General features: G+C 34.1%; 2 pseudogenes; both read left to right on the top strand.

Moving 5' to 3' along the window:
- Window positions 1-27,526: 27,526 nt before the first annotated feature.
- On the top strand, window positions 27,527-28,612 carry LOC132518278 (T-box transcription factor T-like; annotated as a pseudogene).
- Window positions 28,613-31,648: 3,036 nt separating this feature from the next.
- On the top strand, window positions 31,649-39,410 carry LOC132518277 (casein kinase II subunit beta-like; annotated as a pseudogene).
- Window positions 39,411-288,358: the final 248,948 nt, after the last annotated feature.

The following is a 288,358-nucleotide window of genomic DNA, read 5'->3' as shown; positions in this document are numbered from 1 at the left end:
TTTCTGTTGAACAGGAAGAAATAGCCTTTTCTATGGTGATGACCAGAAGTTTTCCTCAGCACGCCTCTCAGCTTCTCTTTCCAGGTTCAACACTCTGGGAACCTGCCATACTTGATCTCTTTGGAGGGGTATTCTGGGACAAATCCTCTAGGTACAGAAAATGTTAAGAGGTAACTGGCACAGAATTAACAGCTTTCATACTTGGCTACAAGACAGTCTTCTCTAGTTTCCCAGATATTTCTTGACCTGATGCATTTAAGGACGTTTGAAATCACACTATTTTGAAGTGTCTTAATTTTGCTTATATTGGGTTGTAGAAGTTGCAGATTAGGTTTATCCTCTCAAGACAATCTGATCTTATTGGCTCTGTATCCTTCAGAAATAACTGAATAATTTATTCTTACTAGGGACTTCTCTTAGTTTTTCAGGACCTCCAAGTCTTTAACTGTTTATTTACTATATTTTGTGATTATTCTATAATCTCAATGGGATTTTTGAAGGAAAAAGAGATTAAAACATGCCCTTAGTCAGCCATTTTGAACCCCAAGTCTCTCTTTTTTTTTAGGTAATATTATCACAGTGAGGGAACAGAAAAAACAGTTAATAACAATCAGAGTTTAATACAGAGTACGGTTCTGTGAGTTATACATGGACTTATAGAAACAGCAGTTGAAATCTAATCCCTATTAGAAGGAAATGCACATTCTTAAATGTGATTATTTTAACTTCATTATGATTAATTTTAATAAAATTACATACAGTTTTCTGGAATCCAGTTTATCATTAATTAAAATGAAAGGTATGATTAATACATCCACATTAAAAGTGTTTTTAAAAATTAAGCAAGAAAAAAATACACTAATAAAGTAAATGTGAATTTTATTAGTAAATAAGGAAAGTTAATTGGTTTGAAATAATTAGAAATAGACATATCCTAGATTTAAATTGGGTGAAGAATAGAAATCCCACAGAGAATGTAACTTTAATTCAAAAGGTAATACGGTGAGTTTTACAAATCATAACTTGAGTGTGGGTGGAAAATCGCTTCGGTTTCTTTTTAAAGTGTGCATTCCTGGTCCTCATTTCCAAATATCCTAATGAGATTCACAAGAAACTAAATTCCTAACAAGAATCTCCAGGTAATTCTAATGAGAGACACTGTTCCAAGAGAGTATGTACTCATTTCACCACTCAATAGAAGAGCTCAACAGAAATAGTTAATCAGATTTGATAATGCTGCAGCAATGCTAACTATAAGAGTAATAGTAATAATAACAATTACAAGAGCAAACAAATTAATAGCTTTATAGTTGTCAGTCTGCTATGAACTTTCTTTTAATGGTTTCTACTAATCCTTATAAAAATCTGAGTTCCTACAAATTAAGTTTATACTTCTGATAAAGAATTTAGTCTAAGAAAAGAGAAGCTATTTGTCTATGTCCTGTAAGTAGCAAGCATCAGCACTCTCTGACAGCAGAGACTTCTCCCATAATCCTCCCTGCTAGACACTTCTATTTAAAATCATAATTTTAATAGTGCAAGTTGAAAACAACATATATTTATATAATTACTATGTACCATGTTAATGTATCACATGACTAATAGAAAGACACCTTTCTGATGTTGATTCTTCCCATACAAGAACAAGGTATTTACTTCCATTACTCATATCTTTTTTTAAGACTCTCCATAATGCTTCACTATTTTATCTATTGAATTTCTAAAATGTATTGAATGAGTTATTTCTAAATATGTAAATTTTTGTTCTATTGCAACAGAGTTTTTTTTTTTCTTTCTATGATGTTTCTTATCAATTTTTATTAGGAGAAGTAATTTTGGTATATGATTAGATCACCAATTTAACACATTGCTTATTTTAATTTTTTGTTACATTACTAAAATTTTCTAGGTAATGTATCTATAAATTGTTAAAATTTTATACCACTTATGCCTCTCACATAATCATATGATAGTTGAAAAAATGCATATTAATCAAGAACTGTGTCAAGCACTGCATTGAGTGTTGGAGTGAAAAAAACAAAAAGCAAAACCTTGCCTCATTAAACTTACAATTTACTGGTAATCTCAGGCATTTGCCAAATAACCATACGGAAATATAATTCCAAATTGGATAGGTTCCATTAAGAAAATACAGAAAGTTTTTTTTTTCAATAAATTTATTATTTTATTTATTTATTTTTGGCTGCGTTGAGTCTTTGTTGCTGCACGCAGGCTTTCTCTAGTTGCACACAGGCTTTCTGTAGTTGTGGCGAGCGGGGACTACTCTTTGTTGCGGTGTGAGGGCTTCTCATTGCAGTGGCTTCTCTTGTTGTGGAGCACAGGCTCTAGGAACGCAGGCTTCAGTAGTTGTGGCTTGTGGGCTCTAGAACGCAGGCTCAGTAGTTGTGGTCCACAGGTTTATTTGCTCCTCATGTGGGATCTTCCTGAACCAGGGCTCGAACCCGTGTCCCTTGCATTGGCAGGCAGACTCTTAACCACTGCACCACCAGGGAAGCCCAAGAAAATACAGGAAGCTTTTAATGTATGCCACGGGACATGTGATTAGCAGTTCAGATTTTAGAGAAATGCTGCAGTTAACTAGACGTGTTACGGAATATTATTTTACATGGGTGGCACTATTTGAAAGCTCCAGGCATGAGGGAAAACAGGGCACAATGGAGAGCCTAGGGCCTGGTGACTGAGGCAGAGACCACAAAGGGGGATGAGATAGGAGAGTGTATTATCTACTGCTGTGTAAGAAATTACCCCCTAATTTAATGGTTTCTAACAATAAAAATGTATTTTCTAACAGTTTTTGGGAGTCAGGGATCAGAGTGTGACTTAGTTAAGTGCCTCTGTCTAACATCAATACTGAAATTATAGTCTGTAGGCCACTTGGGGCTCTGATCACACCTATAGACTCAAAGTGAGGGGGGATAAATCCAGTTACAAGTCCATTCATGTGGTTGTTGGCAAGTCTCTCTCCCTCAACACATGAGCCTCCTACAGAGCTGCTTGACAAGGTGACCTAACATGGTGATCAAATCCAAGAAAGCATGAGAGAAAGCAGCCAAGATGGAAGCCAGTCTCTTTACAGCCTAATCTTGGAAATGACAAGTCACTCCTTCTGCTATTCTATGTTAAAAAGGACTCCATAAGTCCAGCCTCCACCACCCACAGCCCCTCCCTCCCCAACCCACACCACCACACACACACATGCACACTCCATCCTTCCGATCTTCTCCATCTCACTGTCTATTGTTTCTGTTCCCAGGGTGACCATAAGCTGTGGCTGAACCATAAAACTCTTCACGAACGCATAACCTGACAGTGCTTTGCAAAACGCCCATACTGTGCCCCTCTTACTCCCTGTCTGACGGCTTCTTTGTTTGAGCCATTACAGGACCTCTTTTGGCACGTTCCTTTACACAACCTGAAAGTGTGTGGGAGTTAATGTCCCAAGGGATAAACTTTGAACAGTAGGATTCAGTAATTTGTGAGTAAATTCATTCGTATTTATCCCTTCCAATAGAAGGACCCAAAATGAAGCTAGTATGGATTTTTGAGAGTAATCATGGTATTCTGCAATTTGTCTTGCTTAGTGGTAGGCAGTTCAATAATCTATACTTGTATCGTCTCTCCCTTCCTCCTTGCCACTTTGTCTTTCACTTCTGCTCCCTAGAAATGAACATAACTCCTCTGCCTCAGGCTCAGCTTTCTGGAAAGACTAAGCTACCAGTTTGTACTTAGAATGCTAATTTTCAAGGTGGAATTTCGGAACTGAATTTTACCCTCAACTGAAAGCAGTAAGAACACCATGTAACAGCACAATCACTAAAGATTTTATGTGTCATTTGGATGAGGTATAGGTGGAAGGTGAAGAGTTCAGATTTATAATGGCTAAGGCACTTGAGCAGTATGACAGCAAAAAATAATTATACGGACTGTGAAGTGGGTTGGCTTTTTATAAACTGCTAACCATAAGAATGTACTGTAAACCGTTGTTATTTTTAACCCAAATTTTAGTCTAAAAATATGTGACCTTCAAAAATTAGAAGTTTGCATTCCTATATCCCTTACCTAGAGTTTCCAGGTTTCATTATTTGCTATATATCCTTGATCTCTCACCCTCAGCCTACCTAAACATACACTCACAACAATACACATTTTGATTACATATTTATCCATTATTTAAAATTAAGTTTCTGACACTTCACACAAGTATTTTAGCTTGTATTTCATTTTTTAAAAAAGATATTTTAACTAATTGTAATGTAATTATCACACCCAGAAAATTTAAGCCTGATATACAAAATGTTCTTTAATATGTATGTCATGTGTTCAATATAACAATTTCCCCCAAATATGCCACTGAATAGTTTTCTAGTTGTTTTTATTCCTTAGTTCTGATCCAAGATCTAATAAAAGATCACATATTGAATTTTTTGGTCATCTAGAACAACCCATATTCCTTTTATTTTTATAACATGGCCGTTTTCACAGTTGTGACTGTGAGAATTTTCTTCACTTACTTCCAAATACCAGGAGTGAACTTGACTAAGAGCTACAAATCTACCACTCTGAAATCCAACTCTGTGATAACACTGAGGTCACAGGCTATCCCTAAGGCAGATTCATGGAATAAACGGGACTCCTCTTGGAGCTGATGTTGCCAGTAACAGTGTCCCTTTACTTTCCATTCTTGATATTGAAATTTTTCATTCTTATGGGAAGCTCTTCTCCCTTTTTTCTTGGTCACTGTAACTAGAAGTTTGTCAATTTTATTGAACTTTTCAAAGAATATGCTTTTATTTGCATTGATTTTTTTATTTTTCTATTTTCAATTTCATTAATTTCTTCTCCATTCTTTATTACTTCTTTCTACTTGCTTTGGGTTTTAATTTGCTCTATTTTTCTTTAAAAATTTCTTAAGATGAAAAATTAGATTATTGATCTGAGTCATTTCTTCTTTCCTAATATAAGTATTCAATAGTATAAATGACCCTGAAAGCACTGCTATAGCTGTATCCCTCATATTTTGATGTGTTGTATTTTTATCTGTATTTCATACAGACTATTTTTTCATTGGTTTTAGACTTCCCCTTTAACCCTGGGTTATTTAGAAATGGGATGTTTAATATCTAAATATTTGAGAATTTTTTAGATTTATTCCTGTTTGACTTATAGCTAAATTCTATTATGCTATTAAAATGTAGCTATGATTTCTACTCTTTTAAATTGTTTGAGATGTTTTTATTGGCTTATTATATGGTCTATCTTGTTGAATATTCATATGTCTTTGAAAATAATGTGTATTCTACTGTTGTTGGGTGAATTGTTCTATAAATGTCAATTAGGACTATTTGGTTGATAGTGTTCAAATCTTCTATACTCTTACTGTCTTTCTGCCTATTTGTTCTATCAATTACTGGGAAAGGATTTTTGATGTCTTAATTATAATTTTAGAACTGCCAACTTGTTTTACTAACGTCCATTTTTGTCTCATTTATTTTGATGCTCTGTTATCAGTAATATATATATATATACATATATATATTTATGGTTATTATGTCTTATTGGAGAATTGACCCTTAATGATGATATACTGTCCCATTTTATTCTGGATAGTATTCCTTGTTCCAAAGCTGGCTTTTTCTGATATTAACATAGCTATTCAAGGTTTGGGGGGATATTTTCATGGCATATCTTTCTCCATCTTTTTACTTTTAACTTATCTTTATCAGTATATATTAACTGCATTTCTAGTAGACACAGTAGAATCGGATCTTGCTGTCTGATCCAATCTGACAATTGCAGTCTTAAGAAAGTTATATTTAAGCCATTCATAAGTAACGTGATTATGAATGTCGTTGGATAAAAACTTTACTAAATTGCTAGCTGTTTTGTATTCATTTAATTTATTATATACTCTTGCTCTGCCTTCTTTTGCATTAAATAAACATTATATAGTATATCATTTTACCTCCACTATTGACTTATTATACATCTCTTATAAAGTTTGTAGTAATTTCCTGCTAATTAAAAATATACATTGTTATCTTTTTAATGAATATACTTTAATTAATCAGGTTCTACCCTCAAATGATTGTTTCACCTATCATATAAGGTCATTAAAACTGGCCTTAATATACCCTAAGGCCAGTAGTGTCACTGTTCTTTCTGATTAAAGCTTTTGTCTTGTGGTGGAAATAAAGAGGAAGCATCAGGATGCATATACTTGTCCCACCCACATGACTGTGTTCCCCTCTCACCGTAGGCGCTTCTTAGTTGATTTTTCAGACGCTTTGCTGTGAGAGGCCAATGGGGCTCATGAAGAAAGAGTCCTTCAAGAGTCTATGCAGACTCCTCCAGTTTCTTCAGTGCAGTGTTGTTTCACATGGCATTGCCAGCCTGCAATCATCCTTCTTCAAGTATCTGCTCTTCTAGCACCCTACCAATTTTGTTTTGTTTTGTGTTGTTTTAAGAACGTGTTTTTTTCTGTATATAGCAGTACTATTGTATTATTTGGAACATTATTCTTCTCTTAGATGTCACTTTCTAAGAAAGACAACTTCACATCTGACTCTGACAAATTGTAAATTCTTAAGTATGTATTACCTGCTTGAATTGTCACATAATAGTAAATGTTACACTGAAAATATTTCATGATGAAAGACCTTTGGAATAAAATACCCTTGGAATGTGTAAACAAAGTTTTAACATATTAAACAGGGAACTTTTTAAACAGAAGTACTTAGTAAGTTTCTCACAACTTGACATAACCTTAAATATATACCTCACTTAGAATGATTGCTTCTATCATAGAACAGTCCTATGCTGAGATCTATTCCATTATTGAAATAGCTGAAAATCAATGTGTTATTGGGAGATATATAGCCAGGTGTATATTCACATTGTCAGTATGCTTTATAATAAATGCTCAAGGACTTAAAATTATTATAGCTAAGTGATTTGCCCTTGAAATTCAGGGATTACTGTTATGTATTTTGATTCTTGCATTTTATATAATAGTAAGTTTATTTGGTTCAGAGCCCTAAATGTTTCCAAATGACTACAAGTTTTTCAATGCCAGCAGTTTGGAAAATAATTGCTTTGAATCTCATTTTTTTTTTTTATTACCCATCATCTACACTATGCCATCCAGACAAGAGAACAGTGAAGTAAAAAAAATTGTTGATTTTTTGGTTACATTACAAAGTCTTCCCATTAACGTATATTGATATGGAGGTTTTTTAAGTGCAAGGACTAAGATCACTGAAAGTATAAAATAACATGTCTTAAATTTTGTTGTTGCTGGTAGATAGGCTCTGCTATAGAAATGCTGATTTGAAGGATAGTCACAAAAAGTCACAAAATCAGATATGTAAATTTTACATGGATTAGAATATATTAACTCAAATTTAACTAAATCCTAATTTTAGAAAAGCTACAGAACTTAACAGATAGTCAAGTAAAAAGCTTATTATAATTTGTAATAAGACAAAAGATCATATATTCGTACCATTCCACACTTCACAATATATAGGGCATGGAATTTCTAACACTCTTGATATCTTTTGCTTAATCCCATAAAGTTAACATTAAGAACTTCAATATTTTTTGAGAAAGATTAACAATTTAAACAAATATTACATATGGTTTAGGATTTACTAAATGAAAATTGAAATTCCGTTCTGAAATTTGGTGATTGTTGATTTCTTCAATCCACATAAAATTAATTTCAGGACACCAAGGCATAGTTCAGTCGGATGAGCACAAATTTCTTTATTTTCTCTGTTCAGTGTTAGACAAGAAATATTCAAATATAAACCATACTATCTTCTGTCTGATGATAGTGTGTCAGATACAGTGATGTTCATCAACCCAATCTATTCAGCCTCACTGTTTTCCTAGTCTTTTTTTATCTAAGGAAAGCAAAGTAGCATGGTTCCAACAATGAGTTGGAAACAAGTCACTGAGTTGAGCTTTTGGGAATGTTTTGAAGAATGGTGAGGCTCCATAGGCAGGCAGTTATGCTTTTGCCCTTAGGCACTTTATGTTTTTTCCACCCTTTCTTCTTCTTTATGCTTGGAATAATGGCAGGTTGTTAGAAGATTATCAACCATACTATGAACGGGAGAATGGAATCCACACGCTAAAAATGGCAAAGCAGGAAGACAGAATGTACCTGGGCCTTCAATGACATTGGTCAGAAGCTGCATGTTTAAGAAAAACTTATAACAGCAACAAAACAACTAAGAAGAGGAGGATGAGAGAGGATGAGAGAGAATGAGAGAGAGAGAGAGAGAGACTTAGAATGAAGAATGTTCTTTTATATTTTTCTCCCTTGTTTGTACTCTTTCTTTGAAAAAGAAAACCATCATAGGATAAAGTGCTAAAAAAATGCTCAATATTTAGTTAGTTAACTTATTCAATATGCTTTCAGGAAGAAAAAAAACATCATTACATGATGTGGTTGACAGAATTGTAAAAATATCTCCCCAAGATTTTTTGTTTCCTAGCTGTTCAGTAAAGCACTGATACAGGTATTGCTGAGAAGAGTCTTTCACATGGAATTAAGGTTACTAATCAATTGCTGTATATTAGGAAGGTTAACCTGGATTGCCTGAGTGGACCTAATGTAACCATATGAGCCCTTAAAAGCTAAAGAGGAAGACAGAATCGTCAGTCAAAGAGATGAAGCTTGAGTGACTTGAGGCATGAAAGGGACTTGACCCACTCTTGTTGGTTTGAAGATGGAGGAATGGGGCCAGGAGCCAAGGAAGGCTAGCAGCCTCTAGAAGCTGAGAAAGATCCCTGATGTCTAGCCAACCAGCAATACCAGCAAAAAAACCGGCAACTTAGCCCTACAACCACAAGGAAGTGAATCCTACCAATCACTCACACAAGTCAGGATGTGGATTCTCCCTTAAAGCATCAAGAAAGGAACACAGCCATGTAGACACCTTGATTTTAGCCTTCTGAGACCCAAGGAAGCTAGACTTCAGACTGTGAAGGCACTGTGAGATGATGCCTGTGTTAAGTCTCTGAATTTGTGGCAATTTGTTATGGCAACATTATGAAACTAATAATCATAGTAATACAAGAGAACTTGTTTAGGACATTTGCAAAAAATGTCCTGACATATTAACCTTTCAAAGATTACTTTCATCAAATTATAAGGCACAGATCAGAGATCAAAACCCTGAAAAATTACTACTAAGAACTCAGTGTTTTAGTGGAGGCAGGGAAGTAAGGATCATGAGATGCAATCAGGGTAGATAGTGTGTGGCTCTGTGGATGGTCCTTTGTGATTGAGTTTCCAATTGGAAGTTTGAAAAATAAATGCCAAAAAACTACACTACTTCAGAGTTTTCACTAGTGTCAGCTTCTAAAAAATCTCACATGAATTACTATAATTTCAACAAAACATTGATTTTACTAACATTTTATATTGTTGTAACTCTAAGATTTGAACAATAATGATATGGTTTACTGTGTAATACAGGAAATTTATAATTATGTGTTTTTAAATTTTTTGCATGTAAAAAGTAGGTTGATTGAGACTATGCAATCCCATCTATTCACTCTTTGTGATTATACTGAAGTGCCATTCTCTTCAAAAAAGAAGAAAACATAGAGAGCTCAACTGAAACGAAAGGATTATAGTAGTATGAATTACTCATTCATATTAGTGACATATTCAACCAATCCAAAATATTAATTGAATAACCATTATATCCGATGATTTTTATACATAAATTTACCTATATTGCCACAACACAATGCATATTTTGAAATGCATTTAAATTATTTTACACACATACACAAAATAAGACTGCTGATGATTAAATTTCACCTCGAAGTATCTTATTAGGTGATTAAATAGTAGGTGGCACAGAGTACAGTGAATAGTACCAACTATTATTTCATCACTCACTTATAATAAGAAAACATTGAATAAAGAGTCAGTGTTGTATTTATCTGAGTTTCCCAAGCAAACAACAAAATACCTAATACGTAGGAACATAAAAATGCTGTTGGAGTGAACTGTACGTTAACAGTTACACGATTTAAGCAAGAACATGACCAAGGATAAATGTATAACTGAATAGTTATGTTCTGTCATTTTGATAAAAAATTTCAAAATAACACTAAAAAATCAAGTTTTATTCTTAATTATTTGCTATCTTTCATTCTCTAAACAAATATTACATGAGTACTTGCTATGTAGCAAGTATCCAAGACATTTAGGGAATGGAAACAAACAAAGAGAGTCTCTGGCTTTAAGAATTTCCTGGACATGTTAGAATGTTTGCCACATGCAATACCTGAAGATGTTTATTAGAGCTTTATTCAGCATGCAGCAAAGGGCAGAGAAGGAAGTGTTTAACTCAAAGTAAGTTGTTTATCTGCTGGGGGAAAATCAGTGAAATCAGCTGAGAAAAACTGTCATGTGATATTATGGTTTAGTTATTCTGAAGTGGGAAACAAAAGAACATTTTATACAGAAATATTAAATTATTTTATGGTGTGCAAATTAAATTTTTTGCATTGAGGTTTTTTAAAATGGCAATGTTAATCATGAACTTAAGAAAATATATAGGTGAAAAAAGAGAAATGAGTTATCTTTTTCAGGATTGAGCTGAGGGGAATATATTCCAGGCAGTGGCAATGGAAGATGCAACTTGCAGGGCTGTGAAAACTCATGGAACTGTTGAATGATGACAGGGAGTTCAGAGCCAGAGCAGAGAGGTTTTGTAGGCAGACAGGGATGAGTCTGAGAAGCAAGCAGGAGTAAGATCACAAAAGTTCTCAAATATATTGCCAACAAGTATTTGACTTCAAGCTAGGCTCTGGGAACTCAATGACAGATGTGAATTGCAGAGGAATGACCATATTTCCATTTCAGAACAATCACACTGGCAACAATGTGGAGAGTCAGAAGGGAGGCCAGAATGTCAGCACTCAAATGAAGAAAAAATGAGCATGAGCCCAATGCCAGCAGAAATAGGGTGGAGGAGAGGGCTTCAAGAAAGGTTTAGGACGTAGAGTCTGTAAGACTTTCTGATTGATTTGAAATGAAGGGGAGGAACTGCCAAAGGAAGATTCAAGGACCACCCCAATTTACTGGTTAGCAAAACTTAACTTATCACACATACTTGTGGTAACTATAAACTGAGATTTTAAAAAATCCTATTTATACTTGAATTTGAGTTAACCTAAACATTTCCTAATAAAACTTGCCTATAATTATGATTCCTTCTATTTTTTTCCTAATACTCAAAAGCAGTGATTTTACATTTCATGTAATCATGGTATAAGTGGCAGGAGAAATACTAATTGCAGAATATTTACTTCAATAAACCTTTTTCTCATGTGTTTGAATATTTCAAAACATAGTTCATGACATTAAAGAAAAAATAAAGATATAGTTAATTCTAAAAGGTGCCATGAAATGCAAAAGTGCAACCTATACTTAAAAAAACATTAAAACATTGAGTATTTGTCCACATACATTGCCCACTGATTTGCAGCCGCAGTAATTCATGTAAAAGCTATCATGTAATATACATGAGATTGCTTTTCTACAATCTTGCAGAAAGGATACTTGGAAGTATCCTTTTGTACCAAAACTGGAATCATTTTTCTGATGATAGGGTAAAGTAAGATGAAGCTTTGCATTTCATGAGTAGTCAGTAAATGTAGGTGGGTGAAATCATTTATTCCTTTAAAACAGATCACAAGATGTGTTATTCTTGATGATTTCCAACAATATTATAAGTTCTTGAAGTAGCACATGTATTTGCAGAAAAAAAATAATATGCACATAAGCAAAGCAGGGTGAAAGAAACAAAAATTTACCCATGATCCCAATAGCGATTATATATATATTTGAAAGAGAGAGAGAGAGGATGCTAGCTAACTGACTAGGTAATCAGACTCCCTAAGCAAAGTCTACCATTACAGGGATTCTAGGAATCTAGGGGTGGGCAGGAGTATAGTGATTCTAGTACGTCAAAGTGCATAGTCACTGGGGAAGCAGTCTGGCAAGAGCACATTGGCCAGTCTTGGGGCAGCTGGAGGCTGTCAACCAGCTATCCTTCCTGCAGAAGTCTTCCTTGAATAGAGATGTAAGCAAGACACCTCCCATCCATCCCTTGCTTCATACAGATTCTCTTCTCTGTGCATGAGGTTTGGAAAACAGCTCCTCCATCATTTTTTTTTTTAAGCTTTGTATATGCATTTTATCTTTTGAACCAGAATCTTTTTTTTTAAATTATTTTTATTTTTTATTTTTGGCCATGTCCATTCTTTGTTGCTGTGTGCAGGCTTTCTCTAGATGCGGCGAGTGGGGGCTGCTCTTCATTGTGATGCGCGGGCTTCTCATTGCAGTGGCTTCTCTTGTTGTGGAGCACAAGGCTCTAGGCACACGGGCTTCAGTAGTTGAGGCATGCGGGCTCAGTAGCTGTCGCTCACGGGCTCTAGAGTGCAGGCTCAGTAGTTGTGGCACACGGGCTTAGTTGCTCCACGGCATGTGGGATCTTTCCGGACCAGGGCTCAAACCCGTGTACCCTGCATTGGCCGGCGGATTCTTAAACACTGTGCCACCAGGGAAGTCCCTCCTCCGTAGTTCTTGTCCGTGTTTCTGAGGAGAAACCTATGAGAGGCTAGTGGGAAGAGGCACAGACACCATTGCTGCAGGTAGGTTCAGGGTATCATTAATACTCATCCTCTCCCTCCTCAAACACCTATACTAATTTCCTCCTACCCTTAATTATTACCACAGGATTTGGTAGCTTACCTGGCTTTATGACCCAGGATTAGTTATATAATTTTCTGTGTTCAGTGCAAAATGAAATGTAGGACTCCTTGTTCAAAAATTACTAAGAATTTCAAAACAGTGACAGCAGAGCAATAGACCAAGCATGAGGTTCTTTTAAGTATGGGGCCCTTCATTTGACCTGTGGGACTGCCCAGGTCAAGTGCCCATGAATCTGGCCCTGTTGTGGCCCAAACTTAAATTTCTAAAGGGACCGAGACCTTGGTAATCACCCCTCTGTCTGGCTGGGGTTGCTGCATCCATCCACTCACAGGTACAACTGGGTAAGTTCCAAATTTCATAATGAGAATGCGTAATCATTACTGAACTGAGCATGAGGAATTGGATTAATATCAAGATTTTAGGTGTGGAAATGGTAAATAGGAGCTTAGAATTCACTAAATTATAAAACTGAAGAATTCTTTCTTAAAGAATGTTTCAATGTTTATGCCAGTTGAATGGTATTCTTTTAACAATGTTACTTTGTTTTCATATGTGATGGGAACCTCCTAATTCCTGAAAAGACCTGTGACTTCTGAAAAAAATAGACAATATCTTGAAGTTTTGTGATTTCACACCTACTTTATAAACTAATTGAGCTGAAGATTGGTGTTTAAAATTCTTGTGTTCTCGAGTGGACAGCTTGTGAAAAAAATTGAGGAAAAAATAATACTTACTGGAAAATAAGAAATTTATTTGGTAAAGTATAAAAATATTCTATTGGAGAAGTGAATATAGCCTGTGCATTACTTATTAATAATAATAAATATTTACAAAGCACTTCTAGGCACTAGGAAATATTCTAATTGCTTTACATGTTTTTTTATTATATGATAAATGCCCCCATTTTATGGATAAGGAAACAGAATGAGTAAATCTAGGTAAAAATTTAAGAGTTACAGTCTTAATCAGTTTTTAAAATTAATTACAAATTAATAAAATTCATGTTCTGGTATAAATTAAATTGTGTTTTGAATCATTTACTTTTAAAAATTTTGTTTTAATTGTACTCAAAGAGAAAAAATATACTCCTGAGTTTGATTAGAGAAAAAAGTGGTCACATTTCAGGAACTAGGTAATATATGATCTTTATATACAATGCCAGCACCCAGGAAGAGACTGCCTATCATAAGTTGTTTTTCTCAAAATAACAGCTTTATGGCAATATAGTTTACTTACCATACATTTTACCACTTTAAAGCGTGCAATGTCTAGCATTAGTGGTTAAGTGTTCATTGTTTGGTGTATTCACAGAGTTCTGCAAGCATCACCACTATCTCATTTTGGAATATTTGCATCACCCCAGGAAGAAATCCTTTAGCAATCTCTCCCCTGTCCTTCCTCTTCTTAACTCCTATTAAACTCATGAGTTTTTCAAAATTGAAAAAAGTCACATTGAATCCTAACCTGAGGCCCCATTTTTTGCTTGTTTGTTTGTTTTTAAGCTGTGAAAGACTTATTTGTTTGAAGTTTATGATAATTTTGTTTTTAAGAGATTTACAATGTCAAATTACTGAGTGTTTGATAGTAATGTTAATTTAAATGTGTTACACTAGATATAACAAAATTCAGATTTTTCCTTATGTAGTGTGTTTAAGATGGGTTGCTTGTATATTTTAACCCCTTAACATGACTCTGCATTGAATTTCTATGGTAACTGCATTTCTGAAAAAACATAAAAACATTCAGAGGCTGTGCCCTCTCTCTCCTTTTCCTGTTGCCTTTCAGATCAGGAGAACATGTCTCTCCAGAAGTCACTGGAATGCCCTATGTACATTTATTATTATTGCTATTTCCATCCCCCAAATTAATATCAAAACTACCATGATAGATTTGTAAGGAAACAATTTAGGACTACTCATGAGAAAGAAAATTATCTTGGATAATGACAGAAAAGAAAAAAAAATACAGTTAGAAGATAGGAAGTCAAATTCAAACTGTTTGGCCTAATCCTGAATGTAACATTTTCATTATATAGTCAACTTCTGCTGTGCCCACTTGACTTTATGGCTTAATGATATGATTTTGCCCAGTTGATGATGAGTAGCTCTGGTCATAGGATCACCTGAAATCCTAGTCATGTTTAAATAGAACATAGTGATATGTGAGAAGCTCTTACTCAAACTAAGAGTAATTTACTGTCATAGCAACCAAGACTTTGTCCTCCAACTTCAATTAGGCTATGATGTTTTATCATAATATTTCATTCCTCTCAGATTTCCTATCTTTGGTTAAAATTACACAGTGTTATATGTCAATAGTATCTCAATTAAAAAAAGAAAAAAAAGTAATTGGTTGAATAATCTAGTTATCAGAATTAATGTATGTGTAACTTTACCACCTCAATGTGAAGCCCTGATTTCTTTCTAGTCTAAGCTTCAGAATTCAGTTTTACAGTTGTAAATTAGAAACGAGGATTTTGAAAAGTCCTACACATAAATCCATGTAGATACATATAGCACGTGCACACACACACACACATCATACTTTGTATATTTATTTTGAATAGAAAATGGAATAAGTAGTTTCAAAGTTGAAGATTTATTCATTTTTGGAAATTTTTAGGTAATTTTAGTCAGTTTGATATAAATATCAATATACTATATGTTGGCTGCCATTGGTCTAAAAATCTACCAGATCTTCCAGCTCTATGCTACTAATAATATCTAGTACTGTTGTGAGCTGAATTGTGTCCCCACAAAAGATATATTGAAGTCCTGAACCCAGACACCTGTGAATGTGACCTTATTTGGAAACGGGGTCTCTGCGATTTAACCAACTTAAGGTAAGGTCATATTGGATTGAGGTGGGCCCTAAGTCCAATGACTAGTGTCCTTATAAGGAGAAAGAGACACAGAGAGGTAGTCACGCAGGGTAAACAGCCATGTGATGGTGGAGACAGAGGTTGGAGGGATGAAACTTCGAGTCAAGGCACGCCAAGTGTTTGCCAGTGATCATCAGAAGTTAGGGAGAGGCAATGAAGTATTCTTCCCGAGAGTCTCCAGAGGGAGCCTGGCACTGCTGACACATCAATTCCAGACTTCTAGGCACCAGAACTGTGAGAAAATAAATTTCTGTTGCTTTAAGTCATATACTTGTAGTATTTTGCTATAGCAGCCCTAGGATATTAATACACATACTATATACAGTAGTAGATAGTAGATTGGCCAGTGATATTACAACTGGGTAAACATTTCTTTGACATGTTCTTACACAGATGGGCATTCACCATACCTTAATGACTTGCAATTTATAATTTTGCTTTGACAGACCCATGATATGAACTTTGGAACAACAACAAACAAAAAGTACTGAGTGAAGGAGCAGTATTGTTTCTCCTGAGAGACAATTAGAAACTTGTTTCAGACAGACTGGAAGTAGAGAATGCAAATTTTCTGTTAAAAATCAGTGGAATAAAAGCATCTTATTTCAATCTCATCTTTTCAACCCCTGGCAAATGCCCCAAAGAACAAAAGAATAGTAGAAAATTCAAGATTTAATATAATAGAAAAAAAACACTTCAATATACAAATAGAATTATACTAGCCAAAAAATGTGAAATATTAACCTAAACAAGAGTGCATGATATTTATTTTCACAAACTTCATCAGTCTCCAAGATATTTTTACATTTCCAAAAACTTAAGTATCTTATTCTGCATAATCTCTACAAAATGACAGTTAAGACATCAAGAGTTATAGGAAGGCTCTGGGTACTGTGGAATATATCCTGTTGGGACCCAGATATTTGTGACAGAAAAGCAGATACCTGGCAAATAAAAATAATAATAAAAATAAATAAAACCATCTGTACACTTTCTTTCCTAGCCTGAAAGTTGCTTCACTGAGAGCTGAATAGAGGAGAGAAGGAAAAGCATTGCCATAGACAAAATGTTAGTGTCCCCATTCATATGTTAAAACTTAATTTACAATGGGATATCATTTGGAGGTGGGGCCTTTGGTTGGTGATCAGGTCATAAGGGCAGATCCCTCATGAATGAATGACACCAAACCTGCTGGCACCTGATCTTGAATTTCCCAGCCTCCAGAAGTGTGAGAAATAAGTTTCTGTTGTTTATAAGTCACCAGTCTACGGTAGTCTGTTATAGCATCCTGAATGGGCTAAGACAGGAATAGAGGAGGCAATCCATGATTTTATAAGTTGAGGACTGCTCTGGATACTCTAGCTTTCAATACGATGGGCTCTCAATATTACACTTTCCTTTCTGCACTTTCTTCTCTACTTTTGAGGGATAAACCTGCAAGCCACATATTTCAGACAACGTAGCTTTCTGAATTTCTCTTGGTTTCTGCCAGTTAGCGGCACTAGATGGAATTTAGAAGGACGAAAGAAGAAACAGAATATTACTTTGCTATTTCAGTTTCTTTCAGCACCTAAGGGCTGTGACAGTAGCAGTACCATAATGACAAAAGAAGGCATCTTGCTCATGGTCTTCTTGGCATGGAACCTCCATTCTAGGAGAAGAGTATGCAGGGGTGGAGGCAAAGAAAGGCAGACCAGCTCTGCAATATACAAAAATTTATTGAATTAAATGCTCGTGAAATGGGTGAATTTTATAATATTTAACCTATATTTTATAAAGCTGTTTTTTTAAAGGTGATTTTAGGCAGCAGTGAATGACAGCAACTTTGAGAGTAATTTAGCAGCAGTGGTAGAGTGGGCTTCTGGTTTTTGCTTAATAGCAGAATACATTTCTAACAGTAACAGACACAGACAGAGAGCTTACCCCTCATACTGTCAGCAGCTCTGGGGCAAAAATGGTCACATGAGCTGTAGTCTAAGGCAGTGACAGTTTCTTGATCTGTGAAGAACAACCCTCCTCTTCCCTTAACACCTTTAGCCATTCCATCACTCTAGTCACCCGTGATCAGCTATAAATTTCCCCATCCTTAAATATTGAATGGTTTTCACATCTGCCGAAGGTACGCTGACTACCAAAGAAGATTTTTCTGTCACCCAAGCAATTTGTTGAGGAAAAGTTTGGAGTCAACACCTCTGAATCCACGCCCCAGATAGTCCCAGTTACCACAGTTGTCAACATCTCTGGCAAGCAGCAAAAATAATTCAAAGATGGATCATACTTAGAAAGAAAATGATATGTGCTCTATGCGCAAAACATTTTTCTTTAAATCAGTAAATGGTCATTTCCGATAAAAAGATGGTTACACTAAAACAAAGGAATGAAAGAAATACTTCTCATTATTCTCACAAAATTTATAGATAATATCATCTTTATAAGTAATAAGTGAAATTTGAACAATGAGAAAGAAGTATTCCAAAGAGACTTTATAGGATGTCCAAAGAATATAGAATTGAGTTGCAAAATGTCACAATATGACAAAAAAATGAAAAGCCAGTGTAGAGAGTAATGCCCGTTATAGGTGGAAAAAGTTAGATGTTTATAAGTAGTTATGAGGGTGACTCAGAGAGAAAGAAAGAGAGGGAGGGAGGGAGGTGGAGCAGGGAGAGAGAAAGGGGAATGTAAACATGATCACAGAAGGAACGCTAGACTTTAAAAAGGTATATCTAACATGCATTATTGATATTTTTAAGAAGAACTAAGCAAATGAAAATATAGAAAGAGTCTAAAGTATAATTTTTTCAACATTTTTCTGAAATAAAGACAAGTTGAATGTGTAGACTGAAGGGGCTCATAGATTTCCAAGAAATAATGAAACCTAACATTCATACTTACCATTCCAAATCAAGGCATATTCTGGTAAGGATGTTAAAATTCAGGTACAAAGAAAGAATCCTAAGAGGAGGAGGGGAAAAAATCATGCCCCTTACTAGTGTGAAATATCAAGATGGATTCGACATCTTCACAGTAATATTCATGCAAGGAGACAGTTTGATCAGTAATATTCATGCAAGGAGACAGTTTGATAAAATATACTGAGAAGAAGAATATGTGATGCAAGAATTTTATAATCAGCCAAGTAATCCTTTGATTTTAAAGAAAACTTTTGAGTAAAAAGGAAAAGGGTGCACGAAGTTATGCCATTTATGAATAACAAGGTCTGAAACTCCTAGGGGACAAGGTTAGGCAGTGATAAAGAAAGAAAAGGGAGAAAATGGAGATGAAATCAACTGATTAGGTGATGAGAACTAAAGGATATTTTTTAAATTGACAGAGTAGACACCCATGCCAACCCACCCCCACTCCTGCCCAAATATGTTAAGATTAATTTTTATTTAATGAAAGTGACAGAAGCGTGAGATGGTCACATGATCAGAGCAAAGGTAGCAGGAATATTCAGCCAGCCTCCTTTGGGTTGCAGAGTCTGTTAATTTTGACTCTGTTCCCATGTGAGGACTCTTGTCAATATGCAAAGCTCATTTTTTCTAAGCTCAAAGCTTTTTCAGAATCAAGTCACCTAACACCATTCAGAAAGAACTTTAAGCAGCATCTATGTCCTTCCTGTGAAATATTTATGAGCAACTTGGATTCTGACTTTCCTGTCAAACCCACCAAAGCTTAGTCTACATTCTCTTTTAAGGACATGATGGATGTTGGAAATGGAAATCCTGTTTATCCCCAGCCCACATCCATCTTTCTTTTTTTTTCTATTTCTATAGAGAATAGAGATATAGTTAATTTCTCACCGAGCTTATTAAAAAATCTATGTTCTTACAAGATGTTACTTATATTATTTCATTTGATTTCCCCAATACTGTTAATAGTTGGCATCATAATTCCCATTTTACAGCATAGAAATTTCAATTCCATTAGGTTAAATCAATTTGTTCTAAATTACACAGAAATTCAGTTTTGTGTCTGGTATTAGAAGAACCTCTTTGTACTTCCCCACCACCCCTTACTGTAGTTGTAAAATTCACCTATTGGCAATCACATATGATAAATGATCATATGATTCCGGAGAATAAATTACAAGTGTTAAACTTAAAAATAATGGCTTGTTAGTTCCCTATCCCCACATCTTTAATGACAGAAATCACAGATCTTGTCCATGAGGATCACAGTTTTTGAAGTAAAATACTGGATTTTTATTTCTATTGCTATGATGGTATTATTATAGTAATACCAAAACAAGAAAAAGACAATACACAAAAAGAAAACTACACACCAATTTCCATCATAAAATAAATGTAGAAATCCTTAACAAAATATTAATAAATAGAATTAGCAATATATAAAAATAATTATACACCGTTACCAATTGATATTCATTCTCAGCATGTAAAGCCAGTTCAATATTCAAGAATTATCAATGTAATTTACCCAATCCTAAAGAAAAAAAAATTGCATGGTCATATAATTCAATGTAGAAAAAGGGTTTGTCAAATTTCACAACCATTCATGTTGTAAAAACAACAAACAAACAAAAAGCTCTCAGAAAAATAGGACTAGAGAATAACTTCTTCCACTTGATAAACAGCATCTATGGAAATCAAACACAAAAAGAAAACCCCAAATCCCAAAGTTAACATTATACTTGATGAAAGACTGAATTATTTCCCTCCTCAAGATCAGGAACATGGCAAGGACATTCACTCTCACCACACTCATTTAACATAATATGAGGTGTTCTAGCAAGTTTAGTAAGGCAAGAAAAATAATTAAAAGACAGATATGTAGGTAAGAAAGAAATAAAATTGTCTCTATTCGCAGATGATATGATTATATACAAACTGAAGTCTAGGAATACATATATACTCAAAAAAATACCCTTTTAGAATTAATAAGTTAAGCAAGGATACAGGATATAAAACAAACATAAAATATTAATTGTAAACCTATTTGCTAGGAATTAACTATGGGCAGTGAGATTATAGAAATATATCCAAATAATCAAATATTTACAAGACTTGTCATCAAAAAACTATAAAATGCTCATGAAAAAAATCAAAGAGGTTCTAAATAAATGGAAGACATTCAATGTTTATAGATTGGAAGCTTCAGCTTGGTAACTGTTAGTTTTGCAAGGGCCATCATAACAAAATATCAAAGACTGGGTAGCATAAATAAAATAAATATATTTTCTCACAATCCTGGAGGCTTATTAAAGTCCATGATCAAGATGTCATCAGGGTTTTATTTTGCCTAAGGCTTCTCTTCTTTGCTCGTAAATGGCCATCTCTTCTCTGTACCTTCAGAGTCTTCCTCTATGTGTGTCTGTGTCCTAACTGCAAATCAGGTTGGATTAGAGCCCATCCTAATTACCTCATTTTAATTTAAATACCTCTTTAAAGACCATATCTCAAATATAGTCACATTCTCATATTGTTAAGTCTGGGGGGTTAAAACTTCTACACATAAATTTTGGGGAGAGTCAATTTAGCTCATAACAGTAAGGATTTCAATTATGCCAAAATTGATATATAATTTTAAAACAATTCTCATCAAGACATCGGCAAGAATTTTTGTATAGACCAGATTATTTAAAAATATATATGGAAAAGAACAAGGGAACTAGAAGAACAAAAACAATTTGGAAAATGAAGAATATAGTACAAGAAGCCAGTCTACCCAATTTTAAGCCTTATTTTTTTTTCTTTATCTTTTTTTATTACTGCTTTATTTATTTATTTTGGAGTACAGTCACTTTACAATATTTTGTTAGTTTCTACTGTACAGCAAAGTGAATCAGCTATACGTATACATATATCCTCTCTTTTTTGGATTTCCTTCCCATTTAGGTCACCACAGAGCACTGAGTAGAGTTCCCTGTGCTATACAGTAGGTTCTCATTAGTTATCTATTTTATACATAGTATCAATAGTGTATATATGTCAATCCCAATCTCCCAATTCATCCTTATACTATCTTTAGTAATCAAGACTGTGTGGTGTGAGTGGAGGAATAGACACATAGGTCAATAGAAGAGAACAGATAATTCAGAAATAAACTCACAAATATGCCCAAATGATTTTTGACAAAAGTGAAAGGAACAATTCAATGGAGAAAAGATAGCCTTTTAAACCAATGGTACTAGAGCAATCTGATAGGTTAAAAAAAATTGAGCCTTGACTTGTCACACATCTTACATAAAAATTAATATTCTGGTTGTGATATTATATTATAATCTAAGATGTCACCATTGAGAGAAACTGGGAAATGAGTACATGAGACCCCTCTGCATTATTTCTTATTACTGCTAATGAACTTACAGTTACTTCAACATGAAACTTTAAAAAAAATTTAAATACAACATTTAAATCCTAAATAAGATCAATAGTCTGAATGTTGATTCACAGTAAAGCCTTTGTCAGCTTGGTGCTTGTGCTATCAACAGCAAGGCAGACTGCTACGATCAGGTGAAAAAGAGAGATTACTGTGTGTAGCCTCTCATCCTATAATACCCCACTTGAGTACAGACCTAAACAGAAGACAGTTCTATTTACCAATCAGCTGGTAGAACACATACTGTCTATATATATGTATATATTTCATTTTTAGGAGATTAAAGAAATTCCTAAGCTATAAAATCAACACTATAGTGCTTAGGACTCAGAAATGTTATTTGCTAACTTCATAGTTTATGAAGATCTTTCATTATGAGCTTAAGGGAAGAAAAGAAACTAATATGTAAATTAAGCAAAAGAAAGTTATAATAAAAGAAAAACAAAGAGAAAACCCAACAGAGAAAGTAATAAAATTCCAGTGGAGATCATTACAGACACTTTTAAGAAATGAAGGTAGTAGAACATAATGATAAGCATGATTTAGAACTGAAAAATGTTGAGAATAAAAGCAGTACATGCAATTTTTAAATGGCCAATATAACCTCCAAAAATGACAGAAACTGAGGATGGAAATTATTTTCCAAATATAATTTTAAATGATTTTTTACCAACTGAGGAAATTCTTTCAGCCTAACATTCTCCCTCAAGGAGCATTTGGATTTGAACTCCTAAAGATGGGAAGATAATTGGTATTTTATTGCTCAATATGTTTGCAACCATAATGATGAAAATATTGTTTATTTACTTTCAATTTTGAGTCAATCTTCAGGCCACGGAAAGAAGATGCTATGTTTAAGGATGGAATGAAAATCCAAGAGCTATGATAAAAATGTAACTTACACAAAGCAGATTGTGAAGAAAATTGGGTAGAGAAGCAAGGGCATTAAAATTGTCATATAAAGTATGAAAACTGAATTAAAGGACTATAGGAAAATGATTGAGTTTAATTACATTGTTTATACTAAAGATAATTGACAGAAAAACCAAAACAATAACATAATTGACTAAAACAGTTGGAGAAGAGGACCTGAGTGAGTTAAATATTTATATTTGGTATTGGGGGAATAATAAATGTTATCTGATAATAATAAATTCAGAAAATATATATTGTTTGAGAATGGAAATAACCAAAATATAAACAATTGTGAAGAACTTGTCTGGAGAGTAGACTTAGAAGTGCTCTGACTATGTTGATATTTAATATAAAACATTCTTTAACATGTGATTTTTTTAATGAGCATATATTACTTGATAAAACCAAATACTTTAAAACTACAACCCTACTTACTTATAAGTGATAGTGATTTATATGATAGGAAGGTGTTTATTGTTGAATTGATATGAAAAAATTTAGAATAGAAGCAATTACCAAACTAGAATCATGCATGTAAACATTTTTTCTAGCATTTTTTATGTGTTAAAATATGTTATTTTGCTTTGCTTTATACTGTTGAATTTGAAACATCACCCACCCAAGGCTCTTTGTTTCTCCCTAGTTAGTTGGCTAGCGGCTGCTTCTATTTGCAAGGACATATCATGTGAATTACAAGGAAGTAAAATAATTGGCCTTCAACTAGACTAAATTTTCACCAAGTTGATTATTGTGCCCTGATAATACCCACAGTCTAAATGACAACACTCAAAACTCAAATGTGTTCTTAATTTAATTAATTATAATTTCCAAGTTAGGAAAATTGTGTTTTGTATAAAATATTATTTCATTAAATTAGCCATAATAAAAAATAAGAATCACCTTTCATTGGGAATATACAAGAGTAAGTTTCAAATAATTTTATCATGGAAAGTATTATAATAATCATTTCTAATATTTACATTTAAGAATCTTAAAATCCTTCTGGCTTTACTTTCAAGAAAAGTCATCAGCAACATTTAAAAATGTATGTTTATGAAATAAATCATCCAATTACTCTATTTCTATGTTTAAATTCCCCAGTTCTTCTGGCAATAGAATATAAGTCACTGAAGCTTTGTTTCCAGTGGAAAGTGGCTGGTACCTCCAATCCTACCCCAGAAACCCACAATTATATAATCTGCAATAATTATCCAGGTATTTTTAGATTACTTCTATGGCTTTAATATTTACTTGTCATGTTACTTATTTTCACAGCTAGGCATCACATCATCCATCTTTACAAATAAATTTATTACAAATTAAAGGATATAATCCTTCTTCTCTGACTAGTTTTCTACAATTTATTTTTCCCAACAACAAATATAATTAAAAATAATAATTGATCATTTGTTTTAACTTGTCAGTAGAACTTACCATTTCCTGGTAAGGACATCTTTGTTAAAATTGGATAATTTTTAAATGTGTCAAAATGATCAAGATAATAAAGGTCTTGAAATATTTGCCTTTTTGAATTTAGGAATGTAAGCTATGACAGAATACAATTTGTTTCTGTAAAACACATACAAAAATGAGCAGCACGTTTCAAATAGTTAACTGTTATTTCACAAGGATCATAAAAATTAAATAATTAGATGAGGAGCTCTGTTCCATTTTTCAACAGGACAATTAGTTCTATCAACATTTACAAGTTTTAAATATAGATTTATAATGCAAATATATTTATAATGTACTTTTATTTTTTATAGTGTATTTTTAAAATCTTCAATTAAAATCAGTAATCAAAAGAATTTAACATTAATGATAATAAAGCATTTATTATAATGTTTCTTTTATTCTTCAGTTATACCATTTCAATACTTTAAATTCATGTTCAATTTTATTACCATATTTATGAATTAAAAATCTTAGTTTTGCTTAATGTCCTCCACTAGCAAGAAAACAAAAATTGAATGATACATTTCCATTTACTTATAACTTGAATTCTTTATAAATAATTTTATTTATCAAATATGAATAACTATGATTATAAATATAAGGTTTCAAAAAATGAGAAAAGCGAAGATACTGTTCATGAATTTGTGCTAATGACAGTTAATTATGCTTAAAATTTATTGTCAATTTGAACAAAAAACTATCACAAAAACAAAGTAGGACATTATATAATGATAAAAGGTCAAATCACCAGGAAGATATAACAATTACAAATATATGTTCATGCAACATCAGAGCACCTAAATATATAAAACAAACACTGACAGAATTGACTAGAAAAATAGACAGAAGTGCAATAATAGTAGACGATTTCAATGTCCCACTTTTAAGAATGGAGAGACAGTTACCTTATAGGGAACAATTTTTATGAGTATTTCTTCTCTCCTTCCCTTATTTATTTTTGCAAATATATATATAAAAAAGCATAAACTGTGAAACAATAAAGAAAGAAAAGAAACAGAGATGAAAGAGAGAGAAAGGGGTGGAAGGAAGGATGGAAAGAAGGAAGGAAGGGAGGGTTTCTTACACAAAAGGTGACATACTATACACAGTTTTCTGCAACTTCCTTTTATCACTTAACAATTTATACTCCAAAATATACAATATATAATCCATTTAATCCATTTTGTAGAGATCTTCCTAACTGCTTTGCACAAGTACATAGTAATCCACTGTGTAGATATATTGCAGTTTATATAACTGTTGGATTTTGGTGTTAGAATTTTCGATTTTGGGGGTGATTTCAATTTGTTACTAGTACCAATAATGTTACATTGAAGAACATTTGATACATGTCATTTCAAACTAATGTCAGTGTACTTTTGGAACTTTGGAACAGATTCCTGGAAGAGGGATTGATAGGTCAAAGGCCAAATACAGCTATGATTTTGTTAGATATTGATAAAATCTTCTCCATGGATGTTGTCCCATTTTACATTTTGAAAAACAAAATATTAGACTGCTGTTTCCTCCTTAGCCTCACCAACAGAGTGTTACCAAACTTTTCATATATTTCAAATCTTACAGGTGACTAATGGTTTTGGTTTTAATTAGCATTTTTCTCATTATAAAGATTATAATACAATATGAAATATATTTTCTAACAAACATTGTTCCATTGAAAATATGAAATCTACATTTGGATCTGAGTAGCCCAGGGAAGTATCCTGAGTTAATGACATAAGTGGCTATTTAGTTGTAATTAATTAGATTAATCTGAAACCATCTGTTTTACTTAGGACTGCAGTTTAAAGAGATAGGAGAAAGAAAGGCAGAACAGAAGAAAGGGAAGGAAAGACGGAAAGAAGGAAGGAAGGAAGGAAGGAAGAAAAGAAGGAAGGGAGAGAGGGAGGAAAGGAGGGAGGGAGGAAAGGAGGGAGAGAGGGAGGGAGGGAGGGAGGGGTGAATTAAGCTAGGTCTGAATTAAGACAAAAAAATATATGAATAAATGGGAAAGAACTGCTTAAATCAATGTAATTACCCTTGTTTGCTTGAAATCTGTGTTATAGTTTGAAGTCTGTGCCATACCTACCTTGTTAAAAAAAAAACACTAAATTTACCTATTTTGCTCATATTCATGTTTCTCATAAACTCTGACCAGAAATTACAAATTTTAAAGTTTTACTGCATTTCAACAGTAAACTATGTGCATAACCTCAGAAATGGATTGATGTCTCTTGTTAATACATATTTTGTTCATCATATGCTGGGTAGGAGCTACATATTAGTATATATCCTCAAAATTTTATTGCATTTAACACACCAGAAGGGACATTATACAACTAATAAGAAGTGAAGTCCATGTTAAGTTATTTGATCAAATATGTTTCATGAAAACTGCCTAAGAACATCAAAGCAATTAGTCAAACCCAAAATTCAATCTTAGTTAACATTCATATTCAAAGATTTGAATTCAAAAGTAAGTTCAGAGACCAAATATTATATTTTGATTTGTTCTGAAGTGGCCATCTGCCCATATGAAAAAGCTACTGCAACAGTTTGGCAGGAGTTTAAAGAACCGAAATAACTACTCTGTGCAGGTCAGGTTCACAGGCATCTGGGTGTTGACTTGGAAAGCACAAAAAGTAATAATCACAGCATGTGGTACTTTACCGAGTAGCCAGCCAAAAGTGTCTGTCTAAATAGTCAAAAATTTTAGCTGTCATAAGAATCCTTTGAGGAAACTTTATAAATACCTATCAAATTTCAAATATCAGAGGCCAACATTTTTAAAAACACCATAAAGATCTAATAAAATGTTATAGAAAAGTTATAATAATCCTGAGGTACCCATAATTTATATCCTGGCACATTTAAAAATGTTCCTTTTGTTTAAAAATGGCCTTCAAAGTTATCAATAGTTTTATTTGTATATTTTATAAATATTTGTGTGCTAGTCAATAGTTTGATTTTTAATTGTTTAAAGCAAATCCAATGCCACAAAGAACTACTTTAGTCATGCCTTGCAGAAGTTCAAGGGGAATATCCTCTATCTTCACCCCTCTGCCCCTCCCCTACCTTCAAGTCTTCTCCTCACAGGTCTCTGCCTGGGAACTGAGGACTTTTGCTGCTCCTTTTCTTGGAAGAGTGGCTGTTGAAAGGAATTAAATATGGCTCTTGGGTAAGTAAGTCTTGGTTGGAGGGCCATGAAGAAGGGTCAGCAAGAGGACAATCTCCCTTGGTGTCCAGAACTTGTAGAATAGCCTGCAATAGAGTGGACCACCAGCCGAGCTCCTTGAAGTGAGAGCTACAGGCTGGCAGGGAGAAGGGTGACCCAGTGTCAACCAAGAAAAGTTAGATATGGCTGCACTTCAGAGAGCTCACCAACCAGGTGATGGTCACCAATAACAGCAGGAGGATGTTCCCAGGGTTGAAGTTGAGTATGTCTGGCCGGGACCCGAACACCATGTGTTGTTTCATCTTGGATTTTGTGACGGAGAGCAACCACTTCTGGAAGTGTGTGAACAGAGAGTGGGTGCCTGGGGGGTCAGTCCAAGCCATATCTGCATATTGAACTCCTTACATAAATAAAAACTCTAAATTCATATAGTATGAGTTGAGGGTCTACAGGAGATGACTACCAGCCACGGCATTCTCAAGACTCAATGCATATCTGTCAAGGCTTACCAGAAAGAGATTACAGCTCTTAAAACTAAATACAACTAATTTGCAAGGGCTTGCTATGATGCAAAAAGAAGCAGGGATCACAAAGATAAGATGGAAGAACCCAGAGACAAACAGCAACCTGTGTATTACTAATGGAAGTAGCTTATCCCTGGACTCAGTTCCTTCTATCTGCTGTCAACCCCCATCTTCAGTTTGGAGGTCCTGTCTCACTTTTCTCCACCCATGGCTGTGAAAAATGCTCTATGCTGAGGAACCACAGTTCACTCATCCCTGTCCCTGTCCTCAAAGCTGTGCCTAGGACCCCTCCCGACTTGGACAAGGTCATACTTAGCCCATACACTCATTGGAAAAATTCTCCAACCTATTCTGACAATTCATTTGCAAGTTGTCCATGATCTGATCCCATGAACTTAGCCCAGCCTCAGCATGTGTGTACATACTATCATGTTACTCCTGAGCATAACAGGACTGCATCAGTACCCCAACCTGTGGTCAGCTAGCAGAGAACCTTCACACCAGGGTCTCAGACAGCATAGCTACCTAATGGGCTGGGAGTCCATTCCCAGTGAACACTATCTTACCCAAGTAATCTCAGATCCCTTCTCCTCAGGATTCTCACTCTATAAGAACCATGTCATGGCCACAGATATTCCTGACAGCCAATATCACACCTTGGCCTCATAACCTCATGGATATCTCTGTCACCACCTTCCATGTAAACCAAAGCCTTTCCTTAAAATATACACTATTTTTTTTTATGTCTACCAGTTTTACTCAGGATTTGATCTAGGTACAAAATGACAGTCTCATAGGTCAAGAAAGAAAAAAAAATCTTATTAACTTCACTTTAAAATATGAAAAGGAATATATGTTCTGTTGTTCATCAAAAAAATAAACCCACCCATCATCTGCAACACAAGTGTAGTCCTATGTTGTGTTTATATGCTACAGATGAATTTAAGCATGGAAACAAAACTCAGTTGGACTATTAAATCACCATTTCTTGATCATAATAAAATTTTGTTTGCTAAGATCCAGAAACTTATTTTTTTGTGTCTCTTACAGAATATAGAAGATTTGACACACTAGAATTAATAAACTCAACTCGTCTTATTTAGTGAAATAAAAAGCATACTTTCAATTGCATTCCTTGTTGCTTCAGAGTAGTTTTCAGGTCCCTTTTGTGACAGCTATCATACTTATAGTTAAGCTGTTAGGGACAAAATAATAAATTCATAGTTGAGGACAACAGACTTTAATTGAAATGGAAATTTCACTGTTCTGCCCAATAGAATGTGTTTATTTTGAGCATATGTAATTGCCTCTTGTATTGTTAAACCTACAATGGCAATATTTTTCTTCTGAAAAAAATAGCCAAAGACAATCAGCAAAACATTTTCTGCAAAATAAAGGCAATATGCAAAAAAAAAAAAAAAAGAAACAACAACAACAAAAAACTAAATACAGTTCTAAAAAGATCTACCGAGAGGATTCAGTACTAGAAATTAGTGACAAACATAATCCACTAAAATTTTCAAAATTTGCATAGCTCAAATTCTCATCTTTTGCTAACTTACTGTGCATCTAGAAATATTTATTTTGGAAAATATTGAGCAAACTTCTTTTGCCCAGAATGAAAAACTTTAAAGTTTAAGATGGATTACACAAAAGAACACATGCTTTTCTTTTCAAAGGAGAGTGATTTTTTTTTTTTTTTTTTTTTTTTTTTTTTGGTGGTACACAGGCCTCTCAATGTTGCGGCTTCTCCCGTTGTGGAGCAGAGGCAGGACATGCAGGCTCAGCAGCCATGGCTCACGGGCCTAGCCACTCCACGGCATGTGGGATCTTCCCAGACCATGGCACGAACCCATGTCCCCTGCATCGGCAGGTGGACTCTCAACCACTGTGCCACCAGGGAAGCCCTAAAGGAAAGTGATTTTAAGAGCTTATAATTACTTAGTAAAGGTTTTCTGAAGATCAAATTCTTTTTAAGTGCCCCTTTTTTGGTAATCTCTACATTAATTGGAAGCATGTAAAATTGTTCTAAATTAATGATAAAAAAATCAACTTCATGTTTTTTTAACTGGCTCTTTAAGTTTTATATTAACAAATTGTAGTTCAGGATATACCTTAAAATATTCTGATAAAGTATCCAGATTAAATTCATCCAAAGAAGAGATAATGCATTTCTACATTTGTTTGTGATAATTGGAGCAAAGACTGTATTAAACTAAATAATGATACTTTGACAGTGTAAAGATGCAAATGTACATGAAAGTAATATTTTTTCAATGGTGAGAAGATGTATTTTATACTAGACCTGACTTAAGGCTTTTGCACAGGATATTTCTTTGTCTGGAAATGGCTTTCCCCACATAATCACCTGGCTTACTCCTTCAATTTCATTCCTCACAGAGGCCACACCTGACCACTCCACATCAACTGCCCCAATGTACTATGAAAACTCTTGGTCTGTTAGATATTTTTCATAACATGAATTTTTATGTCCTTTGTTTATTCTTTTATTTTCCAAATTTTTTATTGATTGACTCCCTTGCCCCTGCCAGAATTCAAGTTCCTCAAGTGCAAGAACTCAAGTTTTTCTTGCTAGTTGATCAGTCCCCAAGACCTAGAATCATTTTTGGAAAATAGGAGCCCAGTACATATGTGTCAAAAAAACACTCAATGACCTAGGAGGAATTTCAGGAAAACTTTTGTTGTCATAATCACATAAAAATACATAATGTCTATAAAACAGCAACAACTAATTAGATGGGAAGAACAGGCTGGAATGAAAAAGGAATAATGAGTCAAAAATGGGTTTAGGTGAGATTAAAAAATACTGCTAAGAAAGTAAAAAACAAAATCTAAAAGTTACAGCCACACTAGAGGCCCTAAGACAACAAGAAACATTAATATGATTATAAATGTCACAGCAATAATCCTTTTTTTGGTTAAATTCCTGAATCAAAAGCAAAGTATAAAGTCTGAGTTTTAAAGATGAGATAACTACATGTACACAGAGAGACATAAATTACCCAAATATTTGACAAAAATGTTACAAAAAAATTATATACAAAAAATATTTAAAAAGTGATGAAGAATGAAAGAAATGTCAATTGATATTTACAAATATACCAGTGTAAATTAGGGATATGAGTAGTCTGAAACCATTGAGTGCCAGAAGGTAAAAGAGAAGTTAATAAGAAATCAATGATAGTATGAAAAAGGAAAAAAATTCAACAAAACAAGAAGATAATAGAAAAAGGAAATTGAGGTCATTTAACTACTAAACTGTAAGCTGTTCTTTCTATGTAACTATGTTCTCACTCTATCCACTTTCTGTCTCCTATTTTTCCAACATACTTTGGACATTTTAAAATAAATTGCAACACACTTGAAAACAGATAAATTATAAGGGTTTACATCACATTTTCTTACCACAATGTTATAAAACTAGTAACTATAACAAAATATTTTGAAGTTAAAACACACATTTCTGAAAGTTTGTGTAAATAGGAAAATAAAAGCTGATTTTTTAGATTTCTTATAAATATCAAAGTAAATTATGTACCTCAAAACTCAAGCTCAGGGGAGGAGTCAAGATGACGGTGTGGGAACATGCAGAGTTAGCTTCTCCCCACAACTAGGGTACCTGCCAGCCACTGGTAGGGGACTCTGACCCCCAAGGAGACAGGAGGAAACCCAGAGTGAACCAGTAGGATGTAGGCAGACCAATAGGGGAGAAGTGGAGCCCAGACAGGATTGGCATCCCTTGGGCCAGGGAGCTTGCTGAGTTCCCAAGCCAATTCCCCCTCCCCCCAAAGCCCCATCCAGGCCACATGGGTCCTGGGGACATAGGAGGGAGGCTGGGGAGATCAGGAGTGACAGGCAGGAGGGGTCATCCAGGAGGATCAGGAGAAGAGCAGAGGGTGATCACCCTACTCACTCGGGCACAGGGAGCCTGCTGAGCTCCCAGGCTGCTCCCCTGCCCTCCAAGGCCCCCTTTTCCCCCTACCGTATTGGTCCTGGGGACATAGGAGAGAGGCCTGGGAGATCAGAGAGGCAGGCAGGAGGGGCCCTCCCAGACCCCAGACCAGAGGAGCAGGAGAAGAGAGGAGGGCATTTGCTCTGCCCCTGCTGGGCTCCCAGGTGAGGTCTCCTACCCTCTGAGACCAGGGGTGGGTGGCACGCCTGGGTCCCTACTGTTCCTTGAGTATAAGCCCCACCCCCCACAGCCCTCAGGACCTTTTCCAGCCTTGTGGGTCCTGAGCATTGGCCCCATGCACCACCCAAACCTCACCCTTGCTTAGACCTCGCTCTCCACAGCTAAGGCCTTCCCTCCCCCACTTTTTTTTTCCTTTTCCCTCCTCCTCTTTTTTACTGTAGGGTACTGATGTACATTCCAGTTGTTGATTCATATATATTTTTATTTTTACATTCTTTCTAATAAATCTGTTAGTTTCCTAGTCTAATTTTATTTTTACTTTGTTACTGTTCTTTTTTCTTCTTCTTCTTCTTTTTGCTGCCCCACATGGCTTGCGGGATCTTGATTCATGACCTCGGAGTCAGGCGGAAACTCTTGCAATGGGAGCTCCGAGTCTGAACCACTGGACTAACAGAGAACCTCAGACTCCAGGGAATATTCTTCAGAGTGAGGTCTCCCAGAGGTCCTCATCTCAGCACAAAGACCATCTCTACTCAATAGCCTACAAACTCTAGTGTTGGAAGCCTCAGGCCAAACAACCAGTAAAACAGGAACACAATCTACTCATTAAAAAAAATAAAGAAAAAGTGAGATGGCAAAAAAATATGTCACAGTTGAAGGAGCAAGGTAAAAACCTACAAGACCAAGTAAATGAAAAAGAAATAGGCAATCTACCTGAAAAAGAATTCAGAGTAATGATAGCAAAGATGATTGAGAATCTCAGAAATAGAATGGAAGCATGGATTGAGAAAATACAAGAAATGTTTAACAAAGACCTAGAAGAACTAAAGAACAAACAAACAGAGATGAACAACCCAATAACTGAAATGAAAAATACACTAGAAGGAATCAGTAAAAGAATAGTGGAAACAGAAGAACGAAAAAGTGAGCTGGAAGGCAAAATGGTGGAAATAACTGCTGAGGAGAAAAAAAGAATGAAAAGAATTGAAGACAATATCAGAGACCACTGGGACAATACTAAATGCACCAACATTCAAATTATAGGCGTCCCAGAAGAAGAAGAGAAAAACAAATGGTCTGAGAAAATATTTGAAGAGATTATAGTGGAAAATTTCCTTAACATGGGAAAGGAAAGAATCACCCAAATCCGGGAAGCACAGAGAGTCCCAATACAGCATAAAACCTAGGAAAAATACACCAGTACACATATTCATCAAATTAACAAAAATTAAATGCAAAGAAAAATATTAAAAACAGCAAGAGAAAAACAAAAAAAAAATATACAAAGGAATCCCCGTAAGGTTATCAGCTGATTTTTCAGTGGAAACTCTGCAAGCCAGAAGGGAGTGGCAGGATATACTTAAAGTGATGAAAGAAAAAAACCTACAATCAAGATTACTGTACCCAGCAAGGATCTAATTCAGGTTTGATGGAGAAGTCAAAAGCTTTTCAGACAAACCAAAGCTAAGAGAATTCAGCAGCATGAAACCAGTTTACAACAAATACTAAAGAAACTTCCCTAAGCAGGAAACACAAAGAGAAGAAAAAGACCCACAAAACCAAACCAAAAACAATTAAGAAAATGGTAATAGGAACATACATATCGATAATAACCTTGAAAGTAAATAAACTAAATGCCGCAACCAAAGGACACAGACTGGCTGAATGGATACAAAAAAAGACCCATATATAAGCTGCCTACAAGAGACCCAATTCAGTCCTAGGGACACATACAGACTGAAAGTGAAGGGATGGAAATAGATATTCAATGCAAATGGAAATCAAAAGAAAGCTGGAGTAGCAATACTTGTATCAGATAAAATAGACTTTAAAATAAAGACTGTTACAAGAGGTAAGGAGGGACATTACATAGTAATCAAAGGATCAGTTCAAAAAGAAGATATAACAATTATAAATGTTTATGCACCCAACATACGAGCACTTCAATACATAAGGCAAATCCTAACAACCATGAAAGGAAAAATCAACAGTAACAAAATAATATTAGGGGACTTTAACACCTCACTTACACCAATGGATAGATTATCCAGACAGAAAATTAATAAGGAAACACAAACTTTAAATGACATAATAGACCAGATAGATCTAATTGATATTTATAGAACATTCCACCCAAAAGTGATGGAATACACTTTATTCTCAAGTGCTGATGGAACATTCTCCAGGATAGATCACATCTTGGGTCACAAATCAAGCCTCGGTAAATTTAAGAAAATTGAAACCTATTAAGCATTTTTTCTGACCATAACACTATGAGATTGGAAATCAATTACAGAAAAAACCTGTAAAAATCACAAAAAAACATGGAAGTTAAAGAGTCACTCCTAAATAACCAAGAGATCACTGAAGAAATCAAAGAAGAAATAGAAAATACATAGAAATAAATGACAATGAAAACACAATGACCCAAAACATATGCGGCACAGCAAAAGCACTTCTAAGAGGGAAGTTTACAGCAATTCAATCTCACCTCAAGAAACAAGAAAAATCCCACATAAACAATCTAATATTACTTTTAAGACAACTAAAGAAAGAAGAGCAAAGAAAACCCAAAGTCAGAGGAAGGAAAGAAATCATAAAGATCAGAGCAGAAATAAATGAAATAGAAATGAAGAAAACAATAGCAAAGATCAATAAAACTAAAAGCTGATTCTTTGAGAAGATAAACAAAATTGATAAACCCTTAGCCAAAATCATCAAGAAAAAGAGGAAGAGGACACAAATCAATAAAATTAGAAATGAAAAAGGAGAAATCATAACTGACACTGCAGAAATACAAAGGATTATAAGAGACTACTACAAACAACCATATGCCAATAAAATGGACAACCATGAAGAAATGGACAAATTCTTTGAAAGGTACAATTTTCCAAGACTGAACCAGGAAGAATTAGAAAATATGAACAGACCTATCACAAGTAATGAAATTGAAACCATAATTAAAAATCTTCCAACAAAAAAATGTCCAGGACCAGATGGCTTCTCAGGCAAATTCTATCAAACATTTAGAGAAGAGCAAACACCGATCCTTCTCAAACTCTTCCAAAAAATTGCCGAGGGAGAAACACTCCCAAATTCATTATACGAAGCCACCAACACCCTGATACCAAAACCAGCAAAAGGTATCACAAAAAATGAAAACTACAGGCCAATATCACTGATGAACAGAGATGTAAAAATCCTGAACAAAACACTAGCAAACAGAATCCAACAGCACATTAAAAGGATCACACACCATGATCAAGTGGGATTTATCCCAGGGATGCAAGGATTCTTCAATATATGTAAATCAATCAATGTGATACACCACATTAACAATTTAAGGAATAAAAACAATATGATCATTCAGTAGATGCAGAAAAAGCTTCTGACAAAATTCAATACCAATTTATTATAAAAACCCTCCAGAAAGTGGGCATAGAGGGAACCTACCTCAACATAATAAAGTCCATATATGAAAAACCCACAGCAAGCATCATACTCAATGGTGAAAAACTGAAAGCATTTCCACTAGGATCAAGAACAAGAGAAGGATGTCCACTCTCGCCACTCTTATTCAACATAGTTTTGGAAGTCCTAGCCATGGCAATCAGAGAAAAAGAAGAAATAAAAGGAATACAAATTGGAAAAATAAGGATTAAAACCATCACTATTTGCTGATGACATGATGCTATACATAGAAAATCCTAAAGATACCACCAGAAAACTCCTAGAACTAATCAAAGAGTTTGATAAAGTTGCAGGATACAAAATTAATGCACAGAAATCTCTGGCATTCCTACACACCAACAACAAAAAATCAGAAAGAGAAATTAAGGAAACACTCCCATTTACCATTGCAGCAAAAAGAATAAAATACCTAGGAATAAACCTGCCTAAGGAGGCAAAAGACTTGTTCTCAGAAAACTATAAAACACTGATGAAAGAAACCAAAGATGACGTAAAACAGATGGAGAAATATACCATGTTCTTGGATTGGAAGAATCAATATTGTGAAAATGACTATATAGCCTAAAGCAATCTACAGATTCAGTGTAATCCCTATCAAACTACCAATGGCATTCTTCACAGAATTGGAATAAAAAATCTTACAATTCATATGGAAACACAAAAGACCCCGAATAGCCAAAGCAATCTTGAAAAAGAAAAATGGAGTTGGAGGAATTAGGTTCCCCGACTTCAAACTATACCACAAAGATACAGTAATCAAGACAGTAAGGTACTGGCACAAAAACATATATAGATCAATGGTACAGGACAGAATGACCAGAGATAAATCCATACACATATGGACACCTGTTTTATGACAAAGGAGGCAAGAACATACAATGGAGAAAAGACAGCCTCTTCAATAAGTGGTGCTGGGAAAACTGGAGAACTACATGTAAAAGAATGAAATTAGAACACTACCTAACACCATACACAAAAATAAACTCCAAATGGATTAATGACTTAAATGTAAGACAAGACACTATAAAACTTTTGGAGGAAAACATAGGAAAAACACTCTTTGACATAAACCACAGGAAGAACTTTTTTGACCCACCTCCTAGAGTAACAGAAATAAAAACAAAAATAAACAAATGGGGCTTAATTAAACTTAAAAGCTTTTGCACGCAAAGGAAACCATAAACAAGACAAAAAGACAACCCTCCAAATGGGAGAAAATATTTGTAAATAAAACAACAGACAAAGGATTAATCTCCAAAATATACAGATAGCTCATGCAGCTCAATATCAAACAAACAATCCAGTTAAAAAATGGGCAGAAGACCTAAATAGACATTTCACCAAGGAAGATATACAGTTGGCCAAAAGGCACATGAAAAGATGCTCAACATCACTAATTATTAGAGAAATGCAAATCAAAAAATTTGCAGTCAGAATGGCCAGTCAGAATGGCCATTATCAAAAAATCTAGAAACAATAAATGCTGGAAAGGGTGTGGTGAAAAGGGAGCCCTCCTGCACTGTTGGTGGGAATGTAAATTGATCCAACCACTATGGAAAACAGTATGGAGGTTCCTTAAAAAACTAAAAAAAGAACTACCATATGACCTAGCAATCCCACTACTGGGCATATACCCTGAGAGAACCATAATTCAAAAAGAGACATGCACCCCAATGTTCATTGCAGCACTATTTACAATAGCCAGGACATGGAACCAACCTAAGTGTCCATCGACAGAGGAATGGATAAAGAAGATGTGACACATATATACAATGGAATATTACTCAGCCATAAAAAGAAACGAAATTGAGTTATTTGTAGTGAGGTGGGTGGACCTAGAGTCTGTCATACAGAGTGAAGTATGTCACCATATGTTAATGCATATATATGGAATCTAAAAAAAAAAAAGGTACTGATGAACCTAGTTGCAGGGCAGGAATAAAGAGGTAGACATAGAAAATGGACTTGATGACATGGGGTGGGAGGGGGAAGCTGGGGCAAAGTGAGAGTAGCATTGATGTACATACACTACCGAATGTAAAATAGTTGGCTGGTGGGAAGAAGCAGCATAGCACAGGGAGATCAGCTCGGTGCTTTGAGGTGACCTAGAGGGATGGGATAGGGAGGATGGGAGGGAGGCTTAAGAGGGAGGGGGTATGGGGACATGTGTATGCATACGGCTGATTTGCTTTGTTGTGCAACAGAAACTAACATGGTATTGTGAAGCAATTATACTCCAATAAAGATGTACTAAAAAAAATGGTATCAATAAAAGAAAAAGAACCTCAAGCATAAGGGCAGTTCGAAAAACTGCAGTATTTACAAAAGCTGAAGATACACAGTTCCAAAGATAATCAGCTCCACTCCTATATATATACCTAAACCCAACAGGAGTGCATTCATAAGTTCACTGAAAGGCATGCACTAGAATATTCATTATAGCATTATTTGTAAGCCCAAACTGGATGCTACCCACATAAGTATCCACTCATAGGAGAAGCCATAAAAATTATGGAATACTCACACAATGGGAATTGATCGTCTATAATGTGCATAATGCATAATTTATCAATACTAAGTACAAAAAAATACAGGACGAATCTCTGGTTTTAGAAGTCATGAGAACAGTTAACTGGAACAGTGTATACTGAGATGAGAATGTACTAGGTTATTGGTATTCTGTTTTTGATCTGAGTCTGACTAAGCAGGTATCTTCTGACATGTGAAATCAATCCATTGAGCTGAACTCTTTTGATGTGGTCACTAGTCTTACCGATACTATGTTAAATAAACACTTAAAAGTACATAGAAATTAAAAATATCATTCCCATGATATCTTTATTTATTAATTCATTAAAATAAGTAGAAACACATTTTAATCATGACATGCTTTGCAAAACAAAAGAAAAAAAAGACCCCTAACTTTCAAAGCCTTTTATGATCACTCAAGAAAGCAAAATTACAGAGACAAAGAAGCATCAGGAAATCAGTAAGGAAAAATAAATGACAAATTAAAAAAAAATGATTTAAACATCAGGAAGTGTTATTTATACTGGTTCTGTGGGCTCCATGACTATGAATTCTTCTGTGAAGTGGATGAAGACTCCATCCAGGACAAATTTAATCTCAGTCAACTCAATGAGCAGGTGCCTCACTGTAGACAAGCTCTAGACCTGATCTTGGACCTGGAGCCTGATGAAGAGCTGGAAGACAACCCCAACCAGAGAACCCTGATTAAGCAGTCAGCCAAGATGTTGTATGGGTTCACCCAGACCACCTATATCCTCACAAACCATGGCACCACCCAGATGTTGGAAAAGTACCAGCAGGGAGAGTTCGGCTACTGCCCCATGTGCATTGTGAGAACAAGCCAATGCTTTCCAATAGCCTTTCTGACACCCCAAGTGAGGCCCTGGTGAAGCTCTACTGCCCCAAGTGCATGGACAATTCCACACCTAAGACACCATCAAGACAGCACCACACAAAAGGCCCCTACTTGGGTACCAGTTTCCCTCACATTGCTCTTCATGGTGCACGCTGAATGCCAGCCCAAGCAGCCCACTAACCAGTTTATGTCCAAAGTGTACAGTTGCAAGATCCATCCACTGTCCTACCAGGTGCAGTTCCAAGCTGCCAGCAACTTTGAGTCTGTCAAGACCGTTCACTTATTCCCAACCCCACCTGTCACTCTGTCTTTGACAGTTCCAGTCCTCCCCTGCCACCTTTAAGGAAACCTCTATGGTTTATATTTTAAATTAGAAGAGTCATTATTTTGGTGTGAATATGAAATAAAGTAGAAAAAAGGCAAAAATAAGCATTTACTCAAAATTTATATAAACTCTTGCCGGATCTCTTCAGGAAAAATATTTTAGGGCTTGATGGCTCCTAATATAAATGTTGTTAAATCATAAGGTATTTTTAAAATAATTCTATGGTAATTTATTTAATTACTAAATAAAATTGATTATTTATATTAAGATACATTAGCATCATTGATTAATGTATGAGAAGAATACTGAATAGTACCATAATAATGAAGAAATTTTTTAAAAGATCTACAAAAACTACCATGTTGAAAGGTACAAGAATCACAGGTCTTTAGAGAGGAAATTTTCATATACCTAAAATCAACTAATTCTCATATTATTTAAATAGTTCTGGGCTATAAGTTGAAATAGACTTTGCTGTGTCAAACCACAGACTGACTCGCATTATTTTAAAAAAAGCAAATCTCAAATATCACTAGTAAATAGCAATTAAATCTTAAGAGAGAATATATTTTTATACTTGATAAAATCAATTCAATGTTTAATAAAATTCAAAGAAAGCATAAGTACCAACAGATATATCTAAACATGACAAGAATGTGTATCTCAATCCACCTATATTTCAAAATGTTCTGGAAATTAATTTAATAGATTTATGATTATAAATGTGAAAAGAAGCTAAAATTTATGTATTTGATCTAGCAACTACTATAATGTACTATAAAACCTTTTATTTTTCCCTTGGAATAGAGAGTCAAGTCAAAAATAATGAATAATCCAATGAAATCAGAGTGTATACAAAATTTATGAACATCAGTGGGGTGAGATTGGATGACACATTAAATTGAGAATTGGCTAATTATGTCAAGTTGGGTTGATATAAAACATCTCTTAGTTGGAGAACTGAAATTCCAATCCCATCTCAGTGGAAAAAATCAAGATGCCTATTTGGAGAGTGTTCTTAGCCATCAAAATCTAGCTAGGCTAATTCAATGACTAATGATAACACCATACTTCTATGTGAGTGACAACAAATATAGACATTGTAATATTCATATTCTTCTCAGTATATTGTTTGCTAAGCACTGCATGTTGTTCTAGTTTTTTTTTTGTTTGTTTTTCATATTATAAGTGTTAGTTTTTGTTAACTTGATCTTTCTACACCTATCTATCCTTGAGGTGCTTGGATTTATCCTGTAGATACTATGTTGGAATCATGTTAGCCACCTCAGGGTCAGATATTATGAAACATTTTTGTAATCCACAATGGAGACTTTGTAACAAGCTACAGCAGTGGGGAGTAGCAATTTATTTAAATATAAGGTATAAATGGGGCGGCAAAATAATAACACTAAAATTCAAACAAGGCCCTTTCAAATAAGCATATTTGTTGAAAATATTTAATCTAAGAGGCAAGTAGACAGATGAGTAAGGACAAGGAGCAGAAAACTATGGTGTCTTGGAAAACCATATCCATGTGAAAATTGAATACTGTCAGCATCAAATTCTTTCATGTAGTCTTGAATTCAACTGTAATTGAAGCACAGATCATAAATCAGAAAGGTTTTTCAATCTGACACCCTTAGAGGAAAAAAGTGACAAATGTAATTTTCAGATTGCAAAACATTAGTTTATCATTGCACTTTGTTGTGAAGATATAGAGCAAAGTTGGAGAACATTTATATACCACCTCCTAATGACACATGGAATAAGAAAGTTGAGCTCATCATTCTGAAACTTAATATCTCCTTTGTTTACTAAAAAAAGCAAAAAGCAAAACTGTGATAATCAGATATTTTTCACTTATATCTAGGGATAGTTATATTAAGCATGGTGTTTGTAATAAGAAGCTGCTGTTGCTCAAATGGATATTGCAACATATTTTTCTTGTCCACTCAAATTTATAATCTATGTTAGACAGAATATATAGCTTACCAACTTACTCTAATTATCCATATGTATACCCCAGTTACCATGTTTTAATTAATGTGAACATTATATAAATTATAAAAATCATCTTGAATTATGAAAAACTTTTTAAACTATCTTTCTAGCATATTGTTGAGGTAAAATTAAAATTTTATTTATAGTCAATTCACTTAAAAACATTTTATCTGAAGCTTTTGGGTGGAAACAAAAAGCGTTTACCGTTACCTGTACCCTCAGAAGGATTGACTGAGTCCCTTAGTATCAAATAACATATACATAAAGTATGAGATAACTTGTTTCTTAATCATATGCATTAGGAAGTATATACTGCCTTGTTAAATAAGGGTTTGAAAACTCTTATTCTGATGCTTTCTATTTTCATAATCTTGAGAAAAGATACCTAATCTGTATTAAACTCAATTTATTAATCTGTGATGTTGACAAATATTGAATGACTCCTCATAGATTAACTGAAGAGATTAAATAACATAAGCCACATTAAGTATACTACTATACATAGAAAATGATCAAAGTGTATTGACTACTATTGATATTAATTTAATGTAAGTAAGTGTATTTGGTAATTCCACCCAAACAATCTCTCTATAGTGCTCCTGGCTTCTGGGATATTATGGAGTTATTTTCACTAAAGATGAGAGATGATTCTACTTCAAATACAGCATATTTCTTTCAAATATATCTTCAATCCTGTTTCTATTTAGCATCCTTTGAAGTACAAATAAATTTCCAAAGGGAGCCAACCCTCTTTTGTTGAATGTTGTAAACTGATTTTTTTTCTTATTTATTTACTTTTTGTAAACAGATTTTAATCTCAGTACCTGACAGGACAACACAGCTCTTCTCTTCAGCACACCATGTATTTGTCACTCTACTCAGTGTATCCAGTTTTCTGTGCACTGTAGATCAGTAGCTGTATCTCCATCTCCAGGCATATTTATTTCTGCACTTTTTGTATCAGCAAATAATCCTAAGTATGCATTGATTGTTTCCTGAATTTTATATTTCAAAGGCACTAGTTATTGACTGGACAGCTCCAGAAACCTAGATTTGTGCCCTTGTCTCCAGTCCCCATTCAGGGACAGGTAGAGCAGTGGCCCATATGCCATTCTTCTCAAAAGCCTAATTGCTTCAAGTGACTATCCCTACTATTTTCTGAAACCTCTGAGACTGAATTCAGAGAGTTGAATTCCGTTCTTTTTTGACATGTTCTAACTACATTCATGGAAGGAAACTTGTACACATATTCAATTTTAAAAATTACCTAAAATAGTAAGACTTTAACTCCCCCTGGATGTCATGCCTCACAATCATGGTTGTTTCTTTGGGACATCAGTCTGGGCAGGAATCTCCTCCTCCTTCTTTGTCAGGAGGTGAAGTCATATCTTTGTGCTTGCGTTTGTTCAGTTTCTCCACACTAAGTTTGGAAAGGCTGTTTTGATTATTTTACAATCCTGACATTCAATTGTGATCATGACTAACTTATTGCAACCAAAACTATTAAGAATCCAGGAATAAATCATCATCTTTCTGTTCTCAGAAGGACAAAGAGTGCCACACTTGAAAGGAAAATTGTTTTTAGTAGACCTATTCAATTTTTCTGAAAGGATGAAATTAAAACGTAGACTACAAACACACATTGTACATATTTTACTGCATTGTGTAAGGAAACAAAAACACAGGTAAATAAAAGTAAAATTTCCTTCAGAGTTTGGCAGTTCACTAAAATAGCACTATAAAATTTCTTTGTAAAAGAAGATAATAGGTCTGTTGGGTAAAAGTATCTTGAACTGTCAACAAATGTGGCATCCATCTTATCTATTAATGGTCTTGGGAAGACCGTTTTCAGAATGCAAAAGTTTAAAACTGAAATTCACTTCATGGGATTAGAGCTTTTAATGGACTGTCACTGATAAGGAAATGATGGAGAGCACAATGTTTCTGCAATCTCATTAGCTGGATGTGTTGTGTGAAGTTGAATTTCCCAATCTCCAGAATACGAACATATACTACTAGTGAGGAGAGAAGAAAAGCAATTCAAAGTTCTATATTTAACTTTTATTCTTTTGAATACAGCATTAAAATAACAATTTCCATGGCATTGTATTTTCCTTATTTCTTTAGTGGGCAATAAAAATAAATCTCATATTATTTTAGCATAATATCATCCTTCCAAAGGAAATCTATTTTGAAATGACATCTCATGTGGTCAGAGAACTTCCCTTAGTTCATATAAAGTTGGCAACTACACTGTTTTCTTCATTAGAAAGAGACAAGATAATATATTCAATCATCAGTGTCACAGGGGCATGTTTCACAAGTATTTGCTTAAAACTTTTAATGCTGTGCAAATGTGACATTTAAGAAATATTTATTTAGAGTAAGCCAAATAAATTTGTTGACTCATTCATGATGCCCATGGAATATGATTTTCTATTGTTCATTTATATTAAAATGTCAATGTGTAAAACTAGATCTCAAAATGCAGGAATATCTGTATATGAATGCAAACTATGTCAATCATGTAGAATTGGTTGACAGGTACACAGATGTTTGGCATACTGCAGCTTAACTGACAAAATTTCCCTATAAAAATAATGGTTTTCTCTTGTTAATGTAGCCTTTTCTTTCCAATTTAATGGAGAACGTCTATGAATTAAGGCATTCAAATTTTTTTAATATTTATAATTTCAACTTAAATATATTTAGATAGAAATATATAATGAAAACAAAAGAAAGAAACAAAATTTTAGTCCCAGTTCTGCCACTTTCTTATTTATTTATTTATTTATCCCAGGCAAATCACTCAGTCTCTCTGAGTTCCCATGTATTGATACTTTTGTGTCTAGTAGCTAGATAATTGTCAAAGACACTTATAATTTTATGATAACTTTATAAAGACCAGAAACGGGGTAGAGTGATCTCAAAAATACATTAAATATGTGCAGCAGTGAATAAGAATTCTGTTTTCCTCTATGAAGATGGTTGCTACAAATGTGCAATGTTTCAGGTGGGAGAAAAATGTGTCTTCTGACATCTGCAGCAGTATTTCCATGTTAACCAGGAAGAAAGAATGACTTCAAAGGACATAATGTTAACTAAGATGTATGGAACACTTTCTATCACTGATAGCTTTAAAGATCTCCTTACAAAATCCTCATAGTAAGCCTCTGAAGTTGATCCCAAAATGACCATTATTTTCTAGATGAGGAACCTGAGACTCAAGAAATTTGGGTAAAACACACAAGGTGAAGTAGCTAGTAACATCAGAATTGGATTCAGAATATGAGAGTCTGGCTATAGAGGTGATATAATTTAACCATGCTTAACAGCAACAATTTTGAAAAAATGTGAGAATTTGTTCAGAGATTTGGAAGAGATATAGAAAGAGACCATCTATTTTTGGCAAAAAATGTATTGAAAGCAATATCCCTTTGTTTCAAAAAATACCTGTATTGCTGTAATTTAAAAAAAAACTTTTAAATACACTTCCCCTTTATCAACTGAAAACAATTATTTGATTATTGGGAAATATATAAACAATCATATTAGCCAAATATTTAGAGTTGCTTGGTCTTCAACCAATGGCTTTTGGAAGGAAATAAATTTTTCCCTTGATGCTCCTCAAGGAAAAATTGGCATAAGAAATAATTGTCACTTAAATATTTTCTAAATGCTTTTAAGGACTTTGATTAAAATTGGGGAGGGGCAAGACCAAGGTCAAGTACATAATGCTTTTTCATTTAACAAGGAGGAACTTCCTGACTTATTTGATTCCGCTCACAAGGACTTTTTTTTGTTAACATCAACACTCAAAAATTTAGAGAGCTCACATTAAAATATGAATTTCTTTCTTTTCCACAAACACCGGAATATCTGCCAAACCTGGTTCTGATTTCCAATGTGGCAATGATCCATGGTTGCTGGGTAGCAGCTGCCACCTTTAGGCGGGCCATGCACTTTGCAATGCTTCCAACCACCCGGGGCCTGCTTCACTCAATTACATTTCCAATCTGGCATTAAAAAAAAAGAATGTTCAGTGCTTTACAGTTTCCTCCTTAATGCAACCATTTAATACTTTTTTTTTTCCTTCCCAATACTCATTAGGGTCTTGTGAAATGCCCTGAGTACAAAGCAGTGAATAATTTTTGTTACCAGTGGAAAGAAGGATGGATTAATTTGATTAATTTCCTCTGAATGCTTTGAAGTAAGCCATCAAAGAATCGCTGTTTACCTCTTGAAATGCTCAGATTTGATTCTATAGTAAAGAAAATGTGATTCAACTTTCATCCAAAGGATAATTGGAGAGCTTTGGAACTTTGTGCTTAAACAAAGACATATCATAGTCCATTTTATTCTTTTCTTAAAAGGTATGCATTTAGCATTAATATTATTTACCCCCTGGCATGTATCAGTAAAAATAGTTTCCCTTTAATATGATTTTTAAGTGTAGATTTATAATTAAAATACATTTGCGCTGTAAAAGAAGCTTTTGTCCAAGGAAAATAAAATTTGAAACTATTTTAACATACTCAAATTTGTGCTTTCAGAAAACTTCCCGAATTATTGCATTACAATTAGTTGCTATGAAATCATCTAGTGGTTGCTGTTCTGAAAAGAACCTTGCATAGTAGCCCTATAATTATATATGCATTATCTGAGTGAATTGAGAACAATAAAAATAATAAATTATATTAAGTTTATGAAATTATAATTTGTATCATTTAGGGCATAATTTTGATTTTTCAGAATATAATTAGTACTTTGATTCTTTGTATAGCTAAAAACTGAAAATGAGATAGAGTTGTGCCGCCTTTACAATCCTTAGTATCTCTCTGTCTTTTTCTCTGTCTCTCTTGCTCTCACAAGCAAACAAAACACACACACACACACACACACACACAACTGCAATATCTTTTCTACTCAAAGTCTGAAAGATTATACTTACATGATGTTTTGAAACAACAAAAAAGAAAAATTAATGCTAAGGCATACTCTCTTAGAGATAGTCTGTGGTATACTCACACATACTGATGGTTAAAATGGAAAATATTTTTAAATGATACACAAGACAGCAATTTTCTATGAGCTTTGATAATGCATGACTTTTGCCTCTCAGTTCAACTTTATAGACACTATATTGAAGAATCTTAAAAACAGTTCAGATCACCTTTATGCATAGAACTGTTCATCATAGTTCTACAAAATGAAAACCTCGAAACAGAATTTTCAAAACTAGGAATTAGTAATTTTTTATTTCACAAAGTATATTATTCTAATGCTATTAAAGTAATATATAAGGAGTGTGTAAAAAAACAAAGTCCATCAAATGTATTTCCTTTAATGTTAAATGACCAAAAAGTGCCAGACATTTCAAAATCCAGTTGTGTGTGTGTGTTGGTATGTGTGAAAACTGACAAGTAGAATATAATATTTATATTAAAAATCAAGTAGCTGAACATAGTCAAGACTACCTTATTAAATAGAAAAAAATGGAATGACTTACATTATTGAATATAAACACGTATCGTGTTACCATCCTCTAAAATACAATTTTTGGACAATCTATACAATCTACATGTAGGATATATATACTCTGTAAAAGTTACTTTTAAATGCTTTTGAGAGCTGTGGTTTTCCCTATTTTATCCTATTCTGATTCCATATTTTTCCAATATTGACCTCATATTGTATTTGTAATCAGAAATAAATTTTTAAATAATAAAGTTGGAGTGAGCCTTACTGCATCCTGCAGGCAGTTTCCCAGCAAGTACTGTGGGACCTCAGTTAAGCAACATCCCAATGGGTGTTCCAGCCACTTCCCTGTGAGTTCAGGACCCACCCCACCTACCCCAAATGTAGTTCTCCATGAGTTTCCTCTACATATAGGAGGCAGTTCTCTGCTTGCTGGAATCCTCCTGTGGAACTTCAGTGAACTTCTCCAGTATCTGCTGGGCTACAGCCATGTGCCACCAGGGGGTTCTGAGCCTCAGTTTGGGGTGGGGGGTGGTGTTTTGGGGGTGGGAGTGAGGGAGGAACTTTTGCACTGGTTTCACCCCTAAGAGTAGTGACTGCTTTCTCTATTAGGTATTACTGCATTCTTTACTCCATTCACCTGTTACTAGGTATGAATTCTTTTGATAAACTGCACCCATTCCACGTACCACATGGTTTATCTCCTGACTGAACCGCGACTGAAAAATCAGCAATATTTACAGAAGAAGACAGATTGAAAGAATCCAACTGGTAAAATGTAAGGGTAATATTTAGGTCAAATGTGAGACACAGGGTAACATGAAAAAACTGTAAATGAAACCTTCCTCATTTGAGAAGAAGAGAGTGAAAAAAATGTGACTTTGGATCTAATGACTAAGCTTTTAAAGAGGAAGAAAAAAATTATCTTACTGAACTAATTATACAAATCATTGCAACAGTTAGGAATAAAGGTAGTTTTTTCTTTTATTTTGGAATATAGTTGATTTACAATATTGTGTCAGTTTAGTTTCAGGTATACAGCAAAGTGATTCAGTTATACATATACACATATCTACTAATTTTCATATTCTTTTCCCATATAGCCTATTAGAGAATATTGAGTAGAGTTCCCTGTGCAATACAGTAGGTCCTTGTTGATTATCCATTTTATATATAGTAGTGTGTATATGTTAATCCCTACCTTAAAGGCAGTTTTTGAATCTACTTTCTTTTTTTAATGTTTTTCTTTTTTAACATCTTTACTGGAGTATAATTGTTTACAGTGTTGTGTTAGTTTCTGCTGTATAACAAAGTGAATCAGCTATATACATACATATATCCCCATATCCCCTCCCTCTTGCATCTCCCTCCCAACCTCCTTATTCCACTCCTCTAGGTGGTCGCAAAGCACCAAGCTGATCTGCCTGTGCCATGCAGCTGCTTCCCACTAGCTATCTATTTTACATTTGGTAGTGTATATATGTCAGTGCTACTCTCTCACTTCGTCCCAGTTTACCCTTCCCCCACACCATGTCCTCAAGACCATACTCTACGTTTGTGTCTTGATTCCTGGCCTGCCCCTAGGTTCATCAGAACCTTTTTTTTTTTTTTTTAGATTCCATATATATGTGTTAGCATATGGTCCTTGTTTTTCTCTTTCTGACTTACTTTGCTCTGTATGACAGACTCTAGGTCCATCCACCTCACTACAAATAACTCAATTTTGTTTCTTTTTATGGCTGAGTAATATTCCATTGTAAATATGTGTCACATCTTTTTTATCCATTCATCTGTCTATGGACACTTAGGTTGCTTCCACGTCCTGGCTATTGTAAATAGTGCTGCAATGAACATTGTGGTACATGACTCTTTTTGAATTATGGTTTTCTCAGGGTATATGCCCAGTAGTGGGATTGCTGGGTCATATGATAGTTCTATTTTTAGCTTTTTAAGGAACCTCCACAGTGTTCTCCATAGTGGCTGTATCAATTCACATTCCCACCAACAGTGCAAGAGGGTTCCTTTTTCTCCACACCCTCTCCAGCATTTATTTGTCAGTTTCTTTGTCAGTTTCTTCATTGGCATATATTTTCTCCCATTCTGAAGGTTGTCTTTTCATCTTGTTTATGGTTTCCTTTGCTGTTCAAAAGCTTTGAAGTTTCATTAGGTCCCATTTGTTTAGTTTTTGTTTTTTCTTTTTTTTTTTTTGCAGTACGCGGGCCTCCTACTGTTGTGGCCTCTGCTGTTGTGGAGCACAGGCTTCAGACCTGCAGGCCCAGCGGCCACGGCTCATGGGCTCAACTGCTCCGTGGCATGTGGGATCTTCCCGGACCGGGGCACAAACCCGCGTCCCCTGCATCGGCAGGCGGACTCTCAGCCACTGCGCCACCAGGGAAGCCCCCATTTGTTTAGTTTTGTTTTTATTTCCATTTCTCTAGAGGGTGGATCAAAAAGGATCTTGCTGTGATTTATGTCATAGAGTGTTCTTCCTATGTTTTCCTTTAAGAGTTTTATAGTGTCTGGCCTTACATTTATGTCTTTAATCCATTTAGAGTTTATTTTTTTTGTTTGTTTGTTTGTTTGTTTTTTTTGCTGTTTGCGGGCCTCTCACTGTTGTGGCCTCTCCCGTTGTGGAGCACAGGCTCCGGACGCGCAGGCTCAGCGGCCATGGCTCACGGGTCCAGCCGCTCCGCGGCATGTGGGATCTTCCCGGACCGGGGCATGAACCCGTGTCCCCTGCATCGGCAGGTAGACTCTCAACCACTGCACCACCAGGGAAGCCCCTAGAGTTTATTTTTGTGTATGGTGTTTGGGAGGGTTCTAATTTCATTCTTTTACATGTAGCTGTCCAGTTTTCCCAGCACCACTTATTGAAGAGGCATTCTTTTCCCCATTGCCTATTCTTGCCTCATTTATCAAAGATAAGGTGACCATAGGTGCATGGGTTTGTCTCAGGGCTTTCTATCTTGTTCCATTGATCTATATTTCTGTTTTTGTGCCAGTACCATACTGTCTTGATTACTGCAGCTTTGTAGTATAGTCTGAAGTCAGGAAACCTGATTCCTCCAGCTCCATTTATCTTTCTCAAGATTGCTTTTGCTATTCGGGGTCTTTTGTGTTGCCATACAAATTGTGAATTTTTTGTTCTAGTTCTGTGAAGAATACCATTGGTAGTTTCATAGGGATTGCATTGAATCTGTAGATTGCTTTGGATAGTATAGTCATTTTCATAATGTTGATCTTCCAATCCAAGAACATGGTATATCTCTCCATCTGTTTGTATCATCTTTCTTTCATTGGTGTCTTATAGTTTTCTGCATACAGGTCCTTTGTCTCCTTAGGTAGCTTTATTCCTAGGTAATTTTTTCTTTTTGTTGCAGTGGTAAATGGGAGTGTTTCCTTAATTTATCTCTCGATTTTTCATCATTAGTGTATAGGAATGCAAGAGATTTCTGTGCATTAATTTTGTATCCTACTACTCTACCAAATTCATTGATTAGCTCTAGTAGTTTTCTGGTAGCGTCTTTAGGATTCTCTATGCATAGTATCATGTCATCTGCAAATAGTGACAGCTTTACTTCTTTTACAATTTGTATTCCTTTTATTTCTTTTTTTTTCTCTGATTTCTGTGGCTAAAACTTCTAAAACTATGTTGAATAATAGTGGTGAGAGCAGGAAACCTTGTCTTGTTCCTGATCTTAGTGCAAATGGTTTCAGTTTTCACCATTGAGAATGATGTTGGCTGTGGGTTTTTCATATTTGGCCTTTATTATTTTGAGGTAGGTTCCCTCTATGCCCACTTTAGGGAGAGTTTTTATCATAAATAGGTGTTGAATTTTGTCAAAAGCTTTGTCTGCATCTACTGAGGTGATCATATGGTTTTTATTATTCAATTTGGTAACATGGTTTATCACGTTGATTGATTTGCATATATTGAAGAATCCTTGAATTCCTGGGATAAATCCCACGTGATCATGGTGTATGATACTTGTAATGTGCTGTTGGATTCTGTTTGCTAGTATTTTGTTGAAGATTTTTGCATCTATGTTCATCCGTGATATTGGCCTGTAGTTTTCTTTTTTTGTAACATCTTTGTCTGGTTTTGGTATCAAGGTGATGGTGGCCTCATAGAATCAGTTTGGGAGTGTTATTCCCTCTGGTATATTTTGGAAGAGTTTGAGAAGGATAGGTGTTAACTCTTCTCTAATTGTTTGATAGAATTCATCTCTGCAGCCATCTGGTCCTGGGATTTTGTTTGTTGGAAGATTTTAAATCACAGTTTCAATTTCAGTGCTTGTGATTTGTCTGTTTATATTTTCTATTTCTTCCTGGTTCAGTCTCAGAAGGTTGTGCTTTTTTAAGAATTTGTCCACTTCTTCTAGGTTGTCCATTTTATTGGTATATCGTTGCTTGTAGTAATCTCTCATGATCCTTTGTATTTCTGCAGTGTCATTTGTTATTTCTTCTTTTTCATTTCTAATTCTGTTGATTTGAGTCCTCTCCCTTTTTTCTTGATGAGTCTGGCTAATGGTTTATCAATTTGTTTATCTTCTCAAACAACAAACTTTTAGTTTTATTGATCTTTGCTATTGTTTCCTTTATTTCTTTTTCATTTATTTCTGATCTGATCTGTATGATTTCTTTCTTTCTGCTAACTTTGGGACTTTTTGTGTGTTTGTTCTTCTTTCTCTAATTGCTTTAGGTGTAAGATTTGGTTGTTTACTTGAGATTTTTCTTGTTTCCTGAGGTAGGACTCTATTGCTATAAACTTTCCTCTTAGAACTGCTTTTGCTGCATCCCATAGGTTTTGGGTCATTGTGTTTCCATTGTCATTTGTTTTTAGGTATTTTTTGATTTCCTCTTTGATATCTTCAGTGATCCTTTGGTTATTTAGTAGTGTATTGTTTAGCCTCTGTGTGCTTGTATTTTTTACAGTTTTTCTACTGTAATTGATATATTGTCTTATAGGGTTGTGGTAGGAAAAGATACTTGATATGATTTCAATTTTCTTAAATTTAGCAACACTTGATTTGTCACTCTCTATATGGTCTATCCTGGAGAATGTTCCATGAGCACTTGAGAAGAAAGTGTGTTCTGTTGTTTTGGGATGGAATGTCCTATAAATATCAACTAAATCCATCTTGTCTAATGTGTCATTTAAAGCTTGTGTTTCCTTATTTATTTTCATTTTGGATGACCTGTTCACTGGTGAAAGTGGGGTGTTAAAGTCCCCAACTATTTTTGTGTTACTGTCAATTTCCCGTTTTATGGCTGTTAGCATGTGCCTTATGTATTGGATTGATCCCTTGATCATTATGTAGTGTCCTTCTTTGTCTCTTGTAATAGTCTTTATTTTAAAGTCTATTTTGTGTGATATGAGAATTGCTACTCCAGCTTTCTTTTGAATTCCATTTGCATGGAATATCTTTTTCCATCCCCTCACTTTCTGTCTGTATGTTTCCCTAAGTCTGAGGTGGGTCTCTTGTAGATAGCATATGTACAGGCCTTGTTTTTTTATCCCTTCAGCCAGTATAAGTCTTTAGGTTGGAGCATGTAATCAATTTATTTAAGGTAATTTTCAATGTGTACGTTCCTATTACCCTTTTCTTAATTGTTTTGTTTTTGTTTTTGTGGGTCTTTACTTTTTCTAGTGTTTCCTGCCTAGAGAAGTTCCTTTAGCATTTGTTGTAAAGCTGGTTTGGTGTTGCTGAATTCTATTAACTTTTGCTTATCTGTAAAGATTTTTATTTCTCCATAGAATCTGAATGAGATCCTTGCTGCGTAGAGTAATCTTGGTTGTAGGTTTTTCCCTTTCATCACTTTAAATATGTCCTGCCACTTCCTTCTGGTTTGCAGAGTTTCTGCTGAAAAATTTGTTGTTTCTGTTGAAAAATTTCTTTGTTTCTGCTGAAAATTTGTTGCTTTTCCCTTGCTGCTTTTAATATTTTTTCTTTGTATTTAATTTTTGATAGTTTGATTAATATATGTCTCGGTGAGTTTCTCTTTGGGTTTATCCTGTATGGTACTCTATGCGCTTCCTCGATTTAATTGACTATTTCCTTTCCCATGTTAGGGAAGTTTTGACTACAATCTCTTCAAAGTTTTTCTCAGACCCTTTCCTTTTTTCTCTTCTTCTTCTGGGACCCATATAATTCGGTCTGTTTAATGTTGTCCCAGAGGTCTCTGAGACTGTCCTCAATTCTTTTCATTCTTTTTTCTTTATTCTGCTCTGTAGCAGTTATTTCCACCATTTTATCTTCCAGCTCACTTTTCCATCTTCTGCCTCAGTTATTCTGTTATTGATTCCTTCTAGAGTATTTGTAATTTCAGTAACTGTGTTGATCATCAGTGTTTGTTTGCTCTTTAGTTCTTCTAGGTCCTCATTATATGTTTCTTGTATTTTCTCCCTTCTGTTTCCTAGATTTTGGATCACCTTTACTATCATTAATCTGAATTCTTTTCAGGTAGGTTGCCTATTTCATCTTCATTTATTTGGTCTTGTAGGTTTTTACCTTGCTCCTTCATCTGTAACATATTTTTTTGTTGTTTCTTTTTTTTGGGGGGTGGGGGTTTGTATTCCTGTCTTACAGGTTGTTTGTCATGAGTCGTCCAGCACTGGAGTTTGTAGGCACTTGGATAGAGCTGGGTCTTGGTGCTGAGATGAGGACTTCCAGGAGGCCTCACTCTGATTGATATTCCCTGGGCTCTGAGGTTCTCTGTTAGTCCAGAGGTTTTGACTCAGAGCTCCCACCACTGGAGCTCGGGCCTGACATCCAGCCGGGGAACCAAGATCCTGCAAGCTTCATGGCATAGTAAAAAAAAAAAAAAAAAAGGAAGAAAGAAAGAAAATAAGGAGCAGTACAATATCAAAGAATAAAAAACAAAATTAAATTAGAAAGATAAAAAATCTATTAGGATAAATAAAACTATAATTGAAACAATTGCAGCAAGGTAAAATAAGTACACAACAGAAAAAAGAAAAAAATATTGGAGGGGAGAACAAGCCAAAAGGAAAGATCACTAACAAAGTATAAAGAATAGAATAAAATTAGAAAAATAAAAGATTTATTATGAAAAATAAAAATATAAAAGAATCAACAATAATGAATCAACAAGGTAAAACATAACCCCAATCTGACGGAGCAAAAAGGAATAGAAGAAAATAAAAGAAAAACAGCCTTGGTTATGTGGGCGGAGTTTGGGGGGGAACTTAGGCTGGGGCGGTGTTTAGGGTAGGGGGGTGACTTTTGAGCGTGGGGCGGGACCTACATAGGGCGATGTCCAAGTGTGGGACGGGGCCTAGGTGCGTGGGTGGGGGATGACTTTCAAGTGTGGGGCAGGACCTCTGCTTAGGACCTGAGCAGAAGGGGAGAGGCAGCACGTGGAAAGGAGGGCCTCTGGACTGTGGGCTTCCGGAGTTTGGAGGTAGGACCCTGAGTGAGGGTGTGTGGGTGGGGTTTAGGCCAAGCTCATTGGAGGGGGTCTCTGAGTGTAGAGGTATGGCCCTGGGTGGGGGCTTGGGCTCTGCGCCACAGGAGGGAGGCTCCGAATGCAGAGGATTAGGCCTGGGAGCCCAAAAGGCTTCCTGGTGCTTAAGTGTACAGGGAAAGCACCGTGTTCCCTTCCCTTCCTTCGCACCCCTCCCACATGGTCTCCCCCAGGGTCTCCCCCCATCACTGCTGGACCCCTAACTGTGAGTGGGTCTCGCTGGGTGTAGGAACTCCTCCCCTCCACCAGCCGCCCCTCAGGGGTGCCAGTCCCAGAGGTCTGGCCTTTACTTTTTTTTTTTTTTTTTTTTTACGGTACACGGGCATCTCACTGCTGTAGCCTGTCCTGCCGCGTAGCACAGGCTCCGGACCCGCAGGCCCAGCGGCCATGGCCCACGGGCCCAGCTGCTCTGTGGCATGTGGGATCCTCCAGGACCGGGGCACGAACCTGTGTCCCCTGCATCGGCAGGCGGACTCTCAACCACTGCGCCACCAGGGAAGCCCTGGCCTTTACTTTTGATCGCCCTTCCCTCCCTCCCATTCCCTCAGGACCTGTGTGGCTGGAGGGGCCCAGGTGGTGGGCAGGGGAACCTAGCCATGCTCCCTTTTGATCTTCTTCCCTCCCAATGGTCCTCCAATTTCCCCCTTCTGGCATGGGATCCCTTCCCCTCCCCCAGCCACCCCTCAGGGGGGCCAGTCCTGACTCGCCTCCACTTCTCCTCCTCCCTCACTCCCCCCATGCCCCACATCCTACCCAGTCACTGGGGGTTCCTCCCATCCCCTTAGGTGTCTGTGCCCCCCCCATTGCCTGGTAGGTGCCCTAGTTGTGAGGAGATGCAAATTTTGTGCCCTCCTAGTACACCATCTTGACTCCGCCCTTCTCTCATATCTACTTGATCAATCTGTCCTGCATGAAAAAAAATCACAACTCCATAAAAATCAAACTAACAGAAGAAGAAATTTATTAATATTGAATTAGAATAAAATGGTTGAAACACCAGCTCCAGTTCCAGGGGTCAGGGATCACCAAGGTACGTGATGCTCTGGTGTTGAGACCACATGTGCATTTACTTGACAACCAACAGCTTTCAAGATCTTTCTGAACATCCCTTCCGCACCGTTCATCCCTAAGTCTACCAAACAACCAATTCCACTGCCCTACATGGGGCCAAAACTGTCTCTTCACACATTACATTTTAAAGCACAAATTATTCATTATAAACTGGAAGCCACTTTAAGAAATCTATCAAAAGATGGATTTTATGGTTGAAAATATGTCTGTGAATTTATATCAGGTCTCCAAAGTAATCAAAAAGAAAGAGGATGTCAAGTGAGTTCTCAAAGAAACAATTTTTCTTGTCATTCAAATTTTTAAAATTCATGTGTGTGTTCTTCTGAGCCAGTAAAATAAGTAAAATGAATTCGCCTGTTTCATTTATGAAATCTCTTCCTCAAATTTTGACATAATGAATTAATTTAATTCATCCTCAAGGCAATTTCAAGGTTTTCACTGTAAATTCCTTAAAGCAGAACTCAAATGTAAAAATTTCATGGATTTCTATAAAACAAGGACATTTTTGGATCAAAATACTCCTAGAGCTATATACTAGTACAAAGCATTACACGTTATTTGTTTATATACACCTTCCATACAGTGTCACTAAAGAACTTTGAAATCATGGTTTCCATATTTCCCATTTTATTTAATTTTTCCACACAGTTTCACTGTTTGTTTTTTTCCTGAGTGTGAATTTTACATAAATTTTATTGAAAAATTATTTAAAAAGGAATTTAGAAAGAATTCATTCATGCATCTCCCACTCCCAACTGTACAAAGAAAACATTTTTTTCTCTTGATTTGATTCTAAGAAATGGAATGATAATCTTAAACTTTTCCTTTCAAATCCAGTCCTTGTGCAAATTCAAGCTCAATATATTTACAACATGAAGCAAGATATGAACTAACTTCACATTTTCAAAACAGATAATCTTTTCTGCATGGTTTTTTTCTCTGTAAGGATTTAGAGTTAGTACCCATGATAATTAAAAATATATATATATATATTTGTATATATATATACAAATTTTGTATATATATATATGCAAAAAAAATATATATGTATATATATATATTTGTATGTGTATATATATATATATATATATATATATATATATATATGAAACTCAGCATTCTTATTCAAAAAAAGTGTTCATACAAAAACCTGCCACTCAACTAGATGACAGTTTTATAAGTCGCTTCTTTTTTTTTTGACAACCTATTTATCCTACTATATAAAATCCTTGAAGGAAGGCTTGCCATAAATGATAGTGTATTTCAAAGGTCATGTAATTTGCAATTTGTCATTCTTCATTTTGCAGGAAATGGTTCATGATGTAAACAACACATGAGCAATATATTAACATGTTTTGCTGTCTTTCAGTGTGAATAGATTTTTCTCTTAATTTTCATGACAGTCAAGGCAAACTATACATTGTTCTGGTCAACTATGGGTTGTAAAGAAGAAGATATGTATTAAATTGTATATGTTGTTATTCTGTGGTATCTCTAATTGTTGTGCCTTGTTTGTTTGGTAGAGGTAGATTCTAAACTTCTAGAAAGAAACATACTTTTGATTATTCATTTATTCATTCATTCATTCTTTTAAATACTCATCAATTCTGTCAAAGTGCTTATATTAAATGCCTAATAAATTCAAGAAAGAAATGATTTAGGTAACAGATGATGAAAACTGTGGAATAGTTTCCACTTTTGTGAAACTCATGGAAAAGCAAGAGAAGCAAACAAGCAATCATGTGAATGTGAGCTTTATTTTGTATGTGTGCTGTCAGGGTGGCCTGCTTGCAAGACACTCCTCTATTACCCTGTTTGTGGTGCTGACAGAGGAGGATTCCCATGCCCATTATATATTTCTCACCTTAGTGCCTCATATGAAGTAGAGAGGGCAGATCCTTCTTTGCGGGCTATGGTCAGACATGTGACTCAAGCTTAACCAATTGCACATTCACCCTTTCTATGTGGCTTTTCAAAGTGGGACATTTGGCTCAAGAATTGGGAGAGTTTTGTTTTGTTGTGTCATTACTATCATGACAGCAGTAATTGCCCTGGTAACTCTAGCATGGCACCTGTGATCTTGGCAGAGGGACTGCTGGTGACATCTTGAATAGTATAAAGCTGTTGCATGTCCTTACCCTTAATTTCTGCCTTCCAGCATCCATGGACGTGTGCCTTGTTATAATTTCAGTATTGCTGTCTCTCATTGATTCTATGAGGCTTTAATTTATATCTACTCCTAATGTATTGCCCTCTCCCACCTGCCAAAACACAAACAAACAAACAAACAAACACAGCTAGGGTCAGAAAGAACAGCTCAAATGTCCTTCACAGCTTAAAATAAAACTTATTGAACAATAGTTTATGCCCCCAAAGAGTGAAATTAAGATAAAAAGAACAGAATTTCTGTCCATGTGGGTACAGCATAACAGTCAAATGCACTTTGATTTCATATTTTTTTGACCTATTTTGTCTTTCATTAAAACATGTAAAACACTCAGAGTAGGGCTTGGTGAGTAGTAATCATATGTCAGTATGAGCTATTTTATTATACAAAGGGGTGGAGCATAGAGGTTAAGAGCCCAGGTTATGGTTCTACACTGACTTTATTCATAAACTAGCTCTTCCATTTACACATCTGTGTGACCTTGGGCAAGTTACTTGGGCAAGTTACTTAACATCTCTGTGCCTGAGTTTCTTCATAGGTGAAATGAGGCTCATAATAGTATCATTCAAGACTGAGATTGATAATTCCAGCAATATTTATAGAAAAGTCTTGTCATATATTAAGCTCTCATGAAGTGTTATCTATTTCTAGCTTCATCTAATTTCATGTCCATTTTTCCAATAAATGCACTGAAATTTAATAATTATGTTTTATATATATATATATATATATATATATACTCTCTCTTCTTAATAATGAAAGGATTTATAGCTTTTCATGTTCTCTTTGAGTAAAGGTTTAGTATATTTTATATACTTTGTTATGTTTGGTTCTGTAAGTACTTAATTTCTAAATAGGCATTGTAATTTTGCTTTCTTTCAGAGTAATTAGAGCTATTTAAATGAGTTCTATGTTATAATTTCCTACTTGTTATTGTGTTATTAAGCTTATTAATTTTTCAAGTTATTGCACTGAGGCCAGAAACTGGTTTTTTTCTATTTTTAATAACTGATTAAAGTTTATTGCTTTGAGAACATAAATTTTGAACGTTTTTCAGATATTTGGGAGCTCTTTGCATGTCTATTTAGTCTAATTTTAAATTTCAGTATAAACCTATTAATTCAGACTTGTACTTATACTCTTCAAAATTGATATCATTTTTTTTTTTTTTTTTTGTGGTATGCGGGCCTCTCACTGTTGTGGCCTCTCCCGTTGTGGAGCACAGGCTCCAGATGAGCAGGCTCAGCGGCCATGGCTCACGGGCCCAGCCGCTCCGTGGCATGTGGAATCTTCCCGGACCGGGGCATAAGCCCGTGTCCCCTGCATCGCCAGGCAGATTCTCAACCACTGCGCCACCAGGGAAGCCCAAAATCGATATCATTTTTAAAATTTTCTATGGACTTGCTTAAAATCATTTTGAGAGATGAGTCAAAATTTTCCACTTACATTATAAGACCAATATTAATCATCTTCTCATTATTCTAAAAGTGTTTGCTATTCATATTATTATATATTCTTTGTGGATCATGAATTTGTCCATTTTAATATTGCCCATCCTCCTTTTTTTTTGGTTATTGTTGGTATTTATTTGTTTGCTTTTATCAAGTAAAGAAGGGTCTCTTCACTATTTGCCAGTCAAAATCTCTTCAGCACAGACAAGCTGTACTGGAAAGGAATAAAACCCAGGGTCATAGGCTTATTCCAAGTTTCAGAGAATAGTCATGTTCTCTCCAAGTATTCTTTTCTTTAATTGAAGTATATTTGATTTACAATATTGTGTTAGTTTCAGGTGTACAGCAAAGTGATTCAGTTATACATTTGTATGAATAAATTAATATATATTCTTTTTTCTCAGTTCTTTTTCATTATAGGTTACTATATGATACTGAATATATTTCCCTATGCTAGACAGTAAATCCTTGTTGTTTATCTATTTTATATATGGTCTCTCCAAGTATTCATTTAAGCACATGCCTGGCAGCCATGCCCAGTCAGTCTCTCCTTGACCCAGATAGGAGTTTTCCAGATTGACATCACCAACAGGTTTGACTTTATTTATGGCTATGCATACTCAGTGCAAAATGAAAATGCAGTGCTCCTTATTCAAAATTTCTTCAGAATTTCAAGATGGCAACACTGGAGCATTAAACCAAGTGTGTAGTCCTTCTGTCTGGGTCTGAGTGGATGTACTAGGTACATGCCCATAAATCTGGCTCTTCTTGTACCTTCTTTTTCAATGGTAATGTTTCCATCTCCTACTTCAGCCACTTTGGGAGAAACATGGGGGAAAAAACGGGAATTAATTTTTTTTTCTTGTAATCACTGATTTTCAATTTTAACATACAATGGAATAAAATCCATGGAGCTAAAGACACAGTTGAAGTTGAACAGTCATAATAAACCACTAAGGCATTGTATACTTCTAATTTTATAGTGTATACAGGATTATTTTTTGTAATGTATCTCCAGATTAAGGAATTTAAATAATTTAATAGTCAAAATTATGTTTGGGATTTAAAGAATATATTTAAGAATGCATAAAATTTGCCTTTTATCCTTATCTATAATTTTATTCTATTTTTACTCTCAATATTAACTTACAAGGTTTTTTCTTAGTTATATAATTTTTTACATTTTAGTAATGTGATATTCCTTATTGTTATTCATTTGAGTTTTATTCCAAAAACTCTGTTGTATCGATGACAATGATGATGATTGATGATGGGGGAATAAAATGTACATTATCCATGAATTATTTGTCTTAAGATTATAACTCTAAGAGTTAGTTATGAAGTTCATAAATTAATCATTTACTGTTTACTCATTATGTTATTTTTGTTGATATAATTCTATTGATAAATGAATCTGTTGCAATTTCAAAGCTAGAAAAAATGTATTGCCACTTCTTCTCAATGTAGGTGTATTACTTAATTTTTAAATCCAAATGCATCATAATTCAAAGTTAATTGCAGAGACTTTTTGTTAAATTATCCCAACTTATCTTGCTCTTTGTATTTATAAGCTCTTTAACATTGCATGTATTCAAGATATCAAAGTAGCCTTAAAAGCTTATTACAAATGATAGCTTTTTTACTTAGATTAATCTGCTACTATGATACAAAGGGTGTTTTATTAAATATTCATTTTCTTCTATCAGCACTGATACTAGTAATTTAAGTTTGGCCATAGAGTAATCAATTAAAGTAAAGCATGCTGTGTGAACACTAAACCTAACACATTAATTTAGTCTATTTTGACTACTCCTGCTGTCTTGCAAATCATTCCTATGGTTACAACACATTTATCAAAGTTTCTAATAGAAAAACATTCCATGATGGCCTATACTAAATAAATATAAGATTTATGGATAATAAAAATATTTAGATTTAATTTCATAAATGAAGTGACATTTTCCTGGTATCACAGAACACATACAATAAAAATGAGCTAAATACACTAAAATTTTGTTTAAATTATTGTGGAAAAATGACTGTGTAAGGTTAATCATAGAAGGTGTACAAATGATTATACAAGAAGAGCATAAAATTTAATTAACTCTGTGATAAATTAAGGGTAGTGAACAGGCAAGTGACATCTTAGAGCTGGCATATAAGTGAAATTGTGTCCAAGTGTCACCTTGGTTGGAGCTTTTTCATATTCCTAGTAAGCAGGTGTCATTATTTCAACAGAATAAAAGGACAAGAAACTTTACAATGTTGTCTGAACTTTGGAATCACTATTTCAAATCCTTAAAATGATAGCATAAATGTGACTTTGATAAATGTACTTGTAGGGAATTTAACTTTACCCTAAAGAGGTCTGGCCTTTGCCTTTGCTCTCAGGGAGATACATCCTTTGGAAGGTCATGCCTGACAGGAGCATCTTTGTGTAGGGGTCTGACCACACCAGATTAAGGTAGGGGTTGACCAGGAAAGAAAGACCAACAATGTGATACAGAGTAGGGCTTTGGGTCATACAATATCACTTGAAATGGAGACTGAGATCAACCAGGGGGCAAGTGGAACCCCAGTAGTGACTGAATACTGAAGCTGAATACTGGGGTGAGCTTCCCTGGTTCATAGTGCTGAAACCTTAGGGTACTGTCGCACAAGGATACCAGGAAAGCAACACCTCCTGATTCCTCAGAGAGAGGATTTTGGAAGCTCTGCATTTAGTACTTCTCCAGACGCAGCCCTATGTGATTTTTCCCTTGGCTGATTTTAATCTGTATCCATTCTTTGTGATGAACCATAAGCAGCCTCTAGTGAGTTCTGAGTCCTTCTAGGAAATCCTGAACTTGCAATTAGTGTCAGAAGGAAGGATAGTCTTCTTTTATTTAGGACTGTGTTTCCTCTAACTTAGTAGTTTTCCTAAATACAAGAATTAATTGAAAAAGTTGGTTAAAAAAAGGTATAGTATGTTATTTTTCTGACCCTTGACAAAAAAGAAACTTAAATATATTAATATAAAATGGTCCATGAAAAATTGGACAAAGAATCATATTCATAAAACTAAGTGGTATATTAAACGTGACAGATATTTCAAGTGGTTTTAATCATGTCATCTAAACCTATTTAAACCTGAATATTCACCGCTGGAAAACTAGGAGGTTGGGTTTTAAAACTCTTGTTGTCGTATTAAAGAATTTAATGTCTTTATGTATAACAATTGTAATGCTCTCAGTTCCTAGTTCTTGGTTTCCTTTATATCTATTTCATTAAAATTTTGTAACTTTAGCTGAACTCTCCATGGCCAAGTCATAAATCAGAATTTCTATTAATATTTCACTTTCAACTGTAGCCAAAGTCTTTCAATTGTACTGTCCTCTCACTAGATTTTGAAAAAACTTAGTGTCTTTGAGCAGCTGACAGCAAGTTTTGTTTCCTGCCATGATTACCTTGTATATATAGAAAATAATTTAGTACACCTTTTCATTAACATTCTTAATTCTGTCTCCCCTTCATCCTTTGCCCCAGCATAAAAATCTCTTATAACTAAATGTATATTTCCAGAAATCTCCTTCTGCTTTTTTAAATTCAAGCCTATTGTTCTTTAAACTATAAAGCATAATTGTTCATGTCCTTTGGTTTGAGTGTTTTGGTGGGCACAATGCTAACCACAATGGACATAAACTCTGTCTTCTGCAGAAATCTTTTTGGGGGAAAAATCAGCAGAAAATTACAGAGGTTTGTAATAATTTCTATGATGGGTTAAATAGAGAGAACATGTATGCATGATCTAGCCAAATCAAGGACAGTGGAAAGGTCAGTAACTACTTCCCAGAAAAAAATGCCATATAAGCAACATTCGTTGGCAGCCTGTAAAACAAGTTGTAAGACACAGCCCTAGTCAATTAGGTGAGCTTTGAGTAACATTTGCCTTTGATTTTACACCTATGGTTCCCTTATTCCATGTTTCATATTCCATATTTCACATTCATATGAGATATTCCATATCTCATATTCTAAGAGTTTCCATAATAAACTATATTCTTTTCTAACCCCCATTCACTTCCCAAACAATTACATCCTTTATTTCCCTTTCTAGGTCACCACTAAAACTATTTTGATAAAGATAATTTTCTATTTTCAATATTCTGACTATATTAATTCTTGGAAATATTTTAGGTATGCATTTATTCTTTCATGGTTTGCATATCTAGAGATAAATATATAGTCTTTCAATAAAAAGAATTTGAAGTTGACCCCTGAGTCCTACTATTCTTAAAACATATTCATTATTAACTTTTTGTTAAATTGGGGTGTAGTTGTTTTACAATGTTGTGTTAGTTTCTACTGTACAGCAAAGTTAACTTCTTAATAACACATTTAATATTGATTTCCACAATATCACTTTCCTAATTCTTCTATTTCTGTTGAAGAGTTCTTATTTTTAATAATGGTAAAATACAAATAAAATTTACCATTTTAACCATTAAATGTCCAGTTCAGTAGTGTTATGTATATTCACATACATCACCAATCTTCAGAATTCTTTCCATTTCAAAAAATTGAAACTCTATAACCATTAAGCAACGACTCCCCATTCCAACCTCTCCCAGACCCTGGCAACCACCATTCTTCCTTCTGTCTGTATGAACTTGATTAGTCTAATTACTTCATGTAAGTGGAATAACACAGTATTTGTCTTTTAGGGACTGGCTTATTTCACTTATCATAATGTTCTCAGTGATCATCCAAGCTGTACCATGAGTCAGAATTCCCTTCCATTCTAAGGCTGAATAATATTCCATTATATGTACAACGTTTAGTTTATCCACTCATGAATTGTTGGACAGTTGGGTTGTTTCTACTTTTTAGCTATTGTGAAGAATGCTGCGCTGAACATGGGTATACATGTCTGAGTCCCTGCTTTCAATTACTTTGGATATATATCCAGAGTGGGATTGCTGGATTATATGGTAAAGCTATTTTCATTTCGTTGGGAAACCCCCATACTACTTTCGATACCGGCTGCACCACTTTATATTCCCATCAGCAGCATAAAGGGGTTCCAGTTTCTACACATTCTCAGTAACACTTGTTATTTTTTGTTTTTATGATAGTAGCAATCCTAATGGGTATGAGGTAACATCTCATTGTGTGTTTAGTTTGCATTTCCTTAATGATTAGTGATGTTGAGCACCTTTTCACCTGCTTCATGGACACTTGTACATCTTCTTTGGAGAAATATTTATTAAAGTCCTTTTTTCATTTTTTAACTGGATTTTTGTTTTCATCCTTTAGTTTTAGTCTCAACTTTTCAGGAGTTCTTTACATATTCTGGATATTAACCTCTTATTATATATGATTTGAAAATATTTTCTCCCAGTCCATTGGCAGCCTTTTCATTCTGCTGATTGTATCCTTTGATGTGCAGTTTTAAATTTTGATATAGTTCAATTTATCTGTTATTATTTTTATTGCCAGTGCTTTTGGTGTCCAGTACATGAAATCACTGCCAAATCCAATATCAAGAAACTTTTATCCATGTTTTCTTCTAAGGTTTTTGTAGTTTTAGCTTTTACATTTAGACATTTGATCCATTTTGAATTAGTATTTTTTATGTGGTTTAAAGTAAGGTTCCAACTTTTTTTTTTCTTGTGGTTATATAGTTTTCCCAACACTATTTGTTGAAAAGACTGTCCTTTTCCCTGTAATGTTCTTGGTCAAAATTCACTTGGCCACGCATGTGAGGGTTTACTTCTGGGTTCTTTATTCTATTTAATTGGTCTATATGCTTGTCTTTATGCCAATACCACATTGTTTTGATTACTGTAGCTTTGTAATTACTTGAAATTAGGAAGTGTAAAACTTCCAACTTTGTTCTTCTTTTTCAAAGTTCTGATTCTTTGGGGTCCATTGAGATTTTATATAAATTTTAGGATTTTTTTCTATTTCTACAAAAAATATCATTGGAATTTTGAGAAGGATTGTATTGGATCTGTAGATTGATCACTTTGGGTGATATTGATATCTAATAATATTAAGTTTTGCAATCCATAAACATGGAATAGTTTTCTATTAATTTGTCTTCTTTAATTTATTTCAGCAAGGTTCTGTAGTTTTCAGTGCACAATTCTTTTGCCACCTTGGTTAAGTTTATTCCTAAGTATTTTATTCTCTTTTATGCTATTGTAAATGGTATTATTTTCTTTATTCCTTTTATAGATTGTTCATTCTTATTGTATAGAAACACAACTATTCTAGTGTTAATTTTTTATCCTGCAACTTTGCTGAATTCACTTATTAGTTCTGACAGACATTTTTGTGGAATTTTTAATGCTTTCTACAAATAAGACCATGCCATCTGTGAAGAGTTATAATTTTACTTCTTTCCTTTCAATTTGGATGCCTCCCTTAATTCTTTTAATTCACTGATCCATTTAGCTTCTTTCCCTTTTCTTTTTTCAAGTATTGCTCTCCCTTACTTCTGACTTTAGTCTTCCATTGTTTTTATTCTAAATAAGCAGTGCTTTCAATTACTTATTTATGATATTGAATCCCTTATCAATGCCTTTAACCCTGACTTTGTTCCAGCAATACATTTCCAACTGACTGCTAGATCTCTCCAAATTGATGTTTACTAGAAACCACATATTTAGCATGATAAAATATATATATATATATATATATATATATATATATATAGACCATAGCAGCCCTAAGCTCACCACTGGACAGTTAGCTATGGTTCTAGAAATGTGGTAGCTCTACAGTTGTGATGTATTTCTATAGGTTTTCCCTCAACCTTCCCTTCATCTCCCCACTTCAGCAGGGGGATGGACATGGTTTCCCAGATTCCCCTTCAATTTCTGACTTATCTACCTATACTTCTATTTCAGGAGTCTTCTTACTGATTTTTTCCCTGATTCTCCACATTTCCCAGATTCTGAAACAGTTATATAAGGTTTTATATTAAATTCCATATCCCATAACACTCATATATGTTCTGCTTCCCTGAATGAACTTTATCTAATACAAAAATCTAAGAAATTAAAAAAAAAACAAAAACAAAAATACAGGGCTTCCGTGGTGGCGCAGTGGTTGAGAGTCCGCCTGCCGATGCAGGGGACACGGGTTCGTGTCCCGGTCCGGGAAGATCCCACATGCCGCGGAGCAGCTGGGCCCGTGAGCCATGGCCGTTGATCCTGCTCGTCCGGAGCCTGTGCTCCTCAACGGGAGAGGCCACAACAGTGAGAGGCCCGCGTACCGCAAAAAAAACAAAAACAAAAACAAAAACAAAAATCTAAGAAATTTTACATTGCATTGCCTGTGAAGAAACAAAGGATGTTGGAAAGGCAATAAGAATATTGTTTTGGGAGGCTGAAAATAAGGTGGTTTATGTTACGTATGCAGGAATGTTGGCAAGACTATGTCTATTTATTGTGAATGATAGAAAATTCAGTGCTTGTGATGTTGCAAAATAAAGCTATTTCTCACACTCAGCTTTGCTAGCAGGATAGGAAAATAATTTTCAAAGTAAAGCAAGGCCTTAGGGGAAAAAAAAGACCTAATCCAGGGCACTGCCAGCAAAATATCAAGGTAAAGTTAAGGGTGTTTTAATAAAGCATTTTATTAAAAAATAAAATTAAAGTCTTGCATTATAGACCCACTCAGCTATTTAAAAAGACTGCAAAGATTATAAACAAAAATAACACAGTGCCCTGACCCATAGCCCAAAGTGGCCTGTCTCAGAAGGATTTGTTGGTCTCGTTTTTGTCTAATGTAGAGAATGCCATTAAGATATTCCAGAGTTCTATTTTTAGTTTTTTAAGGAACCTCCATACTGTTCTCCATAGTGGCTGTATCAATTTACACTCCCACCAACAGTGCATGAGGGTTCCCTTTTCTCCACATCTTCTCTAGCATTTATTGTTTGTAGATTTTTTTGATGATGGCCATTCTGACTTAATGTGAGGTGATACCTCATTGTAGTTTTGACTTGCATTTCTCTAATAATTAGTGATGTTGAGCAGCTTTTCATGTGCTTCTTGGCCATCTGTATGTCATCTTTGGAGCAATGTCTATTTAGGACTTCCATCCATTTTTTGATTGAGTTGTTTGTTTTTTTGATATTGAGCTGCATGAGCTGCTTGTATATTTTAGAGATTAATCCTTTGTCAGTTGCTTCATTTGCAAATATTTTCTCCCATTCGGAGGGCTGTCTTTTCTACCATATGACCCAGTAATCCCACTACTGGACATATACCCAGAGAAAACCATAATTCAAAAAGATACATGCACTCCAATGTTCATAGCATCACTATTTACAATAGCCAGGACATGGAAGCAATCTAAATGTCCATTAACAGAGGAATGGATAAAGAAGATGTGGTACATATATAAAATGGAATATTACTCAACGATAAAAAGGAATGAAATTGGGTCATTTGTAGAGACATGGATGGACCTAGAGACTGTCATACAGAGTGAAGTAAGTCAGAAAAAGAAAAACAAATATTGTATATTAATGCATACCTGTGAAATCTAGAAAAATGGTATAGATGATCCTATTTGCAAAGCAGAAATAGAGACACAGACATAGAGGACAAATGTATGGATATCAAGGAGGAAAGAGGGGAATGGGAGGAATTGGGAGATTGGGATTGAAACATATACACTACTGATACTATGTATAAAATTGGTAACTAATGAGAACATACTGTATAGCACAGGGAACACTACTTAATGCACTGTGGTTACCTGAATGGGAAAGAAGTCCAAAAGGGAGGTGATATATATATATATATATATATATATATATATATATATATATATATGTATGGCTGATTCATTTTGCTGTACAGTAGAGACTAACACAACATTGTAAAGTAACTATACTCCAATAAATATTAATTTTAAAAATTATGAAACATGCTGAACATATTTTTGAAATAAAATATATTTATTATAACTACAAAAAGAAAAAATAAGATATCCACAGAGTTTTTAGGAGAATTGTGTAGACAGAAGTACCATCAGTTTATACTAAAAGAGATAGAGGCAATTTAAAATGAAAAGGAGCATCAGGGTTTCCAAAGGATGAGAAAACTAATCAGCCCAAAGTATAGGACTTTCTTTGTGGAAAAAATAATAATAAAAGCAAACAAGAATAGATAATAAAACAGAAGTAAGAGTCCAAGGTTAGTGCAAAGTACCTACAACAACTATTCTGAAGGATCAGAACAGCACCCTAAGCAATATTCACTACCTTCCTTCAGAGCAGGGGTTATTGTTAGCATGTGCCAGGCTCAATTTCAAAGTTACTATGAAACAATGCCAGTTATATGCCTTCTGTTCCAATTTTTTTTAATGAGTATTTACTGCAGCTCTCCTTTTCCTATATGTAGTGGGATGAATGGTCTCCCCCACCCCAAAGATATATCCACATCTTAATCCCCAGATTGTGAACATCATCTTATACGGCCAAAGGTAATATTTGTCTTTTTGGGCAAAGGTTTTGAATAAGTTAGGGATGTTGAGAGGGGAAGCTTGTCCTGTGTTATCTGGGTATGCTGTAAATGTCATCACAGGTATTCCCATAAGACAGAGACAGAGGGGGATGAGAGAGAGAGACACGTGGAAGGGGGAGGTGATGAAAAGTTAGGCAGAAAGAGATATAGACCGAGGCAAGGAATGTCAGCAGCCACAAAAAGCTGGGAGAGAGAAAGAGACCATGGAAGGACCACAGCCCTGCCAAAATTCAGATTTCCAACATCCACAACTATGAAAGAAAAAAATCCCCATTGTTTTAAGCCCCCAAGTTTGTGGAATTGGGGGGTTTTTTGGTTTGATTTTTTTTTAATTTTTTAATTTTAATTTTACTTATTTTTTATATAGCAGGTTCTTATTAGTTATTTATTTTATACATATTAGTGTATACATGTCAATCTCAAGTGGAACTTGTTACAGCAGCCACAGGATACTAATTTACTATCTCACCTTGTATATTGTGTGGGGATGGTTTCAAGATCACTTGGTTTTTCAGGTCACAGATCTCTGTTTTTGAAGATTTGTATCAAAAGACCTGTTCACGAAGTCTTAATTAGATGATTTGACTTTGTACCTAAATCCTGAGCTTGTGCCATGGCTGGATGAGATTTTTGAGGTTTAGGTTATAATTTGCACTTGGATTATGTAAGCTTTAGGCAGAGGCCATTCCACAGTGAAATACAGAGAGCCCCAAATCTTTGCCACTCCTCCAATCTAGAGTCAGAGTCCATTTCCTCTTGACATACATCGTTGTCATAATTGCTGGTCTCCTATAAAATTATTCCATTCTGTGCTACCCAATTTCATGCATTTTAAGATTATTTTCTTTGTCACTGTCCCTCCTATTCAACTTCTCTGTTGGGGAAACCACATTAAGGAAAATAAAGATCCTGAATTTGCAGTTCAGTTAGGGGACAGTAAGTACGTGATCACACTCACACACACACAAACACACACACAGTGAAATGACATATGTGATACTTGAAAGAAGGTACCTGATATTAAACCATGAGGAAGATTAAACCTGGTTATGGAGATCAGAAAGGTTTTGTTTGTTTGTTTGTTTGTTTGTTTTTTAACTAATAATATGACCCTTTGGCTAATGATTCAATTTTATCTTGGTAGAAATAAGAGTAAAGAATTGTCTGAAGAGGGAGCATTATGTAGAAAGGCCAAGGGGTGAATGGATCTAAGAATCTGAAAGAGGACCCCTGGAGCTACAATTAAGAAAGCAAGAGATAACTTGTTAGAGGAGGAGAAAGAAGTAAGTAGGGTCCAGACACAGGGGTCTTCGGAGAACATGTTAAGATTTTTTTTAAAGCCTAAGAGCAATGAGAAACCGTGAAAGGATTTTAAATTAAAAGTGAAGCACAGGGAGATCAGCTCCGTGCTTTGTGACCAGCTAGAAGGGTGGGGTAGGGAGGGAGGAGGGAGGGAGACACCAGAGGGAAGAGATATGGGGATATATGTATATGTATAATGGATTCACTGCGTTATAAAGTAGACACTAACACACCATTGTAAAGCAATTTTACTCCAATAAAAATGTTAAAACAAAAAGTGAAGCACATAATATGATTTGTTTTATGGAATGATTTTATTTTTAATTTTGGTAAAATATTATGTTTAAAACCAACCAAAGTCTGTTGGTTTAGAGAGTTCCTTCTATTAGCTTAGATGAAAGCTGAAGGTAGTTTAGGCTAAAGTGTTGGATACAGGGAGAAGTCCATATTGTAGAAACATTTAAATATTAAGAGGGAATGCTCTATCCATATAATTTTAATAGTTTCAGGAAGATTAAGATCACAAGAATAGTTCTCTCAGTTGGCATGGTTACTATTGTGACAAAATCAATCCCCCTTAATTAAAATGGCCAGAATATATTGCCACAAGTTATGATTTGAATTCTCTTTTAACTTAGTCAACTCTTAAAGGTATATCTCCCAAAACACAAGTGCATGCACACACACACACACACACACACACACACACACACACACACACACCCCTAAAATGTAATATTTTAAAAAGAGAAATAATCTAATGATTTGAAAATACACATTAAAAATTAAACATTTATTCCAGGGGTAAACAGAAAAATATAATATATTAAACTGAAAATATTCTTGAATTTGACTAATAAATATAATGTTATTCCACCAGTAATCAGAATGATTTTAAATAACAAATTTTAGAAAATTTTACTGCCTATCTTAACATGAGTATTTGAAAAATGAATGCATTCATGATTACACTATAAAGTCTAGTGATATTTTAAGCATTTTTATGATAATAAGTGATTCAGTCTCAATTTTCTCTTATTTTAGAGAGGATGTAATTTTAGTCTCCTAGGTTTTCTAAGGACAAAATTATTAAAAACACAGAGACACTATTTATATGCCATGTTTACAAATTCTAACCTTTGTAAATTTTGCATATAAAAGACAATTTTCTCTAGTTTTTCAGACATTGAGCTCAAACACTACACATTTTAAAGTTTTTGAAATCTTTCAAAATGACTGAATAGTGATGCCCACATGGAATTGTGTAAATATTCCTAGAGGTTAAGTTCTGTCTCCATATTGTTGTTTTAGACAAATTACTGAAGAAAAGATTGTGTAACTAAACTTTTTATATTATTAAAAATTGGAAAGCTTAAAAAAAAACAAGTAATTTGCGCTCTTTTTTAAAGTTTCAACAAATGAGCACACATAATTGTTGAACTTTAAATAGGACTTTCCTTGAGACTGTTTTCAGGCACACCATTTGTGAATCTCATATGAGTGAAAAAGTAATGCCATTTTTTACCAGATGAAGAATAAGAGCAAGATTTCGCAAAGATTCATTTATGCCTTTCTTAATGTTTAAAAATCAGTAAATGTTTCTACTAAACACTAACCATTTGCTTTATTAGCAGAGACACAGTCACCACAACACATGGACACACATCCAAAACAAACTACTTTTAGGTGGAAGATTTACTTTTCACATTAAAATATCAATTATTTGACCTGCTTACACACAAGAAAATAGATAATTATGAATTGAGGCATGGAAAATATTAAACATATTAAGTTTAATATGTCTTAAAGGATCATTTATATATAACATATAATTTATAATATTAATATAAATTATACAATGTATAAAAATTTATTTCATCCAGTTATAATATTAATATAAATTAGATATACAATATTTATTTTGTATATAATTTGGTTGATCAAAATTGTTTTAAATAAAAATGTTGGGATATAATTATGAGATCAATTTGACAGCAAAAATAATTCAAATATTATTTCTTCTCAAGTTATTTTGTATAATAATGTTTTTAGATTACTAGGTTATGTTTATCAACTATGAGTGAAGAGTTTGAGAAGTTCTTCATAGTATTTTTGTTTCTGCAACATTAAAAATTAAAAAAAAACTGATACTATACCATGTTTTAAAATTTAGCCATTGTCATAATAACAAATTCAAAATGTACTGTCACATTTTCTGTAAAAATCAAGTAACTTAAATTTTATGTTAAACAAAATGAAATATTTATATAATGGGCATGTGGCTGTAGCACATTCATGAAAAAATAAACAATAATTATTAAAACATTTATATATAAATACTATATTTTTAGATTGCATTTGTAGAACATTTTAACACGTTTGGTTTTTAATTTCATAAGGTATTTCACCATTTTTTAATGAAGGAAATGCAACTCCCTTGGCTTTCCCTTATTTGTGTGTATTAGCATCAATATAAGTCAGATCATTGCAATCAACCTAATTTACCCACAGAAACAAGCTTCCCACTGGTAGTTGTTTCTTCATTGGACATGTAGCCAGGCATACAGATTGGGTGGCCTATACTTGTCCCCAGTTATGTCCTCTCACTTACTTATCCCACTATTGGAAATTTGGGAGAAAAAAAGCAAGTCTTGATAATCTCTTTACTTTCCTGGGAAAATATATATACACTTTATTTAGTCTCAAATAATGCTTTTGCCCTCTTTTCTTGAAATTATGAGTTAATTCTAATTCAGAACAAAAGGAAAGGACTCTCTGGAAGAATTTTAATTATTTCCAAATGCCTCTAGCATATAAATGCTAAACTGTGTGACTTTTCCATTTATGGGCTGTGAGAAATAAACAGCTGGGATAAACAGCAGGCATTTCAAGATATTTTATTTATTTCTCAGCAGAAGTTTAAGCATATGTCATAATGATGGCATTTACATCATAATATATGTTGCTTCATACAGCTCTGCAAACCCATTAAAATCTGCACAAATGACTGTGGAGTGGTAGAATAAGAAGAGTCTATCAAACAAACTTCCATCTGCTTCAATTCCAAAAGTTCAACTTTTATTATAAACTAAGCAACCAAAAATCAAAGTTCTGAAAACTTAATTGTTTTCCTTAAATCTTAGTTTTAGTTTAACTTTTAGAATGATCTAATATGCCATGACATAGGCATTTACATTTTCTGTGTATTTTTCCTTTCCTCAAAATCCTGTTACATTGGCTTCCTAATAGTTAATCAATGACATATATCAGTTTATGGGAAAAAAATACTTATGTTTAAGATCAGTCAATATCCTGTTAACTCCATAATAGCATTGTCCTTTTGAGATTTATTAAGAAAAGGAAGAAGAGAGATTTTTGAATAAATGTAGCTCTTGTTAGCATATGAAGGACAGGTCATATGGATAATTGATCATGTAAAAATATTTTATTAGATCATAAGCCAGGGACAACTTAGTGTAGAATGTGACTGTAATCATACTTTGCCACAGAGGAAGAGAAAATGGAAAGTCGGTTCCTTCCAGTTCAGAGAATTGTAGGAAGGAAGAAATTGATAATGATTTTTACAGATATTTGGGTTCTGTGTGACCTGAATGCCTCATTCCTGAAAAATATTTAGTAAGGGTTAAGGTAAGATGCTAGGTATATATGGCTCTAAAAGTAGAGGGCCTTTGCCATGTTCTGTTTGGACCCCTAGAATACTGCCATTTGGGATAGGATGGTCCTGAAACATCATTCAGCCTGCCATGTTAACATTATTTCCATGAATTCTCATGAGAATATTTTCATAGACTAAACATTTCCCTTTGTCCACAAAGTGGCTACAAGATACAAATGTCAGTTCCAATGCTATAACACAGGTGATCCTGGAGTAGAGGCGGGTTTGCTACTTGTATACCTTAAATAATCCATAATGTTTCAATATTTTTTAGGTAAACTTATCTGCTCAACACTTAAGGGAATTACCTCAGTAGGGCATATTTTTTGCAATTTGTTTTTTATATCATAATGTTCACTGTATGATAGAACAGAGCTTCTCAACTGTGCTGGGCTTAGGAATTCCTTGTTAAAATGAAGATTCTGATTAAGTTTATCTGCCTGGTTGGAAGCTGAGATTCTGCATTTTTAATAAGATACTGGTGATGCTGAGACTGTTCTGAAGACCACACTTTAAGTGGCAAGGTGTAAAACATTATACTAAATACTGAGAAGCTACCATACTTGATAAGACCTGTTGTCCAATTTCAGAAAATTCATAAGCTAGAAGTAAATTAGACATAGTCATGGTAGTTTCTCTGAAATAAAAGTCACCTGTATATTAAATGTAAAACAATCTCAATGATGAGAAGTACAATCAGAGGCTACCAAAATTAATTCAATTTCTTCACAGCTTAAGAACATGTGCCTTTTCAAATCTCAAAATAATTGTTTAAATAATCTATCTCTATCTCTTTAAATAAAATACCTGCTTATACATCTAACAAGAAACAACAACAAGGACAAAACCCATTCCCTCTTATGGTAGGTGATGGGGAGTGGTGGTGGTTTCATTCATGCAGACGAGGGTCTGCAATCTAGGATCTGCTGGCCAAATCCAGGCAACCACAGTTTTTGTAAGCACTTCAAACTAAGAATAGTTTTTACATTTTTTAATGATTGAATGCACTTAAATTTTCCTGATGAGTTGAAATTATATGAAATTCAAAATTAAGTGTCATAAATGTATTATTAGCACACAGCCACACTCATTCATATAAGCACTGTCCCTGGCTACCTTCATGCTCCTGAGACAGAATTGAATAGTAAAGACAGAAACTATGTGGTCCACAAGACATAAAAGTCGTATCATCTGTAAATTTCATAAAAGTATGGAGAACAACCGGTGAAAAAATTTCTGCCTGCATTTATCTTTTTCTAGTGTATTGTCATGTAAATGTACATCTTCTGTTTCCTAAATGAAGGTACCTTTGAGTTAGGAAAAGCCAACCGGACTTGGAGCTAGAAGTCATGTCTTTAAGGTCCAGAAGACTCCATCCAGCTTCTCTAGACCAGTGGCTCCAACTCTGTTAAATGAGAAGTTTATATCACATGCTGCTGTGCTCTTTTCCTGGCCAAACATACATTTACATATTAAGCTTTTATTTATCTCTTTCTGCTAATTTGCCAACTCTGTGGTGTTTCCATAAAAAAAGAATACTAGTACTATTTAAACTGCTTTACACATAACTTTCCTTTCTACCAACCTTGAATTTTTTTCCTGTTTAAAAGTGTTTCATTATCTTGGCACTGTAAGCTTGCTTCTTTTGCATACTTTGGAAGTTTCAGATAGGTTATTTGTGTAGTTATCTGATCAAAGCTAATGAAGTTTTATTGCTATAATAAAATAACATTTAACACAAACTCCAAATTTTAATAAAAACCCCATCTATACACAGATATAAAATGCAGTGTGCAGCTGAGTTATAATATTTCCCTAAAATATGTGCTAAAGATTCATGAAGGGAACCTAAATAAATGAAGTATTTAAATAGCCACATTAGAGAGAGAATTACTTATGCTTAAGGACATTCTCTAGGAAAAGTAAAATAAATGAAAATGTTTAGCAGTTTTGAAAACTGCATTTGGCATTTAATATGAAGAAAGCAAAACAATATGAATCCAAAGAACAGTAAAAAGGATCCATGTGTTATTGGAAAATTTGTTATATAGAAAGGAATCCATAGTGTATTTCATAATGTATTAAATAAATAATACAATGAAAAAGGTTCTCCAACAATTCCTAGTCTTTAGGCAAGTGTTGTATGCATTTTCTTAACTTATAATTCCCAGCACTTACTTGCTGGAAGATTTAGCCTGAAGAATTTATGTCTTTAAGCTTCAGTCTCCATATATATATATTTTTGGTTAATTATCAAAATAATTTTGTGTGTATTTAATGAAATAATTTATAAAATGTAGTTATGTTTATATAATCAACAATAAATATTTGATAAACATTAACTATTATTATCAATTTTGCAAGCAGGTACTTTCCAGGGAAGGAAGGGATCAGATTTAGGAAAGGTTTTCTAACGTATATTTTTAATGAAATTTATAAACATATTTTAGCCATTATAATGTTTGATATTATTTGATATTTTATGAAAAGTACCCAAGCATACAGAAATTAACCACCCTGAAAAGAAATAGTCCTGCAAAGGATGTTTCCTATTTTTTATACTTTATTGATATATAATTGTATACCAAAAAATGCACATGTTTAATGTATAAAATATTAGTAAGATTTCTAGAAGATATGGTCACTGAGTTACCATTTCTGAGAAGTGGAGAAAGATTTCAAAGGCATGAAAGTTCTGGAAATTTTGTATATGGCAGTTTGAGCAAAGAGGTGGAGTCAGAATCTGAATGTTTTGAGAAGAGAATTAGAAACGAGGGTATGAGACAACAAACCTAAAGAACTCTCAAGAATTTTTACTGTGAAAAGGATAAAGAAATGGGCATTGCTGTGAAGAAATGTAGTTTAAGGAGGATAGCTTACGATAAAGAAGAAATACCATATTCATCCATATTAATATATTAATGAGTTGTTGACTAACAATTGATGATCCAGTAAAAAGACATACTTCCAGTAACAAAGTTCCTGAGAAACTACAAAGAATGGGGTTTTGAATACAAGTTGAGAGATTGACTTTTGGTACAATGTAATAAGACAGAAAATGAGTATGGATTGATATATACTTGGATATATTTGTTCAAGAAAATAATTCCTGTCTAAATGCACCTATTTATTTTTATTACTTAAAATATTTTCAGACTTATGAGGCAAGAGAAGGTAAGAGCAAACACTAGGGTATATTGAAGTATGTGAAGAACACCTGATGACAATACCAGAAAAATGAGAAAACATTTTTAGGACTGTTGTGAGTATGCATTTGAGATTTTTCATCATGAATTTAATGTTAACCCACCACTGTGCACAGTTGTACGCTTCTCTAGTAAGATTCAGGCAAATGAAGTCGGTGAGGATCATATAGCAAAAATTATATAAAGGTTTTAACTGACACTTTCTGGCACTTCTCTTGTGTTTAAACAGGAGTTAACTCCTGAGTGTAACAATGTTCACATCTTAAAGATTTTCACAGTGTGTGCTTAACTGCTTCTTCTAAAATAAGGGAAAAGTGAAAAACACAATACCAAGTATAATTCTTGACCTCTCGTGAGAAAGTTGAGCACTTATTCCAGGACCTCTTTCACCTTCAAATGAACCAACCCTTCAGGAGGATGTTCATAGCAGAGACTGGGCTTCCTGACCTACAATTGTGTCGATTCAGTAGCGACAATAATGCAACTTAAGTCAATATGGACACTTTCCTCACCATGACAAAGAAGGATATTATCCTGGAAATAATTTTCTGCCTTTATCCTTCATCGTCATATTGTCTGTGCTTGAAATGTCCTCATGTTGATCCAGTAGCGATTATAATTTGATGAAAAAAAAAAAAGGTTTGTAGAAAGATTCCAATAAAACTGAGAGAAAACTTGTAGGAATAAATGATTCCACACATATTCTTAAGGAAATTATGCAGTTAGATGTTCTATAATATATTCTTTATTGGAAGTTAAAATGACCTATTATTAATTGTATAAACATATATTCATATATTTGGCTTAAAAAAAGCATATTGATGTGGGAGATTATGACATTTCTGGTTATGTAAAAACAAAACAAAATGAAATATATTTTCCAGAGATGATGGAATAAAAAGCAATTGCTGGGACTTCCCTGGTGGCACAAGGGTTAAGAATCCGCCTGCCAATGCAGGGAACATGCGTTCGAGCCTTTGTCCAGGAAGATCCCACATGCCGCAGAGCAACTAAGCCAGTGCGCCACAACTACTGAGCCTGCACTCTAGAGCCCATGAGCCACAACTACTGAGCCCATGCGCCACAACTACTGAAGCCCTCGTGCCTAGAGCCTGTGCTCTGCAGCAAGAGAAGCCACGCAATGAGACACCTGTGCACCACAACAAAGAGTAGCCCCCGCTCTCTGCATCTAGAGAAAGCCCGCGTGCAGCAGCGAAGACCCAATGCAGCCAAAAATAAATAAATAAATAAATAAATTTTAAAAAATCAAAAAAAAAAAAAGCAATTGCTAGGGAACAAATATGCATTAACCAAAATGATAAAAAGACAGGTCATGGATTTATAACACCTAACCAGGAAGAGGTTTAAAAAACAAAACTTTGAATTTTCTATTTGCTCCAGTCATATAATAATATTAGAATGATAAACCAATTTTGTTTCCTCAGATGGTTAGACACTAAGTTAGAATAAGCCCTCTAAAAGAGCTGAAAATATGTAAAATTTATTGCAACATTTTATTAACCTGAATTCATTATCTTGTCATCTGTTTTCCCAATTTCTTTTACTTGGGTGTCCTAGAATTTATGAATTACACCACTTTGTAAACTAATTCAAACTCAAGTTAAACAGTATTTAAACAGGTTCAGATTAGTACTCAGTCAGGATTGTATCATCCTATTTTTTATTTTAAATGCTTTGGAAATAAACAGTTCTAGTAAGTAAACACTAATTTATTCCACTTCTTAATGCAATAATTGCGTTGCATCATTGCATAACGTATGTTATGCTTGGTACCCCAATCCAAAGAATGGGATAGATCATTTAATCTGCATTTGGAATCTCAAGACCAACAAATCCTCAGGCAGTTATCCAAGTTACTTTTCCACTTATTGAACTCCCAAATATGACAATTTTTAATTACCTGCTTCCTTATTCTACATATCTGCTGACAGAATCCTCTCCTGTTTTGGGTTCCACTACTTAATTTTTATTAAAACATGTATTTTACTTGTCAGATGAAACTTTCTTTTCTTCCTTGCTGGGTGGCTTATGCGAGGTCCTGAACCCCTTCCCCTTAATTACTGTATGTCATTATGAGTAGATGACAAGCCTTAGATATATAATGCAGCATTCAGTAATTTCAACAGGTAAGTCCTCTGAACTATCACTCAGGAGAAATGTGCCTTCTTTTAACAATATGCTCTGCATTCTAGAGTTATATTAAAATTAGCGAATCATTTTTTTTCTAGAAAAGATTAAGTTCATTCTAAGTTGCATATCATTCCAAACTATAAGAGCTTCCCATACTGTCATCGGCAAAATTGAAATTTGAACGATGATGTGCTTTGACATATTAAAAGCAGAAGTTTGGAAGAAATAAGGTTAAAACAAAACATCATGATGACAATGACATTCTTTCAAAACAAAGATAACAACTTGATTTTTATTCAGCCTCTCACCTGGTCAAGGTCTTATGGGACAGGTACCCACAAGTTGGCATTATCTTGGTGAAATTACCTTTAAGGCTGAAAATCCAAGCCTTCAGCTAAAACTTTGATCTCATCAGGGGCCCAGGATTGAGCAGATTCAGGGTATGCACTTATGTTATTTGGAGAAAATAATTTATAAAATTGCAAAAAACAAAACAGTTTGCAATAAAAATATGTGTCCGGCACAGTCAGCATATTGGTATCTGTCACTGCCAGCAGTTGGTGAATGGGCAATCAAAATACTGACAGTTGCTTCAAGCAAGTGTGCAATGGCATCAAGTTGCCATGGCATTTGTTATCTACCACAAGTTAAGCAACATACCTACCAGGTGGGCCAGCACTGCCCTATCTACTTTGGGTGGTGCTCGGGTAGATCCTGCCAAACAGCCATCGCTCCCCACTTTTTTTCATACTGATTTGAACCTCTCTCTGGCTATTCACCACTATCCCTCGTGTTTAAACCACAAACTCTTTGTAGTGATATTAACTATTTTTCCTCTGACAAAGGATCTTCTGCCCTGCCTCATTTTTTTCTCAGATTTATTCATATTTATATTTCCAGTTTTTCATGGGCAATTCTCTACATTTGTGTCCCCAAAGCAATGCTTGGATTAGAAACTGATACAGTTCTGTGACTTGTACATAGCTCAACACGTGGCTTCCAGCTAACTTTTAGAATTTCTCAGTATATATTTTTATCACATTTAAAGTGTGTTTAAATTTATTTTGCTTTCTCGACTTTGATGCATTGTTTTCACTTTCAAATAGCACCCCTTTTTTTTCTTCTTTTAAAGTTTTTATAATTTCTCCATTGGCTACTTACAAAATAAAACTTCAATTATTCTAAACTCTACATCTAAGAATTTTCTAACTCTAAATACTAGCTATTATTAATGTATTATGTACAGTCCAATTTTTTTAATGTATGCTATACTCAGCTTTAAATATGTAGATATAATGCTTTATTCAGATATATCATGAGTGTTTTGGTTGAATCGTTTGTTTGTTAACTGTGAAATAATTAATACCTATCATTTCATGAACTTCTATATCATTGATATTTTACATATTCAACACAATCATTTGTGATATAAAAATATAAACCTCCAATAATTTTATATTCAACATGCAGAGTTTTAGAAAAGTTTACTTTGGGTTTTTAAAATTCTTTTCAATCCTTCTCTTTTTTATATTTTAAATACTCAAGAGATTAAATCTGTTAAAATGAAGTTCATCTTCAATTAGCAAGAAGAACATATGTATGCTCTTCATTAAAATCTCCAGGTATCACAAGTAACAGTTCATTTCAGGTTTTCAGATAATTAAAACCTCATACACATTTTCTGATATTCCATCTGGCTTTAGAGTATATTCAACTACAGACCACTTGAGTTACCAGATAGCTGAAAAGCTTAATAACAAACATTAATATTGAGAATATCTCCTTTTTGATCTTGTACAGATAAGTGCATTATTATAACCTCAAATATCCTCAAACAAGAAAAAAATAAAAGATGGTGGATCTTATCTTCTTTGATAACCTTGCTAGACAGAAACAGAAGTCTCTTGAAAGTTTCAGTTTAAATAGATCTTATATGGCTGCTAAAATGGAAATGCAGATACGAAATAAGGTTTGAATATTTAAAGAAATACTGTTTCTATTCCACCCTCCAACTAAAATGCCCCTCAACCTCATAGCCATTGAAATATGTATGTCAGAAAAGTAGTGATCTTGTTACACTTATTCACTGAGTAAAATCTAGTACACAATTTGTGCCCAATAAATACTGGTGAAATATTGTCTATTCTTAAACATTGTGAAATGTAGGATCTTTAGATTATGAGGCTCATGTGCTACCCACTGTGCTAAGGAAATTGAAGGTAATTTTGTTTGTTACGTGACCCATTTTCTAATTTGTATTATTAAATATATTATAAAATGTTTCCTATAATTAAAATTGTATTTAATAATTACAAAGTATCCCAGGAAATAGGAATCTTGATTTTCAAGCTGAGTCAGAATTTCCCTTGATGATCAGGTTATTTTCATATAATGGATATCTGTTATATATTTTAAAAAACAATAACTCTTTTTAAAAAAATAACCTAACATTGAATAATCTTTCATCCAGTGTTATGTATCAACATCTGATGAATCATCAGAAACCTATGGCTAAAATATCCTTCTCTTTAAGTGGAAGATGAAGACCTTAATAGTAATGGATGTCCAGATAAAGCCTCAAGGGAAAAAAATGATAAACTTTTAATGTACACTTGTCTTAAGACAACAGTCATTTTACTGGATATATTTACATGAGTTAGCTGCATTCACCTCAAAGATTTAGAGGTTAATTCTAGAGCCTGTTTTTTGCACTGCAATCAGCAGGTTTCACTCACTACTGCTCAGCAAGGATAGGGTTTCAGGGTGGACCTCTTGATATTCTTTCTCCTCTATCATTTTAGTTGGGAAATGTGCACTTGCCATGGGAAATTGAGAAGCTCTGAATTACAGAGAGAGTTAACTGGTTCAATAGGGAAGTGTGACCTAATATCTCAAATGTAATTGCATAAACTGAAGTTTCTACCTGGATCAAAGTCAATACAGTTATTGTAGTTACTATAAGGGTCTGATGTATTGCTGGTGTTTTGGAAATTAGTGTTTTGAAATATGGAGAAATGAAGGATGTAAACTAACTTCCATGGAAAGTTAGAGTTGGCATTGACCACTGTCATAAAGATGATTAATACTCTGTGGTCCAAAATAGCAGCTCCTACAAATATCATGAATGCAAGTGATGTTTGTTTGTTTATTTAAAAGTGGCTAGATGGTATGTCAATACAGGGATGTGTGGGTGAGTAAGACAGAATGAGAATAAGATAAAAATAGAATGATGAAATAAATAGATAACTTTTTTTTTTCTACCAGAGTGAACAGGCAAATTGGAAACAGGCAAATACTGGATAACATAGGTGATGTCCAAATATGGTATCATGGAGTTAATGCAATTGTTACATCAAATTTTCAGGTTAGTCAAGGCAATCTGATCAATGGTATCAATGGCAATAAACAGAATTTAGAAGGAAGACTGGAAGGGTAAAATTATCCTCAGGTTCTGCTACAGATTGAAAGAATATCAAGAGAGGAGAGATGATTTTGTTTTTAGGAATATGTGTAAGACATTTAGGGTGATTTTCTTTTCTTTCGGATAATTTTTACTTAAAGTACCAAACAAAATAGTACTTCTCTTAACATTAAGCCATTATTAATTCACAGAGATAAATGTATATGAACATTTTTCATTACTATTGATAATATATTTTGGTACTATATTTTTCTTGGAAAACTTGAGACAGTTTCAAATTAAACTAGCATTAAAATAAGCAACAATATATGGAAAGGTTTATACTTAATACAAAATAAAATTCATGTTTAAAATTTTTATCTGCAAAAAACAACTGCATGGAGTAAAATTAGTTCTGAGTTTTAAGAAACGTACTTAAAAATTTCAAGTAATGAACTTATGAAAAATTGGTAACAGGAAGAGATCATAACACTATTTAAAATAATCTTTATTTTCTAATAAAGTAGAGATAAATATCTCTTTAAAATATGTAACAAAATATGTGTTTCAATCAGGGATATTGAATTGAGATAAAGATGAAATCTGTTCAGTTTTAGTTTAGCTTGATAAAGTGAATTTGTATATTGGGACCCACCAAATGGAGGCCGCTGTAGTGGTCTGGCCCAAGTCACAGATCTAAACGTATATCAGCCTGCACTTATGGGAAATAGCACATTGTCAAGGAAACCTAAGAGCAATCACAATCCTTCAACTCAGCTTTAGCTAGTTTATCTTACCCTAGAAAATAGGACCTGTTAGCCTTATAAGAAAATCCCTGACCTCCTAACCAATCATGCCCTGTTTCTGCATTACCTTTTCTAATGCTCTCTATATACTCGCTCTTGCCAAAGTCCCTTGGGAAGAGTGCTCCAGTCCTGTAAGGCACTGTGATCCCTCATCTATGGATTGTTTTCTCTTGAATAAAGGACATAAAACTCTTTCCTAAATTGTATTATTTTTGTCATTTGACAAGCTATATTTGCGTAAGAATACTGATGGCATTGATCATTTACCAAATACTTACAATGAACTAAATGCTAACTTAAAAACTATATATTCTATTTCATTATAATTTCACAATCTGTCAAGAAATATGTCATCATCTTCACGTTTCAGATGGAGGCATAAAGGCTGTGAACTTTTAAAGTGGCAATGGACTGAATAAGGATTTAAACAAAGTTATTTCTGACATTAACGGATGTACATTTAACTACCATTGATACACAGAATACAATAGAAAATGTAGTGTGTGTGTGTGTGTGTGTGTGTGTGTGTGTGTGTGTATGTGTGTTTTCTGCTGTGCTCCTGGGCTTTTTGATCAGTATACTTTGCCCAGAAATGTCTCACTTACGACATTTTGCTCCTGGAATGAATCAGGCCATGCCTAGCATGCTATAATCCATTTTATCAGCTTCATGTAGACAGGTTTAGAGTGTAATTCTTGTTCTTCCCTCTTTCCCATATGTCTTTAGAACCTCAAGGTCTCCAGCAGTGGAATTTACCTTTCTCTTCTGCAGCAAACCATGAGGGCTGGTGAAAAATTGGTTCTTTTCCCATTGCCTGATTGAAAGGGGTATGAATTCAAATCACTTCCAAGTTTAAATTGGTTTTTCATTGATGAAGTTCTTCCTCACATATCTGTCCTGGCCAATGGCTGAGATTTTTCACTGCTACAGGCTTTGGCTTTCTTCAGAGGAAAAGCACTACCTAAGTGCAAAATGTTACAATTAATATTAAAATGAGATTCCACTGGGTTTAAAAAGACTCAATTTAAAAAAAGCACAAGAAATTGCAGAAGAAAAGCAGCATATGGCTCTTTGTATTTTATAGATATGCTTTTTTTCACAAAGTGGACATGGTTTTTCAACATATGTAACTTTTAGAAGAGAACTATAAAAAACTACATATGCAAACAGATACAATATTAAGAATTCTGAAATATTAAAAAGGAACTCTGTAGTTAAGATATTTTTCATATTACTACTTACATTTAAATTTAAACTGACACAGAAATTTCACTTTGCTCTTTTTTATGGCTTTTATAACTGATCATACACTTGACTGTAACTATTGCATTAACAGTTTTGAATAGTAAGCAAGTATCTCATTGTTTCTTAAATACAGTAATGATACTGAATGAGGCAATGAGAAAAACATCAACGTAACAGCAACTGTTTTCATAATCCTCTAAGAATAGTAAAAATATGCTCATCTCATTCTGAGTTCCGTCTTTGTTCAATATGAAAATAAAGTCCCACTTGATGAATACAAAAGAAATGTGTTTGGAATAATTCAATGTCTATATAATGAAATTATTTTTATTCAAACTTATGTGTGTAGATTTTAAATTTTGTCAACTCGCACAATAATAACATGGTTCTTTAGAAGAAGACATGAATAAACCATGCCCACTACAACGTGTTTTCCTAAAGGAATTATAGTTTATGATTTCATGATATAAATATTGGTAAAGTGTATCTTACTTTAAAATATAATGCAAATAGAGTTTCAATACACATCTTTCTTTCCTTATCTACTTATGTATCTTTCCACATGTGTATAAATAAATATTGCTATTACATTTATCTGTTCCTTCAAACAACATAGATTTCAAACCACTGAATCACATGATATGACATCTGACAAGCAATTGTATCTTTTTATAGAGAAAATTCCAAACAACTGTAGGTACTATAACATAACAATTTAGTGTGGTAGTTTAAATTTTAATTTTAATCAAACCATGTTCATAAGCACTATAATAAGCATTAAAAATTTAGAGAATTTAAATGAAATTCCATCCATTGGATTGATGTAATTTAGTAATAGATTTTATTTATTCAAGAATATTTTATTATTTTGATGTAGTATGAATTTCATTATTAAAAAAAAACTCCTAAAACACAAGAGCTTTGGAATGCATTTATTATCCACAAAATGTAAATGTGTGAATCAACACAGAAAATTAATGGAAGACAAGGATTTGAAACTGGATCTATTTCCTCTTCCTGGATTGAATATTTATGAGGTTATGGAGATAGATCTCCAGATGCAGATTTTCAACAGGAAATTCAACTTAAAATATTATTAACTCATTTGACAGGTGACGGAAATCACTTACCGTCATTATGCTTCCCTTAAACGTCGTTAAAATAAATAAGAACTGCTAAGGGAAAGAAGAAAAGTCTTTGATAGTTTTAAATGGTAAAAAGTAAGAATAATTATAAAACGTGATCTTCAGTATGTGGGGCTAGCTGGTTTTTGAAAAGGAAGCATGACTGTTTGTTTTACTTTATTGATCCCTTCAGCTCTCAGTGTTGTATGACTAGTTGATGATCAGAGTAGCTCAATTGTTATCTCCATTGATGAGAGTGAGAGTGAGAGCAGGTAGCTCACTTTCCAATTAGATGATCTGATTTTTCATTAGTTTTATCTGGTTTCTGTTCCTCTGCAGAAGTATATGTCTAAGAGTACATCTTCTCAATATCAGTGAAGGTAGTTCATCCACAGGTTTAAAAAGTGATGTTTCATATATACACATATATATATAATATTAATTCAGAGTAAAATAATTCCCTACATTCTGTTTTCAAGCAAAATTTTCAGGAATGAGTTGTATCATTTTTAAGAAAAATAACTATTTAATAAACCTGATTATATTTGAATATTTTATTTTGAGAATGTTACACATGTGTGTACACATGCAAATTCATAGAAGAAAATTTATCACAAATTAGTTTGTGATGCTTTTGTTTTTTGCTTTGTGTGATATATTTCAAATATGTAATAAGTATTTAAATTTTTATTATAAAAAGATGATTTGAACAGCCATCCCCCCATTTTGAGAAGTATATATTCACTATTTTTCATCCATGTTTTAATATCCAAGCTCTCCCTTAAGTTTAGCATTTATTTTTCAAGTCAATATCAACATTTTGATTGCTTAAACAATATGCAGAAAATCTTTTTGACAGCTGTATAATCTATTAAAAATGTTGCTATATCATGTATGTATGTATCTACATTTATTTACTTATTAATGGATACACAAAACTTTTTGTTCCAGTAATGTTATCCACATGAAGGAAGAGGAACAGAGAACCAGAACATGTTTCCATATTGTAGCTCATAAAAGTTAGTTACAGTGGAAACTCTATGTCATAAAAATTCTAATGTCTTTCCCTTGTAAATTTGCCAGATGTTAAGTCATACCGTTTGGAAGGTTTGGAAATAATTATTTAAGTCATTTCTCTGTTATTATATTCTGTGGTGTGATACAAAGTTGAAGTTGATAAATACGAAGTTTTAACCATCTCATTCTGAGTATAGACTTAAGAGCTTTGTTTTAATGAGTAGAAGGAAAAATGAAAAAAAACAATATGTGTGCTCTAAATAATTTATTCAGACAGTATTCTTATATCCTGTATAATATTTATCAATGGTAAGTAACAACTATTTATAAGCTCTTAAACTCACTTCTATGTGTCACAATACAATTAATTATGGTAACAGGCCAGGAAAATAGCAGAATTATTTGTGTCACATTTAGATGACAGTGCTAATTTGACTTAGAAATTACTATATAATATTATAGCCTAAACAGTCATTGACATTAATTTCAGATTATACTTCAAATTAAGAATAGAAAAATTAAATAGTTATAAAATAATAATTAGAAAACAGCTTAGCACATCATTTAAGACATGTTTTTTTCCAGTTTTACCTATGCCATATAAAAGTACTCAGATGAAGATTTTTAAGTAACTTGTCTCCTATATGTAGTTTCTTTCTTACTTTGAATTTCTATCATATTGTTTTAACATTCATGTGTAATTGTTATACAGATTAAAATGAGTCCATAGTTGTCCTTCTTCACACATCACTTCACTTAAAACTCTCTTTCTCACTGTTTCTCTCCTCTTAACATATAAATCAAAGAGAGGTAACTAACCTGACTTCATCTGATTCATTCATTTTCTTAAGTGCATAAAATGTTGAGTAGTTCTTCAATGAATGAGAGATGCAACAGATGTCAAACTTGGCAGACTGAAGAGGTACTAACTATCAAAATATGGGTGATTGAAAATAAATGCTAGAATTACTTATGCTTGAAAAGCAGTTGGCAGAGCAGTCACTGACTGAGTCTACATGAACATAACTCCAGATATGTCCTATGAAACATACTTCATGTCAAGGCAGGATCATACATTGAACTAGCACTTAAAAAATTAAGGTTAGGATGAAACCGATATTCTCATCTAGTCTATAGGCAATTATTTGTGGGTACAAACAAGTGCTGGCAAATATTAAATTTCAGCACATTTTGAGGCTACAGTTGTGATAATGGAAGATTGGTGTTTTAACACCAGATAGATTAAGGCCACTTCCTTTAGGAAGAGCTTTATTTATCTGCAGAATAAATGTTACTAAGATGTCATTTGTTACTCTAATTATAGCAATATGTCTTCCACTTGGCTAGAGTAAAAAGTTTACTTTAATTAATAACTCAGTCTTATGATTAAAACATCAAACACTACATATGCTAAATTCTCACACCACTTACAGCACACACACATGGATTGCTTGAAAATTTTAGCTACAGATGCTGCTCTGGTCATCAGGTTTATTGAAAATCTCTGAAAAATAATTGTTTAATCTCTTATGTGCAAATGTTCAGCTGTCATTTATAGTTGATAGTATTTGAAAATATATGTTAAAATATATGTTAAAAATATAAATTCAATATATTGAATTTGGGATTTAGCATTAACACACTTTGAAATCCCACAGTGTTAAATGGTTATTTCAAAAGAATGACTCCTGCATAAATAGTTAGCATAAAATGTAGATTATTTTATTATTTTTAGTAAACTATTTGCAGTTTGTCTGAGGATTACACCATTAGTATTTACATTACAGTCATGAGAAAAGAGAGTTAGATAAAATCTAAATCATCAGCCTAGTTTTGAATTTCAAGACAATCAACAAAAACTGTATGAATAATTAAAGATAGCAGAATTCTGAGGGCATGCTTATAATATTTTTCCTATTTCACCCAAATGCACCAAGGATGAACAATTGAAGGAATTTAGCAAAGGGAGCAGAGAAGATGGGAATCTTGTTGACCATATGTAAAAATGTTTCCCTAAAAATTATAGGTTTCATAAAGTCAGGGATAATATTGGGAGAATAGACAGATAATTAGTGTGCTAGGTTTCTTGTCTTCCTGAAGCTTCAATATTTACTGTTACCTAAGAGAAAAATCATCAGACTAGAATGAAATTCTATATATTTATAGGTGATATTTGTGATATTCTCCTCCTCTCTCTTTCTTTCTCTCTCTTTCATTCTAATTTTTTTCTTGAGTTATTTATAATATCATCATCATCTTTTGACAGCATCTGCAGAACTAGTTGAGATCTCTTTATTTCTCTATCTCTATTATGAGTAGCAAAATTTTATATTTCAGTTAATATATTATCGAAGTCATGAAAAAGTTATCAAGATTTCAGTAATGGTTAATATCAAAACAATCATTTTAGTTCAAGCAATAATACTGTTAGGCATTTCGTATGGGTCTAAAGCAGTAGTCCAGTGGTCTTAGTAGCTTCTTCATGGGTTTATATTTTTAATCATATAAGAAGACATAACTTTAGTGAGACACATAGATTTTGACTGTATATTGACAGTACTTATGACTGCTTCTAGTCCCCTAATTACTTCCAAAATCCATACAGAAGAAAAGGAAAAGAAGTATTAATGATATTAAATACATTGACAATGTTGTCAACCATTACCAACATCCATCTCCATAACTCTTTTTATTTTGTGAAATTGAAGCTCTACAGCCATTACACATTAACACCCCATTTTCCTCCTCCCCCAGCTCTTGGCAACCACCGTTATATTTTCTGTATCTGTGATTTAGACTATTCTATGTACCTCACAGAGGTGGAATCATACAGTATTTGTCTTTTTGTGACTGGCTTATTTCACTTAGCATAATGCCCTTAAGGTCATACATGTTGTGGCATATGTCAGAACTTTCTTCCTTTTTAAGACTGATTACTACTCATAAAACTCAACAACAAATAACACAACTCAAAAATGGGCAAAGGACTTAAGTAGATATTTCTCCAAAGAAGATATACAAATGCCTAGTAAGCACATTAAAAGATGCTCAATATCACTAATCACTAAGGAAATGTAAATCAAAACTACAATGAGATATTACATCACACCCCTTAAGACAGCTACCATAAAAAACAGAAAATAAAAAAAGTCAGTGAAGGTGTGGAGAAACTGGGGACCTTAGTGCACTGCTGAAAGCAATGTATAATGCTACAACCGTGTGGAAAATAGTTTGGTGATTCTTTAAAAAATTGAAAATAGACTTACCGTGTAATCCAGCAATTCTACTTGTAGACATATACCCAAAGAACTGAATGTAATATCTCAAGAAATATTTTTACACCTGTGTTCATAGCAGCATTATTCTCAGTAGCTAAAAGGTAGAGACAACCACAGTGTTCACTGATGAATGAATGGATAAGCAAAATATGGTTTACACTATATTTTAAACAAATTCAACAAATATATGAATTTCATTCAACTAAAATAGCTGCTCTTTTGCCTCCTGAAAATTCTCCATTTCATTGAGACTGATTTTTCTCTGTTAATCCAACCTTGTGTTTTTTTCTATACTGAATTGTAAATTTTCTTACAATTAAAAAATAATGTAGAAAACACACTATAATAAAAAGTAATATAAAACAACTATGTAATCATCATACACAGTTAACAACATTGACATTTTATAACATCCTGTCACATTTTTAATGAATAAAATCATTAGTAATAACACGATTTCTTAATAGTGATATATTTCACTTTTTGTAACTACTTTGAATATATTTTAATTTTAGTACAAATAAATTCACACCATCTATAAGAATTACTGTTTCCCTAATATTTTGACAACTCAACCAAGACCTGAAAATAATATTTTATTGTTGTTTGAATTTGTTTAATATTTTATTGTTCTTTTAAATTTTCTTTGTAAGAAAGTAAGCACCTTTGCATATATTTATCAGCCCACTATAGCTCCCTCTCTATAAATTGTCAGTTCACATCCATTGTTTGTTAGATTGTTGGTCCTATTCTAATTCACTTATAGCAATTCATACTTGTTAGAATTAATTCTTTATCCATGTTCTCTACTACAAATATTTCCATCCATTTTGCCATGTGATATTTAGCCATGGTTTTCTTTTTGGTGTGTGTGCAGGCATCTATGATTTTTGTGTGTAGTCAAAATGTTCAGTCTCATATGACTATTTGGTTTTCTGTCATAAGAGTAAATACATGTATAGCTATTATTCTAATATTCTAATTGATTCACTTTTGTATTTTATCTTCAACACAGTAAAATTTTGTCAGGGAAGAAATAATTATACCTGACAGATGACAGCTTGTAGCTGGCCAACTTCTCCCAGATAGGTTCCCTTACTGACATTAGTGATTTCACAGAAAATAAATATCTGACTAGAACTCTCTGTGACATGGATGCAACAACAACAGAAATGATAATTCATAATCATTTATAATTAGAGACTAGAAACAAAGGTACTACACAGATACAAAAATGACCAGACATTCCCTTGGTTTCTTACATGGGGTGGTGTCCTTTACTTCAGCAAGTGATAAACCCAACCTCATTTGTGTGTTCCTATGCGTTCATGTGTGTCCCTGGGGTCTTTGGCTTGCAGACATCAACTGGAGTAAAATATGAATCTAAAGTTATTTTTTCCAAATGGCTGCCTATTTTATCAACATCTTACTATAATTTCTTTGCCAACCTCAGAAGACAAACTGATATATATGTGAACATGTACATATTAAAGGTAAATGGAATTAGGAAATTAACATAAATATACTATATAAACATAAAACTGAGTAACTGATAAATAATCTATAAATAGTTGGATGCTTTTAAAAGGAAAAACAAACTGTGGTAATAATACAGAGTTTTAATACACCATTATCCTTTAGCATTAAAATATAGTTATAAAATAACAAAATGTCCAAATGTCTTTGAAAATGGTGTTGTATATTTATTTTGCCACTTTAAATTTTATAAATGACCTAAGATGTCCCTTTATATTATAAAAGGAAGAATAAAAGACATAATTATGTTTGTCTTGACATTCTCCAAAAAGTATTTAACTCAAAACTGTTTTAAGAGCTGTATTGTTAATTATATTTACAATCAAAAGAGAAATTCAGTCTTCTTTAAATTGAATGCATTAAATTAAAACATATATGTTGTAATGATTTTATAATTTTCTGAATTAATAATAAACTTACTCAAGATCAATCACAAAGATTAGTAGAACAATTATCCCTCTCTTTCTTCCTTCCTCCTTTCCTTTCTTCCTTCCTTCCTCCCTTTCTCCCTTTCTCTCTTTCTTTCTTTCTCTCTCTTTTTCTCCTTCTCTCCTTCTCTCTTTCTCCCTTTCTTTCTTCTAGTTCAGCATCCTCATCAATCAGGGACAATATGGTGAAATTTTGTGACAATTTTCTGAAGATGTATTATGTCAAGAGGTAATGCCCTTATTGTTCATAATCTGTTTTTGATCCAGGAACGTACCTAAGTGCATAACTACTTATTATGTGTTAAAACTCAATTGGGAATTTTACTTTCTTCCATTTTTGCTTATGGTCATGAACATAATTTATTAGCCAGAGTCATTTAGTTTTTTTTACCACAATGAATACAAATTGGCCACTATTTTCAATTAATATTTATGTGGAAATGTTACTGAAATTTTAGGAAGTATAGATTTTATCTGTCACTTTCGTAATTCTGATAAAACTGTAAAAACAAGACATTGTCAAGAACCAAACATTGGGGTCCCTTTGAACATCTTCTACTGCATTTCATGCAGCTAACTTGCAATATATTTTATTTATTTACTCTTTTCTGTTATGTTTTATTACAAGATATTGAATACAGTTCCCTGTGCTGTACAATAGGACCTTGTTGTTTATCTATTTTATATAAAATAGTTTGTATTTGCTAATCCCAGCTCTTGATTTATCCTTCCCTGCCCCTTTCTTCTTTGGTAACCATAAATTTATTTTTTAAATATGTTCCTCTCATTGTGTGCTTATTCTTGGGATGAGCTGGTGTTTTTCTTTGCTGGAGCACTATGGCTCTAACAGTAACAAACTACTGGATTTTGTCTTCTCAACCTGGGAAATTCCAAAATAACTCTAATGACAGAAACACAGGGACTATTATAAATATCTTTGTAAAGATATTAATTGCCTTAGCAATTTAGCAATTAAAAAGACATCTAACTGCCCCTATCATCTCCAATCTTTGGAAAAGGTAGAAATGGAAATGGAATTCTGGAACTAAAATCAGCAAACTTTTCAGAGACTCTTATGACCTAAGGTATTGTTACTGCCTTTAATGACAGTGAGGTTGACACCTTCTGGGTTCATTGCTCCCTTTAAAAATTACTAGAAGGACGTCCTATATTTCTGAAAATAGCACCTCCATTTCTAATTTTCATATTCTGTCAAACAAACATGAACACGTATCACATGGGACTCATGTTTTTCCAGCAGGTGTGGACAACCTTTCCTCTACAACCTCCTAAACAATCTCTGCATGAACAGAATCTACAGAACTGGTCTCTGAAGCAACATCAGAGAAAGACATAATTTGAACCCTGATAGAAAGGACCTTATTAGATACTGTTAACAACTATCACATCAGTGAAGAGGAAAAATTTCATTCTTGTGTCAGTGTTTGCCTTGTAGAGACACAGTAATTCTCAAATCACTTGAAGACTGGCAAACTGAAGTCTCTTAGAAATCTTCTAGAGCAAATAGTTTTCAGGACGTAGATAGGTTCCACATAAGATCCAGATAGGGAGAGCCACATGTTGACAGGCTTAAATATGCAAGCACACTTTTTTCCTAGCTACTTTCTTTTCTTTTTAGTGGTTTAAAATTTTGGACAATTAATAGACATCTATTACCTATAAGTCACACATTTAAAAAATTGCATTCTGCCTTCTTATTCATTTCCTGGCACAAGTCAATAACTGTTTGCAATTTTTTCATGATTTGGCCCAAGTGAATCGTGAAACTCACTTGTTTGATTTGGGCACCTTTTGCTTTTGGAGTCACCAAGCTTCCCTTGTTACTATATTCTTTTAACAATCAGTTGATTTCCTGTATAATTTGAAAACTGCTCAACCACTAAGTGATTTTTTCCATGGCAAACACCGTAGTGTGCCAGACATCCAGGAATCTTAAATGCTAATAATTTAAGGTGAATTCTAAATTTTTTCCCTCAAGCTTCTTGAAATGTTGCATTAGAAGAGGCCTGCACAGTAGGGAGAATACTCCTTGCCAGAGTACAGAGAATAGCAAGAAAAGTAGGTAAAGCTGCCAAGGCTACAGAACTCCTTGCCCAAGAGGTTCATTAAATTGAACATCAGTGAGTTTGGAATAGGCCCCCATAGATAATATTGGCTTCTCAAGAAGGTATTTAGTATGTATGAAATTTTTTAAAGTGTATAAAATATTGAATAAGGGCTGTGCCTACGGAATCACAACATAAATAGAATAAGTCCTCCTGAAATGTAATTAGTATACACATCAACCTGGTGGTAATTTGTGGTGGAAAATGCAGGAACACCACTTGAGAGTGGGTTCGGAGCTCTGAACTTGTGCAAGGATGAAGGCTGTGCTCCAGGGGCAATATCCATGCTTATGCCACCTTCTCTGGAAAGTCTGTTAGGCAAATGCAAAGGTGCAAGCAGGACGTGTTCAAGGAACAACTACCTGGGGCAGGGGCGCTTAATCCACCCCCCTCAAAACCTTGAGCATTTCCCACAGACTTGAGAAGCTCTTCTTATAAACAATATTCTAAAAAAAAAAAATCTAAGAAGCACGCAAGTATCATAAATGTAGATATTTTAGATAGTAATGCTGTATGTGTCGGGCCTTTCCAGTTGGAGTTAAGATTCTGTTCTTTGACTTAACGTAGGCACTTCTGAGCCTTGGCTTAAAAACTGATTCACAGGCTCTGACCTCAATCCTTCTCTTAGTATTTTCTGTGTTGCAATGTTCAAGTGTGTGATCTCCAGAATTTAAATGTTCCTGTGCAGCTGCTGTCCTGTCAAATGATCCAGCAAGTGACCCTCCAAGTAAAAGAACAGGGAAATCTGACTTCCATGGAGTTTGAAACAAACACCCTCTAATACTTAATATATGATTATAACACTTCACAAGAAATGAAGAAATGGATTGCCACTTCTCCAGATGCTAAATGTTCTATTCTTTAGCTTAAGCTGAACAATGACAATTAAAGGCAATACTGAGAATCAAATCTATGTACACCCACACACCTTGATGTCTTTATTAACACAACTTACTATGCAATTATTCACATTAATTAACATGATCTTATTATTCCAGAAAACATTTGTTCAGGAAGATGAAAGTGTACATAATATTTATTACTTGTTTCAAAAACTTTTGGAAAGTATTCAGCTACTAAAAATGAATAGCTCAAATAGGCTTAATTACTCTACAAAAGTTGCCTCTAAGCCCTGTCCTTGACTCTTAATCCTCTGTGTCCACCAATCCTAAATTATTACATCATGAATTTTTTCCCAGTCTAATCAAGACTTCATATTGAAAGACTCGTCTTAAATCAGACTCCCCAACAAACCTCTAATATATTTCACCTATGCCCATCCCCTTCTGAGAAGCTTCTAAAATTCTGTCAAGAAAGGACCTCCACTATTGTGGTAAATAATAAACTGCACTTTGCTTTGTCAACAGATTGTTCTGGGTAGCCAACATTTGACATTTTGAATGCTTTTCTGGGAGAAAAATAGAGGCAAGGAGGCCAATTAGGACTCTGATATCAGAAGTTTGCTTTGACAAATGTGGGACAAGGTTAGTAAATTGAAAAAATACACTTTCGTTTGGCAGGTGAAACTTAAACCTGATCAGAAATTATCTATATATTAGAAAAGAAATGTCTTTTCAAATGCTGTAATTTAGAATATACAGTGTGTTGATATAAATTATATACATATACTCATATACATATGTTTATTTTTATAGATACAATATATCTTCATGAGATTCAAAGTGCCTGACTGAAGAATCTAGGGGGCAGGAATGGCCTGATTGAACTGCCTATGCAAATTTTGTTACGTTATCACTGCTCACTTCTATCTACCTTTAAAAGCAAAAAATGATATAGTATTTCATGGTTGCATTAATAAAATACTTTGAAAGTCTGCATATATTCTGTTTAGTTCTTCACTTTCATTTCCAAGGCAATAAAATCCAGAAGGATAAATGGTCCATCCAAATCAAATGAAGAATCATTTACAATTTTCTTTTATTTTTTGCATCATATCTTAAAAAACAGAGCACTTGTGAAGACAGGCATACCTTTGATTAAGCTTTGGGGAAATTTGAAATGAAGTGCAATATATCTAACAGAATTTTTAGTAGAAAAGCATAAGTAAACTCAGTGTCTGAAATTTTAGAAGACAGATCTTTTACTATGCTTTTTAGGCTTGCAAACTTATAATTCATAAATCATTTTTTATTGGAATAGATTATGAAATTCATACAATTTGTAAAATTTCTTCATGATGTACACTTGAATTTTTATGTGTTATGCTGCAATGTAAATGATAAAAGAAAATGTTAGCTGAATATGAAAAGCATAAACTTTTTCCCATTTTGCAAATTAACTTGATTTCTTTCAGAATCCTGTAACGAGAGGATTCTTATACTAGGAGGTTTTCCCTGATTTATTATATATCTTCTTAGATGTCCCAGCAAGGTGAAAGAGCAAGAAAAGCAGATGGAAAACAGCAGGTACACACTTTCTGATGCGAGAAACTCATTCATGATGATGACACTATTACTGTTCAAGATGGAAACAATGAAATGTAATTTAAGGTGAATAAGCAATAGAAGGGCAATAAATCAAAGAAAATGAATACTAACTCTGTCTGAAGAATAAAAATAGTGGTGGTATATTTCATTCAGATATAACTACCCTATTAAAACTAAAATGAAACTTAATAACCTCCTTAATAATAATTACATATGTTTCCTTACTAACAGGAGTTTCTCCATTACCATCTTAAAGATGCAAGCAAAGAAAAGAATTCCACTCAAAAAGCAATATCACATTTCAAAAGTTTTAGAATCATGGCTTTGAAAAAGCTGTTAAATTGTGTTATTCTTAATCTAAAAGCAACATTCTGATATCAACATTGAGATATCAGAAAAAAAATTCTGTTCTTACCTAACCAATTCTCCTAACCAAGATATTTGCTATGTTTCACTGTATTCCATTTGGATATGTAAATAGTATTTATATCTTTGTAACTTCATTCTGTGTGACCATAGATCTATTATTTCCTCTTATCTTTCCTTACAGTAAATGAAGAGCACTTCTTCACTGTCTTGCTATCATGTTCCGTAATGTATTTGTGCCCCCAAAGGGTGTTAAGTCATTTCCTTTCACCTTACTTACTTCATTTGGATTTCCAGTGTTTTAATTACAGCTCTATCATCTGAATTGCATTTCTCTTCAATTTGAGAGCACGGAATTTTCCATAATGCCTTAGTCAGAGTTTACTCTTTGTTGAGTACAAGCAAAAAAATTGTCTGATTCATTCTGCCATATGTCTCATTGCATTTCAACATATTTATTTTTTAACAAAATAATACCTGCTCAAAGTTTTAAAACTTCGGTCTTTAATTCTTAACCACATGTGGCAAATTCTTTCTACCTAGAATGTTAAGATAGTGAGTGAAGGTAAATGGCAGTACCAAATAAAGACAAATCAAACAGGAAAAAAATGTCATTTTTTTAATAGAGAGAGAGATCAGCATGGCTAGCAGGAACTTTTATTTGGTGAGTGGTAGAATTGAGCAGACATGATCAAGACAGTTTAACAGGAAATATTTATTTCTACAGTCAGAATGAGCTATTAAAGGAAGATGTTTTCTTGATTAAGCTTAAGGATTGAGGCACAGTTCAGGGACCTTTGGAGAGGAGAGAAGCCTGACTAACTCTTGGTCAAGACAAGTAACAGGCAATTCTGAGCACTTGGTGAGCAGAAATACACTGCTTAAATTTAAGCCCAGTAATTATGGAATCTATATAGGAAATTAGGGTATGAGAATTTTTCAGATAGTTATATTAGACTTCACAGAATTAAGTCACAGCTGCGTGTATAGATGACATCCATCTATACTTTTTATTTATGATACATGAAACACTTAATATACTCAATATAATATTTTATTTTGGGAACATTTTATTACTGTCTTAGCTCAGCAAAGTACCATAAACAGGGTGGCTTAAACAACAAATATTTATTTCTCACAGTGCTGGAGGCTGGAAGTTGGAGATGAGGTGCAACACAGTCCGGTTCTGGTGAGGACCCTCTTCTAAGGTTGCAGACTGCCTACTTTTCACTTTATCCTTACAAGGTGGAAAAAGAGAGCACCCTGGTCCCTTCATTGCCTAAAAAGAACACCAATCCCATTTATGAGGGCTCCACACAACTGACCGAATTATCTCCCCAAAGCCCTACTTCCAAATACCATCACATTGGATATTTAAGTTTCAGTGTAAAAATTTGGGGAAGACAAACATTCAGATCATAATTACCATATTATATTATCTATATATTATACTATTTTGGTAATATCCTGTCAGAAAACTTATGAAACAAAACATGGATAATGAAAAGACACAAATATGTAGAGTTCTTATTAAGCTCTTTTCACATATTAACTCTATTCTTAGAAAGAAGGCACACTTTGAAAAAGTTACATTTTAACTTAGAATAAAATATAGATGATTTTTACATAAAGAGGACATCATAGTGAAAAAATGGTCTATCCTCACTTTAGTAATTTCTTAGGTGTGCATTTTGACTAGTAGAAATCTTTCTTTTTGAGATAGAATAATATGCAATAGTCTATAAAATAGACTGCTCTTACAAAATAACAGACATATTAGTTTACTACTCCTATAATAATTAAAATATGCTATGTTTATCATTAAATTATTAAATTTCAAAAGGTAGAATAAATCAGTAACAAATCAGTCATTTCATTTTCTTGGCTTGAGGTCAGTTAAAGAAAATTTCAAGACAATTAAGGAGAAATATATGCCTCTAATAAAAATTGTGTGTAAGATAAATGCTTAGAGTCAGAGATTTTGGACTGTGTCATTTTAATAAAATAATTTTAATACTTGCCCACTATGTTGAAAGATCTGTCAGAAACCATTACATCTTGTTGAGTACTTGAAGAGTATGAAGCATGTTTAAATTGTTATATTTAGAAACATTATTTAGTTTTATTTAAATAATTATTATTTTAGATCAAATCAAAAGGATTTGTCTGCATGATAGTTTGAAGATGGACAAAGAATGTAATGTTTGCAATATTAAATATCCCCAAATACAGTTAATGCCAACTCATCGTAAAACATGATGTTCATAATTAAAGGTTCATATAGTGACAAATATTACTTTATTACTCCATGATAGCACTATATCATCATGTTATTTCTCATTATACATCTAATATAGTTTGATTTTCTAAAAGCTGTCAAACAGAAAAATATAACTCCCCAGAATATTTGAACATGGAATTACCTTCAGAGATTCATTTTATTTATTTTAAAGTACTCTTTCCATTTCTCTTACTCTCTTTCCAACTCTGCACACACACAATTCACATTGTTATATCATGTTATTGGCCTATGATAAAATAACAGTTTAATATTTAAATTATCTTCTCTTGTGCCTATAGTCAATAATAATGTACTGCACACTTTAAAATGTGTTATAGTGTAGAACTCGTTACATATTCTTACTGAAATAAGATAAAATAAAAAGGAAAAACAAAACACATACAACAATTAAATAAAATAGGATTTTATTTCTTTTTATAGATTTGGAAAAGATGTAGTACTAAAATAAGCATATGTGAAGCCCTGATAAAAGCCTTTTTTCGTTTTTTACCCCAAGCATGTTTTATTTTTAAAATACCATTTAAATATATTTTCTTTTCCTATGACAAAGATCAAATACTATGTGCTTTCACCAGTGACTTTCTTTCCCATCCCTTTGTTCTTATGCCAAGCTGTTACCTAGTGAGCTATGAAGAGAAGAATATAAAGAGTGGGATGAATTAGGTTTATCTATAAAATTTTGTCATAGTTTTCCTTTATCCATTAATTTATAGTGCCTTAGCATAGCTCTTTACTGGTCAGGAAGGGGAAAAATAAAGCAGGCAGGAGATGGGTCTGCATTCCTAGGTGCTGGTGAAAATACGTCTTTGTGTCAGCCTTATAAAAAATAATGTCCAACCTTCAAGGAGCAATAAGTGATAGTTCCAGATGAATGACAATACCTGACTTAAGTGAGCTGCTGTCACTGTCCCCATGATTCTTATTCATAACATCTATAACAGTATGAGAAGAAAGCAAGGCAAAATTGTAGCCACTGGAATGCAGCAAAATCTCAACTATCTAAAATCAAAAGAATTTTTTTAATATCTAGGAGGAGGAATAAAGGAAATGCAATCTTTGTCTAGTATAAATATACTTGCTTGGGAGTTCTTCAATCAGGGAGAGTATGAAAACTTGTCAAGTATCATTAAGGACTGACAAAGGGCCGGGGTAAGAAATGAACACTCAAATCCTACAATTTTAACCACATGTGCTGCTGTAAAAGCCAACTTTTTAGTAACATACTTTTGTTACATAGAGGATGCATAGATTCTTCTGAACTTTTCTTCCTTTTAAAAGGATATCCATTAGCTGACATGTGCCTTGAAAAATAAGATGAGATGAAGTGATGATACAATAGAATGACTCCTTGACTGGAATTCAGGAATCATAGGATCATAGAATGGTCCCTGTCACTAATGAACTGAGGGACCTTGATCAATAGTTGTTCATAGGTCAAAGCGATTAGTGTAAATCAAGATCAGGATCACATTCTGGATATTTGGAAAACAAAGCCTCGACCAATCAAGAAAGGCAGTATCTCTTATGCAGTGCTAACCATTTCTCTGTATAAAAGTGTTCAGAGATGGGGCTTCCCTGGTGGCGCAGTGGTTGAGAGTCCGCCTGCCGATGCAGGGGACATGGGTTCGTGTCCCGGTCCGGGAAGATCCCACATGCCGCGGAGCCGCTAGGCCTGTGAGCCATGGCAGCTGAGCCTGCGCGTCCGGAGCCTGTGCTCCGCAACGGGAGTGGCCACAACAGTGAGAGGCCTGCATACCGCAAAAAAAAAAAAAAAAGTGTTCAGAGAGTGGGGTAATTCTATACCTCCACATCTCCATAGGATGTGGTTTCAAGGTCACAATTATCACCTTATTTTTGTGTCTGGGCCAATCAAATAAAGTTAGAATAAATCAAACGTTGTATCAAAGAGTAGTGTGAAATTACAAAGTAAATTAGTTTTAAAGGATCACAGTCATTAAGTTTAACCTCAAAAACTATTTGATATTAACTTTCTGATTATCTCATTTCACCCCTTTTATGATCTCATTCTAAATCATTGCCTCTCAAAAAAAAGCATTATGTACTTGCATAAAAGTCAAATGAATGTGTCAATAATACTATAAGTGATGTAATGGATAAGTGTGTCATAATGACTTAATTTTACCTTTACAAACATAATATGAAATGTTTTCTAAATAGTGGTTTTATTAATAATACCAAGAAAGTTTACTAAAAAAAGAATAAAAAATTTAATAAATTTTAGTAGTCAACTTGGTTTAATACTTAAATTTGGATAAACTTGAAAAGCTTAGTATTAAGATCTAGTAAAAATATCATGTTTAGGAAATTTCTGTTTTTCAGATGCTTAGCAAATTTTTGTAGTGACATGTTCACCTCAATGTTTGTATTTAATTTGTATTATATCAGATTTTGGAATTTTATAAGATCTCTAAGGGTTTTACATACCTAAGAGTAGCAAATCAATTGGACTTCTTTACTTTTCCAAAAGTGGCCATACATTTGTAGAAATAATGTAAACTAAATTAAATCCAGGAGAACAATTACCATTGCCTATATCCTATCTAGATGAATTTGAAAACTGATTCAAAAGTAATTTGTGAAGTTTCTCTCATTCTATGATATTTTATAAGACAGATACTTTTAAAGTATAATTTAAACAAGACAAACTTCAAGTGATTGACACTCAGAAGACTGTGCTAATTCTTGGAAACTGATGTAAACTTATATGAGAGCAGGATTTGTATCTCAATTCGTAATGAATATAGTCACCTGACACAAATATTTTCACATATTTGTAATAATTAATGAAATTAATAGAGCTATTGTCTCCACTTATTCAACAAAGAATCTATTTAGGAAAAATTGTCTGATATATTAAGTAGGAAACCACATTGATGACCCTTTTCTTTGTAAAGCCTATTGTTCATGGGGATGAAGAAGCAAAGGAGTGAGTACCCACAAATTGTTACGTTATCAGATTAGCAGATTGTCAAACAAGCAGGGAAATCAAAAGCACATGAGATGGTGAAGATCATAGGGTATAACAAGAAAGGAGCAGAAGACTATACAAAACAGAACATAAAACATCTTTCCAAATAACTTAAAGGACTGTTGTAGATCACCTCTAAACCAACTTTCAGTCTATGTTTCCAAGAGCCTTCTATCCAGGAAATTCCTAGAGAATGTTTTTATATATTGTGACTCTTGTGATTTATGGGAGCTATACTCTATAATATAGCTTAAGTAGAGTAGTAAATTGTTTTTGGCAATTTCAATTTAGGTCACCATACTATTTCTGCTATATTTAAAAATTAATTGCTTTATTATCTATTTCTTTACATGTATGCTAGAAGGAAAAATAGCATCCTAAAATGGACCCTAGAAGGAAAATATTATCTAAGAAAATTACCAAATTCACATGAAGAATGCAAAAAAACCTAAATAAATAAACAAAATGGTATCATTTCAATATAAGTAAATCATCTTTAATATTTCCTTATATATAATGACAGGATTGTTCATATTCTGAATAGGATAATATGTATGTTATAAAGATTATTTAATCTATCAAGTGACAGGAAAGCAGTACAGACAATTTTCATTTCTGTACATTTATTTTATTTTTACTTTAGGGCCTTGGGTAAAAATATCTATATTCACCAGTCTTTACAAAGAATTTTATTTACCAATATATAAACAAGAGAGAAGGAAACCTTTGATTCTAATGAAGATTTCTTTAAGAAAGCTTGTTATAGCACCGAAAGTATTTCAATATATCAGTATTGAAGAAATAAGCTGAAACTAAGTCAATAAGTTTTACAATAACAATTTGTTTGCAAACAAACTCCAAATCAGTGAAAAGTGCATGCAAATGACTCCATTAAGCTTAATCTAGATCAAAAAGAAAGTATGCTTAAGGATGTAATGAAAATTGAAGCACTTCTTTAATTATCTGCATAAATTACTTAGCCATCAGTATAAAAAAACACACAGTAATGTTTTTTGGTTAATAAGTATTTAAGCAAGGCAACATGACTAAGCTTCAACAAAAAGTCTAAGAAAAAATATTACCATATCAAAATTTGATGAGGCAATTACATAGAAGATAAATTGCAATGATATTTCACTCTTGATAACTAGTTGAAGATGATCAAATATTGAATACCACTAGGAGTTTAATGTTACTGTAATATATTTTACTATAAATTCTCAAAACAGTATTTAAAATCCAATGTAAATACAATTTTCAACGTTCTGAAAATTCTACACAAAATTGAATAATTTACAATATTATACATCTTCTCAAGTCAAAATTAATATAATACAAGTCCATCCTTATATTTTGCATCAGGTCTTTCAAGATCATAGAGGCTCAAGGATTATTAGATTAATTATATTATGGGATATAAGAAAAAAATAATTTCAGTGAAAACATTTGATTCTTTCAAATTTAAATTAATTCAAATTACTGTAACTTATGCTTTCATAAATATGCTTTCAGTGAGTTCATATATACTGACAGCATTAAATAATTTTATAACATTTTAAAATGGTATTCTCCAGGCAGTTGAATTGAAGCAGGAAAAATAACTAACCTCAGAGGAAATTCAGGGTCTTTGAAGTATTTGAAATATTTATATATAATTTTTTTAAAAAGATCAAATAAAGTTTGAGAACTTTTTGGAAGTGAGATAGGAATAGATAGTAGCAAGGAAAATAACTTTATTTTGTCTTACCACCTTTTTACATAAATTTAATTCATTCAATTAAATCTATTTAAATAGTTTAATAAAGGAATTTATGACAAGGTGAACGTGTTAAAAGATGCCTACATTCAAGAGAATTCAGATAATTTCTGACTATAAGATCTGACTAGGCAGCTTTTAACCTTAAGTTAATTCAAATCCAAACTCTTTTTCTGTATTTTACTCCCCAAAACCTAAAGACAAAAGTTACCACTAAGGCATGTGGCCCCTGTCACCTGATAATTCTCATTTATGCATTTCATGTACTAGCTAATTTTGAAAAGATGGAGCCTCTTGTTTTGAGGAAAACATGATTTCTTTCCATTTTATTTGTAAAATCTATGCTTCATAGAATAATAGAACTTTTTAAAAATCTGACCCTTCAGATACTTTAATTCAGTCCACTTCCTGAGGAAACCAAATTCTCAAGTAGGTGACAAAGACATACCAGAGAAAAGCATAGCCTTCCCACAAGAGCATTCATAGATTTGAAATAAAGCTCTCCTACCAACCACCTCTACATTTCCTTGTATGCATCTCAATTTCTTTTTTACTTAATTACCAGATTTGTATAATTAAAATCATAATGCATATATCTCATAAATTGTAGCATAGTGCTAATCAATGTTAAATCTCAATAAATTACTATGTTATTTTCATTTGGAAATCTCTCCAATGTGTAGCCAAGGTTGTTTTCCAAAAGCAACAAGGCAGGCTGGAATCCTGGAGGTTCCTCTCTTTTCCTGCTGTGGTAATGACAAAAGCTCAAGACCCACAGATGTGAAGATGGCTAGGGGAACAGATTTTGACATGAATGAAAGATTCAAGGGTGGCCAGTATTGGGGTGGAAAGAAAGTGAGTAGCATATGAATTGAGATTGACTCTTCTGAAAAAGCACAGAGTAGAGTTAGGTAAATGTAATTGGCTTTGGCAGCAGACAGCCCTGAAAAGGAAAAAAGAGAATAAATGACAAGGAAAACTAGTGAGACACCCGTAAAGATGAAGCACTATGGAAAAAAAAAAACAGCAGATACAAACAAATTCATAGATAAGCAGAATTAATGGGAAAAAAGTGCTCAAATTTAAGCAATATCTTCAGACTGATAAAAAGATATTAGAAATATATAAAATATAATTGTTGAGCTAAAGAATCCAGTGTTAGAAGTGAATGACAGAATAATATAGCAGCAAGATTGTGAGTGTGCTGGAAATCAGGATCAAAAAATTCACCCAGGGGGCTTCCCTGGTGGCGCAGTGGTTGAGAGTCCGCCTGCCGATGCAGGGGACACGGGTTCTTGCCCCGGTCTGGGAGGATCCCGCATGCCGCGGAGCGGCTGGACCCGTGAGCCATGGCCGCTGAGCCTGTGCGTCCAGAGCCTCCGCAACGGGAGAGGTCACAACAGTGAGAGGCCTGTGTACCGCAAAAAAAAAAAAAAAAAAAATTCACCCAGGAGGTATAAAGAAGATGGATAAGATGAGGGAGAAAATGAGAAAAACATATTAGAATTACCAACAACCATTAAGGAACCTAGAAGATAAGAATGATATAAATAGAAAGGGATTAATATCCATACAAATAACAAGTAATAACTTCTTAGAATTATTAAAAACAGATTGAAAGGGCTCATAAAGCTCTGAACAAGATAGGATAGACTATCAATAAACACAAACTGGAAGAGCCATATCAAGAATTTGAGACACACACTGTGAAATTTGAGATGATTTTTTTAAAAGGAGAAAAATCTAAGATTTCTTGGAGAAAAGAGGATACGACTTACAGAAAAACGATAGATAAAATAAAATTTATTTCTCAAATACATCACCAGGTGAAGAAAGACAATGTAGTAACATGCATTTAGAACAACAAGAAAAGTAAACCCAGCACTTTGTATAGATCCAAGGCAAAAGTCATAAACTATGGCCTTCAGGGCAAATCCAGCCTACTACCTGTTTTGTACATACAGTTGTATTATTGGAACACAGCCTTGCCCATTCATTTATATTTTGTCTATGGATGATCTCCAGCTACAATGACAGAGTTGATACTTGAGAGAAAAACTACATAGTCTGCAAGGCCTCAAATATTTACTATCTCACATTTTACAGAAAAACATTTATTGACCTCTGATCTAAGCTATCATTTAAATACCAGAGTGAATTACAGATGTTCTCAGGCATACATAATCTCAGGAATAGTGCCACAAAAAGACAGTCTTTGAAATAACTTTGGGGATATTCACAGCAGGAGGAGTAAATAATCCAGTTGGAAGCAATAAGACATGAAAAATTAGATAAATAAAATCTTAATAAAAATCTACCGATGGCTGAATTTTTTTAAATGACCAAATAATAAAAGTATAAATGTTGAAATCAACATATCTTGTTCCAGGTGAAACCAATATTGGACTAATGTAAGAAGGGCAGGAATAGCATGAGAGACCAGAGGGGTTGACAACTTTCCTGTTCTAGGAAAGATACAGATGTTGGTAAATTTCAACATGAGAGGAAAATTGAGTTTAAGTCTTAATAAGCTAGTATTACCCATCAAAGGAACAAAAACAAAATGGGCACATTTTAAAGCAGCAGAATAAAATGGCATGCAAATAAGTTTAAAAAGGAGAAGAGGAAATACGGTTTTAGTTTAAGAGAAAATAAGTAGCATTTTAAGAAAAATGTTAATTAGTTATACTTAATGATTGAAAGATAAATTATTTCAGATTAGACAATGGAGTAAACAAAGAAAGTCAAGTAATATATTGACAAAGATACATTGCAATCAAAAGTATCGAATAGTTTTGGAAATAAATACGTAAGAAATATGCATACTTAAAAAACAAACTTGGGGGGCATATTATATGAGGTGTTGTAAAATTTAAGGAAAAACCATTAGAGAATATTTATTTATGTAAATAGATTAACATCTCAAGAAAATATTATAGTCATATATTTAATCAATAGTATACAGTGATGTAGATATGTTAATAATTATAATTTGATATTTTATAATAGTCTTTGTTATATTAATGTAGAAAAATATAAGAACATTTATAAAAGATTAGAATTATTAGGCTTTATATATATGTAGCCCTCTTTAAAAGAACTCTGGGTAAAAGAGCCAGTTTAAAGAAAACTGTATATAGGATTATATACTTGTATCATGTGAAAATAAACCTAAATTACATGCATTTAAAAGAAAAATGTTATGGTAATTAACAGGAACAAAAATTAGTTTCAGACAGATATGGACTATTGGTACAATTGACAGCTTAACAGCCAACAAAATCTGAGTACATTTTAATGAATGAATATTGTTAAATATGTCTGATTAAACAGTAGCAGAAATCTTGCTAAACACCACCTAAAAATCTAGGAAAAAAGAGAAAATTTTTGTAAAAAAATCATGAGATTACATAATTTAAAATGTATTGAAAAATTTCAACATATGATAAAACTGGCAAGATGCAGGTGACGTACTATTTAGAGGGAAATTTTAGTTCTTAATAAATCTGTCAGAAAACAAGAAATTAAGTGTTCAGGTAAAGAAAGCACTTAAATATCACAGATAAATATAAAATTGATTTTATGATATCCATAAAGTCACTCCTTCACCAGAAGTAAATACTGATTCTTTTATGTATGTTTTAAAATTATCAAGCAAAAAATCTTTTTTTACTAGATTTTTTAAAAGTATGTATTAGCAAACCAAAATAGATTAATACTAGACATGAAAAGGAAATTTAAAAAAACCATTATGAATTAGGATCCATGGCCTAGATTTCCCTTCATGTGGATTCTATCAGCCATTCAATAAATGTATATTTTCTGCACTAGTTAATGGTTCAAAACATAGAAAAAGATGGAAGATTTCCTAAATTCATTTATACAGCTAAATTAACTCTGGAAAAAAAGAAACTACAAAATGCAACTGTATAGCCATTATTGATGTGAAAGTTATGAATAATCAGTGGGAAAAATCCAGATACTCTGTGTTGAAAACTGAAAGTTCATAGGTAGGTGTTACCTAAGGAATAAAAATATGGATAAATATTACAAATTATAATACAGAAATGTCAAATATATGAACTAAATTGGAAAATGAACATCAACATATGGGCAACTTGATGGTTGCCAAAGATCATTTCATAAAATTAAACCTATATTCCTAAGTAAAAAATATAAAAATATCTTACATGTATATATTTCCCCTCCACCTGTATCTAGTGGGAGTTAATAAGGAAAAACCAAAAGCTGTAGATGGAAACAAGAAATTCTTTTTTCATTCAACAGCCTGTAGTGTGAGTAATTCTGTGACTGTCACAAAATTATGAAACTATCCTCTAATTCACCCATTTTTCACTAATGTGTTGCTAAAATATCATTACACTTATCTGTTTTCTTCCATATGAAAGAAAAAAAGAAATAACCCTTTTACTCTGAATTATTTATTTCTATAATAAAATCTTTCAAGCAACTTAAAACACTCATGAAGTTATGTCATATTCATGCAGAGCTTTTAAATTAGAAATGTGTGAAAACATTAATGTAGAATAAGAGAAAATGCAAAATAGTTGATATTTGGGCGTTTTGTCAGAATTTAATAGTTAAGTGTCCTTGAACTACATCAGCTTTCTTAAGATTTTATCTGTTAGTATGACATATATTCAGAAAGTACCCTTGAAGAATAGAAAATAGAGAATATCTTTGCTTTTAGCAATAAATTATTATTTATTGATTAAATATTTCTTTTCAATTAATTAGTCAGCAAATATTCAAAGAATTTCAAATTGTTCTTACTCCTTAAGGAATGTTTTTGGGTATGCAAATTAAGAGATCAAAACTGAACAATCTCTTTTGTATAAATACTAATTTGTAAAATTTTCCAAGTTATGAAGTTGTTTCATATGATTCTCATAACAATCCTGAAAGAGGCATATTACAATGTTTCTCCTTTTAAAATGAGGAAAGTGATGTTCAGAAATTAAGTCATACAGTGAAGTTGAGTAGAAAAAATTTGCTTTAGGTATACAAATACAAATCTCTCAAATATTTCTTTAACAAATGATTTAATGAAAGAGATTATTGCCTTAATTTCATCTTGGTTGTATTGCTTGGCTGATATGTATATGCTGCTCTGGAGTAGAGCTGATCTGTTTTTTCTAACTTATTTCAAGTAGTAATCTAACATGTATTACACAGTCATAAGATTAATGACTATGCAACTTGTCAAAGGAAAATTCAGAGAGCTTTACTTGATGGGAATATTTTATTGAACAAAAACAAACTGTTCTCAAGCCAGGAAACTTCAAACTCCAAACTAGTATGAAAGTCCCAAGCATGACATTATAGGATGGCTTATAAAGTGAAAATGAGGAAGTTGTTTAACCTTTATAATGACTGGCTATTAAATGGGGGTTTCCAGAATACAAAGGGATTGGCTAAAAGTGATTATCTTATACCATTTTAGAAAGATGATTTAAGTTTTGCTTATGATTATTGGAGGCATTTAAAAGAAATAACATAAGTTAAATTTCATGAAATAATTAAATTGTCTTGCTTACTGGTTTAACTGGGTTTTGTCTGCTCCAGGGATCTTTAAGTCTGGTCTTCATTTTATTTTGACAGACTGAAACAAAGTATTGTTTAAAACTGTTACCAGATCTAGATTTGGGGTGTGAACAGAGGACATGTGGGCCACTACTAAAACATATAAATTAAATAAAACTAAAAAGAAAATACCTTAATGATATGAGTTCAGTAGGATGATTCCTGCTTAAGTAATTGAACAATGAACTGAAGACTGTGACGCTTCTTTCCAGCTCTGCAGGCTAATAGAGTGTTTCGATATATAACAACTCCTCAATAGACTTTTTTGAATGAATGAATGACACTAGAACACTATATGTTATTACTGATATATCAGTATTTATTATACATTATAGAGTATTTTTGACATGTCACTAGTATGTGTCAGTTTATTAGTGGCTGATTCAACTCTACCTATTAAACTAAAGGCTGGGTGAGATGGTATTAACTAGAGAGATGGAAGATGTTTATATTTGATATTAACTATTTTAGATTCAGGAATCCTGATAAAGCCAAAGAAAAGCAATGCTCTAAAGTATCTAAGTGAAAAGATTGAAATTTCAATCATGTTTCCATTATTTATTGGACAACCTGGCAAGGATCTTTTGTTTCCTTAATCTTACTGATATATATTCAGGATAAACAAAGGTTTGAAAATCAGTCTGTCAAGGATTAGTTATCACTATCACCTAAAACATCTCACCATTGACTCAAAATTCTGATTATTGAGGTTTATTTTTTATATCATTGGAATTTGCATCTGAAACTGGAGCTGAAATTCTGCTTCTGTGAGTCCCACACCAACTGAACATTGCATGTTATGATTCACGTATAGCCCCCACGAGAGAGAGCGAGAGATAATATTTACACACACACACACACACACACACACACAGAGTACTTCTAAAGAGGAGGATATATAATTTACTTGTTCACTTATTTGAGTATCAGTGGCATTTGGAAATTAGATCTTTGATGCTTAAAACATGGTAAATTTATAAAAATATCTCATATTGAACGTTAGCTTTATGCAGACTTAAAAATTGCATATGATTGTACAACTGCAGAGTTACATTTTCTTTCAATTTCATTTTGTTGCTTTTTAAAATGTTTTGCAGAGGAAAGAACACATTAAGCATATTACTGTATAAAGAACATTCGTGAAGCCTCTTTTTACAGTTAAAGTCATCTCTTACTATGCATCATTGCTCAAAAAAGGCAAACAAAACTTATACTTCTGCTGATTCTACAACATAATGAATTATGGTTGAAGCTCAGATATATTATATGTATGTAAACATCCATATACTAATTGAAAATACAAATTTTTATCATTTATTTAAATTTAAGTACAGATCAGAGATGTTTTACGGTGATATATTTGGCAACCATTTTCTCATTTAATAGCTTCATTGTTATGATGTTCCATATAATAAATTTTACTCTATTCTAACAAGTTTTCCAGTAATATTAGAAGAAACATCATCCACAAAATTCCTTGTTTATTCAAAAAAGGACATATATATGTGCTAGTTTTGTAAATTAATTTTATTTCTATGAATGATGAAGATTACAATTATTTTAAAGTGTATTGCTCTTTGTTTGACTTAGTTTATATAAGTTACAAATAGTTTTATATTTTCTAATTTGCCCTTGTTTTTTTGCCCAAGTAGTTATAGTATTATCTACCACAGCATGCAGAATGATTTTTAAGATAAAGTTAGAACTATGTTATAAAGATTATTTTTAAAGCATTGAAATAATTTAATAGATTGAATATCTATTGTTAGGTCGTTTAAAATGTTGAAAAGTATATGGAGTAGAATGACAATAACATTTTAAAGAGAAGTATGTTATAAATTCAAATAAGTTCTAAGACTCAAGTGATTGAAAATTATTCATGTCCACTTAGCTTAAAAAAATCTTTAAATTTTATATTCCTCATAGAAAAGGAAAAGTGTAGGAGATATTGAATTTTATTGGTATGCAAAACATTTTTAAAATTGTAATTCTGGGATTTACTCTAGCATTATACATGGTAGTCATTAATGGATACTCTTCTCTCAAAATGTAAGGCTTTTCCTGAAAGAAAATTATATAATAAATGATCTTTGAGTAAATAAATTTGGCTTCTGGGTTTTAAAAATAAAACTGTGAAGCTTCACTTTCCCCAAGCAGCCCAAGCAAAGATTTTATATAGAATTAAAGTCATAGATTGCCATTGAAAGTTACATTGTGATTTAAAAAAGAAGAAAATGAGATACAACATGTGAAAATTGTGCAATCATTAATATGTTGAACATTCTTTAAATTAACATGTTTGAGGTATTGATTTTAGTCTGTGAAATATGCACTTATTATCTGATCTGAGACTTTATTTTTAACTTGTTTCTTTCCATTATTTCCAGTTTACATAATTTATTACATTCGGTTGGTTTTATCTTGATTGTATTTTATGTAAGATTTCTTAGTGCCATTCTAATCATCTTACCATTGTACTAGTTTCAGAGAAAACCTCCTCCATTCTGTAAAATTATAGAATGGTTGTTCCCTGTTCTTTATCTCTATTTTAACTCTAATATTTTATTGTAACATCTGTTTATAGATACATCTGGTTCATCACAAAATAAGTTTCTGAGCATGAAATATTGAGTTATATTGTAGAGCGAGCACATGAAGTAAACTCATGTATAGTCAACATTATTTTGGAAAATGGCTTCAAACACTCAAAAGCAACAAAATAAATATAGTTAAGTTTAACACAGTGAGTTTTTCATGTGTGATGAAAGACAGCCTTTACTAGGAATCAGATTAAATAGTTATCTCACATTTAAGGCTAATGATGTATAAAACTTATATCTTAATACATTCTCAGTTAATGTTGGATTAGTACAGTTGACTGTATATAAATTAAATGTTTATCTGATTTGTATCTACTGTCTTTATTTTTCAATTCGTTAGTGTATTTTGATTGAATATTAATTCTTATAGTGTGATAAATCCTGTTACCCTGTATACTCCAAAGAATGTTCAAACATGAAACTTCAACATACTGTGTATAAATGTACCCAAAATTTCTCTCTATACTGTATAATAAAAAAACATTTATTGAATGCTTACTATGTGAGAAACAGGTTCCTATGTGCTCTAAGTGCTTTATCTTATTTAATTCTATCAGCAAATCCATGGGATAGGCATTATTCAGACCCTATTTTACAGATAAGGGAATTGAAGATTTAAAAGATTCAGTACCACAGGGCACTTCATTTGGGGAGCAGAAGTTTGACACCCATATATTCTGATTCCAGAGCCTTACTCAACCACTGCCTTATAGTTATTCATGAGTCCCCAGACAAACTCACAATCAATGCACATGCATGCACTTTTTCACTTGTTTGTGAAGTATATTTTTATTCCACAGCTGTGTCTTTTGAAATCTTATCACCATACTTGAATGCAATGCAGAAATTCTAAAACTCATGTAGACCAGTAAATATTCTTTTTGCAACTGTGACTTTAATATATTTGTTCATATTTCATGAATATTGCCAGACTAAAATGGAACCCAAATCCTATGATGTAAAAATCACTGCATTATTTGTCAACAACTTTATTCCTTATTATATCATTGAATAAAATATAGTATATTTATTAAATTTATTTTTATGTTGGTATTGGTAATATCTGTAGTAAACAAAAGGATAAAAAAATTAGTGTTCATTCAATTATGTTTCCTTTTGTACCAGTACCATACTGCTTTAATGACTATAGTTTACACTATAGCTTGAAATCATTAAGTCTGATGCCTCCTGCTTTGTTCTTCTTTCTCACATTTTCTTTGGCTATAAGGGGTCTTTTGCAGTTTCATAAAAATTTTAAGAGTGTTTTTTCTACTTTTGTAAAAAATTCCATTGGAATCATGATAGGAATTGCACTGAATCTATAGATAGCTTTTGGTAGTATTGAAATTTTAACAACATTAATTCTTTCAATTCATAAATATGGGATACATTTCCATTTATTTATGTCTCCCTCGATTTCTTTCATCAATGTCTTGTAGTTTTCAGGTACATTCCTGGCGGTCCAGTGCTTAAGACTCCTCGCTTCTGCTGCAGGGGGTGTGCATTTGATCCCTGGTCAGGGAATTAAGATCCCACATGCTGTGTGACAGGGCCAAAAAAAAAAAAAAAAAGTCTTGTAGTTTTCAGAGCAGAGATTTTTCACCTACTTGGTTAAACTTATTCTGAAGTATCCTAAGTATTTTATTGTTTGCGATCTCTATATGAGATAATGAATGATAACTGAACCTACAGCAGTAATCATTTCACAATACAGATGGCTCTTGAGCAACAAGGGGGCTAAGGCCACCAAACACTGCACAGTTGAAAATTCCATACTGCTATCTCTGCCTCAAAACAAAGGAACTGATAAATGACTCACCTAAGGGCAGGTAGTGGAAACCATTTGGATAGAATCAGGACTCAAATCCTAGTTCTATGGATTCCACAAACTTTTCCCCACTACAGTTAATTTAAAGATATATAAAATGAAAATACAGGTACTATATTTATTGGAGAAAATCTGCATATAAGTGGACCTGCTCAGTTCAAACCCACGTCGTTCAAGTGTCAACTGTATATGTAAATCAAACCATCATGCTGTCCATCTTAAACTTATACAGTGATATATGGCAACTATTTCTTAATAAAACTGGAAAAATTGATCGAGTTTTCAAAACAAGAAAAATACAATTTGGATAAAAATTTGAAAGAGGTAATTGCACTACCTATGGAAATATCTGGGAGAAGACTATTTTAGTCATAAGAATGACTAGAACAAGAGAGGTAAGAAGGCAGCATAACTAGTATATTCAGGGAACAATAAAGATACCAATGTGATTGGAGTAGGGAAAGTAAGAGAGTGAACAGTGGGAAATAGGAAGGCAATAGACGGCCAGGATTATGTAGGGTCTTACAAGCCAATTTGAGAACTGTGGCTTTTATGCTGAATGAAATGTAAGCCACTGGTAAGCTCTGAGTCACAAACTGACTTGTGTTTTTTTTGTTTTTTTTTTTTTTTTGTCGGTACGTGGGTCTCTCACTGTTGTGACCTCTCTCGTTGTGGAGCACAGGCTCTGGACACACAGGCTCAGCAGCCATGGCTTACGGGCCTAGCCGCTCCGTGGCATGTGGGATCTTCCCGGACCAGGGCACGAACCCGTGTCCCCTGCATTGGCAGGTGGACTCTCAACAACTGCACCACCAGGGAAGCCCCCTGACTTGTGTTTTAAAAGGATCATGACAGTCCTATTTTGTTGAGAATAGACTTTACAAGTTAAGGATAGAAGTAGGGAGAACAATTAAGAATCTATTGCCATCATCCAGGAAATAAATTGTTGTGGCTTGGATAAAGATGGAAGCTGTGAAGGTATGGGAAGGGACCATTTCTGCATAAATTTTGAAACAGTATTTCCTGGTATTTGGTTATACCATAGGAGGAAAGACAGGAGTCAAAATGAGTTCAAGCTATTTGACCTGACACTGGAAGTATGGAGTTTCTATGAACTGACATAAGGAAAAATGTAAGTGGAGTATGTTTTGGAGAGAGAATCAGCAGTTTTGTTCATGTTTCATTTGAGATGTCCATTAGATATTCAAGTAGCAGTAAAGAGTAGACATGTGTGTGAAATTTGTGAGAGTTGGGGGCTAAAGATGTGAATTTCAAAGTTCTTGGCCTAAAGATGGTATTTTAAAGCCATTAGACTGGATGAGGTCACAAAGAAGACAGAAAAGACAGAACATATAAGAAGAACAAAGATGGATCCTGGGGCATTTCTATATCAAAAAGTCAAAAAAAAGAAGAAGAAGAAGAAAAAAAGGAGACTGAAATAGTAAGAAATGAGGGAGAACAAAGGGAGAGTGTGATCACATGGAACCCAAATGAAAACTGTGTATCAAGCAGGAAGGAATAATGAAACATGTCAAATGCTACCAAGAGGTGAAGATTAGGACTAGCAAGTGATGGTAACAACATGGAGGCTTAACTGCTGGGGGTCCGTTAACAGTGTGAAAACCTGACAAACATCAGTTTAAGACAGAGTGGAAGAAAGCATTAAAAAACAGTTGTTAAGGCTATTGCTTACAGAAACTGGTAAAAATGTAAATATAAAAGTGTAATTGGAAGAAGAAATGGGTTAAGAGTGTAAATTTGAATAGGAAAGATTTATCAGAAAATGAGATGTTTAATATAAACAAAATGTGAGAATGTGTAGTTGTAAATTCTTCAGTTTGTTTTGATTTAAATAAACTGAATTGACTTAATAGTGTTTAAAGCTTTTCAGTACAAAGGTCTGTTTCAAATACTTTCATATTAATAAGCCATGAAATAAAGTTGATCTCTGCTTAAATTTTCAAATGCAACTCTAATTTACTTATAAAGAACTATTGAAAAGTTAGGAAGGTGACAAAGACAGTACTGTTGAGGTGAAAAACGCAAAAGATACAGACGTGAAGAAAGGAAGATGTAAGTCATTGATGAAAAGATGAATTTCTTGATCAGGGTTCTCAGGTTACAAAAATGAGAGATATCAATGCTGTTATAAAAGGAAATTTCATGAACAAATTGGAAATAAAAAGAAGACATATTGAGTGTACTTTTCTCTTTTAGTTTCAAGTTGAAAAAAAAAATGCTGCCTAAACTTCAGAGCTAACAGGAAGAAATATCTCTTTACATAGCACTTAAAAATGGAATGATAGTACATCTCCCATGGAGAAGCAATGTGACAGGAACTTTATTCATGGCACCATTTAATTAGAAAAGTGAAAAATATTCCATATTTTTCTTCTCTCCAGGATTTGGCCCTTCAAGACCTTTCTTCTCAAGTATATGGGAAGTAGAGATAGTCTACTTCCCATATACTTTAATTTGCTGAATGTATTCTTATTTCAGCAACCCTGTGCATGAGTCCAAATATCTAATACTTATTAAAGAAATAAATTATTTCCACATTTATATGGATATTTAAAAACAACAAATGTGTAAACATAGAGTATCTGTCTAGAATATCTATGGAAAACTCTCCCCCTCAACAATTATCTGTCCCCACTCTCTTCTCAATTCTCTGGGAAGGTAAAACAAGTCAAGTGAATTAGAACAACCAACTTCCCTTGACACAGAGATAGACTTATATAGAAGCATTTGGAACAAATGAGCGTGATCATAGTGTCATAGTGATCCCTAGAAATATTCCTAGAGCTATTACTAAAAGGTCAATTCTCTCTTTCTCTCTCTCTCCCCTCTTTCTGTGTTTGTTTCTCTCTCTCTGTCTCTGAGTCATTTCATCACCTCTGAAGGCCATCTAGCTATAATTGTACAAAAAAGATTCTGCAGAGCCCACCTGAAAATAAAGTAGATCACCACAGAATGGATGACAAAAAATCTATTCTTAAGATAATTTGACATATCTTCCCCTCAAATGGAAGGGCTATAGGATATATAAAGGGGTAAGAAGCTTCAACTAATATTCAACATTCTCTAGAAGCACATATAAAATATTTCCCTCAAAATTACCATGTACTAGAACATAAAGAAAACCTCAAAAGTATAAATTATAATTACCAGATCATAATTATAATAAAACATAAATTAATAATAAAAACATGGATTAAATATTCCCACATGTGAAATTTAAAACATACACACACACACACACACACTGATTTGTGAGATATTTTGCTTGCAGTGGCAAATTTACTTGATTCAAATCAACCTTCCTGCCGAGAATAACTAGGAAATTTGAGGAATGTATTATAAATACCCTAGTGAAGGCATTGGCAAGTTGCTTGAGAAGAAAGGTCTTGAAGGGCCAAATCCTGGAGAGAAGAAAAATCCAGCTTAATAAATACACACAAAAAAATACAACTTCCTTTCATGATAAAAAACTCTCAATAACTAAGAGTGGAGGAGAGCTTCCTCAACCAGATAAAGGATATCTATGGGAAACTCATAGCTAAAATTATATTAATGTTCAGGAGAACTAAGATCCCACATGCCACGGGGTGTGACCAAAAAATAATAAGAAAGTAAATAAATAAATATATTTTTTTAATGTTCAAAGACCAGATACTTTCCCTCTAGGATCAAGAAAGTAAAAACAATGATGTCCACTCTTGACACTACTATTCAACATGGTACTGGAGGTTCTAGTTAGGGCAATTAGGGAAGAAAAAGAAATACAAGGCATCCATCCTGGAAAAGACGTCAAACTATCTTAATTCAAAACGACATTATTTTGTACCTAGTAAATCCTAAGGAATCTACTAAAGTGATTAGATCGAATAAATATACATAAGAAGATGGCAGGATAAAATACCAATATACAAAAGTCAATTGTATTTCTATAAACATGCAAATAAGAATTCAAAAACAGCTCTGTGAATATACTAAAATCCATTGCATTGTACTTTAAATGGGTGAAATGTATGGTATGTGAATTCTGTCTCAATAGTACTGTTATTTAAAAAGGAATACTTACAATTAATATAAAGTGTCTGCAAAAAGGAAAGAAACAAAGAAATTAAGAAGACAATTTGATTTAAAATAGCATCAAAAAGAGCAAAATACTTGGGAAAAATTGCATAAAAAAACTTGTACCTTATATTCCAAATATGATAAAACATTGCTGAAATAAAGAAGTTCAAAATAAATGAAAAACTATCCCGAGATCATGGATCACAAGACTTGATATAGTGAAAAAGTGCAATAAAAATTGTTCTGCAGATTCAATGCAATCTCCCATCAGAATCACAGCTGTCTGTAGAAATCGATAAGTTTATCTTAAATTTCATATGAAATTTCGAGGGACCCTAAATAGGCGAAACAATAAAACAACAGTGAGAAAGAAAAGAAGTTGGAGAACACAGTTTTCCTGATTTCCAAACTTACTACAAAGTAACAGTAATTAAAACATTGTTGTATTAGTATAAGAATAGACATAGATCAATGCAATAGAATTGAGAGTCTAAAAACAAACTCATGTATCTGTGGGGAACTGATTTAGACAAAGATTCAAAACCATTCAATGGGAAAATAATTGCCTTTTTAACAAACAGTGCTGGGACAACTTGATATACACAAGAATGAAATTTAACTTTAACTCATACTGTATACAAAATTAACTCAAAAGAGATCAAAGTTCTAAGTGTAAGAACAAAAACTACAGAACTCTCAAAAAAAACATAGAGTTAAATCTTCATCATCTCAGATTTGGCAAAGGATTCTTAGATATGATACCAAAAGCCATGAGCAATGACAATAAATATGCATAAATTGGACTTGATCAAAACTGAAAACCTTTGTGCTTCAAGGGATACCATTAAGAAAGTGAAAAGAAACATATAGAACTGGAAAAATATTAGCAATCATATATTTGTTAAGAACCTTGTATCTAGAATATATGAAGAGCTCTTAGAACTCAATTAAAATAAGACAAATAGTGCAACTTAAAAATGGGTTAAAGATCTGAATTGATATTTCCCCCAAAAGTTATATAAATGGCCAATAAGCACATGAAAATATGCCTAACAGCATTAGTTATAAGGGAAATGCAAAAACCACAATAAGATACAACTTCACATTCACTATAAACAATAACAACAAAGAACATAATAAAAAGTGTTGGAAAGGATATGGAACCTTCATACACAGCTGGTGAGAATTTAAAACGGTGCAGCCACTTTATAAAATCATCTGGCAGTTACTCAGTTGGGCTAAACATATCATTAATACATCACCCAGCAATCCACAGAAAGCCTGCACACAAATATTCATAGTAACTGTATCCATAATAGTCAAAGATGGAAACAATTCCAAAAGCATTAATGATGAATGGATATATAAATGTGGCATGTCCATACATTGAAATATAATTCAAATATTAAAAAAGAATGAAGTACTGATAACATTTTGCGGCACAAATGAACCTTGGAAACATTATGCAAAGTGAAAGTAGCTAGTCATGAAAGACTACATAAGATTCCATCTTCATGAAATGTCCAGAAGAGACAAATCTATATAAAGACAGAAAAGAGATTAGTGGTTGCTTAGGACTGCAGAGACTTGGGGGAATAAGGAGTGATAACTAAGTGGCACAACGTTTCCTTTTGAGATGATGAAAGTTATTTTTTTTGACAATGATTGTTGTGATGGTTGCATGTAACTGTTAATATACTAAAATACATTGTGTTGTGCATTTTAAATTGGTAAGTTGTAAGGTACATGAATAATATCTCAATAAAGCTGTTAAACAAGCTTTACAGAAGCACCTGTGTAAATCATCAATTTTAAAATATTATTTAAAAACAGTATTTTGGGAGAGTGTTTCCTGACTTTCATTTTTCCCACATTTTTCTTATTCTATGTGTTGATAAATTTACCTCTTTTTAAATCTATTTTATTAAGAACTTAATAAATGGAATGATAATGAAAGCAAGAAATGGTAAGGCATGCCAAAAAAAATTTAGCTACATGTCCAGTCTTCTGAAGAGTTTAGCTGATACTATTTATTTTCACTAATATTTCACTATATGAACATGTATAGCTGCACTGAGAAATAGATTACCTAAGAAATACAACTGTGTATGAACCATTATATATTCTGCCAATTAATCAGCTACACAATTATTGATAATGCCCGAAAGTAATCCTTTAATTTGGTGGAGTGATATCTTCTGACTTTGGATAAAAATATAATTTAAAAAATTATTACCTTATTTTTGATAGAGCATTAAACCAAAACCAGAAAAAACATAAGGATAATGGATTATTGATATGTAAATATATTTTGATTTGGAATGAAATAAAATCAAAGTGTTTTTGATAACAAAACTTGGAATGCTCATGATTTACACTTTATTTAAGCTTTGTAAATTTCTACAAATTCTATTTCTGAAGGACTATTTCTGTTCTAGGCACATTAACTTTGTGACGCTATTTCTATGAGTTGACAATTCTTTTTTTTTTTAAATAAATTAATTTATGTATTTATTTTTGGCTGCGCTGGATCTTTCGTTGCTGTGCACGGACTCTCTAGCTACAGTGAGCGGGGGCCACTCCTCGCTGCAGTGCACAGGCCTCGCACTGTGGCGGCCTCTGTTTGTTGCGGAGAATAGGCCCTAGGCACGCGGCCTCAGTAGTTGTGGCTCATGGGCTCAACAGCTCCGCGGCTTGTGGGATCTTCCCAGACCAGGACTCAAACCCCCGTCCCCTGTATTGGCAGGCAGATTCCTAACCACTGTGCCACCAGGGAAGTCCCGGGTTGACAATTCTTTACATGACTCTGTAACCATGCAAGACTGATCATATATCTGACTTCAAGATATGTGATTGAGGATTCTAGGGAACAGTTTTGTATTGGCAAAATTAGCCATCTTTTTTATTAGACCATATTTTATGTTTTAACATTTTTTATCAAGCAGAATGCACAGCATTGTTGAAAGAAATAGAATTTATGTTTCTAGAAAAAATACTTAGACGCAAGTCTAGATCCCCAAAGAAGCATTTCCCTTGACGGTTTCAAATTTGCTTCTACTGAGCTCCCTCTCGTGTGGAATCACAGTACTATAAAATAATTATAATGTTTCCTATATTAAGCCTTTCACAAACTACTCTATAAACCTGACCTTAGGGATAAAAAGTTTCTCAAAGGTTAATTGTCAAAATGTCAAGCTTGACAGACATCGTACATGGTTTATACTTTGGGTTTGCATTTCTAGTTAGACTTGAGGGCATGCAAAAAAAGAACAAAGACCCAACTACATCTCTGAGAATTTTGAAATATCCACTTTGGGGATCATTTAGAAATCTTGCATTTTTATAGCCCAGACGTATCTTCTCACTACTGAAAGACAATTGCTCATACCTACCTACCCACCACAGCAGGCACGTGGGTGTACTCCATCTTCTTGCTTGGTTAAGTATGGTCTTGTGTTCTGAAAACATGTCTTATACATGTTGAATCATTCACTCCAGCCTCAAATCCAATCTGATTTGGTCATTTTTACAAAACAGTCTTCTAGTTCTTTGAGTTATCTTTCAATGCCAAATTTCCAACATCAGCACAAAATGAGTTTTGTCAAATTCCAAAGGACAAATAAAGCAAAGTGGCTCCTGCTTCATGACCAGAGGCCAGATTACTAGCAAAATATCTCTAGAGCTGTGTATGTTTATCCATGCCTTCTAATAGTAGTTGCTTCTACTTGTCCTTAAAGATAAGCTAGAGGGAATTATCTAATGGCATTTTCCAGATAGTACCTTTTCTTTAGAATGAGGGCTTCACAGTCCACTGAATTTCTACTGTATGTTTTGTAATTCCTTTACTTGCATCTAGATCAGCAGCTTGACTCAGTTGACTGAGGCTATTATAATCTCAGTCATGACAGCATTACTGCTAAGAAGCCTTTTAAGGCAAGTTGTTTTGTGGCCTCTCCCATTGCGGAGCACAGGCTCCGGACGCGCAGGCCCAGCGGCCATGGCTCACGGGCCCAGCCGCTCCGTGGCATGTGGGATCTTCCCGGACCGGGGCACGAACCCGTGTCCCCTGCATCGGCAGGCGGACTCTCAACCACTGCGTCACCAGGGAAGCCCTAAGAAGCCTTTTGAATGGAAGAAAGCCTCTTCCTTCATGGTTGAAGATGGGAGATGAAGTCAGGGGCTAAGAGCTAGCGTGAAAATGCTGAGAAGCTGGAAAGCAGCCTGGTTTCTTAAGGCACATTGCTGTTGAGACAAAAATCCTACTACTTTTAAAGTAAATATTCGAAGATGATTTACTTTCCAGAGGCAAATAGCACGAATTTAAATCAAATACTTAAATCACAAGTAATAAATTTTGTCATGATGATTGACTGTATGTTTCTTATTTAAAAGCTATAGAGGTACCTTTATTATGATTTTGTAAAATGGCAGGTGCAAGAGTTGATCTTGCTACATCTTTAATAACTCTTTCTCCGATAAATATGATGTCCTAAGTCAATAAGAAAGAAGAAAATGTAGAGAGAAGAGATGGAATAAAATCAAATTCTCTACTTCTGTTTTTTTCTTATGATTCATTGACAGAATTTTGGTAGGACAGTTGTGATTTATTTCTGTCTGTATAATGGATTATAAGAGCTTTGGTTTATGTTATATATTGCTCAGTAAATAAAGCAGGTGACATATTGAGGCTCATAAATTAAGTCTAGCTTGAACAAACACTTTAATTGAAGTGTCCTATGTTATAATACTAGTGCAATTATAGACGCAGTGGCATACACACAGCAAAACATAAGAAACTATTCGGAAATAGATTATCAAAAAGGCCATAAGATACGGGAAACCCGGAGGATATTTTGTCTTTTTATGGGAAAACACTACAAAAGTCAATTACTATTCCTTTAAAACTGACCATTTTCCTTGGTAATACATGCATGAGGATGATAAACCATTTTATATTTTTGCTCAATAAACCGTGAACAAAATTATTTAAACCATTGAAGTTTATACATAGCACCGCTCTATCCATCTTGTAGCAACGGTTTCTTCTTGTTCTTCTCCCATTCTGTATGTTTTTCAGACAATAGCTTAAGCCCCTGACAATTTAATAAAATGTCTTCTCCCTGATTGGGTTCTGCCTGTAGCTTTGCTCTAGGGAACTATGGCTCCAATACTTGGAGGCGAGTCCAAGCGTTGGTCACCGTGTATTCTCTTTACTTCTCACGTAAATTAACTTTATTGATTTGAGGTTAAATTAATTCATAGACATGAATAACGGAATGATTATGAAACTATGAAAGGGACAGTGGAATAAGGGATTTTAGGGAAATTGAGCTTGTCAAAATTCTTTAAGTCACCTTAGCCATCTTATCTAGCAATCTGGATAAACTATGTGTACAAACTGTTCCTGACTTCATTCTGAGTAGATTTTCACATTATTCTAGCTCTCCCAAGTTTCTTTTTTCTTTTTTTCTTTTTTTTGCCCTGCGCGGGCCTCTCACCGCTGTGGCCTCTCCCGCCACGGAGCACAGGCTCCAGACGCGCAGGCTCAGCGGCCGTGGCCCACGGGCCCAGCCGCTCCGCGGCGTGTGGGATCTTCCCGGACCGGGGCATGAACCCGTGTCCCCTGCATTGGCAGGTGGACTCTCAACCACTGCGCCACCAGGGAAGCCCTCTCCCAAGTTTCTTACATTACAAATGGAGACTTAATACCATTTATTACTTATAAATTTAGATTTTATTGTAATTCATTATGATTAAATCAAATGACTGCAAAGTAAACTAAATATAGTCATATTAAGAACTAATTTGGAAGGTTTGCTTTGCATGTACTTGCAGTTTAAGAATAAATTGTGTCTTGAGATTTACACTCAATTTCTTATCACCAAATATAAGATTATCATTATAATTATTTTAAATCCTCTTTATATACATGTACTTAGGCATCAGCTTAACAAAGGAAGTAAAATACTTGTACATTGAAAACATAAAATATTGATTTAAGAAAACATGTTATAAACATTTGCATGCAGGTTTTTGTGTAGAAATGAGTTTTCAACTCATTTGGATGAACATCAGGGAATGCAATTGACAGATCATATGGTAGGAGTATACTTAGTTTTATAAAAGATTGCCAAACTGTCTTCTAAACTGGCAGTACCATTTTGCATTCCCACCATCAATGAAAAGAATTCCTGTAGCTTTACATCCTTGTGAGCACTTTGTGCTGTCAGTGTTTAGTATTTTGGCCATCTTAATAGGTGTGTAGTAGTATCTCATTGTTCTTTGAAGTTCCTTAATGAAATATGATGTTGAGCATCTTTTATATGGTTATTTGCTATCTTTATATCTTCTTTGGTGGGATGTCTGTTCCAATCTTTTGTTTATTTTTAAAATTGGGTTGTTTTCTTTTTCTTGAGTTTTAACTCTTCTTTGTATATTGTAGATGCCAGTCCTTTATCAGATATGTGTATTGCAAAGATTATCTTCCAGTCTCTAGCTTGTCTTTTTTATTGAAAGATTCTTTAAATTCATAGTGCTTTAAAATTTTTGAAAGTTTCACACACACATTATTTCATATAATCCCATAAAAACCCTTTTTCTCTCTATATTGCCCCTCCCTCCTTCCTTCTCCCCACTGAAAATGTTCTCTAGATCTGTGAGTCTTGTAGCTTGCCTTTTCATTTTCTGAACAGTGTCTTTCACAAAGCAGAAGTTTTTAACTTTAATGAAGTCCAAGTTATAAATTTATTTTCTTTCATGGATTGTACTTTTGGGGTTGTTTCCAAAAAGTTATCACCAAACCCAAAATCACCTAGATTTCCCCTAGGTTCCCTTCCTGATATTTTATAGGTTTGCATTTTACTTTTAATTATTTAATGGATTTATGATCTATTTTGAGGTAACTTTAGTGGAAGGTGTAAGGGCAGTAACTAGATTCATGTTTCTGCCTGTGGATGTCCAGTTGTTCCCACACCAGTTACTAAAAGAATATTCACTTTTTATTGAATTGACTTTTCCCTGTTGTCCAAGATCAGTTGATTAAATTTGTTTGAATCTATTTCTGTGGTTTCTGTTCTGTTCCACTGACCGATTTGTCTATTCTTTTGCCAGTACTACACCATCTTTATTACCGTATCTGTATAGAAAGTTTTGTAGTGTAGTAGTTTTAGGCCTCTGATTTTGTTCTTCTTCAATAATGTGTTGGCTATTTGGGGTCTTTTGCATTTACATATAAACTTTAGAATTAATTTGTCAACATCCATAAAATAACTTGTTGAGATTTTGGTTGTGATTGCATTGAATCTATAGAAAAAATTGGAAACTACTGACATCTTGACAATATTGAGGATTCCTATCCATGGTCAAGTCCCTTTATGGAGATCTTTGCTTTCTTTCATCAGAGTTTTACAGTTTTCTTCTTATGGGTCTTGTACATATTTTATTAGATTTGTATATAAGTATTTCAAATTTGGGGTGTTAATATAAATGATATTGTGTTCTTAATTTCAAATTCCAATTGTTTATTGTTGGTATATGAGAAATTGAATTTTTCATTAATTCATGAAACCTTGCTATAATCACTTTTTCTTTCTAGGAGATTTTTGTTGTTAATTCTTAAGGATTTTCTACATAAACAATTATCTGAAAAGATAATTTTATTTCTTCTTTGCCAGTTTTCACATATTTTCTTGTTGTGCCTTGTCTAATTGCATTAACTAAGAGTTCCAGTACAAACTTGAATAGCAGTAGTTTGAGTGGACATCCTTGTGTTGTGCTTGGTCTTAACAAGAAAGCATTGAGTTTCTCACCATTAAGTATGACGTCAGATATAGTGTTTTGGGTAGATGTTCTTTATCAAGTAGAAGAAGTTCTCTATTCCTAGTTTACTTAGAATTTTTATCATAAATAGGTTTTGAATTTTGTTGCATGCTTTCCCTGCATCTACTGATATGGTCATATGATTTTTCTTACTTAGTCTGTTGGGATAATCTTTTAATGTTAAACCAGCCTTGCATGCTTGTGATAAATCCCATTTAGTTATGGTGTATGATTGTTTTTAAAAAATATTGGATTCAATATGCAAATATTTTGTTGAGGATTTTTTTTGCAAAACATACAATATATTGGAATTGTATCATTTGCTGCTAATTCAAACTTATGGGGGAGAAAAGTTTTATATTTAGAGTTTTAAATGTTGGAGGAGATTTATAGTATTTAAGTGTTCTTTAATTGTATGCTCAAACAAAATTGTTTGAGGACTCCATGTCTATGTTCCATTGCAACTGGATAAGTGCCCATAAATCCTTCCTGTATAGAATTATAGACACTTGCTTCTGAGCAAAGAATGCCTTTGCTTAGAATTTGCTGATGACTTCTGGATGATTGCATATTGTCTATGGGAGCCAAATGAAATCAGCAGGTTTTCTTTGCATAAAGTGTGGAGGAAGTTAAACTTCAAACTTGGATAGAATAGAAGGGCTTTCAAATTAAGTGTAAACAGTAACATTAGATTATATGAGGTGAAGAAACATATATGAAAACAGTAATAATGTATGCCTGTCTTTTTTCTTCATTTCATAAAGTTTTCCTTTTCTTTCAGTAAAGGTTGAAAGTATACTTTCTCATTCCTTCCATATTTGACATTGTCATATGGAGATAATCTTGCTGAAACAATGATATTCTACAATCTTTCCTTGAATCCAAAGGAAATAAAAATTGCCATTCTTTTGTATTTTTTCTAATAAGACTGTTAGAGTTCCCAGTTATGAACTGTATTCATTCTTCTATAGCTGGAAGGGTTGGGAAGTGTTTTCAAATGAAAATTTTACAGATTATTATGTTTGTTACTTAAAGTAACAAATATAACATTATATTAGTTTCAGATGTACAACATAATTATTCCATATTTGTTTATATTGGAAAACAATTATCACAATAAGTCTAGTTAACATGTATCACCACACACAGTTACACATGTTTTTTTCTTGTGATGAGAACTTTAAAGATTTACACGTTGCTATATTTAAAATAGATAACCAACAAGGACCTATTGTACAGCACAGGGAACACGCCTCAATATTCTATAATAACCTAAATGGAAAAAAACCTTGAAAAATAATAGATACAGGTATATGTATAACTGAACCACTTTGCTGTACATGTGAAACTAACACAACATTGTTAATCAACTATGCTCCAATATAAAGTAAAAATGAAAAAAAGTTTACTTTCTTAGCAACTTTTAAATACATAATATAGCGGTATTCACCATGTTGTATATTGCAGCCCCAGGACTTATCTATTTTATAACTAGAAGTTTGTACCTTTTGACCCCCTTCACCCATTTCACTCACCTTCCACCCCCTACCTCCAGAGATCATCAGTCTGTTATCTGTATTTATGAGTTCGTTTTTGTTTCTGTTTTTGTATTTAGATTCCAAATCATACGACATTTGTCCTTCCCTGTATGTCTCATTTCACGTAGCATAATGTCCTTCAGGTCCATCCATGTTGTCGCAGATGGCAAGATTTCCATATTTGTTATGGCTGAATAGCAATCCATTGTATAATATATACACCACATTTTCTTCATTCATTCATCAGTGGAGAATATGAGAGATATTTGTCGGTTGTTCTTCTTTTTTTGTAACATCTATGTCTGGTTTTGGTATCAGGGTAATGCTGGCCTCATAGAATAAGTTATAGCAGATGTATATATCTTTAAAAGAAAAAAATGGGGGTTTTATCTGGAAACTCAGTTATTATTCTAAGCTAAATATTCTCATAATTTAAAATATAATGACATATCCTTGAACTTAGATAATAGACTGAGTCTTTCTTAAATGTACTTATTTATTATAAATGCTTTATAAAATTACTTTTATTATGCATTTTAAAACATATATTGAATTAAAATTATATTCCTGTATGAGAAATTTCAAGCAAAAATTAGTGTGCTCAACCATTGTTAATTTCTTAATCAAGACATGAATCAGCATATTCATTAATTCCCTATTATAAAATTATCTATAACAATTGATTTCCCAGTTATAATTATGAGACATTACTTCAAAGGGATTAATAAGTTTTGAATTATTATAAATTTAACTAAATTCTTTTGATTTATCTCCTTTTTTACCCTTTCTAGGTGTCATTTAAAACACTAAGTTTTGGAACAATTTGTTATATAGGTGTGATGAATTGGGAGATTGGGATTAACATATATACACTAATATGTGTAAAATGGATAACTAATAAGAACCTGCTGTATAAAAAAATAAATAAAATTAAATTTAAAAAAAAAGCCAAAAAAAAGGAATAGATAAATAATACATTCCTTATGGCCATCTAACTCAGGAAATTATACTTGTCTCAAGTATCCTATTGATCTGGTTTGGATACATTTTGTGATTAGACGTTGAAAATGGAAATACATATACTTTTCTCTTGGTCACGAGGAATTGAAGGCACACCACTACACTTTCTCCATTTTAAAGAAATAGCTTGGAAACATTTTTCACCAACAAAATGTCTAAAATAATTTACCTATCATGAATTGTGCAACAATTACAATAAATTTAAAAAGTACCTAATTTGGGGCTAATACAAAGTTGTGTGTTCATCTTCTTCTGTAAACATTCTTTAAATACTATTGACTCATTTTATTAAGATATTAATATTTTATTATTAACCCATTGTTGTAAATAAATGTAGTTGTAGTTCCTCTCTTAGTTTTGATTCCTTTTAACTTAAAATACATTTTATGATGGTCAGAACGTGATTTTTTTTTGTATTTTATTTTATTTATTTTTTTATACATCAGGTTCTTATTGGTTATCCATTTTATACATATTAGTGTATATATGTCAATTCCAATCTCCCAATTCATCTCACCACCACACTCCCCCACCACTTTCCCCCCTTGGTGTCCATACGTTTGTTCTGTACATCTGTCTTTACTTCTGCCCTGCAAACCAGTTCATCTGTACCATTTTTCTAGATTCCACATATATGTGTTAATATACAAAATTTGTTTTTCTTTTTCTGACTTACTTTACTCTGTATGACAGTCTCTAGATCCATCCACGTCTCTACAAATGACCCAATTTCGTTCCATTTTATTGCTGAGTAATATTCCATTGTATATATGTACCACATAATCTTTATCCATTCGTCTGTCGATGGGCATTTAGGTTGCTTCCATGACCTGGCTATTGTAAATAGTGCTGCAATGAACATTAGGGTGCATGTGTGTTTTTGAATTATGGTTTTCTCTGGGTATATGCCCAGCAGTGAGATTGCTGGGTCACATGATAATTCTACTTTTAGTTTTTTAAGGACCCACTATATTGTTCTCCATAGTGGCTGTATCAATTTACATTCCCACCAACAGTGCAAGAGAGTTACCTTTTCTCCACACCGTCTGCAGCATTTGTTGTTTGTAGATTTTCTCAGGATGTCCATTCTAACTGGTGTGAGGTGATACCTCATTGTAGTTTGGATTTGCATTTCTCTAATAATTAGTGATGTTGAGCAGCTTTTCATGTACTTCATGGCCATCTGTATGTCTTCTTTGGAGAAATGTCTATTTAGGACTTCTGCCCATTTTTTGATTGGGTTGTTTGTTTTTTTAATACTGAGCTGCATGAGCTGTTTATATATTTTGGAGATTAATCCTTTGTCCATTGATTCATTTGCAAATATTTTCTCCCATTCTGAGGGTTGTCTTTTTGTCTTCTTTGTAGTTTCCTTTGTTTTGCAATAGCTTTTAAGTTTCATTAGGTCCCATTTGTTTATTTTTGTTTTTATTTCCATTACTCTAGGAGGTGGATCAAAAAAGAACTTGCTGTGATTTATGTCACAGAGTGTTCTTCCTATGTTTTCCTCTAAAAGTTTTATAGTGTCTGGTCTTACATTTAGGTCTCTAATCCATTTTGAGTATATTTTTGTGTATAGTGATAGGGAGTGCTTTAATTTCATTCTTTTATATGTAGCTGGCCGGATTTCCCAGCACCACTTATTGAAGAGACTGTGTTTTCTCCATTGTATATCCTTGCCTCCTTTGTCATAGATTAGTTGACCATATGTGCATGGATTTAACTCTGGGCTTTCTATCCTGTTCCATGGATCTATATTTCTGTTTTTGTGCCCGTACCATACTGTCTTGATTACTGTAGCTTTGTCGTATAGTCTGAAGTCAAGGAACCTGATTCCTCCAGCTTTTTCTTTCTCAAGATTGCTTTGGCTATTTGGGGTCTTTTGTGTTTCCATACAAATTGTGAAATTTATTGTTCTAGTTCTGTGAATAATGCCATTGGTAGTTTGATAGGGATTGCATTGAATCTGTAGATTGCTCTGGGTAGTAGAGTCATTTTCACAATGTTGATTCTTTCAATCCAAGAACATGGTGCATCTCTCCATGTGTTTTTATCGTCTTTCATTTCTTTCACCAGTGTCATAGTTTTCTGCATACAGGTCTTTTGTCTCCCTATGTAGGTTTATTCCTAGATATTATATTCTTTTTGTTGCAATGGTAAGTGGAAGTGTTTCCTTAATTTCTCCTTCAGGTTTTTCATCATTAGTGTATAAGAATGTAAGAGATTTCTGTGCATTAATTTTGTATCCTGAAACTTTACCAAATTCATTGATTAGCTCTAATAGTTTTCTGGTGGCATCTCTAAGATTTTTTATGTATAGTATCATGTTATCTGCAAACAGTGACAGCTTTACTTCTTCTCAACATGATAAAGGCCATATATGAAAAACCCACAGCAAACATCATTCTCAATGGTGAAAAACTGAAAGCATTTCCTCCAAGATCAGGAACAAGACAAGGATGTCCACTCTAGCCAATATTATTCAACATAGTTTTGGAAGTCCTAGCCATGGCAATCAGAGAAGAAAAATAAATAAAAGGAATACAAACTGGAAAAGAAGAAAATGTGATTTTTAAATATGTTAATTCCTCCACTAATTTGATGTTTAGGAAGTGTTTCCTTAAATGCAAAATTATCCAACTAACATCTTGTACATATTTTTGCACTGAAATAAGTGGAAGGTAAGTAATGTATTAATCCTATAATTGGGGTCAGCATATAGTTTCCATAACTTGAAATTCATATGAATACCCAGAGCTCACACCAAAAACAACAGAATAATGCCTTGTTCTATGAAAATCAGAGAGGTTTGTGGAGAAATAATTAAGAATTGCTAAGTCATTTGACATCAGATTTTGGTGTTTGGACTAAATTCCAAATAGCAGCTAACCATAGCAACAGATGATTGTGAGACTGTTTGTAAGGTTTTGGGGGTGGTTACAGTCAGTGTACAGAGGTAAATATAATGTAATTTCATATATGATCTACTCTGCCAGGGTGTGGTGGGTTCATTGAACAGATAATATCAATATAGATACATATAGTTTACAAAATAAGGTTAATTAAATATTAGCTTTCTTAAAAATCACAATTGATGGGCTTCCCTGGTGGCGCAGTGGTTTGGGGGTCCACCTGCTGATGCAGGGGACGTGGGTTCGTGCCCCGGTCTGGGAGGATCCCAGGTGCCGCAGAGCGGCTGGGCCCCTGAGCCGTGGTCGCTGGGCCTTTGCATCCGGAGCCTGTGCTCCGCAGCAGGAGGGGCAGCAGCAGTGGGAGGCCCGCGTACCGCAAAAAAAAAAAAAAGAAAATCACAACCGATAGCTCTTAACCCCCCCACCCCCAAATATTTTAATTAGAGGTAATTCCACTTAAGTCACATTCAGGAGCCTTTCACAGTCCTAGAGCTCACTGCCCACTTCTCGTGATTTCCGCATATTAATATTTGGATCCAGGACTGTGGCCCTGTAAAATGCAGACAAAGCAAAACATTCACAGGCTGGTGTGGTAGGAATAATTCTAAAGATATGTCCCTAAGATAATAGTCCTTTTATTATTCCATCTAACACTAATCCATGTACTACCATAAAGGAATTTGCAAGTGTAATTAAGGCTACGAATAAACTGATCTTAAAAGGGAGGGATCATTCTAGATTATGCAGGTGGGCCCAATGTAATTACGAGTCTTTAAAGCGGAAGAGAAAACAGAAGAGTCATTCAGGTATATGTGGTAGAAGAAGAGGTCAGAGAGATTATAAACATGAGAAGGATCCAACACACTGCTCCTGGCTCTGTGCTGTAGGATCCTGTATGAAAGGACCTGAGAAAGAACCCTCTAGGTGGTAAGGTGGCCACCCACTGACAGCCAGCAAGGAAAGGCACATCTCAGCCCTAGTTCCAAAAGCAACTGTATTTTGCTGACAACCTGAGCGAATTTAGGATTGAATTCTTCTCAGAATTGGCTAATAATAGCTCAGCTAGGTGACACCTTGGTTTTGGCACTGTGAAACTTAAAGCATAATAACCAGCTGAGTCAACCTAGCCTTTTGAACTACAGACTTGTGAGAATATATTTGTGTTATTCGAATCCACGAAATGTGTGGTAATTTTTTAAGGCTGCAATGGAATACTAATATAACTGGTGATTTGATGGTCACGAGGCATATGAACCTCTGAACCCAAACTCCAATCGTTTGATTTAGTTTTATAGTTCCTGCCAAACTGAGTCTGTTACTCAAAATTATCTCCACCTATAAAGTCTTTTTTTAAAATTTGTGCAGGGGATAAAACACACAGTCTAGTGATATCAAGTGAGAAGAGGGTGATGTGATAGACTCTTTATGGGTCTTCATGAGGCAAAGAACTCTGAGATTGAAAGCTGGATGTTATTTGGTATCAGAAGCAAGTCATGGAGGTTGGAGATAAGATTACATAAGAACAGACAATATTTTAGTAAACAATACCTTCTTCCTTTTTAACTTTGCTGAAGCTCTACCCCCTAAGAGGATAGGGGACAATCTTTTGTACTGTACTCAAAACAACAATTCATAGGACACTTATTTTAGAGCACCACGATGCATTACAAATACCTTTGAAAGCTTTTTATTTGATAATCATATATTAGGCACCAATAAAAACCAGATTCTAGATGTATTAGCCTCTATTTTGTTTGAATTTTTTTAACGAAGCCTATCTTTCAAGTAACTTAGAGAAGATGACACAGAATGCAAGAATACACAGACACACACATGCTTGTGTTTACCCATTTGTAAATATTAGTTTTATATAAACTAGCAATATATGCTTCATAAAATAGAATATCATTAAATTAGAAAAGAGATATTTATAATATAGAAAAAACAAAACAAAACAAAAAACCACCTTCTAGCATTTTCATTGATTCTTTTCAAGTGGTTGGTTGATGACTGGTTTAGTTTATGTCAGAAACAAAAGCCTTAGAGAAACACTGATTATTCAAATTTTCGTAAGAAAAGAATAAAACCTCCATTATAATTTTAAGTGAGTGTCACAAAAATTGCTAAAAAATTTAATCGTAAGTAAGATTAAACACACTAGCCTCAGAAAATGAAACTTTGTAGCTCTTTCCTTCTTGAGGATCCAAGTTACAAGTAGTTCTTCAGGTTATTGTGAGAAACCTCTATGCTCTAAAATTTCTAAAGGTAACACACAAGCATGATTTGCAAATTTTAATTCAGTTTTCAATGTGTCTCAATTAAAATGTCCTTATTTTAAAAAAAGTTTTATATGTGTGCTTCAAATGTTACTATTTATAAACTGTATTTCAAATGTTATATACATATGCATCTTATTGCCACTGGAAATTTATTCAATCACCTTAAGGAGATGCAATGGAGGCTGAGATGTGTTTTTTTTAAGTTCAAGATTTTGTCTTTAACTGTGTACTACTAACAAAAATCAAATATTGTATTAAATGACACTTTCCAAATACTGTGCACCACACTATTATGAAAAAGTACAGAAATGAACAAACATATCAACTACCTCAGAAGAGGTGAAATATAAGATAAAATAGTATTGTTTGATATATTTGAGAATATTAAAATCACACAAAACAGGGATAAAAGTTTCAATAGACATGCTAAATGGAGTGGTCATAACTAAAGGATTACGTAGGTAGTCCTTGAGCATAAAACAAAGATAGAAAAAGTAAGTAAAGAGGCACAGAAAATAATCACTTCATATCCAATACCTGACTCACAGAATCTCAAGCAACAGACAACACAAACAACAATATATATGATACTTTACCAGAGCTAAAAATTCAATTCATATTTTTTTAAGAAAAGATTTTTCCAAAATTAAAAAGTTTATAAAAGGAAGGTCGTATGCACATTTTTCAGTAGCATCAGAGGTTGCTAGAAAACCATTGGAATACCTTCAAAGTTCTGACTAGAATGATTTTTGAAATTGAATAATCAGTAAAAGTATTAAGTAAGCATAAGGCTTAAAAAGTATAAATGCGTACATAAGCATAAAGGAAAGGTTTCTTGAAATAAAGAGCATTTTCTCCTTAGAAATGATCTGTTCTAAATAAAATGCCACAAAATAACACCTTTTTCAATCACATAAAGCTTTTTAAAATGTACTTTGATTAAATAAGCTGGCTATTTGATGAAGGTTAAAGCTAAGGAGGAGCGAAGAAAACTGGATGAATCTCCTCTCTAACCTGAATGGTGGTACAGATGAGAGCAACGTCAGTAGATGTGCTCAGTATCTTGATTGTGATAATGGTTTCAGGAGTGTAACAAAATTTCAAAACTCTTCGAATTGTACAATATAAATACGTGTCATTTAATATTTGTCTATTCCTCCATAAAAGTTTTAAAATGTAAACATTGTAAATATAATATTTCAATAAATATTCATTTTCAATTTTTATCCAGTATATTAAAATTGCCTTTCAAACTTTTCTATAGATACACTGATCATTTTGATAAAGCCATATGGAATATAAACTAAAAGTAAAAATCTAATCTTTCCCCTTTGCAAATAACAGCTAAATACCATCGTTACATTTAAAATGTTATCAAATTGCCAATATGTTAGGGTTTTTCTGTAGAGTGAATGAAGCACAAATTCTGGAGCCAAACAGGCACGGTTTCAACATTTGGCTTTAACCATACTCCTTCTGAGGACCTGAACAAGTGATTTTTTTCAAAATTCTCATTTTTTTAATGTAAAAAGGCAAAATACCTATTAAAAATACTTTGAGAAACTAGCTATCAAAGGGTCTGTCATTGTTGCCAAATAATAGTTTCCTTTTCTTCCACGCTTTCTTTTTTCCATTATCTCTTACTTTTTTAGCATCTTCTTTTTTTCTTATTCTCTATCAAGTATCTAACATTTATGAATACTGATTTAATTTAATTTCCTCAGAAGAGTCTCAGTATATCTGCCTCTCTTCTGTTTTCTAAGCAAGGTACATGCACATCTTTGGAAAACATCATATAAAGCATTGATTAATAAGGCCCTTAGACTTTAAAATGTCATTAAAAAAAAGATAAGTGATGAGAGTGATCCATTTTTAGTTTGCAATGTATGGAAAGCATTTTAGTTTATTCAATAGTAATCAACAGCCTCTGCACTGTTATTTACTGATTGCTATTACATCTTCCTAAGGGGCCTGAGTAGAGATTAAGTGTTTCACAGAAAAGTTACACAGTCTGAGTCTGAAGGCATTTCATAATGAAGGTAAAATTAGAGAGGCAGTATTTTGACATCTGTAGGAATCACATTTTGCAAATATAGCTTAACATTCTGGTATTTTTTTTCCCCTTCAACTTCAGATATGCTTCAAACCTCTGTAGATATTATAGGAGTAAAGCTGCCAGCTTGGTTAGTTTTCTCAGAATAAACCCAAATCTCCCTCTCGAGTTCCTAACAGATATGTTTTCCATTTAGCAGTGGACTGAAATAGGTAAAAACCACAACACCTTTTCCCACTAATATGAATGTTATCAGATGACTTGGGTTCACATCCTTCTAAAGCAAAGATAAAGAGGAGACAAGGAATACTCTCAGGAACAAATTCAAACTGAATAAAAACTCTCTTTTCTTTGAGCCCTGACAACATTTTTTTAGAATAATGCAAATGAATATCATTTCGAAAACAAATGGAAGACTGGGGCAGGAAACATACCACATGAACCTGGAACAACTCGTAGTTCCAGAAATTAAAACATACTCAAAATGAAAAACAGACAAGCAGTCTTAATGGGGGTATGTCAAAAGGTTTGATTTTTAGTTAACAATGATCTATCAATATTGCTTCACTAGTTAATGAACTAAATAAATGAACCATAGTAATGCAAGATTTTAATAATTATGGAACTGGATGAAGGGTATTTGGGAAGGAATTCTTTTACATTTGCAGTTTTTCTGTAAATCTAAACTATTCTAAAGTTTAAAAATTAATTACCAAAAAAGAAACAAATTTATTTAATCATAAGGATTTTTAGAAAATAATATGTTTGCATCACATTTATCATTAAGTAAACTATTAGTCAATACACTTTTAGGTTCTTTATTTAGGAAACAGGGATCTACATAGACAACCTCTGAAGAATTGAAAAAATGCATCTTAGTAATTTTCAAGTATTCATTTTCAAGTTCATTTTCAGTAACATTATAACTGTTTTGTAAGGGAAAATTTCAAGACTGAATTTATGTTTATTACTATAAGTACTCTTTTTTGGCCCATTTTTCTATGTAAGAAAAGTACTCTGACAACAGAAACATTCTTATACTTTATGAGTCAAAAATATCTGTCACAGAAATTAAGTAATAATATTTTTTTTCTCTGAAGCTTATGGGGCTTAAAATGTCCTCATTTATAGGGATTTCATTCCTTGTGGCAAATTGAACAATGTGTATGTATAAAAATGTAGTTGATGGGACTATGCCACAAATTCAGTTAGTATAAGGAAAGTCTCATTTTTTATAGTTATGGCCCTTAGTTTGAGTGAGCTATAGGATTTTCATTATTCAGAAATTATATTGGAATAAAATACAAGGTTTTGCAAAGTATGATCCATGGTACATAAATCTACTAAAATGTTACGTATTATGTTCCTCTTTTGAATATCAGATCCGCAAATTATTATATGAACAGCTCTGAGGAGCTTTACAGTAACAAAATCTGTTTAGCATTGTTTTATCCAATATTTCTCAAAGTTATTTAACTATGGAATGCTTTTTCACTCAATAGTGATTAACCTTGTACAAATACTGTATTCCATGGAACATGATCTTAGAAATGCTGGCTTGTTAGAAAACACTGAGTATAAAATGCTTCCTGTATTTAATTGTCGTAATCTTGACATTATCAATTGCAATCTTTGTGTCATAATTTTCACTATGAGTGAAAATTATTGAGTAAAAACAAAACAAGTAGCAAAGAAACCAGAAATTGTAAACAAAACATATCGTTGGTCATTCTAAACTCAGGGAATTGGTGAGACTATTTTGAATATAATATACTAATGCAAAATGATTAAAAGTCACTAGAATTTTTCCAGTAGCTCTCGTTGACTATAAAAGTAAAAGTACACAGAATCCAAGGGGGAAACACATCAAAATTGTTATAAAATTATTTATCTAGTCATCTATCATTTATCTACATAAACATGTATGTATATATATGTGTGTATGTATGCATACTTTATATTTATCTATATGTATATCCATATAGATATTTAACATTATCCCTGTCTCTATAAATATTTGAGGATTTAGACTATTATAATGAATCAGAGCAACAAGCCTGAGATTGTGTTAAAAAGGGTCTATGGATACTGATTTTTGTTATAGTTTTTCCATTTTCACATTCTCAAGGTCTCATTAGTCAATTAAAGATTTTGCTAATTTTGATGATTAGAATTAGAATTAAAGATTTAGAATTAAAGAATGGAGAATAAAATATTTTGCTAATTTTGATGATCCTAGACAAAAGAGTTTGGAAAACAAGCTGGAGGAAACTAAAGTACTGGATGAAAATTTTGAAATCATCAAATGTATCCTTTATTTATAAAAAAGTTAAAATTGTGAGCTCTATCCAATTTTATAGAAATAAAGATATCCTGAGTCTTTTGGTTCTGAATGTATGGTGCTCTTTATGAACATCACACTGAATTAAACCCTTGGTGTATAGAGTAAATTGCTGTTGACTTTAGAAAGAAAATATTTCTTTATGGTCAAGGTAGATTTTCATAGTTAACAGGAAAAATTTTATACTATGAAATGGAAATTACAATAAAACCTGGGTGTGAATACTGTCTTTGTTGTTCAATGACTACATGTCTTACATTAAGTAACTTGATCCATCTAAACCTCCTTAACATTATAATCACATTTAAAATCACATTTAAAATGAGTCATACTAGATTAACCTCTTAAAGTATGGCTGTGAAGGTGAAAATAGATACAATTTAAGAAGAACTTAGATTAGCACAATGTTTAGTACAAAATGAATTCTAAATAGATACCATTTCTAAAATTAATTGTTAGGAAAAGAGTGAAAATTCCATTTCAATTTAATTCCCATAAAAGTTTTGGAGGATAATTATGAAAACTGGTTTAGAGATCATTTTGTACATTAGTTCACTGAAAATTATAAATATTACATGTGATCATTAATTTTATGTGTCAATTTGACTAGGCCATGAGTTGTTCTGATATTTGGCTAAATATTATATCTGGGTGTGTTTCTGAAGGCATTTCCCAATGAGATTTACAATTCAGTCGTGAAGTCAGTAAAGCAGATTATCCTCCCCTGTGTGAGTGGGCAGCATTCAATCATTCATGGGCCTGAATAGAACACAATGTGGAGGAAGGGAGAGTTCAACTCTTCTTCCGCCTGATTGTTAAGCTGGGACATCAGTCTTCTCCTGCCCTAATACTGGGTTTAAGCCATCAGCCTCTCTGGTTCTCAGGCTTTCAGACTGAATCTCACCACTGATCTTCTTCTGTTTCCTGCTTGTAGATATCAGATTGCGGGATTCTCAGCCTCCATAAGCACCTGAGCCAACTCTTTATAATAATCTCTTTCTCTGAATATATTCTATTGGTTCTGTTTTTCTGGATAACCCTGACTAATACAGATTTTCTCACCAAGAGGTGTTAAGAGGGGTTCTAAAGGAACAGAATGTTAAGGATGACTTTTTCAAATCGGTTCCAGGGGTTCTGGAATTGACTCTCTAATCTGATTAGATTTACAGATGCTCATGACACTATTTCTAGTAGTAAAGAGAGCACTGATAGCCCATGCCATGATCTAGCAAAATATCTTCCCTAGATCTCCTAATCAACAACTTAAAAGAAGAAAGGAGCTGGATGAGTATGTATATAGTACTTTTAAATATTTTTGGAAAACTAACGAATATAGTGGGGTTGGCTGTTGCTCCTAATATCATTGGACCAAGTGGTATTAAAAAAAGATGATCTCAGAGATTTAAATGTTCAGGTCAAGCACCACATAAATAACCTAAGAGCTTCCATGCGTGCCTTGAAGAAGACCTTTATCTCCTATAGTTGCAGGGCTAAAACTGCTGAAAATCAAATGCAGTATCCGACCCTGAGAATGGCTAAATTACAATGCAAGGTGAAATTCTAGCTTCACAGGATGTCTACTGTTAAAGTGAGGACTTTGATTGGGAAAGAACGGGATCTTATAATTTGGGATGGTGACTTGTGGAGAAACACTTATGAGACCAGACACATTGAGCTCCTAAATTCTAATGAGTTTTCGTTGTCAGTGCAAGTACTCTCAGTGGAAGAGACCTCCCCAGCCCCATCAGCCACAGTTTCCTCACCCCGAGTTGTATCAACCTCTCTACACTCCCTGCGTTGCTTCAGAAAGTGCAGTGGCCTCCCCTGAGGCAGTTACCATGGGAAGACTATGTAGATACTTCTCAGGACCCACCACCATTACCCCACTTTGTTTTTAGACCAATAACTAGACCCAAGTCCCAGCAGGCCCCTAAAGGGGAGGTGCAAAGTGTGACTCACGAGGAGTAGCACCACTGTCCAAAATAACTACTGAATTTTCTTATATAGAGGTATGGAAATCCAGGGAACATAAGTGGGAATGGATACTAATGGTATGGAATAATGCTGGAAGGAACATAACGTTGGATCAGTCTGTATTTACTGATATGGGCTCCCTTAGCAGAAATTTTGCATTTAAAGTTGCAGCTCTGGGAGTTAGAAGACCTCTAACAATTTTGGAATTGGTTGGCTGAAACATGGACAAAAGTCAGCCCACAGTGAGCAAACTGGAACTTCCAGACCCGCCTTGCTTTAATGTAGAAAAGGCTTAGGGGAATGGAATGTTAGAGTGGATTTGTCATTTAAGACCTACTCAGCCACACTGGGTGTGTCCAGAAAACATGTACTATGAGAAATAATAGTATAAAGACAGCAAAAGCCAGCATCCTTGACAGATCTCTGTGATCACACTTCTCTGCAACTCAGACCTCACAGTGACATCTGCAGTCACTGAATTGGGAAATCTAAATGCAGTGGGAGTAACTGGATCCCTAGGAGGCAGGGGCCAAGCAGTGGCATTCAACTGCCAAAGGCAAGGTGGGTGTGGTTTGCCATAATGGAAAAATAGTCTGACTCTCACAGACTTATGGCATTTAGTAGTTGATAACAGTGTCTCAGGAAGTGAAATAGAAAGTCTACTCCTTTATTACTTGATCTATATAAGCAAAATTTTCTAAGTCAAGTGAACCAAACCCTAATCTGAATCATAAAAACAGAGAGTCAAAGCCCCTTGGTCAGTTCCCAGATTTGAGCCAGTTGACAGATCCAGAACCGCTTAAATGAAGGGGAAGCTGGGTCCCCTTGAGGAAAGACCTCTGTAAACGTAGTTTATATTGTTACTCATTTTCATATCCTTCACCAAGGGGACTGACATCCTTTTGCCAGGGTAACCTTGATTTGGGGAAAAGAAAATGATCAGAACTTTCAGGAACTACTGAACACTGGCTTCGAACTGACATTAATTCCAAGGACCCAACACATCACTGTGGTGTATCGATCAATGTAGGGGCTTAAGAAGATGATCAATAGAGTTTTAGCTCAAGTCCATCTCACAGTGGGCCCAGGGATTCCCAAGACCTATCCTGTGGTTTTTTTCCCCTAGTTCCAGAATGCATGCTTGAATAGACATACTCTGAATGGGCAAAAAAGTGAGGATATTTGTGTCCCATATGAATGCTCACCTAAGGTTTACCTCAGCAGAATAGGCATTAATAATCAAGCAGATAAGATGACCTCTTCTGTGGATACCAGTCACCCACTTTCCCCAGCCTCCTCTGTCACTGTCCAACAGGCTCAAGAACAAAGTGTCCATGGTGGCAGGAAAGGAGGTTATGCATGGATGAAGCAACATGGACTTCCATTCACCAAGGATGACCTAGCTAAAGCCACTGCTAAGTGCCTAATTTTCCAGGAACAGAGACCAACACCGGCCTTCCATTCCCCTGGTGGCAAGTTCCATCAAGGAAGGAGCAGTATTCTGTTCTTATAGGAATAGACAATTACTCTGGAAATGGATTTGCCTTCCCAGGTACACACGCTCCTACCAAAATTACCATCAGTGGCCTTACAGGATGCCTTATCCACTGTCATAGTATTCCACACAGCATTGCTTCTGATGAAGGAACTTATTTCACAGCAGAAGAAGTGCAAGAAGGGACCCATGTTCATGAAATTCACTGGTATTACCATGTTCTATATCATACTAAGTAGCTGGCTTGACAGAACAATGGAATGGCCTTTTGAAGACAGGTAACAGTTAGATGGCAGTACCTTGTAAGGCTGGGACAAGGCTATCTAGGAGGCTGTATATGCTATGAATCAGTGAGTCTATATATTCTATTTCTCCTACAGGCAGAATTCACGGGTCCAGGAATCAAGGGGTGGAAGTGGAGGTGGCACCACTCAATATTATCTCTAGTGACCCCATAGCAAATTTTTTTCTTCTTGTTCCCCTGACTTTATGCTTTGCTGGCCAAGAGGTTTTATTCCAGAGGGAAAAATTCTTCCACCAGATGACAAGGCAATGCTTCCACTGAACTGGAATTTAAGACTACCACTTGGTCACTTTGGCTTCCTCATGCCACTGAATCAACAGTCAAAGAAGGGAGTTACTGTGCTGGTTAGGGTGACTGGTGCTGACTACCAAGAGGAAATTGGACTACTACTGCACATTGGAAGTCAGGAAGTATATGTCTGGGATACAGGATATCCCTAAGAGTGTTTTTTATTATTATGATGTCTTTTGCTTAAGGTAAATGGAAAACTACATAGGCCCAATCCAGACAGACTGCTAATGGCTCATACTTTTCAGGAATGATCAGGTTTGGGTAACTCCATAAAATTAACCACAACCAACTGAAGTCCTTGCTGAGGGCAAAGCAAATACAGAGTGGGCAGTGGAAGAAAGTAGTTATAAATACCAGCTGTGACCGTGTGACCAGTTATAGAAACAAGAACTGTAATTATGAATTTTTCCTCCTTAGTTTGTTATGAATACATTTGTGTGATGTGATGTGTGTGTGTGTGTGTAATGAAAATATCTTTGTTTTCTTTCCCTTCATATTCCCTTACCATATAACATAAGAGGTATTGACTTTATATCAAATTATTTAATATTTTTTAATTTTACGTCATAGTATTTAAGTTATGGGATCAAGGAAAAGAGTGAACCTCACTCAAGGGCTTTACCTTTTCTTCTGGGGAAAGGATTAGTGCATTTTCAGTTGTACTTAGGAGAGTTATACCATGTTAGACAGAATTATAACCTTGTTATTGCCTTCATTTAGAAATTAAGTATGGTTTAAGAAGATGTGTGTGGGTGCCAAGTTGATAAGAAGTAGACTTGTGATTGTTAATTTTATGTATCAACTTGAGCACGTTACATACAGAATACAGAGATATCTGGCTAAACATTATTTCTGGCTTTGTCTGTGAAGTGTTTCTGGATAAGATTTGAATTTGAACTGGTGAACTCAGTAAAGAAGATTACCTTTACTAATGTGGGTAGGCACCATCCAGTCCACTGAGGGCCTGAATGGAACAAAATGTGGAGGAGGAAGGGAGACTTTGCCCTTTCTTCTTCCTGACTGGTCAAACTAGGATGTCAGTCTTCTCCTGCCTTCAGAAGGGGGTTTACCTGATTGGCTGCCCTAGTTCTCAGGCCTTTGGATATATAGATATAGATATAGATATAGATATAGATAGATATAGATATAGATATAGATATATAGATATAGATATATATATAGCCTATTGATTCTGTTTTTCTGGAGAACGCTGATTAATACATTAACTGAGGTACAAGATTCAGTGATTTTCTAGGACCCTTTCCAGAACGCTTGATTCAGAGTAGATGGAGTGGAGACCAGGAATATGCATTTTAAATAAGTGCCCCAAATGATTTTTATAATCATTTTATCCCAGTTCAGAACTAAAAATAAAAACAGGTGGGTAAAACTATAAGGTTCAGTTACCAGAAAGTTCTGGGTGAAATTTCTCTTACTAGATATTTGAATATGTACATGGCACTAAATCTCTTTGTCCATAACATGGGGGAAATTATGCCTATTTCATAAGATTATTATAACAATTGAATGAGAAAAAAATGTACACTGAGGACATAATATAAAATATTTGTGGTATGATTTCTGGGTAACACAGAAACCTCTTTCTCTGTATGTATCTTTATCATCTATCTATCTATCTAAGTTTTCTAACCATAAACCTCCTAATGTTGATATGACTGACTGAAAGAAGGAAATATCAGAATTTCATTTAATTAGAGGTGATTAATGGCTTGCTGACAAAATTAATGAATTATACTTTTTTGTTTCTTTTTATAATAAAAGAAAAATTTTTTGAAAAACCATGTAAAAGATGAAAGAAATTAGCCTTAATTCCCCAACTCAGCTGTAAAAGTGTTAACATTTTGGATTCAAGCAAATCTTGTTTTTGCATGAATCAGCATATGTTTATTCACACTAATTTTTAATTTTTATTCTTGCCAAAGAGTTAGGAGATTTCCACAGCATCACTGAGTAAATGATTCTTGCTTTCTCATTAGTTATAATGCCTTTTATAACATATATTAAGTACTTACAAATTCTAAAGTTTATTTATGTGTGTATATATGATTACATATGCTTATTACAATCAAATTCACATAACTAATATATAAGCCATATCTGTTAAAATACAATATACAAGATTCTTGTTTATCTGAAAGAAATGTTGGATATGTTAAAAGTTAAATGTACTGGCAAACACAATGTATTTGCTATATTAACACCAATCAAAAAGAGAAATCTCCATAAATTTAAATAATTGATCTTTTTGGGAAAAATAACTTTAGCTGTCATGTTCAAGCATTACTGTTCATTTTCTTATTCTAATATATAAGTAGTCTTAGAAAAAATAACTTTTATTAGCAAAGTACAGTACCAACTGCAATGAAAATATACATTATTATATAATAATATATATTATTAGAGGTATTATCTTGGCATTTCTTAACTTCCTGCACCCATTTCTGAAGATATATTGCCCTTGAGGACTTAGATCCAAATAAGTAATCTTTACTATTTGATAAAACTTTATCTCTGATTCTCTGTCTCCTCTGTGATGAACTTGGTTCTCTTTATTTTCCTCTTGAATCTATAATGAAAAATAATTGTTCAGTATCTCATACCTTTTATTTTGAAGTGGGGACCTTTTGATTATTGGCCAGCAGAGGAGAGATAGTTCATAAGTCCTCTTAATTGCCCATTATCTAGGTTTGACCAAAATTTAGTCAGGCTTTTCTCCTCCCCACATGTACCTAGACTTACATTTGCCCCCAAGCACAAACAAAAACTAAGGTGCAGAATATCTTACAACTCAACTGAGAACAGGCTGAATTAAGGGGAAACAAATAATTTTAAACATCCCTAATAAATGTCCACATAAAAATGGAAGCTAATTATGAATTGAGTGTCTCAGAAACATTCTGTAAGCTTTGTTTCAAGAAAAGTGAGGAGATTTTAAAGGGGACCTAATGAAACTTAGAAGCTTTTGCACAGCAAAGGAAACTATAAACAAGACAAAAAAACAACCCTGAGAATGGGAGAAAATCTTTGCAAATGAATCAATAAAGAATTCATCTCCAAAATATATAAACAGCTCATGCAGCTCAACATTAAAAAAACAAACAACCCAATAAAAAAATGGGCAGAAGACCTAAATAGACATTTCTCCAAAGATGACATACAGATGGCCAAGAAGCACATGAAAAGCTGCTCAACATCACTAATTATTAGAGAAATGAAAATCAAAACTACAATGAGGTATCACCTCACACTTGTTAGAATGGGCATCATCAGAAAATCTACAAACAACAAATGCTGGAGAGGGTGTGGAAAAAAGAGAACCCTCTTGCACTGTTGTGGGAACGTAAATTGATACAGCCACTATGGAGAACAGTATGGAGGGTCCTTTAAAAACTAAAAATAGAATTACCACATGATCCAGCAATCCCACTACTGGGCATGTACCCAGAGAAAACCATAATTTAAAAGACACATGCACCCCAATGTTCATTGCAGCACTATTTACAATAGCCAGGTCATGGAAGCAACCTAAATGCCAATCGACAGAAGAATGGATAAAGATTATGTGGTACATATATACAATGGAATATTACTCACCAATAAAAAGGAACGAAACAGGGTCATTTGTAGAGATGTAGATGGACCTAGAGACTGTCACACAGAGTGAAGTAAATCAGAAAAAGAAAAACAAATATCATATATTAACACATATATGTGGAGTCTAGAAAAATGGTACATGTGAACTGGTCTACAAGGCAGAAATAGAGACACAGATGTAGAGAACAAACATATGGACACCAAGTGGGGAAAGTGGTGGGGTGGGGGGGTGGGATGAACTGGGAGATTGGGATTGACATGTATACACTGATGTGTATAAAATGGATGACTAATAAAATATTAAAAAAATAAAATTAAATTAAATTTTAAAAAAGTAAGGAGATTTTGTACTTAGATACAGCTTTCATTTTAAAAGGGAAACACAGTCATCTGGTATGATTAGACCTATTTTTTTTTTTTTTTTTTGGTCAAGTCTTTTTGGGAAAAGAGTTTCTTTCTTACCACTGTTCTAGACTTTTACATCATCATATAATTAGTTACTGCCACATTGACAGCATATCTGTAAATTATTAATGAGAGTATTTTAATTTGCTGGAGCACAAATTTTTTTGAAATAAAAACAGAAAATGCTCTTTATAAAATTGATGCTTATGAAAAATAACAATGTTGACAGGAGCAGATGTTTCTATCTCATTCTTAATCCCTTTGTAAATCAATTCAACTGCTACTGACTCCCCAAAATTCCAAAAATAATTAGTGAAAAAAGATGCTTGGAAAGGCATCCAACTCTGATAAAATCATAATCTCTCTCTTCAAATAAATGTGACTAAGACTGGATCTGAACAACAACTGGCAATCAGTGACACATTCTGTATTTTCGTAACTTAAAATGATGTCAACTCTTTTTGTAACTAAATTTTAAAAATAGTAATTGAAAATAGCAGACATTTATTTTTTACTATTCCTTTTGTAGGTTTTAGTTTAGAAAGTCAAATTAAAGTACTAAAAACTAGCTCTTATGTTTGCAATTCTTTCAATTTACATAAGTAGTTACTTTCATCTTTAAGATAAATTCTTTAATATTTAAATCAACCTAATTCTACTCTTGACTAAACTGCTTTCCTCGTTTAGCATTCTGCTAGGTTTCTCTCTGAGTAGTAATATGAGGTCATACCTTATACTTTATTTAAGTTGATAATGTTTAATTGAAAATCTTAATAGAACTAAAATTGGGGAAAATATTACATATGACAGGAAAGCAACAAAAATCATTTAATAAAAGTGATCATACCTCAAGAAAATTAAATTTTATAACCTAAAATATACTATTTCCTAAATCACCCCCTGTATGTGTGTCTAAGAATTTTTAATTTTTAAATTATTTGCCATTTTTAAAAAATTTGAAAAGTCTACATATCCTGTATTTATGTTCACTAATTTTTTAACATCTTGTATAGTTTTAATTTCTCAGTTTCTCACTTTCCTTCTTGCTCCCTCTTTCCCCTTTATTAACCACTTGAAATTTGTAGACATCCCGACACTTTATGTACTTTAGCATGTATCACTGAAGAACATAGCATATAATCATAATGCAATTATTGTACCAGAGATATAATACTGATAACAATATTATCTAACATACAATCCCTTTTCAAACTTTCCCCAATGTATATTTTATAGCTGTTTTATTTTTTGTTTGTTTATTGGTCTATTCAATCCAGGGCCCAATAAAAGGTCAAGGGTTGCACATAGTTATCATGTGACTTGAGTCTCCTTTGGTTGTGTCTACCTTCCATATCATTTGTCTTTCATGACATTGACAGTTTGGAAAAATCCTGGTTAGTTGATAGATTTGCATTACTATCTTTGTCCCCAAAACATGTCAACATATCTAAGTATTGATAATTTTACCACTTCATGCCACAGCATGTTGGCCTATGAGATTTTTTGGTCTTTTTCAAAGGGTAAGAAAGAGCTAATAACACCCATTGATTGCTTGTGATTTACAATGTAATGTTTTTTTTCTCAAAATTTTATGACCACTTATTTATATGAGTGTATATATGATTTATATGTATATGCATATATGTATTTTGTATGTATACATGTATATATACACACATACACAGAGCATTGCACACACATATATATATTTTTTCACAAATGTTGATCTATTTGATTTCTTTTAAGGTAAATTATATTATCACCACTTTTGTTATCTGATAAAACATGCTTAGAGATAAACATATTATTCAAGACCACTTGTAAGTACAAGTTGGGATTTTACCTCAGGCTCTTTCCATGGTAAGCGTGCAGCTTACTCACTGGACAACATGTTGACAGAGCGCATCTGTAAAGTATCATTTCTATATTAAATCAAGAGTTCTCAAACTGGGGAGATAAGATACAAAATATCATATAGCTGTTGGGACAACTGAAAGTTGAGGAGGGGGCAGGGGCAGAAGGCGAGATGTGAAGGCAAGCTTTTCTATTAAACCAATCCTGCTCAGCTAACCTTTGCCATCAATCTCTTGAGAACTAGTCTATTCAGGAAAGAGTAATTGTGTCCACACTTTTCAGTTTGATAACAATAATGGAATCACCTAATTGTTATACATTAATTGTCTCACTTCTGTAATGCATATAATTGAATTGAGTAAACTTTTAAAGTTAGAAGTATTCCAGCATTTATTTTAAAACCTACATTAAGGTAAGTGTATTCCTTATATTTTGAGGACAAAAACGATAGTTCTAATTATGAAAATGTTAGGTTTTCTAAGACCAAAAAAGCACCACTATTGGTAAATATTATGACTTTTATTAATTTATATATTTATTTTTTAAACATATGTATTTTCTGCTCAAAAAGAGAAAACCTTTTAATTTTTCCATAGAAAAACTATTAAGAAATCATATAATTTCCCAGCTGTCAATTGTATTTGTGCCTAACAATAACTTGATTGCTCATCAAAATTCTAATTCCTGGGAATCTCTGTCAAAATGCTCCTTTGGTTGATCTAAGGTCCAGGAATTTCAGTTTTAATAAGCACATCAGTTTTAACAAGGGTAGTCTAATGCTCAAGTATGTTTGAAAACAACTGCCCTGGTACTCTTCAAAAGAGGAGCTTTTGTTCCCAGTCCTCGTTCAGTATTTTAGCAGTTATTACTCTATTTTCTATGTTCTTCACCATTGTTAGTTCCATCCTGGGTCACTAAGCAATTTGTTCCTGGCCATCAGGTGACACATCATAATGAAATCCTGTTCCTATCGCATAAGTTAAAAGTGAATGAATACAGAGCAAAAATTACTTCTCTTTAAATTCCCATTTTTAATCCCACATATCACAATTGCAGAAAAACTGTATGACTCTGTAAGACCACTGCATTACTGAAGGTTAGGTCATGGGATACACCATTTTTTTGCAGACTTAAGAGACAAGCACCTTGATCAAAGCTCTATTACAGAGAAAGGTGGAACTGGATTTGGAGCTCAAGCAGTGTGCCTACTAAGTGTGCTTCCTATAAGAAAGGAATATATGCTTCCTATACACATCCTTCAGGATCAGTCATTACAATACCATCAGAATGGTAATAACATGGCATCCTCAATCTCACTGGCAAGCATATATTTCTATATGATCATTTCTCTATAAACACCAGAACTTATTATTCTCTGTGGTCCTAGTCATGTACTTGCTAATGTAAGAGTTAATTTCCAGGTACTTTTGTACACAAGATGGCTACCTTTGTGTAAATTTTAGTTTCCTGATGAATAAGCTTGTAGCTGATAATCTGAGAGACTTTAGATTGAAATGAACAATCTCTACATAATTGAATGGGTGTTGTGAAACTTCTCTTATCCTGACACATTTAGCATACTATCAGTTTTTCCTTGGCTGTCTTTTTTTAACTTCTTTGGACTAAAATATTGTTCTTCATATTATAGCTCTTGGTGATTTTTCTTGAGAATGTGTAATTTGTTGTAAGTTAACACAACATTCTTATCAATTTTTATGAATTCTGCTTCCCATGATCAGTGACCTATACACATATACGACATATTGAAAACTAAAGGAATTTTTCAGAAGTTAGGAAATATACAGCTCTTTCAGAATTTGAGCTCAGTGATATAGTTCTTTAAATCTTATTTTTAATAAAAATTTCATATATTTCAGGTGTACAACATGATGCTTTGCTAACATATACATAGTGAAATGATTTCTATAGTCAAGCTAATTATATATCATCTCTTCATATGGTTACTTTTTTTGTTTTTTTTTAAATTTACTTTGGCCATGCCCCACAGCATGCGGGATCTTAGTTCCCTGACCAGGGATTGAACATGTGCCCTCTTCAGTGGAAGTGCAGACTCCTAACCACTGGACTGCCAGAGAATTCCCTAGTTACCTTTTTTTTTTTTAAGTTTAAGAAAAATTGTTGACTCAGTTAAATTTGTTTCTCCAAAAACTAAGGGAAATGTGGCCTTCAAAATTTGTCTTAAGAACCACAGTAGGTTGAGGACTCAATTCCTCCAAATATGTTCAATTGAATAGACTGAATCATAATCACCTGTGATATTGTAAAAGTGGAAGATTCTAGACCCCAAACTTCAGTTTCCTTCATCTGAATCTCTGGAATTTTATCCTGATATTTGTATTACAAAGAACCACCTCAGGAGTTCAGTCAGCATTAAAGTTTAGGGGCCACAAGATTAAAGGAAATTACCAAAAAAAAAAAAAACTTTCTGGGTTTGGAAGATAAGTGCAAAACTAATTTCTTAAATATGCTTCTTAGATAATACAAAATCACTGTTATGATTTCAATAGTCTTTAAAGTGCTTCAGAAATAGCTTTTGCGGGCTTCCCTGGTGGTGCAGTGGTTGAGAGTCCGCATGCCGATGCAGGGGACACGGGTTCGTGCCCCGGTCCAGAAAGATCCCACATGCCGTGGAGCGGCTGCGCCCGTGAGAAATGGCCGCTGAGCCTGCGCGTCTGGAGCCTGTGCTCTGCAACGGGAGAGGCCACAACAGTGAGAGGCCCGCGTACCGTAAAAAAAAAAAAAAAAAAAAAATAGCTTTCACAACTCTACAGAAGCAAAATATGCCAATCTTCATAGGTTCAGGGCAAATTAGAGAAATGATTCAAAAGAAAGATAGGTTACTCCAACTCTGGATGAAGGACAGTGAGATTATTCTAGAGCTTCTGGAGACAGAGCTGGACAAGGTTGCTGTAACTGAGAAAAGGAAATAGGTACAGAGCTTTGGATATTAGAGAAGTTACAGGCTAGCATTTCCACTGGCTCATCAATGCCAAGGAGTTCAGGTTGCGAAGCTGGTATAACATCAGGCATCTGGTTTCCAGATCCCACAGGTGATAGTTTTCTCATGATCAAGGAAAAAGAGCAGAATGACAACATCTCCAAGAACCAAGCACTGTTTACACTGTTTCTAAGCCTCCCAGTAAACTTTAAGCTCACACACACATGATATGCACAAGAACTGAAATTGTAGTCAAGGTTAATAGAACGCCAAACCCTATGTTCTTTTCTCTACTTCAAGCTGTATCCTGGTTAGTGGGGAAGTAACAGAAATGGATCACCAGACTCATATTCTGTTGTGTTTGTGGATCCAATCCATAAATGTGCCATGACTCTAGTCAATGGAGCCTTTCCATGGGTTCAGAGACATTGTTCTGTGATCCTTAGGACAAAGGGGTTCTCTCATAATCACCCCATTTTCATCAGCCTAAAACTCAAAGTGCTAGCATTGCCCCACTATTGATCTCTTCAAGTCTCTTTTCCTCTAAAACCTCACCATAGATGAGGAACGTTCTTGGTTTTCCATCTGCTCAAGCATACTCTATACCTTCCCTTCTTTTACTTGCATACTCATCCTCAACATTGAGGGCACCAGTTCCACTGAGGGCTTTCATACCATGGCTGTTTATTTTCTCATACCCTTATTACTTTCAGTACAGGAGGTGGGATGGATATACTATTTGATCCCTATTGATCCAAACAGATTTTAGCCTCTATTGCTTCCTAAGAACCTCTGATATGTTGAGGTTTCTGCCATTTAGCATAAGGGGCCAGCATGCTGTCACTCTCTGTTAATCAATTCTCCACCAATATATGGAGCACTTCTCACTTACTGAATAACAGTAATAGACAAGTAAAGTAATAACAGTAATAGACAAGTAAAGAATAGAAACAAAAGGAAGAAGAAAAAAGAAAGAAAAAAGAAAAGAAAGAGAGGAGAGAGAGAGAGAAGCATTGTCACTTGACTTAAAGTGTTCCTCTCTTCTCCATATTTTTTTATAACCCTCCTGGTAATTCCAGCATCCATGGGATAAATATTAATCTTGTGGTCTTATAGTGATTCAAATTTTCCATGTAAGAAATTGTGTCCAGTAATAAAATGCAGCAAACATCATAACTTGGACTTTATCAGTTGTCTTGTTTCCATCTTCAAAATTTCTTAAACAATCCCACTCTCCACTTACAAACTCTTATCCTTCCATGTTTTTTCACTCAACTTCTTCAAGCTTGTTCAGAGTTTTCTGTTTCACTACATTCATTCATTTTATGTCTCTCATTATTAATCTCAGATTTCTTGGTCCATCACTTGAAAAATAGCTTTCCATTAATCCAAACTCTAACTACTTTGTCACTTTGTTTCACAACCTGAACAAATCTCAAATCCTAGATGAATTCATCTTTCTCTTCTCTCCATTTCTGAACCAGAGCTGCCTGGCGCTGATAGAGGAAGTCACATAACAGAGAATGTGGACATAGTGATTCATATATACTATATTGGCAATAAACCAATCTCAATAATCCCATTAATTTTTTTCTGGTGAATACAATCTTGTAATAATCCATAACTCCTTAAATCCCCTTTCATCTCTGCTATGTACATAGAAAATAGAAGTAATCCGATTGAAATATACTCATTTCACAGATGCAAAGTATGCAGAACTATATTCTTTTCCAATTGTTAGAACAAAGATAGCCCTATTTCTATTCAAATACCTACCAGATATTTTAGATTCCATCACTAATTTTTTAACTTTCTCTTAAATATTATGTATATATTCAAACTCTTCCACTCTACTAGATCTTTCTCACTTAAAAAAATTTTTTTTAACAAAAGTAGGAAGGCACACAGGAACTAATTGAGGTTATGACATCTGTATAACGTTTCAACAACAAAGACCATACAAGGATAACTGTGGGAATCTTCTTAGTCAAGGTCTCCAAGTATTTGATAATCTAGAAATATATTGTTCAACTGATTATTTTATCCCACATGATCTCCTAGACAGTCTCATCTTGTTATTGCAATATAGATAGTGGACCAGCACAGAGAATTATTATTAGAGCTATAAGGCAAAATGAAAAATTCAAGATAATATTAGCAAAATTTGATATACTATTTATTATATGCTGCTATTATACCAATTCTGTGTATGGATTATCTCATTCCATCCTCATGATAAAATATGTTTATCATATCCTCAAATATAATTTATGTTTAATGGAAAGTGATGAGAGAAAATATGGAGAATATATGAGGATATGGGAACATCAGAAAAGAATAAGAAGTCAAACCAATGTGGGATGGTAGGAGTGGCATATGGGGGGAAAATTGTTAAGCCTTCAATTAAATTATTAGTGATTTCATAAAGGTCCCCTTGTATATTGTGTATAATACTTTCTTGAGAAAAGTAAAATAAAAATGACCTAAATTTTTCACTGTTTAATAATAGAAATAGATTTTGAACTGACTTAATGGAATTGGAAGCTTGTATCAATAGCATCACAAAGATCATCATAATCACTATTATGCTAATAATGTTTTTTTAAGAATGTTTAACTTTTACATAACATTATACTTTTTAAACTTTCTTCTTATTGTTACCACAGTGCAAATCTATTCTGTACAATTTAAGAGTATTTAGTACTTGCTTTTTCAAGAAAATAGGTAAACTAAATATCCTTACCCATAACATTTTTAAAAGGGGGATTAATCCAGAAAATTAAAAGAAAACATTTGCAAAATTGTATTTCCCTTTATTTTAATGATTACTGCAAGCTTACATACATCATCATAGTTTTAAGTACCTAAACTTTCTAAAACGAATTTAGATTCTTTAGTAATATGCATACTGAGTAAGAACAATGTGCACTGAATGTTCTATGAATTAGAAATCAGTGCTGCAAAGACTGTGCTCAAAAAAATAAGCAGCCATAGAAACAGCTGGAAAAAAAAATTATGCTTATCCAGCCTTATGAAATGTAGTTTAAAATGAAAGAAATGAGGAAAATGCTACTCATAATTTCTTTTAGACACAAAAGAATCATAAAAAGGCTTCCCAGAGGACTAGTGTACTCAATTCTCCCTAATGCTAAAGAATAGATTTTAGAAAGAGTCTGTAAGAATATAATAACATGACTTGTCAAAACTGGACTTGTTTTTAGTTCTTATAATTTAGAAAAAAAAGTAAAGTCCTTGTTCTGAAATACAGAACAAAATTAAAGTTATAATTATACAAAAGACTACACAGTGGCAGCCGCAAAATCCCTTATATTACTCCCCAACTTTAATTCCCAGAATTAATCCTGATCTTATTGACTGCCTTATTAGTTGCTGTAAACAGCAGAGCAAAGTGTGTCTGTGGGAGGAAGTTGGAGGCATCTCAGTAAAGGATGACAAATGGCATTATGATAATGTATTCTCTCTATCTTGAATGGTATATTCAATTCGCAAGGATATGAAAAAACATGCCAAAATATTGATAGTAATGTCAAAAGTTTATTACTTTCATAATTAAACCTGAAATATTTAATCCTTTTTAACTTTACATGGGAGGAGCATCTGTTCTTCTGATTTGTTAAAGAACACAACAGAGTATAATGTAATTATTTTTGCTTTTCCCTCATGTAATTCTATCCTAGTTTTTCCTGAGTTAAACTAGTTTTCTTTTGCCCTTCAGTTACACAATGTTAATTTCTCACAACTATTGATTGTGGCTCCTCCCAAAAACCTATATTTTCATTCAGCTTATGTTAGTCTACCATTTGAAATTACGAAGTATAACACATTCATTTGTTTATTACCTTCGTTTTGGATCTCCATTATGGATCTCTCATAGCGTTGTGTAGTGGGTATTTTGAATAAGTTCCTAATATGCATGTTCTCTCTCCCATATGGTTCTGGAGTAATATGGCTTGGGGAATTTACTCCAGGATGGTATACAATCAGTCTTAGCTAATCACTGTAACTGCATACTCCTCTTAGTGGATGAGTTAGGAAACCAAGCCTACCTGAGCCAATATGGGCAATTATATCCCCTTTTGTAAAACCATTGGTTTGGGAAAAGATACATGACCTGGGTTGGCCAATTTTGATATGTCAAATTTGGTTCTTCAGTTTCCAATGATTATAATTCTTCAGATCCTAATGATGTACTAAAATAGATACTAAGGATTGCGTGACTAATATTTGAAAACAAAGGAATTTTCTTTTTGTATTGAGATATAATTGTCATATGCTATTATATTAGTTTTACAACATAATGATTCGATGCATGTATATATTGCAAAAAGATCACCACAATCAGTCTAGTTAACATCCATCACCACACACAGTTACAGGTTTTTTCTCTTGATGAGAACTTTTAAGATCTACTATCTTAGCAAATTTCAAATACATGATACAGTATTATTAACTATAGTCACCATGATGTATATTACATCCCCAGGACTTATTTATTTTTGAACTGGAAGTTTGTACCTTTTGACACCTCACCCATTTCACCTACTCCTTCACCCCCTGCCTCTGGCAACCACCAATCTAAATTTTTGGCTTACAATGATAAAGAAATATCTTAACATAAATAACTATAATATAAAGGAAGGTACATTAAAAAACCAGTGAGGAAGAGTTTTCTTCTTCCGATAATATTCCACCTATTTCAAAATGACTTTTTTTTGCATCACTCAACTCACTCTTGTAAAAGTCATCCATTCACTCACTGTTGCCCCCAAAAGTATACCCCACCCCCATCCTCATTGTGCATTATCTATTAGCAGCATTTAATGTAGATGGCATTTTCCTCTCTTGGATTTTCTGACACGTGTCCTTTAGTTTTGTTTCTAGATCACTGGAACCTTCTTATTCTGTTACACAGGCTTACTATTGATGATGAAATCCAGGCCTCATTCCCTCTCTCTTCTCTACATATCTTTTCCCGGTGATATTATCGTATTATATGCTTGCAATTCCCAGATTTATCCTCTACCTTACTCTCCAATTTCTTATATCCATTTGCATGCATAATCCCCCATTTGCATTTCTAATAGCATCTGAAACCTAACAAGTTACAAACACAAATCTTTGTCTTTTTTCTAGTACACGATATAGCTCATGCCCAGTCTTCCTCCACTTTATTAAATGTCATCACCAGACATCCATCTGCTTCATCAACATTTCAGAGATTATCCATAATTTCCCACTGCCCTTCATAGTCCACTTCCAATCCCTCAGTAAATGCCTGTATCTATCTAATTCTCTTCAATTTTATTATAGCCATAGTCTGTTCACCATCCTGATTTGCCTGCACTCTCAAAATAAAATAGCTCTGGGGCTTCCCTGTTGGTGCAGTGGTTGACAGTCCGCCTGCCGATGCAGGGGACATGGGTTCGTGCCCCGGTCCAGGAAGATCCCACATGCCGCGGAGCGGCTGGGCCTGTGAGCCATGGCCGCTGAGCCTGCGTGTCCGGAGCCTGTGCTCCGCAGTGGGAGAGGCCACAACAGTGAGAGGCCCGCGTACCGAAAAAAAAAATAATAATAAAATAAAATAGCTCATTACTGGTCTTCCTGCTCTCATTCTTGCTGCCCTATGATCCATTCTTCACCAAATCCTAGAGCTAAATTTTTTTTAGCACAAATCAGATCATATAATTTCCTTAATCAAAACCCTCACAACCTTCTCCCTGCATAAGAATGCAATCTAATCTCTTAATTATGCCTGATAAACCTTGCACAATCTACTTCTACTTAGCCTATAAGATCTCAGACTTACCCCAGAATGCATTAGGGCACTGACCTTATCATTCTTTTGTCCAAAATGTTTGCTTTTTCTCTCTCTCTCTTACTTTGTCAGGAGGCTAGTATTAATCACAAACTATGGGAAAAACTACTAAAGCCCAGGATGCAACACACAACTTTTAGTATGTTGCAAGAATAGACAGAAAGAGTCACGTGAAGATTTAGGTAAATAAAGTCTTTCACAGCAAGAAAATATATCAGTCTCTGAGGATCAGATAATCTCCTTCTACTTCTTGAAAAAGATTACTTTTGGAGCTGCAAAGAGATAAAGAAGGAATGAATCATGAGTAGGTAACAGCATACAAGTTGCCTGTCATTATGCAGATTTCTTTACTGAATAAAGTATGCATTAGACACTATATTTTGGAAGCATATATATTTCAGAGTTTTACAGGAAGTGATGCTCCAGCAAATGGCCCGTGGCTACTAAAATAAGGGCATCTGAGAGAACCAGCTATGTTTTATGTCAAAATGTAAACTCTCAAAAAGGGGTGCCAGTCTAAGAAGTAGTTCAAAATGTTGTTCATTATGACTTGGAAGATTATCAAAACATTGCAGAAACACAATTGTATCACATAATTTTATGCTAAGTCTTGTGATTCCATACAATCTGTACTCTCAAGATCACGCCTAGGTGGTTGAAAACAGAAGTTTGGTTAAGGAGTGGACAGTGTTCATTGATGGGAAGCCACAGTTCTCTACATGGTGGGGCTTTTCACTCTCTACAGGGTGTTTTTGGTACAGCTCCTTTACCTGGGAAGAAGCTATTAAAATCACGGACCCAGTTAGGATACTATCACAAATATTGCATGTATATATGGGGTTTATTCTCTGGTAAAAGATCAGGACTGATAAGTGCATAAAACATTAACACAAAATTAATGTGTAAGCCAAGAGAATAGATAATATCCCTAAAAGGATAACTATGTGTATTAAAAGCAAACTAAACTAAAATTACAAGAGAAAAAGAAAAATTGTTTTCAGAGAAAACAGAACAAGAACACACACTGAAGAGGTGGATTAAAATCCAGCACTTTAATTTTATAAACCAAGAGGACATATTTGATAAAAGAGGATTGTGAGCAATGGTAATTGCTGCTGTTTTGGGACAGAAACAGTGCTTGCTGTTCTTACACAGCTTACATTTGAGACAAAACAACATGCTAAAATCAGCACCATAGAATTTCTAATCTATATGTATTTTTCACCAACCAAAAAATATTTAATTGGTTTCATTATTTGTTCTGATATAAAGGGATCCAGGAAAACTAGCTTTCAAGATAAAACTTCTAGGAGTTTATATGTCCAGCTCCAAAAGAAAGTTTCTGAAGAAAATAATATTGAAATTTTGGGGCCTAGTCCATTTTGTTTTTAAACATAAAATTAAATTGTAACATTTGTCTGCATTAAAGTCTCCAGCTAGCTTTCATGGAAACCTTAACAATATAAGGGAGAAATCAGGACTGTCAGCAAATACACTTAGAGTGAGGAAAGGAATATTCTTAAAACAATTGGATTAAGACCAATTCTAGTTTAAAACTAGATTTCCCTTATGCTAAAATTGTACATCTCTTCCGTATTAATGATTTCCCTAGAAAGAAACTATCATTTTAATTTAAATCTTTCAGCACAGGGGCTTCCCTGGTGGCACAGTGGTTGAGAATCTGCCTGCCAATGCAGGGAACACGGGTTTGAGCCCTGGTCTGGGAAGATCCCACATGCCGCAGAGCAACTAGGCCCGTGAGCCACAACTACTGAGCCTGCGCGTCTGGAGCGTGTGCTCCGCAACAAGAGAGGCCGTGACAGTGAGAGGTCCGTGCACCGCGATGAAGAGTGGCCCCCGCTTGCCGCAACTAGAGAAAGCCCTCGCACAGAAATGAAGACCCAACACAGCCAAAAAATCTTTCAGCACAAGGGTGCTAAAGGATGAGATTTTCACTCAGACTATAAAACTTCAACTCATAGGGACTGAATAATTTGCCTGAATGAAATGAATATTTTTTCTCAATAAGACATGGTGTTGTGTTGTTGAAAATATATTCCAACATTTTGTAGTCAAACTAAGATGCAAATCCAGGTTCAACAGCCATTCTTCAACAGTTAGTAATATAATTTAGGTGACCAGTGCAGTAATTAAGCACCAAATGCATTTTGTTAGTGCAAAACTAATGCATGGGGGCTTCCCTGGTGGCGCAGTTGTTGAGAGTCCGCCTGCCGATGCAGGGGACACGGGTTCGTGCCCCGGTCCGGGAAGATCCCACATGCCGCGGAGCAGCTGGGCCCGTGAGCTATGGCCGCTGAGCCTGCGCATCCGGAGCCTGTGCTCTGCAACGGGAGAGGCCACAACAGCGCGAGGCCCGCGTACAGTAAAAAACAACAACAACAAAAAAAAAACAACTAATGCATGATACTATCATATATAAATGGTCTTAGATTTAGAAATTTTACATTTTTCATTGTTTATTAAATGCACTGATCACTTATGATAAAATCAAGATAATCCTGATTTTCAGCTATAGATTTGAAATTACAATTACATTAAGAAAGAACTATCCTAAGTAATTACATATGATTGGCAAACATTTGTATGATGAGAAATTATGTCGAGTTTTCTAGGGCTCAAATGCTATTTAATGATATTGTTTAATTTGCTTGAAAAGATTAGAAGGACTCAACTGACTTAGTGATAGTTTTTGCATTAGTTCATTACCTCATTCATTCAATAAATATACTTGAGAACCCAGAACTGTTTTGTTGGGAACCAAAAATTTAGGCAAAGTCTTTGTTCATAAGAATGCTATTTTTTTAAGTTGAAAGAAATATACAGTAAAGGAGAATATACATAATAAGAAAATTTCATATAATAATATGAAATGTACTATTGGAGATGACAAAATAAAAAAGGATAATGTGATAAAGAATGACTAGAGATAAGGGGAGAGAACCTCTGATATTAGTTATTTAGGGAAGGCAGTTAATTCCTGAGGAATTAACATTTATTCACAAGGAGCCAACCTTGAGATGATATAAGGCAGATGAAAGAGTGCAAGATGCAAATACACTGATGTAATAAAGGTCAAAAGGGCAGGCATCACAGGGCTATCATCTGGGGATGCCTGGTTCAAGCAGAGGCTTCAGAGGGAGAGAGCAGCCTCATCCTCACAATAATGGAATCTATAGTACATGGTCAGGGATTTGCAGTTCAAGAACAACACGAATTATAAAAACTGAAACTCAGGACACTACTTACAGTACCTAGAGGACTGCCCCCACCTCAAAAAGTGAAGAATCAGAATCTAGAAAGCTTCAGCTATCAATTTTCAGGACTGAACTTTATGTAGCACAAGTAGAGAATGAGGGCAATCTGCCAATCAAAACTTAGCATAGATATTTATTTAAATAGAAACTAGAACCCAGAAATTATAAATAAAATTAATGAACTCTGGTCTGCCATCCTAGAAGGAATTTATGCAAGTAAAAAGAGAGAAAAACCATGCAAGGAAGAAAATTAAAACTAAGAAAACAAATAGGCAAAGAGAAGTCATTTCTACATATTCTGTTCTAAATAACAGCATACATGATAACATGGAACAATTTACGAAATAAAGAATAATCATCTCGGCTATCTGAATTTTAGAATTGATCTTTATATGTATTCTGACAATTCCTTTGGTCTTTATTGTTATTTTTTTCCCAAATTAAGCTATAATATAATGTAAATGTATAAAAATCAGAAATTTTATGCATAGGATGCATGTTTACCTCAGATGGTTGGACAGGATTCTTACCTTCCCTGGCAATTGGAGTCTTTAGTCTCCATCCAGTAAATCATTTATATTTGTGTGTTTCAAACCCAACCTACACCTACAATAGGTGGACACCCATTGTCCACATATGTCATTCATAACTTTGTCAATTATATGAATGATCAATATTAGGATGATCATTTTGCTTTTTAGAATTCCACACTATGTCAGGAGATGATTATTTTGCCATCTTTATGGGTTTGAGGTAAATACAAAAGTCAATACATTATTAAATGTGTAAATGTTTCAAGAAAATTTTTGGTAGAGAAACTAGCTCTAATATAAAATATTCAAAATTATGGCATTATTTGATTTAACATAAAATTAAACATAACTTTCAGAAGTGTTGGTTATAGCACCAACATATTATGCGCTATACAAATGGCTTCAAAGGCAAAGTACCAACAGCATAATTTAGAAAACTAAAGTTTTTTTTTTTTTCCCCATAGGGTTTTACAGGAATATAAAAGTCTTTACCACTGGCGATGATATTTTACATGTCACCAATAAAAAACAAATATTTTCCCAGCATTGCAAGGCATTGTATTTATGAGTTAGGCCTTGAATTCTTGACAGATTTGTGACCATTTGACATAGGACATCGTTGGGTCATTTTCTCATCTATAAAAGAGTAAGCAACTATTGCAGCTGCTAGCCAGAATTTAGAGAACGTTATAGCTGAAATTTTAGTAATTTAAATGACGAAAATGACTGCAACATTTCACTGGAGTCACATTTTAATGGGCTACATAAGAAATACATGAAAGCACCCCGAGGCATCATCATTCATGAAGAAGTTTTCTTAATATACATATAAGTTTCACCTCTTGGCTGAGGAAATCATGAAGTTGTCTATAATATTTAATGTCATATAACACAGGAATGTTTGATCCTGCTATTTCTGACTGTGTTCTGATTATTTGGGGGTAGTCGGCTGTTATCATTTTGCTCTCTCCATCTGTGCTGCTGTAGTTAACTTGTTATTATTATTGATGTTATTAGTATTATTACTGTTATGTATTTTGCTTTTACCATAAGCCAGAAAGTGTTCTATGCATTCCATCAGGTTACACAAAGCCTGGAACCAAACTATGTCTCTGCTTGTGCAGAGTCCAAGATTGTATCATTAATCTGTGTTGCCTTGTGGTACAAAGTGCATATGTGTTCAGAGTAATCACCTGAACTACTGTGTCCAGGAAGGTGTTACCGAGACAGTAATATGTAATAGCTACAAAAATTAGAAAATCATTAGTGTAATAGCTCCCTCTTCCCCATCTGGAAAAAAAGAAGAACAAGTAGCTCTTATGATGTAAGACAATGCTCAGTGTAGAACAGTAGCTCCAAGGATAATCCCCAGCCTTCTTGAGCTTCACAAAACAAGCAAAAAATGCAATTGCAGAGGATAGTTTGAAGAAATGAAGCCTCTGTAGTAATCAATTGTTGAAGGACATATTTGTAGCAAATTTTGAATTTTCACAGGTTCCAACTAATAGGGGACCACCACTGGAAAACTGAACATTTCAGCAAGGTAGAGCCTGAGAAAAACACACTGAGAGATTTAAAAGATCAAAAGACAGAAATTCAAGTGAGACAATCAGTCTACAAATATATTTAAAAAATACATAATATATGTGAGAAATTTCCCTAGATATTGGAACAATTCAAAGAAAGAGAAAACTCTCCCTAGTAATCAAGGAAATGCATAATTAGAGCAACAATGGGCTATAACTATACAATCATGAGAGTAATCATGAAAAAATGAAAAACCAACAAGGCCTACTGCTAGCAGGAATAAAGACGATAAGAGAAGGACAATCTCATGCATCATTAGTAGAAATGTGAACTGTTATAACTTTTCATACAACAATCTGAAAAAACATGTAATATGAAAATGTATACATATGTAATTACAAGTTTGCATGTGTATACATTTTTTTTTTTTTTTTCGGTACGCGGGCCTCTCACTGCTGTGGCCTCTCCCGTTGTGGAGCACAGGCTCCGGACGTGCAGGCTCAGCGGCATGGCTCACGGGCCCAGCCGCTCTGCGGCATGTGGGATCTTCTGGACCGGAGCACGAACCCATGTCCCCTGCATCGGCAGGCAGAGTCTCAACCACTGTGCCACCAGGGAAGCCCAGTATATGCATTTTTATATACACAGATATGTGTAGCAGTTTATAGTAGAAACATCATTCATATCAATCAATGTTATAAATGACTGAGTAAATTAACAAATGATTAATATAGAATATCATGCAGATATTATATAGTTGGGGTCCATGGGAAGTTGTCTATCATATGTTATAAACTGAGAAATTTTTACATAATAAAATCCGCTTAAAATGAGTGAGAGCAATTTTTTGGTATATGTGATTATGTATTTGTGGGTACATTATTATGAGCATGAGAGGGCTTTGGGATACCACAGAAAATATTATTAAATAGGAAGAGCCTGGGTCCACCCAAAAGGGAATAAGAGGAGAGGTGAGTTATGGCGAAAGAAGACTAACTAAAATATACATTCGAAACTAAGACACATTAAGATCCTATTAAGTTAAATACCTCTGACTCTTGGCACGCTCACTGATTTATGTCAACATCCCTAAAATTTCTCCTGAACTCCAGACTCATATCCAAATGTGTTTTCTATTTTCATTTGCTTATTTAGTAGTCATCTCACATTTGCTATGTTTTAAACTACACTCTTGATTTTCTTCTACAAACCCATTCCTCTCCATCTTTTCCATGTGAGGAAATTGCAAAAACCATTCTTCCAAATTGTAGGGCTCCTCTCTGAAACTCCTCCCTCCTCTACCCTTAAATTATATCCTGATTCTGATTATTCTCACTTTCTCATATAAGCAACTATGCAGATCCAGAATGCCACGATTTCTCACCTAGGCAACTGCAATATCATCTCCTGACCTTTCTCCTAGCTGATCTCTTTGCTTCTCTAGTGTCAATTCTCTAAACAGAAGCAGAGTTATTATGCTAAAAAATAAGTAATATATTAAGTGTTCTGCTAAGCTTTTGCCATAGTTTTCAATCTTAGGAGAGAAATACCTATAAACGTGTCAAAGCCTTAAAAGGTCAGCTTCCAGATTTCCCCTCTGATCTCTCTCTCTCTCTCTATTTTTTTTTTTTTTTTTTTTTTTTTTTGCGGTACGTGGGCCTCTCACTGTTGTGGCCTCTCCCGTTGCGGAGCACAGGCTCCGGACGCGCAGGCTCAGCGGCCATGGCTCACGGGCCCAGCCGGTCCGCGGCATGTGGGATCCTCCCGGAGCGGGGCACGAACCTGTGTCCCATGCATCGGCAGGCGGACTCTCAGCCACTGCGCCACCAGGGAAGCCCTCTCTCTCTCTTTTTAAGCACTCTATCTTTTATTCATTCTGGCCCAGCCACTCTGGCCTCATTGCTACTAGTCAGACTCATCAAGCATATTCATTCCCACGCCAGAGCCTTAATTCTTGCTCATTCCATCTGGTATATGTTTCTTCCTGATATTCACGTCCTATTTCCTCACCACCTTCAGATCTCTGCTCAAATTTCACTTTTTCAGAGTGGGTCTCCTTTGTGACCTATGTTAAATGGATCCCCTACGCCATCCCTTATGCAGTCCATACACGGAGGGCTGATAATACAGCCCTCTACCCAGTATTATCACCATTTCAGAGACACACACGCGCTCATGCAAGATAACAGATAGAAAATTAGATAAATAAATAGTCTCCCTGAGTAACACTTCCCCTTCACCATTTCTATGAAACTTTGTTTTTGGAAATGAACATGTGTAATGTGAGATTTATCTAAAATTTTTTATTATTGAAAATGCCAAATTATTTTACTTTATTTTTTTTCTGGCTGCCTGGAATTGTTAGTCTATAAACATTTCCTCTGCCTCCCAGGTACAGACCTAGGCACATCCACTTCATCATCTCCCTCCCATGTTTGCAATGTGTCAGCATCTATCTTCTCTTTTTCATTCTCCCTGCCACTCTTGTAGGAGAACTATTTCTTGTTACCTCTCTTCTAGATTTCATGGATTCCATCTGTTTTCCCTTCATGAACATATCTGTCACAATTTTCCTAACCACTCTGTAAGCTCTAGTCAAGGTTGAGACATACAGCAGTTTTCACTTTGTTTTAGCAGTCCCTTCCTCTCTAAATACCATACCTGTATCTCCAATTTCCAAGTCCTATCCTTTTTCAAGGACTCAGTTGAAAGGTCAATATTATTATATTTCCCACCAGGAACATTGGCTAAGATTGACCTGTTAGTTGAACTCACAACATTTTAAGGTTTTTAGGCTTTTTGTCATATCCAGCAAGATATAATAGTTATTTGCATGTATCATAAAAGCAGTTATATTTTTGAAACTATAAACTGTTGTATTTATCTTATGTACCTAAAAAAGACTGTTGAGCTCAAAGAGAAAGTATATGTATGTACGTATGTATATATATATATACATACATACACACACACACACACACACACACACATATATATATAAAACACAAAATCCTATAAGAAAATTGAAGTTTAAATGATAAATTGAGAGAAATGTTTTCACAAGAAGACCAAAGAATGGCTAATTTTGCTCACTAAAAATTTGGAAATATGGGCTTCCCTGGTGGCGCAGTGGTTGAGAGTCCGCCTGCCGATGCAGGGCACGTGGGTTCGTGCCCCGGTCCGGGAGGATCCCACATGCCGCGGAGCGGCTGGGCCCGTGGGCCATGGCTGCTGGGCCTGCGCGTCCGGAGCCTGTGCTCCGTGACGGGAGAGGCCACAACAGTGACAGGCCCGCGTACCGCAAAAAAAAAAAAAAAAAAAAAAATTTGGAAATAGCTAAGAACAGTATATTCAAAACTATAAATACATGAATTATGAGCATAATAAAAATACATTGTTTAACAAGTTATTAATATGGAAGCTTTATTTAATCTATTTTTTCTGGATAGATCCCTAAAATATCTATAATTAAAAGACATTTGCAATAATAACTTTGTAGTTTTATGTTTTTCCCATGTGTTTGTAAACAGTCTAGCCAGTGTTACTACAAGGTCAGAGTTACCAAAAAGGAAGGCACTTCCTCCAAGATACTGCTCTCTCTGAACCAGATGCTTTTGGTGTGTAGTTCACTGACAACAGGAGAGAACCCAGATGATTGACAGGTGGTTTAGGTTTCGCAAGAAAGAAGACTCCCTTCGCACTAAAGTGTCTTGCTCCTCCAGATGGGACCAGCGTGCTTTGGTGGGTAGATAGTAAGAGGAAAACCACATTTTTATCTGGAAGCATATTTCTCAGAGTACAGGTGAACCAAAATGTGCTTAGGCTTTGTGTGTCACTGTGAAGTTGTCTGTGAAGTGGAGGAATCAAACAGTTGTCCAGGGCTGGGGCTGAAGTTAGTCCTTACCCAAGGAGTAGTACAGAACGGGATAGAACTGTGTTTTGCATCCTGCAGTAGTTCCAATGCTGTAGATTGCATGTTTTAATTAAATTAATATCAAAATACAAAAAAAAAAGCGCAACTCACTGAAAAGAAAAAAACCTCAAAGTGGAATCTTTTGAGGTTCCACTTTCAATCTGGGTTCACATTAATGACTGCTCAGTTGACACTATTGAGTTTTTTTCACTGAATGTTAACATTTTGCACATGGCAGCATTGTGAACCTTGTGCATTCTGCTGAGGAAGTTTGCAGAGCTTTACAGAAAAATATCCTATCTTTCTCTGTTTTTATATATAACTATGCACACTGAGGACAGCCTCACTCAAGAGAAGTCCGACATTACAACATCTGAAAAATAGGCATCTCACCTCTACTTAATGCATTTTGTACATGTCTTACTTCTTTAGCAGGAGTTACATACTAGATATATATAGGAAAAATGAACTCAGTTATGCAAATAAATCCTTAAATGACTCCAGGTTTACAAAAGTAACCCGATGGGTATATCACGTACCAACCAGTCCATCCTATTAACTTATGGTCCTACCTGAGTAAAATACTGCTTAGTAGAGATATATGAATTCATGATTCTTCTAATATATACCTTCCTTCACACTATGGGGTAACTTTGGCTTAATTAAGCTTCCTTACTCTCCCCATGATTCAAATACATACGCATACGACTCTAGAGCATCTGTCCAAATAATTTCCCCTTTGCATTTTTTTTGAGAAGACATGCATATTTTAAAATGTTGAGATATACTGACCTACAATTCAAAATAATTGTTTCCACTTTTGTCACAGAAAACACGCTACAGCTATACAGAATATAATTCATCATTTAGCAATTGAGATGTCCAAGATAAAGATAGCATGAAAACACATACCCAATACTGTATACTAGAAACTGAATAGAATGCAAAAAAAAAAAAAAAAAAAGGGAGGGAGAAAAAAATTAAATAAATCAAATATTTTTACTCAAGAATGATCTACTTATTTCAGTAGACATTCACTTGTGAAATTATTAAAATCATATTGGTTTTTTTTCAGGGGGGAGAGAGAGGAGTGTGGGGTTACCCAGGAGACAAAGAGTGTGGTATAATCAGAGCCCACAGGATGTGCTCTGTGGCTTGCGGTCTGTGGGGGAGGCTGATCAGCAGAGCCTGATGGAGGGCAGGGGGAGGCTGGGCTGTGATGTGCTGATTTTCAGGGGTGGCTCAGAGGATGGCAGAATTGGGCCAGAGGCAGAGGTGGTGCTGCCTGGACCACTCTATCCAGAGGAAGCCCTATCTGGCAGGATCTAGGAAGTTCTATGGGGTATCAGGGCAGTCCTGGGATGAGAAACAACTGGATGCCCCAGGTGCCGGAGGCCTCTCCCCACAGACTCATCTGTACAGAGTCCAGCTGATGCCACCTACCAAGTAAATTCCGATCCTCCTTGATGCTTCTATCCACTCAGAGTCACGATTCAAGGAATCAGTTACCAATTACGTAAAAGGCCTTAGGAAAATAAAATTACAGAACTCCAGGCAACAGACACACAAGTAAAAATAAATCATTCAAAAAATAGAGAAGGTGGGATAGGGAGGGTGGGAGGGAGGGAGACGCAAGCGGGAAGAGATATGGGAATATATGTATGTATATAACTGATTCATTTTGTTGTGAAGCTGAAGCTAACATACCATTGTAAAGCAATTATACTCCAATAAAGATGTTAAAAAAAAAAATAGAGAAGCTGTGATTTAAAGGGCCAGATAATAAACTGTGAAAAAAATGAACAAAACATTAGTTAATTATAAGATATATGGTTATAAAAGAAAGGGTAAATATTCTTCATAAAAGAAAAGATACAAACAATCAAACTTATAAGCTGTTTTATATATATATATATATATATATATATATATATTACACACACAGAAGAGAGACAGAGAGAACAGTTGCTAACCAAATGTAGCAAAACAAAGACAGAAGGAGAAGTAGATGAGAGAAAACTATAAGTGAAATTTGCAGCATTCTAAATTAAAGAATCCTTGTGTGCTATTTCATTATTGCATGTTAATCATTGAAATAACAAGAGGGAGAATACAAAAAAGGCTATAATAGCAAAATGTGAGAGAAGAAAGTATAAAACAACAAACAAAATGACAGAAGGTCAAAAAATCTAATAATGATATATGTATATATATTTTTCACCTCTCGCATAGCTATTACTTGATCCAAACTCCATCAACTCTCATTAAGATTATTACAAGAGTTTTCGTTTTTTCTTGTCTGCCTATGTCTCCCTGTAGCCTAGTCTTAATACAGCAGCCAAAGTGATCCTCATAAAATATTTGATCATTTTGTATTGGAGTTTTATATTAGTCATTACCATGACCAAAAAACCTTTGTGATTTATCCACTTGGAATCCCCCTTACCTGTCAAAACTAATCTACTGTGCCTTCCACTCTATTCCAGACACACTGATGCTCCTGCAGTTCCTTAAACATTACCTGACAACAGCGCCCATGTATGTAAACACTCTCTTATATTGTCATAACAGAAGGATACAAATAAGGAACAATTCCTTCCTTTTCTTTTTATCTAATAGTATAATCCTTACAAAGAATTTGATAAAAACAGTAAAAAGAAAATAAAACTACATGTCAATCTCATTTGTCAACATGGACACAATATACTGGTAAGGTTTCTGTGTTCTGTGCACTTCCCTGCATTTGCTAAAGTGTTTCTCACAGGGTGTCTCACTGGGGCCTTCTGCAGTGTGACAAGACCCTCCAAATCCTCAATGATGTCATTTTGGTCATTTGACTTGTCCTAATTCTCTTTCTCCAGGCCTGTTCATTGTTACTGGTATCACTCCTTTCCTGTCCTTACTATCTATTCTCTACAGGGCAGAAAAAATTACTATGCTAAAACTTGAGTCAGTTCATGTCATTTCACTGCTCAGAACTGTTTAACTTATTCTTAATTTACTCAAAATAAAATTCAAAATCCTAACAATGTCTTGAAAGGCCCTTTAGGATTTGCCTCTCACTGTCTTTCTGAGTTCACGTCCAAGTGCTTTCTATTCATTATCTCCACTCCAGCCACACAAGGCTCCTCACTCTTCATCCTTCACCCTGGCACACTGCCACCTCGTGTTCACCACGTGCCACTTTTCAAAAAACTCTTTTCTCCTAATGCCCAGATGCTAACCTTTCCCTTGACTATACCTTACTTCCTTTATATCTCTTCAGATGTTGATTTTCAGTGAGGTACTTCCAGAACTCCTTATCTCCTCTCCTTGCACTTGACATCCCATATATATGTTTGTTGTACATTTTGTCCACAGTACAAAATGGTACATAAATGGAGTTTGATAAATATTTACTAAATGTATGAGTAATTATGTGTCCCTTTATCAATGATTTTAGATGCTTGGATTACCTTCACACTTATTAGTCCTTTCCAGTAAATTCACTCTTACTTTCACTTGTCCTAATTCTATCCTATCTGGTCTTCACATTGTTCTCTTTATTATAGAGACCTACTTTTCACAAGTAGGGGCCAAGTCACAGAGCTCACTGACCATCTGAGCATGGGAAGTACCAAGAAAAAGAAAGAGTCTTAGAAGAATCACAGCTCCTTAGAGTAAGGATTTAAATTTTTCAAGCATCTGCAGTACCCTTTGAGTCAGTTAAATTGACTCTTCCTCAATGTATTATGTTTTCCACAGGTATAAGATGAATACTCAAAAATGAATTCTCCATGATCTACAAAGTTCAATATGGATTTCATTTAGATAAACTCAATTTAGATTCGTTGAGTCGCTGCTCACTAAATAGAGTTGAGATATCCAAGAGATGCCTTTATTATCAAAGTGAAGTTTTATATGAAAAATGGTGTGAACCATGTGTTGGAGGATTTGTTGATATTAGCTCCTTTTTTAATTTAGAAAATTGCACTATGAATTTATATGTCTTAGTCTAGTTCTCTTTGATAAAGAGAGTATACTATTCTTTCACTGTTTATTTATTGATGCCTTCATTAAATGAGGAAGTCATTACTAATCATCTACTTGTGCCAGGCAGCAGAGTTTTACAAGGTTGAAGCTCACCATGGGAGTTCAGTGATAAAGTAACATGTAACCATTTAATCTAACTAATCAGATATTCTATGGACAACTTGGGATATAAATAAAAAGAGATAGGATTTAACTAATTTCATTGTCACAACAATTCAATAATTTAGGGCTATTAATATCCTCTTTTACAAATAGGAGACAGAAGAGAAAGACAGAAGCTAATTTGTTCAAGGTCACGTAGCTAATATTTTGAAAGCTCAACTCAAGACCATTGGCTCCAGAATCTTTGTTCTAAAAGATGAAAGTCTATTTTCTTGAATATGAATAAATATGATTTCTACTATCAAAGACTTCATAGTATAAGGAAAGATGAGCATATAAAATACTTAATACTATGGTATAAGTTGGTAGAAGTGTGGTGATAAAAGTTTGTATGGAATTTTACAGAAACTCAGCTTAAGAAATAATTTTATTCTTCTTATGTGTAATAAGTAGCATAGCATGGAAAGCTAACAAGTGTTGGTGGCCTAAAAGAATTTGAGGGATAATTTAACAAGGAGGTCCAGCCCATTCTAGGAAATAAGAAAGAAACAATTATGATGAATCATTAGATGAGTTTGTGACATCACTTCCAATTCTCTGTGAGTTGCGTTTATCTACCTCTATCCCCATGAAATGACAATCTGGTTACTCTGAAGTGTGAATATCTGTTCTTGGAACACATCCCTTTATAAACATTTGAAGACTGGAAGGGAGGATTAACATTCATTAGATGAATTCTTTATTCACTGTTAACGTGTCTCGTTTCTCCCCTTCTAAATACAAATGGTACCTTTCAATTCCACATATAGTAAAAGATAATTGGGTACTTGGAAATAACATAACCAAAGATGAAAACCATGAACATTCCATTGTCAGTCTGTTGCATTAATAAAAGTTCAATCATCTTGCTTTATTTTAAATATGCTGTAAGAAAGCCAGCATCCCTCGTATGCACCACTCTTATTTTTATAACAGGTTATTCTCTAGTGCAAAAATCACAGATGTTGATCAAAATTAAGGTAACAGTTCACTCTCATGGAACTAATGTTTTATAGATTACTTAGATAACGTGATAACTATGAATACGGCCGTATGCTTAATGTCCAGCCGTTAGTAATATTACATTTTTTTGATTTAAAACTTTACCATACACAATGAGCCACTCAAAAAGTTTATTGTTTAAACATTTTTACATTAGAGGAGATTGTATCTTATGTTTTCAACCTTGAATATTATCCTACATACTTTCAATTAATTTTCAGGACAGCTGGAATTACTCAAGTGTTTTTGTATATATCTATTCCTGCTAGTCAGGTTGCTGAAACATATGTAGTTTAGTAGAGATGAAAAGTAATAAAGTGTCTCAACTTCCAATTTTTGTAATTGATGAAAATTAAGAGAAATAGGTGTCATTATTTAACTCCTCCCTCTTTTTTCTAATTCTAGACAGACAATTGAATTAGACATTCAAATACCAATTCTACAATTTTGTTTTGAGTTCCCACTTTATGTCAGTGACCCTCTGGTACGGGAAATGCAGGTGGAAAAAAAAGCATGGAAATCTCTGTTCACATGGAGCTTCATAGAAATGAACACATATAGTCAAACAAAATAATATCATGTAGTTATGAGTTCTGTGTAGACAATAAGACAATGATGACAGAAAGTGAAAGCTGGGTTGATTTGGAGCACTTTAGTTCTTTGGTCATGAATGGCCTCTCAGAGAAAATGACATTTGAACTGAGGTTTCCTGTCTGTAAGATCTAAAGTGCACTTATATACCATCATATTTTTTTTCCAATTAGGATACATTCTAAACTTGTACCGTGATAAATGATAGCCAGTAAGATTGGACAAGTCAGTTTCTGTGAACTCTTATAATACCATTCTGTCCTTACTACTCTTAGCCACCCTGGCCTCTTCTCTGATGTTTTGGAGGTAGAGCCATTATATGTGGATTAATGTGGAAGTGGGGATTGCATATGACTGCAAGTGAAAGAGAAAGGAAAGAGAAGAAATGGGCTTGATGGGCTTGAGTAACTGGGAGGATTAAAGAGCCATTATGATGGCTAAGCTTCCTTCCTTCCTTCCTTCCTTCTTTTCCTTTCCTTTCCTTTCTTCCCCTTCCCCTTCCCTTTCCCCCCTTTTCTTCTCTATCTTCCTTTCCCTCCCTCTTCCTCTCCTGCCCTGTTTCCTTCCCCTCTTTATTCTTTTTCTCCTCCCTTTCTTTCTTCCCTTCCCCCCACCCCCCACGACTCCATGAATCTCTCTCTCTCTTTTTTTCTTTCTGGAAGGAGAGATTGCAACATATTAATTTTTAAATAATTTTATATATTCTAGTGGCTTTTAATTGCCCTCATCCATTCAACTCCGCCTCTGTTTTCCCTAACAGTGTGCTCTAACATTCTCTTTGGAATAATTTGGCTTTTCTGCCATTTTTATTCAATTATGCTCTTACTAATAAATGCAGATGCATTAAAATTGAGAGACTAAATAGAGAAATTTCAAAATAAAGAAGATATTTGTGACTCATATAACTTAACAAGTATAAAAAATTAAAGTTAATTCCACATAGGACTGACAAGAGAAATGAACAGCTATTTCACACAAGAAGCTACCCATGTGGCCAAATAATCATATGAAAAGATGTTCAAGTTCATTAGAAAAGTGCAAATTAAAATCACAAGAAGAAACTAATATAAACTCTCAGAATGTCTAAAATTAGAAAACTGCCAGTTACAAGTGTAGAGGGGAGTTGGAGTTAGGAAACCATCAGAACAATCTCAGTGTGCTGGTAGGATTTTCAAAGTGATGTATTTGCTTTGAGAAAGCTGTTTATCTTATTTACTAGAGTTAAAATTATTGTGTTCTGTGACTTAGCCATTCCACATTGGGGTATGTACCCAACTTGAAAGCATGCACAAGTAAACCAGAAGATATAGAGAACATTCATAATAACATTTTCATGGTAGCCTGAAACTGAAAACAACCTATGCTGATCTATTGCTAAATACACTATGGTTTATTAATATAATGGAGTATTATATACTAATATAGATAAACAAACTGTAGGTGCACACAACAACGTGTATGAAACTCACAAACACGGTATTAAAAAATGAATCCAATAACAAAAATACACATTGTAAACTACAGGGCCCTGCCATTTTATTCTATTTGAAAAAGGTTTGGCATTTGAATTGAGGTTGATCACCTAACTATAACTATAGTTGCACCAAATTAATATATAACCTGAACAACCTATTTTGAACTGAGGGTTAGTTGTTTCATTGACCCATAAAATAAGATGTGCACTGAAAAATTTACTTCTGTAAAGGAAATATTAAATAGGTGTCCAGTATGAAAAAGATCAAATGGTCTGAGTAGATTCAGACTTCTATTATACCTGTTCCTACATGTATTAGATTGCTAGGACTACCATAATAAAATAACACAGACTGGGTGGCTAAAATAACAGAAACTTATTTTATCGAAGTTCTGGAAGCTAGACACCCAAGATCAATGTATCAGCAGATTTATTTTCTTCTGAGGCCCCTTTCCTTGGCTTCCAGATGACTGTCTCTTTATTGTGTCCTCACATGGTCTTTTCCAGTGTGTGCACATCTCTGGTATTTCTTTGTGTTTCCAAATTTCCTCTTCTTATAAGGACACCAGTCAGACTGGATTCAGATCCACCCTAAGGCCTCATTTGGGATTAATCACCTCTTTAAAAGTCTTATTTCAAAACACAGTCACATTCTGAGGTACTGGGCGTTAGGGCTTCAACACATGAATCTTAGGGGACACAATTCATCCCATAACACTACTGTTTTGTCTTCACATCTTAAACTCATTCTATAGTCTCATGGAATGGTGCCTATTACTATTGAAGGGGAGGAGAAATAAACACAGCCTGATTTCCTGATCAATCGTCATGGTATGCTGCTTATAAATATGCAGTATTTCATGGGCAAAGGCCAATATTCCGTCTCGCTGTATACAGACATAGAAAAATAAAGTTAATAAAAATGGCAACAGAGTGTGAAGATGGTGTTTCCTTCTTTAATGCCCACCAGAATGTATATATTTGTGGAAGAAGATCTAAATGATAATGCAAATGTTAAGGCCCATCTTGTCAATGTCAGTCAGCCCCTTCCTCTGTTCAATGGGCCTGTGTACAGAGTGGTCATGATGACAAGGATCAAGGGCAATGCCGGGCTCAGCAGTAAGAACTTCCGCTCACCAAGTCCCATCTGTTACCACCACTGCCAAGTGCTCACCACTGCAGAGGTTAACACACAACTCCATATGTGGTACCAATCCATGGACATTCTTGAATGAATAGCAATCAGACCACTCTGGTAGCAGAAGAATTACACTGGACGCTTTTTATGATGGATGTTTGGTACTTTCCCAACATTGGGATAGACACATATTCAGGGAACAGATTTGCATTCTTTGGCTGCAGAGTTACTGCTAGCACTAATATTCATGGATTTGCAGATTAGTTTATCCATTCCACATTAATCCCAAACAAGATTTCTTCCATCTAGACAGTCCATTTTACACTACAATTATGGATTCATATCTAAAGAAATCATTGATCCTGGAATCAGCTAATTTGATAGGACAGTGAAATACAATAGCTTGCTGAATATCCAACTACCACACCTGGTAGGATAGTTTCAGACATGCCTTAAACCAGAAGCCAGAGGATGGTGCCAACTTTGTTATAGGAAGGAGGCAAAGGATGTACCTACCAGTATACGATGTACCTACCCATCATGATTATTAAAATAACCCTTGGCGATTTTTTTTTTCTTCCTGCACCATAACTTTAAGCGCAGTTAGTTTGGAGGCACCAGTAGCCTAAAGGACTGCTTGCCATAGGTAACATGGTAATTCTGGGGCTGTGTGTCCTGGGGCTATTGGTTTCCTACTGAATAAGCAGATATGGGTGATACTAGCCAGGGAGTCCTAATTATCAGAAGTAAAGTGGATTGCTGGTCGACATTGCAGGAATGGAGGATTGTATCTGAAATCTAAAGGATTCACTGAGTGTCTTCTAGTACTTTCTTGCAGTTAGATCTTGGTCAGATCTAAGGCAACTCAACTCCTATAAGATTAAAGAGCCCTGTTAGGTGAGGTGCTGGTAGAAAATAAAGAGAATATGGGGCTCCCCTGGTGGCGCAGTGGTAGAGAGTCCGCCTGCCGATGCAGGGCACGCGGGTTCGTGCCCCGGTCCGGGAAGATCCCACATGCGGCGGAGTGGCTGGGCCCGTGAGCCATGGCCGCTGAGCCTGCGCGTCCGGAGCTTGCGCTCTGCAACGGGAGAGGCCACAGCAGTGAGGGGCCTGCGTACCGCAAAAAAAAAAAAAAAAAAAGAGAATATGAAAAGGCTGATAGAAGGAAACAACAATGGTTACCACCTTAGGCTCAAGAGCCGTTGCAGAAATGAGACAGTAGAAGCTGTCTGTGATGTTAATTATAATGCCCTTTATCTCCCTGCTGTTTTATATGAAGAGCATGACGGTAGCTAACATTTTAAGTTTCACACAACTGCCTTTATATCAGGATGATTTGAGAGTTGATTGGCATTTTTGTGTTTTCTGTTACACAATTTTTGAACCGAAAAAAGGGAAATAATGAATGTTGTGGTGCAAAAGGGGTGTAATGTGCAGGATAATTTCCATTAAACCAACCTCACTTTTCTTTCACAAACACTAACTTATCTTGACTAAGTCAAAAGGCCCCTTGCTCTTTGTTCTCTGCTGGCTGATGACCAAGGAAAGGTATCAGCAAGACAATAAAGGTAAGAAGGTGAGTGAGGCTGGAAGATTTATTGCCTCAGCTCCCTTGTGAGGGTTTTTTGCATTCTGGTGGTATCTTCTTCTCAAAAGTCATTGCTTACATAAGGCATCTCTGTGCTGTTCTCTCTCTGGGTTCTGGTAACACATCTCCCTTCCTTCCCCTTGCTCCTTCGGATCTCTGGAGGTTAAAGTTCCTCAGTGTTAATAGTTCCGGGAAACTATCCTGTTCATACAATCATAATTAGGCTATTTGTTAAACTCGTCTAAAATTAACATATTCTATTGGTTCATGTTATGGATACAGATATTAAGAATAAAATATATCAATAAATAATTAATAAAAATAATTAGTTCCATATTAATATGCCCATATGAAGTCAACTAACATCTCAAATAACCTCAAAATAATCTTGGAATTTTCTTCCATTGGCATATATTACTTTTATTTGACACTATTACTGATAGGCAGAAGTGGCTACCAAAAGACTACTAAAGCACAAGAGAATCAGGCAAAGAAAAAAGTGCCATTTGGGGGGAAGAAATTTAGCAACTAATGGCATTTTGCCAAGCAAGAAGCAGATGTTTAACTATAACTGTCAACGAAACATGAATAGAAAAAGCAATAGCATCATATGAAAGTTTTAGTTTAGAAAGTACAAAATCTGAAAACTAACATAAACACCAAGATGGGATTGAAAAGGTGTGGTGGAATCAGTCACTTTTTGTGTGATATTTCTAAAGAATAGATGGTCCCTTTTTTAATTCAAAAGTTATTATGGTAAGAGCAAATCCAAAGTCAATGAATTTGATGGCTCACAAGGTTTTTGGACAGTTTAGAATAAAATTCCTGGCAAGCAGTGAGAGCAAAGTTCACTGAAGTGGCTAGACTATATTGACACTTGGAACAAATGTGGACTTTTAATGGATACAAAATCCAAAAAGCAGTGTACTAGTTTGTAGAGTTCAACCAAAACTACTGATCTAGAAAGACTCACTTATGAAAACAATCTTTTGCCAGAAAATTAATATCTTTCACCAGTGAGTTTATTCAATAAAGTGAAAAAAAATCTTCCCTTATATGAAAAGTGTCAGTTCGGAGATCCTTCTATGCTCAATTTACAGATTGTTTCATGGGCAAATGTATAAAACTCTTTTCCCCTTGGCAACATAGCATGTGCCCATTATGCTTTCACAGATATTGAATAGTAACTACAAAATGGTTATTCCTCAAAAGGCTAAATTTTATATTTGGTAATGTAACCATGCCAGATTTGCAACAGCAAACTTATAAAGATAGCTTGGTTATTTATTATACTGATATGTAATAACCCTTGATTTGTTGGGACATTTTCTTAATTTTTTGAGCATTTCTAAAAAGAAATAATATTAAAGTGAGCATAGGTGTGGAAATTAGTATCCAAAGGCAAAACAAGCATTTTATGTGATAACTTCTGAGAATGAAAAATCGAAGCATCAGTATACTTTAATGATTATTGCACATTACAAACTCACAGGTATGTTTGTGCACTGTTGTTTCCAGTAATAACCAATGTTACACTTGCAGTCTACTCCCTAACAGGTGGTGGAACAGATAATGCTATTCTCCTATGGCTACACGCTAGATTTTTAAAAGTGTACGAGTGAATTTTTAAAAGAAATACAAACTGGCAAACCTCTCTTCATGCATAAACATTTGTTTGAGTTTAAATTATCCAGTTAAAATGGTAGTGCGATTTTTTGGTAAAACATTGTTAGCAGTTTTAATGTTTTTGTAGGTATATACTTGAAGTCAAAGGGGATTTTTCAATCCCCTTTGAAATCCCCCAATTTTATTTCAATCAACATGTCAAGTTTTATATCTGGGCTATTTATACAGGCATGAATATTTTACAAAGACAATGAAGACAACCCATTCCATCAACTTTATTCTATAAATGTGAAAACCGAGGCTCAGAGTTTAAGTCATGTGTGAAAGGGCACACTGCTAATTAACAACAGAACATCACTGAGTATAAACATCCTGTTTTCCACAGTGGCTTCACCAATTTACAGTCTCACCAAAAATGGGTAAATGTTCCCCTTCCTCCACATCCCCATTAACACTTACTTTTTGTCTTTTTGACACTAGCCATTATAACAGATGTGAAGTGCTATCTCACTGTGTTTTTGTTTTTTTTTTTACATCTTTATTGGAGTATAATTGCTTTACAATGGTGTGTTAGTTTCTGCTTTATAACAAAGTGAATCAGTTATACATATACATATGTTCCCATATCTCTCCCCTCTTGCGTCTCCCTCCCACCCTCCCTATCCCACCCCTCTAGGTGGTCACAAAGCACCAATTTGATCTCCCTGTGCTATGCGGCTGCTTCCCACTAGCTATCTATTTTACATTTGGTAGTGTATATATGTCCATGCCACTCTCTCACTTTGTCACAGCCATAAAAAGAAACGAAATTGAGTTATTTGTAGTGAGGTGGATGGACCTAGAGTCTGTCATACAGAGTGAAGTAAGTCAGAAAGAGAAAGACAAATACCGTATGCTAACATATATATATATGGAATCTAAGAAAAAAAAAATGTCATGAAGAACCTAGGGGTAAGACAGGAATAAACACACAGACCTACTAGAGAATGGACTTGAGGATACGGGGAAGGGGAAGGGGAACCTGTCACTGTGGTTTTAATTTGCATTTCCCTGATGATTAGTGAAAAAGTTAAAAATAGAACAACTACGTGATCCAGCAATCCCACTTCTGGAAATATATCCAAAGGAATTGATATCAGGATCTTGAAGAGTTATCTGTACTCTCATGTTTATTGCAGCTTTATTCACAATAGCCAGGATATGGAAACATCTTAAATGTCTATCAAGAGATGAATGAAGAAAATGTGGTAAATACATACAATGGGATACTATTCAGTCTTAAAAAGAATGAAATCCTGGCATTTGCAACAACATGAATAAACCTGGAGGACATTAGGCTAAATGAAATAAGCCAGACACATAAAGACAAATACTGCATGATCTCTCTTATATGTGGGATCTAAAATAATCAAACTCACAGAAACAGAGTGTAGAAGGATGGTTTACAGGAGCTGGGAGGAAGCGGTAGTGAGTGATGCTGGTCAAAGAATATAAAATTTCAGTTATGCAAGATGAATAAGTTCTGAAAATCTAATGTACAGTATGGTGATTATGGTTAGCAAAACTATATTATACACTTGAAATTTTCTAAGGTAGATCTTAAGTGTTTCCACCACATATAAAAAGAAGAAAGAATGGTAACTCTTTGAGGTGATGGATATGTTAATTAGCTTGATTGTGATCTCACAATGTAGATCAAAATATCAAGTTATGTACTTTAAATATGTACAAGGTTTGTTTGACAATTATATCTCAATAAAGCTTAAAAAAGTATAAGGAATCCTGTCACAGTTAAGGATTCCATCTATGCTATTCCACTGCAAATAATTTAGGTGACATTTTCCAAAATTGATATGTCTTTAAAATGCATATATCTTCCATAGTACATATTCTGCTTTAGCAACTAAATACCTTTAAAAAATTCTAACTTACACTAATTTACATAAACACAAAAGATCGTTTCCAAAAATGTGAGTTAGGAAAAAATTCCATTAATTACATGGTTATTCTGAGAAACACTGTTACTATAAAAAGAATATCCATAGGATACCTATTACTGAATACATGATAAACGGTAAAATATATGTTACCTATTATAAACAAAGCTTGGTCCTGGTTATTATCAAGTTATAAATATATGAATGACAAAAATATAATCATCCGCTGACTAGTTGATATTATGCATTTCTATAAACAAAAACAAATCTGTTAACCTAAGAGTGTGAAGAAAATCACTGGTCAAGTGCAAAACCTTCCTCTCCTGACTCCCTTCCCATATATACCATCACATTTCCTATTTTACTGCAGTTGGGTGAAGTCATAAAAGTCATGCTTATTTTACTACTAAAACCATATCAGTTCCGTGTTTATCATAAGGCTTCCCTCAATCAGCCCTTTTAGAAATCCAGTGTAGAGATAACACCATATCATCCCTATGTTAATTCTCCTTATTATCATTAGAGCCATTCCATGCCCTTTATTGAGATGCAACCACATTTACTTGTGGTGTATACAAAGATGCAGAGAAGATTCTGTAATACAGCATGGCAGATACTTCTAATATCAAGGGTACGTTGAGGTTAAATGGGTCAATTGCCCTCTCTGAATAATAGTCTTGAGTAAAGTCTCACAATTCCTGATGCTTTTCAAGTCTCCAGTGGATTCTGTCTCTTTTCACTTTATGGAAGTGTATTTTATATATATATATATATATATATATATATATATATATATATAGTCACATATATATGTATATATCTCAGATGAAAAGTGTGTACCCTTCAGTACACAAATAAGCCCACGAAATGTTGTGCTTCCTTCTGATTTGTGGCATCCTTCAAACACAGTGATTTGTCTTTCAGTGCTTGGGAGCATCACACAATAATTTCCTAAAACTTCATAGTGATAACTGGCCTCTAAATTTAGCTGGTTCCAGGATGTGTCGGTCAACCTCCATATGTTATGTGAATAACTCTTCTTGGCAAACCTCCTATTTAAGGCAAGCTATGTAAATTGTGGTGTCCAGCATAAAATAAAATTCTGGGGCCTATTTTTTTTTCCAAAAAGTAGGAAAGCGGGCTTCCCTGGTGGCGCAGTTGTTGGGAGTCCACCTGCCCATGCAGGGGACACGGGTTCGTGCCCCGGTCCAGGAGGATCCCACATGCCGCGGAGCGGCTGGGCCCGTGAGCCATGGCCGCTGAGCCTGCGCGTCCGGAGCCTGTCGTCCGCAACGGGAGAGGCCACAACAGTGAGAGGCCCGCGTACCTCAAAAAAAAAAAGGAAAAAAAAAGTAGGAAAGCATTTCAATCTCTCTTCACCTCTCCCTCTTGATCTGTCATAGTGTTCTCTATGTGCTGCTTAATGTCGCACTGCCTTGGCCCTTATATTCTCGAGGTGAGTGCAGACTCTCACGGGCTCTCAGGACCCCGTGTCGTGACTTAGTGTGTGGGCGCCACATGCCTAAACCTGAACTTCCTGTGCTTGTGCTCAAGCCCCCTCCAGGGACAGAAAAAATCTATTCAGTTTAGCCTTGCTTCCCCACCATTACACAAAAGTCAAAGATTTTCTTAATTTCTTATTTGTTCTTTTTCCAGAAGTTTTCAAATTGTTTTCCCATTCACATATCCAATGTGAGGTGATTGAGAAATTATATCTCCCACCGTTACTGGTATGTCCTTTTGCTCACCCTTCCCAGAAAGAAAGCCACACAAGAAGCATCAGTCTGAACGGACCCTGGACTGAAGAATTCACTCTGTTTTCAGTAAAGGACACATGACTTGAGAAGTGTCAATACTGATGACTGTGTAACAAATCCAACATAGCTGATGTTTACAGCATTTCTAACCAGTTTAGCAAGCATGTTCTTTTATGTTTCCATTTTCTGTATTGACTTGTCTAACTGGGAATTTGAGTTACTTGAAGAGGGGCACAGCTACTATATTTAGGTTCTGACTTGGGGTAGCTGCCTCTAAAATGATTCCTCATGAGCCCCATCACCTTCACACTCCTTTTAATCCCTTCTCTTGGAGTGTGAGCTGGGCCTAGTGGCTTAATTCCAACTAAAATAACAGCAAAAAGATCACTAACATGATTAAGTTGTAGGAAATTGTGACTGTTGTCTTGCTAGCAGACTATCTCTATTGCCTTCTCTACTCATACACTTTGATGAAGCTTGATGGGCTGGAGAGGCTCATGTGGCCAAAAAAACCACAACAAACAAACAAAAACAAAGCAAAAACAACAACAGAAAAACCCTGAGAGTGGTCTCCAGCTAAAAACCAGCAAAGCACCGAGGGATTCTGTCACGCAGCCCCTGATGACTGAATTCCGCCAAGAGCCATAAGAGCTTGGAAGCAGATCCTTCCCAAGTTGAGCGTTCAGATGAGCCCCTGTGAGAGACCCTAAAGTAGAGGGCCCAGTGAAGCCATTGCCAGATTCCTGACCTATAGGTTGGGTGACATAAAAAACACGTTGTATTTTAAGCACTAAGACTATGGTAATTTGTTATGCAATATAGATCTTAAATATAACTAATGTTTAATAAATGTTGACTATCACATCCAATTACCGATCAGTTAGTACTGATCCAATAAACCTTGGATAATGGTATATCCCATATGAAGTAATTAGACTCCTTATCATTCAATCTGAGAATTCAAAATGGTAAAGATTCTTCAGGCATCTTCTGCTATTTTTCTGTATACGTCCGAATTATTTTACACCGCAGTCCTTAGTCTCAGTAGCTAATTCTTTACTTTTACGCTGAGCTTGGAGAGCTGTAAATTTTGTTATTAACTATCTCATGGGATAACACTATGAATATGATATTTTCCAAGAATCATAGGAGCATGGGGATGGCAATGTGAGCCAGTTCTTGTTTTCAATACTAATCTTAAAGTAACATGATTAGGGCCTCCCTTCTCCCTGGTTGTTGGTTTCACTTTTGCGAGTGCTTTCTATAGCAGCAATGGAATAGTATCATTTGTCATTTTCCTGTCACTTTGGCTCATTTTTCTACTAATTTAGCCATTTGCAAAAGGACTATATGAACAATTTGTGTCATATGCCACAACATTTTCATTACTTCAAAACTTTGGATGAGTTGGCAACCGTCCCAGCACAAAGATATTGTAAGTACCTTCCTATTTATCCTATTTTAAATCCAATAAACCTTTTTTTCATATTTATCGGGAGGTGTCTTTGCATCAGATATCACCACCATTACCAACTTGTGTGTTTCATAGTCACTAACTCGAAATTATTTAGTTCTATGTTTGGAATTCACATAAATATCTAAAAGACACTTGACATGAAAGTTTACACGGCAGGTAACAGAGTTTGAACAGTATTTCAAGTTCAGCTTCCAGGCTCCTCAATGACATGACTAACATTTGATTGAAAGAGATGAGCTGAAGATGATGGAGACAATTTCAACTTACAGAAGCTATACCTTCAAATCATCACCCATCTTTTTTATTGTGCTTATTATATAGTCTCTCTGAGTACATATCAATGTATATTTTTCCTAGTGCACCTTCACATCATCAATTAGAAAGTTCAGAATAATCAATTCCAGTAACCAAGTACAATCTGAATGTTCCATCTTTATATTAATTTATATATTTTGCAGAGCAATTTTATAAGACGGTAGATCAATGGTCATGATATCATCTCCATGTACTATTCTAAAATGGAATAGGGAACAAGAACAAAGACAAATAAAATTTAATGTAATAGTGATCATGAAATACAAAATAAAATGCTCTATCATCTGTAATTTTTTTTTCAAATGAAAATGTCTCTAGTAGGTAGGAGTGGGAACTAATAGAAATAACAAGTTATATCAAAAAGATCAATATATATTTATTGTCTCTCTACCACTAGCCTATCATGTTGCTAAATTAAGTGGGAAAATATGAAAATGTAAATTTTCAAAATTACTTTTTCAATACTGATACGATTATACAGTTTATATTTGTTTATTCTTGTTTATAGGACTTAGATTCCTTTTATCAAAGCACATTATAAGAAGTAAGAAATATAGACATGCCATAAAAGCATTGGCACAATTGAAATCTTTCAAATATAGTACATAAAATATAACAAATAGAACAATGAAATGATAGTCACCTATTTTAAGCTAATGGATTCTCCAGATAACACTTCAGCTTTAGAAGGGGAAGCAGGATATAGCTAAAGTACCAATGGTGTTATCTTTGGATTCAGCCAATTTAGTCACCATGATAAGAGTTGAGCTTTGGGTAAGGGGATAACATGATAATTTTTCATAGTGTGTTTTGCTAGCTTTGTTTTAGCCCTAGGCTGATGTAGATGCTAATTACAAACAGCACTGATCAGGAGGAACCACTGTTTGTTTTTGCTTTTTTGTTGTTTTGGCTTAAATAACAAATATTTATTTCTCACAGCTTTGTAGTCTTGGAAGTTCAATATCAAGGAGCTGGCCGACTCAGTTACCAATGAGAGCTCCCTTTCTGGCTTGCAGAAGGTCACCTTATCACTGTGTCCTCACATGGTAGAGAGAGCTCCAGAGCAAGTTGTCTGGTGTCTCTACTTAAAAGGGCACTAATATTGTCATCCTCATGACCTCATCTAATCCTGATTACCTCCCATAAACCCCATCTTTCAATGCCATAGCATTTGGGGTTTGGGCTTCAACATATAAATTTTGGGGAGACACTATTTAGTCCATAGCAGTATTTTAAATGTTACTGAGGTTACTAACCCACAAGGGAGTCTGGGAAATGCTGTGATTTTTCTTTGGATTTTTCAACCTTTGGAATAAAAAAAGATACATTAGAAGGGGGTTGGGAGATGCTGGAACACCTGAAGGCAGCATTAGAGACCACATGAAAGCTGATTCCCCCAACCATAGACACTGTCACCATCCATCACCAAGAGGAACCCATATTGATTCTGTTTTGCAGTTCTTGCAGACTTTTCATCAATATCTACTGACAACCAGAAGACATATTACTAAATTGCCTTCCAGAAAAATTATATCAAATTATACCCATGTGTAGTGTTAGAGAGTGCTTATTTCCCCATGTCTTCAACAACACTGCATATTATCATTAAATTTTTCCCAACTTGATAGTGAAAAATCTCACCCCATCACAGTATTTTTTAATTGAGATATAATTGATGTACAACATTGTGTAAACTTAAAGTGTGCAATGTATTGATTTGATACATTTATATATGGCAACATGATTATCAGCTTATTGTTAGCTAACACCTTGATCATGTCACATAATTATTATTTGTGTGTATGTGTATGTGCTAAGAACATTTAAGATCTAGTCTCTTAGAAACTTTGAAGTATATAATGCAGTACTGGTGACTATAATCATCATGCTGTATATTATATCTCCAGAATCTTTTTTTTTTTTTTTTTTTTGCGGTACGTGGGCCTCTCACTGTTGTGGCCTCTCCCGTTGCAGAGCACAGGCTCCGGACGTGCAGGCTCAGCGGCCGTGGCTCATGGGTCCAGCCGCTCCGCGGCATGTGGGATCCTCCCGGACCAGGGCACGAACCCATGTCCCCTGCATCGGCAGGCGGACTCTCAACCACTGCGCCACCAGGGAAGCCCTGGAGCCTCTATTTTTGAAAGCTGAGTCAAGACTAGAAAGGATCACAGCATGAAGTTGATACGAAGTTGATAATCAGCCCATTTCAAGATCTAGACCTCTGACTAAAATAATAATTTACAAATGTCACATGGGGATAACTTACCCATGGGGAGAAAAAACTAGAGAGAATATTTACACACACGTGAGTTTACATATTTTAAATAATATTAAGTTATTAAAACATCATGTGATAACGTGTATTGCACACACAACATGTTCTAAGTAATTTACATGTATTCAACTAATCATTGCAACAACTGTATAAGGAAGATAGATCAGTATTCCCCCTTTCCTGATGAGAGAACAAGAGTACAGAGAAGATAAGTAACATGAACAAACACACTTAGCTAAGATTTGAACATAGTCTAAGTCCTGAGAGCTCACCCTCTTGACATGGCAAGGCGGAGCAGTGATCATCAATTGAGAATTAGATGTTAGAGACAATGATAGTATGACTAGTAAACTATTGACAAAATACTGATTTTTACAATTAGCTTCATGCCATATTAAACACACACTTTCCCACACATGTTCTAACATGTTCTAACATAGAATGTACATAGAAAATAATTTTATGAAGAATTGGCAAATATATTGTTTTAATTGATTAAGAAAACATTATTTTTAAAAGAGCATTGCAAAAAAAAGAAAACAAAACACCTACTAGTTACTTGACAAAATGGAGGAGTAAGTAGGAGTGAGATAAGGATAATGAACAGAGGCCAGTTCACTGGACATTAACAAGTTTCTTATCTGTATAAATTCCAAAAATCTATTTCTATTATGGTATGATATCTTTATGAGAACATTTTGTATGTGTTTTATATTACTTAGATTTTTAATGATATTTTTCCTTTTCTTACAATCTATTTCTAAGCAAAAGGCTGCATTTTAGATTTTTAATTTTTTTTCAATTAATTAATTTATTTATTTTTGGCTGCACTGGGTCTTCATTGCTGCGCGCGGGCTTTCTTTAGTTGCAGTGAGTGGGGCTACTCTTTGTTGCGGTGCGCGGGCTTCTCACTCCAGTGGCTTCTCTTTGTGGAGCACGGGCTCTAGGCATGCGGGCTTCAGTGGTTGTGGCACCTGGGCTTCAGTAGTTGTGGCTCGCGGGCTCTAGGGCACAAGCTCAGTAGTTGTGGTGCACGGGCTTATTTGCTCCATGGCATGTGGGGTCTTCCTGAACCAGAGCTTGAACCCATGTCCCCTGCACTGGCAGGTGGATTCTTAACCACTGTGCCACCAGGGAAGACCTATTTTTGATTTTTTAATCTAAATTTTCTATGAAAAAGATATTGCAAAATAAGTCTCATTTTCCATATGATTTTACAAATATATTTTCATAGTTGCATGCATTTATTACAGATACCACATAGAGACCAATTAATATCAGAGCTGTTGAAATATGAATTGGTTGTATTTTTAATAATGAAATAATAGTGAAAACAATGTTTTGTATAAACTCCCTTCCACACAGGTTACCATTTTAACTGTGATTCTTATCAGATTTTGATTTATCTCTTTATCCATTTTTGTAGCTAATGGGGAACAAATTACTTATTACTCATGAAAGACACTAATGACCTAGTGTTGCAGAAAAAGAGAACATTACAATTTACATTTAAATGAGATTTGAAATGTTAATGAACAGATCTAGTATTCTAATTATCTCTACAAATACTTTAAATTAAGGTGAACTTTTGTAGATGGATCGTTCCTGAGTCTTGCTCTAGCCCTACAGTGTTCCTTGATAGCATATAAAGTGTATAATACACATATTAGATACATGTATTGTTATAATATAAAATTATATAGTCAAATAGCTGTGATTATTATTAACAAACATATAATTTCACTGTAATGGATAAGCATAATCACATAGAATATTTTTAAACCGTAAAATTATCTTGTGTGAGTATTTTTGAGTTTTGGGTTTTACTCTTTTATTTTCTTCTGGTTAAAGAAATAGAGATATCACTGGTTGGAAACAGATGTTTAGATAAAAATTTTCCATGCAACAAAGATATTCATCTTTTACCTTAGCACAGTACTTTCTGTAATGTGTAAATTTCTTTGTAGGCAGCAAATAACAACATGGAAAATGAGGTCATGTGTGATTTTTCATTAGTTCACTATGTTTTGGGCTACCAAAAAACATGAGTTCAAAATCAAACCTTCCATCCAACTAAATGTAGTGACTCAGAGGAAAATACAGAATACAAACACTTCATCTTTTTTTCATGTCCCTGTTTTAAAATCTGTACCATCCTAGAAGATGGCAATGTGTTCTTCTCCCAAATTTATGCGATTTTCTTAATAAATGTATCTGACGAAGCATCCCAAGTACGAGAGCATCTCCAGGATACAAGAACTTACATAGTGACTGAAAAAGAGAGGCCATAAGTATTGAAGAGAAGTTAGTAAAACATTTTGAAAGAAACCAGATAGAGCAATAGGCCTAAGAAAACATCTTAGGGTAAGGGTGAGGGTAAGGGTGGCAGAAACAAAAGCTTAGTACATCAAGTTATCAAAGTTATTATCTGCTTAAATGAGATTGAACAAAACTTGTAGTGGATTGAAGATAATGACGACAATGCCTAGCACTGCACAAGAAGACTTCATGGTATTTGTTCTCATTAATAGGCATATGAGTAGATTCCTTTTCATAGATGGAGAAAACAGGCACAACAAACATTGGATTTGTATTTTAAATCAGAGCAAAGAAGGAACAAGAAAGTGAACCACAGTCATCAATTCTCCCTGATGCTACAAAATTTCATCCATAGCATGATAATACCCTTTTGTATTAGTTTGCTCAGGCTTCTATAGAAAAATGCCACAGACTGAGTGGCTTAAACAAGAGACATTTACTTCTCACAGTCCTGGAGGTTAGGGAGTCCAAGATCAGGATGCCCGCATGGTGGGGTTGGGGTTCTGGTGAGAACCTCTTCCTGGCTTGTAGAAGGCTGCCTTCTTTCTGTATTCTCACAAGGCAGAGAGAGAGACAGAGAGAGAGAGAGCAAGGGTGAGCTCTGGCCTCTTATTACAAGGGCACTGATCCCATCACCATTAGGCCCCACCCCTATAACCTCATCCAACCCTAATTATCTCCCAAAGGCCCCATCTTCAAATAGCATTACATTGGAGGTTAGAGCTTCAACATATAAATTTTGGAGGGATGCAGTTCAGTACATAGCATTCCACCCCTGACCACCCCCCGCAAATTCATGTTCTTCTTGAATACAAAACATATATATATTCCATTTCAGCAGCCCCACAGTCTTAACTCAATGTATCATCAATTCTAAAGTCCAAAGTCTCTTCTAAATATCATCCAAATCAGACACAGGTAAGACTCAAGGTACATTTCATCTTGAGGCAAAATTTCTCTCCCACTGCAAACCTGTAAAACCAGAAAAGTTATATGCTTCCAAAATACAATGATGGGACAGGCATAGAATAAATATTTCCTTTCCAAAAGGGACTAATAAGAAAGAAAGAAGAGGTGATGGGTCCTAAGCCAGTTCAAAACCTAGCAAGGAAAATCCCATTAGATCTTAAGGCATGAGAATAATCTCCCTTGGTTCCATGATCTTCCCTCCAAATCCACTGAGGCAGCAACTGGCCCAAGAAAACCAGAAAGAGGCAGCTCCGCCCTTTGAAACTCAGGAGGAACTAGTCATGCCTCCTGGGCCTGTGGTGGAAGTGGTAGCCCTGATGATCTTTGAATTACCTTTGGCATCATTCTTCCTTTTCTTGAGGAATAGCGCCTGTTCACCATAGAATAGCTCTGTGTCCTGTCTTGTAGAATCTAAAATGTCTGACAGCCTTCCATCATTCAGTCCCACTTGATCTGTCCCTTTTAGTTCAAACTGGAAGTGTCAGTGCTGGTATACTCCCATCTCTATTCCAAGCCTCTGTTAAAATGGCTGATTAAGTTTATGAGCGACATCCACAATCTCTTTATGAAATGAATATCTAGCCATACTCTTCAGAACAAGCTTTCTCACATTTTGCAATATGAATAGGCTGGTTCTTTTGGATTTAATTTATATCTCTCCAGTCACATTTTACTGTAAGCACTCAGTAGAAATCAAGTTGCTCCTTCAACACTTGCTTAGAAATCTCTTCAGTTAATTATCCAAGTTCATCACTTGCAAATTTTACCTTACACAAAAACTAAAATGCAGTGCAACCAAGTTCTTTGCCACTTACAACAAAAATCACCTTTCTTCCAGTTTCCAATAACATATTCTTCATGTCCATCTGAAACCTCACCAGAATGGTCTTTACTGTCCATATTTCTACCAACATTCTTTTCATGATTATTTATCTATTTTCTATGAAGATGGAAGCTTTCTCTGAGCCTTCATCAGAACAACTTTTAACAGTCCCTACATGGCAATTTCAGCTTTTTCTGGCATGCACTTCCAGCCTCTACACATTACCTGGTTTCAAAGCCACTTCCACATTTTTAGTTATTTGTTATAGCAGCATTCCACTTGTGGTACCAAAGCCTGTTTGTGCTCAGCCTACTATAACAAAATGCCATGTACAGACATCTATTGCTTAAACAACAGACATCTATTGTTCACAGATACGGAGGCTGGAAGTCTGAGATTAGGATGCCAGTATGGTTGGGTTCTAGATAAGGGCCCCCTTCCTGGCTTGCAGATGGCCATCTTCCTGCTGTGTCTTCACATAACGGAAAGAGAGATGGAAATAGAGAGAAAGAGAGAGTGCAAGATCTCTGATCTCTACTTATACAGCATGGTTCCCATCATGAGGACTCCACCCTCATGACTTCATCTAAACCTAATTACCTCCCAAATGCTCAACCTCCAAGTACCAGCATTTTGGAGGTTAGGGCATCAACACATGAATTTGGGGAGCACACAGAATTATGTCTATAACATCTTCCTTCCATCTTTTTCCATAATTCAAAAGCCACACATCTCAACCACATCCACCTCAACCAAGGAAACTTCAGGTCTTTCACCTAGGTTTTGTGCTATATTTACTGTAGCACTTCTCTATTTACTAAGAAGCCAAGACATTTAAGACTGGTAGAAAGTTTTCCCTGGGTAATAAAAAGACTGAACAAGAATGGAGTGTTCTGTGTCAACTCTGTCTTTAGCATCAGGCTGTTGCAAAAATAAAAATCATAATTCAGAGATTTAAAAAACACATATACAGTATACTTAAACACTTTAAACAATGTTTACAAATAAAAGAGAAAAAAATGAATTCAACTTTCTAATTATCAAACTAAAAATTATTACTCAAATTACTATTTTATTTTAATTATGATATAAATAGAGATCTCACATTTATTGATTCAGTTGATGTTATAGCCAATATTTTAATCTAATTTGTATTTTTAATTGGGAAATATGCTAATTAAAAAAGAAATTCAAGGTGGACCCAAACCATATGAAAAATAACTTAAATTTTATAGAAATTATAAGTAAAAAGCATAATAAAATTTATTGCCCATGCCACTGAAATAAGGTAGCATAAACACTTGGGCTTATTTGAGCCTTTCCTCCTTTCTAGAAATTTAATCTGTTCTAGTCACAGAGTGGCAGTGGGAAGCTCCCAGTGAAAATAATTCAATTCTGATCTTGGGCAGAGTTGATTGCTTTTGAACCCTTGACCCCACTTAGGCCAATGACAATCCATTTCCTACTCCTTGTGTACTTGGACACAGTGTTTTATTGAGAGGTGATGCATGTTAAAGAAGGGTTAATGGACCTGAATAAGAATTTGTCTCAGAGAAACTTACCAACAAGCTAAGACAAAGTTTTTTTTTCTTTCTCATGAAGTCTTAAGGAATTAGAAAATGACAAACTATAAAAAGAGTAAGATAAATTAGATGCACAATTAAGAAGAGAGTCGACAGAGGGGTAGGAAGTCCTTACGGTCATCACACTTAGTTCCATTTTCTCTTGGGTCCCAGTTATAGAATGATGTCTGAATTTTGTATGAGACTAGAGTTTCAATAAATCCCTACTCAGCCCAATGAGTCTTTTTCACAGGGTCATATGATTGAAAATCAAGACTCAACAGAGTATACTCATTATGGGGCTTTCCTAAAGGCAAAGAATGTAGGCTAGCAGGAGAAAAAACAAGCACAGATAAGCAGTGGGGACTAAGGGACTTCCAGGCACTGCTCCCCAGGATGCACTTATCCAGACTGTAACTATCAAGATATGTGCAAGAAATATTAGTTTCAGAGGAGTTTAAGCAAAAGTCTCCAGCAATGTGTTTTTAGTGTCTCATTGGTTACAAAGCCAAGCCAGGCTGTATAACCCTTTAAAGCAAACATAAGCCATCAATCTACACAGACCTAAATAATATAACATAACTGACTCTGGGTGTTGCCAGGGGAATTTAAAACTTTACTAGCATGTTATAAATAACAATCTAGCCCACATCTTTCTTATTGGGACAAAAGAAACTACCAGACTTTCAGGCATGTCTGGAGATAAGCACTGAGCTGTAAGATAGTTCCATCTTACATACAATCTCACACAAATTGTTGGATAAAATATAGTGAATATGTATGTATTTTGTTTATTATTATATGGTTTCCCAAGCATTTCAAAGCATATTACAAAAATACTTTGATGTAGTAAATTTTTACAAATACACATAATCAGGTATATGGTTAACGTTTCTTAAAGCACTATACATGTATACTAGACATGAACAATTAAGTAAATAGATACAACTGGTGGCAGTCAGGTTTCTCAATACTGGAGGGAAAGGTTACAGATAAGCATGGAGAGAAGGCTGGAATAATAGAGGTGGTCGTGGATTAGGGCAGACACGTCAGTATAAACACACACAGCTTACTATAGATACAGATAGTTACATATAGAAGTACTTATAGATATGTATATACAAATATGAGGCTGTATAGGGTTAGTATAGACACATATATTCCTTTTTCTGTCAGCTGAGTGGGCCTAGAAGCAGAGACATCCAGATAACAATGAGAACATTCAGCACCCAGTTCTTGGTTTCTAATACATTTCTTCACTATTTGAGGGAACTAGTATAGCACTCCTTGGAGAAATGGCTGATTCTAGAGTTGGGACAGGGAATATGCAAGATAAGCCTGGACCATCTCATAGGCCTATAAATTAAAGAACTTCTAAAAAAATATACACCCTCACACACAATGATAGAGTTATGCCAAAGGAACCAACAGAAGGAGCTTCCAAAGGCCAAAGCTGGAACAATTTGAGCAGCAAAATAAATAAAGGTGTATTAGATTATAACCAAAAGAGTAAAATACTTACATGCCACACTGACATAAATAATTAAATAAATGAATAAATGTGAGAAAATAGACAATCTCTTGTGCAGAAGAATTCCAAATAATTTATATAGAAACTTTGTTCTCAGAGAGGTGGAGAATAACTCTCTATTCCTTAAGCAAAAATTGCATATAGTGATTTCCTTCCAAAAAATGCAGAAAAGGGAAAGAAAGTTACTTTACGGTGAAGAAACCCAACAAATATTACCTCAGTCAGGTGATCAAGATTAACAACAGTGATGAGTCATGTTGATTGCATATATCCTTGATATGATGTGATAAGAAAGGCACTTTGTGCCTGTGATCTTCCTCTCAAAAAACATAGAACATATCTATTAACAAGAGAAAACATCAGGACATATCCCAGTTGCAGGGTATTCTACAAAATACCTAACCAGTATTCCTTAAAATAGTCAAGGTCATTAAAACAAAACAAAACAAAATCCTGAAAAACTGTCACAGCCAAAGAGGCTTAAGAGAGACATGGATGACTAAATGTAATATGGTATCCTATATGGTATCATCATAGGACAGAAAAAAGACATTAAGTAAAACAAAGAAATACAAATAAAGTATAAAAGAAGTTTAGTTAATAATAATGTATGAATATTTTTTCATTAGTTGTAACAAATATATCACACAGCATAAGTTATTAACAATAAAGAAATTGAGTGTGGGCTATATGGGATCTGTATTATATTTGCAATTTTTCTAAATCTAAAACTATTATAAAATTAAAAGTTTATTTTAAAACACTTATAAAAGCACAAACAGATGTAGAGATTCAATAAATCAATCAACATCCACTTGGTGGAAAATTATGCAGCCATTTAGCATTTCAATATCTATTTAATATCTGAAACTTTTTTGCAATAATTACCAAGTTTATATATAAAATATATTAAATAATGTATTTTAATAACCAAGGTGCTTTAGATGTGTATGTATGCGTGGCTGTAACACCATAGCTTCATATGAATTAATGCAATTGCCAAATGTATTTGGGAAATCAGTTTTACTATTGCTATAATACAAAGTTTTATAACTTTATTTCCTTTTTAATGCAATGATATTTTTATGAGAAATAAATAAATGCAAATGTTCATCTTAGCAAATACAATATCATTTATTTTTTGGAAGTAACCTATTATTTATGTGTAATGAGGAATTTATTTATTTTAAATTCTCTTTAGCAAAGGCATTCAGCACATGAGATTGTCCTTGGGCCATCTAGCAAGTAAAATTGGGGAACCAATCCTTCTGGGTTGCTGCAATTATTTCCCTCATCTTTGGGAGCTTATCATTAATTATTACATCTTTTAGCATAGTACAGAACTCAGTAATAATGGTCTATGATTTCAGTCCCATGAGACGTGCTTAGTGATTTCTAAACACCAGAATCTCAACACGCAGAGGGTTTTGTGAGCTTTCTATGAATAGATACTACCTTTCTGCTCTTTTCATCACTCCTCCTCTACCTTGAAATATTTTCTGGCCTTGCAATAGTTACCCTTCACCAGAGGCAGTTCATAAACATCACCCAAGCCCAGTATTTTCCAAATTGAATATGAGTATGACCAGAGTCCAGAGGTTGGTAAGATAAATTATTTTCCTCCTTCTGTAGTCCTACTAATTTATATTCCTTGGTGAATTACACTCTCTCCCTCTCTTTATCTACACTGAGAACACAAAACTCTATGACATTTATTCTAAATAAGGAAAACCAATAAGGCTATGGTTATTTCCATGTTTTGTTTCTTTCTGATTTTGTTTTTTTGCATTTACAGCTTTTTTAATGGAGCTTTTATTTCATAGTGTATAACTGAACAAATAAATGTGAATGGATTGGGCCATGTCTCAGTTACATACTGCTCTTATAATCCAAGACATTGTTCCAGGGATTACTGCAATATTTAAAATTTAGATAGAGGGGTAATGAAAAAGATGCACTGCACATGCACAAGCAATTATTATTAATTTTAAAGTTTTCTTTTTTTATAACAAGATAGGGTTCAGCTATAATGCTCTTGAGTGTGCATGAAAAAGACAATGAATAAAAGGTATCGAATGATGCTGCTGTCAAGATAAAAGTGGTGCGTTGAATATATATTTGATTACATAGCTACATTTTCAAAATGTACATATTTTCTACGTAAAATCTCATTGACTTCAATTAGAATTTGCAATCTACATATGCCATATGGCTTTGCTTAAAAGCAATGAGACTATTAAATTTAATTACTTTTACATGCTTCTCGCATGGAAAAGGTGCTTGTTAAAGGAGCAGCACTATATGAGAATTATTTCTAGTAAAAATTGAAAACTAAGAAGATGGCTACCGTCTGCTGGTTACTAATTGGCAGTCAATGCTGCAAGAAAAGTAATTTTCAGTAATACTAAAAAATAGCAGACAGAAAACAATGTTACTTTTCTAATTTTATTGCTGCTCTATATAGCAATATTTGAATGCAATGTAATTTAACACTAGTGCTCTAAAACAAAGTACAGGTTTCCCCTGTTATCAGAAAGTAGAGCCTTCCTATGAAACCTGTCATAGGAAGACAAAAGGCAAAGTGGCAAAAAGTGAGGAAGCAGTTACCTTAGGACACTTTTTGCTAAGGAATGCACAAAATAAGTTGAGATGAAGCACGATGCTCAGACACAGTTCAAAGCTATGACATCTGCATGCTGAGATCCTGATTGTGGTTCAGGAGATGCCACTGTCACTGCTCAAGGTGCATATGCTGCCTCTATGATTTCTCTCTTCAAAACAAACATTGAATGCTATGTTTGCTTTTCTGACTTTTTTCTTAAAAATGAAAGTCTGCTTCAGATTTCTTTCAGTTAGGGAAAACAGGTACTAATGTAAGTCTTTCTAAAAGTAAAGGGGCATAACTAGAACATTTGAAAAGCAGGGAATACCTGTATTTCTTCTACTTATAGGTCTTGTCTTCCTTTCTCTCTTCCCCATAACAAAATATTGATGGTGTTACAGTTATTTCCTTCATTTTGTTTCATTATAGAAAGTGTTGAAAAGTCAAATTCCTAATAAAGTCATATACGAAATATAAAGAATACAAATGGGTTATATATTCCATATAAATACATATTGTTGCACCTTCAATAGGGACTAGAAAAGTCTGTGGCAAATTGGAAAGCAGACACCATTTTGAAGTATAATATTTATTATCTTCAGATAATTTTTCCATGTGATAGCTGAATTTCATCCACTATGGCCAGATCTGTTGAATTTATTTTTTTAAGAAGCTGGAAATCTAGAGAGGAAATGAAATCTTCAAATTTTAAGGTATGGAAAATAATTAAAGTAAACAATTTATGAGCAAAACAAGCATATCTGCAGGCTAAAAATGCCCCATGGGCTGTTTGTTTTTTCTTTTTTTATCATTCTGACTTTATATAATGAAACAAATTGCTAAGAAATTAAATTAAAAACCATTATTTCCCTACTTGTTCGTACAAGCAATAAAATCAGAAGTATCAGAAATCCTAAGCAATGAAAAGCAGCTGTTTTTACTTTAAACAAAACATAGACAATTGAGAAAACAGTACAGTAAAACTGAAAATAATTTTGCATTACAAAACCTCATTAAAAGCTAAAAAGATTTATTCAGACAACTTCTGAAAAGTGATAATCAGTAATTTCCTTTATCTTTATGGAAAACTGTTTTTTTCTGATTCTGACTTCCTTTAAAATTCATTGGCCATTCCTAGTTCAAAGACGGTTGACTGAACATAGATGATTATCACTTCTCCTGCCAGAATCCCAATGAAATCACATAATAAGTATTTTTAAAAATCAGCACAAATGCCATTCTTAAAAAATCATAAAGCATACATCCTAAAGTACATGAACAGGTATTTCTTGAAATATAATGTATATGATGATTATAGAAATAGCTAAATTCAATGGAACAGAAGCCTGCTATTCTGAACAAGCAAAAAAATCTCTCCTTCCCCTGTCCAGACTCAAAAAAAGCGAATATTTCCACCTTTGGATCATACTTAAAAGATGAGAGGTAAGGAATCAGTAGAATTTTTTGTTGTTTTTGTTTCTTGTTGTTTTGTTTTATTTATTTAATTTTGGAAGTGGCCCTGGGGTTCTTGACAGGGTAAATGTTTAAAGGCTGTGGAACAGCTGTGCCTGTCACCCTTACTAAACAGCTTTTCTCTTCATTTTCCTTCCATATAAAACTTTGTGCACAGCAATCTAAATTGGAGAAATACACCTCTGAAGACACCCGGAGTAGATCCTGAGACCTAAGCAGAAACCCTGGGTGTCCTGCCCACTAGAAATGGCTTTTTCCACATTTCCTTAAAAACAACCTTGCATGCCACCAACTCACTATTAGCAGAGATCCTTTAATTATTGCCAAAGGAGCAAAAGTATTACTTACACTAAGGAAATAAATGCAAGGAAAACATACATACAAAATAGAGAAAGCCCCTATTTGTAAATATTAGCAGATAATTGCAGATAAAATTATTTGATAGTTGGGGGAAGTCAATAGTATGAAAGGAAAATAAAAATAACCTTTCAAGGTTTTTCTTTCAAGGAAAAAAAAACAAAGAATGCTGAGAAAGTAGCAGAATTTTATATAAATAAAAATTAATACCCTCAAAGTAACTGACAATAGCATCTCATGTAAAACCAAAATTAGGCTGTTATCAGAAGTGTTGAACAGATTTTTTTTAAAACAAAAACTGTACATTCTAAAGAATACATTTTTTGAGGCAGAAAATTTAACAGTGGCAAATTTTCAAAAGTTATTGCAGAAAGTCAAATAGATTTTAAAAATGGAAAAAGTAAGGCACATGAATAATTGATTCAACAATCCAATAGGAGTTACAGATAGAGGGAAAGGAAATAAATAGGACAGGGACAACAAAAATTCCCTGTGCTAAAGAATTTCTTAAATCTTCAATATTGAAGACATATATTCCCTCATAAGAAGAGGAAAAACGTAAAGAAGTCACATGTCTACATGTATCTTGGCGTGTTTACTAAATGCAGAGGTCATAGAAATATATCGTTCATAGGAGTCCTTGGAGAAGGGATTAATTTCAGTCCAGGAAAATACAAGATGAGTCTGGGGAATCGTACAACAGCAAAAAGAAAGGAAGCACTCAAAACAAAACAAGGTATGTCCTAAGTGCAAAAGAACCAAACTGAAAGAGCCCCCAGTGGTCAAATAATTTGAACAGCAAAATAAATAGCAGTAGCATTGGATTATAACCCATCAGATAAATATACATACAATCATAAAATCATACTGTTACCAATAAATGAATAAATTTACAGAGGAGAAGCTCTTTCTTATGGAAGAAACCATTCATTTACTGTGAGAAGAATGAGGAAAAGTAGAACACCACTGTCGAAATTGTTGCAGGACAAAAATTTGAAGAGTCAAAATATTTGCATTATCGCAAATTGTCTATTTCAAAAAGCCTATTAATTACAAAAATAATCACTTTGCTGTGGAAGAAGCCAGCAAAAAACACAGTGAAGTGAACTGGAGGGCACTGATGACATGTAAATGAAATCTAATAGAAAAAAAATCTATATTATAATTTTAAGATATATAAAATTTAAAAATTTGGAAGACAGATTTGTGCATAAGATTTGTGAGTTAAAAAAAGAGTAAATTTTTTCTTTGAATGTCAGTGCCCTTAGCTTTATAAGCATTCTAACCAAAAAAAAAAAAAAAACCATTGAATTAATTAAAAGAATTTTCAAGCAGCTGGGAGAGAACACCAAAATTTGAATGGTTGTTAATCCTCTTCTCTGTCATTCTCCTTAAAGTTATGCAGAATCATTCTTTGTTAGTAAAATGAGTTGAGGTAACCCAAATAAAAGAGCAAGTATATATATATTTTCTGTCTGTAGAAACATGATCACTGAATAGCTGTGTAATTTTACTCAGTTTTAAAAATATGAGGGGAAATAATTTTTTTTCTCTCTTCGTATACATAGAAACTTCAATAAATAGACTCAAACCTACTGGAAAACCAGTATATTCTTTAGATAGCTTAGAGATTAACACCAGATTTTTGGTTTTTAATTGACAGTTCATACTGATGCAGGTTTTCTTTTTTGTACAGCAATTCTACAACAACCCATGGGGTCAATCACGAATTCTGTGAAGAAAAACATGGTGCCAGACTTTAGAATGCATTTTATGGCTTTGGCATGGAAGATAGGCCATTTAAGGATTCCTTCTTAACATTAAACCATTTGCCTTTTCCCCCAGGTAGGTGTATATTTCTCCTAAATTTGCAAAGATATTAAATTCAATCTCATTATGTTATAAATCTATTTCAAGGAATACTCTATCTGCCTTTTCTATACTACCAAATGTCTTCTATGAGGTTCCTGGCCATCTCTCTAAAACTGAACTATATCTCCTGCTTTGGAAAGGTCTTGAGCCACATTTCCTCCTATTATGATATATATTCAAATTAAATTCAACTTGGCCTACCAACAGCATATAAAGTTATTAATAATATGGTAGATACCATAATAACTCAAATATTTCAAAGAAGAAACAGGAAGGTACGGAATTATTTTGGAGTCAAAGAATGACTTGGCACAGAACATAGTTAGAAACAGACACACTAAATCATTTGACTGAAATTCGGATACCATAAAAACTGGCACGGAGAGCTTTAAGTCAAGCAGCTCTAGGTTTATTTGTTGTGGCTACATGAAACCTTTTTTCATGTTCCTTAAACCAATAAAATGCATAATTAAATGGGTAGATTTAATTTTGTACTCATAATAAAAATTTACTGAATTGTAAATTTATCTTTGGTTTCAAAAATCTTTAAAAATCATGCCTAATTTTACACTATTTCATTTACTACGTATGGTTTGAATATGCATATATATGTCCATATACACACACATATATGAAGAAATATATACTCTGAAATATTATGGTATGAATACTTATTTTACTATTTAAAAAAATATATCTGGGATTCCCCTGGTATCCTAGTGCCTGGCTCTGCTGTATCCCTTTTTGCAGCCTTAGGTTGCAATGGGCTACTGTTCTTCTCTTCCAATAAACATTGATCTGGTAGGTCTAGTATGTGTAGTTTCTCATCAGTTGCCTTTGTTCATTCAACAAATCCTCATAATAACCCATTTTCTGTGGGTATAATAGATTTCAATGTATTATACAGATGATGAAAGTAATCCTTATAATAGTAAAATTAGTTGTTCAAAGTCAAACAGCAAGATTTCAGCCAGGATGTCTCAATCTACCGTATAATTATAGAATTGCTGACTCAATCATTATCCCTCACAAATGCAAGCGTTTTTTAGCTTATGTATGATATCCTCAGTGTTGTTTGTATTTTAAAACTATTTAATAATGTGAAAATCTCTAACTTTTCCCTCGTCCTCTGACATTAGGTATGCACCAAAACCCAGAATATTGGCTAAGTGTCTTATATCAATGGGTTATAAAGAACCAGGACTATATTTGTAGAAATTGCTACATTAGATGCAATGTAAACTGACGCTTGGAAGAGTGAGCTGATTCAAGACATGTCTGGTAAAGTTGAAACTCAACTATCTGAGGAGTTCAAGGCCGAACTGAAAAAGTGGTAAAATCGAAGACCAGCAATGAATCTGAAGTAAAAACATGTTGTGAATCTTCAAGGATGGTTTGGCTAGTGAGCAGCAATATGGTAGATTAGGTTCAGAAGAGGTATTTAAACAGAAGTCACCTCATTTACTGCCTAATGCTTGTCAGCATGTTTTCTGATATACATTGTGATGTGACAATGCTTCCAAATATAGCCTCATACCTGGAAACTGTGAGTTTTATGTTACTTGCTGAAATTTTTACAGATGTGACTAAATTAAAGATTTTGATATGAGGAGATTATCCTGGATTGTCGTGGTGACTCCTATATCCAATCACAAATGTCATTATAAGAGAGAAGCAGAAGGATATTTTATGCACACGGAAGAGGAGGAGGCGATGCGACCATGGAGACAGAGATTGGAAAGAAAACACCTCAGACTAGGCTACCTAAGGCACACAAGCGGGCACCAGAAGATAGAAGCATCAGGAAACAGATTATCCCCCCCACAGGCTCTGGAGGAAACATGGCCTTGTCAACACCTTGATTTTGAAATGACCTTTGCCAACATCTGGCCTCCAGAACTGTGAGAAAATAAATCCCTGTTGTTTTAATCCTCCAAAGTTGTGATAATTTATTACAATAGCCACAGAAACTTCATACATTCCTCACTGTGTTCTGTAGATGCTGCACTTGGCCACTGAGAAGGAGACGTCTTCCCATGGTGCAGAATGTAGTGAGGGTGGAATTAGAAGGCATTGCAGAATGTTGTCATTATGGAGTGAAAGGAGTCATATTAATATAGTGACTCTTGTGTTTGTAACTGTAGACAAATTTTGTTGACTATAAATCCAATCATTCAATTTTTTTTGTAAATATACTGGTTTTGTACACTTAATTGATTTCATCTGTGCATGAGAGTAGGTAGATTATGATATGGAGTATTCTGAATAATAGGCCCTCTCCTCCCCACCAAACCCATATTGAAAAATAAAGTTGGTCATTGTAGTAGGCTAAATTTTAGCCCAGAAGACTTTTTTATGCTCTAATCCCCTGAATCTGAAAATATCCCCTAATATGGCAAAAGAATAAATACTACCTTATATGACAACAGAAGTGATTAAAGATATTGAGAGGAGCTTATTCTGGATTATTGGTGGGGGTAGGGGGCTTTCAGGGAAAGAATTTTAAAGGCAACATTATAAGGGTTGCAGTGTGCCTGACCAGCTTGTGGATATTCTTCTGATTGGTTGGTGGTGAGGTAACAGGGTGACGTTTCAGGAATCTCAATCATCAACTTCTGGTTCCAACCAGTCTTGAGTCTACATGTTTGTGGTGAGCATGTAGTCAACATCCTCCACTGGGTCAGGGGGTTTAAATTTCTGCAGAACAACTCAAAGATATGCATCCAATTGTCATCTTTATCTCTTCAGGAGGAACTAGGAGTCCTGTGACTCTATTTTAACCATTAAATGCCTTTTGGAATTCAGGGAAGGTCAAACAAGAAGTGGGGGACATGGAGGGGATTGTGCCCGGGAAGGGCCACATGGCTCTGCTTGGTTCCAGTTTCCTCTTTTCTCTGACACTCCTCAGTCTTAAAGGGAACAGGAGCAGGACAGCAAAGGGAATAAAGTTTAGATAGAGAGGTTAATCATTAACTCAGCATGGGAATTTGGTTTTAGGGGAACTCGGATTCACAAAAAATTGTCCAATGCAGATTATAAAAATTCATCACTTTGATGATAGATTTTACCACAAAAACTGTTTATTATGATATTTTGCAGTTCATCCACACTATGACAAGTCATATATTTCCCATATTATAGTAGGAAAACTTATTCAAACAAAAGTGAAATAAACAAAACAAAAATTACTTAATATTCTAGATATTGTTGAGTTTAACTTAGAACAAACACAATTAAGGTCATTTTTCCATAAGTAAATGAAAGCTATTCTAAACAGAGCCATTTTCCTCAAAGAAGCAAGAGTCCAGGAGGTGAAGGCCTAGGTCCTGAAGATAGAGAAGACAAGGTAAAGCTAGTTAAGAACATCCTGTTTGTCACTTTTTTGGTATTATGTTTGTTTTCATTTTCCTATACAAATTTTGCAGTTTTAATTTTAATGGGATATGGAATAGGAAGTGAAAAATTTAATCATACCTCTGATATTGATTGAATTTTTTTAATTGAATTTTTAAAATCAATATTATCTAAAAGAATGATATAAACCCACATGTCTATATATGTTGTGTTATTTCAAACGATAAAAATTATTTTGGTTTTTATACTTTTCCTTTGTGACTTTCCATAAAAAAACATCTTGAGGATATACATAATGTACCTTTAACTCTTTAACGTTAAGACTGTTACTGCAGTTTGCTTAATGTAGTAGGTGCAAAATGTTGTCTTTCGTATTAGTATGTATGTAATTTACAATTAATTAAACAGTATTTTCCTTCATTTATTCAAGAATAGATAATTTGAATTGAAGAGACCCTTACCACAAAGAACAAAGCTGTCATGATCAAAATAAACCAATAATAATCTGAGTTTCAACTAAAATAAAAGTATGCTTTGGATGAATAGCTCTGAAAATATGTCTGGTAATGGATGTACCCTGTCTTACGTTAGAACCATGCTTTTCTATCTCTGGCTGGAATATTATCTTCTGATCAGAACATGATCAGTACACAACAATATCTTAGTATTAGACCTTTATCCATAATTGTAGTAAAGTTTAGGCAAAAAGTTTTAATATCATCTTTACCAAAGATATCAATTCTTGTTATTAAGCTAGATTTCATGTAAAAGCAGCATTCACACTTTTTTCTTCATGCAAAACCTAACAAGAATGCAGCATCACTTTCTAATAAGTCTTTCTGTATTATATGGCAAAACTAAATTACTTAATTTAAGAACATTCTTTATTATGAATAACACGTGCTGATAAAAAATATATTTAACTAAAGTGTGCCCATTTTCATACTCAATTACTATAGAACAAATCTATAATGCTAAGCAAACTAAAGCAACATGTACGATTTGCAAGTTGTATTTTCAGAATTTTCCTAGAAAACTTTTTGACATCTAAACTTACATGCTGTAGAAGTGTGCGTGCGTGCGTAAGAGAGAGAGAAAGAGAGAGAGAGAGAGTGCTAGAGAGTGTGCTTTCTAAAGTATTCTTTATTTAAGAATTGAGTCAGTAATTTTTTTTGGAACTATGTCAGTTTCCAGTGAAATGACTGTCTTTTGATATACAGCACAGATGTATTCAACCTACTGAATCATGCAACATCTGAAAATACAGAGCAATACTTGTTTTAATTACTAATTCAAAGGCAGTTTGGGTATGAGCAGATGTTTGCAACTTTTTGCCAAGCAATTAAAAGATATTGATACAGCTGAGTTTTGCACCTGATTGGAAACATGAACAAAGTGGTAGTCAAGATTTATAACATTTGAAAATTGGTCATTGGTGGCCATAATCTTCAAGAAATAAGATTATTCACGCATATTCCATTGCCATGCTTCAAAAAGGAAAAACATAGATTATTAAAAATCAGTGGTGGCTAGAGCCCAAATACAAACTTCTGATTTGTTCCACTAGGTAATCAGAAGTACAATCAGTACAAATGAGGGTCCTAGTTGTGGTCAACTATCACAGACATTATAGTTCCTGGAGAAATTCCTAGGATATAATGTGTCTCTGGATATCAGTCTCAGCTTCCTCATTGAAAAGCCTGTCTTCACTAATCACACATACATTTAATTGGTTTAGATATACTTGTTTGCTCTTAAGATATTTAATCAATGTCAGCACTTTCTCTTAAAAGAAAAGAGTGAGCAAAAATAATATTGAAGTGAACAAAGGGATATTTATATTAATGAAGAATATTTACATATTCTATATGTTCTATATTACAAAAAATTATATATTGGAAATGCAATGTAAAGTTAATACAATAAAAGTAATTTCTTGCAATGTTAGACAATTTGCAGACTAATAAAACTAGATATTAGACTTAAATGTTTTCGTCTTTATACGTCTTAGACTATAAATAATTTGCCTCAGTTATGCTACTGCTTTTATAGGACACTTTACACAATGAAGAATTTCAGTAAGCATTCAAGTTATTTTTAAGATAAACACATACACACATAAGTGTGTATGTATATATATGGATAAATACAAATATACAAACATAAGTATGTTTTGGTCATGTTCATGTCACTACTACTATAACTTTCACTAATTTATTTATTATTCAGAGATATCTACTGATTGCTTTCTAAATGTCAGGTTCTGCTGTGGGTGCCAGGAGCAGAGTTTCAATGGCTGTTGAAAGGGAGGAAGACAGGAAATAAATACTTAGCATAATTTCGGGTAATGATGCAAGGTGCAAAGAAAATTCGGCAGGGTAAGATAATGGAAAGTGGTCGCAGGGCGGGGCATTTTTTCTTTTGATAGAGCATAAAATAGCTAGGAATGATTTAACAAAATATATGTAAAATGTTTATACTTAAAAACTATAAAATATTGCTGATAAAAAATAAATAAGGCCAAATAAATTGAGAGGAAAATTTGTTTGCGTATGGAAGGTTCAGTATTATGTCATTGTTTTCTAATTTAATGTATGGATTATAATAACCCAAATACTAGTCTCAGCAGACTTTTTGGGTAGACACTGACCAGCTGATTCTGAAATATATGTGAAAATACAAAGAATATAAGATATACTAAGTAATCTTGTAAAAGAACAAATTTGGGAAAGTCACACTAATTGATTTCCAGCCTGATATAAAGCTACAGAAAATTAGAGAGAGTGATATCAACACAAAGATTGACAAATAGAAGAACAGAGTGGAATAAAAAGGCCATAAATAGATCATGCTTCTATGACTATTTGATTTGTGACATAACTTATTTTCTCCTTTAACTTTGCCCAAGCACTCCAATGAGGGAAGAACTGTCATCAAAAAATGGTGCTAGAACAGTTGGGTAGCCACATGGGACAAAAATGAACTTTGAACACTACCTTACATCATACTTAAAAAGTAATTTGGTATAGATCTTAAATTGAAATATATCAGCTAAAATTATAATTTTAAAAACAATAGATCTTTGCAACTTGCACATAAAAAAGTTTTCTTTTAATCCACAAATGATGTTTAAAAATAATAAGTTAAACCAAATCAAAAGAAAAAAATCCAAATGTAGTGTAAACAATTAAAAAGTTAGCTGCAAACTAAAAAAATTTTCAAAACATATATCTGACAAAGGATTGTTGTTCGAGATATACATAACAAAAATCTCAATAGCCTAATAAAATAAGCAAGAGACTTTAAAAGACACTTCACAAAGAAAATATCTGAATGGACAACAAAGCATACATACACAAAAATATTCAACACTTTATCATATTGGAATTGAAAATTAGGTAATAATGAGAAACCAGTGTATATTCATCAAAAAAATAAAAATTATGATGACCGACAATACAAAATATTAGTGAGAATCTGGAGCAATATAATGTTTACTCACAACTTTTATTAAAAACCTCAAGTAGGGGCCTCCCTGGTGGCGCAGTGATTGAGAGTCCGCCTGCCGATGCAGGGAACACGGGTTCGTGCCCCGGTCCGGGAAGATTCCCCATGCCACGGAGCGGCTGGGCCCGTGAGCCATGGCCGCTAAGCCTGCGCGTCCGGAGTCTGTGCTCCGCAACGGGAGAGGCCACAACAGTGAGAGGCCCGCATACCACAAAACAAACAAACAAACTTTAAGTAGTTTATTTAAAAAGAAAATGCAAAAACTACCCTTGACTCAACAGTTCCTCTTTTAACATTCACCCTATATAAATGGGAACATGTGCCGTAAAAATTGTGCAAGAATGTTTAATACCAGGTTTATTAATATCATCCAAAACTGGGTATACAGAAAGGATAAGCAAAATCTCACATATTTACACAATAGAATATTGTTAATCATTAAAAACGAATGAACTTCTGATTCACACAACAAAATAGATAAGTCTGAAAAAATGCTAAATTAATAAACACACAAAGAGATATAATGTATGAATCCATTTATATGAAGTTCTAAAATAGAAGCAATTTATGATGGAAAAATTTAAAAAGTGGTTGCTTCTGTGTTTGAGGGTGAGAAATAAGCCTGAAGAAATTTTCTGGGGTGTTGACAGTTTTCTATACCTTGATAGAGTTTTGGGTTATACAGGTATCTGTATTTATGAGAACTTACCTAATGAAACACTTAAGTTTTTGCATTTCATTATATTTAAGTTTTAGTTCAAATGAAAATTAAATCTGTCAATAATAATGAGTTGCATTTAGTTATAATATTCTGGGATAAGTGTCGTGATATCTGCAATTTATTTTGAAATGCATAGCGCCGCAAGATAAATGATAATATATTAACTGTAGATTTATGTATGAGTATGTGAGTATTTATGTAAAATTATTTCAACCGTACTGTATGCTTGATAATTTTCATAATAAGTTGCTGAGGTAAAAAAGGAAGCATAATAAATAGCAATCACAATTGACGATTCTATTAGTCATTTATAAATATTTTAATTTTTTTATGAATAAAATAGGATTTTCCTTCTCCATCTACTTCTTTCATAACTCTCCCAAAGAAGCGTCTGTTACTTATGTGTTTCCCCCTCTATTAATTCATTAGAATATAACATATATAATGTGCATGTACATTTGTGTGTGTATGATTCTTCCAAAATATATCAGATGAATGACAGCCTTTGTCAAAGTAATATACAATATATTTTTTAACACTTGTACTTAAAAATAGCTTTTACTTTGTAGGAATAAAATATAACTGGTTGGCATGTCTCCTACTTTTTTTTTTTTTCTTTTTTGCAGTACGCGGGCCTCTCATTGTTGTGGCCTCTCCCGTTGCGGAGCACAGGCTCCGGACGCGCAGGCTCAGCGGCCATGGCTCACAGGCCAGCTGCTCCGCGGCATGTGGGATCTTCCCGGACCAGGGCACGAACCCGTGTCCCCTGCATCGGCAGGTGGACTCTTAACCACTGCGCCATGAGGGAAGCCCAGGCTTCCTACTTTTAAGACTTTTTTTTTTCCCTACCTAAATTCTCAAGCCATGTATAACTGACTCACCACTTTTACATTTCACATGGTAAGGCTTAAATTAGGAATACTTGAAAAACCTTTAATTATATTAGAACATTATTCAAATAGTCTTAGTGATCACTTCCTTGGTGATAGCTATTTTTCAGATTATCTTAAATACCAAATACTGTTATATGCTGTCTGTAGTTGGTTGTATAAGTAGAGTATGATTTAGTAACATTACCAATTTTCTATTCTACTGACTTTTTATGGTCCATCAAATAATTCACTTGAGATTATTATGTATCCCCAGACACATGGTATCATCATCTTTAAACATGCTTGCCTTGAATAATGGAAATTTTAGTTTCCAAAGGCAAATGCAAAGACTAGGATGGATTGAGGTTTACTGTAGCTGGGAAATGGGTAGGGAAGAAAGTTGAGAAATTCTACAATGGTCAGAATTCATTTTCCATAATATCATGAAAAATGACTATCCCGTTTTCTCCTTAATTTAGCCCCCATGTCTCCAATCTACGGAAGAATGTGGAAGTATGCAATAATTTTATCTCAACCCTTTTATATCCATCTATACATTTGCAAGATAAACAGCACAGAATGCACAAGTCCAGGAGTAATATCAACCTCAGCTTTGCTGTAATCATTAGAAATTCTCCCCATATACTTGAGATTTTGGTAAATGGCTATATCTTATCATTAATTTCCAATATTCTTTATATTTTTATATCTTCATATTTTAAATGATTGGGGTAAAATAGAAGAGTTGTTGTTAGTTGCTACCAGGTAATATATAACCTCTAACCACTGGACTCTATGAATAAGTTATATACTCGAATATCCATTTCACCAAAAATGCCAACCTTGTACACATTTACCATAAGCATCAAAGTATGGTTAAATTGTTTTGAGGAAAAAAAAACATAAAATTACCTCTGTTTATGAAATATATTGTTATTTTTTATAGCTTTGGTCAAGATAAACTTTAAAGATTTGTATTGAAAAGGCTACTATGTGGAAAGTTAATGTAAAGTTTTCTGATTATTTAAGGTGGCAGAATTTTTCAACTTAAAAAAGAATATTTTAATATATTAATAACTTCTATTTTGCAACATTTTAGGGGACTATATTCAAAAGAGAAAGCAGCTTCATTACGATTTCTCTCTCATGTCTTTTGAGATGCATTTCCATAATTTAGAATACTTGGTTTCAGACAATCAAACCCTTCTTTCAGAAGTTCTTTTGATTTGGAAGTTCAGACTGACAATCCAAAGAACAGAAATGTGAATATTTTTAAAAATCCCTTATAAAAAATAAAGCTATTGCCACTAAATCACATTCTAAAAAATGCAGAACTTTCACAATTATGTTGCTGAACTTGGTAGTAGCTTATCTGCCCAATCCTTGACACCATAATTTACATATGATAAGGCAGTTGTTCATATTTTACTATAATAATCTGAATTTACATTAACCACAAAAAACCCTTTTCCAACATAGACAAAGTATCACACATGTGCAACTTATTTATGCTCAGAATTTCTCCTTAAGTTTAGAGTATGTCAACATCATCTCCAATTTACAAAATATGAAATGGAGGTATAGAGAGACAAAGTAATATTCCTGCAGAATAAGGTAACTTTTACGATAGTATTAGATTCAATTTTAGGGCACCATCAATTGTTTAATGGTAAATCATGTGTATCACAAATATCCCCAGAAATTATGTGTACAAAGGTTTTTATCACACGTATATGAATTATACAGCCCATATTTTTAAAATGTTTCATAGTTTCAGAACAGTTTCCCCAAAATTGTTTGGAGGCCTAGGCATGCATTATCTTTTTTTTTTAAACAATGATTTTGTACTTGCTGGTGCCAAGTATTAAGCCAAATACACAATGTTTTCAGACTTTTCCTCTTTAGATCTTGTTTAAATGATAGAAGAAATATATTAACAGGGAATTCCCCAGAGGTCCAGTGGTTAGGACCTTCGCTTTCACTGATGAGGGCCCAGGTTCAATCTCTGGTTGGGGTACTAAGATCCCACACTCCAAGTGGCACAACCAAAAAAAAAAAAAAACAAAAAACGTTAACAACACAAAAACAATAATAATTCTGGTGAATTAAAAAACAAAGAAAGAAAAGGAGCTGTGAGAAAGAACTAGATTAAAAAAATGTGTTTACATTGAATTAAAATGGTTCTTACAAATCTGTAAAACCATTTAAATAAAATATGTATCTTTTGACGTTGTGATTTTTCCCAATAAAATTCCTGAAAAAATTCTTAAGATGAGAAACTGCAATAGCTAGGCACAGGAGAGCATAAAGTTAAACCATATTAATAATAATCCTTAATTGGAACAAGTTGAGACTGTTGATATTTCCAAAAGAAGAAGGCATTTATTTATTTATTATTGGGTTTTTTTTTTGCGGTACATGGTCCTCTCACTGTTGTGGCCTCTTCCGTTGTGGAGCACAGGCTCCGGACGCGCAGGCTCAGCGGCCATGGCTCAGGGGCCCAGCCACTCCGTGGCATGTGGGATCTTCCTGGACCAGGGCATGAACCCGTGTCCCCTGCATAGGCAGGCAGACTCTCAACCACTGCGCCACCAGGGAAGCCCAGAAGGCATTTATTAATGAGACTTTTTTCCCTTGGAAATTTTCAAGGGAAAATAATATGATATATAAAGAAAGGGAACTGTAGTAAAAATTAAAGGTGTGTATAAAGAAAATTTTAAAATAAATGTGATATATGTGTGTATATATATATATATACATATTTTAGTTCTTATATTGTGTGCATTTCTGCTTATCAGCTTTCATATAATACTTATGTACCAAGTCAATGTGCAAAATGACATATTGGTGAGGCAATGCCAACTATAAAAAAATCAACAGGTCAGTTCTGCAAAATATATTGAACGTCAAAAAACTGCAATCTACGTAATAATCAGGAACAAGAATTATAAGACATAACACATGATAAATTTAATAATAAAATATGCTTAATGAAATGCATCAAATTTATATACATCGGACTGTGAAACTAGTCCCCATGCTCAGCAAGAATCAATTGTTCAACACCTTAAATCTACAAATCTATAGAAACCCTTGACAATCTTTTTTTCTTTTTTCTCATTTTAGCCTAGGGCATGTTAAGACAATAGCAACCTTAAGAAGGTAAGGAATAGAAAACTCTTTGAAGTTTAAAAACAAAATTGGAATAGAGAGTAAGGAATACAATTAAACACTTGGCATTTTCACGTTTAAAATAGTTATAACAGTAATTCCACCTCTGTAATCATTTTGACAGTTTATGTGTACTTTATTCTGTGGTGTGTTCCAACACCGCCAACCAATTTTCTGATTCTCCAAACAATTGTGCTCTATCACATGGAGTTGGGACTAGCCACCCTCCTGGCATGTGGATGCACTCACCAACTTGGAAACTCCCTGCATCCCCATTTTTTAAGGGTATTTATAGAGACTTCATTGCATACCCATGTTCAATCAATTATTAACTCAATTTCTAGCCCCTCTCCCCTCCCCGGAGCTTGAGGGAGGGGTCTAAAAGGTCCAAGTTTCTAATCAAAGCTTGACCTTCCTGACAACAGTCTCCATCCTAACGTTATCTATCTAGGGGCCCTCCAAGAGTTGCTTCATTAGAACAAAAGAAGTTCCTATCACCCTTATCACTCAGGAAATTCTAAAAGAGCTCTGTGCCAGGAACTGGAGACAAAGACCAAATATCTTTCTATAATACCATATTTATATATACGATAGAGTAGTGGTCCCCAACCTTCTTGGCACCAGGGACCAGTTTCGTGGAAGACAATTTTTCCAGGGATCGGAGTGGGAGGCGGGCAGCAGCAATGGTTTCGGATGATTTAAGCACATTACATTTATTGTGTGCTTTATTTCTATTATTATTACATTGTAATATATAATGAAATAATTATACAATTCACCATAATGAAGAATCAGTGGGAGCCCTGAGCTTGTTTTCACTTGCCACTCACTGATAGGGTTTTGTTTTTGTTTTTGTTTTTGTTTTTTTTGGCGGTACTCGGGCCTCCCACCGCTGCGGCCTCTCCCGCCGCGGAGCACAGGCTCCGGACGCGCAGGCCCAGCAGCCACGGCCCACGGGCTCAGCCGCTCTGCGGCACGTGGGATCCTCCCGGACCGGGGCACGAACCCGCATCTCCCGCACCGGCAGGCAAACTCCCAACCACTGTGCCACCAGGGAAGCCCACTGATAGGGTTTTGATATGAGTCTGCAAGTGATTGATTTATTATGGTCTCTGTGCAGTCAAACCTCTCTGCTAATGATAATCTGTATTTGCAGCCGCTCCCCAGCACTGTCATCACCACCTCACCTGCACCTCAGATCATCAGGCATTAGAGTCTCATAAGGAGCATACGACCTAGATCCCTCGCATGCACAGTTCACAGTAGGGTTTGCGCTCCTATGAGAATCTAATGCCGCCACTGATCTGACAGGAGGCGGAGCTCAGGTGGTAATGCGAGCGATGGGGAGCGGTTGTACATAGAGAGTAAGCTTCACTCACTCGCCTGCCTCTCACCTCCTGCTGTGCGACAGGTTCCTAACTGGCCACCGACTGATACCGATACTGGTCCGTGGCCTGGGGGTTGGGCCATCCTGCTGTAGAGTGTTTAAAGCATGTTTTCCAACTCCCAGATATTAGACTTGTAATTTTTATTACTGTTTAAAGGGGATTATAGAATGATTTTGCAGTGACTGATATATTTTTTAATTCATAAGCTTTGCTTTATTGATTTTCATTGTTTATGAAAACAATGATTTATAAATCACATACAATTAACAATTGGGGAAAATATAAGTCATATCATAAGAAGCCATTTCAAGCATTAAGGAATCTATACCCTCTGCAAATGCTCCTCAAGCATTAAATACTGTATTAGTAAAACAGGTGAAGAGGAATCCATAAAGGCAACTGAAGAAGTTTTACCAGATGCATAAAAGGAAAAGAACAAATAGGAATAGACAAAGAATATCTGAGGATTGAATAATATTTAAATTGGGAAAAAAACGTTTCATTAACATGAAGAAAATTATAAAAGGTGTCAACATCTTCAATGAGTTAATGACTGACAGTGGCACATGGGTCAGTGACAAAGCAGGGTTTTGTGCTGTGTAACCAGATGATGCAAGGTAATTTTTAACTCAAAATTGTACAAGTATAATTTTGAGAATATGCCCAGGAGCCAGGCAGGACATGACCAGATGGTACCCTTATTGTGTTAATGGACTCTGAACACTTGCTTTGGTCTCTGCCTGGAGTTATCAAGCCCTGACTCATACTTTCCACCAACTGAAGTGCATAAAAGATTTATGAGGTCCCAGACCTGGCCTGGGGATTAGAATACTCAAATATAGATGATTAAAACACCCTTAAATGACCATAATAGTCTTCTGGCCAAACACTTTCCCCTCGACCACTTAGCTATTGTACAGTTTCTTCTTCAGGCTGGTCTCACTACTTAATCATTTTACTTATTTTCTCCTTTGATGTACTAAATTCATCGTCTATGCCATGGTTTCAACTTAGAGCTACAAGTGGTTAGTTGATTTGTAGTAATTCCTCAGCTACTCACTTTGTAGTTTGAGCTAGTTATTTGCTGAAGATTATCTACAAACACTGTGAGTTGATTCTGAAAGAAGAGATCGTTATTTACATGCATGAAACAAATCCGAATGTATTACTTAAGTGAAGAGTACCTGTAGAAAACAATCTCTCTTGAAACTAAGGAGTTAAGGAATTGAATGACTTTCAGAACTCAGAAAGATTGAGGTTTTTGGCAGATTTTTAAGATAAAATTAAAGGACTGGCTGACATTCAGCGTGAGTACTGGAGCAGAACAAATACTGATTTGACTAAATTTCAAAAGTTAGAGTCACAGCCAAACTTTAACTGATTGTTGAACATGAAATCTCTTCTGTGGTTACTTGTCTATGACCAAAGAAGAGTAGAGAAATTATTATTTTTAAAATATATTTTTCTTTTTATTCTTAATGTCAGACTTCAACTTCTTGACAATATCTCTTTTATTTCAAGAAAGCTTCATAGTAGCTTCAAAATAAGCACATGAACATGAACATCAGAAAAGCAGGGGAGCAGTATGGTTTTGAAATGAATGCTTCATACAAGAGGATATCTGAAGCCACAGATGAGGAGTTGGAAGACAAACATTCTGCTGTTCACTCTTAGGAGGGATGTGAAATTAGAGAATTATCCACTTAGCGATGTTTTCAGGATAAAGCTAAGTATAATTTACACAGGAGGTGTTTTATTTCAAATGGGATAGGACTTTCAAGGGACACCCTGAAGATGGAAAGAGGTAGAAGAATAGTTGATGGAATGTTAGTGGAAGGTTGGCCCGAATAATAGAAGGATGAGAATACCATAGAGTATAGATGACCAGAAAACCATGCATATTTGTCCACTGCAAAAGTAGTTTAGCTCTATTCAGACTTATGGACAAGCACAATTAGGAATTCTATATAAAGATAAATTGATGATAAAACTGCAATATTGTAATCTTTATTAACGTTTCAAATAAAATCTCATTGGCCCTTTCTCAGAGGAGTGCAGCTTTCACATTTGCAGTTCTTTAATTAACTGGAGATAAACTGAAGTCTCCTATTTATTGTGACCTAATTTAGAAACAAAACATTTTTATTCAGCAATTTTTCCTTTTTCATTATTTCTTTTCTTAAATTATTGATGAACATGTATAATAAAACGGACTCATTGTAACAGACATTTCTATGGGTTTTGACAAAAATATAAATTAATGTAAGCAAAACCAAAATCAAGATATAGAAAATTTCCATCACTCCAAAAAAATCCCTTTGGGTGACTTTATAGAAAACTTCCCTAACTCCAGCCCTTTACAACCACTGATCTATGTTTTTGTCCCTACCGAGTTTGCCTTTTCTGGATTGTCTTATATATTTGATCATAGCTATATGGTATTTCGGGTCTGGTTTCTTTCACTTAGTATAATGCATTTGAGCTTGACTCCTGATCTTGTATATACCAGTTAGTTCATTTCTATTGCTGAACAGTATTCCATTGTATGGACATATCACAGGTATTCATTCATTCACCAGTTAATAGACATTGAGTCCTTTCCAGTCTGGGACAATTATGGGTAAACCCAATATAAACATTCATAACACAGGTTTTTGTGCGATCCAAAGTTTTTTATTTCCCTTATGGAAATTCTATCTAGTTCAGATTTCTCGATCTTGTGATAGCGCATGTTAACTCTAAAATAAAGTGTTACATTTTTTTTCCTGTGGCTCTACCATTTTACATTCTTACCAGTTATGAATGAAAGATTCAGTTGCCCTACATCCTAGAAGCACTTAGTGCTGCCACACCTTAAAAAGAATTTTAGCCACTCTAATAGGGGTGTGACAATATATCATTTTGCTTTTGATCGTGAATTGAATAGATGATTATATATAATGATATCAAAGAGCTTTTCATCAGCTTTACTTTCCATCCATATGACTTCTTTCAGTAAAATGTCTCTTCAAATCTTCACACATTTTTCTATAAGGTTGCTTGTTTTCCTACTTAATTATTAGGGCTTTGTACATTATGGAAACAAATGTTTTATCAGATGCGTGGTTTGCAAATATTTTCTCCTGATCAAGGGCTTACAAAAGTTAATACTGATAAAGTTCATTTATCAACTTTTTTTTTCTTTATAGATCATGCTCTTGGCATCATGGCTAAGAAAATTTTATCTAACCAAGACTTCAAATACTTTCATACATGCTTTCTTCTAGACGTTTTATGCCTTTAGGTTTAACATTTAGGTATGTGTTCACACATGCAAACACACACAATATGGTGTGACTGCTGTGTGCCTCCTGTTTTTCCCTTTGTGAATAGAGTTATCTGTGCCAGTTATGCTATGTCTGTCCCACCATTGCATGTTGGGACTATGAGGGGATGATGATCCTCTCATAGTTCATTGATCTTTGGATCAAGTGGAACTGCAATCAAGGAGATACTTAAGGAACCACACGTGATGAGCTCAATCTGCAGCTGTTGGCAAGATTCTGAAGTTCTAGTTAATTCTAGCTGGTTCTAGTTCTAGTTGATTCTGTAATAGGATAATAATAATTATTATTATTGTATAGTAGGATAACACTGGTAGAGGCTTTGTGAGGGGGGTGCATATATTTTGCATGTGGGAGAAATAGAAATAATCTGTGGCTAGAGGGTAGACTGCTTGGTTTCACATGTCTAGCAATACTTCAATACTCCAGTTATTAAGAGGTAAAGCTTAATCCTCCTCTGCTTGAGTCTGTACTTATGTGGTTACTTGCTTCTAATGAATAGTATAGAGCAGAAATGATGGTCTGTAACATAGCAGACTAAGATGTATAAACCACTGTGGCTTTCTATTTGCTCTCTACTTCAGATTATTTGCTCTGGAGGAAGACAGCTACCATGTCATGAGTACACTTAAGTTGCTACGGAGAAGCTTACATAGCAAAGATTTGAGGAGGCCAATGGCCAGCAGTCAGGAGGGAACTGTGGCCTCCTGCCAAGAGCCATGTGAGTGAGTCACCTTTTGATGTTCATATAACTGTAGCTCCTGCCAACATCTTAACTACATCCCTATAAAATACCTTAAGCCAGAACCATGCATCTAAGCCACTTGCAAGTTCCTGACCCACTGAAACGATGAGATAATAAATATATGTCGTTTACAGCCACTAAGTTTTAGCGTAATTTGTTATGCAACAATAGATAATTAATATACCAACTCAGAAATGAGTGTCCATTGGATTTTCCAAACACCAATGGAATAGCAATTAACAAGCTGCTTTATCCTGTGTCCTGGAAAAGGCTATTATCTGAAGAACATTTTTTCAATTTATTTGCATATTTTAAAGTAATGTATGCTTTATCATTTGTCTTGCATGTTGAGAAATATGCATAACTCTTACTGACTGATTCATTTGTTGACAAAGAAAAAAACCTGAAAGATTAAAATTCTAATCAAATAAATGTCTGAAACACTTTTCAGAGGTAAACAATAAAAAAAGTAGTTATTTGTATAAATATATAAAAAGTAAACTTTTCTTAGTGGAGTTAACCACACATAAATTTTAAGAGGAAATACAGTTCACAAAAGGGTATGGATAACTCAGTTCTCAATTTATGCATCAAAAATATGATTTCTCTGACATAGAGATAATTGATCTGGGCATTTTGGTTTCTTTGTTTGATTTACTCTAATATTAATATTCCTTGAAAGTTTTTGCACTCTTGGTACCTTATCAGAATCAAGATGTGTAACAACACTCTGAAAATATTATTGTCTTTTGGCAAAAGGTTAGCTCTGAAAGCAATAAAAAGAATTATAGATTTTTTTAGACCTTTCATTTAAAACAAACTTAGCCTGATAAATTTTATATCTTTATTGTGAATAAGTTACTTTTCACTTCATGATGCTTATCTTTGTGGTGTGCAGCTTCAAATGTTTATTTAAAAAGCTATTATTTGAACAGTGGATTTTTTACTGATTGAGAAGATAATTTTCAAGTTCAATTATGCAATATTGATGCACTTAGGATTGTTGAATTCTTGACGTAAAGATACATATGTAATCTACAGTTTAAGACCTCACTGGAATAAGTATTTTCCATATAGATTTATGACTGCTGAGCAGGAACTGGAAAACCAATGATCGTTTTACCGTCACTGAAAATAAATTCAACCAAGGACAACAACTAGTCAACCACGAAATTGTGCACTTAAGCAGACTTCACACTGACAACAGAAATGCTGAAAGGAATTTATATATACTAGCTAGGATCTCGTCTGCTAGGATCCTTCTGCAAACTCTTTTCTATGATTCATTTGTAGTGAAAACAGCAGTATATCCATTTGCTATTTCGGTGTCTATTCTCAAGACTTAGATATTGATCAAGGATAGTTACTTCAGGTTTAAAAAAGGCAATAACTCATATTTTCACTTTCCATTTCTCTAAGAAAGATCCTTTTGATTGATGAAGAGTAGTCCAATCTTGAGAAATAACATAGAGGATAAAAATCATATTCCAAATATCTATATCTAAAATATTAATTATATATATTGATTACTTCAAGGTAACCCTCAGAAACAAATACCATAGGCAGAATTACTATTCCCATTTTTATGAGTCAAGAAACTAAGGCAGAGAGGTTAAGTAAATTGTCCAGGGTCATAATTTTGAAAATATTCAGTCTTTTTTCAGGTCCATGCTCTTAACCATTGGGCAATTTGATATGACCTCTAAATATGAGTATTTCATATACATATTCAATTACAATAAAATATCTATCAACATTTAAATATTTTAAAATATGGTTTAACAATGTTTCTTATTTTATGTATGATGTATAAAATAATTATGTTAGTTATAAATATATATATCATTTATTATTTTTAAAAAATGTACTAGGAACTCTACTAAGGTTTTCACATAAATTATGCAAAAGTCTTTACAATAGTGCTCCATACTTATTTTACAAATGAGGCAATAATCTGAGGCAGACTGTGTAACTTCTCTAAACCCTACTGCTGATTTGTCACAGATTCAGGATTAGAAACACATCCATTTAAAGGACATTAATAAAAACTATTTTTAATTTTATGGATTTCTTATTATATTACTAAAAACAATTTTAGGTCAGCATTGATGTTCATGGATTTTTTCATTAGTACCCAATTTATCTTAAATTAAGTGGTATGCAGCAAGTAGAGATTAAAATCTTATTTACATGGCTGAAAGGTGAGTGAACAATTGGATAAATAAAAATACAAGAAAATGACAACTAATAATTATTGGATATCTTTTATATACATCTTACTGTTCTTTTTAAACATTTTGAAGTGTCCTTATAGAAGGAATTTTTATCTCATTTAGGAGCATATTGTGCAACAGAACAAAAATTGTACATAGTAATTTAAGAAATAAAAACAATCTGTGATATAATAATATGCTAAAACATCATATTAGCATGAAATTATTATTAGCTATTGTGGATACAGAGTTCAAGTCTTTAATGATCACTCTTAATATTCTAAGACATAATACTAGAATTCAGAATGAAAATTTTACTTTTGACTTACAGTTGTAAATGATATGTCATGGTTGAATAGGTATAAGCATTACATAATATTGATTTAGATTTCTTAATTTAGTTTTACCATGTAAAAGTTAAGATTTAGAGTTGAAGAAATTTCAGTAAATTGAATATAGGTGGTTCTTAAAACAAGTATGGAATCTAAACTAAATGTTTAGCTTTTCTATAAAAAATTACTAATTGAATTTTACATTTGAAATTGAAGGTCACCTTGGACATTACCCTCATCCAAAATATTCATTGAACAATATTTGTGAATAATCTATAAAGAACTTAAGACATTAGGCTGCAAAAATTTAAAGGGTCAGGCAAAGTTGGACACATGAAGGAAGAATAAAAATAATAGTTATTGTTTACTGAATATACTTCTCTAGAGATTGAATGTAAAAGGGATAGCAAAATATAGGTGAAGTGTAAGATGGGATGGAAATGACAGGCATGAAAAGACACATCTGCATTTCTGCTTTGCTTTCTACAAACAAATATACTCCATCAAAATGATATATTTCAAAAGTTGCTTTCCTTGCAATTTTCAAATTCTGTTCTTATAGTTTTTCATACCTTAGGTCAACATTATATATTGTATAAAACTACTAGATATAATTTTTAAGGAAAAAATAAGTAACAACAACAATTAAACCTTGTTGACTTACAGATTTACACAATCATTACAAATATTCTATTAAATACAGCAATATCAGTTGTTTAGATACTGATCCTTACTAATATAGTCCCAATTACTGTGGTACTTTCCAACATATTTATGACTTTGGGGTATAGCAGATGTTTATCTCCTTTGAGCAAGATAACCAGGTGCGTATCTGTCATGGGATAAACAGGTTTACACCATTAACCACTTCTGAGAAAAACTTGTTTAACCACAAAGGAACACATTGGCAGAAAATAGAGTTTACCACTTCTAAATATAGAAAATGGATTTTCATTCACTCTTTTTAAAATTCACTGTCTTTCTTGATAAAAATTTACTTAAATATCCGGAAGTCATATATGTGAACCAAAAATGCTGTAGCCTCAAACACGAATTTTGCCAAGGGATCACTTGTTCCGGGGTTGTCATCAGAGCAGGTGTCTGCATTGAGCAATAATAGAAATTTCAAACACCAGAAGTGGCAGAAGCAGGGGAAAACTTCAAACTCTCTGGGTCACTCTATTTACATAGACTTCCAGGATTGCCTGAGGCAACAGTATATGATATTGTATGATCACTTTCTTTAGCAATAGAGGAGTTGCCGAGCCTCAAAGGCACCATGCTTGAATCCCCACTCCAGCAACAAGAAGGAAGCAAACAGAACCCGTCTTTTTGTTTGTTTGTTTTGTTTTGTTTTTGCGGTACGCGGGCCTCTCACTGTTGTGGCCTCTCCCACTGCAGAGCACAAGCTCCGGACGCGCAGGCTCAGTGGCCATGGCTCACGGGCCCAGCTGCTCCGCGGCATGTGGGATCTTCCCGGACCGGGGCACGAACGCGCGTTCCCTGCATGGGCAGGTGGACTCTCAACCACTGCGCCACCAGGGAAGCCCGAACCCGTCTTTTTGAATCAGAAAATCATTTTGTGTAAATATTGTACATATGGTGAGAGGAGTTACAAAAATCTGTGACGGAAAAATTGATTTGCCTGATTTTCTTGAATGGTAAAACTTTTGTTTTCATTTTGGCATGATAATGGCTGGTTCAAAGACCAAAAGTGAAAAATAACAACTTGTATGCCCATGTGTATAGATCAAATTTGAAAACTGAATGTGTGTGTAAAATGCATATTAGCCTATACAAATATGCACAGTAATCTTTATATTGTGAATTACAGCTTAATATACCCATTATTAAAATGTTTGTTCTTTTAATGTTATACAATTATTTTTATCAGCTTTTCCATCTTGGTCATCTTAATTACAGAAACTGTTTCAAATTATAGAGACAGAGGACCAAATTGATGAACCATTAATTTTTAAGGGGGAAGATACTTCATTTTAAGTGCAAAGGCATTTTCATTATCTGGAAATGTGTGTGTGTGTGTGCGCGCGCCCACGCTCATGCAGTTAGATAAAAATTTCAGATGTATTGCCATGGCAAATTTCAAGCAGCATATGCATCTATGACAAAGAAAATAAATCTATACTTTTCAGCAGATGGCCCTATAATCTACATACCAATCCTCTAATTCCCTTGCATTTTGATGACTCGTTTTACATCATAAGAAACACTTTACTAATCTCTGATTATAATACTGTTGTTACTATAATTCTGGCTTATCTCAATCAGTCAGTTTTCTTCATCATTGCAAGTTTGGCAGAAGCTGAAAATTTCTGTAGGGTTTAGGATTGATGTAATCAGATGTTTTTGATGAAATTCCCATATACTTTTCTTTACAGTCAGCCTCATACAATCCCTTCTCTTTTACCATGTCTTACCTTCGTTCTCTGAAACAAAACTTCCATTATTGGTTTATTTCTCAAACTCTTCTGCTCTGTCATTTGGACATCCTTTCAATAAATCTATTCCTTCATTTTGTTTGTGAGCATTGCCTCCAATGATTTCCTTACTGACTGCTAGCTCTCTTAGCATAATATAAATTTTCTTGAAGTATTCAGGAGTAAACAATATTCCTTTTTCTGTGATTTTTCATACCACGTAATAAGACCAAGAAAATGGTTGGTATGCTTCTAGCTTATCCATGGGCATCGAAAACTGATTGTTTTTCATCTATATTCAAATATCTTCAAGTAATGATGCTCTATTTGCTTGATTACACTAGTCTCCCAAATCTGGATCACTAGCCTGTGTTTAATTAAAGAATTACTTACCTAACACTCACATTCTTTTCACTAACTAATTTATTATTCACGTGGATGAAAAATTAAAAAGTCTAACATTAACCTTTTTATTATTTTTGAGATATTTGTAGGTTAATATGCAGTTGCAAGAATAATGGAGAACAATCACAATATACCCTTTACCAATTTCCCCCCAGTAGTGATATTTTGCAAAATTATAGTCCAATATCACAAACTGGATATTAACATTGAAAAATTCTGGATACTGAACATTTCCACCACTACAAGGATCCTTCATGTTTCCCTATTTTAGCCAGATCCACTTTCTTCCAAGCTTCCTCACCCTTTACCCCTGTCTTTAATCCCTGGCAACAAGGATTTTATTCTCTGTTTCTATAATTGTGTCAATTCAATGGAATATGTATGTAACCTTACAGTGTTGACTGTTTTCACTTAGTATATTTTTGTAGTATGACAAAATGTAGCTGTATGACAAGATTCATACAGCTTGTCGCATATATCAGTAGTCTTTTCCTCTTTTTTTTTTTTTTTTTTTTGCGGTACACGGGCCTCTCACTGCTGTGGCCTCTCCCGTTGCGGAGCACAGGCTCCGGACGCGCAGGCCCAGTGGCCACGGCTCACGGGCCCAGCCGCTCCGCGGCACGCGGGATCCTCCTGGACAGGGACACGAACCCGCGTCCCCCGCATCGGCAGGTGGACTCTCAACCACTGCGCCACCATGGAAGCCCTAGTCTTTTCCTTTTTATTGCTGAGTAATATTCCATGGTCTTTATGACATCTACTTTTAAAAAACAATTATTTTCCTCTGTAATCAATTCAAGCAACCATTGTTAATACACAGCCTTTTTCATACTTTTACCAACTGTGAAATCTTGTTTTAATGTGGTTCCGTCTCATCATTTTCCCCTATTCATCAACTTTATCCCATCTGTTCTCTTATAGAAACTTCACTTGTATTTCAAATTCTAGTCTCACAAAATTTATTTTTTTCAATGGCAATTTTCATTCTCCTAGGGTCATGAATTTGCCTATTCAACTAGCTTTCCGCACTTCAGATGACTTTTTCCAGGCACACTCGTTTTTCCTGCCCTGCTCAGCATCCAAAGCCTGCTCCCTACTGCCTCTAGGCACATCCCTGAGTAAAGTCCTTAACTTGACTCAGTTTATAATCCTTGCACATTTTTGTGCCAATTGTTTACATTCCTCAGAGAAACAATTCCAAGCTTTCATTGATTTCTGCTACGACATTGCCTCCAATTTTCTCAGTGAAAATGATGTTCATCATATGTCTGTCAAATTCCTGTGAAATACCCTGCAAATGTAAATAGAATATGAGCAATCCAATCTTGTGTTCTCTCTCCAATTGTCATCTCTAGAAACTTATATCAACCCTTTCTCACTTTGCTAGTGCTTTCCTTTCTTTTAATTCTGTCTCTCCTTTTAATTATTGTGGTCAGAATTAAACTTCCAAATCTACATTAGTAAGTAATAACGCAATCATTCAAAGTAATCTCCAAGAGACAGAATGTCACCTGCTGGGTTGGATTTGAGTGAAATCTGATTGTATTGATAAATATCAGTAAGGGGTGAAAACCAAAAGTTTAGAAAGGGTTGGTTAACCCTGGGGAAGAGTAAAAGGAGATTATCAAGAATAATCATTAGCAATATCCAACCAAGAACTGCAAGTATTCTAACTCATCTGTAAGGCCATCTGACTACTTTAAGCCCTTCTAATTATGACTTGATGACTTCAAATATACGGAAGCAAAGAGAAAATACAACAAAACACATGTTGACAAAAAAGATGTCTTATTCATGTAACCCATATTTTTTATGGCAAATTAACAGATTAGAATTCTGTACCTTTATGAATCAATCTAATTCCATTCAGTGTGATATCACTATGAAGAGAATCCTGCCTTATCACATTGATAAAGTCTTATTTTTGAATTTTCTACTGTAAGACATCAGCCCTGGAATTTTTGTGATTTTACTAAAGAATATCACTAGATTTATGTAAAGAGCTGTACGTCCTTTATTTTTCACTAATGTTTGAGTCTTTCATACGATCTTCTTAAAACACTTGGCTACGCTTACTCCCGTGGTTAAAATCATACCCTACTTCCTTGAAAAACCAGAAGCCATCAGAAACGTACTGCATTAAACTCTTGCGCCACCAGGAAATTATGTATGCTAAACTCTACCTTTGTCTCCTGTATCAAAGGAAAAAATATCAAATTCCTATCCAAATGTGTAGCTGTCACCATCAGTCTTCCACACAGAAGGTCCTTCAGAAGCCCTTTACCTTTATGTGGTCTTGTCCCTGCCTCCACACGCTTTGCTCCTAACAAGGGCTTCTGAAAGCCCTTGGACTACGAGAAATGCTTTCCCCACAAGTTTATATAGCCTTAAGGTATGCTTAGCCAATGACTTACTGATACAAGAGAATGAAAAGCCCAGCTCTCCTTCCTGGAGTAAGAAGAAATTCTTATTGTCCTTTTTATTCTTATTGTCCTTTTTATTTATTGTCCTTTGTCTCCTGTATCAAAGGAAAAAATATCAAATTCCTATCCAAATGTGTAGCTGTCACCATCAGTCTTCCACACAGAAGGTCCTTCAGAAGCCCTTTACCTTTATGTGGTCTTGTCCCTGCCTCCACACGCTTTGCTCCTAACAAGGGCTTCTGAAAGCCCTTGGACTACGAGAAATGCTTTCCCCACAAGTTTATATAGCCTTAAGGTATGCTTAGCCAATGACTTACTGATACAAGAGAATGAAAAGCCCAGCTCTCCTTCCTGGAGTAAGAAGAAATTCTTATTGTCCTTTTTATTCTAGAAGTTCCTGCAGAATTAGGATAGCGCTGGGACTGCACTTGAAATCACAACTTTGACTTCTCCCCTCTTGCTTCTTTTCCTCCCTTATATGTTTCCCTAATAAATCACTTGCACATAAATATGTATCATATGTTCTACTTCTAGGGAATCTCACCTAAGACAAAAGCTATTTAAATCACTACCTGCATTTGGTATCATATCCCCTCTTCATTCTATAAGAAATTAATTTATCTCCTATTATGCTTATTGCAATAGTATTTCTCTTTCTCTGACTTTTTTTCTTTGATCCATCTAGTATCCTGCTCTTATTATTACCTTTCTTTTCCCTTCCTATTTAAAATTCTGGAAAGAATAGTCTGTGCTCATTTCTCCAGCTTATCACCTCTTCTTCACTTTCAACCCATTGAAATTTAGGTTGTGTCTTCCTTACTTCATTAAAATTATTTTACTACGATTAGCTAAAGCCTCCTACTTGACGAATAATGAGATTTTTTTTGCAACGTACCACACTCTTACCCATTTTTTATGTTAATGATACAAGTATCTTCATTCATGCATTTATTCAATAAATATTTATTAAGATCTCTATGGACTATATAATATGCCAGGCAATAGAAAATAATAATAATATAAACAGTGTGCTACACAAGCAAATAATAAACAAACATAACCCAATCTGTTGAGATAAGGGAAGTTTGTTTGAAAACATGAGAATTTTGCAGAATCTTATATCACTTGTGGAAATTATCTGTGGCATCTTTCTCCCACCTATAAACTCAGGTTGAGACCATAATCTACCTAAATAAGAAAGTAAAATATAATTTTAGAGTAGATATAATTAACTTCACCTAAGTCCAAGTGCAAATCAATCAGTGTCTTTGGAGAGTTAAAATCTCATTTTTTAATACTCTAAACTTTTACCTTGACTGTGAGAAATGACCAGTTTTCCCTATTAAGTGCCCAATCTTACTACATTTTTATTTTTTCCTTTCCCCAGGTATGCCACTAGCTCTATCATGTCTTCCTTGAAATCCAGATACACCGATAATCTACGTGCCCTAAATACTTTTACAGCAGCTCTGCACAGGTCCCAGTTTCTTAGCATGTCTTCCAATGCTGTTTCTTTTATCTACCATAGCAACTGAGTAAAAAGGAATCCTATAACAGGTGAGTTAAAATCCTATGTCAGTTTAAAACCTATGGATATCTACTATTAAAGCATATTGACTGAGGCTAAATTTCTTCTCTGAAATGCCAGAACTGGGGAATGCAAATATTAAGCACAGAGAAACATTTGATAAAAATGCCCACCAGTGCAGGTTAAAATTGTAGCCTAGGGCGGGATAGGGAAAATCCATTCTTGAATTGATAAGTAAATGGTAAAAATCATTGAATGGAAAGCATTGTGGAAAAACAATTTTATTTAAATTGTGGCATCTACGTAAAGTAATAGCTTTGAAAAATAGAAAATTCTTCAGTTAGTAATAGTGGCAGGCTAAAAGAGAGGGATGACCCCAACTCGGCTTGTGAGTCAGGAATAATATAGGGCATTGGAAAGTGTCGGATGAAAAAGAGATACCCATATTGTATGAGAACCAAAAAGAGAAACTGTGCTTAAACTTATCTAAGCATGTCCTAAAGGGAAAAAGTTTCTATATTCCACCTTAACCCTCTAAAATCCAGATGAATATGTCTTCAGTGCTGGGGCAGCAGCCTACTACCTTACATGGTATGGACCCAAGGTTCATTTCCTAGGCTAGGGATTCTAACAGTGAATTATGCAAAATCAAGTCTCCATCAACTTTGGGTTCCAAGATCACACACACTTTTAGAACTTCAAGAAGTTAAATTTATATTGTTCACTCTTGTATTTACAAATGCTTATTCAAACTTACTATTTTCAAGGAAATGTGATAAATGCTATAAACATTATGAGTATATTATACAACTTCCTTATAACAATTATTAATATTGGATGCATTGAATTGCTGTGTGTTCTACTGATATAGCCTTGAAAGGTCCTAGGAGGATAACATCTGCTCAATTTGCAAATAACCAGTACATTTTAAAAATTATTATTTGTTTTATATGTGTGAGAAAATCTAAGGAAGATATTACTAATAAATGTCTATAAAGCATGCTAAATATGGAAAACGTATAATCTCAAAGGTACTTTTAATCTTCGTGTTTAAGATCAGAGGTTAAAAAGGTCAAAAACATTGAATTATTTTCTTTCACGTCTGACCGTTAAAGAAAAAAATCCTAGAAATGGTTTTCAAATTCACACAATAATGCCTTTGCAAACTCTTTATAAAGTTTGAAATATTATTAATGCTAACTTTGATGGTGGCAATTTTTTAAAAAAATATTATGCATGATATGGCAATTGTGTATGTTTTTGTGGTCTGGTTTTATTTAGAGTTTGCATGAAAATACAACGTTTACTTTTTATAATATTAATCTAGGAAAACCATAAAATGTAATACCTATTTACAAAAGTACATAATTCATAATATAGATGAGAACTGAATGGCTTTATTTTTATTATTTCAAACAGAGAATGGATTTTAAGAGGCAACATACAAATTTTGGATCATGAAAAGAAAATATGAAAACCTTTGGACAAGCTGTTAGCTAACATTTGAAAACCAAATTAAGCAGGTTTACAATATAGTGCAGCAGATGGAGAAAATGTGACCACCCTGGGAATAAATTTTCTTTATTTATCAATTTAACTTAGGTCTGTTCATGTGCCTCTCATAAAATAAGATTTTGTCCCCATAATATGTTTCATATTACTATGAAATAATGTCCTTTCAAATATTTTCTGATTATATCTGCTCTAAGTTAAGGATAAGGAAATGTTAATATAAGATAAACATATATAATGTCTATTTTAGGTAGGTATGAAATACACGTGTGCAAAAAAATGACACACGTAAAAAAATATTGCATTAGTTGTACTATTATAGAATTTGCCCTCAAATATATGTGGCTGTGATTGGAAGCGAGGCAAAATTTATGGAAGCAGGTGTTATTACCTCATTTAAAAAAGTGAAGTGGCACTTTTTAAAGGAATCAGAGGTGGTAGAGATATGAAGCATATAGACATAGGAGAGCTAAACTAACTCAGTAAATTAAGATAAATAAAGAAATGTATAAGCAACTCTCCCAGATAGTGTATTCTATAAAATATCCTAAAATGAAATACTCTTTCTGAAGTAATACTTATTTGGGGTAAATATAATGTTGACAAATTCTTCACTGAATAAATCTGAAATGTATAAATGAAGAGATACAATGAAAAGAAACTGAAAATGTTAATTGCAATAAATCTAGAAAAGGTATTTAATGTAGCAGAGGAAGGGAACAAAATATTCAATTACGGACTCACAAATTTATTCGAACATAAAGGTGAATTGTGGAAACAATGACATTCGAATACTAAAATCTTCTTCCTCTCAATTTTTATTTACATTTAGCTGAAGGACATAGTAGTAGAACGAATGAAATGGCAGATTCTGTAGTGAAGATAGCATTTGTCAACCTGTTGAAATGAGTAACAGCCAACTGGAAGATACCATACTATCTACAGACAGCAAAATGACAATATTGATGGATGCAAATACTTAAATTGCCTTTGGATTCTAATTTTAAAGTTCCTTTAAGGAAATAAATAGAATGGCTACATGCATCTCTTATGAAATATATAAACTTATCAGGACTAGCAGTTGAAGAATTATTTCCTGAGTATATTGATAGTCAAAGTTTTCTGTGTCCAGCCAGCATCAACACTACCTGGGAGCTTATTAGAAATGTGGAATATTGGACCCTACCCTAGGCCTATAAAGTCTGCATTTGAACAAGATCTCTAGGTGATTTATACGCAAATTACAATTTGAAAGTGTTGATCTAGTACATATAAATTATGTTTGGCAGATGAAGATGTTGTAAATGCTTTCTATAGTTACATTTACAGTGACAGAAGAAAAAAGCCACCTAATTCAGAATAAATGCAAACCATTTTAGCATTTTAACTCTGAAGTATTCGAACCATTTTACTGGAAAAAAAGTCAGATTCTTATTATAATGTGGATTACCCAAATTGCCTTATGTAATTATCTAGAACTTGAAACTTAATATGAAATGATCTGAGGTTCCATTCAAAATTCCAAAACTTACCAAACATAGGAAATATAGCGATATCTAAGCAGTTTCCCTAAATTTTGAATAGGCCTAAGATAAAGGAGGTTGTGATTCTGTGACTAAAATACAAGTTTTTCTTGGAAATAGCAAATGCAAGATGACATATAAATGGGATTTTATGGAAATTCTACCTGATCAATGAAGGACATTGAATTAATTACACCTTTATAGTGGATATTAAGAGATTTCCTTTCCTTTACTTTCTACGTTAAGGTATTGTGCATTCCCTTTGCCGAAGAAATAATGGAGTAGATCAGAGTTTATAAAATGTGTTTCATACTGTATATCTTTTCCTATTTAACAAATATAAAAAAGGAATTTTTGTGTATGTAATCTAGCAAGAAGTTATATAAAAAAGTGTATAGCTTTGAAAGACTCAAAAAGATTTTTACTCTTACTCTTTACTCTTACTAAAATATTTTGTGTCAAATTACATAGTATAAAGACTAAGTTCTTGAAAAAACAAACCTTGAAATAAAGAAACCAAATAGATCTTGAAATAAAGGGCTAGCACTTAATAACGAAATCATTAAGAAGTTAATATAAAATATTTGATAATAATGGAATATATCCCTTTATTTTTTAAAGGAGCAAGTTACACTAAGATTCCATTTTTAATAAAAATGAATGGAATAAAAACAGTGAAAATAAAACATGAAAGGAAACACAGAAGAAAATTTACAGTGGTTATTTTGTGGAGCTATTATTACTAGTATTTTATTCATACTCCTCTGCTTTCAATATTCTCTTCAATAAATGTATATAGTACATTGTTAATGAGAAAAATTTCTAAAATAATAAACTATTTACATTGGTATCTGACAAAATGTTAGCATCTTAAAGAAACTTATATTGATATTAGAAAGCTTAACCAATAAACAGGGTACAAAAATGTATGTATATGATAATTTTATGATGTACTATATATTTCCTCCTCCCATTAGAATATAAACTTTGCAAATTTGAAAAAAATATACCATGCAAATTAACTAAAGCATCCATAAGGAATACATTAGGACACATTTTATGTGAACTATTTCATCTTCCTATGGAAATAGATGTAAGGTAAAGGTAAAATGTGTGTATAATACTCTAGGGTGTTTATACAAAATTCTCCTCTTTTTTTTCTGAATTGTATTGGCCAATTCTGGTGGAAGTTTGGATAAATTTCTATTTAACTGATATGACAATTGACATTACTAAATAAAATATAAATTATATTACAATATACTTCTTATTTTTACAATAGCATATTTGAATGAACACAAAGGCTTCTATTTGTTCTTTAATGGTTTTAAAGACCAATGAAATAATTATATTTGCAAAGATTGATTGGACCCTGCAATTTACTTTAAATGCATCAAAATCCTCTCTCCAGTTTCTGAATGATTTAATAGCTTGTATATATACAATTTGGGGACTGTTTCTTTCTAGTATTGATATAGGAAAGTTATTTTCTAACATAACACTAAAAATCTGCTGGGTTTTTTTTACCTGAAAGTTTAAACAATGCTTCAGAGAATATCTGTGCTACTATACCACCTGTACTTCTAAAATACTTTGGTAGAAATTCATTATTGACAATTTAACATAAAATTTGCAACTGAATTAAGCTATCATAAGTCATGATTACATACAATTCTAAATCATTCTTTCTCTCAAATAAACACATTTTTCACTTATGGATTTTGTTTATTGAATATAACTGATAATAAGATTGTGTATTCACTTAAAAAGACTGACAGTTTGTATTGACTTAATATCCTAACAATTATTATACATTAATTACACCTAAATGCCCCAAATGTTGTTTTAAAACACTCATGTCACTAAACTGTATTATAACAAAAAATGAAAAATGGACCACAACATTGAGTTTTGAATAATTTCATTTAAACAGCATTATTTTTGCTACTACGGGAAAATTTAATTCACTAAAGGGAAAACACAGCAATATTAATGTTGACTTTTAAATGGTATTCATAAGTTTGAAGAATGTTGGATTTCACATCGAAGTACCTTAACCAGGAGGCAAAAGTTTTGCTGTTATTTGTTTGTGTATAAACAGATATAGTCACTTCGCAGCAACATATGAATCTATTAATATACACAATATTTGTTCTACAGAGTGTTAGAGCTCTGTATACTTAATAATTGCAACAGAAAACCATAAAAGCACTGATTTAGAGGTTATTTCTTTCTCCATCTAATCAAGAATGGTCAATTAATGAAAATTTTCAGATAGTGTTTTACAAGTTAAATCATATTATTTAATAATTTAAAATTATATTTACACAGAGCATTCATGCCTTTATTGTAATACTTTATACAACTGATTATTTTACACATAACAACTTTCTCAACAATTATTCAAGATGGTAATTCTGGCATTCCTAATTTTTGTCCCTATTTTGATTTCACTCATTGCAGGAATGAATTTTCTCGGTCAACTAGTGTTAAAATGTAAAAATGAACTTTATTACAAGCAGACGTTTATTTTATAACATAAATATTAAAATTAGTGAATTGCAGGGAGTTCTTTAATGGAAAGTGTTAACTTTATTGAGGAAAATTTAATTGCAGAATGGTTATTACTGTGAATAAGTTTTGCATGTATGTCTATCTACCTGTCTTTTATTTTTATTGCATCATTAGTTTTAACTGCTTTTATTATATCAAGTTAAAACATTTGCATATTATCATTGTGTATAGTTATATATTTTACCAAGCAAGTACTTTGAATTACAGACATCTATAATATACAGCGTGTGAATAATTTTGAAATAGATTTACATATTTATTTATGGAGTTGTATTGGGATCACTGGGATAGTTTCCCAAAATAGAACAACTAATTTCTGTAAGGGTATTAAGGAGACAACTGTATATAATGCTTCCCAAGTAGTTTTCAAAGTATGTAAAGAATATCTTGTAATGAACACTCAGATTAGCATATCAGATGAAAAAGTGGAAAGTCATCCTAAATAACTTCTTAAGACATTATGAAAACTTAAAGAAACAAAGATTCTTTTTTCCTTGTCCCATATGACTGTGATTTTTCAGTCTAAAGTTTGAGGTTGTATTTGCTGGTTTAATCACCTTCTGAAATGTTGAATTTCATGCAATGTCTTCCAATAAATTTGGAATACATGTGAAACCACATTGTGATACTAAATGAATAAGAGAAGAATGGAAACAAAAGTGACTGTTGAGGGGGAAAAAAAATCTAAAGAATGAGTTTATGTAGTAGTCTATGAGATTGCTTCATTTATCTTTCTTTTAAATGTTATAAAAACTATACATATATAAAACTTTACTTCTTTTGGAATTTCATATATATTCCATATATACATACAATATATAATATACATACAAAATATATAACTATACTTTATAGACACAAAAAATATATACTTTGTATATATACTAGTAAGGTTTATATATGTTATATATTTTATATACATTCACTCTATATTATATACATATTCTTCTAAGTCTATACATTTTATACACGTATACATGTAATATATATATGTAATACATGTATATGTATATACACACTTTGAAGTAAACATTAGGGAGAGCTTTGGGATCAGTGCTGTTGAGAAGTAAGGTAGCCATTCACTATCACTGATAAAGGATGAACTACTGATTGCTTCAGTTTATCCAGGAGCAAATATCATATATTAAGGTAACCATGCAGCAAGAGTGCAAGCAGATCAGTTGAATACAGCTAGGAAGTTTGTACACTATACTCATAATCTCAGCAGAGGGGAAAGTGAGGACTAAAATTCCTCTTAGTAATCATGACACCTAGACTGATGTTGCCTTAATGAAAAATAGAGTGATAATTCATAATTTGTTTACTCAAAAGAGGCTCATGAGTGTGTATGAAGGTGATAATGGGATTTAGCACAGAAAAGCCACCCTCATTCCAGTTCTTGAATAAGCTAAATCACTGTGTAGGAGTTAACTATGAGTATTAGTCCATGCTCCAACTTCAAATAAGAGAGAACTATTCTAACAAAAAACTAAGCATGTAGTAAGAAGAACCATGGAGAGTGTATCTTTGTGTGTGTTTTCATACTGTGCATATGTTGATGTCTCTAACTACAATGAAAAACCAATCAAACCAAAGCACTGAGTAAGAAAACAAAATCTTACTTCTGAGATTAACCACTATTAAACTTGAAGACATGTACGAAACCATTTATAATAAATTTACAATAGAATAATAAAATAAAATAATAAAAATTTTACAAATATGACTGTGCAATAGTAAAAGATGGGGAAAAGGCAAAATAAAATGCTCAGAGTAAAATGGGAATAATATATTTGGGTGAGTTGTTGAAAGACACTGCCAAGTCTAAATGGAAGCAATAAAACAAGGCTGCAGAAAGAAATAGAACTCTGATCAATTTTATATAACAACCTAAATGGGAAAAGAATTTGAAAAAGAATGGACATGTGTATATGCATAACTGAATCACTTTGTTGTACACCTGAAACTATCACAACATTGTTAATCAACTATAATCCAAAATAAAACAAAAAGTTAAAAAAGTAAAATAAAAAGGAAAGAAATAGAGAAATGGAACAATGAGAGAAAACTTGGCAAATATGGATATAAATAGAGATATAAAGACAAATACAGTATCTGTCTTTGTTTGTCTTATTTCACTTAGCACATGTCCTCCAAGTCCATCCATGTTACTGCAAATGACAACATTTTATTCTTTTTCTTATGGTTGAGTTCTACCTCCCACTTTTTAATCTTGGTTAAGAATGCAAAAATATAAAACCTAGAAGAGATACTGAAAAAATTATATAATGTAAAGTGTACACTAATGACAAGTAATAAATAATGCATTGCTAATAATAATAATAACAACAACATGAAAGGCTAAAGATTTGGCCAGTATTCCTAAAAAATTGGTTCCACAATGTGTGCTGGTGTGTGACAAAGCCATAAACCAAATGGACATCTACAATTTTACTACCTTCACTCTCCTACTTGTTTTTCTGACTATGAAAAACAAGGCATTATGTAGTACAATGTGCAATTATCATTTTACTTCTCCAATGCCACAATCAAACTGCTTGACCTATGTTTTCTTTTCTTTTGCTTCTTAGTACAAAGCCTGTATATAAGCTATAATAAAATATCCTACCTATTGAAGCCTTAATACTTCTATGGGAATAAACATACTTAAGAAAATAACTGAAAAGTGTTCGAGACATGTCACTATTTTGGACAAGAAGACTCAATACTGTAAAGACATGAATTTTCCCAAAATGAATTTATAAATGTGGCACAATTGCCGTATCAATATTCTAATGGGTTTATCAATTTTTCTCATTTGGCAACGTTATTGTAATGTTAATTTGGAAGAATAGCAAAGAAACTACAGATAAGGTAAGAGGAGAAAGTAGGGGAAGAAAGGAAGGAGGTAGAAGAAAAAAAAGAAGAGAGAGAAGGAGGGAGGAAATATTGAATAAGAGGTAGTAACACTATCATGTTACACTATCACATATTAAACTACAGTTATAATTAATACATTTTAAATTAAAACATTTAAAAATAGAAATACATTTAGAATTATAACTATATATTTAAATCAGATAATTACTGTAATAAAATATTGAAACCCAAGACATACCAGTGTCTACCACTAAAATATATATATAGAGAGAGTACATGTTTATCTATATATATATTTGTGGAAGTATAAATGCCTATTTAATATTTGAAATGCAATGGAAAATATATAACATAATAGTAATTTACAGTCTTTTGACATACAAATTAATTTTAATTTGGTCTATACAGTAAAAAACAATAAAGACCCATAAATCCAAAAGTATCTAATAAAGGAAAACATAAGTAAAATACAATTAATTTTATGTTTTTTTAACTATCAATTTTTAAACACAAGATCTGTGGCCAAGTGACTCAAATAGAAATCATATATATATACACATATGTATACATGTATACATTTATACATGTATATATATATACATGTATATATACACATATATGTTTAAGTGTATATATGTATATATACACAGATATGTTTAAGTGTATATATGCACATTATGTTTAAGTGTATATGTACACATATACATGATTTCTATTATATATGTAATATATATGTGTACTCATGTTTCATGCATTAATATAAACACTAGGTGGAATGATATTGTTAGCTTTTCTACAGCTATGTCAATACTCATACCAGGTAGAACATGATTGATTTTGGGAAAGTTCTGAGGACTTAAATTTCAAGAATAGAAATAAAATAACATCATTTAGAAAATCAGTGAATATGTCATTAAATATAGAAATTATGCATTCAAAAAGTCCTAAAAATAAATCATAAAAATCAAGTAATATTTTTCCAATATATTTGGGAGGGAGAAAATAATAGAGTTACTCCAATGTTTTATTAAAGTTATCATTAGTATCATTTATCATTAGTGTTCATTTAGTTATTTCACTAGTGTGATATCATTTAGTGTTATCGTGGTATTTATGACATTAAAATATTATAAATTAGTTTCTTAATTGAAATTAATATTTCTAACCACATTTTTGTAACTTTATTGTTCTATATAAATATCAATAATTTGGATAGACTTAGGTATAGGTATAGGTGTAAGTAAAGACATAGAAGATAACCAGCATTTACAATTTGGTTGTTATGTGTAATTCTCAGATAGTATTAGAAGAGCTGTTGATTTAATTTAGTTTAGATTAATTCAGTAATTTACATTCTTGTAAATAGGCAAAAGTTTAATAAATCTAGAAATTATAATTCAAGTAAATATCCATAATCCAAAGGTATAGAACAAATAAATAAACATGCTAGTATCAATTCAATAGTCTGTATCTTTTTTTATGTATAAGTTTATTTATTTTTGGCTACATTGAGTCTTCGTTGTTGCATGCGGGCTTTCTCTTGTTCCACGGGCTTCTCACTGTGTAGCTTCTCTAGGCACGTGGGCTTCAGTAGTTGTGGCTCACAGGCTATAGAGCACAGGCTCAGTAGTTGTGGCACACAGGCTTAGTTGCTCCGTGGCATGTAGGATCTTCCCAGACCAGGGCTCAAACCTGTGTCTCCTGCAATGGCAGGCGGATTCTTTTTTTTTAATCTATAAACATCTTTTTTTTTTAACATTTTTATTGGAGTATAATTGCTTTACAATGTTGTGTTAGTTTCTGCTGTATAACAAAGTGAATCAGCTATATGTATACATATATGCCCATATCTCCTCCCTTTTGTGTCTCCCTCCCACCCTCCCTATCCCGCCTGGGCCACTAGGGAAGTCCCAGTCTGCATCTATTAATAAAGTGTTCACAGGAAAAATGATATAAAATGTTTATTTTATGTAACTATGTAATAGAAAGATTTCAAGGAATACATTATTAGCAAGTGAAAAGTAAGAGAAGTTTAATTCACTACATGTAAGATTGTCAAAATCATTATATCAGTCAGTGACTGTATGATAAATTTATTGTAAATCAGGTTCAATATTTAAAAATATTTTCTACTAAATTATTCTATAGCAATAAAATATGAACTTGAGCATCAAGAATAATAGCAAAAATATGATTACAATAGTCAATTACTTATAACTTCTGAATGACTATCCACAGAATACATATATTTAGTTATCTAAAAGACAATGCTGTATAAGTCAGTATATGCTATTCACTGATCTACTAAAAGATTTTTTAGGATCTTCTAAACATTAATATTTTGGAAAAATGAAAAGATGGGAACAGAAAAACCTCGAAATTAATACTAAGGAAAATCCATTTCAGAAACATTTCTCTACTGATGGTACACCATAACATGAAGCAGAAAAGAAAGAGCCAAAGTAAAAATTGAATGCTTAGTATTTATTGAAAACCAATCACTCAGAATACATCTAAATAATGAAATGCATTTAACTAATCTTACTGGCTGTGATAAAAATTAAAACTAATGGTGATAATAATTTTTATTATTTTAAATGACTGATTTGGCATCATGTAACGTTTGCCACAAAATCTAAGAAATTGGTGCTTTAAAGAACTTCAGTATTTTTTAAATGAAATTCCGTGTATAAAAATGAAAACTAATCTTCATTAAAAATCCTATCCACCAAGGCCCTAGAAGTTCTTGGTAACTCATTTGGCTGCTGAAAATTTCAGTTCCCAAGATCATCCAAGCAAAGCAGATGCCAGATGCTTCCACAGCAACAGGACCAAATGCCCTATGTGGTTAGATATAAAATGTGATATTTAGTGAGGAAAAGTCATTTTTCTTTTCTTTTTCTATAAGATAAAGAGCCAAAAATAGTCACAGAATCAGAGATGATTTCACTATATGCATTATCCAAATAAAGTTAGTGCCAAACTTCTTAAATCACACACAGTTTAAAGAACAGAGCCTATCTGCTTTGAAACAAATTTTTACATTATCATACACTTTAATTTGGTACATGGTGGCAGGCAAATTATTTTTAAAATTTAATTTAGAAGAAATTCATAGGAATTTAGAAGTAGAAGAGACCTTAGAAAACGTTTAGGTCAAATCATACACTATATGAATGAGAATAGAGTCAGTAAAATTAATTAAGTAAATTCTAAAAGTGGCAAGATTAACCATTAATGTGTCTTTCATCGGTAAAAAATAATTATGTAGTTATTGTAGATCTTTTCGATATACAAAAAGGGTATCTTACTGCATTTTAAAGAACTGTTCAAACTAAGCATTATATCCTCCCTTCAAGGGTATAAGACATTAAATGCCAATTTAATTTATGTACTACTTATATGCATAAAAGTATAATATTATGAACACCTAAAAGTGTTTTAAAAACAAGCTTCAGTATGATACACTGGTCAGATTCAATACTCTTAAAATATTATATATATCACATCCTCCACCTAGCTTGTTCTGGTTATGTTAAATAACATAACTTTATCATGTTTATCCATGTCCTAGATCATTATTAATACACATGCATCAATATGAAAGAGCACTTATAGGTGAATTAACAAATTGTGCATATCTTAAAGACTTATATAAGTAGAAACCAGTGAAAAACATTTTTTTTCAAATAAAAGATCTTTAAAAAAGGGATGAAAAAATTATGCACAAAATTTTGTATTTGAACAAGAAAGAACAGCCAAGTCAGAGAATACCATTTCCAAAGAATTTTCCACGGAACTCAGTTGAGGGAGCTGTTAACATAGAAGAGCAGAACAAAGTATTTCTAGGTCAATAGTTATCCTTATTTCCAACACAAAACCCACAAGGATCATAGTGCACATTAGATTTTGAATGGTTCTGATGAGCCCTACAGTAAAGAGGGCGAAAGACACAAAGAAAGAACCACAATGAGATGGGTAGGAAAGGTGGAGATGTGGTACAGTTAAAATCCACACACGTGGGGAGGTGATCCACATGCCCAGGTAGGCGACCCTTCAGCAGGAGGATAATAAAAGTGGCAGAGATTCTCCCCAAGGAGTAAGGAGTCTGAGCCCCACATCTGGCTCCCCAGCCTGGGGGTCCTGCACCAGGAAGACGAACCCAAGAACATCTGGCTTTAAAGACCAGCAGCACTGGTGTAAGAAGAGCAGAGGGGCTGTAGGAAACAGAAACTCTACTCTTAAGAGCTTGAGCTAAATCTCACATGCTCTAAGTCCCAGTGCAGAGGTAGTAATTTGAAAGGAGCCTGGGTCAGACCCACCTGTTGATCTTGGAGAGCCTCTGGAGAAGCAGGAGGCAACTGGAATTCCCCCTGGGAAAATAAATGATGGCAGCAGCCATTTTTAGGAACTCATTCTACCATGAGGACATTGGTGCTGGCAAACGCCATATTGGAGATCTCCCTGTAGCCTATTAGTGCAGGCACTTACCCATCCATCAGCTGAAAGTGTTTTCTCTAAGATCAGGATGCCCACTCTTACCACTTTTAGACAACATAGTAGTGAATGTCCAAGTTACAGCAATCAGTCAAGAAAAAATAAATAAATAAAAGGTATCCAAATTGGAAAGGAAGAAGTAAAACTGTCACTGTTTTCAGATGACATGATACTATATACAGAAAATCCTAAAAATGCCACCAAAAAACTATTAGAACTTAATGAATTCAGTAAAGTTGCAGAATACAAAATCAATATATAAAAATCTGTTGCATTTCTATCAGAAGAAAAATTACTAAAACAATCCCATTTACAATTGCATGAAAATGAATAAAATACCTAGAAATAAATCTAACTAAGCAGGTAAAAGACTTGTACTGGAAAATAAGACACTTATGAAAGACACTGTGATGACACAAACAAATGGAAAGATATACTGTGCCTACAGATTGAAAGAATTAATATTTTTAATAGGATAATACTCCCCAAACCAATCTATAAATTCCATGCAATCTGTATCAAAACACCAAGGGCATTTTTCACAGGACCAGAACAGATAATTCTAAAACTTGTATGGAAACGTAAAAGACCCTGAGTAGCCACAACAATCTTGAGAAAGAAGAACAAAACTGGAAGTATCACACTCCCTGATTTCAAACCATACTACAAAGCTACAGTTAAAAAAAAAAAAGCATAGTACTGGCACAAAAACTGACACAAAGATCAATGGAACAGAATAGAGAACTCAGAAATAAACCCACACTTTTATGGTCAATTCATCTATTGCCAAAGAAGGCAAGAATATACAATGGGGAAAAGACAGCCTCTTCAATACATAGTTTTGGGAAAACTGGCCACTACATGCAAAAGAATCAAACTGGGCTACTTTTTTACACCATACACACACATACAAAACCCTCAAACTGGATTAAAGACTTAAATGTAAGACGTGAAACCATAAAACTCCTAGAAGAAAACATAGGCATTGCACTCTTTGATATGAGTCTCAGAAACATTTTTTGGATATGTCCCTCGGACTAGGGAAACAAAAGCAAAAATAAACAAATGGAACTGTATCAACTAAAAATGTTTGCTCAGCAAAGTAAACTATCAACAAAATGGAAAAGCAGACTACTGAAAAGGAGAAGGTATTTGCAAATTACAATCTGACAAGGGGTTAATATCTAAAATATACAAAGAACTCATACAACTTAACTTTAAAAAACCCAAAAACCTGATTAAGAATGAGCAGAGGACCCAAATAGATATTTTTCCAAAGAAGTCATACAGATGGCCAACAGGCACACAAAAAGATGATCAACTTCAGTAATCATCAGGGAAATGCAAATTCAAACCTCAATGTGCTATCACTTCACACCTGTCAGAATGGCTGTTATCAAAAAGACAAGAGATAACAAGTGTTCCTTGTTCTGGCCTGAAAGTCTCATTCCTGCACAGAATTTGATCCAGAGGCTCCCAACCACCGTCCCTACTCCCCACACACACCTGGCTTAGCCCCTGTTGACAGCGCTGGTGCACTGTGACTCTGAGATGGGGGGGAGGGGAGGCAAGGCATCCATGGAAGTTGGGGTTTGTTTGATAGGTGATGCGAGCCAGACTTCTCACAGACAAGCCTGGGATGAGGTGCCTCAGGCACCCAGGGCACCCAAGTATCACTCATCCCAGGACTCCCCTGCCTGGCCCTGTAGAAATCCTGTGAGATCTGGCTTCTGGGAAGAGTGTGGGTCAACAGATGATCCTAAGGGCTGTTTCCATGATTCTCTGTATTTCCCCTGACACTTAGTGCATCACAGACCATCCTCTCCCTGACCCTCCATTAGGACTCGCACTTACTCCCACAAAAAAAAAAAGAGAAAAAAATTATTCAGCCGAACACCATCTACCTCAGACCTCCAAAGATTCAGGCACATCCCACATGCAAAATAAAATCAATATATATTCATCCTTTCCAAACACCCTCTGGTGTCTTGGGGGGGAGTTTACAGGAAGAAGTTTCATGGGTTATTGAATTCTCCCTCTGAAAATTTATCCCTGTGATAGAACTCATCTAATTAGAAAATGCAGTACAGAATTCATCCGTGACCATAGCTGATTTAATCAGTGACACTACCTCAGCCCAGGAAGACGTTCTGGTTAGCCTCAACACATTGGGGAGAACATGTCCTACATAGTCTCAGTTTCCACATTGTGGAGAATATATTCTACTGGATATCAGTTTCCACATGAGTATTTGTTTTAGGCTTTCAGGTAGATTATTAACTACCTTTCATATTTACTTCATTAGCACACCTTATTCCCTTTATCACACTGATTTGTGTCCATTTTATTTTGCTGTGTGCCTCATTAGACTATGTTCTTCTTCTTCTTTTTTTTTTTTTTTTGCAGTACACGGGCCTCTCACTGCTGTGGCTTCTCCCGTTGCGGAGCACAGGCTCCGGACGCACAGGCTCAGCGGCCATGGCCCACCCGGACCGGGGCACGAACGGGCATCCCCTGCATCTGCAGGCAGACTCTCAACCACTGCGCCACCAGGTAAGCCCGACTATGTTCTCTTTGAAATGAGATCTTGTGTTCATTTTTGTATTTCCATTAGCATGGTGTAATGTGTTGTAATATATGCTTTCAGGAAATTGTTAAATAAATGTCTGTAAAAATACTTCTGTGGCATATTTTAATTGAAGTTTTAACAGCTCATTCAGGGCTTTTACTAAAGAGTAGGCAGTTGGGAGTCCATGCAAGACTTTTCGAGGAGGGCAGTTATGTAGTCATATGTGCAATTTAGTAAGACTAATTTGAGAGAGGTTTTTATAGTGCGTTGAGGCAAGGCATGCGTGAGGCAATTACTTCTGTGAGGAGAGTGTTACAAAAGTCCAAATGGTAGATGTAGTAGGGTTAATCCTAGATGACTGCTAGCCATTATAGAAAAGAAGTAAGACATCACATGGAAATATGCTATGAAAACTAGAGGGAAGAGAATCTAAAAATTCAATAATGATGTGATGGAAGGGAAGCAAGTGCTTATTTATTAAAAAATAAGAAAGTAGACCATTGATTATGTCATTTATACGTTACAACTAAAGGTTAGTATTCACAGCACACAGAAAATTCGTGAATTAAAAATGGTTACCTATTTATTTTATGTTGATGGAAAAAAGATGCTTAAATCATTTAATTTTTAAAATATTTTTGCATAAAGTCATACAAATAGAATCTGCATTTGCAAAATTTTTGAAATTTTATATATAACAAAATTATTAACAAGAAGATATTCTTCATTCCTAATCAATACCCAAAGTATTAGTGCTATGGAAGTTTAAAGAAATAACATTATCATTGTACTCTCTGATATAAAAGTATAAATCTAATTATAATTCATATAGCAGATGGCTATTTAAATAGTATGTGGGTTTTAGCTATATTCTAATAATTTCCTATAAATGTAGTATTTAACAACTCTTTTTTTTTCACTAAAAATTGAATTTATACATTCACTAAAAGTAATAACCTATAAGGAAAATATTATCAGAAAGGATATTTTTTCTGTTTGTATCATAGTAAATGTTCTTAAAGGAGTTCTTGGCTCTCTCCTTGAAACTGACTTTGGATTATCTATAAACTTTTGGAAATCATATGCATGAGTGTGAGTATGCATGTATATGTGAATCTTTATACTGGTAATGTCCTTAATTTTCATTATAATTTTAAACAACCAAAACATGAAAGTTAGGAATCTTTATATTATAGAAATGGGTTCATAAAACTAAATATTAGAATTTAAAAACTGTTCATCATGTATCTAGTCTATTTTAGTCCATGTTTTAAGATACAAATTTCACCAAGTATGGATATAATCACGAATTGTAAACAGGCAGGGTTACACCACCTATATACAAGGATACTGATTCAAATGAAACATAGCTAAAAGTTATTATTAATACATAGGCAAACTGTTCATAAAAATCTATACATATAAGAAGACTGTAAATTTTTGTAATACACAGTGTATTTTAGAGCAATTTTAGGTTCACAGTAAAATTGAGCAAAATGTACAGAGATGAAAACTTTTTGGTATTTATTAAAGAAGTGATCTGAGAGAAGGTGGGAATTAAGTAGACATAAATGCCTAAACTCATATTTGCATTCAACATTGAGAGATTCTATATAGTTTTATTAGAACTGGCTCACCTTGGCTATCAAGAGCCTATTTCTAAATTCTAAGAATTTTATGAGTTGGGCATTAAACACAGGTTTTATTAAAATTTTATATAAAAACAAGTGAATAAAAATATATTAAAAACAAAGGCAAGGTGCAACCCATTGCTTTCTAATTATTTTATTAAATTTTGCTATTATCTCTGCTATAAAGATTATTTTTGTCTACTGTACCTCTATGGTGGAATGAGTCTATAATATGGTACTACTGTTAATTCCTTCTCATATCTGTGTTCAGCAACATGACATAAGCAGTTTTATGGGTTCAACTGTCTCCCCCCATAATTCATAGATTGAAGTCCTAACACCAGGTACCTCAGAATGTGACTGAATTTAGTGATAGGGTCAGCATTCAGTGATAGGTACAGAAGTAATCAAGTTAAAATGAGATCATTAAGGTGGGCCCTATTCCAATCTTGATGATGTCTTTATAAAAATGGGAAATGTGGACACAGAGACCTGCACAGAAGGAAGACAATGTGAAGAGACATGGAGAAAAGATGGCCATCTACAAGCCAAGGAAAGAGGCCTGACACAGATCCTTCCCTCACAGCCATCAGAAGGAACCAACCCTGCTGACACCTTAATTTTAGACTTCTATCCTCCAGAAACATGAGATAATTTTCTTTCGTTTGTGGTACTTTGTTATACAGCCCTAGAAAACTAACACACTAGCTTGGAATTTGCCACAACAGAAGTTTCTACATCATGGAAAGTGAAAAAGACTAGAAGCTACATCTTTTGTTCCTGAAGATTTGATTGGTAAACATTTAGCAGCACACACACACACACTGTGTGTGTGTGTGTGTGTATGTGTGTGATTTGCAAGAATTATGAAATATTTTACTCCATGAATGACTACTCTCCTCTCATAAAGGCTTGTAAATTGAAGCAGCTTTTAGTATGCTAATAATTTGGTCTCTGGTTTAATAAACCATCATGATGTACTTTGAATAAAAAATGGATAATGACACTTTCACAAGTAGGAAATCAGAGAGGCAAATGGAAAGATGCAGTTTGAACCTGGCTAGATTCTACAGAGATGATAGATCTAAGTGAGGCAATGAACTGATAAAGTATGAGTGAGTCAGTCAAAGAAAAACTGTACAAGTAATATGTCAATCAGGGAAACATGGTGATTTCTGGCAATCATAACGTTTAGCATGTCTATCCTGAGGGAGTTGTGAGTCATCCTCTGCCTATTGGACAGAGAAAAGGTTCCCAGCACCCTCTGTTACTAAGGTACCAGTGCAGAGGTGATTCTTGTTGTCTAGAGAATCAAGCTCACTTGCACCATTCTCTCTAAAAGCAGAGTCAGCCCACAAAGGCATGTGCCTATGAAACATTTAATACAGAATCTCTTCCATGCACATCCTGTGAACTCCCTACAATGGTACAGACTTTTGGTTGTCTCAGCATAAAACACTCAATTACACTATAAGAAGTTATTTTGCCACTTCTGAGCACTGCAACTTGGAGAAGTGTAAGTAACTCAATACCCTGGATTCCTCATGTGCAAAATGAGTATAATAACATTTCTACACCATAGAGTATATTCCTCATGTGTAAAATGAGTATAATAACAAATCTACACCAAATTTCTTGTTTAAACTGTTAGTAAATGAAAAGATCCCTAGAATAAGACCTGGCAAATAAGTGCTTAAAAATATTAGCTATTATTTTTAGTAGTCATATTATTCCTCTCTCTATAAGGGGGGTGGATCTTCACTCATCATCATGATAGGCTATTACATATGGAGATTTGTTTTGGAAAATCTGTATCATCTTGGTGGATATGGCATTATTAAGATTTTAGAGTCAAGTGGACTTGGGTTTACTTATGGGTTTTCTATCACATAGAATACAACTTTGAGCACATTTCTAGACCTCTCTAAATCAGTTCATCTTTTTTTTTTTTTTTTTTTTTTTTGTGGTACACGGGCCTCTCACTGCTGTGGCCTCTCCCGTTGTGGAGCACAGGCTCCGGACACGCAGGCTCAGCGGCCATGGCTCACGGGCCCAGCCGCTCCACGGCATGTGGGATCCTCCCGGACCGGGGCACGAACCCGTGTCCCCTGCATTGGCAGGCGGACTCTCAACCACTGCGCCACCAGGGAAGCCCTCAGTTCATCTTTAAAACATATGATTAGAATACTTTTTAAAGAAGGTATTATATAACAAGATAATACATGTAACATACTAAGATCAATACCTGATTTATGACATTCAATAAATTATATCTATAATTGTTATATTACTATTACTTTCATTATGATGATAACGAAGCTTATCTCATAGTTCTGAGGGAAGGATATAATTACTATATTCATTATGAAATCCACAGTAAATACAGGGGTTAAACATGCACAAAAGAGCCTTATGGATTCTTAGGTCTATTCTTAACCTTAGAAATTCCCCATAGTAGTCAGACTTATTAAAGACAGTAATTTAAATAGACAACACTTATTTCTTGATTGCTGGTTTCTATTTACTTTGACCTCCTTGACAGTCCTATCTCACTCATTGCCATTAACATGTTAATACTTGGAAGATGTGTTTCTTGAGTATCTACTAAATGATAGGTGTGAGACAAATACTGATAAAAAAACAAAAGGCCCTATGTTTACAAAAAAGAAAATAAACAAATTAATATATACCCTGTCAATGATGCTAACTGTGGCAAAAAGATTGAAGTATGGTCATGGGATAGAGTATTTTGGAGAAGTGTTATTTAATAATAAATAATGAAGTCATCTTATACAAGGAGACATTTGAACAAAGACCTAAATAAAGTGAAGAAACAAATGAAAGAGATCAGGGGAGAAAGTGTTCCAGGAAGAGAAATAGCAAAAGCCAAGGCACTGTTTCCAGCTGTTATGGCTGGAAATTTCAAGGAGTACCAAAGAAGCCAGGGTTGGTGTCTGAACAAACAAGGCAATGAAAGGCGATGAGGTTAGAGATGTTATTCGGTATGTGAGGGTAGCTATATCCTGCAGGGCCTTATGGACATGGACCCTAATGAGGACTTCAAGTTTTATTTTGAGTGAACTATAAACTCCTGGAGGGTTTTGAGTATAAAAGTCACATAATCTTACGTCAGATTTAAAAGCATCACTGGCTGATGGATAGAGACTATAATTGAAATAGGCAAAAGCAGAAGCAGGGAGATCAATTTGGAAGCTGTTGCTATTTTCTGAGTGATGAATAATGGTAACTTGAAATAGAATAACAGAAGTAAAGATTTGATAAGAACTTGGTTTGTATCCATTTCAAATATTCAGCTAAGAGAAATCACTAATGGATTGATCATGGGGATGTGAGAAAGACTCAAATAAGAGATTTAAATTAAAATTTATTTAAATTTTGGTCTGAGCAATTGGAGTAATTGAGTTACCATTTAGAGAGAGGGATAAGTTTGGGGAAACATAACTTTTTTCAAGGAGAAATAAAGAATTTAATTTTGCATAAGTTTAGCTTGAAATGCCTATCAGACATCTAATTGGTAAGCACCACTTGAAGTGAATCCATTAAAATGAGGAAACTTTTGTTTTTATGGATACTGTAACTCCTTGTCTTGAAAAATAAATCTCAATCCTTATTTTATTTCGTTTATAAACTTTCATTTTATATTTAGAATTATATTGTTATTTTACATGTTTCCTGAAGAAGTTATGTACAAATATTAATTTTTAAGGATAAATCACATGAAAGTATCTATTTCATCTTTGTCTTTTGCATCAACCTTAAAGTGGGTCAGTTCTTCAAAAGTTATTTCAGGCCTTCATTGGCCTCTCTTGGTATTTAACATATTCTCTAGTGGAGACATAAATCATACACATTTCCATGTTTTTCCTTCTTTTATAGTAACTAGTCAAATGCTACCAGCTCCTCACACATCCATAGCGTTGTGTGAGATTTGAGAAGCTTATGATTTCTAGGGCATCTTACATCTTCTGTAAATCTTAAAATCTAATTTCATAAGTTAATTGAATTATTCTTGCATTGTATTTGATGTTGTTGATAGAAAGGTTGAGATAGTGGGCTAGGATAAAGACAAGTGTTAAATAGAAGCTAATTTTATGTGGACTCAGTTCATTAGTAAATCATTTTATTTCATGATGACTTTGCTGTCACTCTAGTGAGAGTCCAGGCTACCTCTAAGCAAGACAGGATGGATAATCTCTGTGGGGAGAGGCTACCCTTACACAATCAAATAAATTCTATGGCTTATTAATATTCCAGTTGTGAGAAGGCATACAACCAATGATGCTGAATAACTGATACATGATTTTAAAGACATGAAATATTAGAGAAAGTTCCTTTAATGTGTTAAATTTTTCCTCTCATTTTTCAAAGCTATTGTAAACACACATTCCAAAGGATTTATGCCATCTTGGAACATATATCTGGGAGACTGAAAAGCAGTGTTGTTCCTCAGTGGTCCTTATTCACACAGAAGAATGTGTACCTAAGTCAGGCTTCAAGTAAGACTTCTTAAGTAAGCAGAAGGAAACCATTTACCTGCATTGGGAATATTCTTGAAAATATGCTATTAATAGTCATTAAATTACCATTTTAATGATACAATGATGTTTTGAGATAACAATCAGAAGGCAAAAGTAAATAGGCTTTTGAGTATCTAAAATGTTTTGCCATGACCAAGATCAGACAAACAACGGTTGCAAAGAACTGACAGTGCCAAGTGACTTGCAGGAAATATACAAAGTGCAGAAGGCTTAGGTTGTGCTATGTCAGGTTGGTACACAATTTGTTTAGCATATATTCAGGGCCTGAATGGTTAGGAAATAAAAAGGTCATATAGTTAGGGGAAGTACACGTGAATCTACTCTGTTAAATCCCAAGTGATTAAACAGGGGAGTGTATGTGATATATGTACCTTGACTCTTGGGAACACGTCAGATGAAAAGTTATATCTTTATTAATTTTTTTTTAAGAGAGGAAAAATAACAACAACATAGGTTCCTCTGAAAATAACCTGCTATAAATGAGTAGTGGAAGGAATGGAAAGAAATCATGAAACAAATGCATTAGTAAATAAATGTTTCTCTCTATATAAAGATGATAGATAAATACAAATATAGATATAAACATAGATATAGATAGCTATATAGAAAATTAAAGAAAATGATACCATATTATGGAATAAAAAGACAAAACATAGTTTCTCTCAAAAATATCTTACAGGTAAGTGGAGGAAGAAAAACACATAAACCTGAAATTATAATAAAATGTGCTATACTCATTACTAACTGCTGCACAATGCACCATGAAAATACAGAGTAAGGTAGATTGTATAGCAGATTTTAGTTGTTAGCATATTTTTAAAATGCATGGTCTCTGGAAACTAAATATATAAACATAAGGGGAAATAACTAATATATATTTGAAAGAGACTGTACACATTGAAAGAGACTCAGATAAAGATATATTTTGAGGAAGGTAAAACTGCAGAGCAGAAAAAAAAATTCTGCATGGGTTAGTAGTGCAAAAAACATTTTGAGAATCTGTCAACTTTCCAAGGAAACTGGGAGAGGCATGGCAAAAATTAAAATAGAACATACTGGATGAAGAGGTCAAGGAAGAAAGATTAGACCTGTGAATACATGGTGGAGTTACAAGAAAAAACTATATTCAGAGAGAAAGCCGTAGTGTAACAACAGTGAAAAGAACTTAACATATCATTCATATCAAGAAAGTATAAAATAAAGTAAAATAAACTATACAAAACTTAAAAAAATAACATATTCAATTTATAAACATAATTAACAAAAAATCAGAATTAACATCAGTTTATTGAAAAAGTAGACATTTATTTAAAATTGATTCCTAGAAATCCATAAAATTAAATAGAACACATTTTAAAAGCATAATATCATCTAATTAACGAAAAGGCAAAGGACTTGGTCAGGCACTTCACAAATGAATATTTCCAAATAGTTAAGGAATGTATGAAATGCAAGGAAAGTTATCAGAGTAAAAAATAAAGGGCCTAGAAATAGCTCCATATAGTCAATAATAGAGTCAATTTGCTTTAGATAAAGGTACCAAGATTTCATTGGATAATGGATAGACTTTGCAACAAATTGTGGAGGAATAACTGGATGCTTGAATGCTAAAAAGAGATTCCTAACATGTACATCACGACTCACATAAAAACTAACTCAAATAAAGCAATCGACATAAATGTAAAATAAAAAAACTATAAGATTCATAGAAAAAAATAGAAGAAAACTTGTACAACCTTGTGTTTAGCAGTGAATTCTTAGATACAACACAAAAAACATTATATAAAAGAAAAAAATAATAAATGTGACTATCAAAATGAAAAATTTTGTTCTGTGAAAGACATTTTAAAAATGGAAAAACAACACATGGTTTGGAGTTAATATTTGCAAAACACATATCTGATAGAAGACTTATATCCAGAATATATATAAATAACTTAAAATTCAATGATAAGGAAATTATAACCCAATTTTTTAAACAATAGGAAAAAATTGAATAAGATGATTCACCAAAGAATATATATATGATAGCAAATAATCATATGGAAATATGGCTCAGCATCATTCGTTATTAGGGAAATACAATTTTAAATAATAATGAGATAAACAAGATATCAGTAAATACCTATTATAATGGCTAAAAAGAGAAAGAAAATTGGGGAATACCAACAACTGCAACTCCCATACATAGTTGCTGGAAATTGAAAATGGTAGAGCCACTTTGGAAAACAGTTCAGCAGTTTATAATAAAGTTAAATATACAGCTATTACCAAGCAATCATATTTCTAAGTATTTAACCAAATTAATAAAAATTCTGTATTTAAGTATTTATAACAACTTTATTCACTATAGACAAAAACAGAAAATACTCTAGATATTTATCAACGAGTGAACAGATAGACTGTGGTACATCCATACGACATAATGCTAATCAGGTATAAAAAACTTAGAAACTACCGATTCACACAACAGTATGAATGAGTTTCAAAAAGCCAGATTCAAAAAGCTACACAGTGTATGCTTCCACTTACATGATATTCTGAAAAAGGTAAAGCTAAAGGTACAGGGAAATGATCAGTGGTTGCTAGGGACTGGGGGCTGGGGCAGGAGTAAGGAGGGAGGTAAACTCAATAGGACAGCTCAAGTTCATTTTCGGGATGATGGAAATATTCTGGATGGTCAGTACATTTTTAAAATGTGTGAATCTCTGAAAACAAATTATTTCCAGAGTTGACACATGGTTTTGTGCAAAGTAAAACGATCAGAGATATACAAATTAAAACCGCTATGATAGTCTACCATACTCATGATGGAATGGCCAAAATTAAATAAACATGAAAGCAAATAAGTAAATGACAATGCTAAGTATTTGAAGATGTGGAACATCTGGGATTTTATATCCTGTGGGAGGGTAAATTGGTACAGCAACTTGGGAAATTTTTAAAAATTATCCCCTAAATTAAATGTATGCATATATTATGACCCAGAAATTCTACTCAAATATAAGCAATCCCATATATATAAACATGAGTGTTTGCCCATGTACTTGTGCCTGTCTATCTATCTATCTATCTATCTACCTATCTACCTATCACCTATCTCTAAAATGCATGTGCAATGTTTGAAGTTGCATTATTTATAATTGTCCAAAACTGGAAATACCACAAAAGGTCAGCAACACTAGAAGAGAGACATACTTTTGGATATATTCCTGTAATGGAATACTAAACAGGAGTGAATTGAACAAAGTGGCCCTGTACAGCACTATCATAATTATAATGCTATGTAATGGAAACCAGACACAAAAAGTCCATACTGTATTATTTTATTTATACAAAATTCAAAAAGAAATAAAAGTAATCTAGGTGTGTATTAGTTTTCTACAGTTGCTATAGAATATCAACACAACTTTAGTGTCTTAAAACAATACAAATTTATTCTCATACCATTCTGGAGGACAGGAGTCTAAAATGGGTCTAACTAAGCTAAAGTCAGTGTGTTGGCAGGGCTGCATTCCTTCTGGAAGCTCTATGGAAGAAACCATTTCCTAGCCTTTCCTAGCTGATAGAGGATGCCTGCATTCCCTGGTTTGTGCCCCCTCCTTTCATCTTCAAAGCCAAGGATTGCATCACTCCAACTTCTGCTTCTGTTGTTACATCTCTTCTTACTCTGACTCTTCTGCCTTCCTCTTCCACTTATTAGAGTCCCTGGGATTACATTGGGCCATCCTGGATAAACCAGGATTATCTCCTTATTTTAAGGTCAGTTGATTAGCAACCTGAATTCTTTCTGCAATCTTAATTCCTCCTTGTTATGAAACATAACATGTTCATGGGTACCAGGGATTAGAGCATGGCCATCTGTGGGGGACCATTATTCTCTGTACCTCTAGGTGATAGCAGTTGGACTGTTGGTTACATATTCAGGGTAGTAATAACTTGTAGGTGGCACTAAGGAGTTTGTGGATGCTAGTAACATACTATATCTTGATTGAGTTGTCCTTACAGGGTTATGTTCTCTTTTTGGTAATAATGGGGAGGGCTTCAAGTACTAAAAAATTCATAATTTTTTCACACTTTTAATTCGTACATTAAATGTCACTAAAATAGTACATAAAAACACAAGAAAGGAATATGTAAAATGATTTTTAATCTAAAAGAATATGAAACATTATATAAGAATAAATGGATAATTTTAAGAAAATTTATCTTTTTTTTCAGAAAGGGACTATATATATGCCTAAATTGCTTTATGAAGAAGCTGTTGTATTGAAGAAAACTTTAAAATTTAAGGGAAATACGTTTTTGATGATAGAACATTTAGCGAGATAATGTATTTGAATCATATTGTGTACTTGTGTTTATCATAAACATAACACCAAGAGCTGACAAAAATATCTCTTAAGATTCATGTAAGGAGTAAAAATAAAAATAATGTAATATTAAGTATCTTGGAGATAATAAAGTGACAACCTCAAAATAAAGTTGATTAAATCCATCATGAGCCATAAATTACCATATCATCATGCAAAATATATTATTGTAAATAGTGGACCTGTATGATCTCTCATAATGTACATAATCACAAAATGAGAATATTGTCTCAGAGCAGGGTAGAATTATGAAGAAATTTATGTTTGCATTTTTATCTATATATTTTTTCTGAATTCATATAATATGGATTTTAATTTGAAAATAAATTAACTTTAAAAACTAGTTATACTCCCTCTTGCAAGAGTACTAGAATCACAACTAACTGCTGAACAATCATCGACAGGAAGACACTGGAACTCACCAAAGACAAAGGAGAAGCTGCAATGAGATGGTAGGAGGGGCACAATCATAATAAAATCAAAACCCATAACTGCTGGGTGGATGACTCACAAACTGGAGAACAATTATACCACAGAGGTCCACCCATTGGAGTGAAGGTTATGAGCCCCATGTCAAGCTTCCCAACCTGGGGGTCTGGCAACAGGAGGAGTAATGCCCAGAGAGTCAGACTTTGAAGGCTAGTGGGATTTGATTGCAGGACTTTGGCAGCATTGGGGGAAACAGAGACTCCACTCTTGGAGGGCACACACAAAGTAGTGTGTGCATCAGGACCCAAGGGGAAGGAGCAGTGAACCCATAGAAGACTGAACCAGACCTACTTGCTAGTGTTAGAGGGTCTCCTGCAGAGGCGGGGGTGGCTGTGGCTCACCATGGGGACAAGGACACTGGCAGCAGAAGTTCTGGGAAGTACTCCTTAGTGTGAGCCCTCCCAGAGTCCACCATTAGCCCCACCAAAGAGCTGGATAGGCTCCAGTGCTGGGTTGCCTCAGGCCAAACAACCAACCGGGAGGGAACCCAGCCCCCCCCACCCCATCAGCAGACAAGCAGATTAAAGTTTTACTGAGCTCTGCTCACCAGAGCAACACCCAGCTCTACCCACCACCAGTCCCTCCCAACAGGAAGCCTGCACAAGCGTCTCAGATAGCCTTATCCACCAGAGGGCAGACAGCAGAAGCAAGAAGCACTATAATCCTGCAGGCTGTGGAAAGAAAACCACATTCACAGAAAGATAGACAAAGTGAAAAGGCAGAGGACTACGTACCAGATGAAGGAACAAGATAAAACGCTAGAAAAACAACTAAATGAAATGGAGATAGGTAACCTTCCAGAAAAAGAATTCAGAATAATGATAGTGAAGATGATCCACAACCTTGGAAAAAGAATGGAGGCAAAGCTCGAGAAGATGCAAGAAATGTTTAGAAAGGATCTAGAAGAATTGAAGAATAAACACCTAGAAGAATTAAAGAAAAAACAAACAGATGAACAATACAACAATTGAAATGAACAATACACTAGAAGGAATCAAAAACAGAATGACTGAGGCAGAAGAACGGATAAGTGAACTTGAAGACAGAATGGTGGAATTCACTGCCACAAAACAGAATACAGAAAAAAGAACGAAAAGAAATGAAGACAGCCTAAGAGACCTCTGGGACAACATTAAATCCACCAACATTTGCATTATAGGTGTCCCAGAAGAAAAAGAGAGAGAGAAAGGACCTGAGAAAATACTTTAAGAGATGATAGTTGAAAACTTCCCTAACATGGGAAAGGAAATAGCCACCAAAGTCCAGGAAGTCCAGAGAGTCCCAAGCAGGATAAACCCAAGGAGAAGCATGCTGAGACACATAGTAATCAAACTGACAAAAATTAAAGATAAAGATAAAATTATTAAAAACAGCAAGGGAAAAATGACAAATGACATACAAGGGAACTCCCATAAGGTTAACAACTGATTTATCAACCAAAACTCTACAAGCCAGAAGGGAGTGGCATGATATATTTAAAGTGATGAAAGGGAAGAAACTACAACCAAGATTACTCTACCCGGCAAGGATCTCATTCAGATTTGACGGAGAAATCAAAAGCTTTACAGACAAGCAAAAGCTAAGAGAATTCAGCACCACCAAACCAGCTCTACAACAAATGCAAAAGGAACTTCTCTAAGAGGGAAACAAGAGAAGAAAAGGACCTCCAAAACAAAGCCAAAACAATTAAGAAAATGGTCATAGGAACATACATATTGATAATTACCTTAAATGTGAATGGATTAAATGCTCCAACCAAAAGACACAGGTTCACTGAATGGATACAAAAACAAGACCCATATATATGCTGTCTACAAGAGACCCACTTCAGACCTAGGGACGCATAGAGACTGAAAGTGAGGGGATGGAAAAAGATGTTCCATGCAAATAGAAATCAAAAGAAACCTGGAGTAGCAATATTCATATCAGATAAAATACTTTAAAATAAAGAAAAAAAATAAAATAAAGAATATTACAAGAGACAAGGAAGGACACTACATAATGATCAAGGGATCAATCCAAAAAGAAGATATAGTAATTTTAAATATATATGGACCCAACATAGAAGCACCTCAATACACAAGGCAAATGCTAACAGCTACAGAAAAGGAAATTGACAGTAACACAATAAAAGTGGGGGACTTTAACACCTCATTTACACCAATGGATAGATAATCCAGACAGAAAATTAATAAGGAAACACAAGCTTTTAATGACACAATAGACAAGATAGATTTAATTGATATTTATAGGACATTTCATCTGAAAACAGCAGATTACTCTTTCTTCTTAAGTACACATGGAACATTCTCCAGGATAGATCACATCTTGGGTCACAAATCAAGCCTTGGTAAGTTTAAGAAAATTGAAATCATATCAAGCATCTTTTCCAACTACAACTGTATGAGATTAGAAATAAATTACAGAGAAAAAAAGTAAAAAACACAAACACATGGAGGCTAAGCAATACATTAATTAATAACCAAGAGATCACTGAAGAAATCAAAAAATACCTAGAGACAAATTACAACAAAAAGACGACAATCCAAGACCTATGGGATGCAGCAAAAGCAGTTCTACGAGAGAAGTTTTACAGCAATACAATCCTACCTCAAGAAACAAGAAACATCTCAAGCTAACCTTATACCTAAAGGAACTAGAGAAAGAGGAACAAACAAAACCCAAAGTTAGTAGAAGGAAAGAAATCATAAAGATCAGAGCAGAAATAAATGAAATAGAAACAAAGAAAACAATAGCAAAGATAATAAAGCTAAAAGCTGGTTCTTTGAGAAGATAAACAAAATTGATAAACCTTTAAACAGACTCATCAGGGAAATGAGGGAGAGGACTCAAATCAATAAAATTAGGTGAAAAAGGAAAGTTACAACAGACACTGCAGAAATACAAAGCATCATAAAAGAGTACTACAAGCAACTCTATGCCAATAAATGGACAACCTGGAAGAAACTGACAAATTCTTAGAAAGGTATAACCTTCCACGACTGAACCAGGAAGAAATAGAAAATATTAACAGACCAATCACAAACACTGAGATTGAAGTTGTGATTAAAAATCTTCCAACAAACAAAAGTCTAGGAACAGATGGCTTCACAGGTGAATTCTATGAAACATTTAGAGAAGAGCTAACACCTATCCTTCTCAAACTCTGCCAAAAAACTGTAGAGGAAGGAACACTCCCAATCTCAATTCTATGAGGCCACCATCACGCTGATACCAAAACCAGACAAAGATACTACAAAAAAAGAAAATCACAGACCAATATCACTGATGAATATAGACGCAAAAATCCTCAACAAAATACTAGCAAACAGAATCCAACAACACATTAAAAAGATCATACACCATGATCAAGTGGGATTTAACCCAGGGATGCAAGGATTCTTTAATATACACAAATCAATCAATGTGATACATCATATTACCAAATTGAAGAATAAAAACCATATGATCATCTCAATGGATGCAGAAAAAGCTTTTAGACAAAATTCAACACCCATTTATGATAAAAACTCTCCAGAAAGTGGGCACAGAGGGACCTTACCTCAATATAATTAAGGCTATATATGACAAACCCACAGCAAACATCATTCTCAATGGTGAAAAGCTGAAAGCATTTCCTTTAGGATCAGGAAAAAGACAAGGATGTCCACTCTCATCATTATTATTCAACATAGTTTTGGAAATCCTAGCCATGGCAATCAGAGAAGAAAAAGAAATAAAAGAATACAGATTGGAAAAGAAGAAGTATAACTGTCACTGTTTGCAGATGACATGATACTAAACATAGATAATCCTAAAGATGCCACCAGAAAACTTCCAGAGCTAATCAACAAATTTGTTAAAGTTGCAGGATACAAAATTAATGCACAGAAATCTCTTGCATTCCTATACACTAACAGTGAAAGATCAGAAAGAGAAATTAAGGAAACAATCATATTCACCATTGGAACAAAAAGAATAAAATCCCTAGGAATAAACCTACCTAAGGAGGTAAAAGACCTGTACTCAGAAAATTATAAGACAAAAAAAAAAAAAAAAGAAAACTATAATACACTGATGAAAGAAGTCAAAAATGACACAAACAGATAGAGAGATATACCATGTTCCTGCATTGGAAAAATCAATATTGTGAAAATGACTATACTACCCAAAGCAATCTACAGATTCAACTCAATCCCTACCCAAGTACCAATGGCATTTTTAAAGAACTAGAGCAAAAAATCTTAAAATTTGTATGGAGAAACAAAAGACCCCAAATAGCCAAAGCAATCTTGAGGGAAATAAAACGGAGTTGGAGGAATCAGACTCCCTGACTTCAGACTATACTGCAAAGCTACAGTAATCAAGACAATATGGTACTGGCACAAAAACAGAAATATAGATCAATGGAACAGGATAGAAAGCCCAGAGATAAACCCACACAACTATGGTCAACTAATCTATGACAAAGGGGGCAAGGATATATAATGGAGAAAAGACAGTCTCTTCAATAAGTGGTTCAGGGAAATTTGGACAGCTACATGTAAAAGAATGAAATTAGAGCACTCCCTAACAATTTTGATTGACATATATATACTAATATGTATAAAATAGATAACTAATAAGAACCTGCTGTATAAAAAATAAATTAAATAAAATTCAAAAATTCAAAAAAAAAAACAGAACACTTCCTAACACCATACACAAAAATAAACTCAAAATGGATTAGAGACCTAAACGTAAGACTGGACACTCTAAAACTCTTAGAGGAAAACATAAGAAGAACAGTGACACAAATCACAGCAAGATCTTTTGTGACCCACCTCCTAGAGTAATGAAAATACAAGCAAAACTAAATAAGTGGGACCTCATGAAACTTAAAAGCTTTTGCAAAGCAAAGGAAACTATAAACAAGACAAAATTACAACCCTCAGAATGGGAGAAAATATATGCAAATGAATCAATGGACAAGGGATTAATCTCCAATATATATAAACACCTCATGCAGCTCAATATTAAGAAAACAAAATCCCAATCAGAAAATGGGCAGAAGATCTAATAGACATCTCTCCAAAGAAGACCTACAGATGGCAAAGAGGCACATGAAACACTGCTCAACCTCACTGATTATTAGAGAAATGCAGATCAAAACTACAGTGAGGTATCACCTCACACGGATTAGAATGGGTATCATCAAAAAATCTAAAACAACAAATGCTGGAGAGGGTGTGGAGAAAAGGGAAACCTCTTGCACTGTTGGTGGGAATGTAAATTGATATAGTCACTATAGAGAACAGTATGAAGGTTCCTTAAAAACTAAAAATAGAATTACCAGATGACCCAGCAATCCCACTACTGGGCATATATCCAGAGAAAACCATAATTCAAAGAGATACATGCACCCCACTGTTCATTGCAGAACTATTTACAATAACCAGGTCATGGAAGCAACCTAAATGTCCATCGACAAATGAATGGATAAAGAAGATGTGATACATATATACAATGGAATATTACTCAGCAATAAAATGGAATGAAATTGGGTCATTTGTAGAGATGTGGATGGACCTATAGACTGTCATACAGAGTGAAGTAAGTCAGAAAGAGAAAAACAAATATCGTATATTAACGCATACATGTGGAATCTAGAAAAATGGTACCGATGAGCCGGTTTGTAAGGCAGAAATAGAGACACAGATGTAGAGAACAAACTATGGACACCAAGCGGGGAAAGTGGGGTGTTGGTGATGGTGGGATGAATTGGGAGATTGGGATTGACATGTATACACTAATATGTATAAAATAGATAACTAATAAGGACTTGCTGTATAAAAATAATAAAATAAAATAAAACTATTTATATACATACACATATATATAACATATATATATATAAATATCTATGCATATATAAACATATATATGTATGCATGTGCAGATACAAGTGTGTATATATATATGTATATATGTATACCTATATATTTTTATTCATCTTTTTCATTTTTCTTCATAGTACTTATCAGGATCTTGCACAGAGAATTTATTTATTTATTAAAAACTAAGTTGTTCCATGACAGCAGTGTTTTTGTGTTATTTAGTGCTGTGGAACATCACCCACTTTCAAAACAATGAATTTCTTAGTGACGGTATCTTTATATGGTGGCCTTTGTATTTTATTTAAATTAAATATTTCTTCTATATATTTCATATTCCAATGTAATTTTAGTGTTTTCAAGGTTTTTAAGTATACACATATTCTATGACACTCTATCTTTCACTAGATAAAATGTGATATTATTTATTCCTAATTATCATTTCTGGATGTAAAGAGTTTTTAAAGTTTATTATTGCTTCCTTTTAATTTTCTTCCATAGACTTCTTCCACTCTTATTATGCTTTCCTTGAGCTTTGCTATTTGGACCTCTATGAATACAGGAATACACTAGAATTTTATACAGATATTAGAATATGTTGCACAGTTTAAATTTGAATAAGTGCATTTTTTTCAGTGTGTTTGTAGAAAACACTCTATGTTTTTGTTTATATCCCAGTATATAAAGTAGATATTAGGCAGATAATTATTTTAAAATAAGTAAACTAATTGAAATTACCAAATGCCTTCATTTAGCAAACTTATACACACCATAAACTTTTCTACTTTTCCTGATTTAGCCTTAACTCAAAGACACATAACTAATTCACAATAATTTATATTCAAGTACAGTAACTAATATATCAGTCTGAAGTTATCAAGACATATTTTGTAAATTTTTCTGAAATTTCCCTCAAAATAGTAATTCACCCGTAACGTCTCTGACTGCTGTATTATCAGAAGTTTCTCTTTCACCTCTACTAAATCATAAAGTGATGTGCGCAATTCTTATTAACTCCACTGAGTAGAAATCTTTAGGACGTGATGGATATGACTATTCCCAAATGAAGCAGCTACCAGCTTTCAGAACTACAAAGGTGATTGCTGAAGATGATGGACTGCTAAATTCTGCAGGAGAGAGAATTTTTCTCTTAAGGTATGATAAACGACAGCAACTTCTGTGTTAATTTACTCTTCATTTTGCTTTAACTTCTTCATTTTTTTTAACTTAAGTTTTCTAATCCATCTTCAACTCAGAAGTGGCTTATCAAGTATTAGTTTAAAAAAACTATAAAAATATTTGCAGACACCAAAACTACTTGTTTAAATAGAATGACAAATAAAGCACAGTTTGATAATTTCATCACATTTAACTCAGTAATTCCTCTACAAACTTAATGATGGTCTTGCTAAATTGACCGTATTTTTTTTTCCTGTAGCCACTGATTCAGTGAGTCTTGCAGTTGTTAGTGGTCCTAACAACTCTAAAATTCACAGTTCCTTGTGAGTTTTTGTCAGTATAGTATTACAGCTACATACAACCAAAACAGAATTAGCTTTAGGATTTTGAAGTAGAATTTAATTTTTATGTGCTTATAGTAAATTATATAGTCATGTCATGTGAACATACAGTTTTTTTGTGTGTTTTTGTCATTGTGCAAGAAATCATTCCTTTCTCAATATATGCTTTAAAAATAAACTACAGCACATCCACAAATGCCTATTTCCATCTTTGATAAAAGTGAATGAGTGAATCCTACAAACCTAACTATATGGATCTGCCAACATTTTTAGAACCTGTCCTGTTAATAATAATGAGAGTGGCATATTTTATTAGATGTAGAGTTCTGTGCTGTTTACAAAATATCATTTATTTCACCAATATTTATGTAAATGGATTGTAAAATATTCAGTGAGTGCTGCATTTGTGTCCCTTTCCTTTCCAGTTACTGATCAGGAAGCTAGAATGAATTATTATTGCCAGCTTACTCAAAAATTTGAATAATTAAAATATTATTTTCTTTCTTTCCCATGCCATAATTTAGCATTGAACTATCTTAACTACATGCAGTGCTAGCAAACTAGAGGTAAGGGAATTCAAAACTGACTCATATTTTGCCTGGTGTGTAAAACACTCTCTGCAAAATAATCCACCTGTGTTAGAATTTTAAGGTTCTTTTAATCCTTTTGGACGGCTGCAGATTTGACTAGCTTCAAATTAAGGGGCAACAATAATAGCAATTACACAAGGATAATAATAGATAACATTTATTGAGCTGATACTATGCAGCAGGCAATATACTGTGAGTTTTACCAGGAACATATCATTTAATCTTCACAAAATTCTACATGAATTACTAATATATTATCTGTAACGTATGAGGGGATTAATTTGTAGAGAGATTGACTTTTCCAAGGTAAAGCATCTTGTCAATGGAGGAATTTAAAACATTTTACATCCAGTTTCTCTAACTCAATCATGTGTGGCTACATATCTGAGTTGTCTCAACACAACACATTTTTAAAAGGAAAGTAGCTATAATGGTAGCTCTTGTTGAGGAAAGTTCATTAAGTGTATAATATATTTTGATTGACAGAAGTTGCCAACCCCAAAGGCCATAACACATAATCAGACTTATACTCTTCCCATTCATTGGCCCTCCTTTCCAAAATATTAGTGTATCTTCTCACTTTTTCAGATTTCACAGATTATTACATCTAAAATAGGTTTTTTAATACCACTGCCTGTTTTCCTCCAAATTATCACTAAAATTAGACATATTTAGGGATCAAATTAGCTATGTGCTCTGAATATATTTTATCAATTTTGTCAAGGAAACCTGTTGAAGATAATATTTTTTTAGAGAAAATGTAAGCAGAAACAAAAATAAAGTATATGAAATAACATTTAACACATAATATATCATTGAATAAAATAAACCATCATTTTGTATCCAAGTAGGTGAATTACATGCTTTTTAATGAAGTATTATTTTAAGAGTAGCAGGAAATTTAGCAATGTTAACAAAAATAAGTGCTGTTAAATTCATAGTAAGATTCCTTTGTAATTCTTTCCTTAGAAGAAGTGCTTATAATTGTGTTCACTAGTAATTGGTGTGGTTTTAAATGTGTTATTTCCCAGAACAAACATTATCCTTTCTTGACAACAAAACAAATTTCTATCTCAATTGAAAATTCAATATCATACATAAGAATAACAATAGCTGTATTTATATTCAAGAAAATAAAAAGGCGTGCTTGTGTACCATAACCACTGGTAGTAGCATTGATCTGAATTTTCTAGTCAAAGTGATAACACATACATATGTACACACATGATCATGAATACCAGAAATTATGAGAAAACACTATCATTATTGCAGATGGCACCATTCTCCTGAAAATTCCTAAACATAAAGCAAAGTAGAAAAACAATTAGAGTGTTCAATTATATGGTTGCATAAAATAAATCATAAAATAAAATCAATATTCCTTATCCATCATCAATAGGTAAAGACAGAAATTGTGAAAAATCCCACCAATAGGAGCAAGGTGCAAGAACAAACAGATCAATTCAACAGAATAGTGAGTACAAAACAAAAAAATCCAAACATATGTGGCCATTTATTTTAGGAAAAGTGAGATTAATCTTTTTAGTATCCTTATGGAAAAACTATAGAATTTGAGTCCTACTTCAACTCATTCTTGAAAATCAATCCCAGGGAAATTGTAGATCTAAATGTTGATGTTCAAACTATAAAGAAAACATGGAAGAGTGATTTCAGGGCTTTAAATTTTGGATAGTTTTTTACATATAACACAAACGTTGCTAATCTTAAGCGAAAACATTTATAAACTGAAATTGCACTAAAATTTAATGTACAAATTTGTTCATCATAAAACCCCTTTTTAAGAGTGAAAGGAAAACTACGAATAGTAGGAGATATATGCTACATGTATACCAAACAAAGATTCTGGGCCAGAAAGATTTAACTTCTGCATGTTAAAAAGGACATATTGGAAATATAATTTTTTAAATATTTTATAAAAATTGGATATCCAGCTGGTTAATAAGAATATAATAGTTGTTCAACCTCAATAATGAACAAGAAAATGCAAACTAAATCACAATATTATGCCACTGCATTTCCTCTGGATAAGTAAAACTGAAAAAAAAAGTAAACTAAATGATAATGCTGAGGGTTAAAATGTTTGTTGAATAGTAAGAATGCTCACGAATGCTGCTGTATGCAAATTATTACAAACACTTTGAAATAATCTTTAATACTATTTGATTGGAACATATACATTCTCTTAGATAGATATTTACATCTAGATCTAGATCTATATTATACAGATGTAGATATAGGTACAACAAAAATGAGTACATAAGTACACCTATAGACGTACACACACATATACCTAGCACCACTCTTCATAATAGTCCCATTTAGAAAAAACCTAATGTTCAATAATAGAATGAATTAAAAAAGACATACTATAAGGGTGTTGCCCAACACAATTGTTACCAGATATAGAACATTTCTATCACTGTGGTAAGAAAGAAACAGAACTAATCTGTGCTACACACAAAAATATAGATGAATTTAACAAACATAAATTTGATTGAGAGAGAAGAGGCACAAAAGGAGGAATACTGTATCATTCCATTTACATAAATCACAGGCAACCTAATCTATGATGTTAGAAATCATGATGTTTATTTTTCTTTTGTGGAGTAGGAAGAAGTCAATGATTGAAAATGAGCATAAAAGGATGCTTCCGAAATACAGTTAATATTTATTTCTTAATCTGGATAGTAGCTACACTGGTATATTCACTTTGTGACAGTTCATAAACTTTTCACGTATGATTTGTTCACATTCAGTAAAAAATGTTATTTTAAAGAATCAGGAAAAAAATTAAGAAGAAACCTGAGAAGATCAAAATAATTAGAAAACAAAACCAAAAAACTAGTTTAACATCTTTATTTAACTGTTGTCAATTTTCACCTTGTCAGGAAGTGCATTTCTTATATTCAGTGTATATAATTATATGAATGCAAATTAATAGAAGTTTAACTCAAAAATGTGAAATATATTTTATTTTACATAGGACATAAGCCATTTGTTCAAACAATTTGATAACATGAATTTTTACAGGCTAAATTAAATACGTACAAATTTGAACTTTCATATAATATGTTACATTGAAGAAGGTCATATCTGTACTGGGAAATCATTTTAATAAATATTTTTACTGGAATTGTACTCCTTACATTACAAAGGGGTACCTTTCCAGTTGACGAAAAATATAGCTGAGGCATTAGACTCTGTTTATCTACACGGTTTCAGTGTTTCACTGATGTGAAAACAAGATCTTTTTAGCTTAAGCGGGTAATTGAATTCTACCTAAACTGGCAAGTATAATTGACAAAACATCATATTGTTCATTGTCAAATGTCACAAGTGTCAAATATCACAATATCAGTTTCAGTACCAGTTTCTTGAAATCCTTTTTTATAAAATAGCTTAAATATGTGAAAAATAAACAGGAGTTTCCTAGTAAGAGTATCACTGAATTTTAGGAAACAGTTGATCCAAGCTTTTCTTGCACCATTTGTTTTTAAAGTCAAGGTAACTTTCTGTAGGTGACATTTAACCTAGTAACACAACATATTAAAAAGCAATTCAGTTTAAAAAGTGCTGTTCTAAGTGAAAAAAGTGTGTTAGTTTCTGCTGTATAATGCAGTGAGTCAGCTACATGTATACCTATATCCCCTCCCTCTTGGACCTCCCACACACACCCCCACCACCATCCCACCCACCTAGGTCATCACAGAGCACGAAGTTGAGCTTCCTGTGCTTTATAGCTTGTTCCCACTAGCTATCTATTTTATGTATGGTAGTGTGTATATGCTATCTATTTTATGTATGGTAGTGTGTATATGTCCATCCTAATCTCCCCATTTGTCCCACCCTCCCCATCCCCCCTATGTCCACGTCTGTTCTCTATGTCTGTGTCTCTATTCCTGCCCTGCAAAAGGTTCATCTGTACCATTTCCCTAGATTCCACATATATGCGTTAATATACGATATTTGTTTTTCTCTTTCTGGCTTACTTTACTCTGTATGACAGACTCTAGGTCCGTCCACATCTCTACAAGTGACCCAATTTTGTTCCTTTTTATGGCTGAGTTATATTCCATTGTATATATGTACCACATCCTTCTTATCCATTCATCTGTCATTGGACATTTAGGTTGTTTCTATGTCCTGGCTAACACAACATTGTAAAGCAATTCTACTCCAATTTAAAAAAAAAGGAAAGAAAAAGCTAGACAGAAAAAGATTATTTCCAAAGGGTTAGGCAAGAAATTGATAGTGGTGCTTGCCACTGAGGAGGGCGCTGGCTGGTCAGGGCACAGAAGAAGTAAGAGCCATTTTACATTAAATACTGGTTTGTACTCTTTGAATTCTATACACTATTAATTCCAAATAGGTTAAATCATTTAAATAAAGTAATGTTAATACAAAAAAAAATCAAAAATGTGCAAGACAGTATCTACAGTATATTTCTCTGTGCTCCTAATTTCCCAATACCCCTCAGCACAGGCCCTTAGAACACCTTCGAGAAACTACTAACGGGTGATCAGAAGACAGCTTTAGAATCAAACAACAGTTTTACTTAATTTTTCAGGTTATTGAAATAAAATACATGAGAAAGATGAAGCATTTTATTCAGTATCATATATTTGGTCAGTGGTAAAATGAAGACAGAATTTTCCTCACCTTAAAAAATGTTTATTTGCTATTACCAGCTACACTCTTTCCACTGGATACTACATCTAGGAAGTCTGGAATTATACTTACAGTGTGAGGAAGTATGTTGACTTGCTAAGGTAAATTTTTCTCCACATTTTAATTTTTGTTTCCTGCTCAAGTCTTTCATTACCAGAATCCTGGGGTTGAGAAAAGATACAAAAGTGTTTTCAGGAATTTCTAATTAGTTTTTCCAGCATCTTTGCAAAACTTCTCATGTTTTTGTGAAAATGAAAAATTTTGTAACAAATTTTGTGTCCAGGGAAAAATATCATTTAGATGAAAGGAAATAAAATTTACTTCTTCTCTCATAGGATAATTGAAGAAAAATCTCTCTCTCTCTCTCTTTCTCTCACGCTTTTAGGTTCTTCTGACTGGATATAAACAATCATGAGTTATCTTTCACCCAGAATCAGAATTACAATGTAACCACACACATTAATTTCTTCTTCTTTGTCAAATTTTTCGTCACAATGCTGCCACTGACCTTTAATATTATGTTAGTACATTTTTCTAAAATATCTTCTAACAAGTAATGTATTTTAAAGACATTATTTGTACGGAATTCCTATTTAATCAAATATATATAATATAAACAAATATAAAATTTATATTCAGTTCCATTTATTATATCATTGTTTGAGCTACTCAAGATACAGAATATAGTCATAAGCAAAATGTTACTAACATACATAGTATTATTCTTGCCTTTATATTTGGCACTTTTTTCCAAGACCAGCATGAGAATATTAATCAAAAATGAGGTGTAATACCCTGTTAAAGTTTCTCTCAAATCAACAGTATTCATTTATATTTATGTAGCCCCACGCTCTCAAATGTCTAAATTCTTTGTAATAATCTATAAAGGTCCAACTCTCAAGGTACTTTTATTAGAGATGGAGTAATTGTGACTGTATAATTTATAGAAGGGACTTATATACTGAGTAGTAGGCAAGGATGTGTTTAACAGGCAAAGATCTAAATTTGTCACTCATAATATATTTGCTACTCTATAGAACTGCAATTATGCCAGCACATATAAACTATATGCAAAAATTATATTTACATACATTTACATTTGCCTAAAAATATGGGAAAGAAATAATGGTTCTAAAACAAGAATGAAACTTTTAAATTATATCTATATATACAATACATATGTAGATATATAGGAAGTCGATGCCGTATATCTCTGGGACAAGTACCATTTATTAATTCAATCTGAGTAAAAGAATACAAATATTGATTAATACAGAAGAGATAGCTTACAATATACTTTATAGACTTTTTTTTCAGCACACAGCTTTTGATAAATGTTGTAAAGTTATATACACCAAATTATTTCACAGTAAAATATATAACATGAGAAAAGTGAGATATATAAGATAAAATTGATTAAAATAAAGATTATTATAGGATTACTTTTAAAACCTGTAACTCAAAATTCTTCTGGGGAAATTGAATTTCCTTACTTAGCTCAGAATAGTTTTATTTTAGTTTATAGTTCACCAGTCTTTTGGTTCCAGATGATTTTGTTTCATCTTCATAATTGGTAATATTTTTATTCTGTATCATTTTATCCTTTTGTTTCATTTTGTAAAATTTTAGAGCACCCCTTATATACTAGCCAATATTCTAGACACTAAGAATACAGTAATATTTGTTTTTTAAGCCCTCAAAAAGCTACATTTTTGAGGAAATAAAGTCTATATTAGCTATAAACCAGTTTGCTATTACATTTACTCATTTAATCCTCAAAAAATCTTTATGAGGTAGTTATGCTATTAACTCCATTTCAAAATGAAGACGATGAAATATTGAGTAAAACTTCAGAGTACAATGTTGTAGATATGGGCTCACACTTAGCACTTAGGAAGTATGACTTTATGACTCCAAGGTTCCTGCTCATAACTATTATATATGTGTATATATACATATATACATATATATATGTGTGTGTGTGTGTGTATATATATATACACATATATACATATGAAAGAGAACAAATGTAGAGAGATAGGAAAGCAGATGAGAGGTACATGGATAGAATTTCTTTTCATTTGCATATTTACCTTTAGCTTATCCTTTCTAAAGAATGAATTCACTCAAGGATATAATCAAAACATTTTTTTTCAAACAAACAAAAGAAATCAAAACTGTAAACTTATAAGAAAAACAATTAAAGGAAGTGAAAATAAATTCCTCCTCTCATTAAGAAGAGTGTCTGTTTTTACATCATGTATGATTTGGAACAAAAATCTTTATAGATTGGGTATATTTATTCAGATACCTTTATCTGGTTGTGCTCTGATCCAGACAACGCTGCTTCTGGGAGATGGTGACCAGGAGCCAAGGGCAGTGACTGGCAGCTGTGGCTCCAAGGTGCCATCTAGTATTTGGTAGCTGAGGAGGTGGTGGGATTCAGCATTACCATGTCAGAGGGTGGATGTGCCCCCTGAAGAAATGAGGAGGGGTTTTGAGCGACTGAAGGAATTAGATTTGTTCTTAGGGAACTGAAGAACCAAGACTCCAGACTAGAAACGTTTGTCTTTAAAAAAACCTCAGCTTATTCCTATGATTATTTTACAATTTATTTCTCTATAAAGGGATGGAGCAGAGAGCCGAGGCGCCAAGTGAAAGCATCTGAGCTGTGCCCTGCCCACCCGGACCCTGCTTTACACCGCCCTTCTGAGGTGTGAGTGGGGTGAGGATGACACAGGGAATTTAAATACTGAGTCATGCTATCTCCATGTCTGTCATACAGGAGTCTATCAGGTGCCTTCATCCTAAGGTGAATACTTCTCAAGCACAAAGACTTGTCCTCTGTAATGTCCCACCCACGAATCTCTTCACTATTTGACCTGCTCAGGTCCAGATGGCACAGAACACATGCTGGGGGTGGAGACAGCTGACATTGTTGCTGCTGATGCTTCCTCTTCTCCTTCTCTCTATTCCACAGGCTACTCCTACCCTTCCTCCTCTGCTTCTTCCTTTTTCCTGTTTCTTCTTCTAATCCTATTTTTTCATTCTGTATTTTGAAGTACCTTGAATTTACCTTCTTTTACATTGATTCAATGTTTTGCACAATAATTTTTTTCTCAATACTGCCCAGGAAATAGATATTAATCTTGTCTTTGCTTCAGTTCCTTGCAAAGCATGCTTGCTATGTCCATCACACTTTGATTACAATCCCATCAGTTGATTCTCTTTTATGCTGTTGCCTTTCATCTCAGTGAACTCTCAACTTTTGACTTGACTTTTAATTTTTATGTTTCAAATAAATACGTTTAAGTTTCAAATGAATTCTGGCTCTCTTTCTATTTTCAGATTTCCTGCACTACTTATTCTCGAAATTTTTTTTATATCCTATATGCACTACTTATTCTCGAAATTTTTTGTTTAAAAGAGAGTCTTCATGGTGGTGAGGAGATTAGGAGACAAGGGGCTTTTTTTGTAATCAGACCAGGAAAGACCATGCAGAGGAAGCAATGCATAGGCTGGTCAGTAACTCATGAGATGAATTGTAATGAAGGACTCTGCCCAGTTTTAGAATGTTGATAAAAGTTAATGTAATTACATTATCCAACTGGTCTTCTAATCCAGTAGATCTCTGTTGAGAGTTTAGCTAAGCTACTCCATAGTATTGCTGCCTCAGCATCCATTTTGTTTGGCCAAGTGGACTGCAGTGACCTGAAACTGACACTAGCCCCCTCGTGCAAGCACATGCCCTAGACAGCAGCCCACAGAGTCACAAGTAAGTATAGATTCCTTATGTGACTTCCCCAATGGCCCTTGCGATCAACAGTCTTCCTTACCTCCCACATCCTTTCTTTATGTGCCTTTTAGGTAAGACTAAAACTTTGTCTTACCCTTTGGCTTACCCTAACCTCATTCTTTTGGTTTGAATTGACCAATTGGGCCTTAGCCCCAAAACATTCCGCTCACAGACTAAAAAAAGTCATGTGACTTAGAAGTCCTGCCTGTTTGACTCTGTGCCCTGCCTTGATCTGCCCATGCAGCCCCTTCTAAGCTGCTGGGGCCCATTCTAAGCTGCTGGGTACTTCTTCCAGGACCTATTTGTAATAAACTTCTCTATTTCAGTTTCTCTTGTGGTCTGTTATTTCTCTTGTGGTGTGTTATTTAACCACAGCTCATCATTTGATAACCTGTGCTCCACTCACTAAGTATTAATTTGACAAATTCATAACAATCTCTTTGAAGTAAGATACTTAAGTGCACACTCATATTAAAGTGGCTTAAATTGGCATGGGTGATTTTTTTTCTTCTGGCTACACACACACACACACACACACACACACACACACACAAAGCCTAACTATAATATGCATTAGAACTAGGAGTGGGCTTGTAGACTTTCAAAGTAAATGTCAAATTGGCTTCAGCATTCTGTCAGTCTGTGTGCATGGGATGGGGGTGGTGGCAGGAGGGACTGGGGATACTTCCCTTGAATGGGAAGTTATAAAGCAATCAATTCAGTTCAAATTATATTTTGAACTAATAGACTTACTTTTTATTTTTTAATGTTTTCCAGCTTTTTTCAGTCTTTGTCACCATGCTATAAAGCATTTTTAATATTAAAGTGTTGTTTCTAAAAGATTGGATGAAAAATAGTAATAGCTATGAAAATAGAAGGAATCCGGTCCTTGGTTGCCAGGCAAAAGATGGGCATGAAAATATATTGTCATTTACTCTGTCGCAGGAAACAAATTTTCCTTATTGCCAGTGTTATGCATAAGAATATATTCCCCAAGTAGTTAATAAATGAAGTTACATCATTCTTTAAATTTGATAATCTACAAAATGGCAATGACTGAAGTCAATACCCTAGTCAGGGGCATAGGATGCAGAATAGGATTATAATAAGTATGTACACAGGCATATCTTATAGATTTGCAAATTGATGGTCCTTAAACCTATTACAAAACACTTCCCCCAGGAATCTAGCAACACAGAAATGTCTCTAACTGCCCCACTATGGATAGTAAGTGTAAGGGCAATATGAAAGATCAGGATAAGAGGAATGGAACAGAGAAGGAGGAAGGAGCTATAGAGGAACTGTGTTAAAATCCCTGGAAGACTATATGGAGGTGGTATTTGTAAGCACATGATTAAGAGATATTATGAACACAGAATGTACAAAAAAAAAAACAATAGCGCATATGCCTGCATTTTATTTTTAAAACATTAGCATGATGCTCCTTCTACAATGTCAACGGCTTACTAAATTGCCTAACCCACACGTAACACAAGGTGTTTTGCTATAGCTATTGCTGAAGAATCAGTTAGGTCTTGCCAAAATATAGAGGGAGAAAACAATAAAACAGCTCAAGAAAATAAGTTTAGATTATTTCACCATTTCATGTGTCACATACCCTCCACACTACAGAGGACCAAGTAATCAGCTCTATTTCTGACTATAAATGATAGATTAATAAAGTGAGCCATATTGTGGCTAGGAACTATTCGGTAGTATATTCTATTATGGGTTTCTAATATCCTTTGAGAAAAATTGCTATAACAACTTGTTCCCCTTGGTCACACGTCAGATTTACATTGTTTCTTGAGACCTAATTATGAGGTGGACTATATGTTCAGGGTCTGGCAAGAATCAAGATTGCAGAACTGGTGAAAAGGAGTGAAGAAGACTCCCAGAAGGGTTTCAGGGTCTGAATTTCTTTATGTCACACGTGAAAAACCACCAGACTATTCCCATTGGCAAAGGGGCTCTTAAAAGTGGACAGAATAACATGTTCTATGAATATTAGTCATAACTAACATTGACTGGGCTCATGACCACACAAGCAGAAATTCTCATGGGTACATAGAATGGACATCACCTCCCAAGACTGAACAGCTTTTGCCACCACAGAGTTGCCAGTTTTCCAGCAAAACCCCCAGATGCCATGGTGCGTATCTCTAAGATAACAGCTAGATACACTAATTGTTGCAAGTTGAATATATCAAAATTTTATGATGTGAAGGGGAGAGTGAACACTAATGTAGATATTAATATTGGATTTGGATTGACCACATGCCTTTGGCCTCTGGAAATGTCAGAAAATATTTCCTTAAATGCCAATTATTTTACCAAGGTGGTCCATAAAAAACTGATTACTTCCAAGAACCCAGTTTAAAGACAAATAAATATAGCCTAGCATTCATAAGAAATCACACATTTTAATGAAAAGCTATTGAAAGACAGTATTCAAGATAAAGAACTTCTTTAGAGAAGTTTCCCTTACAGTCAAGTTACAAGGATACAAAAAACAATAGAGTTAACCCCTCTAAAAATAATTTCTAAAAACACAGTCTCAATGTTTGCTCTTCAGTCTTTGAAACTCTGGGTTTTGCTGCTATGGATATTGTAGTACATGAAAGAGAGACAGCTATAAGAACCAGAGTTATTGACAATGAATATGCAAATCTGAATTATAAAACTCCAGGAAGTTAATCTGAATTATAAAACTCCAGGAAGTTTCTGAATCTTGAAGCCAATAGGTCAATCAATAGATTCAAAAAATAGGGTTGCTGCCCAATCAAATTAGTTACTATATAAAGATCTTATGATTGTGTCTAATACTCAGTAAATACCTGATAAATTAGCTATTTTAATTGCTACCACTACAGAGCTATAGTTTATTGTCTTGGTTAGTATCACAAAGCTTCTCTCATTTTCCCCCTCACTATATTCAGCTCCTTATTGCATTCCCCTCAAAGGAGATGCTACACAATTCCAGGAGTTCTCAAATAGCTTTCCACTCTCAAACATCCACAGATGAAATGTCACTTTACTACCAAAACCCTGTAACAGCAGCAAGCTCCCCATCATACTTAAGTTCACCTCTTTTTCTACCACTTTGTCCTATCCTTCTAGCTACAGTTGTCAAGTCCTACCACTTCTATATTTAATCTGCTTTGTCCTCTGCCTCTTATTACATTTCTTTCTTTCTTTTTTTTTTTTTTCATTTTTGGCCATACCATGTGGGACCTTAGTTCCCTGACCAGGGATCGAACCCCCGATCCTCACAGTGGAAGGGTGGAGTCTTAACCACTGGACCTCCAGGGAAGTCCCTCTGCCTTTTATTTCTACTACCACTCCAAGTACCATTCTCACTGATCTCCCATCACTTTAGTCTGGTCCTTTCAAATCTCTTCTCAATCCGAATGCTAACATAATCAACTAAAACAGTTTAGTTTTATTTTCTCCTGCCTCATATATCCTTCCCATTGCATACAAATTAATGTCTGTACTACTTAGTACAGGTTCTTTATCTGGTTATAAGTTCTTTCATATGCTCGCTCATCTCCATGTATTTCCTCACAATTTTTGATTAGTATCACAGAATTTCTGGGCTTTCTTGGATATACCATGTGCTTTCAAAACTTCATACTTTTTCATGTTCACCACTTGCTTGTAATGATTACATTCTCAGTAGTGTGCCTACCTCAATCTTTTCCTCCCGCTTCTTGGAAAACTCACGTTCATTTCTGAAGCCTAGATAAGGTGCTAACTTCCTAGCAAGAATTTTTTCATTTAGTCTCAAACCACCATAGAGAGTTCATTATCCCGTACTGCTATACTTTATAAATGCTCTGTTCTCGTGTACATTACACTACATAATAATTACTTTCGGTAATTTTGATTTACTCACAAACTTACTATTACTATTGTCTATTTTAAATCCCTACAAAGAGTAGAAAGAAATAACTAGAAATAAAAATAGTTTATTGTCTTAGTCCAGGCCAGTTTACTGGATTTAATGAGAAACTGTTATAGGGATGTGTTGGAATTATGTAAATATATATATGGTTTTATGTAATTATGCACATTTATGTGCTATAAATAATTATTCTCCATTCAGAAGGTTTTTTTTTTTTTTGTAAGGAGTTTACCTTTGGGAATATTGAAATGTCTAAGCTTAACATAAAGCTTATCTCTTCCTAAATAGAGAAGACTTTGTCATGGAGTGTGTTAGTGCAGATTCTCCAAGAAGCAGATGCCAAGGAAAGATTTTGTAAGAATTGTACTGATATCAGAAGATAGCCCTGTGAGAACAAATAGAGAAGTAGCAGGAAGGAGCTGCATCAGCCATCAGATCATAATATAAATTTGATCCAGTGAAGTAGAGAAAGAATGAAAATTGGATGAGAATGTTGGTGCTAAGTTTAGGCAAGGCTATCGGGTATTTCTTGATCAAAAGTTCTATAACTTCCAGGAAGGGACCTATCTTTCAATTCGTACTGCACTCACCTTGGCTTCCACACAAACACAATGAGATTTCCAAGTGCAGCATCCAGGACCCTTGATCAATTATGCTCACTGTATTTGGATGTCTGAGAGGTGCATTCTTATGGCCACCACTTGTGGCAATGTAGGGAAACCAACCCATTCTCCTGAGGCAGTTAGTTATCCAACGGATCAACTGGAGCACTGAAAATGTCAGCCTGCTGTCAATGATCAATTTATCTCATCTTTAATGGGAAGCACATTACAAAACGTAAAAAGTTTTCTTGAAGTTGTCTTACACTTGAAGCCAGAAATCCTGAATTTTAGAATGAACCTATCAATCTTCATGAACTGTAGAATCCCTTATGCAATTATTTTTATTCTCAGTTAACTTGTATCATATTCTCTAACAGGTACTCATTTATTTATTTAAAAAGTTAATTAACACATTTCTGCTGAGTAGATAGGTATGTAGATAAGCAAACACACATACACTCATATTTCTATATGCAGTGACATTTTCAGGAAACTAGTGTTTCAGTCCTCCTATATCTGTTATACTGTCATACATATATCTGCCCAGTTACTCTCCAGTAAACATGTCATGGCAGTATTTTTCTGAATACTACAGATAGAGGGAAACTCAATTGGCTGGATAATTAAAATAGTCTTGTACGTCTTACTCCTAAAGCTCAGTGATATAAATACCACTTATATTATATCTGATTTTTTAAAAATATGGAACTATCCGACAGATGACTGTTTCCATAATACGTAAGGGAAACTAAAGAAGAAACAAAATCATCATTTCTTTCTCACAGTTTGATGAACTACAAGAAAAGGCATTTTATCTTATAATGGAAATTTAAGACAAACAATCTCTACATATGGATGCTGTAAGTTAACACTAAGGATCCTGGTAAATTTTAGATGATGTGTTCAAAATATTTTCCATTACACATATTCACTTTGCCTCTCATTCTTCCGCCTGTTCAAGCAAGATTAGCTAGCACTTGCTAGCAAAAATAAAAGCAAACAATTGAGAAATAATCAAACATCACTGAATTTATTACGATAGCATTATTTCAGCTGAGTAATGTCATCATCTATTCCAAAGTCTACACTTATCCAATATAAGAGTATTTTCTTTAAAGGGTCTAGAGAACTGATTTACACAATTTGAATCTGAAACGTTACAGTATAAATAAATAACTTGGTAATTTCATTTCTAATACAGCTAAAATGTCATTTCTAAGATAATATAATTTCATTTTATTAAACAATGCAACTTAATATTTAATTTAGTTGCTTGCTTACTTAGAATTCTGAATACATAAAATAAACATCTCATTTGGGATATAAGCTATTAACATATAAATAGCCATTATTTATGTTTTTTCTTGTTTTCTTTACTAAATTATTTCAGCATCCTCGCATATAAGTTAAAGCCTATTCACATGAAAAATTACAGTGGATAAATTCACGTTCATCACTGGTTATTCCAACAAATTATTGTGTTCATACTTTATGTGAGGATCTGTTCTAGACTCTGGGGATACAGCAATAAATAGAAGATAAATTCCCTACCACCAAGAATGAAAGCTTGTAAAATGCATACTTGTTTAAAAATATAGTACAAAGTATAGAGAGAGCATATTAGAAAGGAAATCTAGGGGAAACCTCATTCAAATGAGCAAGTGGTAGCTTAGCTGGTTTCCTCTAGAGTGAGGAATGGGAGATGGAGAGAGACAGAGAGACAGAAAGAGAGAAGGAAGACACAAACATCCAAGGTGGAAGCTACCCTCTTCGTATAACCTAATGATGGAAATGGCATTATATCACTTTTGCCATATTCTGTCTTCAGATTATAGTCAGGAAGACCATACTTAAGAGGAAGGAAACTACATTTGATTTATTGAGAAGCAGAAAATCAAATAAGTGTGAATATATCTTTAAAATCATTACCATTCCTTTACCTTCTACATTTAATCGGATTTCAGTCAATGAAAGTCCCTCCAGGAAATTTGGTTTGCCTCTTTTTTTTTCTTTCTTCTATTGAGGTATAATTGGCATGTAACAATGTGTAAGTTTATTTGATTGATTTGATTGATTTGATTGATTTATATATTGCAACATGGTTACCACCATGGAGTTAACTAACACCTCCATCACTTCATATAACTATAATTTTTGTGTGTGTGTGGTAAAAACATATAAGATCTAGTTTGTTTATTTTACCCCTCATTCTTGTTACCTATCAGGTCATCATGTGTTTGTTGCTTCCTTCTGCCAAAGTCCACAGCTCCATAAAGCAACCCATTCATCCTTCAGATTTAAAAAAAAAATTTTTTTGGCCATGCCGTGTGGCATGTGGGATCCTAGTTCCCCGACCAGGGATCGAACCCATGCCCCCTGCCTTGGAAGCATGGAATCTTAACCACTGGGCCACCAGGGAAGTCCAGTCCTTCAGATTTTTATAGGGTGTCTTTCCTATTTCACTTTTATGCCTATGGGTGGGAAAGGCTCTCTGTTACCATTCTTTGCTATTTCTCAGTTGAATGCACTTAAAATAGATTAAGAATGGTATCACATTCTGGTATACACTGAAAAATAATATTGCACTAACAACGGAATTGCACTATTGGTATTATATATATATATATATATAATATAAGTATATAATAAGTATTAATAGAGGAATAGTGATGAACTAAGAATGATATTATAATAATCTTTGTTGTTTTTCTTAAACTCTGCCTACACCTATGTGAATTGTCCTTTAGCAAAACTCTCTTCACATTACTTAGAGTACAACATCTGCTTTCTACAGAGTATCTAACTGATGTAGTAATTAAGAAGGCAGACCTCAGACCCAGATGAACTTGGAATTTTAATCTAAGTTTTATGCTACTTAATAGCTATGTGGCATGGGAAAGCCCATTAAGTTCCCAATGCCTCAATTTCATCAGCTACCATAGCTAGTAAGAGCTTACTAAGTGTGAGGCACTGTTCAGGCACTGGCACTGAAAGAGTTACAAATCAATTCACATATCCCTTAGTATAGTCCCATGATGTTGACAGATTATTGTTCACATTTGATAGTTATCAGTAGCTAATGAACTCACCTGAGTTTACATAGCCCTTTGAATTGAAGCCTTCTGGCTCCAAAGCATATGCCCTTGTCCACTGCCCTGGGTCACAGTGCCTCTATCAAAGGCTTGATGTGAGAAATCAATATGTTCACAAGAGTAAAGTGCTTAGAGTTGCTTGAGCCAGTCCCCAATAAATGTGAGTTCTTCTAACCAATGTTTATAATTTTCTCTCCTATTGAAATAGTTTAGCCACAAAATAATAACTAGTTTTCTTTCTTTCTTTTTAATAACTAGTTTTCTCCTAACTAGAAATGAAAGTTACTTTGGGGGAAAGAGGATGTTACAAATATTTCAATTTAAAAGTTAGTTCTATCAGATCATTATCATCATCTTTCATTAGTGAAAAAAATTCCTCGATAAAGCTGAATTGTCTTCAGTATAAAACACTAAGATGAATCAAAGAAGGCATAAGATAGTCACATACAGTGCACAGCTGTCTTTAATAATGTCAAAGCATTGTAATTAGAGTAAAAACTATTTTTACAAAAAAGTAACATTTTTGAAAGTCATACGTTATACTTTACAAAATCTGTAATTTGATCTTAGCCTTGTTTAAACACTAAATTATGAATGAAAAATAAGCTAGGTGAGATATAAATGTTCCTTTTTAAAAAAATTTGTTTCAAATATATGTAAATGTAAACACGTATATAATTTTTAACACATACAGTATTTCAAATAATGTTCTACATTTTCAAAAAGGATAAATAGAAATAAATTAATTTTTTCCAAAATACAGTTTTTTATTAGTTTAGTGTTTGTCTAAATGTAATTTTAAAAGAAGTGCTGGATTTTCTGTTTACAAGGATCATTAGGAATTTGGACCAACTCTCTCAATGAAGACAAGAAGAGCCTGAAAATATACTTTAAAAAGTATTCTTTAACGTCTTAAAGAACTGACAAGATAGTAAGAATTTATTGATCAAAATTAAGTGAACAGAAAGAAAAGCATTCCCTGAGAACATATCCTGTTTTAGGGAATGTGAGCTTAGATTTCAAGACCCTTATGATATACCAGAAAGAGTTAAGGATCCTGAATTTGCCTAAAATTGGGAGACTAAAAGGAGAACCCCCCTGTTATGGGGGAACACCCAAAGTGTTGCGACCTAAAGTTAAGGGCAAACAAAAAATAAACTGCGAGCACGGGCACACACACACACACACACACACACTGGATTTGCAAGAAATAAAGCTTGACCCTTAGCAGGGCAGTGGAGAAAGAGTGCATGAAAATGTAGCTACAAGCTAATTGTTTCTACAGCTTTACTGCTCAAATTCTCATTATCTGCACTGTCCAAAATAACTACCAATAAAAAGTTTACTTAAAGTAGCCCTGGATTGATAGTGGCACTAGGAACTTGGTAAAAACAAATACAAATCTCTGAACCCTTTTCTCTCTCTTACTCCATTAGAGAATTCTGCTGACTGGGAAAATCTTAAACAACATCCTGTCAGATAGGAGGCCTTTGCTGAGGTGTTCCATCCAATGTGGCCTCCTGAGCCTGTATGACTCTCTCCTCAGGCCTAAGACACTTACTCCACAAGTGTCCAAGGGCACTGCATGCCGCGGGCTCCCCTCTGAGCCCTTCTTCAGCAATTTCCCTGGATGGAAGTAAGATGCCACTTCCCAGGTTACACACAGCTTTCATATAAAAACTGATTGATGCACTAGTCTCAGTGAATACATCTCCGAAGGACCATCTAAGTTTCTGAGCTCCATCCCAACTCAACATCTCTTTCTGCACAGCCCTGCTGCCCTCACTCCCTCCTATGTGATGCTGCTGAGAGTCTTCCTCAGTGAACCTCCTTCCAGGGACATCTGAGTCTCAGAAACTGTTTTCCAGAAAGCCCAACTTCCACTGGGGCCCCTCCAAACCACTGTTGACAAACTGACCTTTTCTGGTCTTTGATCATGTGCTGGCATTTACTGTTGAAAACTGTGGGTCTCAGTAAGTTCTCTGCTTGGAGATCCACACACTGAATCCTAATCATTTTGACCTCTGGACTCTTCCCTTCCAGAAGCTTTCAACACTTAGGCAATTCCCCTTTTGAAATGCATACGGGTATCTGCATATTCACTCTGATATGCATAGTGATGGGAGATGAGAAATCATATCCTGAGGATTCTCAAGGCCTAAATAACTTTGCCATGCCACAATTTACACGTAATTCTAGCCACCCAAGCTCTGTGTGGGGCATCCTTTGATGGAAAGTTCAGTTAGAATTCTAAGCAAGAAGAATGACTGCTCTCCCTTGCTTTCAGATACTTCCTGAACCCACCTGGTGTTACTAATATCTCACCTTTCTCTTCTCTGTGTTTAGCTCAGGGTTTAGGGAGACTTACATTTCCTCTTGGGGTCCTAAGTAGAATATTTCCCCAAATCACATCTCTACTTAGTCCTCCAGGTTTCTCTCCATTCCCAAGGTTTTCCTTTCCCATGTGGCAGAACTTACTTTACATCTTATCCTATATCTTACTCTAAGACTTATGGTAAAAACTTTGTCCTGAGCTCTCTAAACCCTTTCTTCTCTTTAAAAAACAAACAAAACAAGACAGAAAAGAATCTCTTACATTTTCCAATAAAAACTTTAGCTTTCACAGCTATTTTCTCCAAAATTGGTGTCAATAGATTATGCCAAGAATTGAGAGATAAACATTCTCTCCCATGTCCTGGGTTCTGATTTCCCTTGAAAAGTGGCTACCTCCACCTCAATGGATGAGTGTCTCAGAACCACAAGATTTGCAGGTAATAAAATATATTATTCAAAGACATATATATAATGTATATTTCTTTTGAATAATAAATATGTTATTCAAAGGAAAACTTGAGCAAGCTTTCATTTTGAGATCTCAGCCTTTCGGAGCCTTTTTCCTGGAGAAATTCTAACACTGATTGACTTGTCCACTTGGCAAGGCTCTCTGGACTTACAAGGTGACCAAGATGGCCTGAATGTTCCCCTCAGCTTGACTCAACTTTAGACAAGCTTCTTCCTGACTCTAGGTCTCTGACCTCCCTGTTCTTAGAGCTTCTACTTGAGAACACATGTCATCCTTTTTCTGCCTTTTGTGATATACATTTTTTAAAGAGCGTCTTGCCAGTATGACAACCCAGTAAGGTCTCTCTCACAAACTCTGGAATCACCAATTTATAATGCAATTTTTAAAGAACATAGACTCTTTGTCTCTAATCTTTGTAAGAGAATAGAAGCCTAAATCCTGTGGGGCAGCACGGGGCACATCATTCCAAGTTATAACATTAAGATAGAGAATGTTTCCTTTAAGGCCAATTAGAAAATGGAAATGGCCTATGACCTGTCCCCCTGCCCCCATCCCACAGCCTTTTGTCTTGGCCTGTGCTCTCTACATTATTGGTGACAACAAAATCAACTTCTATCTGCTCATCTGTCTGATGTGATATTTTCCTTAACATGGATCAGGCTATGGAAATATATGTGAAGGCTGGCTTCTTGGAAGGAATGACTTCCATCAGACATTTCAAAGAGAACACTTTTGTCTATCTCCTGAGTAGGAGCTATGTGCTCACATTCTGGCTGAGTCAAACGGTAAGCTCAAGTTTTTTCACTAAAGGCTGAACATTTTTTTTTTAATAAATTTATTTATTTATTTTTGGCTGTGTTGGGTCTTAGTTTCTGTGCAAGGGCTTTCTCTAGTTGAGGCGAGCGGGGGCCACTGTGCACGGGCCTCTCACTGTTGTGGCCTCTCCCATTGCGGAGCACAGGCTCCAGTCGCGCAGGCTCAGCAATTGTGGCTCACGGGCCCAGTTGCTCCGCGGCATGTGGGATCTTCCCAGACCAGGGCTCGAACCCGTGTTCCCTGCATTGGTAGGCAGATTCTCAACCACTGCACCACCAGGGAAGCCCCCAGGCTGAACATTTTTTATTAGAACCATATTAGAATTACAAGTGTGGTACTGGCCTAGGTTTTCAACTATAGTGTGTTCTCAGTTGTATTATTATCAATTAAGAAATTTATTTTTGTTTGCTTACAATGCAAATAATTAGATGCAGATTTGCACTCACCAAGGAATTGTCATGGTATTTTTAAATGTAGATGTAATCAGATAAATAATTATAATTGCTAAGATTATGAAATAAAAGTAAAAAGAGCCATAGAATGTCAAATTAGAAGGGATCTTTAAGTGGTATTTTTTAAAATAATTTTTACATTGAGGCACTAATTTGTGTGATCTTTCTTGGCCAAGAGTGTGTCTACATATGTGTCTTCTATCCCTAAGAAAAGTAACTGTGGTACTAACGGCATTTTAGCTGTTAAGCAAACAAATACACACTAAACAGCTTCATCTGTAATTTTTATCCATTGGTCTTTGTTTTATGTTTCAACCCTTCAAACTATATATATAAAAGGCATTCAGTTTTCAAAGTGATGTTTTAAGAAATATTTGGAATATTCATCTCCCTACTTCATGCTGTTTGCCCAGCTAATTCTTCCACTGTCCCCATCCTTTCCCCAAAGAAAACTGTCTTTCCTCAAAGGTAATATCCATACACTCCTTTAAATATTCTTTATAAGATTATTATTTATTTTATTGACTGTCCTAAATAAAATATCCTAAAATTTCCTATTATTATTTTAAAAATGTAGTAGTCAGAATTAAGTGTAACATCCAGGTATTATCTGAACAGAAATAATCTGAACAGAAATAACACATACTCAGTTGAGTTCTGTTTTACTTCAGGCTGAGCCGAGTGATTAGCTTTCTTGAAAGCCACATCACAAGCTAACTCATATTTAATTTACTGAGCTGTGAATCACTTAAACATTTTTGTCACATGCTGATGTTAGCTCAGTACCTACATCATTTGCAATTTGGATCTATGTATGGTATCCTCCATGTGCATATCCCTGCTACATTTCATTTATTCAATTCAGCCCATCATTACAGGATACAGTGATCATTTCTGGATTGTAATTGTTCTTCAGTGCATTCACTAGCCCTTAAAGCTTTCAGTGACCCACAAATTTAATGAACATATTAGCTTCCTCTCTATATGCTCATCCAAGTTACTGATTAAAATGTTGAACAGGACACCACTGAAGACACACTTCTGAAGCCACTATCCAAAATACTATTAGTCTTACAATCTTTTTTTGTATTTTTATCTTTTAATGACTTATTAATGGACCTAATTAAAGGTCCTTGCATTTAGACTTTAAAATAAAATGTTTAATAACAATAAATAGTGAGAATTTTCTTTTTATTAAAAAGATTTTAAAAAATTACTACCTGTTACTTATTTTTTATATGGCTTACCTAGAGGATCTAAAAGCAGAAGTAGATAAAGGAAATGCCAAAGTTTTAATAAAGAGCATGTCTATGGCTCCCTCTAACCTTTGGTCCCTGACCAAAGGGACCTGAATTCAGATTTTTCAAACCTGAATTTATGTTTATGGTTATATGTACATGGAAATAAATGCATTTGGGGGAATAATAGTGTTTATGCATATTATAAATTTATCATAAGCTTCACAAGGTAGTTTTTGTCCCTTCCTAAAAAGTTTGTTTCTTAAAGCTTAAAATAAATACATTCTCCCAATTGCACTATATCCAAGATGGAGAAATTCTGATATTTATCAAAAGCGCCAGATGAGCAAAAGTGATAGGGTACAGTTTTCCAAGGGAAGAAAAAGTACACATAAATGTTAGAAAATAACATTAACTCATGATATAGTCTGCTTTGGATATAGTTGAAATGTATATTGAACTCTAACTTCCCCATTGTAGTGTACTTTTAACTTCAACAATCCTGTATCAAAATCTTGAGCTTTGTAAGCTTGGGTTTTCTCATCCTGAAAAGTAGGATATTATTATGTTGAGATATATATATATACATATATATATATACGTATATATATATGTCATCTATGAAAATATTTAAAAATACATATTTTTATCAAGACCTGCCTTATAAAGATTTGTATGCATAAAATGATAGAATGCATGTAAAACATGTAACGGTGACAGGAATATAATAAATATTTTTCAATGTGTTTATGTTCTTAGAACATATGTGGTTGTTTTTATTATATTGTTTTAAGACTATTTCATACTGTCCTTCTTTCTCTCCTGTTTGTAAGAGGATAGGGCCTAGAGATGGTTTCCTCTAGCATGATAAGTGATGGGAATATTGCAAAACATGGAGCACATCCCACTCCAGGAAAAACTTTTGTATTTTAACTGTGCACATGATCATATCTTTCCTCTCAATTATTGTATATGATGCTTACAGAAAGGTTTAATGTTTGAGGATCCTTTATTGTGACCCCTAGAGGGCAAGATAATACCTTGCACATATAAACTTAAATTGTTCATTGGATTTAACAGATGTCGTTGCCAGTGATATATTGAAAGGTTCTGTTTAAAAAACAATATTTCACATTCTATCAGCATTTAAAATAGAAAAATAAAAACAATAGGCACATAGGAAACTACTCAGACAAGAGGAAACTAATTTGGCTTGAATCATTGTTCATTTGAAAATGGTAAAATAGAGAAATTAGCTAGGTATGTACACTGATTGAATATTTAAGTTGCAACATGGTCGCATTTACACCATGATTTCTATAAATATTTATTTATACTTTTATTCAATTTCATAAAAAGAGGTTTCCATGTCTCATTCAGGTTTCAAATCCATTATTACTGAAGAGCAGTGGGGTACATACATAAGGAATAGGATCCATAAAATTGGAAATAGGCAGAATTCCCCAGATTAGGGGTTATGATGTAGAACAATATACATGGAAACTCTGAGCCACACAATTCTTTCAGAAGTCAAAGGTAAAAATCTTAATCATTTTTCTTGGTGGTTCTTTACATACTGAAACATCAAAACCTTTATCACAAGATTAATAAACTCAGATGATTCAGTGCTAGACTAGCTTCTCTCAGTAAAGATCAGGCCATGAGAATATATAGCACACTTTATTGAATTAATTGTGACAAAAACATGGCCCCAGGTATTTCTCCCACTCAGTCTCCAAGCAGCATATATATATGTATATGTCTAGGAAGTAACACTTTAGCCCTAGATCTTTATCTGTTCTTTTAACACTGTGAATTAGACAAGTTTATTTATATATTTATCAGAATTTATATTCCTTAATCCATGAAAACCTGAAGAAACCTGACACTTGCCCCCTTTGCCTCGTTTCCTCCGAGTGCTTCTTTTGCTTTCCAAACATTAAAGACTGTATAGTGTGCTTTGAATTATAGACGTTAATTTAAAATGGTGAAAATGAAAACTCTAGATCATTTATTTATTCACTTATTCAAGAAAAAATACTTGGCTCTTACAACACAGGTAATCTATGTCTGCCTCTTCCCCCAAAGATTTTTCTTAATATACTGATCTTTATTTACAATCTTATTTCCAGAACATAAAATCAGGTACAGAGGATGCTCAGTAAACGTTAGAAGAACTAATTAAATTAGTACTCACAGTTCAAGAACAGATCTTTGCAGCATTTTTTCTGCTCTCACAGAACCAATACAAGCTGGATTATAAAACTTCCCTGCCTATACCTTATAACAAGGCAAACTTAGTTTTCATTCATTTCACATATTCTGCCCTCTTCCACCTCTGTTCCATTACTTAAATTGTCCTTGACATTTGGAGCAAACTATTCCCTGCATCTTTTCCATTTTACAGTTCTGTCTTCTGTAAGCACTCAGCTGAAATTTTACTTATTCAGAGTAGCCCCTCATTAACCCAGGCCCACAAGCCTTCTACTCACTCATTGGAGAGATCAATTCTAATTTACATGCATAGGAATCTCTGGCCAGCAGTACTGTGGGAAACCACAGTTTTGCATTTCATGGTTTTGAGAAAACACTGAATTATATTTGTACACCACAAATTTCAAATCTGCAGTTTTCGTATGCTTGGTTCATTTTGGTCCTCTTGAAGGATCAGAAAAATGTTAGATATTTTCTCCTGTCCTGGCTACCATACGAACAGGCCACGGCAGTTACTACAGGGAAAGACCATCCAAGACCTGTTGGTTTTCTTAACACACAGTAAATGGTTAGGTCTAGGCCCAGGATTCATTCACTTAAAATGACAATGGTTCCTTTAAGTTTAATGTATGTTTGTGATAACTGATACTATTACAAGGAAAAGTATAAGTGCAGAAAGCTTGCTATATCAAGCCAGTAAGACCGAGACCGCCTCATTCAATGCATAACAAAGCATAGATGGAGAAATCATCTTAAAAATCATGATACTGAAGCTCCGAGGAGGACATCAAGAGTATTTCTGAAGCAAGTACATTCTAAGAATTTTATTTAATTTTGCAGTATTATGTGTGTGTGTACAAATTGGTGTGTAATGGTCTCATGATTTTATTTATTAATTTGCTTGCTTACTTGTTCCTGTATGCATTATCATTGACACATTTTGGGTTACTTTTCTGCCTCAATGAAATAGATGATTGTCACTCAAAGAAGACAGAAAAGAGGAAAAGTTAAACAAGTCAAGTTTCATCATGAAAGCTTTACCTGTAAAAAATGAATTGCTGTCATTCATCAGAAGTATTAAAGTGACATAAAATACTGCTTGCAGCAATTCACATTTGTTACTTAGTATGCAAAGCAACCCTAGGAAATGGCTCCACTAGCTTTCATTTTCTACAAAATTACTTCAGTCGAAAGGAAGACTGTCTTGATTTTAATTGACTTTATATTAAATCAAAGTGCAATGGGATCCATTGTCCAGGCTACTAAAAATAAAACATGTTCAGATACACTAAATAGTCAAGGCCATCAGATATTTTTATTTCCAACAGCAAATGATAAAATTGATACTGATGTGCTCTGTGTAGCTCTTTCAAAGTGGTCGCTTTGAAAGCATTACATATGTTAAATCAAAAAATATGATAAACTAGGCAAAAAGGATAAAACAAAACAAATCCTCTGTTTCTCTTTATTACCTCGTTAATGCAATTTCCATTGAGATTTAATACACTAATTTTTGAAGTGAGTTTTGAATTGAGATTGATGTGAAAGTACTTTTTACACATTTCCGTCCATCTAAGCTTTCAGGTTCATTTTTAAAGATGGCAATAATGAAACCGTATGCCCTGTACTGAGCATAATCCCTGTGGGTGTAACTGTGCCAGCTGGGAGTGCATAATAGCTTCCCAAAGCCAAGTAGCAAACCTGTATTTTCAGATCTTACATTATAGAATTTATATAAGTACACTCCTTGGAGAATTACTTTTCCTTATGTATAATAGTGAAATGTGCATATATGGATCTCTAATTATCAGAGTCTTCTGTCATGATTTTGAGTTAAGGACTTTCTGTAATATGGAAGAGACATAGCTACTGTTGACGTCACATGTGTTTTGCCTGAATCTTTTCAAGGAAAAAATGCACATCAGTAGTTGGATGCTAAGTAATAATCTAGATCCGTCCAAATTATACTGAATGGATATGAGTGTACACAAAGATGGAAAAGAGAAGGAGAATAAAACCAAGTAAATGCTTGTATGAAGCTTTAGCATTTTATTCTGGAAAAAGATTTAAAAAATACAAAAAGGGGTCAGTTTGTTAAACGTTAGAAGTATGCTTTTTTACAATTGTTTTACTGATAAAATAATAAATAGTTTTCTGATAACATCAAAATTTATTTTACCTATATATGTTAATACACAATAAAATAATGTATAACTCTATCTCACTTATGTACAAGTGTATGAACTCCCCTAATAAATATAATTAACATGAATTCTGAAATATTGCATAGAATTAAAAATCAATGACTATTATTTTTATCCCCAAGAGTCCAAGGATAAAAATTATATATGTTATTTATCACATTGAAAGATTAAAGAGGAAAATTATAAAATATCATTTTGTGAACTCACAGAAAATTAACTCAAACTTAACAAAATTTAAGTATATATACTTTTTGAAAACCAAGCATTAATGGAATATTCTTTATCCAAATAAAGATCTTCCATTAAAAGCCTACATACTACCTAAGTTGTCATTTACTGGGCAATTCATTGGACAGTCTAGAGAATTTTTTAAATTATGTATGAAGTTTGAACAAAGTATTACTGGTTGCTGAGGAAATATTGGTCAACATAAAATGTCTTTGATAATTTATTAATTATTAGAATCAGTATGAAAGCTCAACAATGTGACCAAATAAAAAAATAAGATACATGTGATTCATGGTAGCTTCTTGGCAATGAATTGAAAATGGCTTTGAAGCTGTAGCCTGAGATAACTGGTGGAAACTCTCTCAAAGACTCTTGAAAATTGCTGCAGATGCCTAATGACACTAGGAAAACCGTCACTTTGAAGCTTCAAAGTCTCCAGTGTCTGTGTCCTTAACTTGCAGCTGCAGCTTCTCTTACTTTCTTTGAGTCTTCCCCACACTCCACTCCCCTAAGTTTTCCAACATTCATGTAAACCCTAATAGATATTAAAAACATCATGATTTTAAGACCTAATCCAAATTGATATAGTATCTGATAGATAAATCATAAAAAATAACTGAGACGGGCTTCCCTGGTGGCGCAGTGGTTGAGAGTCCGCCTGCCGATGCAGGGGACACGGGTTCGTGCCCCGGTCCGGGAATATCTCACATGCCGCGGAGCGGCTGGGCCCGTGAGCCATGGCTGCTGAGCCTGCGCGTCCGGAGCCTGTGCTCCGCAACAGGAGAGGCCACAACAGTGAGAGGTCTGCGTACCGCAAAAAAAAACCCCAAAAACAAACAAACAAAAAAACTGAGAAAGAATTGGCTATTAAATAAATGGTGATTTAACGTGCTATCCATATTTTTTAAAAGATAGTCTTCCATCATATGTCATAAACAAAAATTCCAAATCAAATAAATTCTGAAATTAGAAAAATAAAGGTTATTTTATGCCCCAAAATGCAATACATTTCTTTAAAAATTTAGAGAAGGACATCTTAAAACAGAGGAAAGCAGATATTATGGGTTAAAAGATTGATAAATTTGGAGGTAATTTATTCATATATCTGCTTCTACTATTAAAGTGAATAAGTTATAGGCAACTTAAAATTATAGAAAAGAGTGAATACAGAGAAACTACTACTACACATCCAAACTCCAGTTATCCATTCTTCACATTATACACCCTAGGTTTTATTTAGGGGCTAAATGTTGTTTTCTCACCCTGAGTCTGGGTATCGCCATGTGACTATGTTTAGACCAGTGATACAAAATTAAACTTAGCTATTAAATGTGCCTGAACAGAATTCTAAAAAGTAGTTCAAAGAAATGAGACACGGAATTGCAAATGACCAAAAAAAAAAAAATGCTGATAATCCCCTAATATAAAGAGAATAAAAAACAAAATAGCAATGAGATACTATTTTATACCCGTATTGTACATTTGTTTTCAATCTGATAATAATACATAATTGCAAGGACTGGTGCAACTCGAGATCTTTTACATAGTTGGTGATTTTACTTTTGATAGTACTGAAGAATGATTTGGAGAGCAATTTGGCAAAACCTCCAAAAACATACCACAACCAACTATGTTTTTCATCATTTATCCATTTAATTAGTTTTGCAATATATTCAGTTATAGTACAGCTTTTTCAATTTTGCATATTTGTTCTCCAAATATAAATTTATTCTCAAACTAATATATATGTATATGTATGCATATATATACATGCATACACATATTCCCCCAAATACTACTCCCCCTAAAATTTCCCGAAATATATAATACATATTCAGAAAAGTAGATTAATGTAATTCATTCTTGCAAAAAACACTCTCTAGTAATTGAAATAACTGATTAGATTTTATGTGACCTCATCAATAGGTCTCAAATATAGTGCTGTGTGGAAAAGTTTAAAAAATTAGTTACAATCAAATATTGTGCTTTTGAAGGTATGTTGACAAGGAAATTATCTTTGAGAAGGTAAGTGGCAAATGCAATAAGTTAAACACCCTTACGTATCAGTGCTATGTGATAGTATTTTTTGGTCCTGTCACAGCTGTATGTATGTCAGCAATGGGGAAGGGGGTGGAGACTCTGCTCCATGTAGTCATTCAGAGATCAAGACTCCTTCGATCATGAGGTTCTGTAACTTAAATTTAGGGACACCTGCCTCTCCGTATTCAGCAGCTAATGTGGATTGAGTGTCATGTTTTCAATGGGCCTTGCCTTGAGGTGCTGCAGGCTGCTTCTGCTCACATTTTATTGTACACAGTCAGGATCATAAAAACAGCCACAGGCAGGGAAGACTAGGGAATATAGTCAAGCAGTATGATCTGTAGGTAAGGGCAGATAAACTAAAATTTAATGATATAAAGCAATGCCATTTATGGTTTTTGAATGTATACATTTATAGTGCATATTATTAGCTTTAGTTTCCTAGTGCTGCTATAAGAAGTTATCACAAATTTAGTGGCTTAAAATAACACAAATGTATTATCAAGGTTAGAAGTCTCATTGCCCTAAAATCAAGGTGTTGGCAGAGTTGCATTCTTTTCTGGAGGTCTTAGGAGAAAATCCAGTTTTTGGCCTCTTCAAACTTTCGAAGGCTGCCTGCTTTCTT

The sequence above is a fragment of the Lagenorhynchus albirostris genome, chromosome 3, assembly GCF_949774975.1.
Source record: "Lagenorhynchus albirostris chromosome 3, mLagAlb1.1, whole genome shotgun sequence".
NCBI classification, from domain to species: Eukaryota; Metazoa; Chordata; class Mammalia; order Artiodactyla; family Delphinidae; genus Lagenorhynchus; species Lagenorhynchus albirostris.
Note: the sequence above shows the minus strand (reverse complement) of the source record. Positions and strands in the feature narration are given on the sequence as shown.